We start from the raw sequence: 288358 nt of genomic DNA on the forward strand, positions 1-288358 counted from the left end.
TGTGCACAAACAGTGGATGAAATCCCACTGATGGGCAGTTCTAAGAGGAGGGTGCAGGGCATGTGGATGCAAATGATCCCTAATGAGGAGTGCTGTCATGGGTAGAGGGGCACAACTAGGGGACATGGCATGGCGCAGTGAAATTGGGGCTATTGCCAGTTTATAGTTTTTAACCAGGAGCACATTTTCTTAAGAAAGTAATAGTGTAATCTCTGTTCATTATAACCTGATAGATCACGATGCAGTGCAGGAAGGCAGTTATTCCTTTTGAAATGGATGATTAATTGGATACATTTAGTTTTTTAAAGGAACAATTAAATAGTGACTTATAGATCATTGAAAGCAAGTCTAAGAAGCGATAGAACAGATCTATGTGCCCTATTTCTATGCTGCCCTTGCTTAAGTTTAGTTTGTGCTTCTTTTACTTTCGGTTTTGTACACCAGCTTCAAACGGCTGAAAATACAACATTTTTAGTAATTGAAAATATATTTCACAGCGGTTCAGATGGTACAATGATTCTCTACACTTGTTTTGTCAAATAAACTGAAATTAGGTGAACTATTCGCATTTTAGCAACCAGGAAATGGCAAAGGGATTTCTGCATATTGCAACTTTTTAATAGGGGTACAAATGCACACCCGCACCACCTTCCTTTCTGTGGTTAGGCAGACTGTAGCATGTCAATGGTCATCCATTCCATTTCCTTTTGTAATCGCAAGGAATGTGTTTGCAGTAGTTACCTTCAGCATTCATTGTGCTTTTACGCTATTAACTGTGGCCACCGCCACTTCTTGTGAAAGACTTTCTAGGCTTGAGTGTCTGTAAAGACATGTTAGGTTAAAAATGTTATGGTGTTTTATCATTTAGATATCCATGTTGGCAATGGAATAAGCTCTCAAATGGTATCCACCTGACCCAGATTGCGATGTATACTGGAACGTTTTTGGATGATGTAAACAACGACAGTACTCGTGTGATGGCGGGGACACAAGGCTGTGTTCCAAACAAAACAACAAGTGTGCTTTCTTCAGTTCCTCAGTGGCAAAGCTTGCAGAAAAAAGAAAAAAAAGAAGCCCCTTACAGTTGAACTATTTTCTTGAGTCATAAAAGTGCATTGAAATGACCCAGTTCGGACATGTGTGTGGCCACTTGGAGACACCAGTTAGACATCTCACTCAAACCCTTGTACTCATTTATTTTTTATCTTGCCCCTACTCCAAAATTACAGCGAGTATTCTTATTATGTTGAATATATCCAGAGTATTTTCAGATGTTGTTATTGATTGACAAATGCTGTGAAAAGTACAGTAAGTGTCAAATGCACAAACAAATCTACGTTGTAATGTTCGGATTCAGTCTTGTGTCAGGTGAATAGTTGTGTCCTCACTTTTGCTCTGACCATTTCCAGTCTTTTCTTTCAATCGCTACCCTGCTCATGCATATGCTTTTAATAGTTCCTTTTTTTTAGAAACATTTAAATGTGTCCCTATATAATGCATAAAAACAAGTCTTCAGTGTTCATGAAGTAGGCTATTATTGCGGCAGTATGCACTTTTTTAAATGGACGCCTTGGATCTAATTGCATGCAGTTAGGTTCAACGAGTTGTCTGTAGTCCTAAAATACAGATCCAAAGAGCGCAATTGCATCAGGTGATTATTTAGGATGACTTGATTGGTGATGGGGAGGCCGACTTGCACCTAATGGTTGTATAGTTTGACAGAGAGCGCAATGCTAACTATTTGCAGACAGCTGTCTGTGAAGTGACAGTAGAGTCAAGCTGCCCTGAACAACATATTTATGGCCCACTGCAGCCCTGAAAGATGATATAGAGAGAAATAGTAATGGTGTCTTTTTGTAGGCACTAACTCCACCATGGTTCCTTGGACAAAGCCTATAGGGAAATGAATGGTGTTTTGGGATATACGCCAAAAATAAGATTTGTGGTGTATGTTTTGTTCTATGAGATCATCTTCATCAGCTAACGTCACTTGTGAATTTTGAAGCATTTATGTAATGGTAAAAATGATCATCCATAAAGGTCATGTTAACTGACTGATATTATCTCTTAGGACAAAACGTATTTCCTAAGCCTGTGTTCACCTCAGACCTTATTTCCCAAAACCCTATTTTTTTCCCATTCATTTTCCCAATGGCTGAACGATGGCTGAACGATGGCCGAACGATGGCTGAACGAACCAGAGGTAAGTCATTTCCGGGTTTTAGGACTACAAGCTGGTGAGCTCTATTTGACTTACTCTGAACTGGAACACTGGCAATGGAACAAAAATATAAATAATTCAGTGTATGGATCTGGATCTGACTGCAACCCACTGTGGTTGGAAATAGTAGCCTATGAGTTTCCTCATGGCTTTTTGTCATCGTTGCCGCAGGCGTTACTCACATACAGGCACTACTCAGTCAGTTTCTGTCCCAAGTTTTTTGTGTACCTGATAAAAATGTGAACAGAATAGAATTTAGACTAATGAAATGTTCTGCCTCGATCTCTCCTCCTCTAAGGGCACGGTTTCCAGTTTCTCTCTCTTACACACACGTGAATGCACTAGAGACTCTCTCTCTGACACATCGATAGGTGAGCGAGACAGATGCACTGAAGAGAGAGAGAGAGAGAGAAGTGATCTCGGGGGAAGGTCATCTGATATCATGTTGCTGGGTGCTGTGAAAGGGTAGCTATAATGCACATGCTCTTTATATAGTCGAGTCAGGCAATACGAGTTCACTGGCTATATCAGGGCAGGAACCCTCCGCATGAGCCATTTGGACATTGGGAATAAGTGGTTCTTACAGCCTGTTGCATCACTTGAATGGGTTACATTGGGAGGAGTTGGTGGGACTCTTTTATTTCCTCTCCACCTGGTGCTGACTGTGTAATCTACTAACAAAACACTGACGTGAATGGAGTTGAATTAAATCAATTGTTTTATTAGTTATATGAGTGGGATCTGGCTATATCTCTTTGGCTTGTAAACAAGATTGATTAGTGAACTCATTTCAGTCCATAGTGCTATTTGTGTTTTCAACCGAGACTTGTCTAACTATCAAGTTACAGGAGTCTAGTTTTAGCCGGTCACACCAAAGCGTATGTCCATGTTACCGTAGCTGTGGCTATAGCCTATCTCTCTTTTATCTCCCACACTATCTATATATGTCATACTACATTCAAGAAGAAAGTATTTCTGCTTTCTTAGGTGTGGGGTCTGGACACATGCAGTTCTCAGTCAGATCCTCTGTGTGTAGGGCAAAAGTCAAGCAGTCAGTGATACTGGATCTGAAATGTGTAAACCGGGGAAGCTTGAGGGTGACAAGCTTCCCGTAAGTAAATGTCTAGTGTGTCTCTGCAGTGTAGGATGGCATGCCTAAAGGGTGTCTCCCTTTACTGTCGCTAGCTAATCTTTCCTGTTCCAACCTACTACATCAGTGAGTGACTGTGCGAGCACACGTATGTGGGTGGGCGTCTTCTTTTAGTAACAGCCCTGCATATGCCCAAGTACTACAGAGGTGTGTTAGTAGCTTCCATTCATTTGCCTTTTCTTTCACTCGCTTATCCTAATCTAATCTCGATTGCACGCATTTATTTACCCCATCATCAGTCATTTTCGGCCTTCTGTCATTGCTTAAGTTTGTTTACTCAGAAGGTTTTTTTTTTCCATGCCAACTTTTCCTCAACTGCAGAGAGAAGGTAGGAGGAGCCGTGGAGTAGTGTGCCTCTCTCTCTCGTTCTCTCCCTCTCACACACACACACTCTCTCTCTCTCTCTCTCTCTCTCTCTCTCTCTCTCTCTCTCTCTCTCTCTCTCTCCTTCTGTCACTGCCGTTGCATGCATCAGACCGGAGTCTGTTCACTTCCAAGCAAGTCTGACTCAAGGGGGGAACAGTACTCTTTTGACTTAGTTTCTGGATTCTTCACGACATCTTCTCAGAAAAACGTTCTCTGTTTCCTCACACGCTCAAAGGCAACAAGAAGAGAGTGAAGAAGAAGCAATAAGAGAAAATAAGAGGATTTATTCATACTTTTTGTGATTGGATTGAAAAGCACGTGCAGACGGTTTTAGACCACTGGACCCTTTCAGAGACTGAGAAGTGAGGTCATCCTGTAATACATTCTCCCTTGGCGGAGTGTCTCCAGCTTTGCTGTTAGTCATACTTTGAAGAGACAAACACACACGCGCGCGCGCACACACAGAGCAACAATGGTGGCCGGAATGGTGATGCCCTTGGTGGACTTGAGGGCCATCTACGAGCTCCTGTTTCGTGATGGTGTCATGGTGGCCAAGAAAGACAAGCGGCCCCAGACCAAGCACCCAGAGATCCCCAGCGTGGGAAACCTGCAGGTGATCCGCGCCATGGCCTCCCTCAAGTCCAGGGGCTACTTGAGAGAGACTTTCGCCTGGAGGCACTTCTATTGGTACCTGACCAACGAGGGCATTGTTTACCTGCGCGACTACCTCCGTCTGCCTGCTGAGATCATTCCCTCTTCCCTGCAAAGGGTTCGCCATCCAACAGCAACCCTGGCCATTGCCCAAAGGGCAGCGCGTGGGGTCCAGTCAGTGGACGGCCCCACATCTTATGTCCCCAAACCTGGCAGGGAAGAGAGTCAGGAGGCGATGGCTGAGCGCCAGGTCTACCGACACAGGAAGCTGGACGCAGCCGAGGAGGAAGGCCCCTCTGACAGGACGCCAAGGTTCAGAGGTCGCCTGATGGCCACCGAGCCGGTCAGACCAAGAGCATCACGGGAATCTGAGTCCCAGGCCCAGCCTCCCCTGTGGAAGGGGCGGGGCTTCCGCACTGAGGCTTCAATGATGGAGGAAAGCCAGGGGAAGAGGGCCTCCACGGTTACCTTCTCTCAGACCACTGAGGCTAGTAAAGCAGGGGTGTCCTCCCAGGAGAAGATCATCACTAAGGTTCGTGCAGAAAGGTCCCAGGTGGTTCCGGTTCAGAAAAATTCTACTTCAACACATGAATCACAGGTCAGCATCATGTCAGTCTCCTCCAAAACAGCCTTCCCATTAGCTGTTACTGCAGTAGCTAGTGCTGCAGGAGCTGGGGCTGCATTAGTGAAGGTCTCAGCTGAATCCTCTTTCAATAAAGCAGGTATAGAGAAGCCCAAGAAAGCTGCAGGGGTTGAAGAGGCCCCCAACGTCTCTGAGGAACCTGTACCCAGTAAGCCAGCCATCCCAGCACCCCTGCCCCCTACTAAAGAGATTGAGGAGAAAAAAACAGAAGTGACTCCAGAACCCAAGAAAGCATCAGAAATGACTGTCCCCCAAGAGACCCCCAAACTCTCAGCCGAACCCACCAAATCGTTTAAAGTTGATATCACTGATCCCTTATTAGTGGTCAGTGGCAAAGACAGTGTTGTCACTGAAAAGGTTATTGAAACTAAAAAAGGGATGATTGAAGATTGCTCCAAATCAAAGAAGAAGAAAAAATCTCCCAGAGAAATAACGAAGGCTGCGATGGCTGAATCACCTGTCACAAAGGTGTCCCCAGAAAAAGGACTGAAGACCCCCGAGGAAGAGACACAGGAGCCCCCCAAACCCCCACCAGCTTTTGCATCATCAATAAAGCCCAAGGGACCAGAATCCACTAAAGAAACGAAGGCTGAGGTTCGAAGAGAAACTAAGGCTGAGGTTCAAAAATCAAATGAGGCTGATCATCAGATCCCCAAACCAGCAGTGGAACAGAGCAACACTAAGTCTATAGTATCACAAGCTGCATCCCATCCCGTTGCAGCCCCTCGAGTGCAGGAGAAGGCTGAGACGACCAATAAAGTGGCCTCAGGCTCATCTGGACAATTCACCCACGGGTCAGAGATGAGTGTCACTAAAGTGGAAATGGTAAAAGTGCAGAAGACCATAAAGATAGAGATGAAACAGGAAGCCCTTAATCCTGTGGAGATGACCTTCACACTGCCACCGCAACCACCACAACCTGCCATAGTGCCGGAGGCTAAGGCCCCTATAGAAACAGCTGTGGTTGATTCGTCAAAGGCAAAAAAAGCTAAAAAGAAAAAGCAGGTTTCTTCCCCAGACCGTGAGACCACAAAATCATTATCTCCACCTGCAGCTAAAACATCATCACCAACAGAGAAGGTGTTGATGACCAGGGCCGCCGTTAAGGTTGACTTCCCAAACACCCCTGGGGCAAAAGTAATGGACTGCTCTCCAAAGATGCCTCAGGAAGGAATGTGGTCTGAGGAAACCAGCATGGCAGCAGCTGTGCAGGCTGGGGCCCCTGCTTTAGACAAAGGAGAGGCGGAGCCTGCCCAGCACTCTGCTGAAAAAAAACGGGAGGACTCGAAACCAAAAACCTCCTCTGCAAGGGAAGCACCCGGAGAGACAGCGTCAGCCAGAGCCGAGGCACGGGCCAGCCTACACACTGAGCAGGGGGAGCTTCCCAGAGTTGTTGCAAAACACGCTCTAACAGCAGCACAGAGCACAGAGGAGGAGAAGAAAAGTCTATCTGTTCCTCCCAAGGCCTCGGAGCAGGAGAAGGACAAGGAACCACCACAGACCCCTGCTACCACTGCAGCCACCACCCCTCTGCCAGCACAGCCTCACCTGGAGGACACCTGTGACCAGCCTGTAGACGAGGCCAACATGAGGAAGAAGATAGTAGTGGTGGAGGAGGTGATTGAGGTGCAGCACATCACTAGCCCGCAGGCAGTGGCTGGAGGAGAGGCTCCTCCTGCTGTTGTACCTGAGAGAACAGGGCAAGAACTGGACTTTGATGTCCTGCACGCACTGGCCGTTGAACGGGCTCTCCTGGCCGGAGGAGCGGTGGTCGAGTCCGCCCAGAGCACCATCTCCGACGATGACTGGGACCACTCTCTGGACGTACCCGAGGAGAAGACCTTCCCCAACTTCATAGAAGGTTTGAGAGAATTTCTCGTTTCCCCCTAGTTACTTCCTGTCCTGTGTGTTTGATGTGTGATGTCACTGCAGTTGCCAAGGTTTCCTCCCTTGCATGTACTGTGGGAAGTCTTAGGTGGGCGTTGTGGTGATGGCACTACCATGTCTTTTACCATGTGCTATTATGTTCTATTTGCATATGGTATAAACAGTGTTTTAGGCTATTATACTTCTCTTCACAGTGTATCATTTGAAGATGAACTTATAGTATTACGTTGGTCAGCAAAAATCTGTATTATAGTCCCAAACGTTAATTTCAGTGCTTGATCTATTCTATTATAGAGTCGGTTGCTCATTAGGGATAGTTTCAGTGAGATGATGAATGAGTACAAACCAATTACAATGAATCTGTGATTTAGGCATCTGTGAGAGAGCATGCTACTATAGTTTCACTGGCAAGGGAGATAACTCACACTACAAAGTGACAAATGTAATAGATTTCCCATGCACAACAGCATATTGTAGCATACGAAGCATGTTGAAGCCCGTATTTTATTGTACAGACCTCAGTGCCACATGACTTTGATTTTAGACTTGAGCAATGCACACTCGCTCTCTCCCTGCCAGAAATGATTCAGACCTGCAGTAATTCCTGTGGTGTGGCTATGTGCTACGCCTAGCTAACTCCCCTCCTGTCTTTTCTCCGTGGAGATGACCTGCGTGATAAAGGGAAGAAGAGAATGAATGAGAGAAGGGGGTGTGGTGCTTTTGGACACGTTCTCTCTCTCTCTCTCTGTGTTTTTTTAGTCAGGAAGGCTGTGTTCTTGGCACTGTGATTATTACTTTTTTAACACTGGTCTCCCCTCTCGGGTCAGATAATAGTATGAGTTTGTATGTGTTATCTAACAACAGGCTTTGTTAGGGGGGCTTTCTGAACAATATGTTATCACGCCTGCTGACAGCTCCCCCCCCACCACCCCACCCCCCCCCAGATTGGCTCATGGAAAGTGCTGGAATGTGCATAAAAATGCTGGCGATGCAATCCCATGTTGTTGGCGTATACGTCTTTGTTTCTCTGCTGTTGTTTGCTGTTATTAAAGCACTGGTTTTTGAGATGTGTTATGTGGGTGTTAATGAGTGTATACCGTAGCATTTAACCCTTGCACAGAGTGGCAGGAGACTGCAGCACACATGGGCGTTGTCTGTACTGTTGTGTGAGAGAGAGAACAGACAGGAAATTGGAATAGTTTGCTCATACCACAGCTGTACTATTCTGGGTGTGTTTTCTCGGTTCCACACGTGACACTGCTTCTGCAGGTCTGGAGTGAATTAGCAGCGTTGCTCATATATGACAGGCAGTGGTCAAGCTGTGTTAGTCATCAGGAGAATTGACTCCACTTTCGGAAATGTGAGGTTAGTGTGTGTTTACAGATCACCCCGGTCAACAGCATTTAGAGCGTTTGAGATCCGGATCAAATAACATGCCTGGAAGCAAAATCTTCTTCAAAATATCCAGGGGCATATTGTTATACTGTATGTTAGGGGATTTACATTCCTTTTGTTTCGGCATCAGTGCAAAATGTAAAGAAAGAAAGGTTCCTTGCTCTTTAGGTGGATAAAAGCGTCAGCTAAATGGCATATATTAATATCAAGGGATAAAAAAGGCTGTGTAACTGATCAGGCATGAAAGCCCATCATGCTTCAGAGTGCCATCCTAGCCACTGATAATACCAATGTTTGCTAACTCACTGCTGCCACCTACAGTGGATGATACATAATAGCCATGTGTATACGCGAATTACCCCAGAAATACCAATGTGAAAGTGTAGTGCCTTTCTCTGGGCTATTTTTATTCATTTTGGAATGCATGTCATGTGACCAATCATGGAGTTTGTCAACCATAACGTAAAATACATTAGGAACAGTATCTATTTGAAGGAATATATCAAATGGAGATGTTTAGCAGACACCACAGTGGTATGCGGGTGTCTCTTCATGTCTGATGATCCTAGAGCGTATTAGTATCGAAAGTGTTGATGGTAATGAAATCGCATTATAAAGCTGTAAGATTCAGTAATACCCTCAGATTGTTCTGCACCACGCCCACTTTTATACTGCTACCGTAGCACTGTCTGAGACTCTCAGAACTCAATCAGCCCTTTCTCAGACTTCTGTCAACATGGCTTCGGTAGAAATCAAAACAGGGAACTTTAGATTGGGCATCGACAGGTTCGTAGCGTGTCGCTTTAAAGCTCTTTACACATCAGGCCAAGCCAACAGTGACTCTTGATCTGGGAAATCCCAGGAAAACACTTACGCTGTGTCCGTGACATGTGCAAGCATGTGTGATGAATGAATACGACTGCATGTTCAAACCAAAGCTACATTGTTTCTGATTAGTGGGGCACAGGCCATTAACCTAACTCATATTTCAGACATCGTGTTGTTTTCCTAGGCTTCTCCCTCCTCGGTGCACGACATTCCCACATATTTGTGAAATGTATGAAACTACCAGCAACTGAGGATTCTCCTCTGTCCCTTTTCGTACTAATGGCTCATGATTGGGGTGTGGTGTATGTGAGTGTGGGCCTGACCATTCGCTAGTGAGAAAAAAACATGGGGGCCGAGCACTGTTAGCCGTCACACTATCAGTAGCCCGTGTTGTGACATCGCAGCGATGAGCATGTTGAGTACAGTTTAAGGCTGTAAATCTGGGCTTTGCTGTTGTGCTCAAAACAAAGTTGGCTGGCTCAGCTGCTCCTCTGTCGTTCCGCTGACACCACCTGGCATGTCTCCTGGGTTGGGATGGCACCTGTGTGTTTACAGGCCGCCCGGTGAGGAAAACACGCGTTGCTCCATATTTCCAAAATAACGAGATGAAATGAGAGATCGTACTTCGTCCGCTTGCGCAGAATCACATGCTTGATGACACACGGGTCTGATCCAATTCTAGGAATGTTTATCAAACATTTAAACAATGTAGATTATTATATTATTATATTAGATACTAGTATAATGTTTCGCTGAAGTGTATAAATGTTGTGTAACATATACAGTGGGGAGAACAAGTATTTGATTCACTGCCGATTTAGCATGGTTTCCTACTTATAAAGCATGTAGAGGTCTGTAATTTTTTATCATTGGTACACTTAAACTGTGAGAGACGGAATCTAAAACAAAATCCAGAAAATCACATTGTATGATTTTAAAATAATTCATTTGCATTTTATTGCATGAAATAAGTATTTGATACATCAGAAAACCAGAACTTAATATTTGGTACAGAAACCTTTGTTTGCAATTACAGAGATCATACGTTTCCTGTAGTTCTTGACCAGGCTGGCACACACTGCAGCAGGGATTTTGGCCCACTCCTCCATACAGACCTTCTCCAGATCCTTCATGTTTCGTGACTAGGCCACTCCAGGACCTTGAGATGCTTCTTACGGGGCCACTCCTTAGTTGCCCTGGCTATGTGTTTCGGGTCGTTGTCATGCTGGAAGAACCAGCCACGACCCATCTTCAATGCTCTTACTGAGGGAAGTTGGCCAAGATCTCGCGATACATGGCCCCATCCATCCTTCCCTCAATACGGTGCTACGGTGCAGTCGTCCTGTCCCCTTTGCAGAAAAGCATCCCCAAAGAATGATGTTTCCACCTCCATGCTTCATGGTTGGGATGGTGTTCTTGGGGTTGTACTCATCCTTTCTCTTCCTCCAAACACGGCGAGTGGATTTTAGACCAAAAAGCTCTATTTTTGTCTCATCAGACCACATGACCTTCTCCCATTCCTCCTATGGATCATGCAGATGGTCATTGGCAAACTTCAGACGGGCCTGGACATGTGCTGGCTTGAGCAGGGGGACCTTGCGTGCGCTACAGGATTTTAATCCATGACGGCGTTGTGTGTTACTAATGGTTTTCTTTGAGACTGTGGTCCCAGCTCTCTTCAGGTCATTGACCAGGTCCTGCCGTGTAGTTCTGGGTTGATCCCTCACCTTCCTCATGATCATTGATGCCCCACGAGGTGAGATCTTGCATGGAGCTCCAGACCGAGGGTGATTGACCGTCATCTTGAACTTCATCCATTTTCTAATAATTGCGCCAACAGTTGTTGCCTTCTCACCAAGCTGCTTGCCTATTGTCCTGTAGCCCATCCCAGCCTTGTGCAGGTCTACAATTTTATCCCTGATGTCCTTACACAGCTCTCTGGTCTTGGCCATTGTGGAGAGGTTCGAGTCTGTTTGATTGAGTGTGTGGACAGGTGTCTTTTATACAGGTAACGAGTTCAAACAGGTGCAGTTAATACAGGTAATGAGTGGAGAACAGGAGGGCTTCTTAAAGAAAAACTAACAGGTCTGTGAGAGCTGGAATTCTTACTGGTTAGTTGGTGATCACTTGTGTCATGCAATAAAATGCAAATGAATTACTTAAAAATCATACAATGTGATTTTCTGGATTTTTGTTTTAGATTCCGTCTCTCACAGTTGAAGTGTACCTATGATAAAAAAATACAGACCTCTACATACTTTGTAAGTAGGAAAACCTGCAAAATCGGCAGCGTATCAATACTTGTTCTCCCCACTGTACAGAGTCCTCTCACAGGAGCCTGCAGGGTATTGTCTACTAGCGTAGGCAGGCAGAGTGGGTGCCAGTTGGAGCAGAGCTGGCTCACATGGAGGAAAAAGGCGGCTGGAAAAAAACAGCGATAATTATAGTTTGTAATACAATGTACTGAGTGCAGCCTGGCTGGCTCATGTCAGAGTGACTGGGAGATCTACTGCCTCAATATAACAGTTAACTCACTGTAGTCTAAACTATGGAACAAACACACAAATCAATAGCATATGTTCCTATAATGAGTACTAGTCCAAGATTAGCTGATGTTAGGTATTTCCCATGGTACATATTGGATTTTGGTCCTTGGTCATCAACACAGCTACAGTGCCTTCAGAAAGTATTCACACCCCTTGACTTTTCTCACATTTTGTTGTGTTACAGCCTGCATTTAAAATAAGATTGTACCCCACACATATACTTATCTCTAAGGTCAAAACACAGATTAATCCACAAAGACCAGAGAGGTTTTCTAATGTTTCGCAAAGAAGGGCACCTATTGGTAGATGGGTAAAAAAAATGCAGACATTGAATATCCCTTTGAGCAGGGTGAAGTTATAACACTTTGGATGGTGTATCAATACACCCAGTGTCACGTTCACCGTTATGATGAGACCAAGGCGCAGCGTGATAAGAATACATTCTTCTTTAATTAACGAAGAACACTTACACACAAACTAACAAAACGAACATGCCGCTATACTAAACCGAGTGCTGACATGCAACTACACATAGGCAATAACCCACAAAACCAAAATGGAAAATGGCAACCTAAATAGGATCCCCAATCAGAGACAACGATAAACAGCTGCCTCTGATTGGGAACCAATTCAGGCCACCATAGACCAACATTTACCTAGACAAACCAAAACCCCATAGATGTACAAAAAAATCCTAGACAAGACATAAACACACATACCACCCTCGTCACACCCTGACCTAACCAAAATAATAAAGAAAACAAAGATAACTAAGGTCAGGGCGTGACACCCAGTCACTACAAAGATACAGGTGTCCTTCTTATCTCAGTTGTCGGAGAGGAAGGAAACCGCTCAGGGATTTTACCATGATGACAATGATGACTCTTAAACATTTAGGAGAGTTTAATGGCTGTGATAGGAGAACTGAGAATGGATCAACAACATTGCAGTTAATCCACAATATTCACCTAAATTACAGAAGGAAGCTTTTACAAAATTAAAATATATTCCAAAACATGCATACTGTTTGCAATAAGGCACTAAAGTAAAACTGCAAAAATAAAATAGCAAAGAAATTAACTATTTGTCTCGAATACAAAGCGTTATGTTTGGGGCAAATCCAACACAACACATGACTGAATACCACTCTTCATATTTTCACGCATGGGTGGTGACTGCATCATGTTATGGTTATGTTTGTCATCAGCAAGCGATACAGAGTTTAGAGGATAAAAATAAAAGGAATAGAGCTAAGCACAGGTAAAATCCTAGAAGAAAACTTGGTTCAGTCTGCTTTCCAACAGACACTGGGAGGCAAATTCACCTTCCAGCAGGATAATAACATAAAACACAAGGTAAAATATATGCTGGAGCTGCTTACCAAGATGACATTGAATGTTCCTCAGTGGCGTAGTTACAGTTTTGACTTAAATCGTCTTGAAAATCTATGGCAAGAGTTGAAAATGGCTGTCCAGCAATGATCAACAACCAACTTGACAGAGCTTGAAGAATTGCTTTAATAATAATGGGCAAATATTAAACAATCCAGGTGTGCAAAGCTCTTAGAGACTTACCCAGAAAGACTGGGTGAGTCTAACATGTATTGACTCAGGGGTGTGAATACTTATGTAAATTAGATATTTCTGTATTTCATTTTCAATATATTTTCAAACATATATAAAAACATCTTTTCACTTTGTCATTATGGGTAATTGTGTGTAGATGGTTGAGAAATCCATTTTGAATTCAGGCTGTAACACAGTAACAACATGTTGAATACTGTAAGGGGTATGCATACTTTCTGAAGGCTCTGTGTGTGGCTCAGGTATGACTATCCTCCCCTGGGTGTTGAAAGGAGGGAAAGGAATGGATTCTAAAAAGTAAATGTTGATTTTGTGATGTGTACACACACATGTGCACGTGCATGCTCACACAGACACACACACAGACACACACACACAGACACACACACACACGCACACACAAACAAACTCCCACAACACCCACCCACATACAAAATACTATAGGGTTTTTCTACTCCTTTCAAAGGTCTCAGAAACATTTCACCTTTGACACAAACCTACCAAACTGTAACAGTTTGACGTTTTCTAAGTCAAGATGGGACTTTAACTAGAGCAGAGAGAGGGATTCTATGGTTTAGACAGAATATCTGCACTTTCTTCATTAGACATGTCTATACATGGGGCCCTTTTATGGTTTGCTCGAAACATTTTGTGCCTTTCTTGGACACTGTTCCTGTATTTGTTACATCCAGTCTTTCTGTTGAAAAAACATCCTTTATAAACAATGTCATTACAAAAGGTTTAAGGGAGATTGCAAAGGTAGCTGCATTTCTCAGGTCTTCAATGTTCAAAGCCTTTTTAGGCACTAACTCCTAGTTGTACTGAATGCATTCAACTGAAATGTGTCTTCCACGTTTAACCCAACCCCTCTGAATCAGTCTACTCTATGAGCCCCCAAGGGGTGTCGTAATATAGCTCTATTTCAGAAATGACTGCACCTCTTTATGAGTTAATTTGGTGGAAATATTCCATGTCAATATCACTAGGAACTGTGTTTGGGCCATAGATAATCCTATAAGAACATCAGTTCCTAGCAGACAAAATATTGAAATCTTCAATATCTGTAACTGTAAGCTGAGTTAACATTGAACACACAATGGTGATTTTAGAAAGGCCTATTTCATCCTCAAACTTAGGGGACCAACAAAAATGTGTCTAAGACAGTAAACTTGTGAATGGAACATACATTGTCAATACTGCAATTCACAACGCCACATGCACACTTCGATACATAGCCACCAACTTAAAAAAAGAAGAAGCTATATTTAGCCAATGTTATACATTGCAAGGGTCCCCAAAGCATCAGGGGGTCATTAGTTAGAGAGGCTTGCCAATCTATCTCTCACTAAACAGGAGTGTGTTCACTGGCATTTTGACAGTTAAGTTTGACATTCCTAACCCAGTGCCAAAGAAGACCACCAAGCCAGACTGAGCCGGAATAGTTCCAGTTCTGGATATGAGAAATGTTCTTTTTGTTGGGGCGTTTTGTCATTTTGTTTTTCTGTTTTTCTGTTTTCACGTTTCCGTCAGGTTTATGTTAGAGTACATTGTAATTGACACAGTGCTTCATTGAGAACCATTTGTCCTGCTTCACCTGTTGATGTGTCACTTGTGTCACCGTGTCACATAGATGATAGGCTTTTGGCAGAAAGCTCAACTGATCGTAGTGGTATTAGATGCTGTTTGCTACTTCAGGTATGTAGACACAGTATGTGCTCAGGCAAACTGGATACAATCATCAGATTCCTCTTAAATGGGTCAGGTCTCTTTCCCCGGTGGCTGAAACCTGTGACGTAATCTCACTGAATAAAGATCTCCTCCTCTGAGAAGAAAAGTAGCCTGGCTTAGTGGGCTACTGCAGCAACAACAAAAAATGGCCGCCAGAGTGGTAACATCAGTTTCTAAACTGTGATGGTGTGATCATCTGTCTCTGTCTGGTATTTATAGCCCCACCGTAAGCTTCAATACCGCCCCTTGCCTCCCCCTCTCCTCCTCCCCCCAGCCCTGTCGTGTTCCCTTGCCCCCCTTCTAATTGTGAGGCCACTAGAGAGCAGGCTGACAAGTCCTAGCAGCAGGCACGGGTCTGTCAGAATTAAGAAGGTGGAGAAACGGGGCAGCGGAGAGCAAACAAACAGGAGTCCTCCTCTTTCCCCTCATTTCCCCTGATTCGGCTCTCTCTGTTCCTCCTACTTCCTCTTCCTCTCTCTTTTCCTGACAGCATAGATGAAGATCATACCTGGTAGGTCAACCGACTAGGGTGACTGTTGTTGTGGTCAGTGTCTCTCTGTTGGCTGTCCGTCTGTGTGATTTTGGCAAACTCGGTGTGTGAAATGTTGTTGTGTTGCTGAAGGGGGGCGCACATCCGTACTACACACAGACGCACATTCCCCACTCACACACACGCACACACATAAACACCACGGCCGCTTAACCGCAACCTTCAGCTACCGAAGTAGGGATTCTATTCCATATTTAAACCTGTTGGCACTATGGCAGACTTGATATACAAGAGAGTTGTGACTGGCTAAAAGGATGGTGTTGCTCCCTTTGAAACTCCTCTGTGTGTGTTTGATGGCTGTCTGTGTCTGTCCGGGCTATTTGTGAATACTCAATAGATTAAAAAAGAAAATTAAAAGACAAATAAAGCCTACACCTGTTTTCCTGTCTTGCTCAAGCCACAAGTGTCGCCAGGCCATTTGGGATTGTTGTTGTGTGTAAGCAAGTTAACCGGTATTCGATCTGTTTCTTTCGTAGAGATTTAGAAGGCAGGAGTATTTGGTGCCACTTTAAATTGTCTGTGCTTAGTTCACTCTTATTCTCGAAGGAAATTAGATAGAGGTGGCACTGTACATAGGGCATGTGTGAAAGTGTAATCGATGGGCTAGTATGGTAAACATGCCGCTCCCCTCTCTATCTCTGAGACAGAGAGTAAATAATGCATGTGAATGCCACAACGTTTGCGTAAAGACCTTTACCCTCGGATGATGAGCCTTACTATGATTATCATTCTTACTTCGGGCTGGGCTTTTTTCTTTTGAAATCACTCAGTGACAGGACCATTGAGATAACACTTCCAGACCAACCAGTCCTGCTTTAATTGACCTAACAAAGACATTTGCATCACCTACTTCCTTGTGAAATACTGTAGAACTAGATCCTTGTTCAGTTGAACCACGATCCACTGTATGTGTAGAGGTTGAGAAAGAGGGGGGTCGTTCATTGGGGAACATGATAGTGATTAGGCAGGCTGCAATGAGAGAGAGAATGGGGGAAGAAAAAGAACATTGATACTCTCGGATGGAATGAGTCAGACAGGGGGTTCAATTCAATGTGGTAAGACCACAGTACTTCCAATGTAAACTTCCACCTACTGTCAATGTTGACTTAAATTATAACCATATTATCAGATTGTTTTAGTGCTACTATTTCAAGAGGAAGAGGATTTTGACATGATTTTACAGTGGTACAGTAGTTTTTTTTTTTTAATTGTTCCTTCATTTGAAGTCTTAACTTTTCTTTGTGACTCTGTGTGTGTCTCTGTATGTCTAATGAACAGAGCCTAGTAAAGTGCCCAGTGTGACTAGATACACTTTAGTTTAGACAGCCCTTTGCAGTGAAACCAGATACGGTAAATACGGAGTGGGCCGGTCATTAAAGACACATACATTATAGAAATATACATTTAGAATGTAGAGAGAGGAAGAAAAGAGAAAGACTGAGTTGTAAAACACAGAGGACTAGATGAGGGACAGAAGAGGTGTTGAAAGAAGAGAGGGCGTGGCAACATGTGAGAAAGCTAGGGGTTCACTGTTTTGGCCGGGAAAGGTTGAAACTGCCCGTCTTTATTTTTTTTAAGCCACCCTCCCACCTTCTCTTCTCCTCTGGCACACCCACACGCCCCCACTCCTCTCACTCCATGCCCTCCCACCTGTCTGTCAGTGCTGCCAAAGTTTTATCTCTGTCCTAATGCCAGCTGTGGCCTGGTGGGTTTTGGGCACATAGTGACCCTGATCGCAGTCTGGCGCTTGACGAGACTGAGGAGGCAAAGTAAGAGAACTTCAGGAGTGGGGAAAGGGCTTTTCACTGTTATTCTCCCACCAAGAAGACGCACTAACCTTAAATTAAAGAGAGTCAAGGTCATAGAGTAGCCAGCTGTACCATTCAGTTCCCTCTAGTTCTCTCTCACCAGCCCTCTCTCTTCATAAAGTCTCTGTCTCACTCTCATTCTTGCTTTACTCTTTTCAACCCTCTTGTGTTGGAGGTTAACCCTCTAAATGCTGGCTACAATTCTAGTCATGTTAGCAGCCATGGTATGTGGTATGAGAAGCATGAGGGAGTGTGGCTGATCTTTTCACATCACGCTAGTTGTTAGTCTTTGGATCTGAATCAGTGTCCAAGGTTTGAAAGGAAGTCATTACTTATATCACAAATATATGAATTGCAAATCTGTCAAGCCTCTCTGAATAAATAGTAGCTACAGTATTTACAACACTTATTGTTTATTTATTGTTTAGATCCCCACCAACCATTTTGCACATTCTTTGTGAGAAATATTGTTTCAATGTCCTATATTTTGATGTTAAAGTCATTCCACTCTCAATACTGCAAAGGCAAGAGAGAGAAAGTTTATGACCAGCATTAACTCAAGTCTATCCAAGACGGCGTAGCAGCAAGACGTGTTTGTTATTGTCCCGTTATTGTCCCGTGTAAATATTCAGCTTTTTATTTTTTTTTTGTATACATTTCAATCTTTTTTTCCATTTTCTGATTAAATGTACCTTCCTGCAACCCGCCTCACCCAATGTGGTACGGATCTGCTATTTTGTTTAGACCTTATAACCGGAACCTCCATCAGGGGCTAGCCTTCAGAAGCCAGCCAGCTAATTAGCTACTAGCTATTTAGTCATTGTTAGCCACTGCTAGCAGTCTTTACCTTTAGCACAGACACCAGCCGCTTTAGCCCGGATAATATCCGCCAGTCTGCACAGCGCGATAACATCCCGGAGCATATCTAGTTTTTATAGTTTTTTATAGTTTTTTTTTCTCACACTACCGGATTCCTGTCGCAAGCTCTGGACCATTACACCGGATCATCGCAGCTAGCTAGCTGCTAGCGAGTGGCTATCGTGGCTAATGCCCTTGTCCAGAAGCAAACACCAGTTAGCGTCTTGCTTGGCCCATTCCCCCGGCTAGCAAATGAAGAACACCAACTACAACACCTCTCTTGCCAATTGGCCTGGACCCTTTGTCGACACGGAGCTCCGCCGATCCATCATGACTGATCTGTTGACGTATTTCGGTTGATGTGCTCTCAACCGGCCCCTGCGTGTAGCTAACAGCGGCTCCCTGTTTTGTCCATTGCTGCTTATTAGACCCTATGATCACTCGGCTACACAGCTGATGCCTACTGGACTGTTCATTAACACGGTACTTAATTTTGTTTATCTGTCGGCTCCTACCTTGAACTCAGGCCCTGTGTGTAGCTAACTGACCCTCTCTGCCCATTCATCGCAATTTACCCGTTGTTGTCAGCCCTCCCAATCAACACCTGTGATATGCCAAACCTCTAATGTCAATATGCCTTGTATACTGTTGTTTAGGGTAGCTCTCATGGTTTTGTTTTACTGCGGAGCCCCTAGTCCCGCTCTACATGCCTCGGTTAGCTTCCCTGCCCCACCTCCCACATATGCGGAGACCGCACCTAGCTTAACTGGCACTTCCAGAGATGCAGCCTCTCTCATCGTCACCCAATGCCTAGGTAGGCTGGACACATGACATTTTTAACAATGCTTTTTTCGAATAAAAAGTCATTAATTGCATCAGTGGTGGAGCCCAGTTTCATAATATTACCATATATCCCAGCTGCCTGCCATAGTTTTGAAGTGATCATGAAAAAACAGGCCTTATTTTAGGGCATTTTTCACCCTGCCAGCTCCTATTAGTTCTAATTGAGCACTGTGGCACCAACTCGCCTTCCGAAAATTCTAATCCCATTTTGTGGTACTATGTCACAATGGCAGCTTCGCAATGGAGACCTGCTCACATTGTTTATAGTTCAAATGTAAACATAAAAAAATTCCTCATGTTACTCTGAGGTCATCCCATTGTTTCCTATAGGGAAATATAGGTATGTTTGTCTATTTTGCCAAATATCTCGCAATGTGTATATTTTTATGTTTTCAATTCAGACACCATGCTAATCATGAGAATCTCCTCTTTCGAATTATGTAATGCTGGGCAGTGTATCTTGTTGTCATCAAATGCTAGACCAGAAATAGTCAGAAGTTGCCATTTTTTCCTACTTCCTCATTATGCAGACATTACATTTACATTAAAGTCATTTAGCAGACGCTCTTATCCAGAGCGACTTACAAATTGGTGCATTCACCTTATGACATCCAGTAGAACAGTCACTTTACAATAGTGCATCTAAATCTTAAAGGGGGGGAGGGGGGGGGGGTGAGAAACACAAGTTGTTATTTTTCAGTTTCGTCCTAAGAACAGATTGTAGTGGTAAAATAAAAAGGGATAGATTTTTTGGGTGCCATTTAAGCTCAATGGAATTCTAAGCTTCACTCCAGTCAAAACAGGCTCTGCGAACGTTCGATTCCATACATTTGCTATGGGCTCGCGCTAGTGTTCCAGCTTAGCCAACGTTCTAAATCCTTTTTCAGTCTTGGGTGAATTTTCACTCATTCTATTGTCCAGCCTAGCCTAGGTTTACCTCCACTGTACTCGCACCCTACCATGCCCTTGTCTGTGCATTGTGCCCTGAATCTATCCACCTGGCCCGGATATCCTGGAAGGATATTGACCTCATCCCGTCAGTAGAGGATGCCTGATTGTTCTTCAAAAGTGCCTTCCTCACCATCTTAAATAAGCACGCCTCTTTCAAAAAATGCAGAACTAAGAACAGATGTAGCCCTTGGTTCATTCCAGACTTGACTGCCCTTGACCAGCACAAAAACATCCTACTTTTACAGTAACTCAAGAGTTGCAACATTTTGATTAGAATTGATCTATGCTTACATTTGAACACACACAAATCTTTATCTGTTGTCCAAGAGATGACACAAACATTCATAATGCTGTAGTAGGCTGATGCTATAGAAGGACTGGGGTGAGTGGCTTGGCACTGAGTCTCCGGTGTGGAGGAAAGCTCCACAGTGTTTCCTGCAAACAATCACAACTCCCACACCTTCTACTCTGGAGGCTGTGACCGACATTCTGGGAGGGAGGGAGGGAGTGATTCAATTTGATTCACTTGTGTGCTTTTTATCATTCCAGGAACCATGAGTGTGTACAAAATACCACATATCCCCCAAACACCAACACTCTGTCTGTAAAGCTGTGTTGGTGTGGGACAGTATTCACAACAGAAAGTTCCAGAATTTCAAGGTAAACAGTGGACATATGCAACATGTGCACATGGGGAGCAGAGAGTTATAAATGAGACATGTAGTTTGGTTCAGATTGTTGACTTTGGATGCTGTTCAGTGTCCTCTGGGAGAAGGGGAGAGGGCAGAGCAATTGGCCCTGCCAAAACACAGAGGAACAATGTACAGACCTCATGAGTGCCAGTCATTGAGGCTGTATTTTTGAGTTGCTCGGGGACCATGGAAACACATCCGGTCCTAGGCTATAAGAGTTTATTTTTACCTCTCGGCCCTCACCGGGGGATTTCTCAACAGCACACCCTCGTTAGTATACATACGCATCATACTGTATATCCCGAGAAGTTCTTTCTAAGTAATATTTAATCAAGGAGAAGTATCTCCCATTATCTGTGAAGCCCTAAAACCCTGAACAAAGCTATGTGACTGCCCACTAAAGAGTACTGGTTATCCCCAGTGGACAATCTCCCGATGAAAGCTGAATGACCTTGACACAGAAGACAACTGTTCACCCGCAACAAGGTGCAAGAGATCCAATATAAGATTATGCAAGTCGGTTCATTGGACTTCCATTATATGTCATAAATGAATGAAGAATTCTCTGACACCTGCTGTATGTATAAGAAGGAAAAGGCACTCATGGCCATCTGTTTTGGACTTTAATTACAACTTTCTGGGAAAATGTCAAAATGTAGTTGGAGGGCATGTTCATATGTCTTATAATAATGGATGGACCCATGGCTATTTCCACTAGTTGTCGTCGTGAACAGGCCCTCACTTACCTTAGCACAGCTCAATCTTAAGAAATGACACTTTGTGGCAGGCAAATGCATTTTCCTTAGCCGGATGAAAGACCAGCCACGAACAATAAATCAGTGGTACTGTGAGATCCTGTGTTACTAATAGAGAAAAGTAGTGCTATATTTAGGAACAAGGAAGGAGATTTCTATGCGATATGGGATCCCTTTTTACTATCCCTTCCTCCTAATCTTGCAGATACCCTAAAATTATATACATTTATTGGTCAACTGGACCTGGTCTCTTTCTTGTATACAGTACAATAAATATATTGTTGTATCGGCCTCTATACTCTTTTAGGGGTATTTTACACACTCCAGCCACACATTTTACGACAGTCAAAGGATTCAAGGTGTGTAAGGAAAATACAAAATAATAATGTTATTGGAATTTATGAGAAAAAAGTAATGCAAAATGAAGAGCAGATAACTGAAAGGGAATGTAGAATTGTTGTTACTTTTGTATGGTTTTGTTTTGGTGTTTGTTGGTTATGTTATTTTGGAATTAAAATATATGTACAATTTGTGTATGATGACCTGAAACAAGGAAAATGATATAATGATAAAAATATATGTATACTTGAAGAGTACGGGTTACATTGAATGTTCATGGCCATTGACGAGTACAGGTTTGTTGTACTCAAACAACATAAAAGCCTGTACTGGAAAAAGCTATGCAACATTAAAGGATACAGAAATGGAAGCTTGTCTGAGTGACAAGCTTCCATTTACAACATACAGTGCCTTCAGTAAGTATTCATACCCCACATTTTGTTGTGCTACAGCCTAAATTCAAAGAGGATTCATATATATTTTTTCTCTCACCCATCTACACACAATACCTCATAATGACAATACATTTACAAATGTATTGAAAATGAACTACTGACATATCTCATTTACATAAGTATTCACACCCCTGAGTCAATATATGTTAGAATTGTCTTTGGCAGCGATTACAGCTGTGAGTGATTCTGGGTAAGTCTCTTAAGAGATTTGCACACCTGGATTGTTTAATATTTGCTAATTATTCTTTTCAAAAAGCGATCACACCACACTCAAAAAAATTCTTCAAGCACTGTCAAATTGGATGTTGATCATTGCTAGACAATAATTTTTTACGTCTTGCCATAGATTTTCAAACAGATGTAAGTTAAAACTGTAACTCGGCCACTCAGGAACATTCACTGTCTTTGTGTTAAGCAGCTCCAGTGTAGACTTGGCCTTGTGTTTTAGGTTATTGTCCTGCCGAAAGGTGAATTCATCTTCCAGTTGCTGGTGGAAAGCAGACTGATCCAGGTTGTCCTCAAGGTCTTTGCCTGTGCTTAGCGCCATCCTGTTTATTTTTTATCCTGAAAAACTCCCTTAATGATGACAAGCATATCCATAACATGATGCAGCCACCGCTATATTTGAAAATACAGAGAGTGGACTCAGTAATGTGTTGTATTGGATTTGCCCCAATCATAAAACGTTGTATTCAGGACAAAAGTAAATTGCTTTGCCACATTTTTTGCATTATTAGTTTAGCGCCTTGTTGCAAAGATGATTCATGTTTCTGTACAGATTTCCTTCTTTTCACTCTGTCAATGTCGTTGATCCATCCTCAGTTTTATCCTATCACAGCCATTATACTCTGTAACTGTTTTGGTGAAATCCCTGAGTAGTTTACTTCCTTTACCGGGAACTGAGTTAATAAGGACGTCTGCACCTTTGTAGTGACTGGGTGTATTGATCCACCATCCAAAGTGTTATTAATAACTTCACCATGTTCAAAGGGATATTCAATGTCTGCATAATATATATATATTTTTATCCATCTACCAGTAGGTGCCCTTCTTTGCGAGGCATTGGAAAACCATACTTTTAACTCTCCTCTGGGCACATTCCTACATTTTCCCAAATGTCTCCGTTTCACTCAATACTCATCAGCAGTAAAAGGTAGTGATTTTTCTGTGTATACACGTTACAATGGGGAAAAACAAGTGACTTAAGTGACTTTGAGTGCGGTGTGATCGTCAGTGCCAGGCGCGCCAGATACAGTGTCTCAGAAACAACCGTCCTCATGGGCTTTTCACGCAAGAATGACGCGACAAACAAAAAAAACATCCAGTCAGTGGTAGTCCTGTGACCGAATGCAGCTCGTTGATTAGAGCGATTCGAAGGAGAATGGCAAGAATTGTGCAAGCTAACAGGCAGGCCGCAAACAGACAAATAACAGTACAGTACAACAGTGGTGCGCAGAATGGCATCTCGGAATGCACAACTCGTCGAGCCTTGTAATGGATGGGCCATTGCAGCAGACGACAACACCAGTTCCACTTCTATCAGCTAAAACAAGAAGAAGTGGTCCAGTGGGCACGCGATCACCAACACTGTACAATTGAGGAGTGGAGAAACATCACTTGGAACATGACAGCGAGTTCAGTTTACTTGATTGACCAGCGCAAGTCCCCTGACCTCAACCCAATAGAGCATCTTTGGGAGGAGATGGAACGGGCTGTTGGCAGCATGAATTTACCGCCGTCCAATCTGCAGCAACTGTGTGGTGCCATTGCGTCAGCAGGGAACGTTTCCGATACCTCATAGAATGCCCTGACGAATACAAGCTGTTCTGGAAGCAACCAGTACCAGATGGGTGTACCTAATGAACTGGCCAGTGAGTGTAGTTCACCACTGTGTGCCTACGCTCATTGATAGGCATGCGAGGGTTGGAGAGCCCCCTGTGGGTAGCATCTGGCAGTAATCGTCTGAGCTCTGACACTTATTCTAGAAAGTTTCTCACAGGGTTTTCTCTCCATTCGGGGCTTGCAAACTATTACAGACTACAAAGGGAAGCACAGCCGAGAGCTGCCCAGTGACATTAGCGACCAGATGAGCTAAACTACTACTACGCCATTTTCAACCTCTCCCTGTCCAAGTCTGTAATACCAACATGTTTTATGCAGACCACCTTAGTCCAGGTGCCCAAGTACACTAAGGTAACCTGTCTAAATGACTACCGACCCGTAGGACTCACGTCTGTAGCCATGAAGTGCTTTGAAAGGCTGGTCATGGCTCACATGCTGACTCCTTGCTGTCCCCAGTCCACCTGGTCGTGCTGCTGCTCCAGTTTCAACTGTTTTGCCTGTGGCTATGGGACCCTGACCTGTTCACCGGACGTGCTACCTTGTCCCAGACCTGCTGTTTTCAACTCTCTAGAGACAGCAGGAGCGGTAGAGATACTCTGAATGATCGGCTTCGAAAAGCCAACTGACATTTACTCTAGAGGTGCTGACCTGTTGCACCCTCTAACAACCACTCTGATTATTATTATTTGACCCTGCTGGTCATCTATGAACATTTAAACATCTAGGCCATGTTCTGATATAATTTCCACCCAGCACAGCCAGAAGAGGACTGGCCACCCCACATAGCCTGGTTCCTCTCTAGGTTTCTTCCTAGGTTCCGGCCTTTCAAGGGAGTTTTTCTTAGCCACAGTGCTTCTACACCGGCATTGCTTGCTGTTTGGGGTTTTAGGCTGGGTTTCTGTACAGCAGGTGTAAGATGTAAGAAGGGCTTTATAAATACATTTGATTGATTGATGTGCTGAATACAACAACAGTGAAATGCTTACTTATAAAGCCCTTAACCAACAATGCAGTTTTAGAAAAATAAGTGTTAAGAAAGTATTTACTCAAATAAACTGAAGTAAAAAATATGTAAATAATGTAAATATAAAAGAAGACAATAGAAAAATAACAAATCAGAGAGCAACAATCAAATAACGGTAGCGAGGCTATATACAAAGGGTACCGGTAACTAGCAGTACTCTTTAACTTGCAATGAAAACGACTTCCTGACAAATTTAGAAACGTATAATATCTGAAAATGTAGCTAGACTCTTACCCCTGTGCATAGATGAAGGCTTCACAGCAGACTGGAAACCCTTTTCACTCTGTTTTGTTTGTACAGCTTGTTTGACCCACATTGTGTCAAGTCACTCCGGTTCACAATGACCATGATCAAAAAGTAATCACAACTGTTTCCCACTGATCTTTGTCAATAGTGCCTGCTAACTTTTGGCAGCAATGGTGTTGAGCAGTAGCAACACTTTTGCAGTTCTCCATGGCTAAAAAAGCCCCGGTAGCAAGGTTTATCTACACTTACTGAGCAGCTTATGTTCTAGACAAAAGCATGCTTCATGGTAGATCAATCCGAACTCATCTCTCGGCATGTCCAGCCCATCCATCATCTCAGCCAATCATGGCTTGCGGGAAGGTTCCGGCCTTTTTGCATGGCTAAACCAACTCGGCTCGTAATTTTAACAATAGTATTCCTATTTACAGATGGCATACAAGTTTGTTGTTAAGGCATATGAAAGTTCACATGTTCCAGACGGCATTTCTGCCCAAAAACAAATTTAGATTTTTTTTTAAATGTGCAAATTCCTCTCCTGTGAAGTAGCAGCATATGCCTAACTTCTTGAAATGGGTCACATAATATTGCTTAAAGGTTAGAAGTGGGAATCGTCGGTCCATTTTCCTGGACCCAGATTAAGCCTATCCATGGGCTAAAAATCACTTTCAATTAAGATTCTCCATTGACCATATGCTTTTTAGTCCAAAGGATGCTTTTTATAATGGGTGCGGGAAACCAGTCCTTAGTGCCTGAAGACAAGTGCAGTTGTATGTTTGTGGAGCATAGGTCAGTCATCTGTAAGAGGAGTCTCATATTCAGGCCATCTGTCCACTCTTTAATCTGACCTAGGATCAGGTCAGTTGTGACCTGTCGTATATTAGCCTCTCTTGACTGACGACGATGGTGTTTGTGTCGGTCGACCCAAGTAGACAGTCATACATTGTTTAATTACAGTCCTATTAGAAAGAGAGAAAGTAGTCCGCTTTTTCCCCTTCCTTTTACTTTCATGATAGGCTTAATGATAACTCTGCCTTAACAGTGGTAGAAGGGTTGAAGACTTGAAGTACTGTGAGTTCCAAGGTGGAATGCAGTACTAAGGGACCCTCAAAGGTAAATTGATGACCGTTTTTATAATTATAAATTCCTATTATAAGATCTGTATCACCCCGGGCCACTGTTAAAACTGCCAAAGAGCCCAGACAACACACTCCATAAATCATAACAGGTTCTGAAAGGCATGTATACACACACAAAGTGAAACAATTAAACGATGTATTTTACACTTTATATTTCCCACCGAATGTAAAATGAACTGATCAAATATTTGCTTTCATTGTCACACATAAATATTGCAATTGTAATTTAACCTTATCCCAAGAATATTAAAATAAATTCGAACAAAGTTTAACATTTCATATATTTTTAATTATTATTATTTTTTTTTACATTTCACTGTATTGAATGGATAGGCCTATATACTGTATATATCTATTGATATGGAATAGAGTACAAGTCCATATACCTTTGGGAAATAAAAGGACCCAAATGAGGTGGGCAGGGCTGTCATGAAAGTGAAACATTCACCCATCCATTAGAAAGCATTTTGTCCCTATTGACTGTTGCACCATGGCCAGTTCGCTCTGAAAACGAGTGTGTTTGCATTCTTGCGCTCCGGATTGTCGGTGAGCGCATCTTGAGATATCGTGTCGCTTTTCACCTGTTGAAGTTATGGCGACGCAGGGGAGCCCCGAAGTTCCAACTGGAGCGTTGTCGTTTTTTCATCTGGGAATAGATTATGAACGGGAATATCACCTGCACGAGATGAGCTATGCGAAAAGAAGCAAATATTTGTACTGCAAAATGTGTTGTGTAGGTGAGTGGCAGAAATATAAATACTGACATGAGGAAGGGTTAAGCAAAGTAGGCGTTCCCCACACTGGTTTTAGTCCTACCGTAGTAAATATGATCACATGTAATAGAATTGTAGTTACAAGCAAGTAATAATTAAAATTTATAATTGAATAATTTAAGTTTCATATATGGTCTACGGCCCTGTGTTTTGCGCAATAATTTGACACAGCAAGATCTGTTCCTATATTTTAAACCTAGTCCACAAATGAGAATTACACCAAAAATGTAAACAATGGTGCTGGACCACCCTCCACAGGCATATAACATGATTGAGCAAAACACAGGGCCCTACAACATGATAATTAATATTGTATTATTTTCCATTTCAGAGTGAAAATGAAAATGTTCTTTCAATTAATGACCATGTAAATCTTAGGCAACTGAATGTTTTCAGAATGTATGGTATGATTCTCAAATAAATACATCGTACATATTAGTAGCGTGTGAGATTTGTGAATGGGGGAGAAGGCGTAAGAGACTTGATTATCTGTCTCTTTTTAGTGTTACAGTTAAACTCGTCTTGGATTCCATTGATATAATGTCGGATGTTTTGCTGATTGCCTCCAGCTGTCTCATGTCCAACTCACTTCCATATGTGTTCAAAGTAGGACACTGAAGGAGCCCTTACTCCCCAGCTCTCACGCAAATCACAAATGACTACCATCATGGGCTTTGGCAAGCCTTTCCAATGGGGTGTGTCTTCTTCACTCACAATCCCACATGAATATACACGTGAATTAGGCTACCAGCTATTTGTGCTCTATGCGTGGGAACTGCCTACAGGTCAAACAGTTAACAGTTTAGTATTAGTCTATAGTAAATAATAACTACTCCCGTATATGGCAAGTGTTAAATAATAATGCACTTGTTATTCTTCTGTAGCACAGTTCACAGGTTGTTATTGTACTCTGGGTGTGACATGACAGCTGGGTAACGTGCACGAGTGACTGTGGGAGGGGAGGGGTTTATTTGGGTAGGGATAGTGCTCTGTGGATGACTCACCCTGACTGGATTAAGCAATGTCCTGACAGTTAGGATCAAGGGTGTCATTCAGCTATTATAAATATGACTATTTTAGAGACACTGATGACGAGTAATGTCTTTAAGTAACACTTCCAGTTGCGTGTAACTATCTAGAACCCAGTTTTAGAGTATTCCGTGGGTATGGTTGTGTATCCCCTTCCATAAATGCACTCTGAGAGGGTCTGAATGGCACCATCATTATATTTGCTTTTTCATACATTACTTTTTGTGTGATTTGAAATGTCTAATGTATGCAGGATTGGCAGGTTTTCATTTCTCGTTTTTTTTAATTACTTGTTCATTTTTCATGATAACTAGATCCAGGAGTTTTTCTTCCTACCATGTAACTTGACTATAACTGACTTGTATGGAGCCCAGAGTTTATCCTGGTTAGGTCATGGCCACAGCAAAGAAAGTATAGCAACATAATAACAAGACCAGCAAGAGTCACCCTGTCCTCATTGTGCTTTGTTACCATCTAGTGTTCACTCTGTGAACTTTCTATTATTTTCTCCCTCCAGAACCACTGTTTTCCTTTCTCTATGAAGTTAGTCAATCATGGAAGACACAGCCCCCAGTCTAAAAATACAGCCATGAGTAATAGAACTAAAATAACCCAGCCACAGGCGCAAAAAGCTACCGTTTGTTTGGAAATATTGGCACAGCAACCCCTCTCAGGTTCCTCTTTTTCCACATTCAAATGTACTGTCGGTCAGATAATTCTCAATTCAGCCCTCCGCTAATGTTTATCAAATATGGAAACTAGTAATAATGATCTTTGAAGGGATAGGGAATGAAGTGAGAGTGACGATTTGACAGGTTTTCTCAATAGAAATATGTAATTTCCATTTTTACATATTTTAAATAAAGCGTCTGTTGCCCTCCGTTGAAAACTATTGTACGTAATGAGTACATAGGCTGGTGCAGGATGTTACCATCTCCAAAAGAGGGAGACTGGGTGTTGTATTGCAAAGGTACTGTACCTACACCTTGATTAAACAGACACACTATAATCTCTGTGTAAGTTTACTAAAGGAAAGTCCACGAGAGTGAGCGTTAATTTACAGATGTGGGGCTTTCCACCATGGCCCCAGGAGCGGGAAACTAATTAGCCATTTTCAACCTCAGCTGTCAGGGGTAATCCATTCCTTGTTGAGTCGGAGTTAAATTGGGCTTACAGCTTCATCCTTTGATCTAATTCTGACGTCTCATCCTGCTACCGGGATTTAGATCTGTGAAGATAACGTCGGACATTCAGTGAGTCTTTCCAAAGCTATGGCAGAAATCCCCTCATGTCCTGTTATACAGACAGAAAAAGTGCGTTGAAGACTGGACAATATGGCTCTTGAACTTCATGAATAGCTCAGCTGATGACCACAGCTGACCCAAACAGACTGTACACACACACACACACACACACACACACACACACACACACACACACACAGGAACAAGGTGTTGTAACAATCGTTTGTTGAAGATGGTGTGGACCAAAGCGCGGTAAGTGTTCAAACTTCTTTTTTTTCTTCAACTGAACACTAAATAACAAAAATAACAAAGAGAATGAACGAAAACCCAAACAGTCCTGTCAGGTGCAGAAACACAAAACAGAAAATAACTACCCACAAAAACCCTGTGGGGAAAAGCTACCTAAGTATGGTTCCCAATCAGAGACAACGATAGACAGCTGTCCCTGATTGAGAACCATACCCGGCCAAAACAAAGAAAAAATAACATAGAATGCCCACCCAAATCACACCCTGACCAAACCAAAATAGAGACATAAAAAGCTCTAAGGTCAGGGTGTGACAGGTGTATCCCAGTTGTTCCTCTTGGTTTTATTTTATTAACATTCCGAGCACACGCTCCCACTTGCATTGTGCTGGAGTGACAGGAGAATGGGAGGGGGAGTCAGTGAGGTGGATGTCCCTCTAAGGGAGTGCTGAGGCTGCTCCCTTCTCTGGTATGAAGGGCGTTAACCCTGCCATCCTCTCCTCCCCTCTTCTCACCTTTTCTCACTCCATGATCTCAAGACTATCTAAACCATGACGGCGGATTTCTGTTCTGCTTTAATCTCTGTTTTCCAAAAGGAATCATGTTCCCTGTGACTACACGACCGATTGTCTGAGTCAAAGATGCTTGACCAGATGATTTTCTACAGATGAACTTGACATGAGTTGATGATGAACTTGACATATACAAATGCTCATATGGAGAGCATAATGGTTTTGACGTTCCAACTTTGAAGGGTCAGGCAATAGCATTGCATTTATGTGACCGTTTACAGCTGTGAAAGAGTTTAAACAGACAGGGCGTGAATAGTGTTGTGATTATCTCATGCTATCTTCTGTTTACTTCGGATGGTTCTCCAATTCCTCTCCCCTTGAACTCTGGGTTAGAATGTCTGCAGGGGACACTTTTTTATCTCTGCGGGAGTAGACATACCTCTCCGGAGGTTTTGCAATGGAAAACGGGAACAAACCTTTCTTATTGGACAAGTTTAGGAGGTCAATCCATGTTTCAGTCCGTTTTGTGGCTCATGAACACCACCTTGGTTTATTGTGGCTGTGATGCTAATCTCTGCTGAGTTGAGATAGTGGAGTGGGTTGAGTGAGTGGGGTTGAGTACAACGAGAAGCAATTTGAAATGGAACCTAGTTGTTTTCTATTTGAAATGGAAAACAACTACCATTGTTGATTTTGGAGAAAAATCACAATTTCCGTCAACCCAATTTGACAGATCTTTCTGAAACAAGGACGTAGTATTTTGGGAACTGTTCAGAGGATTCACAATGATATATAGACGTGTTTGGGGTTTTCATCTGGGACTTTCTACAGATATAAAGGCTTGCGGCATATTATTTTCTATTTAGTGTGGAGATGAACGCACAACTGATAGTGTGGGATGCTGACTCATTCTGACATCTGACAAACATCTGACAAAGTTCGGCTATGTAGAAACTCTAAGTTCTTCGAATATGCATGAGCCTTGAAATGAAACATTGGGCATACAAATTAGAGGGGTGGATCCCGGGGGTTCCCCCCTCTTCCCTCCACCAGAATAATCCATCCACATCATCCACAAAGAAACTCATGAGCGGAGTTCCCACTTCTGGTTTGGTTGAATAGCTGTATCCCTGAAAACCGGATACATCTGGTTGTGGGCAAATCCGCTAAGGGTGTCCACATATGACGCACAGTCAGTGAGGGAACACATGAGGAGAACCCCAAGACACCCTCATACTTTAATCTGTCCCGTTCTGTGTAGCAATGAGAGAACCTCAAGCATGTCATTTAGAGAGGGAGAAAAAAAATCTCTTCATGTTTTCAACAGTCTTTATGTTTTTAAAAGGCCCAGCGTTGCATCTGGTTTAGATGAGGGCAAATGAGGGAGCAGGGTTATAAGCATGTGTAGACCTTAATGATACATCCTTTGCAGCGTCTTTGGCGGAAAAACAGTTTCATGAGTAAGATTTTCCACGGTATCTCTGACGTTGGCTGCTCTTTTGAGTTTGGGCCTTCCTGTGACATTCCACATTTCCCGTTGTTATGCCCCCCTGGGCTTGGTATTGTTATGTGTGAAGTACCTAACACCCTGGTGTTGGTACAGTGCCTTGGGAAAATATTCAGACCCCTTGACTTTTTCCACTTTAAGCTACGTTAGCCTTATTCTAAAATGGATTAAATAAAAAATGTGTCAGCAATCTACACACAATGATAAAGCGAAAACAGGTTTTTAGAAATCTTTTCAATTTATTAAAGATTAAAAAAGGAAATACCTTATAAACTATAAGACTCGAAATTGAGCTCAGGTGTATCCTGTTTCCATTGATCATCCTTGAGATGTTTCTACAATTTGATTGGAGTCCACCTATGGTAAATTCAATTGATTGGGCATGATTTGGAAAGACAAACACCTGTCTATATAAGGTACCACAGTTGACAGTGCATGTCAGAGCAAAAACCAAGCCATGAGGTCGAAGGAATTGTCCGTAGAGCTCAATAGGATTGTGTCGGAGCACAGATCTACGGAAGGGTACCAAAACATTTCTTCAGCATTGAAGGTCCCCAAGAACACAGTGGTCTCCATCATTCTTAAATGGAAGAAGTTTGGAACCACCAAGACTGAGCAATCAGGCCTTGGTCAAGGAGGTGACCATGAACCCAATGGTCACTCTGATAGAGCTCTAGAGTTGCTCTAGAGTTCCTCTGTGGAGATAGGAGAACCTTCCGGAAGGACAACAATCTCTGCAGCACTCCACCAATCAGGTCTTTATGGTAGAGTGGCCAGATGAAAGCCACTCCTTGGTAAAAGGCACATGACAGCCTGCTTCGAGTTTGCCAAAAGGCACCTAAATACTCTCAGACCATGAAAAACAAGATTCTCTGGTCTGATGAAACCAAGCTTGAACTCTTTGGCCTGAATGCCAAGTGTCATGTCTGCCAAGTGTCATGTCTGGAGGTAAACTGGCACCATCCCTACAGTGAAGCATGGTGGTGGTAGTATCCTGCTGTGGGGATGTTTTTCAGCGGCAGGGACTGGGAGACTAGTCAGGATCGAAGGGAAAGATGAATGGAGCAAAGTACAGAGAGATCCTTGATGAAAACCTGCTCCAGAGCTCTCAGGACCTCAGACTGGGACGAAGGTTCACCTTAAAACAGGAGAACGACCCTAAGCATACAGCCAAGACAACGCAGGAGTGGCTTCAGGACAAGTGTCTGAATGTCCTTGAGTGGCCGAGACAGAAACCGGACTTGAACCCGATCTAACATCTCTGGACAGACCTGAAAATAGCTGTGCAGCAACACTCCCAATCCAACCTGACTGAACTTGAGAGGATCTGCAGAGATGAATTGGAGAAACTCCCCAAATACAGGTATTCCAAACTTGTAGCATCATACCAAGAAGACTTGAGGCTGTAATCGCTGCCAAGGTGCTTCAACAGAGTAAAGGGTCTGAATACCTTTGTAAATGTGATATTTTTTTTTTCTTTTATACATTGGCAAACATTTCAACAAAAAAATGGTTTAATCAATTTTAGAATAAGGCTGTAACGTTACAAGATGTGGAAATAGTCAAGGGGTCTGAATACTTTCCGAATGCACTGTATGGAGAAGGGTGAAGTTGCTCCTACACACTGGTCTTGGGTCATTTTTGCATTTCCCCCATGAATGGTTAGGGTTCAGAATGGGGCAGGGGGAGCTGATCCTAGATCTGTACCGAGGGTAAAATCACACCGGAGCTGTTCGTATCATTATGTCACACTTCTGAAGAGAAGTGCCTAACATTGGTGTTCACACAGTGTTGACCTTCAGGTATAAAATACTGTACGGTCCAGTATGTCAAGCTATTTACGATACAGTGACAAGCTATCAAGTTCTATACAATAAGCTACACCCAAGATGTACCTTTATATTTCATGCTTATACAACTAATTGTTTATGTGATATGGCAGATGACGGGATTGTGATCTGTATGGACAGCTTTGTCACATACTGTATCAGCCTCTTGCAGGCCTACCAATCCTTGCGGTGTGGGGGTGTAAGTGTGTGTGTTTGTTTGGGGTGGTGGGTTAGGATATTTAGGTTAGGACTTTGGCCCAGTGCCCCGGCCAGCAGAGAGGAGATCGCAGGCACATTCCAACGGCTCGTCACGTCGCCCTGCTCTGTCAGCATCCTCCTAGCTGCATAAGCAGTAGTCCACGGTCAAAGCCCTTTCACTTCACCTATTTTTTTTTAGCTTTCGTTCAACCCCATGCACATTGAAATTTGATTCCTTGAACTCACTCTGTTTCATAAAACTCCCAACCTGTTTTGAGGTATCAGTAGCAGTTAACGTGTTGTGGTTTGCTAAGCACATTGAAATCAATGACATCATATGTTAATCCTTTCTTTCCCAGGCTACACTATCCAAACTCTCCTGTGAGAGGTGACCATATGAATCCTCAGTGTTTTTATGTTTAGCCTCCAGCCCTGTCGAGGTGGGATTATGTGTGTGTTGTTATTACTGTTCTCTTCCCTTGTATGTCTTGGACTGTACAGTATTATGGTATTTGCTTGGCCTCCTTAATTCCTGTTCTTGCCTTGACGTGTGGGAGGACACAAAGCTATTATTTAAGGTGTGCCTCTCCACCATTTTCAAATTTTGTGAACTTAGTGTCAAATAAAACAAACATCTTGACACATCAACTGCTTCATGTTCAAACAAGATGCAATTAATCACCTCACATTGGAAAGAAAAGTGTTTTTTTGTTGTTTTTATATCTTTCCTAATGTTATGTCAGACAGGGTGTGGAAATGAGATGCATACCGTCTTAATGTTTAGAGGGCCTGTTGGTCACACCCTGTGTCATTGTTTTGAGTGTCAGCAGTTCTTAGTGAAGCCCGAAAATACACAGGCCTAGGAACCCTGAGGGGTATTCTACAAAGCAGATTCAAGGAGTTAGCCAACGAAACTAGCCTAAATATTGTCATAGAGGTAAAATGCATGTTTTTGAAAGATCTTGAAATGGGTATGTTCTAATTGACTCAATAATCCAAAACACATATTGAAGTTAAACTTTTTTAATGAACTAGAAAATAAAGTATTTTGGTTTTGTTTACCAAAGTAAGCTGGCTAGCTCCTTGAGCCTACTTTGTAGTATACCCCTGGTTCTTACCTGGGTCTCCCTTAAGTGTATTTTTGGGTCTTCCCATGTTATTATGAGGGAATGAGACACCAAAACAAGTCCTCACTGATATCGTGTCTTATCAGTTATCTGAATGGGCATCTCTGGGTTAGAGGCTGATAAAGGACTGATAATCATAATCACTGGTTCAACAATGCTTGCTGGTTGTAGTGGAGTTGTGCTAGAATGTCTCTGTAATGTCTTTACGTGTGAGTTGAGTTTGAGGAAATCAGGTCTGTGAGCGTGCGTGAGTGTACTTTAGTTCATGCTGGTGTAGTTAAAGGGAAAACAAAAAACACACACGCTGTCAGGCCTTCAGCAGAGCAGAGGGAATATGTACTCCTTCACTAATTGTCTAGTTCGAGAATCTACATGTCCTTAGATATAGCTAGTACCGTATAGTCTTGTTGAGGGTTGGGTCATGGCTGATCTCTCAGTGTGTGTGGATGCCAAAGTAGCCCTTCCCTCAGCCTCCCCCTTTTCCTCATCACACTGAGAAACACCCACAGCTCTCTCAGGAATGCAGTGAGTAGGCAATGATTAATCACGTGTGTGTGTGTGTGTGTGTGTGTGTGTGTGTGTGTGTGTGTGTGTGTGTGTGTGTGTGTGTGTGTGTGTGTGTGTGTGTGTGTGTGTGTGTGTGTGTGTGTGTGTGCGTGCGTGCGTGCGTGCGTGCGTGCGTGCGTGCGATTAAAAAGTCATTAGACGTTGAACTGTGTTCTAAAACAATATGAAATTATATCAAACCGTAAAACAATATTGTGTTATTTATTCCGGTGCCATTCTTCGTTATTGCTTATACAGCCATCGTAACGAAGTATAAGTATTCAGGGTGTGTATTGTGTACCCTTCAGTAAACGAAGGTAAGATGACAAGTAAAAGTGTATGCAGATGGTGTCTTTTATGGCACAACGGCCTGCTGGCCACCACACCTTGTCTGATCACTCACTTTCCTCTGTTCCCCGCCCCCTTCCTGCTCTCACCAGCCACACCAATATGACAGGGCAGAGGAAGGGGTGTGGTCGAGCCTCTTACCCACCACAATGTCCTCCAAAAGCTCAGGCAGTTATCATACTGTACAGATCGGCACAAGGACAGGCCCAGACACTGTACTCCACAGGGATAGAGAGGAGGAGGAGGGAGAAAAAAATCTACGGGAAGAAAAGAAGAGAAGAGCTCATACGGAGGTAGAGCGAGAGAGGAATACAATCAAAGGCGAGATCGAAAGTGCTGACTGGAACGTAGCCATACGACTGCATGCTCCCTCCGAGTGAAAGGAGCACTGAGGAATTTTTAAGCGGAGTGAGAGCAGGAAAGAGAGAAACGTTATAGCTACCGACAGAAACCTTGTGGTGACAAAGCGGTCGCATAGAGCGCGCTAGAGGGGACTTTTGATTCATTCATTCGGAGTTGAGTGACACCATGAGCGGTCAGCAACAGAGATACAGGAACTTCTCGACAGATAGCAGTGGTGGCAGGGATGGAAGGGACAGGGTGCCCTCAGACGAAGGCTACTACCAGGGGATGCTCAAGTCTACGGATGGCAGGAAAGGTACTGGTATGACAGCATTAACCTAGGAAGTGTTTACAGTACATATGTTTACAGTACATATGGTTACAGTACATGAGAAGTTTGACTTTGATGACTTTGGGTCTATGTATGACAGTGTTCACCTAGCCAGTGTGTCAAATAGGTTCATATGGAAAGTTTGCCTCTGATACCATGGTGTGTGATTACTTAAGGGAGAGAGTTCAAATTCTGGGTGTTTTTCTTTTCCTGTGAAAGGGAAAGTTCTACTGCTGTAGTTACAGGTTTGGACCATTTTCATATCCCTGCACAGACAAGTCTGTGAAATAATGAGCTCCTTCATGATGCTGAGAATCATACCAGCTGTCAGTGTCAATTTAAATTGAAAGAGGGCTTGTGGCTTCCACTGTGAGCCTTTAGTGCACTCTCAATTACAGTTTGAGCTTTCTCTAACCATCATCTATGGGAATACATTTAGATTTAAAATGACGTTGTTGTTGTTGTTGTTTTTTTGCCGTCATGTTTTCTGTGTCTCTCCAGTCGTCCACGTTTGTGACCAAGAGTGGACACTCCCACTAATCGAACACATCAGCCATTCCCTCCCACCCTAGTGGCCAGCGAACCCATTCACAAAATGTGGGGATGAAATCTCAGTAGGCCTATACATTGTTGATAAAGCACCTATAGAAATGACCAAAAAACATTCCTTATCCCCGGGACACTTGAACGGTTGACTATCCAGGATTGCAAAGACAAATGAGCGCTCTGTTTCTGCATAGATCTGAAATATTTCTATACGGTACACAAACAGGCTCCCGTTTCGGTGTAAAACGCCTTCAAGACTCTAATGAAGGTGTTTCACGCCGAAACAGGGAGGCTGTTTGCCTTTACATGTCTTTTTTTGTTGTTGTTTTCTTTCCTTTCCTGCAAACACCCGTTGAAATGTCCTGGGGTAAGGATTGGTTTTTTGGAATTTCAAGTCCCTCAGTCCAGCACCTGACTCCCTTTTTCATTTAAGCTGGGCTGAAGTGTGTTTGGGTATACCCTTTTTCTTATTGAATGACATTTATAGATATTTTCTTACTTGCTCATTCACTTCTGGTTATTTTATAGAAGAGTGGAGTAGTAGTCATGTGTCTATTGGTTAATGGCCAATTATAAATCAAGTGCTGCGAGTGACTCACTCAGGAGGACCTATTAGATTACCACTTTTAAGATGGGCTGAAACGCTCCTTTGTCCTGCAGTGAATCAAGGAGATGGCTTTGGGTAAAGGAGGTAGGACTTTCGCCCCTTTTTACCATTGTGAATTTGTGATCACTGTGTTTATCTTTGGCATCACACAATGCAGTTTAAATAGTTTGTCTTAGCCCGAGTCATGACTGGGTGCACTGTGTATGCTGATTGCAAGCTGGACACCACTGCTGGACTAACACAAGTATTTGTGTTAGTTCCCCCGACCGTGATACCTGAGCATTTTTACCTCGTATAAACTGTGAACGGGAGTGTCCCGTATAATATAAATCAGGATTGCCCTCGTATTGTAGCTTTGTTGATGAACGACAGAGAATGGCAGAAGTCAATAGTCTCCAGGCACACACACATACCCTATGGTTGCCACGGCAACGTGATCCCATAACACAATAGCAACATGGCGGACGCGCCCACCTGAGAATATAAAAGTGTAGCCTGCGGGTTCAGTTTGCAGTCACAGTGAATCAGCACCCACCGTTGTACTTTGGTTCTGCAGTGCCTAGCCTGTGAGTGGTACTTAATATGCTTTTCACCACCTTGTAAGACTGATAACGTTTAACTTATATAGCATGTTTAACAGTTCATTCAGTAACATGACCTGAGCTGTCATAGTAGCTGAAGACCCGAGGCTTCCTTAAAGTTGCACTATGCAGAAATTGCTCTGCCATTTCCTGGTTGCTAAAACTCGAATAGTTTGCCAAATTTCACTTTATGTGACAAAATAAGCTAGTTTAGTTTAGAGATTCATTTTAACATCTAAACCGCGGTGAAATACATTTTCCATACCCATGAATATTGTTGTTTCAGCTGTCTGAAGCTGATGTACCAAACCCAAAGTAAAAGATGCAACAGCAAAACTTAAGAATGGGAAGCATTGAAATACCGCTTCTTAGAAGCGTTAATACTTCTTGCTTTAAATTGCCACCTTAAGGGAAAATTCAAAAAGAAATGCAACTTCGTATTCATCATCTCCAGCACCACCCCAACATCAACACATGTGAAAATGGCTCATTTTTATTTATGTTTTTGTAGAAAAGATAGAGGAAGATAAGTGTTTCCTATGACACCATTGGTGTGCACCGTGTGATTTTAACCTATTATTATTATTGTTATTATTATTATTAGGCATTGTCTACAAATTGATGATGTCATTGGAAACATTTGAACTTCCTCTATCTTTTTTTTACTACAAAACATAGAAACGCGCCATTTTCACCATGTTGATTTTGGGGAGCAATTTTCCCTTTAATGGTACGGTAGGCTTTGATGAAGAACCTTAAATGCCGTTTGTTAATGACATATTATTAATATGGACACCCATGTCTTTTGTCTGGATAATGAGTTATCAGTGTAATAAATACAGTATTTTCTCCAATGCGACGTATGACTTTCGAAAAACAAACCTATTGGAATTGCTATTGGATTGGCCATCAGTACTATCTCACTTGATATAACTGATGGGCTCACTTGAAGAAGAGATGTATATCTCAATGTGACTTCTTTGGTTAAATATACAACAATATACAACAACAAAAAAATCAACAACAAAACATATTTCTGGGAAGTGGTCTGGCATGATGACGAACTGTTGGTGATGTGCCTCTTAGTTGGGGAGGGTCAGTGTCTACAGTTGGTACGTCAGTGTCTGTGCTCTGCAGTATGTTTTCCAGTACCCCAGAGTAGTGGGGTGTGTCCAGGTATTTGACTGCGGGTGTGTCAATTCCATTCAGTATGGTGAGGCTGAAACCGTATCGATCTGCCCGATGTGGTTATCTGCCCGTTAAGGCACCGTTGTCTTACTCTCTGAGAGCTACCATATCTTGTCATGTTCCACAAGCGCAACAGTGTCCGTTACAGTACGTAGCAACAGCTGTGTACATACAGTACCAGGCCTGTAGAGATACTGAGCACCTGTACAGTGTAAATGCTTCCACTAAGCCTCAGGCCCTGCCTGTAGTCATTTGTCAGTGAATAGCATTTGCAGAGACAACTCGACAACGAGGGTGTATATCTAGACACGGACTGTGCTATGATGATTTCTCGTGAGTCAGACATGTTTAGTCCCGACGCTCTGCTGTCATGTCTCACCGGGCTAGACTAATCCCATCCAATGACTTCTCTTTGTCTCGGGGTATGTGCAAAACGATGGCGGCATCTGGGATACTTGTTAGATTTCAGCGCTCGCTGTTCATGTTCAATGTATTTTAAATCCTTTGGTCTTCTCCTTATCCCCAAATACCCTGCGATCTGTTTTTCATTTAGACTGAGTTTTCTCAACCCTCAGTAAAGAATACCTCCAACATGATTTATTAATGTACTCCGAGGGTTTATCTAATCTTTGTTTCTCTATAATCATGTCTGACGTTTGCTCTTTGTGTCTTGCAGACGAACGGGATCGAGTACAGAAAAAGACCTTCACAAAATGGGTGAACAAACACTTGATAAAGGTATGGTCACACACTCACTACCAGAGTACATTTATATGCTCAATAACTCAATACCTAACTTACTCTCCCTGCCTTGCTTACTTTAATGCACTCAAAGACACAAAGACCATCAAGTGCACACACACACCGACTCATTTTTAACCAACATCAGTTTGATTTCAATAGATATGTGTCAATTTTGTTTCTGTGCTTTCCTGGACTTCTCACAATGACTCATACAGCGTTTTCAAAAGCAGTATTCCTGTGTTATTATCCATAAATGTCAGTCAAATACCATAAAACTAATGAAAATGGTGGTTACTGAAGTGGCAGAATAACCGCAGAAGTTGTCAAAGTAGGATTTTATGTTGAGTTGGATCACTACTGGTCCAGAAGTGATGTGTAGGAATGGCAAATGGCAGATATTTCCTTCGTGAATCATGCCTCATAATTGGCCAACCAACCACATGGGGGCTGAGCTGTGTGTTTTCTGACGGTTGCAATTTAGTCTCTCGGCAAAAAAAAATGTTTTTTAGCTTCAGAAGTCATTTTGCCACTAATGACAGGAGTAGGCTAGAATCTTTGGCAGGAATCGTAACGACACCGGACAGATACTTTATTGATGTGTTTTGGATGTGTAGTTTCGTTTTTCAAATGTAAAACGGGGACGACTCTTTAACAAACACCAGGGCTTGTATTCATAAAGCATCTCAGAGTAGGAGCGCTGGTCTAGGATCAGTTTTATTTGACATGATTTTTACATTATAACGACAGCCCCTCCCACTAGTGCATGTATAAATACCCCCGGGTCATAATTCATTTGACAAAATCCCACCAGTAACCAAACGTTTACAGCTCAAGCCATTAAGGGACTCCTCATAATTCTCCATTCTCCCTCAAAAGAAACAAACCCATTAATTTACCCTAAAAGAAAGAACAAAAATACTATTTTCCTTTCCATACACAGTGTATGTACGCCGTGCGGTGCGAACGCACTCTGTTCCTGATATAACACACAAGCACACAGTCTTTTCGTTGAGTGTTTTATGTGAGTCACACACATCTGGATTCGTTTTGCTCTTTGCCTCTGAAGCACCACATTCTGTTCTGGGCCCAAGGCCCGGTGGCTCCTGGCTGGGCCAACAGTAGCACATGTGCTACACAGACTGACTGTTGAGTCTGGGTGGCTGGCTGACTGCCCGCCCGCCCTTAGCTCTTTGCTAGTCAAGGTCCTTAAGTGCTCCTTACAGACATTATCAGAGGAATCAATCTGTGTCTCTTGTCTTCCCGCTATCAGTATGACAAGGCGGTAGGCCTATGTGACAAGATTTGCATCTCATTTAATGTTCGACAAACTGCGAAATCGGTACATTTTACCTTTAGAAAGTTTAGATTAAGTCGGCTATGTATTGACATGAAGTAGACGAATGCTTAATTAAGAGCTTTCTTAAGAGAGAACGGTCTTCTGAGAAACGGTTTAATACCGTACACAATATGTGGTATGCAATGCATTGTTACAGAACTAGCCTCGTCATTAAAATGAATTTTGCGGTAAAACGAAAGTGTTATAACAGTCTGTCCGTGTGAAAGACTGCACTTCTGATGTTGAACTAATGTTGAACTAATATTGTTAATGCGTTTCCAGTCGGGCACGTCCCGGGGTGGACCACGAGGGGTTGTAAAAGGATATGGAATAACTTTCACTCGAGCATAAATCTTGTTGTGTGTCAACAAGGGTGGGAAGACCGAATGGAGGGTTTCTCAGCCGTTATTTTACGGTGTTACGTAAAAAGAAATCCACTGTAGCTTACATCATTCTGCAGATGTAATGCCCCGTTCACTTTTAATGAAGTGTACAGACCGGAGAGACAGAAAGTATCCCTATTTTCTTATACAATGACGTGTGTGTTTTGTCTTTCTTTACAGGCGTTCAACATTATAATACTACGTGTAACCCTAGGTTAACTGAAGGACGCATCACCTACGTGTAACCCTAGGTTAACTGAAGGACGCATCACCTACGTGTAACCCTAGGTTAACTGAAGGACGCATCACCTACGTGTAACCCTAGGTTAACTGAAGGACGCATCACCTACGTGTAACCCTAGGTTAACTGAAGGACGCATCACCTACGTGTAACCCTAGGTTAACTGAAGGACGCATCACCTACGTGTAACCCTAGGTTAACTGAAGGACGCATCACCTACGTGTAACCCTAGGTTAACTGAAGGACGCATCACCTACGTGTAACCCTAGGTTAACTGAAGGACGCATCACCTACGTGTAACCCTAGGTTAACTGAAGGACGCATCACCTACGTGTAACCCTAGGTTAACTGAAGGACGCATCACCTACGTGTAACCCTAGGTTAACTGAAGGACGTCACCTACGTAACCCTAGGTTAACTGAAGGACGCATCACCTACGTGTAACCCTAGGTTAACTGAAGGACGCATCACCTACGTGTAACCCTAGGTTAACTGAAGGACGCATCACCTACGTGTAACCCTAGGTTAACTGAAGGACGCATCACCTACGTGTAACCCTAGGTTAACTGAAGGACGCATCACCTACGTGTAACCCTAGGTTAACTGAAGGACGCATCACCTACGTGTAACCCTAGGTTAACTGAAGGACGCATCACCTACGTGTAACCCTAGGTTAACTGAAGGACGCATCACCTAAAGTGTGTTTTGTAATGGGAAAGCCTAGTGTGTGGTTTGTGGTGGATGAGGAGTTGTCAGGTTCTGTGTTGACTGGCCCTAATGGTTTTAACCTTGAGGGCCGATCAAATGGATCACTTGACTCGAGTTGACTGGAGTGCACATGACACCACCTGAACACGCTGACTCAACTGAAGAAAAACACTTGAATGTTATGCGATCTTGTCCCATCAGTTCCAGGCGTACAACATGTAGAATATTGTTGAAGTTGGAGACTCTTAGTTGAAGTTGAACAATCTTACACGATTAATGTGTGAACAGGGATCCCTCTAGTGGCCATCATCAACCATCGCTGCATTTCAAGCCACCACCGGTGGAGTGTGTACACCACAGGTGGGCAGGAGTGAGTTACTGTGTTCACACACAGGGTTGTATAACTACTTATAACAGACAGTATTATATAAGTACTTACCATTGATGCCAGTAATAAATCAAGGTAGTGGGTGTTACAACTTGCAGGGTCGAGACTTGCATACATACTTGCGTACATACCATACCTGTACATACCTGTGCGAGGACAGAGCGAGGACAGAGCAACACACTGACACAGTAGCAAGGCATTGCATGCAATCTCCCAACATTAACCATGTCACCAATCACTAATATTAGTAACTATTTTGACCACTCTCTTTTAAATCTATTCATCGAACCTTTTTAATTTTCTCTCATCCTTTATTTTTATATATATTTTTTTTACTAAAGTGCCATTTGAATAATGAATCATTCTAATCTCAGACTCATATTCTCTTCCTCTTTCGGTCATTCTCCCTCTCTATTCCATTTGTTCTCTCCGTCTCGTCCCTCACCCACTCATTCTCCTCCGTCCAGCACTGGAAAGCAGAGGTAGGTACCAGCTGCCTGCAAGCCCCAGCAGAAGGGCACTGTATGTGGGACACATTCTGATGTAGCTCACTTTCTCCCCTTCCACCTGAACACTATCCACTCCCCACGCCTATGCCTTCGCTGTGAAAGTACGAGGAATTAAACTGACGGTGTCACACAGAAATAGGACTATGCCTTGTGGACTGTGGGCCCGCAAATCCCTCAGTTTCAGTCATTCCCTTACGTCTCTTTCTAAGCTTACACCCTCTTCTGCTCACGATCACGGTTCATCTTTCTGACTGGAATTGATTATAGCAGGCATGCAGTCCCAAGACTCACTGTAGTATCTGTTTTCATGTGCAGGTATCTGCCTGTGTTTGTACTGTTTAGTCGTTTTTGATTCATGCAACTTTTTCTTTTTTAATGAAGACTCCCTGTCATCCGTCCATCCATCATCTCTCAGTAGATCTGGCAGCTGCCAATTAGCAGGTGTCTGAGTGTCGAACGCAGGCTGATTGGTTGCCCGCAGCCATGCGTTTCTGTCCTTTGTACAGATGTACAGAGAGAGAGAGCGCTGCCGGTTTATAGCATGAGCCGCGTAGACTGATCTGAGAGGAGCTTGAACATTTTGTCTAGTTTTATACTGTAAAGGTTTACTGTGAGAGAATGATCCCCATGTCTTGGTACCCTATCAAATCAGAATCATAACCAGATCCAGAATATCAAAGCGTTATTACATCAATACAATGCACGGCTTCTAGGTATTTTGTCTAGGTGTTGCACAACAACAAAAAATGCATTGTGATGACAACCCTTGCCTTACATCTCTCCCTTCTCTTTCTGTTCCACAGTCACAGCGTCAGGTCACAGACCTGTATGAAGACCTGAGAGATGGACACAACCTGATCTCCCTCCTGGAGGTCCTCTCTGGGGAGAAGCTGGTGAGTGCTGCTGACTTCTGATTGGTGAATGGACTGATCTTGGCATCTGCGACCAACCTCGATCCAACCCCCCACCCACCCGCCCACTCTGAAAACCTGACCCTAAGAAACATAAGTCTAACCCTAATTTATACCTACCTAATCCAAACCGGTATACATTCCCTGAAGCAAAGCAAAACATTAGCTAGACTTTCAAGTCGTAGCACAACCTAACTAGACAGTAACTGGAAAGTAAACAAAGACCCATTTACTGTCTAAGACAACCCCTGCTTACCTCCCTTTCATTCCAGTCCCCGGAAATGTTAACCATTTGTAGTTTTTTATTTTATTTTTTTAAATAAGTCGGTAAGTCAATACTGGATGCTTGCACATTATGATGATGCATTTTAGGTTACTGCAGAACTCTATGGATGCCTTGCACTCTGTCTCTGCTACAGTAGCTCATCGCTCTGCTGGTCTCTGCTAGTCTCTGCTTATCTACCAGACACCTCCATGGTCCTAACACATTAACCCCACTTTGGCTTCTCTTTTTATACTGTGTGCTCCTGTCTGACCGTTCTCTGGTTCTCCTTCTCTGCTCCCCCTCTCCTCATGTCCCCCTCTTTACCCCCCTACCCCCCCCTTTCTTGTATGCTGACCTTTGCCCTTTGGCCTATGCCTCCTCTCTTTGCACTGCTCTTTGCTGGGGCTAGGCAAGGGAGAGAGACGTGGTCAGGAACTTGCGGTTGGTGAGTGGGGTTTTCTATAACTCGGCCGCCATCATCTTCTACTTCATGTGGCTTGAGTCATCCATTACCCAGTGGCTCGGCTGTGCATGATGTCACTTGCTGTGCTTATGATCCCCCCCCCCTTTTGGGCATCACTTATTTATCATTGACAAGCTTGCAAAGTCTCAGAGGTGCATTAACCATTTCGCTGCTGGCTGTAAACAAATATCCTCTGTTATTAGTAGGTGCCATGGCTGAATGAAGGAAGGACATAATTGACTAACTACTTCATTGACTAGTCATTGATGCTATAACAATATTTGAAGCACTGGAAATTATCAGTCTGAAAATAACTTGGTTTCTGTTTAGCTCAATTACTAATGTTTATTACATAGCACAAATACAGTATTCTTTGGAAGTGGAAGTCTTCAGTTCATTGTTCTCCAATCAGAACACATGTATGAAGAGGTGACACAATTCAAAACCACCCAACCAAAGATTCCTGTACCTAATAACTAATCATGTTATTGGCTCAGCCAATAACATGTTATTGGCTCAGACTGATGCTCCCTCCAAATATATCTCCTATTTACCCCTGTGTTTGTCTGTCGAAGGTGAAGAACAGGTATGATGTCATTCATGTGGTTTTATAATGAGGGAAGTTGTACTTGGAAATCTGTGAGACACATCAGTTATTCATCTTATTGTTTGTCGTTCATCCTTTCCTATGGAGGAAAATCGTGTGTACTCTTGTCATTGAGTCCACAACTTATTTCCCAATTTCCCTTTTCCTGTTTGTCGAATACTGTCGTAGCTGCATCACATTTTTCTCTTCCGACGTAATGTGTCACTCGCATTTCTCCATGCATTTCTCCATGCCTCTTCTAAGGTAGCATGTCTGTTTCTAACCCCCCCATCCACACTCTCTCTCTCGGTCTCCTCCTTCTTTGTCTCTCTCTCTCTCTCTCTCTCTCTCTCTCTCTCTCTCTCTCTCTCTCTCTCTCTCTCCCCTCTCTCTCCCCCTCTCTCTCTCTCTTCTCTCTCTCTCTTGCCCTCTCTCTCTATCTATCTCTCTCTCTCTATCTATCTCTCTCTCTCTCTCTATCTCTATCTCTCTCTATCTATCTCTATCTCTATCTCTCTCTATCTCTCCAGCCCAGAGAGAAAGGCCGCATGAGATTCCACAAGCTGCAGAATGTACAGATGGCACTGGACTTCCTCAAACACCGACAGGTAAGAGAAACAACAATTGAAATATAATAATGGAGAAAATGTAACATGAGTTACCCTCTGAGTTTACTTCTCTTGTACTGTATTAAGATGACTTACTGTAAGTGACATGACTGAGACAAACATCTAAATGCATTGGAACAGGGTAATAATGTATCTACTATGATGTGAACTACTACAATTGTTAAGTCTCGCTCTTCTCTGTCGTCCAATCACAGGTCAAGCTGGTGAACATCAGAAACGATGACATTGCGGATGGTAACCCCAAGCTGACCCTTGGGCTGATATGGACCATCATCCTTCACTTCCAGGTGTCCTTCTCTGTCAGTGTTGTGTTCCCATATCATATAGCTCCTCATCCTCCTATCCCCTTGGCTCTGATCCAAGCCAATCAGCAACAATCACAAATTGAACTAAATCCAATCATATTTGTCATATCATATCTCAATCACTCGAAATGTTACCACATCGCTTTCAGAAAATCACATTGCTGTCAAATCTGTCATCAAATTATTATGAAATATATTTCAATCATAGTATTATTACAGTTTAATAATTATAATTATTTTAACAGAGATGGAAAAAGTACCCAATTGTCATACTCAAAGAAAAGTATAGATACCTTAATATAAAGTTACTCAAGTAAAAGTAAAAGTCAGCCGGTAAAATACTACTTGAAGAAAAGTCTAAAAGTATTTGGTTTTAAATTTAAGTATCAAAAGTAAATGTAATTGCTAAAATATACTTAAGTATCAAAAGTAAAAGTAAGTCATTTAAAATCCCTTGTATTAAGCAAATCAGACAGGCAGTAGGGATGACCACGTGTTCTCTTGATATGTGCTTGAATTTGACCATTTTCCTGGCCTGCTAAGCATTCAAAATGTAACTAGTGCTTTTGGTTGTCAGGGAAAATGTAGGAAGTAAAAAGTACAATATTTTCTTTAGGAATGTAGTGAAGTAAAAGTTGTCAAAAATATTAATAATAAAGTAAAGTACAGATACCCCCAAAAAAAGACTTAAGTAGTACATTCAAGTATTTTTACTTAAGTACTTCACACCACTGTTTTTTTTTCTCACAACTTTCAACCAAAATCGAATGACATGGTGAGATACTAGAAGTTGAACTGACGTCTGTGCCCTGTGGGTATACTCTACACTAGTCTTACTGCACAATTTCAATAATCATTTCAAATCATTTAGCTAGGCTTGATTGAGTTTGCCTGGCATAGTGGAACCAATACAATAGTCAAACCCTGCCCAACTGGCACTCCTGGAAGGCTTAAGGAAACATGAAAAGTATTTGAAAGATGTCAAATAGTATTTGAACCCAGGTCTCTTTGGGACCCATGTGCCGATGAAGGCAGAGGAACTAAAATAACATTGTGTCCTGCAAACTATTCTCCAAGGTAGCATTGACTATTGGTTCCATTAAGACAGGTAATCTCAATCAAGCCGAGCCAAAGTATTATAAATGATTTCAAATAGTATTTGAAAACAGGTCTGATACCTAACTAAGACTGGTATAGAGTATACCCACTGGGCACAGATCTCAGTTCAACTTCTAGTTGTTGTTTTACACTGGTTTACTGTACTCCATGCACTGCGTTGGATAGAGAGGGGGATCTTCCATTTCTCAGAAGGAGAAAACACAGCAGGTCCGGTGCCTGGTGAGTCATCATAGGAATTCTCCTCTTCTTCAGAGGGGAGAGGTTTAGGGTGGGGCCATCGAGGGTGGAATGGATCCCGAGGAGAACACACACACACACACACACACTTACAGTATACCCACACACACCGACTACAGAAAGAGACCAGTCGGCAGAGAATTTGGTAAATGAGCGGTCTTTTGGCAAGAACAGAGAGTACCCTCTGAGCCTCTGGTGACTGTGACTCATTTAATTTCCATTCCAGCCCAAATAAAGTCCTGCCACATTAGCCAATGTTGTGTGTTCCCGCACTGGACCAGATAGTGCTTAAGTTGTGTCTTGAGACCTAAAGCAGGAGCAGTCTCCGCAGGACATCCCTCCCACCTATTCAATGACCTAGGAATTGAGATCTAGTTGGCGGTTCCCTTTGATCTCACATATGTAATATTGATGACAGAGTTGCCTCCCCTGGCTGAAAAACAATGTTTTTTCTTGTTTTCCACCACAGATCATTGAGGTAGACAAACCTGATTCATATTGAATCAGAATATCATATGATTGAATCAAACTCCATCCATTACAATGCATAATCAATTTTCTCAAATAGATGATATCTTTATTGTTTCAAACTATCTCCCTCTGCCACCATGACAAGCAGGGTTGGGGTCAATTCCATATCAATTCATTCAATCCAGGAAGTCAACTGAAATTCCATTTTCTATTCCAAATCTCGTCATTGAGGAGGTGTTTTCATCCAATTGGAGTTAACGTCCTGTATTGACCCAATTTAAATGAAATTGACCCCAACCCTGGTAGCGTGTGGCCTCCTCCCCCGTCAAACCCCGGTGTCTATCCTCCCCTGTCTAACCCCGGTGTCTATCCTCCCCTGTCTAACCCCGGTGTCTATCATCCCTTGTCTAACCCCGGTGTCTATCCTCCCCCGTCTAACCCCGGTGTCTATCCTCCCCTGTCTAACCCCGGTGTCTATCCTCCCCCGTCTAACCCCGGTGTCTATCCTCCCGTCTAACCCCGGTGTCTATCCTCCCCCGTCTAACCCCGGTGTCTATCCTCCCCCATCTAACCCCGGTGTCTATCCTCCCCGTCTAACCCCGGTGTCTATCCTCCCCCGTCTAACCCCGGTGTCTATCCTCCCCCGTCTAACCCCGGTGTCTATCCCCCCGTCTAACCCCGGTGTCTATCCTCCCCCATCTAACCCCGGTGTGTATCCTCCCCTCTCTAACCCCGGTGTCTATCCTCCCCTCTAACCCCGGTGTCTATCCTCCCCTCTCTAACCCCGGTGTCTATCCTCCCCTCTCTAACCCCGGTGTCTATCCTCCCCTCTCTAACCCCGGTGTCTATCCTCCCCTCTCTAACCCCGGTGTCTATCCTCCCCTCTCTAACCCCGGTGTCTATCCCCCTGTCTAACCCCGGTGTCTATCCTCCCCTGTCTAACCCTGGTGTCTATCCTCCCCTCTCTAACCCCGGTGTCTATCCTCCCCTCTCTAACCCCAGTGTCTGTCCTCCCCTCTCTAACCCCGGTGTCTATCCTCCCCATCTAACCCAGGTGTCTATCCTCCCCCATCTAACCCCGGTGTCTATCCTCCCCTCTCTAACCCCAGTGTCTATCCTCCCCCGTCTAACCCCGGTGTCTATCCTCCCCTGTCTAACCCCGGTGTCTATCCTCCCCCGTCTAACCCCGGTGTCTATCCCCCCCCATCTAACCCCGGTGTCTATCCTCCCCCGTCTAACCCCGGTATCTATCCTCCCCTGTTAGATCTCGGACATCCAGGTGAATGGCCAGTCAGACAACATGACGGCCAAAGAGAAGCTACTGATGTGGTCCCAGAGCATGGTGGAGGGCTACCAGGGCATCCGTTGTGACAACTTCACCACCAGCTGGAGGGACGGCAAGCTCTTCAGCGCCGTCATCCACAAACACCAGTAAGTGGTCCTCTGTGGGTCAGTTGGTAGAAACATGCTGCTTGTAATGCCAGGATACTGGGTATCGATTCCCGCGACCACCTGAATGTAAAATGTATGCACGCGTGATTGGTGGAAGGGTCTGCTAAATGGTTCTGCTAAATGGCATATGTTGTTATTATTTGGCGGCCTCCACCTCAAGCCACAATACGTAGTGTAATGTTTACAGTATTTAATAGCTGTACCCAGAACCAAATCTTGGGTAAAGTATGTCAAAAGAGACTATACTGCACCTAATGTTCAGATACTGGTGAACATCTTTGGATTGGAACATCAGAATGTTACACGTAAGCCCCGCTGTCTCCTCAAATGTAGCCTCAACTCCAGCCATTTCAGGTTTATTCTTAAAGGTGAGATTAACCCCAAAAATAGTACCCCAAATACACCCCTCTGTAGACTGTACCCACTCATGTTATTACCCACAGTAGTAACATGAGTGGGTACAGTGGCACTATTAGGTGTTAATATGTCTTGTCCTAGCGTCTCCGGTAGTGCTAAGCTATATGCAACAGGGTTGTCATGACACATCGCTTTATTCTGAAGTGGAAACGTCTAGGAGCAACAACGGCTCAGCTGTGAAGTGGTAGGCCACACAAGCTCACAGAACGGGATTGCGGGGTGCTAAAGCGTGTAGCATGTAAAAATCGCCTGTCCTCGGTTTCAACACTTACTACCAAGTTCCAAACGGCCTCTGGAAGCAACATATGCCCAAGAACTGTTCGTCAGGACCTTCATAAAATGGTTTTCCATGGCCGAGCAGCCGCACACAAGCTTAAGATCACCATGCACAATGCCAAGCATCGACTGGAGAGGTGTAAAGCTTGCCGCCATTGGACTCTGGAACAGTGGAAACGCGTTCTTTGGAGTGATGAATCACGCGTCACCATCTGGCAGTCCGACGGACGAATCCGGGTTTGGCGGATGCCAGGAGAACGCTACCTGCCCCAATGCATAGTACCAACTGTAAAGTTTGGTGGAGGAGGCATAATGGTCTGGGGCTGTTTTTCATGGTTCGGTCTAGGTCCCTTAGTTTCAGTGAAGGGAAATGTTAACACTACAGCATACAATGACATTCTAGACGATTTTGTGCTTCCAACTTTGTGGCAACATTTTGGGGAAGTCCCCTTCCTGTTTCAGCATGACAATACCACTGTGCACAAATCGAGGTACAGAATTGGTTTGTCGATCGGTGTGGAGGAATTTGGCTGGCCTGCACAGGGCCCTGACCTCAATCCCATTGAACACCTCTGGGATGAATTGGAACACATACTGTGAGCCAGGCCTAATCGCCCAACATCAGTGCCTGACCTCACTAATGGTCTTGTGGCTAAATGGAAGCAAGTCCCCACAGCAATGTTCCATAATCTAGTGGAAAGCCTTCCCAGAAGAGTGGGGGCTGTTATAGCAGCAAAGGGGGGACCAACTCCATATTAATGTCCATGATTTTGGAATGAGCTGTCTGACGAGCACGTGTCCACATAAATTTGGTAACGTAGTGTATATCTAGTACAAATTTAAACTATCAGGTCCATAAATCAGTAAGACACTAGTTTCAACAAAAGAGAGAAAGGTTTTCCATGTCTTATAAAATAGGTTTGTGCGTCCACTTAGTGTTTATTTCTCAGTTCTGACTAGTCCTGAGGTAAATTACATTTTTATTCTAACTCTGTAGTTGTTCAATCTCCTCTCCTGGCCGTACCTGATCGTACAGGTTTCAGGCAGCTCTAATAAGACATTCCTTTGAACTTGTCAGTGCCCTGGGCTTGGAATACCACAGGTGGGTGTTGTGTCAGATGGATACAGGTACCGGCTCTGATTTGAGCACTTACTGTGTATGCTGTAATTATTATGTTATTAGACTCACTAATATACGTTCAGGTGGAGAGGGTGCTGTCTGAGGCACCTGGGTGGTATAGAATTGGGAAAGATGGGTTTGTTTACTTATCCTTTCATAGGCTACACTCCTGCTACCCCAGTGCAGCAGGGTAGCCTAGTGGTTAGAGCGTTGGACTAGTAACCGAAAGGTTGCAAGTTCATATCCCCGAGCTGACAAGGTAGAAACCTATTGTTTTGCCCCTGAACAGGCAGTTTACCCACTGTTCCTAGGCCGTCATTGAAAATAAGATTTTATTCTTAACTGACTTGCCTAGTTAAATAAAGGTTAAAAAAAAAATATAGGAATCCTTTTCTTTGGGGGCCCTGGACTAGAGGAGTGACTCGATGAGTTCTCAATCCTTCTGTTAGTATTACAATGGCCTCGGAGCTGCTTTATAGTCACTGTTGAAGCATACAGTTACATGTAGACATGAATATGAGAGTGGATGAGTGGAGACATGTCTGTGGTCTCTCAAAGTTTAGGCGGAGGCCTAAAAAGTCACAGAGACAGCCACATTATCTGTAAATAATAGTGTTTTCCAGCACATAACATGTAATGAAAGCAGCACCCTGTACATCCCCAGGGAGTCTGAATGAATTATGAGAGCGACTGAAAGAGGGACATGTGATGAGGGAAATCTGGGTAAATACCCAGCAAGGTGTGGCACTAAAGGAAGGAAGAAAGAGAGGCCCACAGGGCAGGTTCAATCAAAGCTGTGCGTGTACCTGCAAAGTTGAGCTACACCCTGCTCTCTCTAACAGAGAGCGAGAGAGAGAGAGAGAGATAGAGAGAGAACACTTTTTAAGTTGTGAGTGTCACCTAAGGCAGTCTACTAGCTGATTTTCATAAGGAGAGAGGTGTGTCACTGTAACACTCCTACTCAAACGGCAAACACCGCAGAGTTACTTTTTGCACAGCCTACAGTCGGCACTTTTTTAAAACACTTATTTGGACGATTGAATGTTGCCGTCACCCTGGGAACTAAGGACCTTACATTGGACTGGTGAAAGTTACAGTTGATATCGGGGGAGCTGTTTTGGACAGACAGGGCTGAGGTTGGGAGGTCAGGTCAGGAGGGGATGACAGCAGTTAGTCTCCTAGTGGTACTGAGATGTTTCTTGTCTCACGGAGAGGGTTGAGCACTCGTTGTAACCTCAACATGAAGATTGTGTCTTTTTGAAGACGTCAGTGCTCGGGTGGGATTAAACCTGCACATTCTGCCGACTTGGACCCGGCTGTCTCCTGAGGAAACGCCAAACCATCACAAGGAAGCTGGTTAAAATGATTGGAGCAGCAAGCCTTTTGGAATTGGAAGCTCACTGTTAAGTGCAACATTTTTCACTTGCCACTGGAAGAGTACGAAACATCTAGCCAGCTAGCTCTCCGTTTTGGGGAGACTACAACTCCCAGAAGGCACCATGATGTCGAATCTGAAGAGGAAGCTGTCCTTGAAGTCCAGGAAGAGGACTGGCAGGTCGTCGTCCAGCAGGGTCACGGGCTTGGTCAGCTCATTGGAAGACCGTGTGGTCATGCAGTGTGACGATATCCTCTCAGAAGGCTCCTCCTGCGACTCAGGCCAGGGCTCCCACAGCTCAGCGGCCCACTCCAGCTGCGACTCCCACTCAGGGGACCATGAGCTGGGCCAGGGGACAGGGCTGGGACATGACTGGAGCCCTCGCAGCCTCCAGGGAGGGGAGGGGAGGCTGGTCAACCCCAGTAGGGTAGAAGGGAGGCCCCCCAGGCCACGGAAGCAGCTCTCTCTTAGGGAGGTGCGGTGCCTGGAATCAGCCCCAAACCCTGGGGACTACTACGCTGTCTGCTCCAACTATCACGTCAAATCGCTGTACGGATCTGCTCTAAGCTTCTCTCTTATTTGTCTTGGGCTTTACTTTCAGAGTATATCAGAATAATGTGAGCGTATTATAAAGAGAGAATGAGTACACTGTGCCATAAAATATAGAATGAGCTCTAAACGGTGACATTTTTACTTAATGGATGCAATACAAAATGAATTAGAGAGGGATTTTTTGTTACCGAATTTTGTTTTGTTTTTGTTAAATGTTATGTTTCAATTGGTTAAGATTTGAATTTTAGTAACAGCATGATTTGAATGTTTCCTTTATGGGTATTTTCTGTTCACTTACTATCCTCTCCGTGGTGCAGATGAGTGTAACGGGGAGCGAGTGTAGGTGTTTATCTCATTTGAAATATGTCTGCCCTGGTTGTCTGCTGCAGCCCCATGTAACATTCTGTTCATATATAGATGCCAAGCACCTCAGGGGAGGCAGGTGTTCACTGCAGATTTATGACATACAGACGTGCCATTGAAACATTTTTTTTCTTTAGGACAAGTGATATGTAGGTATGAATTATCAGTATCTGCCCGGCTAGTCCTTATACCCTCTTCAACTGCCTACACTGCCTTTACACCAATCGTGACCGATGTCCCATGGTTCTGTCTCCTCAGGCCTAGACTCATTGACATGAGTAAGGTGTACCGCCAGACCAACGTGCAGAACCTGGAGTACGCCTTCAACGTGGCAGAGACAGACCTGGGGGTGACACGCCTGTTGGATCCAGAGGGTAAGACCGCACAGAGATCCTCCAGTACATGTGACGATGGCTGACCTCCGCACCAGGGGTGGAATCACAAGTGGACACTGTATCAAAATGTTTCGCAACGGAAAACGTTTTCTTCCAACGCAAACAATAGTTTCTATATCGGCAAATTCCCTCCCCGTTTTCGTGGTTTCTCCGCCCACGTACCACCTAGCTTTGTACTTTTGATATTTAACGGAAGAAGAGTCAGGGGTGAGAGACCTCAGATGGAACACGAAGAGCTTGGAAATATAATGTATCCCCCCCCCTCCCCCCTTCTCCAAATCCACCATGAACATGATCTAAGTGTATAACTAATGTTTACAATCATCTTCACATACCAAATAATGACTAGGTACACTGAACTTTTTGTTATACAATGAACCTCAAAGTACTTAATTCCGTTTTTGGGTATTTGCAGAGTCTCCTCTTTTTCTATAAACACACAATGATTTCCCCAGATGTTGACGTGCCACACCCTGATGAGAAGTCCATCATCACCTACGTGTCGTCCCTGTATGACGCCATGCCCCGGGATGTCCAGGATGGAATCCAGGCTAACGTGAGTGTATTTCTGACCACCACTGATCTCAGATCACTTCAATTATTTTTTAACAAGATTGTCCCTAAACCTGATATACTCACAAACTGGACATATCTTATGTCCGAGACTCAGATTGGTACATTCAAAAAGGGGCACGCTAAGCCACTGTTATTGCATTCAACCCTACTTTCAATGAGGGTGAATTCCTAGGACCCCCCCCGGATTACACAGGCGTGTGACAGTCAGTCAGAACATGTCATTTGTTTTGTTTAAAAAGCTGACGTCCAGAGTCACTTCAGTTTGGAACCACAGAGGAAATCCTGTGATCGTTAATGGAGCTGCAGGAAATTAGCAACCTTCTGTGTTTACCTCAAAGAACCTTCTACCCAATAAACACCCTCTCACACCACACAGCATAATCCCAGCACACAGAAGAGCCATGTTGGAAAAGCAAAAGAGTATATTGCCAAAACAGATTTTAGTGTGCCATTTGTTCTCCAATGATAACTAAACATATAATGAAAGTGAGTAAAGGAGGGAACCTTTTGTTTATTGCACATAAACATACTTTCTCTCTCTCTCTGTTGACACCTAATTGAGTGAGGGTGGTGTGTGAGCAGGCGAGTTATCATGGCTCTCCAGTAGAAGGCTCTTGCTGTCTGTTGTTAAACCCTGTTATTGTCTGCTGTTTTCTGTTGTGCCTGTGTTACAGGAGCTGGAGCTGCGCTGGACGGAGTACTATGAGCTGGTCACTATCATTCGGCAGTGGATAAGCCACCATGTCGTTATCTTCGGCGAGAGGAGGTTCCCAGGCAGCTATGAGGAGATAGAGGTGAGTCTCCTACCTGGACAGTTACTAGTAGCGCTGGTGTGAGTGGGATTGGAATGCTACTTGCTGCTGGTCATATAAAGTACGATTACTAGATATATGTATACTGGAGCTTGGATACTGAACAAACTGTATGTGTTTCTGTGTCTATATATCGGGGTCTGTAGCTAAGGCATTTGTTTTTTTATTGCTGTGAATTATGTTTATTACATTTCTCCACACACACACCTTCATTTATTTCCGGTTACCATAAGCCTATTCAGAGATGTCTTACATGATCAAATCGTTCTGGAGATTCGTTTCTCTGAGCTCTTACTGATGTGTATGCGCACGTGCATCGACAGAAGCCGCTGCACTCCTGAGACGCGTGGCCGTTAAATAGTTAAGCCATTATGACCAAGCGGGTAGCTCTGCCGTTCGATACCACATCACACGGAGCACTTACAGCGTGTGTCCAGCCTAGAGATTGCGGGGCATCGTGTGACATCTGGGTGGATGGCGCCGGAGCTGAGGAAAGCAGACCCGAAGGCAAACATTATTCGACCTCAACCTCAGTGGAATCTTCCGTACTGCCCCTCCCCATTCCCTGGCTAGCTCTGAGTCGTAAAACGTTTGCGTGACTGCAACTTCCTCTGTGGAGACAAAAAGGGACTGTCAGATAAAGGCTCGGTCAGCTAGGTTCCCCTATTGGATAATGTATATAACATTCACGAACCTATCAGTTGCTGAAATCTGTTTCCAAATATTGTACAGTACATACACAGGAATTGTACAGTAAAACAGTGTCAAATTTCCTTTATCAACTCGAACTTTTCATCCGATGTAATGGCATGATCAGAATGCGCGGTACAAGGCTGGGTATAATTGTGCTTCAAGGTAGTCTAGTTCCAAGATCTCTTTTCCTAGAAAATGGTTCCCAAAATACAGGCATGAGCAGTATCTCGAGAAGTCTCCTATTTGTTTCTATTTGTGTTTATACGCCATCTGTGTCTTCTAATAAAAGCATCTGACTTTTCTATGTATTCTTCTCAACAGCCCTTATCTTTGCTTAGCGTGCGTCTTTGTTTGGGAAGGTGTCAAAATAATCGGGGTTAACCACTTTAGTGGCCAAATGAAACTGAAAAGGTCACGCTCTGTGTGTATGTGTGTGAATTAAGGACATTGGAACATGTTATAAAGCTACAAGGTTACAATCCGTCCTCAAGTAACTCCCACTGTGAGAATGTAAACATGATAACTATCTCATCAAGAGCTGTAGTGTTACACTTCACCGCTTTAGCAAATCAGAATCATCACCTAGACTAGTCAATGGAAGCAGTTTGTACGGCTGTCGTGGTTGGGGTCAATTCCATTTCAAATGGAATTTCGGTTTACTTTCTGAAAGGAGTGTCTTGAAATAGAATTGTCCTCAACCCTGTTTAGTGTCATGTAGTGTTTAAAAAGGAAGCAAGAGTAGGATGGATTGATTCACTAGCTAGTAAGGTAGATTGCCTTGCGGTTAGAGCGTTGGGCCAGGAACCCGAAAGGTCGCTGGTTTGAATACCTGAGCCGACAATGTGAAAAATCTGCTGACGTGTCCTTGAGCAAGGCACTTAACACTAATTAGCTCCAGGGATGACATACTACTATAGCTGACGCTGTAAAACAACGCATTTCACTGCACATTCTTTTTTTAAATATATATACAAAAATGTCCCCATTGTGACCGTTCGTTCGAGAACGCTAGGAAAATGTTCTCCTTCATTCTGTCTCTCTCTTTCAGATCCTGTGGCGTCAGTTCTTGAAGTTCAAAGAGACAGAACTGCCTGCAAAGGAGGCCGACAAGCACCGTTCCAAACTCATCTACCAGTCATTTGAGGTTAGCCATGCACAGAGCTTCTATTCTATTATTTTCTATTCTGTTTGCATTCTAGTCTATTCGATGAATTCTATTCTATTGTATTCAATTGTACTCGACTCTATTGGATCCCATTCCATTATACTCTAGTCAGTTTTTTTACAGATTGATATAGATAGATAACACTTATTATTTCACACCACCCCCTCTACAGAGTGCAGTGCATGCTGGTCAGGTCAAGGTCCCTCCAGGCTACCATCCCATTGATGTGGAGAAGGAATGGGGCCATCTGCACGTGTCCATCCTAGAGAGAGAACGACTGCTCAGGACAGAGTTTGAGAGGTGAGTGAGTAAAGCTGTGTGGTGGATATCAATGTCTGGCCATATATTATTCCACGATTCCATCAATCCTCATCTGGATCTACACTGAACAAAAAATATAAACGCAACATGTAAAGTCTTGGTGCCATGTTTCATGAGCTGAAATAAAAGATCCCAGAAAAGGTCCATATGCACACAAAGTGTATTTATCTCGAATGTGCACAAATTAGTTTATATCCCTGTTAGTTAGTGGGGATGCCAAGATAACCCATCCACCTGACCGGTGTGGTATATTACGAATCTGATTAAGCACCATTACACAGGTGGACCTTGTGCTGGGGACAATAAAATGTCACTCTAAAATGTGCCGTTTTGTCACAAATCTCAATAAGGGAGTGTGCAATTGGTATGCATGAATTAATGAATGTTGCCAGAGAATTTAATGTTCCTTTCTTTATCATAAGCCGCCTCCAACGTAATTTTAGAGAATTTGGCAGTGCGTCCTGCCGGGCCTCACATCCGCAGAACACGTGTATGGCGCCGTGTGAGCGAGCGGTTTTCTGATATCAACGTTGTGAACAGAGTGCCCCATGGGGGTGTTGGGGTTATGGTGTGGGCAGGCATAAGCTGCGGACGACGAACACAATTGCATTTTTTTGGCGATGGCAGTTTGAATTCACAAAAATATCATGACGAGATCCTAAGGTCCTTTGTAAAGTCAATATTTTTTAAAGGTATCTGTGACCAACTGACCAACATATCTGTACTCTCAGTCATGTGAAATCCATAGATTATGGCCTAATGGATTTATTATTTCAATTGACTGATTTCCTCATGAACTGTAACTCAGTAAAATCAATTAAACTGTTGCTTGTTGCGTTTATATTTTTGATTAGTATATATCTACTCTCTTCAAGTGACCTTGTTAGTTTCTGCCTGTTTTGTTAGAAAATAAATCGGTCTTCATGTTACAAAATGGGAAGAATATGTCATTGTTCGACACAAGACCGGTCATTGATTCGTTGGTCTGTGTTAGAGAATCCTGGATAACTAACTCCATTAGTCGATTAAACCCAGTTTTCCTTGGTTGCACTGCTCTGGGGCCTTGTTTAGGCTGGTTTGTCGACAGTCAGTTCCTCTGGAACAGTAATGCCATTGGCACGCCCGAGGTTTGCTATCTATGATGCCGTAGGGGCTCGGACACTGTCCTGCCTGATTTCTCTAAGCTCTTCGGGGATGACTTCATGCGTCCTTGACTTTAGATGGACGTTTCCACTAGTTTCTTTGATTTAAGTAGCGCCACAGAGCGTCGATTTAGAATATCAGACCGTTGATGAGTGCAACTTACTTACAGCGGATGATTCATGATTCATATAAAAACCACAGAAAGTGACGGATGGATTCTTCTCGAGACCAATTCTATCGGACCATTTCCTTGTCGTTACATGTGCCGTTTAAACCGCTGCAAGAACAAAATCTGAAGCTAAGTAACGCACAGTAATTATATTACCCATCTCCCCTATTTCGGAGACTCCGTATCCAGATGTTGTGATTGAATCATGTTTTCCCTCTGCAATGAAGGGATTGCAAAGAAAGACATCCTCTGTTCACAGGGGCCAAGTCTTGTACAGAGCGATTTATTTTGTATTTTTAGAAAATGCATTCTCGTAACTTAATCAGATCTGATTACCTGTCAGAAGACATCAAATACCAATATTACCAATATCATAAGGCTAGATGGCTGGAGTGGTGTTGTGTTGCAAGTGGTCTTGAAATGGGCTGGTCCACTGTCATGAGACAGCCTTGTTTGCTGGGGTCCACGTTCAGTATAATGGGCAGTTCTCGTCTGCTAGTTTCAACTAAGTTCATCAGACTGGGCTGTGCTCTATCTGGGCAGCCTTATTCATGAACTGGGGTGAGGAATGGCTGAACAAGCGCAGCAGAAATGTGTTGTCCCTGCCAAGACGGAAGAGAATTCCCATGACGCGATGGGGCTGTGTTAAGAAGAGCCACCTCTCTACCTGGGACTTTAGAAGGGAGAGCATAGGGACAAGAGTATGGCATTTGTGACGGACCCTTATAGAGTAGAGTACCTGCTGCATTCAAAGAGACTGTAAGTGTCTTGTTCTGGACTTTCAGTGATTTTGTGCTGTTGTGGGTAATTGTGTTACTATGTTATGACGGTTTTAGCTGTGGCCAAGCAAGGAATATGTTTATATTTGATAGTTGATACATAAAACGTTTTTGTTTGTTTGTTTTTCTATTGATTCGTTCACTTTTAGCATTGTACAGAGGTGAAATTCTATACCAGGTCAGTGTTTTGTCCAGATAGGTGTTCATGCTCCTCTTCTGGGGCGGCAGGTAGCCTCGTGGTTATAGCGTTGGACTTGTAACCGAAACGGTTGCGAGATCGAATTTCCGAGCTGACAAAGTAAAAATCTGTCATTCTGCCCCTGAACAAGGCAGTTAACCTACTGTTCTGAGGCCGTCATTGAAAATAAGAATTTGTTCTTAACTGACTTGCCTAGTTAAATAAAGGTAAAATGATCTTCCCTCAGGCTGGAGAGACTACAGAGGATTGTCAGTAAAGTCCAGATGGAGTCAGGTGTGTGTGAGGAGCAGCTCAACCAGCTGGAGACCCTGCTGCAGACGGTGAGTCATGGACTGTACAGTGAGGAGGCCTGAGGCTGGGACTGAGACAAACTAAGGACAGCCATTGTCCTCAATTATGTAAAGTTGCTATAGGCCAGTGATTTTCTAACTGGAGCATATGACTCCAGTTAAAAAATCATTAGCTGTCTGTTTACTACCTCATTCAAAACCAATGTGTCCAGTCATCCAAATGGCATATATTATCCAATCAGAACGGTATTCCCTCTCCTGTCATACAACAGCATGAGGTGGGCTGGATTAGTACAGTCTCACAGAACAAAAGGAATATCTTAACTATCTCCAACAACTTTGACAAGCCATGAAATCTTCCAAGTGGAGGAAGCATTACTTGTCTGTCAACCATAGAAACCCTTTTACCTTCTGTCTCTCGAAAGCTCATAGGTTAATGACATTAATATTGGTATCCCCTCCTCCCTCTAGGACATCCGTCTCCTGAGTGCAGGGAAGCCGGCTCAGCACACTGCCGAGATGGAGCGGGACCTGGACAAGGCAGACGGTATGATCCGCCTGCTCTTCAACGACGTGCAGCTGCTCAAGGATGGACGCCACCTGCAGGCTGAGCAGATGTACCGCAGGTGTGTTGGCCGTGTCAGTTTCTCACAAAATGGATAATAAAGTATCTAGTTTCTATTTGATTCTATCCTATTATATACACTGATCGATTACAACGATTTGCTTTGTGAGGGTTGAAACCATTTTCTCTAAATGATAAATGATATCGCCTCCCCCTCTAGTCATGATTGAAACCTAAACTTGTTTGCGTAACCATAGTCATGCAACCGAAGAACATGTGTTACAGGACAGAACACTTACCTGTCGAATAAATGCGTGTCGTTCCCACAGGGTATACCGCCTTCACGAGCGTCTTGTGAACCTGCGCACCGATTATAACCTGCGCCTCAAGTCGCAGATGATCCAGACCATCCAGCAGCCCTCCACCAGGGCGCGTCCTGAGATGGACGAGGTGACCCTGCGCTACGCCCAGGACCTGCTGACCTGGGTGGAGGAGAGTCAGAGGCGGATTGACGAGGCCGAGTGGGGCTCGGACCTGCCCACCGTGGAGTCTCAGCTGGGCAGCCACCGGGGCCTGCACCAGACCGTGGAGGACTTCCGCGCCAAGATCGAACGGGCCAAGGCTGACGAGGTACTAGACCTTAAGGGGGCAAAGGTGAAATATGTTTTAGTGGGGTGTTATAATAACTTTGTTTCATAGACTCTCCGTATATTTCCATATCTTTTGTATTTGATCCGAGGGAATGGAGACATTGCATACGTTCGTTACCAAACTCAAGTGCTAGATCCTCTCTATCTGACTGTGACATTACATTGATGTTGCCTGTGTGTCCCTTGTGTCCCTCAGAGCCAGCTATCCCCAGTCAGTAAGGGGACATACAGTCAATACCTGGGCAAACTGGACCTTCAGTATGCCAAGCTGCTGGTAAGATCTTTATTCAGAAGCATTCTTTTGGGTTAAATGTCATATTTTGGGGTGAAGATGCTGTTATGGTCAACTACCACCCGGATTGGTAATAATTGTATTCTCATAAATGTACACATACAGTTTGTCATTTAATCTGTATCTTCCCTCTTTCACCGCTCTCTCCCAGAACTCCTCCAAGTCTCGTCTGCGTAACCTGGACTCGCTCTATGTGTTCGTCAGCGCGGCAACCAAGGAGCTGATGTGGCTCAACGACAAAGAGGAGGAGGAGGTCAACTACGACTGGAGCGATCGCAACACCAACATGACTGCCAAGAAAGACAACTACTCGGTAGGTCTAACCGCCAACCCAGAAACCCATATACATAACTTGACAAATTTATCAGAAATGCTGTTAAGACAGCCTGGTTGCTCAAATGCACATTTTCTGAAGCATAGAAAAAGATTGAATAGATCATACAGTATTTCCAAACTCTGGAGTAGTGTTCATCTGAATGTAAGGCTGTTGATAGCTCATTGATAGCTCATCTTCATTTCGGAAGGGTCTGATGCGTGAGCTGGAGCTGAGAGAGAAAAAGGTCAACGACATCCAGGCCACAGGAGACAAGATGCTGAAGGAGGGCCACCCCGGCAAGAAGACAGTGGAGGTGAGCACAGCACTACCCCCTAGTGGTCTCCATGTGCAATAACAGGGTAAACCTGGATGCATGCATTAGTACACAGAACCGCATACCGTAGTAGATTGTTTTGCAACTGAAAACAAGCATGTCTTATTGGACAAGTTCATGTAGTCCCTCCGTGTTTCAGTCTGTTTTACCCCGCTTAGTGCCTAATGAACACGACCCTGTTTTGCCCAACTTTTGATGTCCCCCTTTAATTTCCAGGCCTTCACAGCAGCCCTGCAGACTCAGTGGAGCTGGATCCTCCAGCTGTGTTGTTGCATCGAGGCTCACCTCAAAGAGAACACAACGTACTACCAGGTTTGGATGCTCAGAATCATTTTCAAATGAAATAATGGCTCATAAACCTGCATGGCTCCATGAGTAATAGTTCCAAACACAATTGTTGATGTTCTCATTGATTGTTCAAACACACATGCCCTTATCCACTTGTGCTTTTTCGCAGTTCTTCTCGGACGTGAAAGAGGCTGAGGAGAGGATGAAGAAGATGCAGGAGATGATGAAGAAGAAGTACAGCTGTGATCGCTCCACTACGGCCACGCGACTAGAGGACCTGCTGCAGGATGCTATGGTGCGTAGCCTACGACACAGTTGGACTGTGTATGGATGCTTGTGCTCACATAAAACATGAGGTCACCTAGCTCTGGAATCCATACTCATAAATCGTAAGAGTAGGACTGCTGATCTAGAATCAGGTCTGCTTTTTATATATAATGAATGGAAAGGTGTTGCATGATCCTAGATCAGTACTCTTACTCTATGATACTTCTTGAATATGGGCCCTCGTCATAGGCACAACTTTAGTCGCTCAAATGCAGAGAAAGCAAACCAGGAAACTCTTATCTTTTTGTTCCATCTTTTTCGGGAGATTTTGAAGTTTTTCCCTTCTTTGCCAGGAGGAGAAGGAGCAGCTGAATGAGTTTAAGACTCACGTGGCCGGCCTGAACAAGAGAGCCAAGACCATAATCCAGCTGAAGCCCCGTAACCCCACCAAGTCCATCAAGGGTAAACTGCCCATCCAGGCCGTGTGTGACTTCAAACAGATGGAGGTAAGCATATCATCTTTATCATCACCTTTTGAAGGTATCTGGTGTAGGAATAACGCTCTACCTATGTAGAGGAGGTAGAGACTTTCTTTTCATTTGTTTGTTTCGTTCATCACTCGTTTTTTTCCCCCATTCATTAATTCTTCCTGGTTTATTCATTCATTCATGCTGGTCTTGCCAGCCACCATCCATCCATCCATCCATCCATGGACTGTAACGTCTCATATACTCTATCTCCCTGTGCAGATCACCGTCCATAAGGGTGAGGAGTGTGCTCTCATCAACAACTCCCCACAGCCCAACAAGTGGAAGGTCCTTAACCACTCAGGCATTGAGGCGGTGGTGCCTTCAGTCTGTTTCCTGGTTCCACCTGTCAACAAGGAGGCTATGGACAGTGTGTCCAGGTGAGACTCTTACATCAATACACAGTGCTCTCCATCAATGGATCACGTCCCATATCTGTTTGCGCTGTCTTCCCTGACAATGACCATAGGAGTTGGCAAGATGATACAAACAGATCTGGGACCAGGCTGGTTTTTCGTAACCTAGCCATGAACAAACTCTGGGCCCTAGTTATATTTGTTGTCCAGTACAGTAACACTTCCTTCTGTCTCCTTCCCCAGTCTGGACTCTGGTCACCAGTCGATGCTGCTCCTGTGGCAGAGAATGCATGTGGACATGAAGAGCATGCTGTCCTGGCAGTACCTGACGAGAGACATCACACAGATACGTAACTGGAACATCACCATGGTAACCGCTAGTCATCTGTCTTTTTGTTTATCTTAAAACCAACATTTTAGAAAGATATACAGTAATTAGAATAGTTTGACGTTAGTTAACTGTTTGACGTTTAGACGAGTACTGTTTTAAGTTTAAACGCGATCCTCACAGACAGTCAATCAAGGGAGTCGAGTGGTCACCCTGTTCGTGTTACCGTAAGTGTGCTGAATTGAATGGGGAGATTTCCCATACCATTGTTGCTTTACGGTGAGGTTGAGTCTCGAGCTCTGTTATTTATAGAGCAGACCACGTAGACATGGACGAGTGTTTGATTGAGTTAGAAAACCTCATGGGTTTTGGAAATGGAATTATCGTCGGGGAAAGTTCTGATACTGCTACGACAGTAAGGAGCCGTGTCTACCAAAGCGTTTGTGTTACGTGACAAACAAACTAAAAGCCTTGATTGTGTTGTAGATTTGATTTTATCAAATGTAACCGCCTAAAACAGCTTGTGATACAAGGCAGGGTACATGGACAGAATGACAGGGACAAATTGACCCGGCAATTCTGATAGATTCCTCTCTCAAGGAGGTTTTGAAAGATGACCATGCCTTAGATGGACTATTTACTCACCCATCTCCTTATTCTACCTCTCCCTCTTTTCCCCCTGCTCTCCTACCTCTTCTTCTCTCTCTGTCTTCCCTCTCCTTCTCTCCTTTTCACCCTATTTCTTCCTCTCTCTCTTCCCTCTCTCTCTCTCACTGTCTTCTTTCTCTTTCTCTTTCTCCCCCCCCCCCTCTCTTCCCTCTATAGTTTAAGACCATGAAGGTGGAGGAGTACAGGCTGATTATGAGGAACCTGGAGCTTCACTATCAGGACTTCATGCGTGACAGTCAGGATTCTCAGCTGTTTGGTCCACACGACCGTATGCAGATCGAGGGCGACTACTCTAAGACCACACAGTACTACGACAACCTTCTGCGCTCTGTGGAGAAAGGTCAGTTCCACCTGCATGCTCATGAACAAACACAACAAACGTCTGGAACCCTTTATTTTACAGCCTGGTACTTACCTGGCGTTTACACGGTATTAACTAAGAAACTAATGGGGTATTAGTGGGTACTTCCTGGTTTGGTGACTTCCTGGTTTGACAAATAATTAATGTGTAATTACCTAATAAACAGCAGGCTGCAAAATAAAGTTTTGATCTCAGTACGGGTGGCATCTACCCTCCTTCTCTGAGTACCACCAGCAAACAGTATTTTATACAGTGGATGTGTGTAGTCCGGGGTGAAAGGCGTGTTACTGTACACCAGTTCAGCAACATTGGGTAACTGTCAAATTCACCTTTCAGGACCAGTGGTTAAAACCAAAGGTGAGTGTGTCACGCTAGGCTATAGCTCACACAGGCAACAGTGAACCCGCCAGGCTCTTGAACTATGAATGGTTGGGGCATTCAAGAATGAACGATTTGTTGTTTTCGTCACTCCACCCCCGTCAACTTAGTGTTCACATTGACAGCAATTTCGCCAGCTCTTACAGCTTTTGAATGAGTGCATGATATCTATTGTCTTTTTTTTTGTACATTTCCTGTTTCCAATGTGGCTTTGTTTTTTTGTCTTTTTTTTGTCATGCAATATCGTGCTTCAGAAAGCACATTCAGGTAGTGGTCAAGCTGTGTTTTGCTGTGTGTAGAGATACCACTGCACAGTGTAGTCGCCTGCATAGAGGATCATTCGGAATGAAATGTGCTTTGTTTGAATGCATGTGACACACTACATGTGAAAACATGCATGTCTGATCATGAACCATATGAATGCACTGCACAAAGGTGTGTGTGTGTGTGTGTGTGTGTGTGTGTGTGTGTGTGTGTGTGTGTGTGTGTGTGTGTGTGTGTGTGTGTGTGTGTGTGGGGTGTGTGTGTGTGTATATTTAGCATTCTCTATCTCTATCTGCAATTGTAATTCCATTCAAAGCAATGAGGTATTGCAAGGTAAAGAACGTACATGGAAGACATCAAGGGAAAGGCCTCACCACACTACATTCAACCCTCTATCTTACTACACCTACAGTGACCTCACACCCATCCTGCCCTCTAAGCTCCTCACCATGATAATATAAGAATTGTATTATTATTGCCACTCGGCAGGTGCTTCTATTCGAAATGATTTATAGTACAGTGAGTGCATACATTTTGAGTGTGTGTTCCCTGCGGGTAATGAACCCACAACCTCGGCGCTACTCGTGCCACGCTCTTACCAATCCTAACCAATCTCCACAATGTCCACGCTGCACACAGGTGAGCAGGACGAGTCGACGTGTGTGACCTACATCACCCAGATCAAGGACCTGCGTCTACGGATAGAGGACTGCGAGGCTCGTACCGTGGCCCACATCCGCAAGCCCGTGGACAAAGACCCCCTCAAAGACTGTGCCCAGAAGACCACCGACCAGAAGGTACTGTACCTACACTGGAATAACTAAAGGATACGTTCCGACTTAGGTCTAACCTGTTTGTTTGACAGGTGTCCCCCGTAAAAGACGCTCAGTGGATCAACCTGTATAAATAGAGGATAATGAAGTATAATCTATATACAGGTGAAGGTAACGATGGGGGAGGGTCATGTCAGTGCTAGTGTCCATGGCACAACAGATACCGAAGTTAATCACCAAAACACAATGGTGTTTTATTTGAACACTGGGAATAACATCACAATGAGCCCTGAATGTATTTTTTAACACGGAGCTACTGTAAAACAGTTATGGGAGGGGGAAGCACCAAAAATGTGATACCGAGCAGGGTTTGGTAGGTTACTTTGTAAATGTAATCCATTAGTTACATGTCAAATTGTAAGGGATTACTTTCCCCTTAATAAGAGGAATTAGAAGAAGGCAAACCTTTATATTACCAATTTACCGACATCTATTACAGGACAAATCAATGTTAGCGTTTACATCGCTGGCCATATATTGCATTTTACTTTATGGGTTGGTTATGTTGGCTTCTTCTAACCCGTTGCTTTCTACTACATATAATAATATGATTAGACAATATCTTTACATTCAAATCCAAAGTCTGTCAGATATCCCGGCATTCCAACTAATTGAAAAACCCTTGATCTTCAAGAATAGGACTTGTAAATATGGAAATCTAGATTAGCCCAATTGTTTTACCCGAAAGTAACCCAAAAACGAAGGATTTATTAGCCTACTCTGTTGTTTATGATTTTGTTGTCATGCAGGCTTATTGCTTTGAGTTTAAAATAAATACATGCTGATCTCATGGCATTCTACGAGCACTACTGAAAAGTGCTATTTGCATATGAAAAATGTATACCAAATTCTGTGTTTGCTATAGGCTTACTGTTTCCATTTTTCTTTGGTGACACTTTTGATGCTTCTATAATTTGCAGCGGTTTAAGTCGATCAAAAGTGTGCGAGTTTTAGCATGTGTCCATTAGGCCTATGTTCATTTATCTGAATCAGCACACATTAGATCCAGCAGTAAAAGCCCCACTTGTGGTCTTCTTAAATGAAATGTTGTTTTTGACAGTATGGAGCACAATACCACGGAGGAGTTTAGAAGGAAGGAACTCCCTAAAAGTTTTCCCCCATAGACTGGGATCTGCACTATGCAGCGTTTGCAAAATCACATTTTTCACTGCCTATCTACTGGTCACAAAAACAATGATTGACAGTCAGCTTAAACTTATTTAATTCAACCATTATTATGTTAAAATATGCATATCCATTTGTGAACAGCCATCCACAACCAACACAATCCGTAAGGTGCAAATAGCTAAATGAGAGAGCACCAGTGTGATTCGAATCAATGCGCTATGTAGATATCAATAATAAGTGATATCTGCTGTCATCCTTACATCCAAGCGTTGATTCAAGTTGGATCATCTTTGGACGCCGACAGCACTCGCACCATTGGAAGACATAGCTTGGACAAAAGCCTACTCCTACTCTTTTCCTGCGATCCTAATGCATTTGCTGTGTCATCATAGTTGTCTCTGACTTGTGGTCAGATTCACTCAGGTGGAACAATCTGGAACTTTTTGCAATGCTCATTTTTTCACAAACATCCCTTTTGAATGTAAAAGTAATCCTATAAGTAATCATCTAGTTTTTCAAAGGTGTCTGTAATCTGATTACAATATTTAACTGGTAACGTAACACAGTTTGTTGTCATTTATTTGTAATCTGTTACATGTAATACGTTACTCCCCAGCCCTGATACCAAGCTACAGACTGGCACCAGAAACAGGACAAAGCACTACACAGAAAAGGAGAGAGAGAATGAGGAAGAAAGAGAATGAGGGAGAAAGAGAGGGAATGAAATATAGAGAGACGAGACAGCGAGGCTTAATTACAGTAGATTGCGGCTATGGATAGGGCTTTCTGCAGCGAGGGAGAGAAATATGAGAAAGAAGGAGGCTTGCGAAAGGAGATATACACATACTGTACGGGAGCCAAGTGCAGCAAGAAAGAGTGGAACGATGGCTCAGTAGACGGGTGGATGGGCGGTGCGGAGGTAGATCGAGAGGGAGGGAATGGAATGGCATGTTTGCCGCCTTCTACGCAGCCTCTGAGGGGGGAAGAGGGAGAAGGAGATTCGTGAGAGTAAGACAGAGAGTGCAAGAGGGAGAGAAAGAGAAAATTGAGTCGTGTCTAAGCTCAGTGTGTCCAGTAAGTCCCTGGGCTGTGTTTCTCTATGGAGACATCCTTGCCTGAAGGTGCTTGTGAGGGAGACTGGCTGGAAGGCCCACTGCCCAGCCTGCTGATCCAGCTCCTCTGGACCCTGCTGGCTCTGGGCCTAGTGGGGATCCTTTCTCTGCTTCTCCACCAAGAACCCTGGCAGCTCCTCACCCAGAGAGTCCCACACACAGGTCAGGCTCAGGAACACACTGCTTCCTTGGGCCTGATCGGGGGGACTCGTTCAGCATTATAATACTCGGTGGAGGTTTTGTAGTCAGAGGAGGTTTTCTCCCTTTGTTTTGCTGTTTGTCCTTCCTTTATCTTAACCGTCAGGTGCTCGTCTTTCTCCTCTTTCAGAAAGTCCATGTTGAGCTTGAGGGTATCAAGAGGAACCTGGACCAGGTGGCTGTGAAGACTGAGGAGGTCCTGAGTACCACTCCTAAGCAGTCCAGCACTGCGCCTGTCCTGCGCTCTGAACTGGAGTTCACCCTGAAGAAGATGGACCACGCCTACATCCTCTCCTCTGTCTATCTAGAGAAGTGAGTTGACTCTTCGGTTTTCTTTCTGTAGCCAGTTGCCATTTCTCTGGGTTCTTATTGTCCTGACAAAAGCAACAAACAAGCAAGTGAAAAATGCAACATTCTATTTAAGAAGTATTAAATCTCCCACGCCACTTCCCTCCGCATCCCTCCTCCGCTGACATTTCCTTCTCCTTGCCTGAAGGCTGAAGACGGTGGACGTGGTCATCCGCAACACGCAGGGGGCCGAGGGAGTGCTGAAGAAGTACGAGCAGCGGCTGCGCGAGGTCCAAACTGTTCCCGATGACGTCAAGGAGGTGGAGAAGTACCGCACCCAGCTCAAGGTGAACTGACTGGACAGTCAGCACTGGGCACTGCCAACGCTCATACATTTTTACGTTTTATATACCATTGTACTATGAACATGGAAACTAGGCAGGTTTAAAAAGAGGGGGAAACTGTTTACGTGATAAAAGACATACATAACTTGCTTCTGTGATGAAATGTAACTTTGTCAAAGATTTAATTTTGACGCCAGCTCCACTTATTGACAGCTTATTTAACAATCTAACTGTTGCTCTTCCCTCCCGTCTCTTTCCCTTGTAGAAAATGCGTGCTGAAGCGGAGGGTGAAAAGCCTGCTTTCGATTCCCTGGAGGGCGAGCTCGGAAAGGCGGCAGCCGTGAGCGAGAAGATGTCTCGTGTGCACAGTGAGCGTGACGCTGAGCTGGACCACTACCGCCATCTCCTGTCCGGTCTCCAGGACCGCTGGCAGGCTGTGTTCTCCCAGATGGACCTGCGTCAGCGGGAGCTGGAGCAGCTGGGCCGCCAGCTGGGTTACTACAGAGAGAGCTACGACTGGCTCATCCAGTGGATCGGTGGCGCCAAGCAGAGGCAGGAGAAGATCCAGGCCGTGCCCATCAGCGACAGCAAGACTCTGAAGGAGCAACTGGCCCAGGAGAAGGTTAGCTACTGTACTGATGGGGGCATATTAGGGGTCCATTACATCACTGCATTGCTCTAGGTGCTTAGCTGATCAACTGAACATTGTGAAACTTTGTGAAAATAAATCATTGACACCTTTTTTTATACTTCTTATTTTCTATACTACTTGTCGATGAATGTTCTAAAGGTGTGTTTTGTGTCATTCTCATCATTGAACATATGCAGGCACACCTTGAAATCACATCCAGACTAATTCTGATTATTTCCCCCAACATAGACACTTCTGGAAGAGATCGAGCAAAACAAAGAGAAAGTTGACGAGTGTCAGAAATATGCCAAGGCGTATATCGACACTATCAAGGCAAGCATGCACAGCATTAGTGTACAAACGTGGAAAGCATTATTGCATTCATGTACAGGTTCATTTAAGTGTCTTCATTTCATAGGGGTTTCAGTGTTAAAATATCCTGTTTTTATTAGGATTATGAACTCCAGTTGGTGGCCTACAAAGCACAGGTGGACCCTCTCTCACCCCTGAAGAAAACCAAAATGGATTCTGCCTCAGATAACATCATTCAAGAGGTCTGTGCCGCTTGCGTTATCTCAACGCAGATTGTCATTCTCTGACAACCATTTGCAGTGTTAGGAGAAAAGTTTAGATCAATAGTTGAAGCCAACACACACTAAATCAAAAGTGTCCTGTTTCATTTCTCCTCCATCAGTATGTGACACTAAGAACCCGCTACAGCGAGCTGATGACTCTGACCAGTCAGTACATCAAGTTTATCACCGACACACAGCGCCGGCTGGAGGACGAGGAGGTGCGTGACAACACACTGATATATCCTAACCCTAACCCATTGACAACCAATGAAAAACAAACGCATGACCGCGCTCTTGCACGCACAAATGCATACACAACACATTAATGTATGGTTGACCTGACATTCCTATATTTTGAGGTAAAGTATGGTTTGGAACATTGGCATTTGCATGCTGTACTATAGCTGCAGGATGTTAGGGGACCTAGCAGACAGGAAATCCTATCGCTTAGAATGATGGCCAAGCTGAGCTATTTGGCAAATATGAACGCTCGACCAAAAATAATCCTGGTACTAAGTGTCATGGTTTTCACATGGGAACCAGGGACTATCAATATACATTAGAATATGGCTAGAGTGTCATATGAAATGTTTATGGTGCCTTAAAATATCTAGGACCAAGTAGATACCTTTCTATTATATGAACATCAATGACAATTGCATACTGTTTTGATAAGCAGTGTCACAAAATTCAATGAATTGATGAAACGTTTATGTTCAGTCTGAAGCAAAAGAAAGAGAGCATCCTCAAAAGATGAAGAGACCATTGAGAGAAAATTTCAGTGGGTTAGACGAAATAGCTCATTTCTTTGCACATTTTATATTTTGGCCTATTCATTTTTATGTCATTTATTGAGGCGTGCCATAATATTTTTTTCAAAGGGCGTTATTTATTTAGCTATGTCTTGTTTCTCATTGGCCACTCTTTCTTAGATCTCAACCTAAGCTCTCCCACTATATGCTTCAGGCTGACTGCCATGTTCTTTCGACTTTCCTTTTTTTTCCAGATTAACACAAATTTTCCGTCTCCCGTTCTTTTCTAACCCTAATGTTTTGTTTGTTTCTTTGCTTCTCTTAACTGCTTGCCAGTGCTTTGTCATGATGAATGCTTGTCTTGTTTGGGCATTAAACGAGGTAAATGATCCACTAAGCTCCAGTTACTATTCTCTCATTATGTGCCTTACCTTCCATGCCCTCAGGCTCCAATTCATCACCTAAACTGCCAAACATTTCCATATTTACCTTACATTCTCTTACTTCCATGTCTTGCTTATTCTGTGTTAGCATGGGCTCTAGGTGCTATTTTCTTATTACATGTTCAGACTATCCTTGCACTATCCCTGCTTTCCTCTTTGCACATATTCGGCTCAGTTCCTTGATAATAGTGATCTAAAGAATCAGCGTAACAGGTTGTTTAACAGTGTGAATAGATGGAACTAGTTACTAGTTGATTGTGATGTCATTTTTGAATCATTTTTTTGTTTGAATCATTTCAAGCTGAAAAGATAGATGATTTAAAAAATAAATGATTCACTTTCATATTTCACTTATGCAAAATGGTTGATCACAAAATAATTCCCGTATGGACACCAATATGTAAAAAGATACAGTCGCATGCCACATGAGTTCCTCACTTTGTTGTGTTGTGAAGTGGTGTCTTGTCTCCATACATTAATTGTTACATAACCATTTTCCATCGCACTTGTTTCTACCTTGAATTGTCTTTGTCGAAGATAACTTGCTTTAACAGCATCCTCCTAAATAAATTTACATCTAAACATATATATCTTTAAGCTAACTATTAACATTTAACCTGTCATGCTTAATTTTTTATATTTTCTTTACCATTTGCTTCCACTAATACAGAAAGCTGCTGAGAAAATGAAAGCGGAAGACAGGAAAAAAATGGCAGAGATGCAGGCTGAGTTAAACAAACAGAAGCAGCTAGCTGAATCTCATGCAAAGGCCATTGCCAAGGCCGAGCAGGAAGCTCAAGAGCTGAAGCTCATGATGCAGGAGGAAGTCAGCAGGAGACAAGTTGTTTCAGTAGATGCAGAAAAGCAAAAGCACAATATCCAGCTGGAACTACATGAGCTCAAAAATCTCTCAGAGCAGCAGATCAAGTCCAAGAGTCAACAGGTAGAAGAAGCCAATCAGAGCAGAGTCAAGATTGAGGAGGAAATCCGCATCATCAGGATCCAGCTGGAGACCACTGTCAATCAGAAGTCTACAGCTGAGGATGAGCTCAAGCAACTCCGGGAAAAAGCTTCTGAAGCCGAGAGGCTGAGGAAGCTTGCACAGGAGGAGGCTGAGAAGCTCCGCAAACAGGTCAACGAGGAGACCCAGAAAAAACGCAAGGCAGAGGAAGAGCTCAAGTTAAAGTCTGAGGCTGAGAAGGAGGCTGCCAAGCAGAAGCAGAAGGCTCTAGAAGACCTTGAAAAGCTGAAGATGCAGGCGGAGGAGGCGGAGAGACGCATGAAGCAAGCTGAAGTGGAGAAGGAGAGGCAGATCAAAGTTGCCCAGGAGGTGGCACAGAAGAGTGCTGCAACCGAACTCCAGAGTAAACGCATGTCCTATGTTGAAAAGACATCAAAGCTGGAGGAATCACTCAAACTAGAGCATGTCACAGTCATCCAGCTGCAGGAGGAGGCAGCTCGTCTCAAGAAGCAACAGGAAGAGGCTGATATGGCCAGGGAGGAGGCGGAGAAGGAGTTAGAGAAATGGAGGCAGAAGGCCAATGAGGCACTCCGCTTGAGGCTCCAGGCTGAGGAAGAAGCTCACAAAAAGAGCCGTGCCCAGGAGGATGCCGAGAAACAGAAGGAGGATGCTGAGCGTGAGGCCAGGAAGAGGGCTAAAGCTGAGGAGTCCGCACTGAAACAGAAAGATATGGCAGAGCAAGAGCTGGAGAGGCAGAGGAGGCTAGCTGAGGGAACTGCTCAACAGAAACTCTCAGCAGAACAGGAGTTAATCCGGCTAAGGGCAGACTTCGAACATGCTGAGCAACAGAGATCCCTGCTTGATGACGAGCTGTACCGCCTGAAGAATGAAGTCAGTGCAGCTGAGCAGCAAAGGAAACAGCTCGAAGATGAACTGGCCAAAGTGAGGAGTGAAATGAATGTACTCCTGCAGCTAAAGTCCAAAGCAGAAAAGGATAGCATGTCCAACACTGAGAAGAGCAAACAGCTCCTCGAATCTGAAGCTGCAAAAATGAGGGACCTTGCTGAGGAGGCAGGCAAACTTAGATCCATTGCTGAGGAAGCCAAGCGACAAAGGCAAGTTGCTGAGCAAGAGGCAGCTCGTCAAAGAGCAGAAGCTGAAAGGATCCTCAAGGAGAAGCTTACTGCCATTAATGAGGCAACTCGTATGAAGACTGAAGCAGAAATTGCCCTCAAAGAAAAAGAGGCTGAGAATGAGCGACTCAGACGACAAGCTGAGGATGAAGCTTACCAGAGGAAAGCTCTGGAGGACCAGGCCAGCCAGCACAAGCAAGATATTGAAGAAAAGATCAATCAACTCAAGAAGTCATCTGAGAATGAGTTGGGAAGACAAAAGACACTTGTCGATGAAACTCTCAAGCAGAGACGAGTGGTTGAGGAGGAAATTCGCATTCTCAAGCTAAACTTTGAGAAAGCCTCATCTGGCAAGCTTGATTTGGAGCTGGAGTTGAATAAACTGAAAAACATTGCAGAGGAAACACAGCAGAGTAAACTCCAAGCTGAAAAAGAGGCTGAGAAACACAGGAAACTTGCCCTGGAGGAGGAGAAACGCAGGCGCGAAGCAGAGGAAAAAGTAAAAAAGATCACTGCTGCAGAGGAAGAAGCAGGCAGACAGTGCAAAAATGCACAGGAGGAAGTGGAGCGCCTCAAAAAGAAAGCAGATGAAGCCAAAAAGCAGAAAGAGGATGCTGACAAGGAAGCAGAGAGACAGATTCTCGTATCCAAACAAGCAGCACAAAAATGCAATGCAGCAGAACAGCAAGTTCAGACTGTCCTTGTCCAACAGAAGGAGGACAACCTTATGCAGAAACAGCTCAAGGGAGAGTATGAGAAAGCAAAGATGCTTGCAAAACAGGCAGAGCTTGCCAAGGAAAAGGCAGAGAAGGAGGCTGCTCTTCTCCGGCAACAAGCAGAGGATGCAGAACGCCAAAAACAGGCCGCTGAACTCGAAGCTGCCAACCAAGCCAAAGCTCAAGAGGAAGCCGTAAAATTGAGAAAGGAGGCAGAGTTCGAAGCTGCCAAGCGAGCACAGGCTGAGGCTGATGCAATCAAACAGAAACAACAAGCAGATGCTGAGATGGCAAAGCACAAAAAGCTTGCAGAGCAAACAGTGAGTCAAAAGTCTCAGGTAGAGAAAGAGCTCGCAAAGGTCAGGCTTCAGCTGGATGAAACTGACAAGCAAAAATCTGTTTTAGACGAGGAGCTGCAGCGCTTAAAGGACGAAGTCGGTGATGCGGTCAAGCAGAAGGCCCAGGTGGAAGAGGAGTTATTCAAAGTCAAGATTCAGATGGAGGAGCTGGTCAAACTGAAACTCAGAATTGAGCAGGAGAACCAGCGTCTTATCAAAAAGGACAAGGATAACACTCAGAAATTCCTGGCTGAGGAAGCTGAGAACATGAAGGAGCTTGCAGAGGAAGCTGCCAGACTCAGTGTGGAAGCCCAAGAGGCTGCACACATGAGACAAATCGCTGAATCTGACCTCTCCCAACAGAGGGCACTTGCAGAGAAGATGCTAAAGGAGAAGATGCTTGCCATTCAGGAAGCATGTCAACTGAAAGCAGAGGCTGAGATGCTCCAAAGACAGAAGGACCTGGCTCAAGAGCAGGCCCAGAAGCTGCTTGAGGATAAACAACTGATGCAGCAGCGTCTTGAGGAAGAGACTGAGGGCTTCCAGAAATCCTTGGAAGCTGAGCGCAGGAGACAGCTGGAGATCACCGCCGAAGCTGAGAACCTCAAAGTGAAAGTGTCCCAACTTAGTGATGCTCAGTCCAAAGCAGAGAATGAGGCCAAGAAATTCAAGAAGCAAGCAGATGAGATCAGTGCCCGTCTTCATCAGACAGAGCTAGCGACTAAAGAAAAATTTACCTTTGTGGAGACACAGAGACTGAGCAGCAACAACGAGGCTGATGAGCTACGCAAAGCCATCGCTGATCTAGAGAAGGAGAAGGCCAAACTGAAAAAGGAGGCTGAAGACCTACAGAATAACTCTAAAGAGGTATTGTGTTTAGAGATGGCATAGTAGTGCAGCTTATGCCATTGTTAACCCTCTCTCTGAAAACAAATCATCTTCAATTATTTCATTACATTTCCTTATCTATTCCTTCTTAAAATTAACCACTTACACAGTTCTATTATGTTGAGTTATATTTGTTTTACAGTACACTAAGCTTAAAAAGATCATATCCCTTCCAGCTATTTTCATTTTGTCCAGTTGGACAAAAGTATAGATTCATTATTGGTGGTGTTCCCCATAATGTTCTTCCCTTACTGAGAAGAGTATATATACTATTATGTAACATAGGAATAATTGAATCTATTATATATATATTTTTTTAAACTATTTGGGACTGATTCTTATAAGTGGAGGGCATTGTACTAAAATGTTGTAATTTATTTACTAAAGTGCCCAATATGTCGATTGATGGAGTTTTTCGTAACATTCTAAATACAAACAAAACTCAAATTGTTCTAATTATGTTCTTGTTTTCCATTTTTCTCAATTTAGATGGTCAATGCTCAGCAGAAACAAATCCAACGCGAGAAGACAGTACTCCAGCAGACATTCGTCACAGAGAAGGCGGAACTGTTGAAGAAGGAGAAACAAATTGAAGAGGAGAAGAAGAAGCTGGAGAACCAGTTTGAGGAGGAGGTCAAGAAGGCCAAGGCCCTCAAGGAAGAACAGGACCGCCAGAGGAAACAAATGGAGCAGGAGAAGGATAAACTCCAGGCTACCATGGATGCTGCCCTCAACAAACAAAAAGAGGCTGAGAAAGAAATGCTCAACAAGCAAAAAGAGATGCAGGAGCTTGAAAGGAAAAGACTTGAACAGGAAAAGCTGCTTGGCGAGGAGAACAAGAAACTTCGTGAGAAACTGCAGCAGCTCGAGGTCGCCCATAAAGAGCCCGTCTCCCACACCAGAGAAATCGATATCCAGACTGACGATGTGCCTGAGGATGAACTGATCCATATGACCATGGTGGAGACAACAAAGCAGGTTATCAATGGCCAAAGTGTTGGGAATGAGGTTGACAGTAAGAAGGATGCATTGTCTTTTGATGGCATCCGCGAGAAAGTACCTGCACGCAGACTTTATGAAGTTGGCCTTTTGACAAAAAAGGAGTTCGATAAGCTGAAGAAAGGCAAAGCCACTGTGCAAAACCTTAGCCAAACTGACAAGTTAAGAACAATTCTGCAGGGCAATAACTGTATAGGGGGTGTCTTGACACAGTCTAATCAGAAAATGGCAATATATCAAGCTATGAAAGAAAAGAAAATTACTCCTAGCTGGGCTTTGATCCTCCTGGAGGCACAGGCAGCATCTGGCTATGTAATAGACCCAGTTAAAAACAAGAAACTCTCTGTCAGTGAGGCTGTGAAGGAAGGCCTGATCGGACCTGAACTGCACAACACAATGCTGTCTGCTGAGAGAGCTGTCACTGGTTACAAAGACCCTTACACCGGTAACACGATCTCACTCTTTGAAGCTATGAAGAAGGGCTTGATTGACAGAGACCATGCCATTAGGCAGCTTGAGGCTCAGATAGCTACTGGTGGACTCATTGACCCCATAAACAGCCACCGTGTGCCCATCGAGACTGCATACAAACAGGGGCAGTTTGACACAGAGATGAACAAGATACTGGAGGACCCTTCGGATGACACCAAGGGATTCTTCGATCCTAACACCCAGGAGAACTTAACATACTTTCAGCTAATGCAGAGATGCAACACAGATCCGGAGACAGGACTACTGCTCCTGCCCATCACTGACAAGGCTGCTCTGAGCACGTCAACCTACACAGAGCAGGAGACCAAGGATGTGTTCAGCAAGACGACTGTCTCTGTGCCATTTGGAAAATTCAAAGGGAAGACTGTAACTATCTGGGAAATCATCAATTCTGAGTACTTTACCGAGGACCAGAGAAAGGACCTTATTCGTCAGTACAAGACAGGAAAGATCACAGTGGAAAAAATCATCAAGATTGTTATCACTATGGCAGAGGAAAAGGACAAAAAGAATGAAATCGCCTTTGAGGGTCTGAGGGGAACAGTCCTTGCTACTGAACTACTGGAGTCCAAGATAATCGACAAAGATCTTTACAACAAGCTGCACACAGGCAATAAAACAATCAAAGAGGTGTCTGAAATGGAGCCTGTTCAGAAATCCTTGAAGGGTACAAACTGCATTGCAGGTGTAGTTATTGACTCAACTAAGGAGACTATGTCTTTCTATCAAGCCATGAAGAAGGATATGATGAGGGTAGGGCCTGCTTTAACTCTGCTGGAAGCACAAGCAGGAACAGGATTTGTTGTTGATCCTATAAAGAATCAGAAGTACACTGTCGATGAAGCTGTGAAAGCAACTGTCATTGGTCCTGAGCTGCATGAAAAATTACTGTCAGCTGAAAGAGGTGTTACAGGCTACAAAGATCCTTACACGGGAAAGACTGTGTCTTTGTTCGAAGCAATGAAGAAAGAACTCATTCCAAAGGATCAGGGCATCAGACTCCTAGACGCGCAGCTTGCAACAGGAGGCATCATTGATCCAGTGAAAAGCCACCGCATCCCACATGATGTTGCCTGTAAACGAGGCTTCTTTGATGATGAAATGAACCAGATTCTGAAAAATCCAACTGATGATGTTAAAGGCTACTTTGACCCCAACACACAGGAAAATGTCACATACTCACAGCTATACAAGAGATGTGTCACTGACAAGAAATCTGGCCTTCAGCTTCTACCTCTGTCTGAGCAAGCAATCAATGCGAAGGAAGAACATGCATACACAGAGGTCCAAACCAAAGAGGCCATGGGCCAAGCAACAATGGAGCTGCAGTCTGGTCCACTCAAAGGGAAGAAACTCACTATCTGGGAAATGATCCACTCTGAATATATTACAGAGGAACAGAGAATTGACCTGATGAGGCAGTATAGGTCTGGAACGATTACAATAGAAAAGATCATCACGATTGTGATCACCATTGTAAACGAGAAAGAGGCTAAGAAACAAGAGCAAGACAGCTTCAAAGGGCTTAGAGCACCTGTCTCTGCCAAGTCACTGTTTGATTCCAAAATCATTGACAAAGCTACGTTTGACATGCTCCAACAAGGCAAAAAGACACCTACACAGGTCAGTGAAAATGTCAATGTAAGCAAGTACCTGCAGGGCTCTGACAGTATTGCTGGTGTCTACCTTGAACCGACAAAGGAGAAGATCAGCATCTATCAAGCAATGAAGAAAAATCTTCTGAGACACAACACTGGCCTGTCACTTCTAGAGGCCCAAGCTGCCACAGGGTTCATTATAGATCCAGTGAAGAACCAGTACCTGTCAGTGGATGATGCCGTTAAAGCAGGCATTGTCGGCCCTGAGCTACATGAGAAACTGCTTGCTGCTGAAAAAGCGGTCACTGGTTACAAAGATCCCTTCACAGGCAAAACAATCTCTCTCTTCCAAGCAATGGAAAAAGATCTAATCATTAAGGAGCATGTCATGCCACTCATGGAGGCCCAACTGAGTTCAGGAGGAATCATTGATCCTGTGAACAGCCACCGCGTTCCTATTGACGTTGCCTATCAGAAGAGCCTTTTCAGCAAAGAAATGACACACACCTTCTCAGAACCATCTGACAATAACAAAGCTTTCTCAGACCCAAATTCAGATGAAAAAGTAACATACAAACAGCTGAAAGAGAAGTGCACTAGAGATCCTGATTCAGGCATGAACCTTTTAACACTTTCCAAGCCACAGGCCCCTACTGTGGTGGAGAAGACATACCTCTACACGGAGGAACAGACGCAGAATGACCTGACCACAACCAAAATTGACCTCCCCAGTTCACTTGAGTCCCTTGCTGGAGGCTCAAAAAGTCTCTGGGACATCATGAACTCAAATCTACTTCCTGAGCAAGAGAGAAAGAAGCTGATGGAGGAGTATCGCTCAGGCAGTATCACTAAAGAGCGCATGATCATCATCATTATTGAGATTATGGAGCAGAGAGAGATCATCAGAGGTGAAACTGTTAAGTCCTGCAACACAATCAGACGTAGGGTCACAATCGAGGAGCTCTACAATTCCCGTATCATTGACCTGGAGACATTCAACCTGCTGAAGCAAGACAAAAGAAACATCCGTGACATTATGGAGATGCAGAGTGTGAAGCAGTATCTGTTTGGCACGGGTTGCGTTGCTGGTGTTATGTCTGACTCCACTTCCAAGATGAGCATTTATTCGGCGATGAAGAGAGGGTTCTTGAAGCCTGAAATTGCCCTTAGTCTCCTGGAAGCACAAGCAGCAACAGGATTCATAATTGATCCTGTCAGAAACGAGACACTCACTGTTGATGAGGCTGTCCGCAAGAGTGTGGTCGGCCCTGAGATCCACGACAGACTTCTGTCAGCTGAGAGAGCGGTCACAGGCTACAAGGACCCTTACAGTGGCAAAATCATATCTCTCTTCCAAGCAATGAAAAAGGACCTTGTTCTGGAGGATTATGCTCTGAAAATGTTGGAGGCTCAGACTGCCACAGGAGGCATTATGGATCCGGAATTCTACTTCCACCTCCCAGCAGACATTGCCACACAGAGAGGATACATCAACAAGGAAACAAATAAAAGGCTTGCTGATGACGTAAAGGGATTTGTTGACCCTGTCACTGAGGAGAACGTTTCTTATGCCCAATTACTCAAGAGGTGCAAGATTGACCCTACCAATGGGATGCGCTTGCTGTCACTGGGAGACAAGAGACTGATGTTCAAAGGTCTTAGAAAACAGATCACCATAGAGGAGATGTTACGCTCTCAGATCATCGACCAACAGACAGTCAATGAGCTGAATGAAGGACTGATTTCAGTGGAAGAGGTTAGCCGTAGACTCCAAAAATACCTTGAGGGCACAAGCTGTATCGCTGGTGTTTATGTAGAGGGAACAAATGACCGTCTATCAATCTACCAAGCCATGAAAAAGAACATGATCAGACCAGGAACTGCCTTTGAACTGCTTGAGGCTCAGGCTGCCTCAGGCTATGTAATTGACCCAATCAAAAATCTCAAACTTACTGTCAATGAATCTGTCAAGATGGGAATAGTGGGGCCAGAATTCAAAGACAAACTTCTCTCTGCTGAGCGTGCCGTGACAGGTTACAGAGACCCCTATTCCGGCAAGACAATCTCTCTGTTCCAGGCCATGAAGAAGGGGCTCATCTTAAAAGACCATGGAATACGTCTCCTTGAGGCTCAGATTGCCACTGGCGGAATCATTGACCCAGAGGAGAGTCATCGCTTGCCAGTGGAGGTGGCCTACAACCGTGGCCTCTTCGACGAGGAAATGAATGAGATTCTCACAGATCCATCAGATGACACCAAGGGTTTCTTCGATCCCAACACTGAGGAGAACCTGACTTACCTCGGGCTAATGGAGAGGTGCATCACTGACCCAGCTACTGGCCTTGTCCTCCTGCTCCTGAAGGAGAAGAAGCGCGAGAGAAAGACCTCCTCCAAATCCTCTGTCCGCAAACGCCGAGTAGTCATCGTGGACCCAGATTCAGGCAAAGAGATGACTGTCTATGAGGCATTTAGAAAGCAGCTCATTGACCATCAGACCTACCTAGAGCTTTCTGAGCAGGAGTGTGAGTGGGAAGAGATCACGCAGACATCCTCTGATGGCGTTGTCAAGTCAATGATCATCGACAGACGGTCAGGAAGACAGTATGACATTGATGACGCCCTCGCACGAGGCCTCATCGACCAGACTTCACTTAGTACATACCGCTCCGGAAACCTGTCAATCACTGAGTTTGCTGACATGCTGTCTGGAAACATGGGTGGCTTCCGCTCCCGGTCATCCTCTTTTGGTTCCACCTCTGGTTCCACCTCATCATCATACAATGCCATGAGCCCCATACCCTCCATTAGACCCCCTGCAATCATTTGGAATGACCCCACAGAGGAGACTGGCCCTGTAGCCGGAATCCTGGATACAGACACTTTGGAGAAGGTGTCAGTCACAGAGGCCATGCACAGGAACCTTGTGGACAATATCACAGGCCAAAGATTACTTGAGGCACAAGCCTGCACAGGGGGCATAATCGACCCGACTACTGGGGAACGATTCGCTGTTACTGAGGCAACCGAGAAAGGACTTGTGGACAAGGTGATGGTGGACCGTATCAACCTGGCTCACAAAGCTTTCAATGGATTTGAGGACCCAAGAACCAAAGTGAAGATGTCTGCCTCCCAAGCTCTAAAGAAAGGCTGGCTGTATTATGAAGCTGGGCAACGTTTTCTGGAAGTCCAATACCTTACGGGGGGGCTGATTGAACCGGATGTTGAGGGCAGAGTCTCACTGGACGAATCCATCAGAAAGGGCACAATTGATGCTCGCACTGCTCAGAAGCTGAGAGATGTGAGTGCTTACTCCAAATACCTGACGTGTCCCAAAACCAAACTAAAAATCTCCTACAAAGATGCCATGGATAGAAGCATGGTTGAGGAAGGATCTGGCCTGCGACTGCTGGAGGCCTCCTCACAGTCAAGCAAAGGGCTGTACAGCCCATACAATGCCAGCAATTCTGGGTCTGCCGCTGGCTCCAGGTCCGGGTCCAGGACTGGATCCAGAACAGGATCCAGAAGAGGCAGCTTTGATGCTACAGGTTCCGGTTTCACCATGAACTTCTCATCCTCTTCCTACACCAGCTCCAGCAGTTACGGTGGCCGCAAATATGATGCAGGACCTCATAATGGGCTCAACATGGATGAGCTAGCTCAAGCCCTTACGGCTCTAGCAATGATCAGGCCATGCAGCTCAGAAGAACAACGAGCCTTCCCCATGATGATACCAATGCATATCACGGTTGCATAATTTATAGGAAAAATCGTTTCACATTTGAAAAACAAATCATTAATTTATTCTGCTCCTCATGTGGTCACATTAGGAAATGGCTGGAAGTAATTAAATGCAGTTCCTCAGAAAGATGTCCAAAACAATGCCTTATCTCTCCAGCCTTAATTTCTTAATTATTAGATCAATTGAATGTTTTGTTCCGTTTTATTGCAATTTTTATTCATTAGGAAGTAAATTTATATTTTAAGAGCAAAGTATCAGATTTAGTTTTTACTTCATATAACGTGACTACAACTGATTTTATAGTTTACGTTAACACAACTTGTATACTTAAGCTTTCCTTAACGAACATATGTACTTTGAACAGATATATTTTTCCAGTTTTCTTTTTTCTTTTGAAATTTAAGAATATTTTTATCCACTTTCTTTTATCTGTTTGACAATATCCTACGAAATATGCCAACATAGATATTACAGTGACACTTTTAGATCTCTTCATATTTCTGAATGTCTGTATAGAGTTTGACCCAGAGTTGAATTTTTTTTTTTTAAGTGAAATATGTTATCCGGCAAAGTAAAACAAATAGTCGCAGAGCAGAATAAAAAAACACTACATAAACATTGGAGGCAGACTGCAACATTCAAAGTTTAAACTGCTTCCCTGCCTACATCCCAGACAACATTGCCCTTTCTGTTCAGTGGACAGGCCCATGCACCAAGTCATCGCCTTATTCTTTAATCACCCACTTCAAAATTCTGAACTATTATACCCATCATTATGGACTACTATACCCACCATTTACCTCTTATCAAGTGTTCCTGGTAGACTGTCCTAAGAAGATGTCAGGCTTCACCATGCTTCCTCTGACATTAGAGGCAAAGATCTGCATCCTGGATGTTGCTTTGGTTCTTGTAAGTTGAAATCGGTTTTCTGATTTGTAATTTAGTAATGTAGTTTTGTAATGTACTTTCCTTTTATCTCTTTCATCACAGCCATACACCTCCTCTACTCTCCTTTGATTCTGTTTTTTTTTCTCTCTCCCCCCCTTTATCGCTAGTATTTCAATTCTCGTTTGGAAGAAGGCGCTATCAAACGTTTTTATCAGTTGGATGATTATGATCATGCCTTTTTTTCACCTCAATATATTAAGATGATCGATTCCCTTTTTTGACAGATGTCTCATTCCATCAGAATTCGATGGGGATTTGCAGGTACTCAGATTGCCTTGGCTGATGAGTCTCTTTACGGGGACGGGATCCCAATTCAACAGCTTCAGCATGCAGAAATGCAGGTAAATTCATCATCCACCAAATAAAGCATTAAATAATCAAATACATTTGCAATTTATTTATTTGTTTGCGTTACAATTATTTTCGTTTTTTTTTATTATTTTTTTTACTGTTGTTGGTTTTGTTGTCTCAAAATTATTATTTTTGTTTTGTTTTTTAGATCTGCCATTGAGTACCTTGCTTCCATTGCACCTCCCTCATTTTTGAAGACAGTTGAGGCTTGTGACCCCTGAAGTCTCCCTGGGATACCATACTAGGAACAAACTCCATGAACTTCTGTCCAACATTCTTACTTGAATATTGATCATAATCCCCCTATTTTGGATTACACCACTCACATCACTATGTTTATGGGCTTTCACATGGTCAGCGCCATGAAGATGAAATGCAATGTAATCTTAATTTCTGTAAGCAACATCAATGTAACATCAGTCAAAACCAAAGTAAATAGTTGCTGAGATGACATTGCAATATATTTACAATACATTGAATGAATGTACATATTATCTAGGCTGAATACATTTCAAGACATTTTCCAACATTTTACATTTTTCCTTTGCAAAAATGATTTTGAAGCTTTGTCATATGTTGCTTTTAAACCAGTATTGTAGCTCTTGTTTTCCATACCAATAATGTTTTTTTTTCTGTTCTGCTTCTAGGAAGTGTTTTACTTCTGTAAATGTTCATTTTTCATCATATTTTTCTTATATTATATAATACATTTTTGCTTTGCATGTTTTACTTACTTGGTAATAAATATTCTTTGAAAAAATACATTGTAAGAAGAAGAGAATAGAACATGTATCTGCTCCGCAAAACGTGTTTTGCTAAATGCGGATTTAAGTGGTAACAAGATATTTAATCAAAACTAACTGGTTGGTTTTGCTCATTAACAGATTTTTTTTGTTGAGTGGCATGGTGAATGGAATCTGGTGTATGTTTTGATGATAACACTTTAATGTAAATAAATGTGCTATTAAAAAAGGTAATCTTGTCAACTACATTTCAATATCCAGGTAAATCACACATTCTGACAATGGAATTATCTACACAGTGACCGTACAGCATTTAGAACATATCAGTATATTAAGCACAACACATAAGATTACATTGTGTGTACCTGTAGGCACATTATATATTTACACTCCAAAGGCTATGAATCAATTTATTGGTAGCAGCATCTGATACACTATGTTTTTTCAATTGATGCAAGTTTAAGTTTAAGCCATTGTATTTTATTATTCTTATACTTTAGTTTAGTCATTTTATTGTGGTATGCATATACTTATACTTAAAACCATTGTTCTGGGCAGTGGTGGAAAAAGTACACAATTGTCATACTTGAGTAAAAGTAAAAATGCCTTCATAGAAAATGACAAAAGTGAAAGTCACCCAGTAAAATACTACTTGAGTGAAAGTCTAAAAGTATTTGGTTTTAAATATACTGTACTTAAGGAATCAAAAGTAAATGCAATTCCTAAAATATACTTAAGTATCAAAGTAAAAGTATAAATAATTTCAAATTCCTTATATTAAGCAATCCAAACAGCACCATTTTCTTTTTAATTTATGGATAGCCAGGGGCACACTCCAACACACAGACATTATTTACAAATTAGGCATTTGTGTTTAGTGAGTGCCAGATCAGTGGCAGTAGAGATAACCAGGGATGTTCTCTTAATTAGTGTGTGAATTGGACCATTTTCCTGTCCTGCTAGACATTCAAAATATAACTAGTACTTTTGGGTGTCAGAGAAAATGCATGGACTAAAAAGTACATTATTTTCTGTAGGAATGTAGTGAAGTAAATGTAGTCAAAAATATAAATAGTAAAGTACAGATACCCCCCAAAAATGCCTTAAGTAGTACTTTAAAGTATTTTTACTTAATTTACACCGCTGGTACTGTATACCATGTTAGTATCATTATAGGTGAATTAAGTAGTGTCTTTAATGCCCTTTACTTAATGTCTGCAAGCACTCCTGTCTGCATTATTTCATTTCACCATAATGAGGGCACTACTAGTTTGACTTTACAAGTCATTTCAACTCATGTCCTCTTGGAATCATATGAGCAAACAATGAACCCTCATTCACGATTTAGCTACCAACTTAATTTAATGGATACATGTTCTGTCAGCGACTTGGGGAACGTTATTAGAGACTTAGATATACAGTGTCTGTGTGTTATGAATGGGCGGGCGTGGAAGTAGTGCTCCATCGGCCTATCTCTATGTCTGTGTGTGTCTTTCTTTGCCAATGTTAGCCTTTGATATTGATGGAAGATCCAGCCAATATGAGAGATGGGCCGTCTACCTGCCAGAATACCTCTAATGACTGCCTTGACTACCCTTCACTGACCCTGTCCCTCCCACCCCTCCCAGAGAGGGGTGACGAGGAGGTAAGACATCAGAGAATGGGGTGAATGTATGGAGTAAAAAGTAGATTGTTTTCTGTAGGATTGTAGTGAAGTAAAAGTTGTCCAAAATATAAATAATAAAGTACAGATACCCCAAAAAACTACTTTAGTACTTCAAAGTATTTTTACACAACTGGCACTGTATGCCATGGTAGTATCATTATAGGTGAATTAAGTGGTGTCTTTAATGCCCTATACTTGCTGTCTGCAAGGACTACTGTCTGCATTATTTCATTTCACCAGTATGAGGGCACTACTAGTTTGACTTACAAGTCATTTCAACTCATGTCCTCTTGGAATCAGAGGTCTTGGAATACAAGCAAACAATGAACCCTCATCCCCTCATTCACGATTCAGCTACCAACTTCATAGATACTGTTGTGTCTTTGGCTATGCCGGATTAAGTGATATGACATGCTATTCTATGAAACAATTTCTCCGTAATTAATATTACCTGATTGAGCTAATCATGTAAATGTAATTAACTAGAGAGTCGGGGCACCACAAAATAATATGTATAGAGCTGTTATCTTCCGAATAAACTCTTAAAGACCTAGTAATATTTTACATCAATAGCAGTCAATATCAATCGTCACCTTAATTCAGTCTCATCTGAAAGTTGTAAATTCTTGGTTATCTGCACGAACTCTGGCTAACAAGTTGAATCAGCAATACAAAATTGGGTTTAATTATTTATTTACTAAATACCTAACTAATCACACAGAATTACACATACACATAATTCATGATAACTTGATTACAAATGACGTCATAAAGGAAAACGTCCCTAGCGGGCGGAACAGATATGACAGCTTGTTACACAAAAGAAAAGGGTCTGGGTTTGAGTGAAAGAGCGGGAAGACTGAGGAACAAAGGGCGAAGCTGTGCTATCGTAAATACAGTATCTTATGCATTCTAAATTACCGCCCATTTGGAAAAGGAAAATGCAATAAATATTGAAACAGGTTGAAACAGTGCCAAAATTACTGTGGATAGTCACCTGGTCCACGTTGTAGCAGTTGTATTTTGCATTTGACCATTTTGCGCTTCTGTAGGTTGATGGTAGATGGAAGGCCGTGTTGCCAAACCGAGTCCTATGTCCTTTGAATAATGTCTCTGGTGGTCAATTGGATACGTTGTAGTAACGTCGTTGTGTGATAGACGGGATACTCTGTCTGTTCCTTCCTAACCCTCATTTGCAGTGGCTGTTGCTAACTCAACGGCTAGGAGGTATCACTTCTGTAGTGAATAAGAGTTCAAAGTTCATACCATTCGCAACCAAAGCTCACGCTGTTATTATCTGAACCATTCTGACATCGGACCGTCGTCCTCACAGCCTCGGAACAGGAGGTTACATTGTCGTCAAGGCTTTATATAGGAAGGGAGAGGAGGGCGTGTTTTTATTTATTTATTTTTCATTTGACCTTTATTTAACTAGGTAGGCTAGTTGAGAACAAGTTCTCATTTACAACTGCGACCTGGCCAAGATAAAGCATAGCAGTGTGAACAGACAACAACACAGAGTTACACATGGAGTAAACAATAAACAAGTCAATAACACAGTAGGAAAAAAAGTCTATATACATTGTGTGCAAAAGGCACGAGGAGGTAGGCGAATAATGACAATTTAGCAGATTAACACTGGAGTGATACATGATGGTCATGGTCATGTGCAGGTAGAGATACTGGTGTGCAAAAGAGCAGAAAAGTACATAAATAAAAAGAGTATGGGGATGAGGTAGGTAAATTGGGTGGGCTATTTACCGATGGACTATGCACAGCTGCAGTGATCGGTTAGCTGCTCAAATAGCAAATGTTTAAAGTTGGTGAGGGAGATAAAAGTCTCCGACTTCAGCGATTTTTGCAATTCGTTCCAGTCACAGGAGGCAGAGAACTGGAAGGAAAGGCGGCCAAATGAGGTGTTGGCTTTAGGGATGATCAGTGAGATACACCTGCTGGAGCGCGTGCTACGGGTGGGTGTTGCCATCGTGACCAGTGAACTGAGATAAGGCGGAGCTTTAATAAGCATGGACTTGTAGATGACCTGGAGCCAGTGGGTCTGGCGACGAATATGTAGCGAGGGCCAGCCGACTAGAGCATACAGGTCGCAGTGGTGGGTGGTATAAGGTGCTTTAGTAACAAAACGGATGGCACTGTGATAAACTGCATCCAGTTTGCTGAGTAGAGTATTGGAAGCTATTTTGTAGATGACATCGCCGAAGTCGAGGATCGGTAGGATAGTCAGTTTTACTAGGGTAAGTTTGGCGGTGTGAGTGAAGGAGGCTTTGTTGCGAAATAGAAAGCCGACTCTAGATTTGATTTTAGATTGGAGATGTTTGATATGAGTCTGAAAGGAGAGTTTACAGTCTAGCCAGACACCTAGGTACTTATAGATGTCCACATATTCTATGTCGTAACCATCCAGGGTGCTGATGCTAGTCAGGCGTGCGGGTGCAGGCAGCGATCGGTTGAAAAGCATGCATTTGGTTTTACTAGCGTTTAAGAGCAGTTGGAGGCCACGGAAGGAGTGTTGTATGGCATTGAAGCTCGTTTGGAGGTTTGTTAACACAGTGTCCAAAGAAGGGCCAGAAGTATACAGAATGGTGTCGTCTGCGTAGAGGTGGATCAGGGAATCGCCTGCAGCAAGAGCAACATCATTGATATATACAGAGAAAAGAGTTGGCCCGAGAATTGAACCCTGTGGCTCCCCCATAGAGACTGCCAGAGGAACATGCCCTCCGATGTGACACACTAAATTCTGTCTGCAAAGTAGTTGGTTAACCAGGCAAGGCAGTCGTTTGAAAAGTTGTATAGCCCATGTCCCTTCACAGGGGCGGGCAACTGATTGAGCAGAGCCCTATCTTATGAAAACCCAAATATCACATTTTAGAAGCTAAAATCACATTTCATACCATCATGAATAATTTCATATTCAAAAATTTAAATTGAACAACAATTCTATGTGAATCCGATAACTCTGATGTGTAGACTTTCCACTGTAGAGTTTATGTCATCTTATCATTGATGAGAATGTCTCAGATGACAACCGAACTGACATCATATTCATTAAGTACCACCGTATATGTTCAATTGTTCGGATTACCAGAATATAGTTAATTTCCCCCCACCTTCTGATGTTCCCAGAATCTCTATGTTAACCAAGGGTTTTGCAAATGTAACATCAGTAGGGTAGAGAGAGGAAAAAGGGGGGTAAGAGGTATTTATGACTGTCATAAACCTACCCCCAGGCCAATGTCATGACAATACATGTTCTGTCTGCGACTTGGAGAACGTTATTATTAGAGACTTAGATATACAGTGTATGTGTGTCTGTGTGTTGTGAATGGGCAGGTGTGGAAGTAGTGCTCTATCGGCCTATCTGTATGTCTGTGTGTGTTTTTCTATGCCAATGTTAGTCTTTGATATTGATGGAAGATCCAGCCAATATGAGAGATGGGCCGTCTACCTGCCAGAATACCTCTCATGACTGCCTTGACTACCCTTCACTGACCCTGTCCCTCCCAACCCTCCCAGAGAGGGGTGACGAGGAGGTAAGACATCAGAGAATGGGGTTGAGGCAATGCTTTGGGAAGACAATGCTATAACAGACTTACCAGTAGGGGGCAGTACAATTATATTCCTAAATTTGAACTTTGGTAGTACTATACTAATGTGTCGATGAGGACAAACTCAGTGTCCTGATTACTACCAATTCATGGTATTATACTGTATATTGAGTGAAAGCAAACACAAATGAATCATCTCTAATGTATTCTTATTTTTGTTTTCTGTTTCAGGAAGAAAGGGGGAGTGTGTACGGATTGGCAACACTCACATCCAAGGAACAGAGCTCTGGGTATGGGTAAATGCAAACACAAAGTCGCCATGGCTCAATTCAACACATAACCATCACAACTTTAACATTTCAACAATTCACATAATTGGTCAATTTTCCTTTTTGTTTGCATTTCAAGATCATAACATGTGTAATTAAATACAAATTCAATGTGTTAGACGTTGTTGCACTGGGCTCCATGCCCATCACCCACCATCAGTCAGGTCAAACTGAACAAATGGCTGGTGATGATGACAGTTGGTCGATTGTCACAGTTTGGTGGACCAGCGTGCCTGGGTCTAAAGTCATTGACCTGGATGGTCAAACAGAACAAAGACAACAACAAAAAGGAACTGTTAAACACACAGTGTAAAAGGTCCAGTTACAAACATTGGGTAATTGGTATGGTTACTAGTTGTTTCAGTAAACAAGGATTTTAATGAAAGAAAGAAAAACTGTCAATGGTGAAATGAAAGGTGTCTCCTCGTCCCACACAGGTGCGGCGACTACAACCGCTTGACGGGAGTGCACTTGAAAATATGTAGAAACTGATTTTTATCAGAACCGCGCAATGTCGTTTACAGACATTTGTTAGTGAGCATTTCTCATTTGCCAAGATAATCCATCCACCTGACAAGTGTGGCATAACAACATGATCATTACACAGGTGCACCTTGCACTGGGGACAATAAAAGGCCACTCTAATGAAGCCCTTTAATGGGGAAAATCTCATTCTGATTGGCTGGGCCTGGCTTGCCAGTGGGTGGGTCTGGCTCTCAAGAGAGTGGGCCTATGCCCACTCATGGCTGTGCTCCTGCCCAGTCATGTGAAATCCATAAATTAGAGCCTAATGAATTTATTTAAATGGACTGATTTACTTCTATGAACTGTAGCTGTAAAATATTTGAAATTGTTGCATGTTGCATTTATTGTTGTTCAGTATACAAAAAGTGCTGATCAAGCCAAACCTTGACCCAGAAAATATAAAAAACTATCGGCCTGTATCGAATCTTCCATTCCTCTCAAAGATTTTAGAGAAGGCTGTTGCGCAGCAACTCACTGCCTTCCTGAAGACAAACAATGTATACGAAATGCTTCAGTCTGGTTTTAGACCCCATCATAGCACTGAGACGGCACTTGTGAAGGTGGTAAATGACATTTTAATGGCATCGGACCGAGGCTCTGCATCTGTCCTCGTGCTCCTAGACCTTAGTGCTGCTTTTGATACCATCGATCACCACATTCTTTTGGAGAGATTGGAAACCCAAATTGGTCTACACGGACATGTTCTGGCCTGGTTTAGGTCTTATCTGTCGGAAAGATATCAGTTTGTCTCTGTGAATGGTTTGTCCTCTGACAAATCAACTGTAAATTTCGGTGTTCCTCAAGGTTCTGTTTTAGGACCACTATTGTTTTCACTATATATTTTACCTCTTGGGGATGTTATTCGAAAACATAATGTAAACTTTCACTGCTATGCAGATGACACACAGCTGTACATTTCAATGAAACATGGTGAAGCCCCAAAATTGCCCTCGCTAGAAGCATGTGTTTCAGACATAAGGAAGTGGATGGCTGCAAACTTTCTACTATTAAACTCGGACAAAACAGAGATGCTTGTTCTAGGTCCCAAGAAACAAAGAGATCTTCTGTTGAATCTGACAATTAATCTTAATGGTTGTACAGTCGTCTCAAATAAAACTGTGAAGGACCTCGGCGTTACTCTGGACCCTGATCTCTCTTTTGAAGAACATATCAAGACCATTTCGAGGACAGCTTTTTCCATCTACGTAACATTGCAAAAATCAGAAACTTTCTGTCCAAAAATGATGCAGAAAAATTAATCCATGCTTTTCTCACTTCTAGGTTAGACTACTGCAATGCTCTATTTTCCGGCTACCCGGATAAAGCACTAAATAAACTTCAGTTAGTGCTAAATACGGCTGCTAGAATCCTGACTAGAACCAAAAAATTTGATCATATTACTCCAGTGCTAGCCTCTCTACACTGGCTTCCTGTCAAAGCAAGGGCTGATTTCAAGGTTTTACTGCTAACCTACAAAGCATTACATGGGCTTGCTCCTACCTACCTCTCTGATTTGGTCCTGCCGTACATACCTACACGTACGCTACGGTCACAAGACGCAGGCCTCCTAATTGTCCCTAGAATTTCTAAGCAAACAGCTGGAGGCAGGGCTTTCTCCTATAGAGCTCCATTTTTATGGAACGGTCTGCCTACCCATGTCAGAGACGCAAACTCGGTCTCAACCTTTAAGTCTTTACTGAAGACTCATCTCTTCAGTGGGTCATATGATTGAGTGTAGTCTGGCCCAGGAGTGGGAAGGTGAACGGAAAGGCTCTGGAGCAACGAACCGCCCTTGCTGTCTCTGCCTGGCCGGTTCCCCTCTTTCCACTGGGATTCTCTGCCTCTAACCCTGTTACGGGGCTGAGTCACTGGCTTGCTGGGGCTCTCTCGTGCTGTCCCTGGGGGGTGCATCACCTGGGTGGGTTGATTCACTGTTGTGGTCGGCCTGTCTGGGTTGGCGCCCCCTTGGGTTGTACCGTGGCGGAGATCTTTGTGGGCTATACTCGGCCTTGTCTCAGGATGGTAAGTTGGTGGTTGAAGATATCCCTCTAGTGGTGTGGGGGCTGTGCTTTGGCAAAGTGGGTGGGGTTATATCCTTCCTGTTTGGCCCTGTCCGGGGGTGTCCTCGGATGGGGCCACAGTGTCTCCTGACCCCTCCTGTCTCAGCCTCCAGTATTTATGCTGCAGTAGTTTATGTGTCGGGGGGCTAGGGTCAGTTTGTTATATCTGGAGTACTTCTCCTGTCCTATTCGGTGTCCTGTGTGAATCTAAGTGTGCGTTCTCTAATTCTCTCCTTCTCTCTTTCTTTCTCTCTCTCGGAGGACCTGAGCCCTAGGACCATGCCCCAGGACTACCTGACATGATGACTCCTTGCTGTCCCCAGTCCACCTGGCCATGCTGCTGCTCCAGTTTCAACTGTTCTGCCTTACTATTATTCAACCATGCTGGTCATTTATGAACATTTCAACATCTTGGCCACGTTCTGTTATAATCTCCACCCGGCACAGCCAGAAGACGACTGGCCACCCCACATATGCTCTCTCTAATTCTCTCTTTCTTTCTCTCTCTCGGAGGACCTGAGCCCTAGGACCGTGCCCCAGGACTACCTGACATGATGGCTCCTTGCTGTCCCCAGTCCACCTGACTGTGCTGCTGCTCCAGTTTCAACTGTTCTGCCTTATTATTATTCCACCATGCTGGTCATTTATGAACATTTGAACATCTTGGTCATGTTCTGTTATAATCTCTACCCGGCACAGCCAGAAGAGGACTGGCCACCCCACATAGCCCGGTTCCTCTCTAGGTTTCTTCCTAGGTTTTGGCCTTTCTAGGGAGTTTTTCCTAGCCACCGTGCTTTTACACCTGCATTGTTTGCTGTTTGGGGTTTTAGGCTGGGTTTCTGTACAGCACTTTGAGATATCAGCTGATGTACGAAGGGCTATATAAATAAATTTGATTTGATTTGATTTTATTTTATTTTTAAACGGCGCACAAGATATGCATGGAAATACCCTCAAATTGAAGCTGACCGTCTGCACTTTAACCTCATAGTCTTTGATTCATTTCAAATCCAAACTTTTGAAGTATAGAGCCCAAAATAGAAAAAATGCTTCACTGTCCCAATATTTATGTATAATGACACTTTAAATTACAGTATTTATCCAGGTTATTATTCATGATAAATAGTAATTTGCTGAAAATAAAAAAATTATGATAAATTCTATTATAAACTGGGTGGTTCGAGCCCTGCATGCTGATTGGCTGACAGCCGTGGTATATCACGAGTATGACAAAACATTTATTTTTACTGCTCTAATGATGTTGGTAACCAATTTATAACAGCAATAATGCACCTCGGGGGTTTGTGGTGTATGGCCAATATACCACGGCTAAGGGAGAACAGCACTTACCAGTGTTATATTGGCCATATACTACACCCCCTCGTGCCTTATTGCTTAAATACAAACTCCCCTTTCAGTGTAGCTGGAAAAGCAGTTTACAATACTCTAGGTATTTGAAGTTACTGCAGGTATCTGATTAGGCAGGTATTGATATATATATATTAATATGAGATTAATAGTGACATAGACACAAGCTGTGTGGGCTTATGTGCTTCCAGGAGGGAGTCAGAGGAGTGGAGCCAATGGCAGGGGGAGTTCAGAGGTCAAATCCGAGCCCTGCGACACTGGCTGAAGAGCATGGAGATGAGGCTACCTCCTCTGGACCATATGGTCAGTTGGGTTGTTGAGTTGTTCGGTTCCTTACCTTTCCCTCTTTCACTTATTTAACTCACAGCTTGAATGTCATTTGTTTTCTATTTATTTCTAAGAGATTTTATGTCAACATTACTAACATCAGTCTTTCCCCGCTGTAGAATGATTCTCAGAGGTTTAGTGCACATTACGCACTTAGCAGTAGAATACACAGGGTCTTGGCATATTTAGTAAAGCAACATCCTTGTGGTGGATTCTGCTGCAAGAGGCTCTCAACCTATTGCCATCATCAATGGATATCCACGGAACCATTAAAGACGGACATCGTCCTCCATCCTCTGTTGCTGTGCATCCAATTACAGAGAGTAAAAGACACTGGTGGAGAGGGGGCTGGATATTAAGTCAAGGAGAAGAATGAGTGAACAATGTTGATATATTATCCATTCACAGGATGCTCGAGGACTGGACAATACCCATTCCCCATGATGCAACTTGTTGGTCTAACAGTAATTGTGTGGGCTGGGAGAAATCCAAAGAAGATTTCAAACAAAAACAGTGATTTGAGGCTGGCCCCTATTGTGTAATCTACTGTCCCCATGGCGCTGAGCTGAGCATCACTATCGAATAATATGCCCTAAGCCCCAGAGAAAGAAATGCTTTCTCACCCAGGGTGCTGGCATGATACCACTAAACAGAGAGCGAGAGAAAAACTGTACAAACAACAGAGCAAGAGTCAGGAGGGAGATACACATTACACATACAGGCGTATGACTTCAGACAGAAGGGAAAAAGAGCAAGGGAATCAGTGAGAGAGAAGAATTTAGAGCCAGACGGACTCAAGCGGAGTTCGAGGTGGTGGTCTTAGCTCCTCCATATCCTGCAGAGAGTTTCCTTTGGGGAGAGGGGCAGGCAGGCTAGCTCTTTTGTACTCTGCTAGGACAGGGAGGCTGGAGAGCCGCTCAGCAGTGGAGGCCCACTGTACACATGAGCGAACACCCTGAAAGGACATTAGACTCAGATGGGAGGATGAGGACAGAGAAAAAAACCCACAAAAAAACAGGATCTTACAGACAGAATACTGTGGTCTGGCCATAAAGGCATTTGTTGTGTATACCCCAGACATTAGTCTTTTTTATCTGTTAGTAGCGCATAATGAGATTTAAGTGTTGCACAGTAATTAGTGCGTCTTGAAGGGTGATATTTTATATCACAAACATTAACAGGGTTCTTTTAGACTGAGGATAATGAACAAGGGCCTCAACTCCGATAATTAGCCTAATCCACAGATTTAAAGCGGACGAGCATGAAACATTGATATGACCAGACTGAAGAGCACACCAAGACTCTTTACAACACAAACACTGATTGAATCAATCGCCATACTGTGTTTTTCAGCATCATGTTGTTACTCTCTGCATTATTCAGCCCTTTTGTCATCTTTGTGTTTATTTTGTGTATTTTTGTGGTTGTGAGTACTGCGTTACCTCACAGTGAAGGAGGACCTTATTGTGATTGATAGGTTTTGGTTGATTTAGTGTTACTAAAAGCTCCATTGTCCTAATTGTTTGTTTGATTGATTGATGAATTGATTATAACGCTAAATGGCGTAACAACTTGACCTTTGTGTAGTCTTAACATTCTGTATACTCCCCTTGTCCTAAGGGTAAAAAATGACCCGCCTTCACTAAACCCCTAAAATAAAGCATCTTAATTGAATTTTAAACCCAAAATCTATTTTGCATGAAGAAACAACCTGTTATTCATCACAAACATTTTGAATATCTGGGTTTTCCCTCTTCTCAGTGTAGAAAGACTGCATTTAATCAGTGGACACCACTCATTTTTATTACAACACACCTGTCATAATTGTTTACTAAAGTAGAGGTTTATTATTATTATTATTATTGCTAAAGGTACTGCATAGGTGTAAACATCCATTTTTTAGCAAGAGATTGCACTTGTATAGCCTAAGAGTCGCAGAAATGCGCAGAAAGTAGTTTTGAATGCATTTTATTGAGATAAGGTTACCTCCTCTGGACCGTATTTTGGCAACAAAGTGATATATTCTTATATACTGTCAACTGCAAAGTACTAGTATTTTTTCACTTGTTTAACCATTGTATAAACAACAACAATAAATAAGAATAAAATAAGATAATAGATACAAAACAAAAAACGTGAAGAACATAAATCAATCAACTCTAATTAGCACATGTAGGACAGTATTCATCTATGTGTGCATGGACTTTGCAGATGTATTTCTCACATATTCAGCACATAATATTTGTTTTACAGCCCTTCTTTGGGGGGCAGAATTGGCATCTCCTCCTCTTGCCTGTCCCAGCTGCAGCCTCAGGTGGATCAGGACAAGATTCAGCCCCCTGAACAGCTTTCACAAGTGCTGCAGAGACTGCTGTACAGGGGAGGCACTCCCTTCTTTGAATGTGTGGGGTTACAAGTGCCTTTCTCAGCTGCTCTAGGAACACCCTCCTCTTGTTCCACTTATCAGGCATCCAGGTAGGGTTGATCTTGTTCTGTATCACAAAAGACATTGTATGAGGACACATCAATGATGTTATGGATGATGACCAGGGGCCAGCGGGCAGTCATCCTCCTGCAGCTGTAAATTCCAATCACCTTGTCCAGGTTGTCCACATCTCCTTTGTGGTGGCCAGGATGATGCCTGGCTTCCTATCCTCACGATCACTGATCTCAGCTGTTTTGTGCAGTGTGCTCAGGAGGATCACATTTTTGTTCCTCTTTGGGAGGTAAGAAACTAGAGTGGTGGTGGGGGTGAAGGCAAACTTTGATGAGAAGGCCTCTCTCCCCCTTGTTGCAAGGAGTGCAGGGGGGAGCTCAGGCTTGTTCTTTCATACTGTGCCAACCATGGGGATCTTTCTCTTCAGGAGCTGCTGGCTGAGTTCAATTAGTAGCACACATCATCTCAATTTGTCATTGTGTGTGTGTGTGTGTGTGTGCGTGCGTGCGTGCGTGCGTGTGTCTTTGTGGTGTGTAAATTATTTTACACACCACAAAAATAACCCTAAGACTATCTTTGTACCCTGGTGGTGCGCAGCTTTCATGGAAATATGAACAAAGACGATGTTTCACTTTTTCTAATGTTGGGGTCACTCTAGGAAAGTCAGCACATTTTAAGTTGGAAAAATATAACTTAGGGGGTTTCCTCTGCTGTTATATATTGTGGCAGGTCATTTTTGACCCTTAAGACAACACAACGGTTAATTATTTAATCTTATAATCAGGGCTCATGACCTTCGGGTGAACTTATCCATCAAGCCAAAGCCAATAGTTTTTCTCTAATATTAAATTGCACATTTTTTTTTTGCATTATGATGCCATCATCACTCTTTGTTAAGTGTGTGACTCAAAAATGTGTGTATGACACATGCATGACTCAACTCAACTTTTTATGAGCTATAAGGTTGACCTCGATGTTCAGTGGTGAACTGAGGGTCTGGGGGCTCCTGTGCCTCTCCCAGTGCGCACGGGTTAAATGCAGGTAGTCTTTAATCAGCACTGTGCCTTTATCACAGTGCACCCCTCCACAAGCCTTTGTCATGTTAATGCTGCTAGTCTGCACCACTGCTGCTTTCAGTCTGGTCTGTGGGGACTCGTTAGTTAGCTAGGCTAACTGCAATGAATGAGACACAACACAACTTCCCCCAACATGCCAACAATACACAGGAGAGAGACACACCTGCTCCTTAGCACAGGTCATGCTCTGACCCTGGGACATGTTCTTTAGAATATACTGTAGCCAAATGTTTTGCAATGGGAAACAAACGTTTGACTTTTAAACGACAATATCAGATAGTACTTCACTGTTTCACTCCGCTTCGGGACATTTCTTCTGTTCTGTGACTTACCTTGTTTCTCCATACAAACGAACAGCTCCCATAAACCAAGTTAAGGTGATTCATAAACAGCTGTGAAGCAGAAATTTGATGTTTAAAAAAAAAAGTAGGCCTCGAGGTTTACGTTGCGAAAATGACTTGAAATGTTTGCATTGTGTAAGAAGTGCTGTATTGCGTCACTCAAAAGTCAGAAAAGCAATCTCTCCATTCAGAGAAACAAAATAAGGCCAAAAGTTCCTCTCTTCTTTGTCGTGTCCCCCCACTAATGAGGAACTGCTGGATAAAGGGTGTTTGTGTCCCTCTGTCTCTAAAGGTCTCTAATTTCCCTGGGTCCACTGCAATTCTGCATCTCAAATAAGCCCTGCACACATAACCTGCAAACAGACCAGGAAGAGGGATGAGAGAGCGCAGTCTATTCTCCTCTCCTCTGTCTTGATGGCAGTGGGCAAACAGTAGTCCCTCTCTGATGAAGGCAGATAATGACTTGGAAAGATTTGTTTGTGTTGATTGCTGTGAATCACCAAGTGGTACCGATAGGGAGGGAGGAAGGGATTGTGTGTGTGCATGTGTGTGTATGTATGTGAGTGTGCGTGCGTGCGTGTGTTCATAATTTTTGGAATTGTGATTATCCACTTCTTTATGGTCCCGGGATTGTTTGTGTTTTTGTGATTCTTTAGCATTTGTTGTGATCAACATTTGCATAGGAATACTAATGTTATTGACAATGTAGCCGCTTCTTTTATGTTCTGACTCTTAAAAATCTAAACTTCCGGCAGGTAGCCTAGTGGTTAGAGTGTTGGGCCAGTAACCGAAAGGTTGCTAGATCAAATCCCCGAGCTGACAAGGTACAAATATGCTGTTCTGCCCCTGAACAAGGCAGTTAACCCACTGTTCCTAGGCCGGCATTGTAAATAAGAATTTGTTCTTTACTGACTAGCCTAGTTAAATAAAACATTACATTCCTGTGAACAGACCAATCACATATGGGGGTTGGGTTGTTGAATACCCTCCACCCTCCATCCTGTAACTAAGATTTCCAGTATCCAGGCCCCCCCGGGAAGCCCCTAACTCCTTTTTACCCAAACCCACACATTTCTGGGAAGCAATCCCTTTAGTGATAAATAACTGTGTGTGTGCGTGTGTGTGCGTGTGTGTGTGTGCGTGCTGGCATGCGAGTATGTGTGTGTATAATGGTGTTGAATGGTGCTTTAGTTTTGACCCATAAAAGGGACCCCTTTTTCATTTCCTCGTGAAGAGGGCTCCCTATGTGAGGGGTGTGCATGGCTGCAGAAGTGCTAATTGCCACATAGGCTAGTAGAGCCATAGAGGAGCCACTGAGGTCTTATTTAATTGTAAGGCAGAGAAGAGAGGGAAGAGAAGGAAGATTGTGGAGGAGAAGAGGGGACATGCCATGCAGCCAGCAGGATTCATCTACTTTAGTGCTGTCATGTCTCCTGACACATGGGGTCTGTGACCAAATTTGGCTCCATTTGCAACCCATTTGGAATTGTGTACTTTTAGACCTGAATATCCCATCTCCCCATAGCAGAACCTACACTCTCCAGTCTTACTCCCCAGTCTTAGATGGGAGGTTAATGGTAGAGAAACTGAGACATGATCAACTGCCTGGCTGCCTAGCCTGTTAATAGTGTGTTGCTTCATAGCCCCATTGACAACCAGTGTGCCAGTGGTTCTTCAACTACACCAGCCAGTCTTTTGGAACAGGGGGGGGGTACGTGTGGTTGAGGCCATGGTGTGAAATGGAAAGGGACAGCGGGTTTGGCGAAACGATTCAATTATTTCTAAGACGATTTGGAGCTAGCTGAAAACCAGGATCAGGTGTTGTGGGTTTAGAACAGTGGCACTGGTATACCGGGGTATCACCCATGCCAGACCCACTCAGGGAGAAGGAGGGCCCGGCTCACTTGCTCTTTGTTAAACAGCTAAAGACACTGCTGCTCTCTTATGGGACCAACCAAACCCTTATTTGGTGTATTGCTACTACTTTGAAAGCTTGATATTGTCTGGCTACAGTACCAATCTCTCTGTCAGTTGCAGATGTCTGTGCATTTCTGTCATTGCCTGCCGGTTCAGATCTTTGGGACAGAGAAGCTAAAGTATGGGAGGTCCTAATATGTGAGACGAGTATAATTTCGGACAGACAGGGATGGAGTAGTCACAGGGTTAAATAACTTGACCCCATGGGAGTGACGCTATTGAATTGACTTTTCCTTCGCAGCCAGGGCATTTTCAGTCTCCTTTGTGATTCATGTTATCACCTCTTTCCCAGTTACTCCTTGTCCCTCGCTGTTTTCAAAGTGTTCAAGTAACACTGTCATAAACAAACATTCACTCCTGGGAAAATAAGCCTAAGCAAGGTTAAATCGTGCATGAAGACATGCAATATCGGTATGACAATATCTTGGCATCAGTGTAAAACATGTTACGTTTACACGACAGAAAGATGGTGCGTCGGTAATCAGCTAATCTTGGCACAGTGAAACGGAAGGGACGTGATTTCGTGTCCCCTTCTGTCTTTGCACAGAAACAGTCAATATTTCGCTCCCTATTCCATCTGCCATGCATTTTCTCCACTGACTAATCATTCCAGACATTGGCTCCATTGAAAGACTGTGTAGATTATGGAAGAGGGAGACCGAGAGTGTGTGAGAGAGTGAGAATATTGGAGGAGGGAGAGAGAAAGATAAGGAGACAGACAGACAGACAGACAGACAGACAGACAGACAGACAGACAGACAGACAGACAGACAGACAGACAGAGATGTTAAATTAGGTTGTTCAGGGCTTCAGGGAATAAACACCTCTTTGAAGGGGGTGACCTAAAACGCACCTGTCCTCCAGGGCTTCCAGTGCACCTGCTGCCCTGCACCTGTCCACTTACTCACAGCTAGTAATAATCCCAGCTCTGATCCCGGGGAGAGATCACTACACACATCATCTCCAGGTGATCACATGAATGTGTGATTAGCTGGTTTCATTCAACTGGGGTGTTGGTTTCCCTAGTCTTAGTCTCCATGTAATAGGTAGGATAGGAAATAAAGCAATTAGGTTATATAGTGTTAATGTAAAAAGACAAATCACATGTAGATGCTATTGTATATTTGAGATGTAGTTAGATGCCAATGTAGTTTGATAAATGACATCCACAGGGTTCCATCATTGCTTTCCCAGGAGTCAGAGAGGTCTATTTTGCCCACATCCAATGTTCTCAGTTTCGTCTTCATTTACGCTTTTTGATTTATCATTGGAGTTGTAAGGGTCTGGAAGTGATTTGAAAAAAGTAAATCAGAGATGTTTTACAGTAATTAGTTGTCTTTGTTTCTGCTGTGGAGGCTGCTGCACTGACTCTGAATGGAGATGGGGGTTGGGTGTGGGTGGGTGAAGGTCCCTCCTTTTGTGGCCTTTGCGATGCTCGCCCCTGCCGGCGCTGTGTGAGCTAGAGACAGAGAGAAGGGACTGGAGGCAGCTGGAGGCATGTGAATGTTTCGAGGAGGGCGGCCCGGGGCTCTTTAGAAAGCTTTTTTCTCACTCTCTCTCTTTTCACCAGAAGCAGCATGGAGTTTCAGAGCCAAAATAAAACCTTCTAGGGGAGGGGCTATCAAAGGGGGGGGGATTGAGGGAGGGAAAGCGAATGGAGAAAGGTAAAGGGAAGCACTTCGCTGTCTAACTGTCTGGTACAGGAGCACAAGCGGTGTGGATTGTGCCACTGGTCTACGGTCATATGGAGCTACCAGAGTGTGACCTCAATGTGAGAACTATTCCTGGCTGGGAAATGAGGGAGTCTAGTTGAGCCGTTTGGTACTACATTGTCTTGATCCGGGTGCACCGTCGTCCTATTGGTGGTGTGAACAAGGAAGGAATTCCTCTATCAGAGCTCCAACAACAAAGGAGAAAAGGAGAGGAGCGGAGCTGGTGGTGAGGGGAGGAGGGTGGTGCTGTGAGAGGGGAGAGGAGGACATTGTTTGCCTGTGGCTGTGGGCAACGGGAAAGCATGGCTTATCAGGCCTTGTGTGTTTTTGTTTAGAAAGTGTGTTTTGATATGCGGATGTCTGAGTGAGTTGTGAGTGTATGTGTGTGAGAGAATATGCATGTGTGTGAGGAGACTTCTTGGGAGGGGAGGGAGGCCATTTAAAGGATGCTCTAACAAGGCAGGATTTTTTTTCTCTCTCCTTTTTGAATGGTGACTGAGGACTAGCTGAATTCCTTTGCTCTAGCCGTTGTGCTCGTCTCTGCTCCAGGGTAAGTGTGCGTCACCTAAATCTCAAACCGCCAAAACTGCCACCAGGCCTGGATTGGCTTATAGGAAAAGTTCAGTAGGAGTTTACTCATCTGTGATTGCAGCTCGGGAAGCGCTTGCGATGATGCAAAGGGGCTATGGCCATTGGTTCACTGGTCCACATTCGCTCAAAGGGACAGTTCCGAGTCTGAACAGTGAATGTGAACCTAGAAGTATGTTTTTATTTTTTACTCCCCACGTAGGAAATATGTATTTTTGATTGTTTGATACAGTTGTAAGTATAATGTCTTCACGATAATGGTAATGTGCAGTAATAATGTGCCAAATAGAATGTTCTAATTTACAGATTTGATTCAGGAAGAAAGTAGTGAGTTTGATATGTGAAATTTGGGAAAATTGTATGTACCATTGTTACCTTTAGTCGGGATCAGAATGATAAAAAATAGTATTGCGGTGTTAGAGGCAGCATGTGCTGTTTTAAATGCAATTCACCAAAATATCAAACAATTTCACCATTGGATGCAACCATCACATAAGTGTCTTACCATAGCCAATTTGCATTATGGCTTTCATTTATTCGAGATGTAATGTTATTTCCTAGATGCAATGTGAGGTGTTTAAATCAACCAAACAGTTTGACACAATCGTTTGTGGCACGCTTTGTTCTGTTTTAGTCATGAACGGATAACCTTTTTTCATATCTGTCTCACTGGTGAATGGCACAGCTGTCAGCTTTAATTAGAAGACCTCTATCTTGATGACCACATAGAGACCCTCTGTGAATTGTGACTGGCCTATCTTTGTGGGGCTCTAAGATTGTAATTCAGGATTGTTATTCTATGATTAATGGAATCATCATTGCCCATCATTTGATCCATTTTTTGGGGGTTTGGATACACGCTGAAACAATTGTGCCAAAACACCAGACTCTCTTTTGTGTGTGAGTGTATGTTGGTGTAGGTGTGGGATGGGACTGTGCTCCTCGCAGACACTCGCCGAAACAGAAACGCACACACATCCAAACTGTCTCGTGTCTCTATCAGTGTTACATAGATTTCAATTTGTAACGATTGAGTTCATAGTATCAGACATTTCAATGCCCTTTCAGGCCTCACTGCGTGTTTCATATATTGCAGAGTAGCCCTTTATTGTGACTAAATTGGATTCATCGGGAAATGGTCTGCAGGGATGGATCATACATCAGTCTTGAGAGCACACAAAGGGTCGAAATCGAGGGTCATTTCTAGAGGAGGTGAAGTGGTGGATTGGACCGGGTCATCTGAGATATGGGTTCGGTGAAGTGGTTGTCTGGCTTCAGCTTTAGCGCAGAACTAGCTACTGTGCACATTCGTATCATGTAGCAACATGGTCTTATTAAAATATGCCAAAACACGATAGTTGAACAATTGGTTAGCCTGTTGCAGAATGATTGCTTGGGTCGTTTGAATTCTTAGTTACATTTCTGTATGGCCTTGCAGATTATTTTAGATTTTGATGGACCTGGAGGATGGACTCTTAGAATGACCCAATTACCATACAGTGGAGTTGAAATACATAACTGTTAATTTGGTCGTTATAATAGTTAAACAAATAGCTACCTCCAACTATCTGCATTGACCCTTTTTGCACTACATTTAGACTCTTCACATACGGTGCTGCTACTGTTTATTGTCTATCCTGTTGCTTAGTCACTTTACCCCTACCTATATGTACATGTCTACCTCAATTACCTCGTACCCCTACAAATCCACTCGGTACTGGTACTTTGTGTGTATAGCAAGGTTACCGTTACTCGATATGCATTTATTCCTCGTGCTATTGTTTTCTATTTTTCTCTCTGCGTGGTTGGGAAGGGCTGTGTGGAAGTGTTTCACTGTTAGTCTACACCTGTTGTTTACTAAGCATGTGACAAAAGACTGTTAGACTTTATTTGATTAGATTGATGCGGTAATTAGCAACCTCTGTGTTTGTTTTCAGATGGCATCTCGCTGTTAATGTAGTAAGTGTGGATGACAGCAGGATGACTCACAGCATCTTCACGCTACATGCAGTATGTCTCATAGGAATAGTTTACAGGAGCACACTCATGTAGCCTGGGATCCAACCTGATATGCTCTGTTTCCAGTGTCTTCTATTTTGAAGTGAAACAGTGGGGGAAACAGGGCATATCAGTTCGAATTCCAGGCTACACATTTTTTTTATTTAACTCGGCACGTCAGTTAAGAAAACAATGGCGGCCTACCCCGGTCAAACCCTTACCCGGACGACGCTGGGCCAATTGTGCACCGCCCTATCACTCCCAATAGTAACACATTTTGCACTGAGATGCAGTGTCTTAGACTTCTGCACCATATGGGAGCACATCAGGTGCAATAGCCAGTCAGACATGGCACACCCTTTGCCTTGGTTTGTTAACCTACTGAACATGGACACAGCCGCCTGGCAGCAGATACTCTCTGGTTCTCCTCTGGGGAATATGAGGCTGTGATTAAGGCTAACAGGGTAATCATTGATCTTGAGCTGGGGCTTTGTCTGTGAGCCACTCTCCTCTCTGATTCCCCCTGGGTTCCATGCAATGGCCTACATCATCTGGGCTGCAGACATGTGCATAATACGACTGTAATTACTAAAATGCACATGGAGAGGTCTAATCAAAAATGTTCATTTCAGCGACAGCCTTATTATATAATAGAAGACAGACACATCCTGGTATTTAATGTGGACCATGGCTGTGAAACAAAATGAACTGAATAGAATTATGAATAGAATAGAATTACAGTATGACATGAAATTGCTGACAGAGACGCAATGAGGTTGTGTTCTACTACAAGCCGAACAAGCTGTTTTCTCTCCAGGAAAGAGAACAGCCGAATCTAGTCATTCAGCTAATTGTTTCGAGCTCCTAACCTGTCAATACTGAATATTCATTGTAAGCAAAAAACAAAGAGCGGATACAGCCAGCAAGACGGCACTGTAAAATCTGGCGTCTTCTGGTCCAGCGAGCCAGAAAACAGAAAACCCTCTTGGCAGGTTTTTTGGAGCGAACTTCCCCAATTTATCTGACCTGACCATCTGAGACCAGTTGCGACCAGCCATGACCTGGAATGACCTGTTGTCGATCCACAGGCACTAATCCACTCTGACCTCAGAGGAAGCAGTAACAGCAGAGTATAGCAGAGCCCCTCCCTGGTTGCCCCTGATGGGTCCACCTCAGCCCCTATAGGCCAGGATAATTACACTCTTCTATGAACCCTCTATCATTACAATGACCATACTGTGGAGAATTAACAGACAGTCTGAAACCGTCCCTAGTCATGGATAAAAACTCATGGCAGTTATGTTGGAATTAGTCAATAATAATAATAATATAATAATAATAATATAATAATAATATAATAATATATGCCATTTAGCAGACGCTTTTATCCAAAGCGACTTACAGTCATGTGTGCATACATTCTACGTATGGGTGGTCCCGGGAATCGAACCCACTACCCTGGCGTTACAAGCGCCATGCTCTACCAACTGAGCTACAGAAGGATGAACTCTTAGAAAAGGATGCATTGTAAGCCATGCAAAGAGGTTAAATACTTGAACATGTTGGCTTACAGTCCAAATTGTTGGGATGATATGATTTGTTAGTGATCAGCCACAGCAGCCATCATGCTCCTATTATCATTCACAATACTGTACAGAACAACCTGTTTACAATGCTTCTTGAGCCCAGTGTCTCTGCAGTTAATGTCAGGTCATCACAAGCAGATTGGAAAGCGGAACGGTGTCCTGTGTCATCATAGACATCTTTTATCTGTGATTCCCCGACTACGCATCACTGCCCTCAACCGTCACCCCCCACCCCTCCTCCCCCAGCAAAGCCACCCCTACTTCCTCCACCCCCTCCTCAGCACACACAAAAAAAGAGGGGGCGTTTTTATGCATGTCATATTTGATTATGGGCTAAATAGTGTCCCCAGGGCCGGGCCGGGCTCGGAGTGGGCTAGAGCTGGCAGGAGAGAACTGGTCCTGCCTGCCAGTGCTCAACAGTGGATTTCCTAACAGTGGGTATCCTTCAACATTCTGCTTTCAGTGGACAGGCCTGTCACACACATTTCAATAGCCAGAACGTTGCAGGCCATCCAAGACCAAGAGAGCCCAGATCAGTGCATGTGGTCCAAGGATGACAAAGAACCAGCCTTGTCTGCACAGTAAGACAGCCAGGAGTCCCTGGCTCTGCTGTGCTTCAGTTGATTTTACTGTACTACTCCCTCTCTCTCAACAAATGGGCTGTGGCGGCTCGTGGATAGAGATGGAGTGAATAGGTAGTTAACCTCTCATGGATATGTTTCTGCAGTTGTAGTGGTTTTCACCATGTTTTAGTTAGTGATTAAAGTCACAAGTCATGCACATTGCAAATAACATGATATTTAGCATTATCTAAAGTTGGTTCAATAACATCAGAGATCAACAAAACATTTCACATAAATCAAACGGTTTTGGGGGGGTCAAAGAGGAATGATTTTACAGTTGGATGCTCACCCCAAGCCCCCTTGTCTCACTCTAGGCATCTGAAGGATCTCCTGCATGCATGGCAGAGGGGCCCACTCTCGCCTTTTACCTCACTATCCCCTGGGCTGAAGGATTATGGGTAATCTGATCAGCCGGCCCAGCTGCCTGGGCCAGAAGTCCAAGCAGGTGAGGTCCGACGAGGACTTCCTGAAAGAGTGCTACCAGCGGCGCCGCGAATGGCAAGCGCCACCCCTGACGCACCATGGGGAGGCCAGGCGGGAGGAGGTGGTCAGAGAGAGGGAGGAGGAGGAGGAGGAGGAGGAGGAGAGGGTGACAGACAGGACAAAGGAGGATGAGGTGGAGGATGAGGTGTCTCACAGCAACACCCCTCCCTCGGACAAACCCCTCAGGACCAACCCCTCCCCCACCCCCACGGTCACCACCATCAGTACTCTGGACAATGCCTGGCAAGGCACCCCCTCCCCTATCAAGACATCCAGGAACAGCACCCTGACCAGGAAGGCTGTGGTCCAAGAGATCCCCCATGGGAGATCCCCTCTAGCCCAGCCTGGCTCAGTCCCAGGCTCAGCGGAGAGGAGGGCCAGCTTCCAGAGGAGAGACTCCAGAGAAGGAAGTCTCCAGAGGAGAGACTCTAGAGAGGGCAGCCCCTGGTCCTGGAAGACCTTGGCCTCCCACGAGGTCACGGAGGTGACGGAAGTGACAGAGACAGTTGTGACAGAAATTGTGGAGGTGACGGAGTACCCTTCTGGAGAGAAGGGCGGAGATCCCATAGTCACCAGGACTGTTAGGGTTCTGACTGGAGCAGCTGAGGAACTCGCTGAGGTCAATATAACTTCAACAACAAACAGCCTCTCTAAAGTGTCTTATTATTCAGTACAGTAGACTAGGATTTGGCTCCTTTTTTCCCCCCTTTCCATTCCATTCTTTCATTGAACATCTGAAATTCAACTTATCATCTTTACCGCTCTGCAATCTCCTTAACATCTCTTCAGCAGCATGTGCTACAGAATGTGTTATGTTTTTGCCCAGTGCTCTTTTTCAGAAAAGTAGTTTGTGCAGTGTGTTGATTTTTATATTTCTTTCCAAGCTACATAGCGACGGACATTCTAGTTCAGACCAAGATTCCAGCCTGGACCGTTGGAGGGTAAGATATCCAGTGTATTTCTCTGTTTTTTATGGAATTGACTATTTAGCATTATCTCAAATCGCCTCTGTATGAAGGCAACACTGATATTACTGCATGGTTCCATGATGTCTGTGGTTTCATATTGTATAGTTACTATAAACAGAGTTAATGCTGTGTCATGCTCTCTTTCCCCCCAGGGAATGAGATCTGCCTTGAGTCTGAGAGATGATTTTGCAGATTCTGAAACGTTCCATCAATCACTGGAAGCACTGTTGACCTGGGTCTGTGAGATAGAGGAGCTGACAGCCAATCAGAAGCCTCAATCTTCAGAGGTCAAAGTGGTGAAAGCACAGCTACAAGAGCAGAAGGTACAGTACCAGTCAAAAGTTTGGACACACCTACTTAAAAAAAAACGATTTTCTACATTGTATAATAATAGTGAAGACATCAACACTATGAAATAACACATATGGAATCATGTACAGTAGTTACCAAAAAAGGGTTAAACAAATCAAAACATATTTTGTATTTGAGATTCTTCCAAGGAGCCACCCTTGCCTTGATGACAGCTTTGCACAATCTTGGCATTCTCTCAACCAGCTTCATGAGGTAGACCTGGAATGCATTTCAATTAACATGTGTGCCTTGTTAAAAGTTAATTTGTGGAATTAATTTCCTTAATGCGTTGAGCCAATCAGTCTCTGGGTTGGTATACAGAAGACAGCCCTTTTTGGTAAAAGACCATGTCCATATTATGGCAAGAACATCTCAAATAAGCTAAGATAGATGACAGTCCATCATTACTTTAAGACATGAAGGTCCGTCAATCCAGAAAATTTCAAGAACTTTGAAAGTTTTTTCAAGTGCAGTCGCAAAAACTATCAAGCGCTAGGATGATACTGGCTCTCATGAGCACCGCCACAGGAAAGGAACACCTAGAGTTACCTTTGCTGCAGAGGATAATTTCATTAGAGTTAACTGCACCTCAGATTGCAGCCCAAATGAATACTTCACAGAATTAAAATAACAGACACATGTCAACATCAACTGTTCAGAGTAGACTGCGTGAATCAGGCATTCATGGTCAAATTGGTGAAAAGAAACCATTACTAAAGGACACCAATAATTAGAAGAGACTTGCTTGGGCCAAGAAACATTAGCAATGGACATTAGACATTTGGAAATCTGTCCTTTGGTCTGATGAGTTCAAATTAGAGATTTTTGGTTCCAACCGCTGTGTCTTTGTGAGACGCATAGTAGGTGAACAGATGATCTCCGCATGTGTGGTTCCCACCGTGAAGCATGGAGGAGGAGGTGTGATGGTGTGGGGGTGCTTTGCTGGTGACACAGTCTGTGATTTATTTAGAATTCAAGGCACACTTTACCAACATGGCTACCACAGCATTCTGCAGCGATAAGCCATCCCATCTGGTTTGCGCTTAGTGGGACTATTTCAAAAGAACAATGACTCAACACACCTCCAGGCTGTGTAAGGGCTATTTGACCAAGGAGAGTGACGCAGTGCTGCATCAGATGATCTGGCCTCCACAATCACCCGACCTCAACCCAATTGAGATGGTTTGGGATGAGCTGGACCGCAGAGTGAAGGAAAAGCAGCCAACAAGTTCTCAGCATTTGTGGGAACTCCTTCAAGACTGTTGGGAAAGCATTCCTCATGAAGCTGGTTCAGAGAATACTAAGAGTGTGCAAAGCTGTCATCAAGGCAAAGGGTGGCTACTATGAAGAATCCAAATGACATTTTGGTTTGTTTAACACTTTTTTGTTTACTACATGATTCCATATGTGTTATTTCATAGTTTTTATTCTACAATGTAGAAAATGGTAAAAATAAAGAAAAACCCTTGAATGAGTAAATGTGTATCAACTTTTGACTGGTACAGCAATTTACAACATGGTACACAAAATGTCTAAACTTCCACAAAGCACCCACGGCTAAGTAACTATAATGTTTGATCAATTGCAAGAGGATACTTTATCTATGGAAAATGGTACTAAGATTATGGAAATAGTAAAATGCTCCCTTTATTGAATGAAATCCCTTGAATTCAGTGCTGAATAGGGAAGGTTCACTCTTACAATTCCTGGGGTTCATTTTTTCCCCAGCAATTTACCTTTCAGTGTGAACCAGCTCCCATTGTGAGTACAGTGGGTGAGGTGAAACCTGCCTGGATCCTCACAATGCAAGTCTAACACTTGAGATGGGGCTTTCACTGCACTCACACAAAGGAAGGAGAGACAAGAATAAGGCACATGTACCCAAATGTAAATTCTCAGGACTAGCAAGTAGCAATGACTCTCTGAAGCTCAGACCCGAGTCATCTGAGCTGTAGTTGTCCTAACTCCTAATACATCTATTTGAGGTATTCTCTGGCTTTACACTTCACTTCTCAATAGTTGTAGCCTATTTTCAAGCATTTGTAAGATTACACTGAATGTTCCAAAGCAGCTCTTCCCCAATTTATCACAGGTTTGGACTTTTTATCATTGTGAAAATATCCACGAGTTTCACCATCAGAAAGACAATGAGTAAGACTGGCATTTTCCCTGGTCAGGTACTGTGGTCAGGTAAAACCCCTGGTCATAACAACAATAAGGCAATGGCTGAGTATCCATTATCATCTCACAGCTCCTGCAGCGCCTCCTGGAGGACCGGAGGCATAGTATGGAGACCATGATGCTGGAGGGCCCTCATATGGCCGAGGCCTTCCCAGGCAAGGAGGGGGAGCAGGCCAAGGTCCAGCTTTCCACGCTCAGACACAAATGGGAGGCCTTACTGGTAGATGCAGTGAACAGGTCAGCTCATTGAACTTTGGTGCTGTCCCTTCATGTTATGCTATGCTATGGTATGCTATGTCATGTTGTGTTTTGCTTTGCTTTGCAATGCTATGCTATGCTATGCTATCATGCTGTTGGCAGCGTGGGCTGAGCTGTAATGTAATGGGTGTTGTGTATTGGGGTTGACAGGCGGGGCAGTCTGGAGCTCATCCTGCCCAGGGCCAAGCTCTTCCAGGAGAGGGTGGACAGCCTGCAGCAATGGCTCATCTCTGTGGAGCAGGACCTGGCCGAGCTACGCAATGTTGAGAGGGAAATGCTACACCTCCCCGAGGGTACGGAGAAAGCCAAGGTAGGATATAATTTATGTATACGTTTCTTCTGTATGCAAAGCCTACCGTGCCTTGCAAAAGTATTCACCCCCCCCTTGGCATTTTTCCTGTTTTGTTGCATTATAACCTGTAATTGAAATACATTTTGGGGGGGATTTCATGTAATAGACATACATAACATAGTCCAAATTGGTGAAGTGAAATGAAAAAAATTACTTATTTAAAAAAAAAAAAAAAACAGAAAAGTGGTGCGTGCATATGTATTCACCCCCTTTGCTATGAAGCCCCTAAATAAGATCTGGTGCAACCATTTACCTTCAGAGGTCACATAATTAGTTAAATAAAGTCCACCGGTGTCCAGTCTGAGTGTCACATGATCTGTCACATGATCTCAGTATATATACCTGTACACCTGTTCTGAAAGGCCCCAGAGTCTGCAACATCACTAAGCAAGGGGAACCACCAAGCAAGTGGCACCATGAAGACCAAGGAGCTCTCCAAACAGGTCAGGACAAAGTTGTGGAGAAGGACAGATCAGGGTTGGGTTATAAACTCATGGACCAGGCAAGGAGGGCATTCATCAGAGAGGCAACAAAGAGACCAAAAATTACCCTGAAGGAGCTGCAAAGCTTCACAGCGGAATTTGGAGTATCTGTCCATAGGACCACTTTAAGCCGTACACTCCACAGAGTTGGTCTTTACGGAAGAGTGGCCATTGCTTGAAGAAAGAAATAAGCAAACACATTTGGTGTTAGCCAAAAGGCATGTGGGAAACTCCCCAAACATATGGAAGAAGGTACTCTGATCAGATAAGACAAAAATTGAGCACCTCTCATCACCCCGAGAATACCATCCCCACAGTGAAGCATGGTGGTGGTAACATCATGCTGTGGGATGTTTTTCATTGGCAGGGACTGGGAAACTGGTCAGAATTGAAAGAATGATGGATGTCGCCAAATACAGGGAAATTCTTGAGGCAAACCTGTTTCAGTCTTCCAGAGATTTGAGACTGGGATGGAGGTTCACCTTCAAGCAGGACAATGACCCTACGCATACTGCTAAAGCAACACTCGAGTGGTTTAAAGGGACACATTTAAATGTCTTGGAATGGCCTAGTCAAAGCCCAGACCTCAATCCAATTGAGAATATGTGGTATGACTTAAATATTTCTGTACACCAGCAGGAACTCATCCATCTTGAGGAGTTGGAGCAGTTTTGCCTTGAAGAATGGGCAAAAATCCCAGTGGCTAGATGTGCCAAGCTTATAGAGACATACCCCAAGAGACTTGCAGCTGTAAATGCTGCTAAAGGTGGCTCTACAAAGTATTGAGTTTGGGGGGGGGGGGTGAATAGTTATGCACACTCAAGTTATTTCTTGTTTGTTTCACAATAAAAAATATTTTGCATCTTCAAATTGGTAGGCATGTTGTGTAAATCAAATTACACAAACCCCCAAAAATCTATTAAATTACAGGTTGTAAGGCAACAAAATAGGAAAAATGCCAAGGGGGTGAATACTTTCGCAAGGCACTGTATACCCTGTGCCATATACTGCATGTTTATGTACCAGTGGAGGCTGGTGGGCGGAGAAATCATATTTTTGTAATACCCCTCAGGCTGTGGCGGAAGAGATCAAGGCGAAAAACGCTGACTTGGTGAAAATTCAACAGAGTGGTCATGATCTCAAGGAGATGATTTCAGGTAACATAAATGATGGTGCAAAATCAACGTGTTTGTATATGTTTACCCTTACCAATAGACAAAATCCATCAACAGATGACTTACATAGAGAAATAAACATGAGTTGCGACATGTCACAGGTGGCTGTTGAGGGATAGAACGACACATAATAATGGCCGGAGCGGAGCAAATGGAATGGCATCAAACACATGGAAACCATGCAGTTGATGTATTTGATACCATTCCACCTATTCCACTCCAGTCATTACCAATTATTGTGCCACAACCTCCTGTGCTACATGCTAATCGTAAAAACATGCTAAAAGCAACAACGTGCTAAGGGTACTAACATGCTAAGAGTATCAACATGCTACGAGCACCAAAATGATAAGATGATCCACATGCTAAGACTAGCAACATGCTAATCCTACACGTCTTTGTGTCTGGTGTGGTCCCCACAGAGGAGGAAGCCCAGCAGGTGCAGGAGCGTGTGGACAGCCTGAGGATACGCTGCTCGGTGTTGAGCCTGACTAGTGGTGACGTGCTGCAGAGACTGGAGCAGGCCCTGGAGGCATCCAGCCGCTGCACCTCCAGCCAGGAAGACCTCCACCTGTGGCTGGGCCGCATCGAGAGGGAACTGCTGGGGCCTGCTGGGGGGCAGACTGGGGGTGGAGACACAGTGCTCTGTGCTGCAGAGAGACAGAGGGTAAGAGGCGGGGCTTAGCAATGTTGCCCGTGTGCATAACTGATATGAGGTTGATGGACTGCTTACACCCGGGTCATGACTACTCATTGGGTCCCGTGCATTTAGGCAATATTGACAGTCTTCTGATACGGAGGAAGTAGTAGGAACTCGGCACACACTTCAACTAGACAGCAATGTGTACTTTTATTAACCTGTCTGTATGTGTATGTTATTGTCAGTTGGAGCAGGCTGTGGTGAAGGAGATGGCCTGGTTCAGAGACACTGCCCTGAGCCTGGAGCAACTCAAAGCTATTACTCTGGAGCCTGAGCATATCTCTGCCCAACTCTATGAACAGAAGGTGAAGAGACCCATTTGGAACTGCATTTCAAAAGCTACTTTGTCCCTTAGGGCCAGCCTATACAAGCCTGTTCATCCACCTCTACATATGCTTTGTTTTGTTCTACAACCACCTATGTAGATTTGTATAGAGGTCTGATGATGTGTGATGTTTGAACATATGTCTTGGTCTGCAAATGCTTGTGTGTTTGCACAGCATTTTACATGACCTTCATTGTAGATTGTAAAATATGCCATGCTTTTGTGTTGTGTACATGAAGATCCTCGCGGTGGAGATTCTGCAACACAAGTTCAACATTGAGAAGATGGTGAAGATCGCTGAAATCTTGCAGACATACGGTGATGAAGGGGAAATAGGGGACCTGCAGGTACATACTGTACCTTCTCACCCATGATAACATCTGACTATAAAACGTTCAAACAAACGAGACAAGCTAATAGCATACGGATCACGTTAAAGCTGTTGTCGTCCGATCTTCCCAGATCCCGTTGGATGCCTTACAGGAACAATGCAACACCACGTCAGCCACCAACTCCCATGTGGTCTTGCAGCTGGAGCATGCCCAGTCCCTCTTGGTCCAGTTCACTGAGGGCCTTGCTGAGGTGTCACCGTGGCTACAGGAAACCCAAGCGCTCATTGGCCAGCTCTCCCTGAGCACCATTAGCTACAAGGCTTTCCGAGAACAACAGGACCTCTTACAGGTAGCAGAGACCTGCCTTTGAGTGGAGTGCCAATTCTTTAAAACTTTTTCCCCCCCCGTTCAACAATGATGCCCTTTTAGATTTCACAGCTCCCCCTCCGTTTTCTGCTCAAATGTGCTGTTCTACTGTTCTTCCCTTGTAGATTATTCAGCTCCGTTCATTAGAGTACTTTAATCTACTTGAAAGGAAACCATTGAACATTCCCGCAGGTATATAAAAGACATCTCTATTCTCCTAGGTAGTTAATGGAAAGGGAGACAAGGTGACCCGTGTTAACTTTCCTCTTCAACAGTTCTCAGGGATAGAAAGGAGACCCCTTGTTTCTCAAACATAGCCATTTACGTGCACTCAACAATTCCTTTACCATGCCCAAAAAATCATCTGGGTCGTAAACATTAGGTACCAAATGGAAGAAAATGTGGAGGAACTACCTGAACTTTTGCAATAAGAAACTGTCCTTTTTTACTACTGTGTGCCCTAATGAATACAACCCAGATCTATGTGTCTAAGGATCTATTTCTATAACCCCTAACCGTTTCTCACCTAGGGCCTAAGGGAGTCCATAGCAGAGCATAGACCTCTGATAGCACGGCTGTGCTCGCTGGGGAAACGTCTGTCAGAGCTTAGTCCCGCCCAGGGGAAGGAGTTATGTCATACCGCCACAGAGCTTAAGGAGCAGCACAGGGCCATCAGGGACAGGGTCAGAGAGGCTGCCAATCTACTGGAAGAGTCCCTGCCCAGATACACACAGGTGACAGTATGCACACACTGCTGCATGAACGCACGCAAGCATGCATGAAGACACACATGCATCACAAACACACACACCCAAAGCGCACGCACGCACACACGCACCCACACACACATAAAGACACACACATGAAGACACACACATGGTGCATGTATACTTAGTGTAAATACAGTACTTGTAGCAGTCTCGCCAGACTCTGCATACTGTGAGAATAGACTATACACATAGAAACATGTAAACATTTGACCATCACATACACACAGTGACACAATGGTGTCTTGTCTCTGTAGTTGAATGAGAGGATGACGCTGATTAGAGAGAGTCTGGATGGTCTGCTTGGTCACATGCAGTCCCCAGCCTCTCTGCAGGGTCAGACCCCACGCATCCAGGAGCAGCTACAGGACAACAAGCACACTCTGGCTGAGCTCTCCAAGCTGGAACTGGGCCTAGGGAGTATAGGGACCCAGGCTGATGAGCTCCTGGCCAACACACAGGCAGCTGGGGACGCCTCCATCGGTACAGGTACACTCATCACGAAGTGCCTGAAATGTTGGGTCTTTGCATTCAATTGTCGGGAGTATAAAGGGTGTGTAACTTTCTTTCTTGTGAGTTGTTTAAATCAATTTGGAGCTTTTCTGTTTAGCAGCACACATCTGGAGAGGGGGAATCTTGGATTTATCTTGAAACAACTTTGACAGAGATGCTGCCTAGGTTACCTACAATGGGTTAAAAAAAATTTGGAGTGTGTAGAGAAAGTAATTTGAGAGACAATACAGATGTCACTGAGATTTCCAATGATTGTGATATGTGGTTAACATGTGTATGAGTGTCTGCTAAATTACTCAAATTCAATGTATTATAATGACTGTATTCTGTCTTCTCCCTAGCAATCCAGGAGCGGGTGTCCAGCCTGACTCAGCTGTGGGAGGAGGCTCAGAGGCAGGCTCAGGAGAGAGATGGCTGGCTGCTCAACCTGCTGGACCTGGCTCTCAAGTTCTGGAGCGATGTTAGTGATGTGACGGCCGGCCTGTACGATGCCCAACAGGCTGTCCTGGACCTGAACGCCAGCAGGACAGACTCAGAGACCATCCGCCAGAGCCTGGAGACTATGCAGGTAACTGTGGACAGTGGAGCTGTTGGTTTGATCTTAGCTGCTTTAAGATGAATGAAATAGTTCAGTACAATTTCCAGTGAATGTGTTTTTTTTCCATCCTCTGTCAGGTACTAAGATGATCCAAGACGATCTATTTAAAAAAAAATGTACTTTACCCTGTCTGCTTCAATTTATCTCCCTTATTACTGATTCCATTGTGGGGTCTCTCACCCCTGACAATATCGCCTTACAGACACTCAGGGAGGACATCGACAGTCTACAGGGGGACCTGGACACGCTTGGCATTCTGGGAATGGACCTGATGTCAGCATGTGGGGATACAGACAAACCTGATGTCACCAAGAGCTTAGATGAGGTGAGGAGTGAGAAGAGGTAACATTTATGTTAATATTCATTCTCCATAAGACAATCCTTTTCCAATGTGTTTCTAAACAACGACATCACTGACTCCATAGCTCTACTGCACATGGAACAACCTGAGTAAACTCTGGAGTGAGTGTCACAAAACACTGGAGGAATCTTTACAGATGGCTCTACATTACCAGGACACCATGCAGGTACGTGTGTACAGTATGTGTGCGTGTATGCATGTGTAGTACATGCGTGCATTCGTGAGTGTGTCTGTGTGTGGGAGCCGGTCACTAACATATCCGTATTGTCACTTAGCTTTGCTTGGCTGCCGCTTCTCCTCTTAACTCCCCCAGTGCAGTGGCAACCAGCCAACAATAAACTCCACTAGTCTTTTATGTCCACATTGCAATGGCAGAAACCAGACTCTAGCTCCCTGTAGTGTTGGTGATGAGTGACTGACAGACTGTGCACTTCCCTGCCAATGGGAAACAAATGGTGTTAACTGCGAGAGACACAGTCGATACCCGAGGTCTGGGAAGCCAGCTTCAGTGTCGCCACTTGTACAAGTCAACAGGATCGCATGTTTCATTGTTCAATATGGAAGTTATTTCACCACTTCAAAATACATACAGTTGAAGTCGGACGTTTACATTCACTTAGGTTGGAGTCATTAAAACTCGTTTTTCAACCACTCCACACATTTCTTGTTAACAAACTATAGTTTTGGCAAGTCGGTTAGGACATCTACTTTGTGCATGACACAAGTCATTTTTCCAACAATTGTTTACAGACGGATTATTTCACTTATAATTCACTGTATCACAATTACAGTGGGTCAGAAGTTTACATACACTAAGTTGACTGTGCCTTTAAACAGTTTGGAAAGTTCCAGAAAATTGTCTTGGCTTTAGAAGCTTCTGATAATTGACATCATTTGAATCAATTGGAGGTGTACCTGTGGATGTATTTCAAGGACGACCTTTCAACTCAGTGCGTATTTGCTTGACATCACGGGAAAATCAAAAGAAATCAGCCAAGACCTCAGAAAAAAATTGTAGACCTCCACAAGTCTGGTTCATCCTTGGGAACAATTTCCAAACGCCTGAAGGTACCACGTTCATCTGTACAAGCAATAGTACGCAAGTATAAACACCATGGGACCACACAGCCGTCATACCGCTCAGGAAGGAGTTGCGTTCTGTCTCCTAGAGATGAATGTACTTTGGCGTGAAAAGTGCAAATCAATCCCAGAACAACAGCAAAGGACCGTGTGAAGATGCTGGAGGAAACAAAACTATCTATATCCAACAAGTCCTATATCGACATAACCTGAAAGGCCACCCAGCAAGAAAGAAGCCACTGCTCCAAAACCGGCATAAAAAAGCCTGACTACGGTTTGCAACTGCACATGGGGACAAAGATCATACTTTTTGTCCTCTGGTCTGATGAAACAACAATAGAACTGTTTGGCCTTAATGACCATCGTTATGTTTGGAGGAAAAAGGGGGAGGCTTGCAAGCCGAAGAACACCATCCCAAACGTGAAGCACAGGGGTGGCAGTATCATGTTGTGGGGGTGCTTTGCTGCAGGAGGGACTGGTGCACTTCACAAAATAGATGGCATCATGAGGTAGGATAATTATATGGATATATTGAAGCAACATCGCAAGACATCAGTCAGGAAGTTAAAGCTTGGTCGCAAATGGGTCTTCCACATGGACAATGACCCCAAGCATATTTCCAAAGTTGTGGCAAAATGGCTTAAGGACAAGAAAGTCAAGATATTGGATTGGACATCACAAAGCCCTGACCTCCAATGCTATAGAAAATGTGTGGGCAGAACTGAAAAAGCGTGTGCGAGCAAGGACGCCTACAAACCTGACTCAGTTACACCAGCTCTGTCAGGAGGAATGGGCCAAAATTCACCCAACTTATTGTGGGAAGCTTGTGGAAGGCTACCTGAAAAGTTTGACCCAAGTTAAACAATTTAAAGGCAACACTACCAAATACTAATTGAGTGTATGTACATTTCTGACACACTGGGAGTGTGATGAAAGAAATAAAAGCTGAAATAAATCATTCTCTACTATTATTCTGACATTTCACATTTTTCAAATAAAGTGGTGATCCTAACGGCATTTTTTACTAGGATTAAATGTCAGGAATTGTGAAAAACTGAGTTTAAATGTATTTGCCTAAGGTGTATGTAAACTTCCAACTTCAACTGTAGCAACTATTCATAGTTTCTTGTAACACAAACGACGTGTGTGTATATGAAGGAATTGTGTTTTTAAGCATATAAAAACAATACATTTCTTGTTTTTCCACAGGGGCTTTTCGAGTGGCTCAAGTCAGCAGAGCTGAGATCCACAGAGGAGTTCTTGGTAGGAACTGACCTGGAGTCAGTCAAAGAGCAGCTGTGTGACCTCAAGGTGAGTCTACTCTACACAAACAGAACCCACTGAAGAGCTCCCACTCTTTCCCAAAATCAAACCAATAATCTATCATGGGAGCAATAAGCAAGACATTCCATAATTGTCACTTTAAGCCTTTGAGTCTTTTGCTGAATCTGACAGTTATTTCTATATTGCCAGCTCTGTAAAGTGTATATGAAACATGTGCTGTTTCTCCTCAGGAGTTTAAACGGGAGCTATACCAGAAGAAGATCGAGATGGAGAGCCTGAACCACCGCTTTGTGTGCAGGCTGTCTCCAGGCTCTGAGCGTCCCGGATCTGTTTCTCCCCTGTGTGACTTCAGACAGCGCTGGGACAGCCTGGAGGCAGAGACTGTCAGCAGACAGGTTAGACTCCACTCAATCACTCATCAATATGTGCAATTCAATTGGCTGGGACTGGTTTCCCCAGACACAGATTAATCCTAGTACTGGATTAAGAAATTCCATTGAGGATGTTTTTTTTTTAGTCTAGGAAAAGGCTTAGCCTGTGTTCAGGAAACCGACACCTGTTCAGTATTTTTTTTTTTAATGGCTTGGGTTATGTTATTGAAGAGGTGGGACAATGCGTGAATGTGTTTTCACTACTTGTGGTTGCAGCATCAGCTGGAGTGTTCCCTGCTGGGTCTGGGTCAGTTTCAGAACACTCTGGATGAGCTGCACACCTGGCTCTCCCACACAGCCGACCTCCTCCAGGGCAGTCGGCCAATCAGCATCGACCTGCAGGCATGCGAGATAGAGCTGGCCAAACACAAGGTTTGTGACTTAAATGAATCAATGTATTGGGATCAATGTCATTTTAAAGCTTCTGACACCTATGGGTATGTGTGTGTTTGAGGAAGGATGATACTATTGGATCATTTCTCTGAGCATAAGATGTTTGTGTGCAAATATCATGTGTATTACAGTATTGTCATCAAGTGTGCCACTATCTTCCTCTCCACTCTAGGTGCTGCGTAATGACGTCATGTCCCACGTGCGTACGGTGGAGTCTTTGAACCAGGCGGGGCGGGGCCTATTGGAGGTGGGGACTGGGGACAGCCCTCACGGTCTGCACCCACAGCTGGAGCAGCTGAATGAACGCTGGGAGTTTGTCCGCTGTGAGACAGAGCGCAGACAGCTGGAGCTGGAGAACAACCTCAGTCAGGTGAGGAGAGATTGGGAATAGACCAAGTGGCAAGTTATTTTTCATGATCACTCCATCTCTTTGTCTTATTCACTATCACATATGCAAAGAGATGCCAAACCTATTAGAAATCTTAGGACAAACTACTTATTCGGTTTCTCCCAACATTGCAACATCACTAGTACTGAATGATTATCTGCTTTGTGGTGCCCTCTAGGGGTGAATCAGACTTAGTAAAATCTAAAATATTGCAATCATAACAGATTAGTAATTGATAATTAAATATGGTTTTCAGAGGTGTATTTATGATTTGTTTTCTACCTTAGGTCCAAGATGTTACAATGGAGATCCAGGATCTTCTTCAGTGGTTGGAAAACACAGACCTGAGGCTGTCCTCCAGTAAGACAGTGTGGGGGATGCCTGACTTTGCCAGCGAGAGGCTCAACGCACATCTGGTAAGGCCAACACAACACCAACTCTACCCCAAATCAATAACTGACCAGTAGATTGTCACATGATTCATGATGATGACTGCTAGCTTGCTACTTTTGAAAGTATGACGTTGACACGATCAATCCAATCAAAGCTACTGTAGTTAAAACGTGATTTGATGTAATTGTATCTGTGGCCAATGACCTTGAGCCTTCATGGATGGGCACTTCTAATGTAACTCTATGGCAGCACCAAAGGGGCATGCATTTTCTAGCTCTACCTGTATATTTTGCGGTGACGTAGTGTCCCCATGAGTGAAAGAACATTGAGCCAATTACAGTGCAGAGAGAACATTACCAACTCCTACGTTCCATATATTCTGCTGGCTGCCCCACCACCACAGAAAGTGCTGAGCTAGGCTGAAACACCTGCATTTTGAAGCTGCCTCACTCAAGAATGCAAAAAAAAGAGACCATGTTTGTATGCAGTATTACAGACTCAATGTATGACACTTTTAATTGACATTGTTTGCAAACGGATATGACACATACTGTAATAATGACAAAATAACATGCAAACAGGCAACAAAACAAAAACAACTCAACTGCCCTGAATGATGGGTCGCCACTGGACCCATCTAGTAGCTGCCCACAGAAACGGTCCTGTGCCCTGATCAAAAACTGAAATCCAAGTTCAGAGATTCATAGTACTATAGGGTGAGACCCCTTTACCCATCCACCTGGATCTCATTGAAACCTAATATGTATTGTCATTGTATGATTAAAAATTTTTTTTTTTTTTTTTTTACAAGGTTGTCTCAGCTCAGAGGAACCTACTCTGACTGTATGCACATATTACAGTGTGGCATTGAGCAATAGGGATGTCTATATAGCTGGATATCCCCATCTAGTGGTTGATATCTCTAATGACAGTACATTCAAACTTTTTATGTGAATGTGTAAATGCAAGTGTTAATTGAATGACTAGGAAGGTGCAATTGAAACTTACATATAATTTATTTTGATTTACTGACATTACATTTTTTAAAAATATACTGTATCAACTGCTTAAAACACTTGTACATTACTTCTGAGATGGCAGTATCTTATTCTTTCCTCTGGTCTAAAAACTATCCCAATGCCCCAGGGCAGTGATCACACTACCCTGTGTAGGGTGCCGTCTTCCGGATGGGACGTTAAACGGGTGTCCTGACTCTCTGCGGTCATTTAAAGATCCCATGGCACTTATCGTAAGAGTACGGGTGTTAACCCGTAATTTAAAAAAATATTAAAGGAAAGTCTTCATTTTAATTACATGGAGTTTTAGTCAAACAATTTTCACAACCTTCCAGCTAATGTCAGTACATAATTACATATGTTTGTCCTCACTTGACCCTGGCAATTAGATAGTTTTCGCCTTTCCCGCTACAAAAAGGCGCAGTGGGCAAATCTTACTTCCACTATTAAAGTACGGGAACACCTTTTCAGTGAATTTGTCTTTGAAGGTGTAGAGAGTTCGTTTCTTGGTGATGTCGCAGAATGTCACCTCCCCTTTGTCACAGTCCAGTCGAACTCGGATCACTTGTGGGCTCTCATCTACTTTGATCTGGACATGCGATTTTATACATGCTTTGTATTTGCCACTGATGTGTTTGATGATCCACAATCCACTCTGAGGCTCCATTTTGACTTGCTTCTTGCGTGGAATGGACTCTTTGGCTACTCCTAAGATCCAGTTATCATTATCTCCTACCTCCACATCCCAGTAATGGATGCCTTCACTGTACCCTTCAGAACCCAACACTCCTACGTTAAGAAACCTTTCGGGATTGTCTGGGAGACTCTGCCTCTCGTCACAGTATGTCATAGTGGTGAGGTCATCAGAGAGTGTGAACTTAGTGGACATAGTGTTCGGATCCATGGTCACAGGAGCTATAGGGATGTGTGCAGAGATATTGCATATTAATATTGAACTATATTGGTGGGAGACATACAGTAGAGAAACCAATTTTTTTTGGGGGGGGATGCACTCACTGTAGTCAACAAACTCATGCATCTTCTCCCAGACTTTGAACTTGAGAGATCCCACATGTTTGGCCACGTCAATCAGTGCTCCTGACACTACCTGAGTATCTTCAGTATCTGGGAATGTGCAATTGGCTCTATGGAAGAATTTTTTTTTTTTTTTTTTGATGCGTCAGTGGAATGGAAAGAATTATAATAATTTAGACGCTTAAAAAAAAAAGTGATTTACCTGTTAAGTATGGCCTTGTAGTTCTATGAAAAAAAGAACGAGGACAAACGTCACTTAATATCAGGCGACTGTGAGAGAAACAGTTTCACAGCAATGGGATTTTTAACATTTTGACAGACCCCTTACCTGCAGGAATGTGATATTGTCAACTTCCATTTCCTTATCTATAACTACAATCGTCTCTGAAAGGGTTGTGAGCTCTCTGGTCAACGCCTCAGCTTTTTCTTGCATCACTTCAGATTTCTGCCGTTCTTCCTCTCTCAGGGTAGCTATCCTGGCCGTCTCTTCCTCGTCTAGGAACTGGTGGAGTTTCTGAAACTCCCTGCTGATCTGCTCCTCTGCAAATTGGGCCTGGCCCTACAATAGAACATTCAACTCAACTTTCAACATTGCCCAAACGCTCACTCAAATATTTATGTTACTTAAAATGCATTATAATAGCTACCTTTATGTGCTCCACCCAGCTTTGATGACACATCTTGGCTGTGTTCTTGTTTTCTAGTTTGTTCTTCAAAGTGGAAACCACAGCCTGGATTTCACTCTAGATTGGAAGTGATAATTGTCAAACATCTGATTTTGTTACCCACGCTGTAAAAATGTGTGTTGATTCAGCTTCAAAAACCAAGGCAACCAGATGCAATACCATTTTTTGTTTGCGCAACATTCTGGCGTATTAACTCAACCAACATTCACAAATTTGCTTGAATTTTTTAGGTTGATTGAAAATACAATTCAACATGCCCAAATGTAACTAAAAATCGTATTGCAGCTGGTTGGTTGCCTTGGGTTTTTGTATTGAATAATCTGAAGCCCTCTAATCTCTTTTTTTTTGTGCTAAATAAGAGTGGGATAAAAAATTGAAAAGATGTCATGGATTGAACCCTGCAGGGTACAGTATATGTGCATGGAGAAAACACATTTGCCAGTAGCTGAAAGGTCGCTGGTTCGAATACCCGAGCCGACGAGGTGAGAAATCTGTCGATGTGTCCTTGAGCGAGGGACTTTAATCGCCGTACTACTATGGCTGATCCCGTAAAAAAACACACATTTCACTGCACCTATCCGGTGTATAATTTAAACTCAATAAAAATATAAAAGCAACAATAAACGATTTTACTGAGTTACAGTTCATATAAAGAAATCAGTCAATTGAAATAAATGCATTAGGCCTACCCACTTGGGAGCCACGCCCAGCTAATCAGAATGAGTTTTTCCCCACAAAAAAAGTGTTTTATTAAAGACAGATATACTCCTCACAGGACAAGAGCAACGGAAATGGTGCTGTCAAAGAGAGTAGATAGTGGTTTTCATCCTCTCTGGTGCTCTGCTCTCCTCATCAATGTCAAAAAAAATTAAGTGCGTGTGTGCAGTGTCTTTTGCCATCGCCTTCCACAAGCAAACATGAACTTGTAATTTTACGCAACGAGCTTTTTCAAATTCAGCTCCGATTCTTTTTTTGAAGTCAATTTACACAATTATGCTGAGTAAGCAACTGGTTTTGTCACAGAGAGGTACACTGCCAGTTAAATGCAAGCAAAGTAAACAAAACGTTTACAAAATGGTCTCACCTTCAAATCCGGCACAGCCTCCTCAACGGGATAACAGTCATGACCTTTATGTTTTTTTGATGTGTAGCAGACAACACAAATGAGCTGTTTATCGTCGAAACAGAAGATTTTAAGTTTCTCCCCATGCAGCTGGCAGTTATCAGATCGGATGTTTTCACCCCCGTTCTGTAAGGAATCACAGAGACTCTTTAAGGCGAGGCTTAAACTCTGCTCCTCAGATGAACACTCTTTTTTGCATACGGGACACAGCGGATTCTCCATTTCCTTCCAGTATTTCTGCAGACACTCCTCACAGAAGCTGTGGCTGCATTTGAGGACCACCGGGTTCCTGAAGATGTCACCGCAAACGGGACAAGAGAGGTGCTCCTCCAAGAGAGACAAACTGGCAGCCATTCTTTTTCACACACAGGGATCGTTTGTGCTATTCTTTCCTCATTGGTTGAAATGGACCTCACCCACAAGTTACCAAGAAACAAAACAGAAACTAAACTCACTCTGCCTCGGTGCAGAAACTCAGGCTTGGACGTATGTACAGTATAGTACCTACCGACAATAATGTCAACGGTTTATTATTATAGCTATATGGTAAACAATTATCATAGGCAAAATATTGTACGAACTACTATGTTTTTTTTTCCATTTCCGTTTGCGGAATATTTAGTTAAAAGCCTGGAATAAAGAAAATGGGCTACCTATAATTACATTGTACATATTGTAGCGACCCGCACAGACAGCTGTGTGTTATGGGTTAGGCTAGGAGGTGGTTGTGTTGTACTGACCAGTACCCGGTGTTCGCGGGGTCCGACATGTCAATCAACCTGCTATCTGCCAATCACGGGAATGCCTGGAATGTTCTGATGCCGGGCATCCTGGTGGTTGGCGGAGTGGCGGGGAGGGGGGTTGGGCAGGGGGGTGGAGCATTGGAAGTTAAGACCAGGTTCAGCCTTTGTTCTCTCTCTCTTACGTCTGGGCTTCACAAGAGAAGGTCACGATTGGCTTGTGGGTTATCTGTCATCTATTTGGCGTGTGCTACGGCCCAAACAGTAGCCTGTGTAAAGTTGGTTTAATAAACCGTCAATTCGCAAACTCAAGCCTCTGTCTGGACAATTGTTCATTTATGATCTAGTCAGGTCATTACAATATATTTAGCTTCTATGTGGTAAATGGTACGTGTGCATATAGATTGTGCATAGGCTTGTCTCACACATAAAACTTCTCTTTGTGTCAGACTGGGTTCAAATGCCTTCTGTTTCTTTTTGTTCTGTATTTATTTATCTGTATATGTTATGTATGTATGTACATATGTGTGTGTGTGTGTGTATATATACAGTGTGTATGTATGTATTTATGTATATATTTTTTGAAATGTTTGGATAACCTTATTTACTATTATGTATTGATCTTTTACCTTACATTATTCACTCTTTATGCGATGCGTAATGCAGAGAACACCAGAAGAAGAAATATCATTGAATTACCACAGTGAATTATTGTAATGTTTGTTTATGTGCCAATTAATGCCATAAGGGATGAGTTGCCAAATGGCGATTTGACGCGAAAATCAAATGTTACTCATTAATTCATACTAGAGTGACACAAAACAACAAAAACGATCATTTTGTGAGGACTTTTACCTATGTGAGCACACCTCTTTGCCACTGGATGTCAGTAAGTACCCAGACATGGCAAAAAGCAATGGTTGTTAATGGTAAAGACATGGAAATTATGAAGGTATTGCTTAAAACGTGTGTAAAAAATAAAGACATGGTCACCACCATGACACTGTTGTAATCCAGTATGTAACATTTTACCTTTAAAATCTGGTGGAAAAAGTCACAGTGAATCCCATTCAGGGTCAACCTGTCCCAAGGTATGCCAAGAGCGACAGATTTGTACCTTGTCAGCTTGAGGGTTTGAACTTGCAACCTTCCGGTTACTAGTCAAAATCAAATCGAAATCAAATCAAATTTATTTGTCACATACACATGGTTAGCAGATGTTAATGCGAGTGTAGCGAAATGCTTGTGCTTCTAGTTCCGACAATGCAGTAATAACCAACAAGTAATCTAACTAGAATATGTACATAAGGATATATGAATGAATGATGGTACAGAGCAGCATAGGCAAGATACAGTAGATGGTATCTAGTACAGTATATACATATAAGATGAGTATGTAAACAAAGTGGCATAGTTAAAGTGGCTAGTGATACATGTATTACATAAGGATGCAGTCGATGATATAGAGTACAGTATATACGTATGCATATGAGATGAATAATGTAGGGTAAGTAACATTATATAAGGTAGCATTGTTTAAAGTGGCTAGTGATATATTTACATCATTCCCATCAATTCCCATTATTAAAGTGGCTGGAGTTGAGTCAGTGTCAGTGTGTTGGCAGCGGCCACTCAATGTTAGTGGTGGCTGTTTAACAGTCTGATGGCCTTGAGATAGAAGCTGTTTTTCAGTCTCTCGGTCCCAGCTTTGATGCACCTGTACTGACCTCGCCTTCTGGATGATAGCGGGGTGAACAGGCAGTGGCTCGGGTGGTTGATGTCCTTGATGATCTTTATGGCCTTCCTGTAACATCGGGTGGTGTAGGTGTCCTGGAGGGCAGGTAGTTTGCCCCGGTGATGCGTTGTGCAGACCTCACTACCCTCTGGAGAGCCTTACGGTTGAGGGCGGAGCAGTTGCCGTACCAGGCGGTGATACAGCCCGCCAGGATGCTCTCGATTGTGCATCTGTAGAAGTTTGAGTGCTTTTGGTGACAAGCCAAATTTCTTCAGCCTCCTGAGGTTGAAGAGGCGCTGCTGCGCCTTCTTCACGATGCTGTCTGTGTGAGTGGACCAATTCAGTTTGTCTGTGATGTGTATGCCGAGGAACTTAACTTGCTACCCTCTCCACTACTGTTCCATCGATGTGGATAGGGGGGTGTTCCCTCTGCTGTTTCCTGAAGTCCACAATCATCTCCTTAGTTTTGTTGACGTTGAGTGTGAGGTTATTTTCCTGACACCACACGCCGAGGGCCCTCACCTCCTCCCTGTAGGCCGTCTCGTCGTTGTTGGTAATCAAGCCTACCACTGTTGTGTCGTCCGCAAACTTGATGATTGAGTTGGAGGTGTGCGTGGCCACGCAGTCGTGGGTGAACAGGGAGTACAGGAGAGGGCTCAGAACGCACCCGTGTCCAATGCAACCTTCCGGTTACTAGTCCAATGCTCTAACCACTAGGCTACCCTGCCGCCCCTAAACTAATGAGCTTAGGCAGTTTGACATAGTGTTCTCTCTTACTGTTATCCCTGGGACTAGTCTCAGTGACAGATGCCTTCTGGAGAGCATCAAGACCACTCCACCAGTCTTACACCACTCCCAGGGTGTAACGGAGCTGACAGAACAGAGTGCTAGTGTGTTGTGCACTTCCCCAGGGGTCCTGGGAACAGGAGAGGGTGCTAGAGCCCAGTGGCTGTCCCAGAATAATCTCTTCCTCTTGAGCTGACAGCACAGTGTCAGTGTGCTGTGCCTAGTGCTGTAATCAAGTTGCTAGAGTGGAGTACTACAACACTGGCACTCCACAGAGGGTCCTGAGAGAGGACCGGGTGCTAGTGCTCAGTGCCAGTCCCAAAATGCCCTAATCATCATTGTTCAATGTCACAATGCCACTGTGCTGTAGAGCTCCTTCCTGCTGCACAGACTCTGGAGAGACAGAAGGTATTGATGCCGATGGCTCCGAGAGCATATTCAATATTGTTATCGATAAATTACAACGGTGTCCTTGCAGCCTCCTATCAACCGATTTGCAAAAAGATGACAATTAGTCAATAGGCTATTTCTCTCCTGTTCTACCCAGTTACGGTGGACAGTAACTAGTTAGCAGATGGACATTTGACTGCATACATAAAGAATAATATTTTGTCCATCAGTTTGAAAGGAAAGTGGGAGACGTGCTGTATATAAGTGGACATAGTGGATGCTGAGCTTCCCTCTCTCTACCGCCCCAGGAGCTATGTAACGAGATGGACTCCAAGCTCCATGCCTACACAGATGTGAGGAACGCCATCCGCAGGATGTTGGAGAGCGGCAACGTGACCCGGGGCTCCAGCACAGAACACAGCCTCTGTATCCTGGAGCAGAAGTGGACTACCGTCTATGGGAAAGTACAGGACCGTAAGGTGAGGGTGAGACTTAGGCTGCTCCCAGATCTATGTGCTTTAGCCAACCCCTCTGACCATTGTCAACCTTACATACAGGGTTGGGTTGATTAGGGCATGCAACAATGTTTTAGCTACAGAAAACGAAAAGGAGCATTTCTTACTGGATAAGTTCAGGTAGTCCCTCCCTTTTTCAGTCAGTTTTCTTCCAACCCAGATCTGGGACAAGGCTAAGTGACACTGATGAGGGGCCTAAGAATATGATGATTAACTACAGTATATTTGTGAATGACCTGGGTAAAAGTGTGATATCTGTTCTGTTCGTAGGCTAAGCTAACCGAAGGGTTGAGCCTGGCAAAGGAGTTCCACTGTAATGTCCAGGAGCTGCTGACCAGGATGACCAAGTATGAGGAGGCCATAGGAGACCTGCCTGCCCCCAGCTTCGTCCTGGACACAGTCTGTGGCCAGCTTCAAGAACACCGGGTGTGTGTGTGTGTGTGTGTGTGTGTGTGTGTGTGTGTGTGTGTGTGTGTCTGTCTGTCTGTCTGTCTGTCTGTCTGTCTGTCTGTCTGTCTGTCTGTCTGTCTGTCTGTCTGTCTGTCTGTCTGTCTGTCTGTCTGTCTGTCTGTCTGTCTGTCTGTCTGTCTGTCTGTCTGTCTGTCTGTCTGTCTGTCTGTCTGTCTGTCTGTCTGTCTGTCTGTCTTAGTCTGTCTGTCATCTGTCTGTCTGTCTGTCTGTCTGTCTTAGCGTGCATTTGTGTCTGTGTGTGAGAGTATGTGTTTGTGCACATGCATTTGTGTCTGTGTGTGAGAGTATGTGTTTGTGCACATGCATTTGTGTCTGTGTGTGAGAGTATGTGTTTGTGCACATGCATTTGTGTCTGTGTGTGAGAGTATGTGTTTGTGCATATGTGTGTGCATGTGTGAATGATGTCTGTGTGTGTATATGATAAATCATAGTGTATTTCCTCCCTACAGACTCTGGTGGGTGAGGTGAACTGCTACGGTGAGAAGAAGACGGTGGTGGAGACTGCAGGCTCCAGGCTGACCGAGCTGAGCAGGAAGGAGGACTGTGACGTGGTTCACAACCTGATCATGACCGTACAGGACCGCTACAGGAAACTTCACCAGTGCACCACAGAGAGGGGCCGAACACTAGAGGACGTCAAGAAGAATGCAAAACAGGTATAGATACAGAACCATCTCTGAAATATAGTTTTTTTGGTAATTATGAACTATTCTGTATTTTCCACCCCACATAATATTTTTTTTCCCCGACATCCTCTATCTATTAACTCGTAGTAACCCTCCAAAACAGTCTTAATGCCTCAGTTTCAATAGTCCAATTTAGAAGGGCTCTCATGATAACAAGCACACGTTATCCTCTAATATTTCAGTTCAGTGAATCTTGGCGCCTCCTAGTGGACTGGATGACTGAGGTGGAGCAGACGCTGGACACACATAAAGAGATCGCCGCGGACCACGAGGAAATTAAACTGCAGCTCACCGAACAGAAGGTAGGCCTAAAGAAATTATAGAAATAATTGTAGCTCTTGTGAATATTATTCTAGCTTAGAATGTATCGTTTAAATCCATTGTTTTTGTCCATTGTTTTTGTTCAGCAAAATTACATATTTACCTTTTATTCCTGTATTTTTCTGTATGTGTGCTCCTAGGACTTCCAGAAGCTTCTGCGCTCGAAGCGACCTATGTACGAGGCCACTCTAAAGAGTGGGCGGGGCCTCCATGAGAGGTCCCAGAGCGCCCAGGACAGACAGCACCTGGAGAACCTGCTCTCTGAGCTCCGGGACTCATGGGATACCATCAGTGGCAAATCCATGGAAAGGTGAGGGACACAATGCGCTGCTGAGGGAAATGGCATTTCCACACAGCTAAAATGATTTAAAATACTGGTCCGAATTCACTCCCTACCTCTTCCCCTAGGCCCTCAATATCTGTAGACCTGAAGGGATAGGATAGGTTGAATCCAAATAGTTGTGGACTATCCACAATTTTGCTTCCACCTTACAGATCTGCACACATGGAAGGGATCTGCAAACATCAAAGCCAAGGATGGGGGTAGGGAGTGGATTGTGGCCGGAATCAATTTGGGCAACACGGTTGGCCAACTTTGACAGAGTTTATTATCCAGTCAAATTTTCCTCAGGCAACACAAACTGGAGGAGGCACTGCTGTTTTCAGGCAGATTCACAGACGCCCTTCAAGCCTTGAATGACTGGTTATACAGAGCAGAGCCACAGCTGGCTGAAGACGTACCTGTCAGTGGGGAAAAAGACATGGTCAACAATCTGATCGACAAGCACAAGGTCATTATTTATACATACTGTGTATGTGATTCGATAAGATATTGAGGCTTTTCTATGGACACCATAACAATACCTTTCTTGAGGCGTCACCTGAAAGCTGTTTGACAGCAATACAGGGTATGAAATTCCTCTCACGCTGACATTCTCTTGGACTCTCTTGTTTCTCAGGTGTTCCAGAAGGAGTTGGGGAAGCGAGCCGGGTGCATTAGGACTCTGAAGCGCTCGGTGAGGGACCTGACCAGGAGCAGCACTGCTGATGCCCATTGGTTGCAAGAGCAGATGGACGAATTGGAGGGACGCTGGGAGGATGTGTGTAAACTGTCCGTATCCAAGCAGGCCAGGCTGGAGGCAGCCCTTCAACAGGTAACTCACCATACTGTCTTATTCACATTTTACGATCACATTTGACTCTTCGTCAGTGTTATGTAATGTACTTGTATAGTATGGACGGGGTATACCCAGAAATTGTTCAAGACAGTTTTCCCCCTCTTGGACAACAAAGTGTATCCTTCCTAAACACTTTACTTAAAGCCTGCAGGTATAATGATTTATGACTTGTTATAAACACGCACGAGGCTTTATAATGCCTTGTTATGGCTTTCTATTAAGGACGGTTTATCTCATTGTACTTTCATATGTGTGTCTCTGTCAGGCTGAGAAGTTTGACAGGCTGGTCCACTCCTTCCTGGAGCATCTGGCGGAGGCAGAGAGGGTGCTGAAGTACGGGGTCATCCCTGAGGAGGAGGAAGCTCTGCTGGCCTTTCGCAAACAACATGAGGTAGGTAGACATTTAGGCCTAATATCACTGTAGCCTCCATTATTAAGGTGTATAAATAGCATAATAACAATTCATATCAGGGCTTGTAGAGGTTGCGAGATACAAGTTATAAAAGCCTGATGCTTTATCTAGCATTTGATAATAATAATAATCATCATTATAAATAATAATAATAGTTCATGGTATTTATAAAGCGCTTTTCAAGTACCCAAAGTTGCTTTAAAATTGTAGAAATGAAAAGCAAGAAATTGAAATCAAAACAAAACAACGCCAAACCAAACAAAAGGACAAAAACGCGAAACAAAGAGTAGGGTCTGGGCTCAAGGAAGGGAAAAGGTGTGATGTGTCAGTGCACGACTGAGTGAGCCGGTGTTGTGTGTGTCTGTGAGTAAGTGGAAGATAGTGGGTGCTTGAGAAGAGTGTGTGAGGATAGTGGGCTCAAGGGCAGGCCATGATGAAGGGGTAGGGCTCGACTGAAAGATGGTGATGGACTCAGATGGCTGGAGGGAGGTAGTTTCAGTTTTGTGGTTGCCTTTTCAGCTTTACTGACTTTCAAGATACCACGCTTCAGATAATTTTGTATTTACTCGTAGTTTTATAGTTTGATGGCATTACCCAGTAGACAGGGGGTATACTGAGCTCTGTGTTGGTGCCCTGTGTCCAGGAGTCAATCACTTCCCTGAGCTTCCAGGAGATGGAGCTAGAGAGCATCCAGTGTCTGAGTGAGGAAATCTTGTCCTCTTGTCACCCAGACTCCATCATCACACTCAAGTCCTGGATCAGCGTCACCAAGACCCGCTACGAAGAGGTGAGACCACTCTTACCTACTTAGGATTTTACGTAGGACAAAAATGTAATGATAATGACTTAAGCATTGTGTCAGTGTAGCCTTATTTCTTTGAGGTATTTAAATTAGCCTTTGCGGAGCCACCAGAAAACACTAACATCCGGTTTTCAGGGCTACAGTATTTTACAGCCAAACTTCTGCTTCCCCTGAAGTGGGATCTCTGCTCAGGCGTCTTTTTACACCTGCTACGCTAGGTTATATTTACATTGCCCCTCCCCCACCAAAGAAACTGTGAATGTTTGATCCATTTTGAAGATAAATTAGGTTTTTGTTGCTGCCTATGATGCGCTAGCCGGTGCAAAGGGAATGAGTGAGTTGGCCAGCCTGTCAGTCAATTTGCAGTCAGTCAGTCTGCAGTTAGTCTTGCTGATTCCCTGTAGACAACACAGAATCCAGAAGTAACTTTTGCTGGTGTTCTCTCTCTCTCTCTCTCTCTCTCTCTCTCTCTCTCTCTCTCTCTCTCTCTCTCTCTCTCTCTCTCTCTCTCTCTCCGATTCAGGTGCAGACTTGGGCCCAGCAGCAGGGCCAGAGGATCCAGGCCAACCTGTCTGCTCTGGAGGATGAGCGGGAGAATCTGCAGCTCCTACTGGACTGGATCTCATCCGCCGAGGAGGCCCTCGACCTCAGAGACCAGGAGCCACCGGCTGAGAGCATAGAACACAACCAGGAACTCATCGTCCAACACATGGTATAGTACATGAACACAGAGTTTCACAGTCACGAACCATAGAGTCTCTACGAGCTACAAACCATACAGAGCACAGGACTAACAAACACAGCTAAACAGTTGCAATCCACACAGTATACAATAAGCAAATACATTTACATTTGACATTTTAGTCATTGACTTAAAGTTAGTGCATTCATGTTAAGATAGCTTTGTGGGACAACCACATATCACATAGTAAGGACATTGTCCCTCAATAAAGTAGCTATCAGCAAAATCAGCGCTATTAAGGGGGAGGGGGAAGTCAAGTGTGAGTATTAGTTCACAAAATACTATCTATTTTGTTCTTTACAGACTCAATTTCTATTTAGTTAAGACTCAAATAATAACTCACCATTCATCTCTCCAAGGTATTAATGGAGGAGCTGAACCGAAAACTACCAGATGTAGAACATGCCACAAAATCCTGCAAACAGAAGCTGATCCCCAAACAGCAGGCTTCGCCGTGCCGCAAGGCACTGACAAGTAAGTGAAGGGTTAGGGTTTGCAGCAACCTGTTGGCTTAGGGACTTTGTATTTTATTGAATACCTGTTTCACTTACAGCACTAATCTGAGCCATATTAAAATGTTGACGTGCACATTTTTTGAGGGATTATGTCAAACATGGACACATTTTACATTAAAGGGCCACACGTAATTAATTGTCCTGTGTTTTATACTGTATATATTTTCACACTATGAAGTTGGAATAATGGTGTGAAATTGTGAAAATGATGATAATGCCTTTTTTAGTGTAAGAGCTGTTTGAAAAGACCACCAGAAAGTTCTGCCTATTTTGATGGGATTGAGTTTTGGCCTGCCTATCGACATCACCAGGCGGTAAATTACTTAAAAGACTAAAGAGTTCCAAACCTCTCTGCCAATAACTGCTCGTTGTCAGTCCCCCCTCCACCCAATCAGACCACTCCCAGACAGTCCTTGCTAAATTCTTGCTTGAGAAATTGCTCTTTGCTGTTTTTGTACATTTTTAACCACAGTAAGGTTTCCCCAGAAATGATTTGATTTTCAGATAAAATATGTTTTTTTTTATGTAAAAGGATGTTTGTAGATACTAAGCTAATTGAGGTATCCATCTTCCTGTGTTTGCTCCAGAGAGGAGGAGCACTCTGAAACTCCAGCCTATAGTAATCCCTCTCCCCCTGGAGAACCTGAACCCTCAGACCCCTCAGCTGCGTCAGCTGGTCAGCCACTGGCAGAAACTCTGGCTCCTGGCTCTGGCCAGACAGGGCCGCCTAGAGCAGCACGAGCAGAGACTCCAAGAGGTGACTGCCACAACATATTGCCAGCTATATGTTAACTCTTTGCTTCACAGCGGTATGCTGCGTTCCCGTACATGCTTTATGAACATTAGTTGTAAACGTTCGCGAGCAGCTTTTGGTGCATTAAAGTGCATTAGTTAATAAGACATAGTAAAAATGCATTATTAAGAGGGTATTCATTGGAAGTGTTACCAAGTTTCCCTTTCAATAGCTTCAAATCTGGATCTAAATTACTCTATGTACAGTGTCAATGTCATTTGTCACTAATATTATTGACTTTCAACAAACAGATGGAGGAATTTGCAAACTTTGACTTCAACGTCTGGCGAAAGCGCTACATGCAGTGGATCAGCCACCTCAAGTCTCGGATCCTAGATGTGTTCCGAAACATCGACAGGGACCAGGACGGACGAATCAGCAAGAAGGAGTTAATCGACAATGTCCTGGCATCCAGTAAGCCCTGCCCTCATACCCACTCCTTGCTTCTCAGCATCGGTCACTCAAACTCTATATCCATTTAATCAATATCAACGCCCATTCATTATTGATTTGATTTGTGTATAAAACTGCCACTTGGTACTAATGTCCTGGAAAGAACGATGGCCTTATTTAATCAGCAGAAACCTTTCATCAGTCTGTCATTAAAATCTTATTTAAATGTCATCTCCCATCACTGATTCAATGTCTAAAACACTAAAACAAATCCACATATTACCTTTTTAGAATTCCCCACCAACTCCCTGGAGATGAATGCAGTGGCCAATATCTTTGACATGAATGGGGACGGCTTCATTGACTACTATGAGTTTGTGAGTGCCCTCCATCCCAGCCGGGATCCCTACAGGAGGACGCTAGATGCAGATCAGATCAACGAGGAGGTGAAATGTCTCCCAGAGTTGTTTTCATGCCCATGATCTCCAACGATGTAACAGCATACAGTTCCACGTATTACACCTGAACACGGCTGTGTTTGATGAACGTTATCTGACTCATGAACTCCCGTATCTCCCTCAGGTGAGTCGACAGGTGTCTCAGTGCAACTGTCCCAAGAGGTTCCAGGTGGAGCAGATCAGTGCCAACCGCTACAGGGTGAGGGACCGGAAAACCCTTCTGATTGCATGTCGGTCATTGTAACAATGAACATGTGTTGAACTGAACCCTGAGAAAACTTTGGTCATAGGGTTGTTAATGCCAGACTATTGAAACCAGTTATGTTTTTCGTTGGCCTCTGCTGTAGTTTGGGGATTCCCAACAGTTGCGGATGGTGCGTATCCTGCGCAGTACCCTGATGGTACGAGTGGGAGGAGGTTGGACAGCACTGGATGAATTCCTGGTCAAGAATGACCCTTGTAGAGGTTAGTGGAGACTTAAAGTAGGGCCGCATTGATTGATGAATAATTCTCAAATATAAGGTTTTAACTTTTAGTTTATTTTCGTCTTATTTTGGATGTTGACATTTCATCCGAACCATTTTGAAGTTTGTTAGCTGGTCATTTAGCAACATCCATAATCTCTTGGCTAGCATTTTGTTTTTTAGCAATGCTAGTGGGAAAGCTTGTATCAGTTTTTAGCAGTGCATTCGAAAGCATGTGGACAGCGTCCGTGGTGACCTGAGAAGCACTGGAAAGCTCTTTCCGCATGCCTTTAATACAGTCCATTTCCACTTGCATTGCATCCACTACATCCTCCCAAAACGCTTGCTTCGATTTTTATTTTATTTCACCTTTATTTAACCAGGTAGGCTAGTTGAGAACAAGTTCTCATTTGCAACTGCGACCTGGCCAAGATAAAGCATAGCAGTGTAAACAGACAACACAGAGTTACACATGGAGTAAACAATTAACAAGTCAATAACACAGTAGAAAAAAAAGGGGGGAGTCTATATACAATGTGTGCAAAAGGCATGAGGAGGTAGGCGAATCATTACAATATTGCAGATTAACACTGGAGTGATAAATGATCAGATGTTTATGTACAGGTAGAGATATTGGTGTGCAAAAGAGCAGAAAAGTAAATAAATAAAAACTGTGGGGATGAGGTAGGTGAAAATGGGTGGGCTATTTACCAATAGACTATGTACAGCTGCAGCGATCGGTTAACTGCTCAGATAGCTGATGTTTGAAGTTGGTGAGGGAGATAAAAGTCTCCAACTTCAGCGATTTTTGCAATTCGTACTGGAGTACTGGAACGAAAGGCGGCCGAATGAGGTGTTGGCTTTAGGGATGATCAGTGAGATACACCTGCTGGAGTGCGTGCTACGGATGGGTGTTGCCATCGTGACCAGTGAACTGAGATAAGGCGGAGCTTTACCTAGCATGGCCTTGTAGATGACCTGGAGCCAGTGGGTCTGGCGACGAATATGTAGCGAGGGCCAGCCGACTAGAGCATACAAGTCGCAGTGGTGGGTAGTATAAGGTGCTTTAGTGACAAAACGGATGGCACTGTGATAAACTGCATCCAGTTTGCTGAGTAGAGTGTTGGAAGCAATTTTGTAGATGACATCGCCGAAGTCGAGGATCGGTAGGATAGTCAGTTTTACTAGGGTAAGCTTGGCAGCGTGAGTGAAGGAGGCTTTGTTGCGGAATAGAAAGCCGACTCTTGATTTGATTTTCGATTGGAGATGTTTGATATGAGTCTGGAAGGAGAGTTTGCAGTCTAGCCAGACACCTAGGTACTTATAGGTGTCCACATATTCAAGGTCGGAACCATCCAGGGTGGTGATGCTAGTCGGGCATGCGGGTGCAGGCAGCGATCGGTTGAAAAGCATGCATTTGGTTTTACTAGCGTTTAAGAGCAGTTGGAGGCCACGGAAGGAGTGTTGTATGGCATTGAAGCTCGTTTGGAGGTTAGATAGCACAGTGTCCAATGACGGGCCGAAAGTATATAGAATGGTGTCGTCTGCGTAGAGGTGGATCAGGGAATCGCCCGCAGGAAGAGCAACATCATTGATATATACAGAGAAAAAAGTTGGCCCGAGAATTGAACCCTGTGGCACCCCCATAGAGACTGCCAGAGGACCGGACAGCATGCCCTCCGATTTGACACACTGAACTCTGTCTGCAAAGTAATTGGTGAACCAGGCAAGGCAGTCATCCGAAAAACCGAGGCTACTGAGTCTGGCGATAAGAATATGGTGATAGACAGAGTCGAAAGCCTTGGCAAGGTCGATGAAGACTGCTGCACAGTACTGTCTTTTATCGATGGCGGTTATGATATCGTTTAGTCCCTTGAGTGTGGCTGAGGTGCACCCGTGACCGGCTCGGAAACCAGATTGCACAGCGGAGAAGGTACGGTGGGATTCGAGATGGTCAGTGACCTGTTTGTTGACTTGGCTTTCGAAGACCTTAGATAGGCAGGGCAGAATGGATATAGGTCTGTAACAGTTTGGGTCCAGGGTGTCTCCCCCTTTGAAGAGGGGGATGACTGCGGCAGCTTTCCAATCCTTGGGGATCTCAGACGATATGAAAGAGAGGTTGAACAGGCTGATAATAGGGGTTGCGACAATGGCGGCGGATAGTTTCAGAAATAGAGGGTCCAGATTGTCAAGCCCAGCTGATTTATACGGGTCCAGGTTTTGGAGCTCTTTCAGAACATCTGCTTTCTGGATTTGGGTAAAGGAGAACCTGGAGAGGCTTGGGCGAGGAGCTGCGGGGGGGGGGGCGGAGCTGTTGGCTGAGGTTGGAGTAGCCAGGCGGAAGGCATGGCCAGCCGTTGAGAAATGCTTGTTGAAGTTTTCGATAATCATGGATTTATCGGTGGTGACCGTGTTACCTAGCCTGGGAGGAGGTGCTCTTGTTCTCCATGGACTTCACAGTGTCCCAGAACTTTTTGGAGTTGGAGCTACAGGATGCAAACTTCTGCCTGAAGAAGCTGGCCTTAGCTTTCCTGACTGACTGCGTGTATTGGTTCCTGACTTCCCTGAACAGTTGCATATCGCGGGGACTATTCGATGCTATTGCAGTCCGCCACAGGATGTTTTTGTGCTGGTCGAGGGCAGTCAGGTCTGGAGTGAACCAAGGGCTGTATCTGTTCTTATTTCTGCATTTTTTGAACGGAGCATGCTTATCTAAAATGGTGAGGAAGTTACTCCTAAAGAATGACCAGGCATCCTCAACTGACGGGATGAGGTCAATGTCCTTCCAGGATACCCGGGCCAGGTCGATTAGAAAGGCCTGCTCACAGAAGTGTTTTAGGGAGTGTTTGACAGTGATGAGGGGTGGTCGTTTGACTGCGGCACCGTAGCGGATACAGGCAATGAGGCAGTGATCGCTGAGATCCTGGTTGAAGACAGCGGAGGTGTATTTGGAGGGCATTTTGGTCAGGATGACGTCTATGAGGGTGCCCTTGCTTACAGAGTTAGGGTTGTACCTGGTGGGTTCCTTGATGATTTGTGTGAGATTGAGGGCATCTAGCTTAGATTGTAGGACTGCCGGGGTGTTAAGCATATCCCAGTTTAGGTCACCTAACAGAACAAACTCTGAAGCTAGATGGGGGGCAATCAATTCACAAATGGTGTCCAGGGCACAGCTGGGAGCTGAGGGGGGTCGGTAGCAGGCGGCAACAGTGAGAGACTTATTTCTGGAGAGAGTAATTTTCAAAATTAGTATTTCGAACTGTTTTGGTATGGACCTGGAAAGTATGACATTACTTTGCAGGCTATCTCTGCAGTAGACTGCAACTCCTCCCCCTTTGCAGTTCTATCTTGACGGAAGATGTTATAGTTGGGTATGGAAATCTCTGAATTTTTGGTGGCCTTCCTGAGCCAGGATTCAGACACGGCAAGGACATCAGGGTTAGCAGAGTGTGCTAAAGCAGTGAGTAAAACAAACTTAGGGAGGAGGCTTCTGATGTTGACATGCATGAAACCAAGGCTTTTTCGATCACAGAAGTCAACAAATGAGGGTGCCTGGGGACATGCAGGGCCTGGGTTTACCTCCACATCACCCGCGGAACAGAGAAGGATTAGTATGAGGGTGCGGCTAAAGGCTATCAAAACTGGTCGCCTAGAGCGTTGGGGACAGAGAATAAGAGGAGCAGGTTTCCGGGCATGGTAGAATATATTCAGGGCATAATGCGCAGACAGGGGTATGGTGGGGTGCGGGTACAGCGGAGGTAAGCCCAGGCACTGGGTGATGATGAGAGAGGTTGTATCTCTGGACATGCTGGTTGTAATGGGTGAGGTCACCGCATATGTGGGAGGTGGGATAAAGGAGGTATCAGGGGTATGAGGAGTGGGATTAGGGGCTCCATTGTGAACTAAAACAATGATAATTAACCTGAGCAACAGTATACATGGCATATTGACATTTGAGAGAGACATACAGTGAGGCATACAGTAATCACAGGTGTTGAATTGGGAAAGCTAGCTAAAACAGTAGGTGAGACAACAGCTAATCAGCTAGCACAACAACAGCAGGTAAAATGGCGTTGACTAGGCAACGGGGCCGACAGATAAAACAAACAAGCAGAATGGAGTACCGTGATTAATGGACAGTCCAGCATGCATCAGCTATGTAGCCAAGTGATCAGTGTCCAGGGGCAGCGGTGGATGGGGCAGGGGAGCTGGACTGGCGAGTGTTATCCAGGTTAAAAAACTAACAATGACTAAATAGCTTGTAGCTAGTTAGCTGGTTAGCTTCTGGAGGTTCTTGAGTGTGTTCTAAAAATTAAAAATAATAGCGATTCCGTATCACATTGGGTGAGGCAGGTTTCCGGAAGGTATAAACACATTTTTAAATCGGGAAGAGATAGAAAGTACATATGGGCCACTGAGTGTTTGGGACGCGGCGATGCAGACGGTTAGCAGGCCTGTGCTAACAAGCTAACAGTTAGCAGGCCGGGGTAAACAAGGTAGCAGTTAGCGGACCTGGGCTAAACAAGCTAGCAGTTAGCAGGCCGAATTAGCAAGCAAGGAGATAGCAAGGGCTAGAGAGTTAGCCTTTGGGGGACGTTGCGATGGGGTGAGTCTGTTTATTCCTCTTCATGTGGTGACATCGATAGACCTGTCGTGGGTCCAGGTATTGTAGCCCAGGAGTATGCTACGGTGGTAGCACAGGGGCTCTGGCCGGGCTAGCTTCAAGCTAAGTGGGTGGAAACGCTAGCCAAGAGTAATCAACCAGGGTTGCGGTTTAGCTCGATAGCTAGTTGTGAAGATCCAGCTGAAAAATGTTCCGTTTGCGGTGGGAGTCCGGGGATAAAAAATAAATAGGTCCGTTATGCTCTGGTTAGCGTTGCGTTGTTCGAACTGGTGAGAGCTTTCCGAGCTAAAGGTTAGCTGATGACCGGTTAGCTGAAGACCGCTAGCATAGCTGGTGGTTAGCTGGTGGTTAGCTGGCTAGCTTCAGTTGAGGGGTTCCGGTTCCGAAGTAAATATAAATACTTTAGGAAAAAGTAGCTACATTGGGTGAGGCGGGTTGCAGGAGAGTATTTGGAAGCTTAGGTTTAGCAAAATGTTTTTAAAGATATGCGAAGAAAAATATGTAAAACGAAAAAGAGACGATATATACAGGGGACACGATACGACAGGACGACTTACTGCTATGCCATCTTGGACATGACTTGAAAATGAAGCCAGATTCACAATGACCATTGATGTCTGCTATTTATTTCACAGTGAAAGGTCGGACGAACCTAAAGATAAAGGAGAAGTATTTATTCGACAACTCCCAGAAAGGAGGCTCGTCTAAAACCCTGACGGTCAGCAGGTCCAACTCCAGCCTGAGTCTCTACAGCAGCGCCTCGGCTCCAAGCAGCCCTCTAACACGCAAAGTAAGCTCACGTCTATCATAGTGTACTACCAAACCCCGAAACACTATTATTACTACCTGTGTATAAGCCTACAAACCAACAAGGTAAGCTTACCACTGTAACTTTATAGTACTAGCCCCAAACCAACACACTCTCCTTTGTAGAAGTATGGTAGTCCTCAAAGCAATAAGTTAAGATCATCTATTCATGTCATTGAGGTGGCTTGTATCAGTTGATCATCTCTATTTGATCATCTCTATTCCATGTTCCAGGCCTTACTGCGGAGGAGTCTCTCAGGCGACCGCTGCATCCGGCCCAGGAGCTCCATAGCTGCTCTGGGGTCAGATCTACAGTTCTCCACTGCGGATGAGGATTCTCTTTCGCAATCAGGTGTGTACAGTAAATCAACCCTCTATGAACGGAATTGGACTTGCAATTATAGTACAGTTCAGATGAGTTCAACATGATAGCCACTACATTGACATAATGGCTTTTGTTTTTTTTGTATTTTAAGAGGAAGCTGAAAGACTGCCCACATGATGAGGAAGGTATGTCCACAATGCGCATCATGTGAACACTACAGTGATGAGCTCCACTACAGCCTTGGGGTCCAGAGAGAGAGAGAGAGAGACCAACAAGACAAGGCCTCAGTCACAAGCCCATAGACTGCCACTAAGGGGAACTCCATAATCTTCAGAAGTGATACAAAAGGGCCTGATTCTCTATTTGACACTGTGTTTGTAGGCTCTGTGAAGAGCCTCTGATTGTTCAGCTAGGGATATGGACATGACCTCTGACCTAAACCTGGACATATCCCACTACACTCCTCTCTGAGTCATTGTATTGATATAGTCGTCATTTCGATCATCTATATCAATATGCAACTTCAACACTGGTTTTCCGAATATGACAGAGTCCGAGGATGGAGATACTGGAACAGTCTGCACGGATACACATTGCATGACGGTTATCAGTATAGATTACAATCTAGCTTCAATATTTGTTTCACCCTGTGCCCTTATAATGATATCAGGGCAGGCTGCAATCAAGCAACGATGAGGCCTGAAGCTAAATCACAAAACTCCACAAGGACAAACACGTGTATTAGCAGAAACTGGATTTTCATTTTTGAAGCTATATAAAGTCAGGATTTCATCAGCGACTGTCATAATTAGTTCCTTTATGTTATTGTGTGTAGTGCATTTCTCCTTCTAAAGAAGTGTGTCTGTAAAATGCGCTCACATGCAAATATGTGAAGGTGTGCTAGTATGCCCTGTGTTTAGTAACAAGACACAGACCGTCCAAAAGATGACTCCAAAAAAACCTACACAGCCAATGAATGGTTCCATCATCTTTCACCGTGGTAATTATTTTTCCACGACATAATAGCAAAACACTAGCTTGGTCCCAGATCTGCTTGTACTGTTTCGCCAACAACGTCCATAGTAGTTGGCAAGCGAGCACAAACAGATCTGGGGCCAGGCTAAGGAAACACTGCTGGCGGGGCCCACATTGCTATTTCGTGTTGTCACTTTAACCTGAACTGATGCTTCACTGTTAAAGATTTATTTTTGACATCCTGTTCAAGTATTGTTTTAAATGCTACATTTTAAGTTCAAAAAAATGTATGAAGATGCGTCATTATTTTGTTGAGATTATTTTCTCAGGTTTGGTTTTGCCTTTTGATGTTTAAGTGTTCAATGTTTAAGTGGAACATTACTGTGATATTGTAGATGTACTCTTTTATGTTACTGCTGTATAGTTACTGAAGGTTTTATATGGCAAGTTATGTTCTTCACACATTAACTTCTCCCCATGAAATGCACTTTTTATTTACTGAACTACAGTCAGTGCATCGGTTTGGTTCTGTATGTGTGTGTGTGGTGACACATTTTCTGATTTCATTCACTTAGCTTCAGTGTTTAGGACTAGAGAAATAGACTGATGTTTATTTTTATTTACGATGAACAACTGTATTTCTACAGGGTTTCACGGGGTGTGACCCTCCCAAAATACAAAAGTGTAGTTCTCAAGATCTTGAGATCTTGACTTTCTTTCTTCCATTCGGGTCTTAATACGGACTATTTTATGCAAACCAACATATTAATTTACAGTTGAAGTCGGAAATTTACATAAACTCGTTTTTCAACCCCTCCAAAAATGTATTGTAAACAAACTATAGTTTTGGCAAGTCGGTTAGGACATCTACTTTGTGCATGACACAAGTAGTTTTTCCAACAATTGTTTACAGACAGATTATTTCACTTATTCACTGTATCACAATTCCAGAAGTTTACATACACTAAGTTGACTGTGCCTTTAATCAGCTTGGAAAATTCCCAAAAATGATGTCATGGCTTTAGAAGAATCTAATTGGCTAATGTATTTCAAGGCCTATCTGCAAACTCAGTGCCTCTTCGCTTCGATCATGGGAAAATCAAAATAAAATCAGCTTCAGTAAAAATTTGTAGACCTCCACAAGTCTGGTTCATCCTTGGGAGCAATTTCCAAACGCCTGAAGGTACCACACTCCTCTGTACAAACAATACGCAAGTTTAAACACCATGGGACCACGCAGCCGTCACACCGCTCAAGAAGGAGACGCATTCTGTCTCGTAGAGATGAACGTACTTTGGTGCGCAAAGTGAAAATCAATCCCAAAACAACAGCAAATGACCTTGTGAAGAGCTGGAGGAAACCGGTACAAAAGTATCTATATCCACAGTAAAACAAGTCCTATATCGACATAACCTGAAAGGCCACTCAGCAAGAAAGAAGCCACTGCTCCAAAACCACCATAAAAAGCCTGACTACGGTTTGCAACTGCACATGGGGACAAATATTGTCCCCTGGTCTGGCGAAACAAAAATAGAAATGTTTGGCCATAATGACCATCGTTATGTTTGGAGGAAAAAGGGGGAGGCTTGCAAGTTGAAGAACACCATCACAAACGTGACGCACGGGGGTGGCAGCATCATGTTGTGGGGGTGTTTTGCTGCAGGAGGGACTGGTGCACTTCACAAAATAGATGCATCATGAGGAGGAAAATGATGTGGATATATTGAAGCAACATCTCAAGACATCAGTCAGGAAGTTCAAGCTTGGTCGCAAATGGGTCTTCCAAATGGACAAGTACCCCAAGCATACTTCCAAAGTTGTGGCAGAATGTCTTAATAAGGACAACAAAGTCAAGGTATTGGAGTGGCCATCACAAATCCCTGACCTCAATCCCATAGAAAATTTGTGGGCAGAACTGAAAAAGCTTGTGCGAGCAAGTGGGCCTACAAACCTGACTCAGTTACACCAGCTCTGTCAGGAGGAATGGGCCAAAATTCACCCAACTTATTGTGGGAAGCTTGTGGAAGGCTACCCAAAATGTTTGACCCAATTTAAACAATTTAAAGGCAATGCTACCAAATACTAATTGAGTGTATGTAAACTCCTGACCCACTGGGAATGTGCTGAAAGAAATCAAATCTGAAATAATTATTTCTCTCTGACATTTCATGTTCTTAAAATAAAATGGTGATCCTAACTGACCTAAAACAGGTCATTTCTACTTGGATTAAATGTCAGGAATTGTGCAAAACGTTAAACGAGTTTAAATGTATTTGGCTAAGGTGCATGTAAACTTCTGACTTCCTACTGTATGTCCCTTTCTTCCTTTTGAGCCTAGGCATATAAGCAAACGGCCCCACCTATAGCAAACGTTCCTCAAACGTCTCAAACTATTACACCTCCGCATACAACAACTATCAGACAAAGGATTGATTCACTCACCATGACTGTGTAGGTGCTACAATTCCCATCAATATTACAAACCCAAAGAAAACTGTTTGTCAGGTGACATGCTTGTGAAAGTCTACACCCTCAACTCTACCTCAGACAGATGAGGCTTGAGGCTGACGATGTCCTAAAATGGACACATTTTTTTGTTGTCTGTAGGTGGCATCTGGACCCTGCTCAGTCTTGTATAGTGCTTGCCTTCTCTATGGTTTACTGTAAGCAAGTGTGTGTATGTGTGGGTTTTTGATTTTACTGAGACTGGTCGAAGAAGGGTTAAATCTTATATGACAAAAGCAGTGGAGTGTGTACTTTACATGTGTGTACACAATAAGGTTTGGGCTTTATGCAGTTCTGATGAAGAAAAACAAGAAACGATTCATTCCACTGTTATTCCACGCTTCAATGTTAGAACATTGGGCAGTACAGATCTCAATGTACTGTAAAACACAATAGCCAGATTATTCTACTGCTATGCACCCCTATCATTCTGTACTGCACATGTCAATTTCTATATCCAGCGCTTGTTCTGGTATCTAATTTAGGAACACTGTAGAATCATGTCACTAATAATGTTTTCAGTCTATTATTGTAAAAATAAACCATTTGTAATGAAATTAAGAACATTTTTCATGTTTTATTACACACTTATTTTAGCTTTAATTTCCTATAATTTATTTCTGACCTTCAGACATCATCTCTGCTCCGTTGAAACACACGGGGTTCTCATAGTTAATTGTTACAGAGAAGTAGCACGTATGCTAATAATGAATTTTATAGTATACTCTATGTTAGGACTCTGTGAAATAAATTAGAGACAGGACATCATCCTGATAGCATCAGCTAGCACGACCAGGGTGCTGAAGGATGATGGAACATAAAATCAGAGAAGAATCTATTCCTAGTCTCAAATGACCATGTCTTTTGTTCTTGTACCTAATAAGAGTATAGAAAGAAAAAGATCTAACATCATTCCCAGGTGGTCGTCTTACTCGGTAATCTTTGTTTCTGCTTTCTCCACACTAAGACCCTTCATAAATGTCCAACTTCCTGTTAATACATGTCACCCAAAACACACAAATGTGTATTGTTTCAAATGGAGCCACAAGACCCAGCAGAAAGAGAGAAGGGGAAGAAAACAGTCAATTGTGTTTCCACACACACAGCCAGCACCAACTCAGGTCATGAGAGTGACCTGCTTGACCGGCTTGGCCTGAAGTGAAACCACCATAGTGTCCTGTGACTGGACTTCTGTCCAATTCACGAGTTCCCACCAGACCTGGGTTCAAATAGTGTTTGCTTTTTCTCAAATACTTTGATCTAGGGCTCTATTCAATCTGTAAAGCTGAAGCGTTCCAGAATCCACAATAGAAATGTAAAGGTCACCGTGAATGCAGACTCCGCCGAAGCAGGAACGTTGCCTTTTGAAATTTCAATCCCGCTGTAAAGCTGAACTTCTGCGGAGTGAATAGAGCCCCGAGTTGTGTTCGATTGAGCCTGCTTGGAGTGCTGAAAGGGTGGCGTTTGCAGTTTTAGGACTATATTTGTTGATTGCATTCCGCCAGGCAAGCTCAATCAAGCGCAGCGAAAAGTATTTGAAAGAAGACACAATGCAATCTCAACACAGGTCTGCTTCGCATGGACACATCAAAATGCCACATTAAAAATTCTGTTCCATGTGTGTTGAAGCCTGACATTGTCTAACAAAACAACACCAGGACAGTTATGATACACTATCCATGCCTCAAAATAGACCAATGTTCTGTTCTCCCTAGTCGTTAACCCTTCACCTCTGGACAGAGGGTGTCTCAGTCAGGATAACACATGATGTAGAATGCCCTGCAGAAGGATCAGAGGGAGTTGCAAAACAAAATCAGATGAGAGTTGGTCATTTACTGTACTGCTCTACTTACTGCAATGCGGGGAAACATGTTTGCCACATTAGGCTGTATACCTATATTGTTACACTACTCAGTACCTCAGCATCCTAGGCAATTGACTTCGCTGACTTTGAGTGAACGTGCCCAATGAGAGCAATTGAGAAAAAATTCCTCCAGGGCAGACCATGGGCTCCTTCAACTGCACAGTTATTTTGTCCTGTTTGGCAGACTCAACACTCTCACTGTGCTGATAATGAAGGAAAGAATAGTCAGAACAATGCCTTGCAGCTTGGATCCCTTCCCAAAGACAGGAAAGAGCTCATTTAATGAGAGACCAATGTGAACTGTGTTACTGAGGATGGTTCGCGATTCCCAGCCAAATGCTGCCTGACATCCAACTTAAGCCCATGGCTGTAGGGCGCATGGATCTGACAAACCATCCTGGATTACAAAAAGTCAATCTGAGAAAACGTTATCGTAACTCTAGAACTGTATCAGACAAAAAGTAGAAGCCCTGCATGATAGGATAGGTTAAGCAAGGGTGGCGGGTGGGCAGAGTTGGAGATGGGTGGGCACATGGGAGGGTATGTTGGGAGGGATGGGGAGGGCTCAGGGAACAATCAGGGAGTTGTTTGTTTATTAGTAAAACATTTTTTTTGTGGTATTCGGAGCAGCTTAAATTTTGAAAAAAAGCAATGCTAAAAACTTCAAAAATAATAAACAATGTGTTTTCGTAACTCCAGAACTTTGTCAGCAGCAAACAATTAAAAGTATACGCCTTGCATTAAAATCTTGTGAAACATAAATGTGACAAAGGATGCTGACAACAAATGTGCAGAGGTAAAGGATCTGTATAGATTTATTATTTATGTTTTCTACAATGTTGATTTTGGGCTCAGTAACTCCCAGCACCAAAAAATGTGATAAGCTTGGTAGTGTGGGTGTTAAAGATTGCTAGAAATGTTTTCCCTTTGGTAGCACGTTCAGATGACAGATGCTCAGTAAACTGCATCTACTGTACTGTAAGCATGCTCAAGTTTTAATGAATAAGCATCAAATCAGGGTGAAATTAATATCTGGCCCAAATAAATATCTGTCCTTAATTGAGTAGAGGAGGGGGGTTGAGATAGAAGGCGGAGGGGTGCTCGTTCTCTGCACTCAAATCAACTCTCATCTAATCAAGCTCCAGGCCAATCAGGTCCATTCATTTGACATCATGGAATTTATGCTGAACAAAAGCTACCATGCAGCCCCCCCCTCTGAAGTCAAAAATCACAAGCTGCTGTCCAAAGCTGTCGTATGGTTGGCTAGGCTGGGCTACACACCAACCCTTCCAACCAGCAGGGAGGGCACAACCCTACTACCCCACCCTACCTCACTTCCACAGCCGCCCAGCTCCTCTCCCCCTCTCCAGCCTCTGTAGCCCAGGACATTGGCTCCCTGAATGGACCCCTGTGAACCAAAGTGCAGCAAAGCCCCCCCGAGTCACGTGATAGTCTGGTACAGTAGTTATACACACAAAGCACCATCCCACTGTTATTTAACAGACAGACACATCAGCAACCTGCACAAGGTCGCTCCAGAGCGTAGCGTATCATCACGGCAGCCTCACACAAACATACTCTGTCAGAGGACCATCACATTGCGCTGTGGGACTCAAACACCGGCAGCCAATATCCATCAACTGCACCCAACTCTGTCTGACTGAGAGGAAGCTTACAGAGTCAGGTAGGCGCTTCCTGTCAGGTGTTTCGGTCAGGATTGGGAATTTGTCATTAGTAGATGAAGAACTACTATATCGTGTTTTGAGAAGTGTTGCGTAAGGGGTTGAATACCATCATGTTTACATGGCCATCTGAGGTTGAGGATCACTGGTATAGATATATAATGGGGTGATATTTTTCCTGGTTGCTTAATGAGTTATAAAATCATCACTTTTATTTTACTGTCTTTTTATAGATTTTATTTGACACATGACAATTACTTTTCAGGTGTGCATAACTATCATTTATCAAGTTTAAACGGTAATTGGGATGGACTAACAGAAGCATATTTGACTGTATTTGGAAAAGAAATGACATAACATTTTGGATTGAGAGATGCAACAAAGTTCCTCAGGTCTCTTCAAAGATAATTGAGGAACTTAGTATTTTTCTTACTTTACATCTTACCTAAGACGACATACCTCATAGGATTTAAAATGTCAATTCACGTTAAGTTGCACACCCCCTTTTCTAGCAATTAGTGGTACAGTACAGTATATCCAATATGAAGTTTGGTGTTCTTTAGTTTCTCTTCTTCTAGCAAGTAATCTGTGTGAAACTAATTTGATTGCAATTATTTCCATGTCTTATTTTACAGTCAACAACATACTGCATCTTTTACCAAGAGTTGCACAAGGAAGAACAAATAGGAATGGTCTTTTTGTCACAATGATTATTCATGTAAAGTAGAAATAATGGCTGGAGATTGGTTACAGCTGTACAATACCAAACTAGTTGAACTTGTGTGAAATACAGTATGGATGATGTTAGAGCTTTTCCTTGAAATTACATGGGGTAGTTGAAATGCAATCGCCATTGCATTGCATGTTAATTGTCAAATGCAGATGAATGCACTTTCTCTCATCAGTCCTCATATCACTCTGTCTTTCTCTTGTATAACTGTTCTGGGAGACCTTTCATAAAGACGCGAAGGGAAAAAAACGAAATCAGATGCTTTTAGCACCATCTACTGGTCTACAGGCGATGTACCGTATATTCAATAGCGTTTAAGAAGGACCCGCAGGTCTACTTAATACTCTTGTTGATTTCTACTGAAGATTTGTTGTGAACAAGTCAAACAAAAAATGGCATAGTTCAAATACTTGTTTCATCAAACAGAGTTTGCCACGGTGACGTATGATTTTATAAATGTATGTATTTTTGCCGAAGGTGCACTTCACAAACTTCACTGTGAAGAAACATATGTTCACTCTAGGCTGCATCCATCTGTTGTTTTTTTTGTTTGTTGGCAAAAACAAAGCAAGTTGTAAGAGCTTGAGGAAACACCTGCTGTTTCTCTTGGGGAAAATAGAAAAACAATGAGGTAATAATCCTTTAGTATTGTGGAGTCTTTGTTATTGTATGCTTTAACATGGGTCACTTTTTTCTCATTAGACTGGTTCATATGCTCCAGCTACATACTACATGCACTGTTGGATCCAATTACGCAGCCCAACATTCATCTGAATCAGGAGACAATCATTAGACCAGACCAAACTAAAGACAATGTTAGCTGACTGAAAATCCATATGTGAGAAAAGGGTAGAGGCATGATGTACTCCAAACAGACGATTGTCGACAGCATTCCAGGTAAACGCTGCCAACTCAATTGGAAATTACCTTTGAATGTCAAGCGAGCTGTAATCCGCTTATGGATTGAACCCAGCCAAAATTGTGTCACGTCAAATTAACAATTAGAAAAGATCAACAGCACAATATGACTGTGACAACATCTGTAGGCGCCATACTAGAGGGTAGAACATAGAGATAAACACATGTATCAATCTCTATGGGGTAAACACATGTAATGACTCTCCAAGGATTCAAGGCTGTTGGAGAGACGTGCTGAGAATATGGGACAGGAAGAAGATTGAGCAAACAAGTCAATCCTGCTTTTCATGTGTTTTGGGTGTGTTGTCTTACAGTCAAGTCATTGACATTACAGATACACAGAGTGGTCAAAGTAGCATATACTGCATTTCCTTTGAGTAGATGTAAATGAGTAGGTTACTCAGGGGCAGAGTGACAACTTGTTTCATCATCAGCCTTTCAGGTCAGTGCAAAAGGAAACCTGTACTGGAAACTAGGAGCAGTGATACTGTTAGTAGTGTCACGGTCTCAGGTTACAGTCTCCTAAAAAAACAATCTGGAGTAGTCAGAACTGCCCTCTGACATTCTGTTATAAATACACAGCTTCTTATGACTGGTGTGTAGTAGAGTACTTGGCAGCTGCCTCTCTCTCTCTCTCTCTCTCTCTCTCTCTCTCTCTCTCTCTCTCTCTCTCTCTCTCTCTCTCTCTCTCTCTCTTTCTCTCTCTCTCTCTTGCTCTCCCTGTTTCTCTCACGCTACAGCCAACGTTTTCTGTTTAGGGGGGCAGAGCCAAGGTCATATTTTCTAGGGGTGGAGGAGAGGGGAGGGGACGTAGTTGACCCCTCCCCCTTCTGCAACTGCAACCTGCTCTCGTGCTCTAGGGGCTGCAGGGAGGCAGAGCACATGGCAAAAATATTTTTCGAACGAGGCTCCTTTAAATCCGGGGGATTACGGTGTCATAGACAAGAGGAGCCTGTGTACTTCCTGTTCTGTCAATTGAATGGGATACACGGAATTCGTGAGTGTGTATGTAATAGCGATAACGAGGGGGAAGGGAATATGAACTGAAGGTACACACTTGCCGGATAATGTGATAATGCTCTGATCACAGTGGAGTGAGAATTTACCCAAGAGAGAAGGAGATATAATAGGCAGTCCCACTCCATCACAAGGTAAGATTATCATTCGTCTGAGTCTAAGGGGAATTAGACAATAATTCCACAAGCCTCTGTAAATCCATCTGCTCCACACTGAACCTGAGCCTGTTTGTTAATTAGGCAACATGGGATAGAGAAATAGTCTAACCAATACTATTATTGGTTTGACTATTTCCTCATCACTCACATCCCATGTTGCCGAATTAACAAATTGTCTCAGCTACACTGTGGAGTAGATGGAATTAGTATGTATTCCGTGTAGGATGGATTCAAACTGAAGAAAAACCAGGAAGAGGAACTGAGTTACTGTGAGCATACAGTAGTTCTGTAAACTCTTAAGGTTATGTGTGTGTGGGTATGTGTGTATCAGTATGTATGTAAACAAGAACAGTGTTTCTCTCCATTCATACACTGAGTGAGGTGACTCCTCAACTATTCAGTTTCAGACGTTGAATTACAGGCAACTATGAACCAGCAGAAGTAACACCCTCTTACCACGTTGTACTTGCACAGAAAAGGATGAAGTGTAGGTTCAGCCTGTGTATATGGGGCTGTTCCGAGACTAGTGGGTTTGTGTGTGAAAGGTCAGGTACTCTGTGCCAGACTCAACATTCGGGGTGGACGGGGGAGGGAAGGCTGCTGAGTCTTATGGTCACATACTGTGTTGCAGACAGGCTGGCTTTGGTAACCAATGACAACGTGGGTGAGAGGATATCCCCACCAATACTTACACATAGGCAAACCTTGAGGAGAACCAAGGGAACTAAGGAAATGTGACAGAAAAGGATGAACTGTTCATATAATGTTGTCATTGTGATGATGTTGCAGAGCTGAGAATGGGTATTTTGATTCAGTTCTGTGTTCTGGTACAATGAATAGTTTTTGGTAATTATGCCTTTCAGCACCCCAACAAATGTCAGTTCATGTTGTTCACTAGTTTGCTCCAAATGGGGGAGTGGTGGTTGGGTTGGAGGGTAATAAAGGAAATATATATATTTAAAGATATGTATGAATTTGCAAAAAAAATGTGGGATTGGAAATGATGCAGACAATTGCATTGATGGAAGCTACAATCTATCCCCCCCCAATAAAAATAAAATATCAGTACATGATCAGTATAATGTATGTTGTTGCATTTTAATCATGAAATTGTGCATTGTTTGTGTGTTTCAGGTCCTTTATGCAAGTTGTTTACTGGCTGCGCCCCTGCCCTTCACCATGACTCTCCTAACCCACGTGCTGGCATGTCTCTTTGGCATGGGCTCCTGGGTGGCCATCAACGGGATGTGGGTGGAGCTGCCCCTCATAGTGCCCGAAATCCCAGAGGGTTGGTACCTGCCCTCTTACCTCACTGTGCTCATCCAGATGGCCAATGTGGGGCCCCTTTTCGTCACCCTCATGCACCGCTTCCGCCCGGGCAAGCTGGACGAGCGGCCTGTCATCTACTCCATAGTGGGCCTGGGCGTGGTCGCCACCTTCCTCCTGGCCTTCTTCTGGAAGCACACAGTGTCCCTAGCGGGCGCTACGCATAGTGTCCCCCTCCTAGTGCTCTGTTTCCTACTCTCTGTGGTGGACTGCACCTCCTCGGTCACCTTCCTGCCCTTCATGATGCGCCTCGGGCCCCAGTACCTCACTACGTACTTTGTAGGGGAGGGCGTTAGTGGCTTGGTGCCTGCCATAGTGGCTCTGGTGCAGGGGGTGGGGGTGGTTCACTGTCGGAATGCTACAGTGGCTAGCTTAGCCAATGGGACCTTAGGGATTAACTCCACGGTAGGGGCCAGTGGAGAGCTCCAGGCTCAATACCAACCCGCTAACTTCTCGGCCCAGGTCTTCTTCCTCTTCCTCAGTGCCATGATGGTGGTGTGTCTTGCCGCCTTCCTCTTGCTCAACCACCACCCGGCCGTGGCCAGGGAGAGGAAGCGCGAGCACTACTTCAACAGAGGCCTGGCAGAGGAGAAGAGTGACCAAGCCCTGTCCCTGTCTCACAGACCTCAAGAGGAGAAGCCCATGATCAGTTCTCCGGATATCCACCGGAGAGCCCGGCGGAGCTCCTTTGGGACGGGCTTCTACAGTGGGCCGGAGGTGACGTTCATCTTTGTGGTTCTGGCCTGGGTCAATGCCCTGACCAACGCAGTGCTGCCCTCAGTGCAGTCTTACTCCTGTCTGCCCTACGGGAACCAGGCCTACCATCTGGCGGCCACCATGGCAGCCGTGGCCAACCCCGTGGCCTGCTTCATCGCCATGTTCCTGCCCTTAAGGTAAACCCAACTCTGGACTATAGCATAACTGACTGATCAATAATTTACTGAACATAGACTCTCTCAGATCTATGCAGTCACCAGTGAAGGCTGTTGAAGGTAGACATGGGGAGGAGTCATTGTGATGGCTGGAATAGAATGACTGTCAGTCACTGAATCAAGTTGACGTCTATAACAAAATGCAGAATAAACAGCATTAAGTAACATTGTACTGTCTCATCCTGAAGAATACAGTACTTCAACAGATCGTTTAACTAATCCAAAACACCTTGAATTTTCCAACCCACTTCCTCAACTCACCTTCTAGCTTGTCCTTGTTCTTTCTTTCCAGGTCGTTGGTGCTGATTGGGCTTCTGACAATAGTTGGGACAGGGTTTGGTACTTACATCATGGCCATGGCTGCACTGAGCCCCTGTCCTCTACTGGTCCACAGCGTCTCAGGCACCGCACTCATAGTAAGGCTCTTTCTGTTATTAGGTCATGAAATAGAGAAAATACATGTGTTACGTTGCAAGATTGCTGATAACACCTGAACACTGCATGACTGTCAATTTGATTTCATTGGGCCATTGAAAATGACATGTTTCTGAGTGGAAATTAGATGTTTGAGGTAATAATAATATATGCCATTTAGCAGACGCTTTTATCCAAAGCGACTTACAGTCAGTCATGTGTGCATACATTCTACGTATGGGTGGTCCCGGGAATCGAACCCACTACCCTGGCGTTATAAGCGCCATGCTCTACCAACTGAGCTACAGAAGGACCATCAAGCAAAGGCTTCCTAAACAACAGTAAACAATCGAAACGCATGTCCTATTGGCTATGTAGTTAATGATCCTCTAATGTACTGTGAATATTGACACACTGCTAGTATTTTGTTTGTAATGTCTATCTACTCTCTGTTGTAGGTGATCGCCTGGATGTTGTTTGTCCTGACCCTCTCCTATGTGAAGGTGATCATTGGGGTGATCCTTCGGGATGAGGGCCACAGTGCCCTCGTGTGGTGTGGAGCAGTAGTACAGCTTGGCTCCATGCTGGGTGCCCTGTCCATGTTTCCCTTGGTCAGTGTCTATGGACTCTTCAAATCAGGGGACCCTTGTAACACCATGTGCACAAAGTAGGGATCAAGATGTGGCTTACTGTTGAAACTCACTGTAGAAAACAATAATTGTTGACACTGGAAATGTGTATATTTCATCATGTGAGTTTGTCTCTTTAAACTGATTTTGACGTATCAACTCTGTTGCCAAATCAATTAAATATCTCCCTATGGTTGCGGAAGGATCTCTTTGAAGCACATCCTCAGATTAGAAACTAAATGGCACCAAACCATTTGTGTTTGTTTTCTGTTGAATAAAGTTGAAAAACATAGGGTCTTAATTTAATCACCTTGATGCAAGATAGCTTTTTCTGCAATGCAGGATCTATAAAACGTGTAGTGTATTTGAGGTTTAAGGCTTCTGAAGTTTGCAATTTCCACTTTGACATTTTCCGACTTAATTTTCCCTTGTGAAAATGTTTTCATTCCCTATAAAATGTTGCATGAATTATAATCCACATAATAATTCACGTTTCCTGTTGCTGCAGGATTATTTTCCTGCTGTTGCAAGCTGGCTCAAATTAAGATCTGAAATCTGTAAAGTGTGGGAGGCCAACTTTTATTGTTACAAAGACCACAAATATGATAATATTTAATTGCTAAGCTTTTTTGCAATTCTTCTTTAAAAGAAGCTGAATGCCTTGGAATATGTTACAGAGACAAAACAGTGCCTTCATTTGGGAGTTTCTAGTACTGCAAATGTCAACCAAAAGGTCATTTATGTTTATTCTTTATCAGTCTATGTTTAATGTATTTTTTTTCCCAAAACCAAAATTTGTCTTACATGCTTTGTATACGACCTTACTGCAGTCATAATGTATGGCTCGAGTCAATTAAAATGTATACATAAAAAAAAAAATATATGTTTTGTATTTCTCTACTAATTGCTTACTTCATTATCATATTTCTGTAGTTTATTTATCACTAGCATGGGTATAAAGCATCACTGTAATCGTAATCATACTTCGATCCTTCGCTTCCAGAATTTGACCAGTAGGTGTCAGGCTAGGATAATGGTAACACGAGCTGGAGCGTGAGATCTGAACAGAGCAGGGGTCCACATCCTGGCATACAGCTCAGACCTATGGATACCACATATGCCTTCAATCTGACTGCAAGATCTAATGGAAAAGTATTTAGTTATGAATACAACTTTTTAAAATGTATTTTTTGCCCCCTTAACACTGCTTTCTTAACAAGCGTGTATAGTTAATTTTGTGTAGAGATGTTCCTGCTATTTATTTAAATGTAAGTCCTGTACAGTAGCTGGATCATCGGGGTAGACTTACAGTATGGTTTAGGATTTTTTTTAAATGTATTGATTTACAACACATTTACTCACATTAATGTTCCCATGAATATAATTTTATAAATATCACTGTATCACATTGATAATGATGAAGGGTAATTGTTTCTATATTTTTAGGAGGCCTTACTACTTTATTTTTTACATGAGTTATTTTCTACTTGCCCTTCCTTCTGCATTTTGAACACTTCCTGAAATTGCTCAAAGCACCGTAGGAGTTGTGCATGTCTCTTGAGTATTGCCCCATGCCACTAGAGTCATGTCTCGATCATTTCCTGAGTCTCACCCCCTCACAGTAACTTAGAGTGAGAGCAGTTGATGGGTGCAGGTGTGTGCTCCTTTTCTCTACAGACCCCCTACAGATTGAGAGCACTGAGGGAACAAAGTCATAGCCTGATTCAGGCCCCAGTGGATTTGTCATCTCCTGTCGTCTCATATCATACATATGCTCTTATGTCTATTTGTGGCTTTAATGGTTGAAGTGTGCAGGGGCCCATCAATAACAAAGGTTAGAGAACTTTTAGGTGCTGAGTAATATATGCAGGGATTTCTTTGACTTATCCTCTATTTTGTCGAGAGAGCCCTGGCCAATTAGGATGCTTCTTCTGTGAACGCTATTGCTTCGGTGAATGTGCAAACTGAAATGCAGGTGGACTGCCCTGACCTACGTGAAGGTGGGTGCTTTGGAGTAGCAATGGCCAACTCTCTCTCGAACCAATTCTCTCGCTAAGTCTCTCCCTCTTGACTCATATCTCACACTGTCCGTTTCCCTCTATTGGCTCCCTTTGATTATGCGTACAGCATACGTTGTGATCCTAATTTGAATTGAAAACATATGAGGGGAAATCCTAGCTCCCGCTGCTCTTTAACGGGCCGATGTGGGATTGGAGAATGCTGAGAATGATTGAATTTTGTGTTGAGGCCAGGAACGATCAGGTCTCGCCTGGAGTTATGCAATCGACCATTCTCCCCTCACAACGCGACGTCTGGTAAAAGCCAGAGAGGGAGGGATGGAAAGCCCGACGTCTGGACCAGACCTAAAAGGGATTTCTCTAAATGATTCAAGGCAATACTAAAGGAATGCTGAGCGATCAGAGGAGCCAAATGAGATTTGATTCACCACTTCAAATGCAGAGACTCTGGAGGCGACTGCTTTTAATATTGCTAAAAAAAATATTTTTTACACTGTGATGCTTGACACACTATATTTCCTGACGGACGGAAACATATGGTTCCTATAGGAATCCTGCTAGGCACTATTATTTATATGATTATGTCATGTCTGTTTTCGTTCTACTCTTTCCACCTGCTTGGCTGCATTTGAAAGTCTTATTGAGCAAAGGCCGGCTTACTCCAGGCTTTAAAATTACCACTTTGTCCAAACTCATCAAAACACTTTTATTGCAACTTCATACTATCATTTTGGGCCCTTTGGGGAAGGCTATAGACTTTTGTTTTCCGTTTAGCCCATTACAGAGTTGTCTTGACCTTGGCTCCTCCTTTTGTGCGACCATGCACAAAGTAATCAAAAGTTAAAAGCAACACAAGGTAGGCACCGAGCAAAAATATCATCCTTCTCCCGACCCCTTGTCAACCAATTGTAGCTGACTGACCTACATCCGGAGTGTACTACCAGAGTGTACTATATCTATTTTTTGCAATACTTCATCAAATAAATGACATTTGTGAGATGAATGCAATGAACGAGTTAGGTACTCTATGAGAGGCAAGCTTTACTGCTCTACACTTGGTGAACCATGAGGCCACACACACACACACACACACACACACACACACACACACACACACACACACACACACACACACACACACACACACACACACACACACACACACACACACACACACACACACACACAGTCCCATCACAGAGAGTGCAGGGGCTTCTGTTAACATAATACTCGGCTGTTATGAGTTTTCTGTGCTACAATGCACACAGTAGGGACTATGAAACAGAATGTCCGAGCTGCGGTCAGAGAAGGAAATACCTCTGTGTTTACTGGCTCTCTAAAACGTGGAGGCACTTCCTTGTGAGTCCTCTGCGAGTCATCTGCTGAAGGCCTCGAAGCAGGGCATTCAAAACCGATTTGAGATGGATCACAAAAGTTCTCATGTGAGGGGAATTTCTGGATCCCAAATGGTATCAGGTGAGGAAAACCCTGTTGGACCACAGAATGTGAGGAAAAGTAAACAGTTATTAATGACAAAGGTTAGTTGTGATGGAAGACACTATTTTCTTAAGTTACTTCATTGTTTTGCTCTAAGTGATATATTTTCATGAAGGTAAGACTGGGGGGGCTCTATTCAATCCGTACCGCCGAATTTCAGCATTTCACCGGGATTCACATTTAAAGGCAATGTAAACACTGCATACGTTGGCTCAATCAGAAATTACCTTCACATTTCTATTGCTTCAGCGATACAGAGCTCTAGATGTTCACTAAGCATTTTATTTCCACGTCTAACACACATCTTTAGCTAGTCTGGCTATGCTGATTCTCTACACTCTGAATAAGGCTGCGGCCCGAAACGTGTCCGTGCAGAGCAATTTGGATTCATTGAAGATTCTTTTCTGGTGTCCTGTCCATCTCATTTACTGCATTCGGACAGTGAACCAGACTTAAACATCCTGTTGAGAAGTCCTATAGTCTCCTCTCTGTCAGGAAGCCAATCCACCAGGGGTGTGCCAGAGGTCACCCTGAGGTCACGCCGGGCATCCATTAGAGTGCTCCTTTAGTGGATTGCTCCTTTAAGAGGAGGGATCGGCCTGTTAAGGCAAAGAGTCATTACCCCCTCGTCCCGCCCCCACCCTGCTAACAATCAATACAGAGGGATCATTAAAATGAATAGCTGGACACTCCCCTTTTCTCCGGATCCTCATTGTGAAATCAGTGTCAGGGGATATGAAGATTGAGCCGAGAGAAGGCGTCTAAAAGCCTCCAGTGATTGTCATGAAGTCATCTTAAGCCGAGAGCCCATGGCTGAGAGAGAGAGAGAGAGAGTACTAAGCACCAACCTGAACTCTGACTAGCCCTGCTTTTAGCCCATTAAGAGCAGCCCACGTGTCTGCTGCTACTGTAACATCAACACAACTACATAGCGTATACAGAACTGTATGGTAGACAAGCTTGAGTGCAAATAGCAGGGTCGATGACTGTACAGTATGTGTGTGTTTCAGGGGTTTTCGCATGAATTTAGAGTACTAAAAAGGAATCAGAAGGGGATGTCGGAATTAAATGCATTGGATTGATTGACACACTGAAACCTTATGATGATATCAATAAATTGACTATTTTTTTTATGATTTTCAATTCAAGTCTCCTCAAGCACAACAGTATGTCCTCGTCAGAATTGTTTGAATCCTTGCATGACATTTCACGCATCGCAAAAGAGAGATATAGTGAATCAAGTTGAATGATTGCAGATGAAGAAAAGATACGCACACAGTTTTTCCAGTCCATCTGGCTCTGTCTTTTTGAGTGTCTCTTAAAGTCACTTTTAAAAGGGGATTCGTCTTTGTGACCGCAGTGATGTGACCATGTCAGTGGGTCATCTGTTGGGCTTGTCACATGTCCAGAGGGCCCATGTGGTGAGAGAGTGCACCTGTGGAACCCCCAGACACACTGATGCACGCACGCACGCACGCACGCACGCACGCACGCACGCACACACACACACACACACACACACACACACACACACACACACACACACACACACACACACACACACACACACACACACACACACACACACACACTATCAACCCTCGTTCCCCGCTCCCTATGAGGGGCAATATAATCATTAATTCTCTTCACGGGCAGTAGATGCTGATCTGAGACCAGCATTAATATCGCCACTATCCTGCTAAATTTGCAATACGACATACCCTTATGTCTCTGTGATCATGAACAAAAATATCCATGCAGTTTTCTCCTTTACCCAAAATAGAAAAACATCTAAAACATCTCTATTGCTTAGAATGACAGAATATCAAAGTCCAACTGTATGCATGGTCAAGCAATCATCTCTTAAAGCATCTCTTAAAGTCGCCCCCATGGCTCTCTCAACATGTCCTTCATAACAGAGGTAAGTTATATCCCGGATTTACGATCTGCAGATGGCTGAACTGGAGGAGAGGAGAAGAGAGGGCAAGAGCCGAACCACTGTGCCTAGCTATGCATTCACTTTATAAAAGCAGAAATCAAGGGCTCAGTGGGAATACAACGAGAGAGGAAGCGGAGCCATAAAGAACCTGTAAATCTACCCTCTGAAACGTCTTAGCGGTGCCCCGTGCCAGGTGAAGGGTGCACGAGCGCCCCCCAGGGACCAAATGGCACGAGCTGGAATCATTACCATTCACTGGGATCACTGGGATCTTTTGTCACTTACAAAGGAAGCACATAGAATCAAGCCACGTAGGTACACCTGTTAAATCTGTCGATGTATCTCACACTGTCTTAGGCCACTTCATCAAATACATGCCCCTATAACATGAACATGAATAGGACCCTTGCTATTTGTTTGTCAGTTCGATTGTTCTTCTAAATCAACTATATGGGTCCTCTAATAAAATTATAGCAGTTTCAATGATTTGTCAACTGTGTCAAAGGGTAGCTGTCTCCGGCAGAGGAAGACCTAGGTGAGAGCGGGCGCCAGGAAAAAGAGGCGTGACTGCGTCTGCAAATAGAGGGGCTATTTTGGGACTGCCGTGGGTGTACAGAGGAGCACCGCCCAGGCCTGCCCGCCTGACTTCTGTCACTATGACGATGGGCCATTCTGAACTTTGCTGCGAGATGGAAAAAGTCTGGAGGACTGGCAGGTGGTACACAGGAGCGTGGTACAGCTCCCTTGGCGAGAAACACCATGCCACTCCCATAACCACCCACTCCACACATGCAACACCTTACTGTAGGCTACACACGTCCTTGCAAAGACTTACACCTGAAGGAAGTGCATGTTTAATCGAGTATAGCAGCTGGTCATGCTCGTCAGGTCAATCTGAATTAAGGTAAAGGCTTGAATCAATGGCTTGAATTGCATAAGAAGAAGAATTATGACCAAACAATGCCTGCTATTTGCAGTTCATTTATGTAAATACCTTGTTGCATCTCCCCAAAAAATAACTGCCTATCTAAAAATTCAAAAATATATTCCATATATTTGAATTGTATTTCAACATTTTGTTCATAGATTTGTCCATATCTGTAGACGAATGTATTGTTTCTTGCAAGAGACCTTAGAGGAAATGAATGCATCATCAGAGTTTGCATAAAGCAACGGTAAGATAATTGAATTTGGCCCATACACATCAAGGTCCTGCTGTGTCCATTTCAAGCTTTATTAGGCATACGGGGACAGGTAGGAACCATCCAAGGTTTACCATGGTCAAATGCTATAACACAAGAAAAACCAAAAGCTGTTGAGTTATAGAGAAAGTCTTCAACTAAAGCATAGCCATATGGAGCATGGATGGAGAAGTCAAGAGCACGACTTCCTTGTGCTTCGAGAGATGCATTTCGGAAGTGATTGATTCTGTGTCGCTGTACGCAAAATATTCTTTCAGTGTTGAGGGTAAATTAGATATGTAAAAATGTTATGTCATTCCAGACAGTCGGAGGGATAAAACACCATATAGGATTCCTGGGAATGATTTGTGCCAAAAGGAAAGGGTTTTTATAGCACACGCATAGATTCATGGACAAAGCCATCTGGTGGTAAAGACTGCAATATGAAACAGCTAGAGTATCACTGCATGTGTGTGTGTGTGCGCGCGTGTGCGTGCGTGCGTGTGTAAAATGCTCAACGTAAAACTCCAATTAAAATCCTAATAACAGCAATGCACATGTCAGTATTGTCATCGTTATGTCATTTATTAATTCATTTTTTTTTATAGAACACATTGAGTGTACATAAAACACCATTTCAATTTCCATAAATATTTCATATTAAAGAGGAAATATGTTTCACCTTTGTGCCTGGATAGAAAATGAGTAAGAGTTACAATCATGTTGTAGCAGAGAGACAATAGAGAATAAGGCACAATAAGTCAATCTGTTACATAGAGCCATGCTATCATATAGTCCACATGTATTCATGAAGCTACTTAATGGTATTGTAAAGCTAAATCATATATGTCATTAGTGTTCTCTGCATGCTGAAGAAAGACATTGCACTCGACGACGTAGAAAACGTTGGCGGATCTGTCATCCTATATAAGAAAGAGACCCCGCGGCTCAGTAAGGGCTGTCTGTCCTATCATACTAAGCATGTGAATCTAGATCCTATAACATTTGGTCGTGACGGAAGAGAAAGCCCTGCTGCTACTATGGTAAAGTACATTACATACTGACTGAAGCCTACTGAGCCACTGTCTCTAACAGTAAAGAACGAAGAAGCTCGAACAATAATTAGGTAAGAAATCCTTTGAATATGAGGAAACCAATTATTGCCAAGCTGAAGGCGGAAGGCCCAACCATTCTCCAGCTGTATTATACAGGCAAGGGGAATAAAGATGAAGTCTTAGATTGTCCTTATCATCCTATGGTATGTACATGCCAACCCAGTTGTTCTCCTTCGATATGTGTAGGAGGCTCTCTCCTGATGGTCTAAGCAGTTCTGAATATATATCTTTTTTGAAAGAAGGGAAGAGGGAGAGGTAGGCCAGAGCGGAAGGATATAGAAGAGGCACTAGGTGTCAAGACAGACGCCAGCAACGAGGTGGTACACATTGGATCATCAGAAAAAGGAAGACGCTGAAAAAAACAACAACAACAACGAGGAGCTAAACCGCGAAACTGCATAATAGATTTAAGGCATACATAAAGTACATTTCAAATACATGTTTATACAAAGAATATCATACACAACATTCGGTATAAATGGACAAGGACATAATACAAATAAAAAACTGATACACAAAACTAACCTATACACTTCCCTACTTATTTTCCAGCTATTTTTAGTTTCCCTGTAAATGAATGATTGACGTGATCGTAGTGACATTGCATTCTAGTCAGTGAGTGATGTTGTAAGGCACCGCCTGGGTTGCTGTGGTTTGCCAGGACGCTCTGACCAACATATGACACACCCATTGGCTTGTCCGTATATTAGAGTCCGACACACATATAAAGAAGACGTTATCAGTGAAGAAACACGTAATTCAGTCTTACTGAGCTGTTTGGTCCATGGAAGAGCAAGAGTTGTCATTTAAGGCAAGTGTAGTAATTGTCACAGTCCCTCCCATTATATCAAAGGCCGTCTCACATTATATCATAACATTCGTTCATATGGAGCTTTGCAGTTTCCTGTCAATTGACCACCAGTCGACCAATCGTTCTGCAGCGTCACGAGGGGCAAGCGAATCAGGCATCTGGGAAATGTAGCAATGAGGAAGTGGTAATGTGAAAGCTCTCTGTTAAGGGGTTCCTCATGTGGATATGGGAGCTTTGGTTTGTGGTTCCTTTGCCTCTGTCCCTTTTTGTATCTGCAGAGAGTTTATGTACTGAGATGCACTGAGATGCTGGACAGGTCGTTTCGGATGATCTCATTGACTGTGGAGACAAAAGGAGAGATATTGTTACTCGAAAACCCATCCAAAATATACCTCTCATTATAACATCATCATTGTCACAATATTCATCTTCATCATCTTCACCATCATCACCACCATTTTCTGCCGCATGACATTTTGCTGGTTAAACGTTTGTCACTGTGACTTCTGCGGATTCATGTAAGAGTAATATCTCCACTTTCTCAATAGCAAAGTGAAAAATATATACCTCATTCTTAATCTCTTTTGACACAGCAATAAAATTGCTTTTCTTTAAGAATTTTCAGTGAATCACCACTGTGGGATTTAGAGACAATTACACACTCACACACACCCTTATTCTCTTTCTTGTCTTTCCTGTTCTAGATCCTGTGCCCTCGTGTTTCCCACAGTCAGGCAGACAGAGAGCAGTCCCCTCTCTTTATCTGCTGTGTGCTTTGGCACATTGGAGGGGGAAGTGACTGACTCGGGCCCTAGGACTGGGAGCAAACTAGAGGCTCCTCAAGGCACTCTAATGTAAAGCAGAGGAACAGTGAGAGAGAGAAAGAGAGATAGAAAGACAGAGAGAGAGATAGAGAAAGAGAGAAGGGCCACTCAGTCTGGAACTCAGTGAGATCACTATCCACATCACTGGAGGCGGGAAAGGAAGTCAGCACCCTCCTCATATCCACTCTGCACCCACAGACCAGGGCAGCCTGGGAAGACTAGGCCTACTTTATCAGCTCCTGGCCCACTGGACAAACAGGCATACAGTGGAGACAACCTACCCACACAGATATCCCCCCCCCCCCCAAACACACAGACACAGACATCACCACCCTACACACAGGAAGAGAGGAGGGGGGGGGGCCCAAAAGAGGGCACCCTTTCATCTATTGTGGCAGTAGAAGTGTTTACATGATTAAATACTGTATTTTGCTGGTGTTTCTATGAATATGAATGTCTATGGATATGAGTCATGATAAATAAGTTCAGTGTTTGAATTATGATTGACTGAAACAGCTTGGTAGAGGTAAAAAGGATGAAATCATTCTGAATATGAATGCACACACACACACACACACACACACACACACACACACACACACACACACACACACACACACACACACACACACACACACACACACACACACACAGAGTTGGGGCTCACCTCCCTTTCAACTCCCACTGGAAAAAGTCAACCTGAGCCAACACCGCTAGCTGTTTTTACCAGTGATTCCGCTCCGGGCTAAACAGGCTTTTACACGTTGGGGTTATTTTTAGTTACGCCTCCTCGGGACAACAAAAAAAAGGCACACAAGTGTGTTATAATTAAATTATCAAACTTTAATGCCAGTCTTCAATTCCATGGTTGTGAGAGAAACAAGAAAATAGCTTGGGGCAGAGAAGAATTGTGAGGGAGGGAAAATCCAACACCTCAGCAGCATATGCCACAAATGTACCTTTTCTCTGAGAGAAAAGCAGTAGCTCCCTCTCGTCTTGTCAGTCAGGATAAAAACACTGACATCTCAACACCCACGTATTAACCACAGTGTTGTTTGTCTATGCTTTATCAACTAATATTTTCCACTTTCGAGGTGCAGGGGAAAAAAATAAAAATGGTACAGGTAGTTCAACTGAACTGAGCCCTGTTGACGTTCAGAAAGCCACCGCAACAGGATGTGGCCAACTGTTACACCACACAACTATCACAAAGAGTTATTTTTGAACTAGCTAATGCCATCAGCTATCTTTATCTCTAGGGGAAAATAATCATTCTTAGGTAGGCCTCAAAATAATTGACTGACCAGGGACAAATTAGTTTGTATTCGTGTTTGGTGTTTTACTGTGCTTAGAGCTCCCCATAAGATGTCATGTGAAACTTTATTGCAGTATTCAAGGTCCACCCTATTATGAAGTCTGTCTCTAATTATATACTCGTGTTGCGAGGTACGGGCTGTCCTAAGTTGTAGGCTAGTAATCAAGGTTAAGTTGTCAAGCCCTGGATCTTGTTCATGGAAATAGCTTTGGAAATGGCGATGGAAATGGTTTCAAATCAAATAGAAATCTACGTCTCTCATTGGACAAGTAAAGGTAGTCCTTCCCTATTTCAGGCAGTTTTCTTCCATGTGGTACCTTACCGAATGGACATGACCCAGTTGTATTACTGTACCATAGGCCACCCTGTCTAGTCCTTGAGGCGAAACACATTCTTCTGAGGCGAGGAAAGAAGGGAAACGGGGTCAGAGGTCAGCCTAGGTCCTCTCATTGCGTTCTTCTTCCATGACTCAACACTAACCCGGATGACAGTGCTTTACTCACTTCACTTTACCCCCCCACCCCCCCATCCACCTCACTCTCTCTCATATGAAGGAGGCAAGCATGAGGACACAGTAAAATGGTGAGAAGTCCTATTTGAGTGGCGAACATTGTGTTCGAAATGGAATTTTGCTATAAATCAAGGCAGTTCAAGGTGTCACACGGCCTTGTGAGTTGGTGCAAGACTGCAATGTCTCCTCGCAGACTGAGTAAGGCCCTATCAAATATGCCCGACTGAAAATAGAAAAAGAAAAAGGATGATACTTCATGCAGATGATAATGTGAATCTTTGGAAGATCGGCAGTCAGTATCAAATGTAGTTACATTATATATAAGTCAAATTAATTTAGCTTCTGAAAATATTATTGCAACCACTACAGATGTTAATGTGCGACTCTCCTTGGATCAAACTTTGATTGACAAAGTAACACTACTATTGTCATTCCAACCTGCTTGAACAAGCTTCTCAACAGCATCGGAAACTTTTTTTTACGGTTCCGGTTCCGGTTTCTCATGTATGGAAAGCTATAAGTGTGAGAAGTCCTTTGTTGAATAAACAAAAACAGTGGAAAATTCAACTGAACATATTCCACTCATGCAAAACAGCACAATCCTCGGCAAAAAAAAACGGAATAAAAGAGGCATCCTTTATTACCTTAAGTACCTCTAATCGCGTCCAAACCACAGCCAGAGCTGTCAGCCTGTTTAACAGCACATTTTGGAAGGCGTGAGAGTGACAGAGGGCTGAATCTCAATTGTGATCCTTTGATTTCTCACCTCCTCTCTCCTCGCCTCTTTCAGAGGTTACTGTGGCTAGTTAGATGAATATAATCGTTTGTTTAAAACATTGACACATTTTGCAAGAATAACGATTTCCCTAATAATCCTGTTTACATGGACACATCTGAATTTAGGCTCCCCGATTGGGACACAGTGTAGACAATTGGCAAATCAAAATAAACCTTTATACCACAGAGAAGCCTTTTACATTTTTTTTATTAAGTTTCCCGACATATAAAGTTTTGTGAAAACTTAAACTTCTATGTTTCATACTTTCAGTTTATCCAAACTCACTCCACTCGCGCAAAAGAGGGAGCCTGGCGCTACTGCTGCTGGTACGTGCAGATCAAATACACAGTCTCAAATACACAGTCTCAAATACACCGTCTCAAATACACCGTCTCAAATACACTGTCTGGAACCCCGATTAAGCTGCGTCCGTGTCCTAATAATTCAAAAGATTACTCAGAAAACCAGGTGTTTTAATCGGCGTGGGCTTACTTCGATTTGGAGGAAGGTCAAGCATGAAGGTAAGCAAAGTGTTTGCAGGACTATTGCCATGATCAGCCTACTGCCATAATCCGTTTTTATATTCAAATGATTTACTGTGCATGTAGACGTACTCAATGTTTGGAGAAAGGAGAGAAGGTAGTATCGAAATACAGTGTGTCAATGAAGCAGCCATCGCTCCTACCCACCTCTATAATTATCCTGCTGCAGTACTTTCTATGTGTTTGTGCGGTGGGAAGTACACGTCGAACCATGTTTCTACGGGCGGACAGGCAATAGATGGATGTATCTATGGGATTGGCTTGGGTTGGGCTCTCTAATCTCTCTGCTACAGTACATCAGGGAAAGAAGCAGCTTTCCCTCCGGGGTGTGGCCCTACTGAACAAGTGTATAGAGAGAGCTCTCCAAGGTACTCTCTCTGTCGGCATAAACAGTCATTAAAAAGACTTCCCTCATCTCAGGGAGGAGCTACCAGGCACCTCTGAAAGGGCCCAAAGTGCACAGCAGAGGGACTGCAATGCCATGTAATTAAATTTCAAGCTTTGACTAAACCATGTTTGTCAGTTGTGCATGAAATTAGAACACAGCACCAAGTGAACCTGTTGTTAGGTTAAGCTACCGTAATGTGCCTGAAATGGACGCCAAGGCAGTAAGCACCCAAAAGGTTAAAGAGCTTGTCATTGTTCAATTCTGATAAAGACTGATCCGAGACCAACAGTGAAGTCCATCAGAGCAGCAAGTGGAGCAATTTGGCCCTATTTTGATTGAGTTATCCAGGCAGAAGCATTATGACTTCATTTGGGCCAGGAGAACGCGCCACCCGAGCTCCTCCAGCCAAACCTGACCCGCGCGGCGGATTGAGTTAGCCGAGGTTAGCAGATAGCGTTGGCGTCGGGGTTCGATAACATCCAGGCTATCCTCTGAGAACAGAGGATAGCCATGCGGTTAGAGGAGACAGAGAGGAGAGCCTCCCAGGCCGCAAAAACACTCGGTGGTCCCTGCAAGCGTAACCCGATTCGCCCTTTACCCAATCAACGACTGGCAATGACCTGGCAGCAGCGCTGACTTCGCTTCACCTTCTTCCTGCTCAACTTTCTAAACATACCCTTTGAACTCTGAGTTGTAAGCGTTGTAAGAGAGGCATCCTCTGCTTGGGAGTTTCTATTCTCTCCGGCCTCCGGCTGCCCATGAAGGAAGGCATAGCTAACATCCTGAAACACTTCCACAGGGTGGATAAACTACATTAACTCCAGTGGTGTTAGGGTTAGAGACCTCGGTGCTGTACATAGGCGTACTCTTCCTCTGCTTACACTTCCCCGGGCCCTCGAGTGCCCCATCATGCCTTGTCAGAAAGACAAGCACAGCTTCCACTTATTGTGTTCTGGCTCCACATGAAGAAGCTGATCTGAATCATAATGGTCATTCATGTCAACATGGACACACACCGGCACGCAGGCCCACAAGCGCACCAACGCATACGGACAGCATCCATGAATGCAGGCACGCACACAGACACAAACAGGAAACACACAAAGGAGCACGCAGGCAGACACACATGCAAACCATGGCATGAAAATCCAGATGATTTAGGAACAATAGCGTAATGCAAACAAAACTATGCATTACCCTTCTCTATTTCAAAATACTGTAATAGGCAGAAGAGGGGAGTACAGCCATTTGGACATCCACAAAACAAATGTTCAACCTCGTTTGAACTCAACGTGTATGTGAAATTGATTTGGTGAGGAAGCTGAACTGGAGTATGAAGCTGCTAAAGAGAGACAATTGAATTTCCTGCTACATATTACTTTTGTTTCCCTACAATATCAAATCTGCTCTCGGTTTCAGCAGAAACGCTTTAATGGACAATTTGCAGCCTCCCACGCAGGTCTGCAACAGCTAGAGGGAGAGGCTGGATGCATGTCCCTCACTCCTCTTCTCCTACGAATCTGTCAGAACCAGTGTTGTGAAAGGGTCAGAGCATGCAAACAGGTACACACATACCCATGCACGCACGCACGAACACACGCACAGACAGACAGACAGACACGTGCACTCGCAGCACACACACACACACGCATATACAAACTCATCCCTATAGATAAACGCAGTTGGACACAGGAATTACACTAAGCTAATTCTTCATCGTGATCGAACACTTCATAAATTCGTCTCAGACTAGCAGGTAGACAACAGAGACTGATACCCTGGGAAGCCCTGTGGGTGTAATGATGTGATTATATGTGCAGATGGGGATATATCATCCCCACAACTCTGCTAATGTGTGAAGCCTGCCTTTCCCCATGTGGAAGCACTCAGCCTCACGACTGACCGGAGGAGACGAAAGAAAAAGTTAAATTGTGTGGGAGAGAGAGAGAGCGGAGAGAGAGGGTGGGGGCGGGGGCGGGGGGGTGTAGCTGGAGTCGACTGTGAGGGTCTCTGCTCGAGTTTTACAACCCTTCCGGCAGCAGCTGGGCTGCTGCGCAGACGTTGCTGTGTGCCCTGGGCCTCGGCCAATCCGCTTCCTCCACTGCCAAGGTGCACACCAATGGTAAGGGGGGTTGAGGAGTAATGGTTAACAGAGGCTGAGCCACGCTGGCGGAGAGAGGGAGAGAGGGAGTCCTTGGAATACTTTCCTCTGATGGCTGCTACTGCTTGCAGGACCTCCGAGTATTGCTCCACGGTGGAGAGCAAGGCAGCGAGATAAAGTGAAGTGCTGCTCTCATCTCATCTCCACCTGTGTCTTCCTACGTGAGTCTCTGATGTGCTCCTCGTCTCAGACAGCTTGCTTTATTGGTCTCCGACGTCAGATGAAGCCTGCTCGTTGCCAGGCTAAACGGGTGGACCCCTAGAGAGCGAGCGAGCGTCTGCTCTGTGCTCAGCCCAGACGGAAAACACCAGGTCATAGCCAGAGGGCTGCAACCGCCGCCTCGCAGACCGAAACAGGCTGAAAAACAATAGCCAGCCACCCCAAAATTACACAGCCAATCTAAAAACAACAGCTTTTTCACTGAAAACCACCCGACACTGATTTGCTTGTTTTGGCAAGGCACTTTCTCTTTGATCTTCCATGGTGTGTTGCTACTGCTGCCTCTCCGCCCTATCTTAATCCTCTGTGAGATGCCGCCGCCGCCCGTTCCTCTCCTCCTCTCACTTCCTCTAAGGCCCTGGGGGCGGTGGGTGTGTTCGCTGGGGCCCTTCTCCGGGGACGAGGCCGGGGAGGTGTTTACATGGTTAGGGCCGCTCTCCTCTGAGCTCATCATTGATGGACTGAAATTAGTCACTTGATCGTCTTCACTGTATCCTCCCCCAGTTCACTCGACTACTAATAGTACAAAGTAACGCAGCGGCACCAAGATTTCATGATATATTTGATATCATATTTCTTTACGTATAAAGCTGCGATAAAGCGCAAGCCCAACCAACCACAACGTCTACAAATATCTGAGTGAGAGAGTGAGTGAGTGAGTGAGTGAGTGAGTGAGTGAGTGAGTGAAACACACGCCTGCATGGTGGAGGTATGAAGGGAGTCGGATTTGAAAAGTTCAGCATGCCTCATTGACTTAAAGTTTCGTGCTAAAATAACGATGGCCATCAGACATGCCCGGTCGGATTGATACCGAATTGGAAAGGCATGAGGCAACAGTGGCTAATGCACATGGATTGAGATCTCCCCTTTTGAATATGGCGGAAAAAGCATTGACATATTGAAGCCATCATACTTTGCGAGATTACAGCCACCTGAGTGAGAATTTGGCCGGTACACCTGCATATAATGGGATTTATGACATCAGCATTTGTATTCTGCCTCTTTAAATCACCTGTTCCCTGTCAGTTGTAAAGTGAGATTTTGGAATCCACGTTTTATATAGAAAACCACATTCCCTGCATCCAAAAAGGCATACCTTGGTGCAAGTTTTATTAGATCCTATCTATCATAGACATGAGGCTTAGAGCGGTACCTTATCGTTTGAGTGTGTGTGTGTGTGTGTGTGTGTGTGTGTGTGTGTGTGTGTGTGTGTGTGTGTGTGTGTGTGTGTGTGTGTGTGTGTGTGTGTGTGTGTGTGTGTGTGTGTGTGTGTGTGTGTGTGTGTGTGTGTAGAGCTCCTGGCGCTTGGCCTTCGACTGGACCGTTGCTCTTTCCATCCCGGTGAAGAGGTAGGAGCTCTTGTTCTTTTGCATTCTCTTTCATGCATTTACAAAAGGGAGCCTTTGAACTTGACAATATACTCCTGGAGCGACCCATCCCAATGCCAGCAGGGATACTGTCTCAATCTGCCTCGCAATGTTGGATATACAGCGAAGATCTTGCCATGAGGAACTTCCAGGAGTCACAGCGCAGCACTAAAACACTAAATCCACAAAAGGCTCAAGCAGTGCTGAGAAACTCCTCCTTTCTCCTGTCTCCAACACTCCTGCTGGGATCTCGCAGCTGACCTACAAGGTCAGACTTATATTTACTGTAAGTCTCAGATCTGATTCACTCTCAGTCCACTGACCTGGAATCTGCTCTGAGTCTACACTGTTTTAAATCTTCGTCCACCTGCTATGATTGGTAGACTGAGAGGCAAAAGGGTCAACCTAGGGTGACTGATGGACTTACTTACCTGGGCTAGGGTTAAAGGGAAGGGGGTGGGCTGGCTTGGCAAGTCCTCTCCTCACGTCAACCTCTTTTTTGATTTACCTAGTGTGCAGACAGACAACCTTTCTACATCTGGAGGTTCTGATCCAGCCATCCTGGATCCTATAACATCTATAGGGATCCCAGGATATCTGTTCCAACTTCTTCCTACACACACACAGACAGACACACACACGAACGCACGCACGCACGCACACACACACACAAACAAAAAACCTATCTGAGCCGTCACTGGTAAATCATAGGTGGCGGTTTCACCTGATTATGGCCTATACGACTTCCTCACCTGTAGATTTAATGCTTGCCATCGCTCGGGGGAGTTCTCCACATGAACGTCTTAGCAGAGAGGGAGTCCCGCTCTTTTCCCTAAATACAGTAAATCTTACTGATTCAATTAAAACATGTGACATCGCCGCTCACCTGGAGCGTTAACAACTGACCTTACCTGACACGAGGAGCGTGCGAGCGGATTTGACATGAGTGATTCACAATACCGAACAGAGAGAGAATCTCAATTTACCCCATCTAAAGAGAAATAAACAAACATTTTCAAGAGTGCAGCTTTGCAATCTCACATCACCTCCGAGTTTCAACCTGGACTCCCCTGACTAGCTCTCAGAGGTCTTACCTCTTAGTGAGGTATGGCAGTAGACAGGACCGGCTTAGCTTCCACCTTCTATACATGTTAATATCGAGACGAGAACTTAAAATTGTAGTGTGAGAGAAAGAGGTCAGTCTGGGGAGTCTAGGGACTAATTGAGATTTATATCCTCCACGGTTCATAAGCCAGCAATGGGACACTGAACGCTCGCCGCTTCTGAACGATCCTTAAAAGCAAACCCATTCAACCTCAGCGTGGTAATTCTCTGCTCTACAGGTGCTCAGTGGGAAAATGAGAAAAGAGAGAGAGAAATACACTCCTCCACTCTGAGCCGTGTTTTTCTTTCATAGACTTCTATCGATTCAGTTAAAAACAGCTTCAGCCCAGTCAGAGGCAAGTATGTTCTGTCTGTGTGTGAAGTACAGAGGCATTGGGAGAAACGGCCAGGGAATCTAACCAGAGATTGCATGCTGCTTGCTTCACTCTCACTCTCAGTATGTCTGTCAGCCTTCTTGTGAGTCTGCCCTGTGTGTGTCTGACTGAATATCCCTGGATCTAAGCAGGTGTTGAGGGTGCCTGCAACCCCCCCCCCTAGCCATTCTCATAGCAGCTTCTGCCCCATTGCTTCCTGTCTCTCTCTCGGAATAGATAGATATATATAAATATATGAGTATGCCATTTAGTAGACACTTTAGGAGACTCATGAAATCAATGTGATGACGTTAAATCAACGTGGAAAACTGATTGGATTTGAAAAAGTAATCAACGTAAGGCTATTTTAAGTGCTCTCTTTTGGAGAGATTGGAAACCCAAATTGGTCTACACGGACAAGTTCTGGCCTGGTTTAGATCTTATCTGTCGGAAAGATATCAGTTTGTCCTCTGACAAATCAACTGTAAATTTCGGTGTTCCTCAAGGTTCCGTTTTAGGACCACTATTGTTTTCACTATACATTTTACCTCTTGGGGATGTCTTTCGAAAACATAATGTTAACTTTCACTGCTATGCGGATGACACACAGCTGTACATTTCAATGAAACATGGTGAAGCCCCAAAATTGCCCTCGCTAGAAGCCTGTGTTTCAGACATAAGGAAGTGGATGGCTGCAAACTTTCTACTTTTAAACTCGGACAAAACAGAGATGCTTGTTCTTGGTCCCAAGAAACAAAGAGATCTTCTGTTGAATCTAACAATTAATCTTGATGGTTGTACAGTCGTCTCAAATAAAACTGTGAAGGACCTCAGCGTTACTCTGGACCCTGATCTCTCTTTTGCCGAACATATCAAGACTGTTTCAAGGACAGCTTTTTTCCATCTACGTAACATTGCAAAAATCAGAAACGTACTGTCCAAAAATGATGCAAAAAAATTAATCCATGCTTTTGTTACTTTTAGGTTAGACTACTGCAATGCTCTACTTTCCAGCTACCTGGATAAAGCACTAAATAAAGTTCAGTTAGTGCTAAATACAGCTGCTAGAATCCTGACTAGAACCCCAAAAATGTATCATATTACTCCAGTGCTAGCCTCCCTACTGGCTTCCTGTTAAGGCAAGGGCTGATTTCAAGGTTTTACTGCTAACCTACAAAGCATTACATGGGCTTGCTCTTACCTATTGTTATATCTGGAGTACTTCTTCTGTCTTATCCGGTGTCCTGTGTGAATTTAAGTATGCTCTCTCTAATTCTCTCTTTCTCTCGGAGGACCTGAGCCCTAGGACCATGCCTCAGGACTACCTGGCATGATGACGCCGTGCTGTCCCCAGTCCACCTGGCCGTGCTGCTGCTCCTGTTTCAACTGTTCTGCCTGCGGCTATGGAATCCTGACCTGTTCACCGGACGTGCCACCTGTCACAGACCTGCTGTTTTCAACTCTCTAGAGACAGCAGGAGTGGTAGAGATACTCTTAATGATCGGCTATGAAAAGCCAACTGACATTTACTCCTGAGGTGCTGACCTGTTGCACCCTCGACAACTACTGTGATTATTATTATTTGACCATGCTGGTCATTTATGAACATTTGAACATCTTGGCCATGTTCTGTTATAATCTCCTCCCGGCACAGCCAGGTGGCCACCCCTCATAGCCTGGTTCCTCTCTTGGTTTCTTCCTAGGTTTTGGCCTTTCTTTGGAGTTTTTCCTAGCCACCGTGCTTCCACACCTGCATTGCTTGCTGTTTGGGGTTTTAGGCTGGGTTTCTGTACAGCACTTTGAGATATCAGCTGATGTACGAAGGCCATTTTCAATAAATTTGATTTGATTTTAATTTGATATATTGTCTTTTTTTCCATTTTTCCAATGGCCTGCACCATTGAGACACGGGCTGATGTGCAGTTAGTTTATAGGCCAGTGACTCGTTCTTCCCCACTCTCTCTCTCTCTTTGTCCCTATCTTCCTCTCTCTCTCTCTCTCTCCCTCTCTCTCTCTCTCTCTCTCTCTCTCTCTCTCTCTCTCTCTCTCTCTCTCTCTCTCTCTCTCTCTCTCTCTCTCTCTCTCTCTCTCTCTCTCTCTCTCTCTCTCTCTCTCTCTCTCTCTCTCTCTCTCTCTCTCTCTCTCTCTCTCTCTCCCCATCTCTCTCTCCCCATCTCTCTCTTTAACAGAACACAATAGAGACAGGGTGCTTTTCCAAGAGCAGCAAACCCCACGTCATTCCCCATCCTGCCTGGCCTCTTCTGTTGACATCCGTCACTACAGGATCCTATACCACTGAGTGAATACATTTCAGATGGGGCCTATTATTAACGAGTCAGAAATGAGAGATCTGCTTCTGTTTACCGATGCCACAGGTATTTACATTCCCCAACAAAGTAACAGCAACAAAAAACCACCGGTATGAAGAGTGTGAGGACTTACAGTGTGGCAGTGGCAGACCCGCTTTGTAAAGGGGGACTTAACACAGGAATGTGTGTTTGTCTGCCTGTGTGTGTGTGTGTGTGTGTGTGTGTGTGTGTGTGTGTGTGTGTGTGTGTGTATCTACGCGTGGGCTTAGATTGTGTGTTGTGTGTTGTGTGTGTGTGCCAGCAGACAATCACAGCAGTGAGAAAAGATTTACCGTGAAACCATTCCGAAGCCAATATGTCAGTGGTCTGGAGAAGAGGAAGCTACAATCATATCTAGTATAATGTCTTTGCCAGGCTACAGATAACCTCAACGGCTCACAGGCCAAAAGGGAGTCAAATGGGAGTCAATCAAAGCCTGTGGAGAACAATATAGATCACCCTGTCAGTGTTGTAAACCACATGCACATCAATCATCTTTAGATGCTGTGGAGAGAATGCATGGGGCTATGGGGCGCAGAGGTACCACCACCACCACCACCACCTCACCCAGATGCATGGCCCATCCCAGGCCAAGCCACAGGCCTCTCTTTGGGGCTTGACCCGCTGCGAATCGCGTGGCTCCGTGGCTTCTGGATGTGTACTCTCGGAGCCTCGGAATGCAGGCCACAGAAACCAGCCATCTAAACGGCTGTGTCAGGAGAATCTGCATAAACACACATCACACGCCCATCCAGGCAAGTACAAATGACAGAGTAATGAAAAGTCCTACCGACACACATACACACACACACGCGCATCCGCACACGACACACACACACCTTACTTTCATTAGACCAATGATGAGAGAGCACAGCTAGCCTCCGTGTCAATTGGCCACTCTTCAAAGAAGTGGAGTTTGTGACGCCATAGATTGGCTTCTACCTAAATCAGTTCATCCACTGTACCTAACCATGTGCGCCCAGCATGGAATAATTAGACAAAAATCAGACACTCTCACAGTAGCAAATCGTCTAGAAGCATTCCTGACATCTGAGCATTCTTTCATAAACACAAAACCCATTAAAAAGGAAATCTGGTCCCGCATCTAATTACATCAGGCCTCTGACATGGAGAGACCCAATTTGTTTCGATGTAGAGCTGCAGTTACGTGGTAGACGGATTCTTTCACAGCGACTGTGGATATTATGACGGAGCGGCCCGAAAGCACAGCAGACTACTGCGGTTACGCTGCTGGGCCTGTAGGAACACATTTGAAAATACCCAGAGTCCAATGGAACTTAATAGGGTGACATTTAAAGAGAATATACAGAACTTTTGTCTTTTGGGGGTGAGACAAAAGAGGTCCCCTAAATATATTGCCCAGAAATGACATAATTGGACAGAAAGGGACACATATTTCCATACCCGTGAGCAAAAGCATACATTGTTAGCTTACAACTAAGGATTGTGTGGTTTTATGAAAAAAAAATGGATGAATGCTATATTAATGAATACAACAAAAATATATCTAACTTCGATGTAGTATGTTTAAAGTTAGAGTCTTCATACAGCTCATCCCGCCAATCACCTTCCTCATGAGTTTACGACAAGGATACTGCAATTCAAAGCCTGATGGTGACAGCATATCATACTTTCACCATTATATGTATCCACTTAAATAGGACTATTTCCCCTTTCCTCATTATCTTGGACCAGAGAGCCTGTAGCACCATGACATGTCATAATAGGGGGAACCGTGTAGAAAGCAGCTGGTCCCAAACAGCAACCAGAGAGCTTCTCAAGCCTGGCCAAGAGGACAGAGATAAAAGCACACTGAGAGGAAACAGAACCCGGTGCTAAAGGTAATCCAAAGTGCTTCACACACACACACACACACACACACACACACACACACACACACACACACACACACACACACACACACACACACACACACACACACACACACACACACACACACACACACACACACACACACACACACACACACACACACACACACACACACACACACACACACGCACACACACGCACACACACACACACACACACACACACGCACACACGCACAGTGCAAAGGTAACCTATTCCTCAAAGCTCGATAGGATCTCGCTATGACCATGAGATCATGGTATATTCTGATTTCAGGGTTTCATTGAGTCCAGCATGCATTTATTATATTACAGAACATCAAAAAGTTCAATTAAAAGTATAAAGAGTGAAGAGATCGCCCTGAAGGCTTTCCTTGCTTTGGACTATTTCTAAGACATCGCATATCATATCCTACTATATGCATAAATAATGTGAAAATCAAAGAAAGGATATTAATCGTGACTAATAGTAGATTGGGCCAGTCTATGATAACAATAGTAAAACGAGAAAAATAATTGTTTAAATCGCAGGGTAAAAGACAAGGTTTTGATTCCACTAGGAGAACTCTGCAGTTGACACAATGTGCTAGTGATCTTCATCGTCTCTCTAACCATCTCCTAAGCCATCAACGGCTCTCATAGGCCTATCCTACATCCTTGTATTATTTTTTCCTACCATTATAAAACTTCCCAAAAGCCTACACCCTCCTTTATCCACCATCATTTCAAGGTCCTGCCAGGAAAACAAGATTCCTAACACGAAAACGCAGCAATAACAACAATATTAAAAAGTCCACATCCTCTCTGAAGTCATAAATAATAAAGAAGCCATCCCCCTTCTATTATACCTGTCAATAACATGAAGCATAAGCCGTGGGGATAGGAGGTCTTGACACTGCACTTAACCAACAGAGAGTATTGCTCTCCCGCCTCTATTAGCCCAGGCTCCGCCCCCTCCCAGCAGAGCTGGGGTTCAAAGGGTGAGTGTTGTGAAAGCACAGGCTCTAACCACTAACGGCTGACCGTCAGATGGTCTACCTTTCCTCCTCACACACACACGCGGGCTCGCAGACACAGACACACACACGCAGGCAGGATGCACACACACACACACACACACACACACACACACACACACACACACACACACACACACACACACACACACACACACACACACACACACACACACACACACACACACACACACACACACACACACACACACACACACACACACACACACACACACACACACACACACGGGAGCAACTCAATAACAGCAGCTCATAGAGTCCGTCCCATTAGACACCCCTCACCCCAACCGCAGCTTCTTTAATGAACCCCCTCACCCCAACTCCGCGCCAGTCTCGCGACACACACTCCGATGTTAGAGACTCAGCATGTTTTCAGAGTGGTGCGGACACGCTCTCAATCATCATTAGGGGTTTTGCAGAGTCCTGGGGTCTGGGCACCTATCCAGGATGTGTAAAAGTTTCCATGAGAAAAGCTTGAGTTGCCGTTGGAGGGGAACGGTCGCGGACGAGGGTCCTTAGAAATGTTAGAATTCTGTATTGTTGTTGGGGAATGGATTGAGGGAGTGAGAGAGTGAGAGACAAAGAGAGGGAGGAAAGACGAGGTCTGTCTAGAAACCTGTTGCCACTGACGTCTGCCACGTCATGCAACACCGGGTCTGTTTTCAGTTTAGAAAAAAAAAAACGTTTAAATTGTACAAAAAATTGAGTTGAGGAGGAAACAACTACTGGAAAGCTGACCTTGAAATATAAGGCAATCAGAATTACACATGTCAAGTGTCAGAAATCAGCAGTGTACATTTGGTTGTGTTTTTCTCATGTGGGTGAATAAGGCCCCTCTGTATTCGGCTGTAACCAGATGGTAAGAGTCTGGCTGGCTGATTAGCGTTAGCCCTGTGCTAGTTCAGCTGCGCTTCATTATATCAACCATCACACCAGAAGCTAATGAGAGAAGACACAGAGCGGCAGCCTCGCTGGATCAGACAGATGTCCAAGTCGGGAATACTATGACTGCATTACACACATGCGTGCACGTGCACGTACACACACGTACACACACACACAGGCACAACGAGGCCTTCAATGGTGCGCAATGTGGCTCAAAGCCTTCAAATCTGATGTGTAAACAGCAGCCAAGTCTAGGATCAAAGCGACCATGTGTGTGCGTGTGACGGGAGGGGGTAATGATGTCACCGCAACTGCAGCTCAGGCTAGGACGTGTGACAAAAACGTGGCGTCATCACGGGCCCCTGTTTTATGGGCTAATTAGCCAGGCTAACAAGGCGAGCGTAAATATACCGCCCTCCTCATTCTTCATCACTTCTATTGTTTTTATTGATGTCGTTTGCATGACATTGTGCTCAATGCCATATGTACTGTAAATCGCCCCGGATTAGAGGGAGCGAGGGGTATGACTCAACGTGAAAGGTATTTTTTTTTTTACTTGAGAAACTTCTGTTTAATGTAAACCTCACATTAGATATGTATATATTGCGTTTGGCGTATGACAATGGGCCAGAAACAATACAAAGACCTCTAGGGCTAGCTTTTGAAAATTCACTTTAACATACATCTTGCTTCCATTCCCCCTCAGCATCAATCCATGGACCTTGGTCCAGGTTTATTCGCTCACTCAACTCTTCTGGCTATCGTGAGACAGACAGACCCCTGCTGCAGCGAACCAATGGCAGCCGCAGGCCAGCAGTCCTAAATACATCCCCAGCACAAGCCAACAGATCATTCATCAATTTAAATACAATCGCAGCTCCTGGACATTACCCAAAAAGCCTTGGGGCACCCTTTTACAGACAGACAGTGCGTAATGTCCTGCAGTTAGCTAGCCTCGAGGCTCCAATGCTCCATCACAGAAGTAGTGGATGAAGTGGTGCTAGCTGGGAGGGGGTAGTGGGTTAGGGGGTTGAAGGGCAGTTAGAGGGGCTTATGTTCAACTTGTCATCCCCTCCCCCTCTAGATCTCCTACATATCTACCCCACACTGACAACAGAGCTCCTTGCGGTACAGTAGCTCAGCCTGTTGATAGGTTGAGTGATTTCTCGGGGGCTGGGTTAGCAGTGCGAGCCGAAGGCCAGTGAGAGATATTTCCTCTGGCTGATGAGAGCCCGAGGCCTGAGCGTGGGAGGCGCTCCACTCTGGGGAAGCTCAAGTGTCGTCTCGCTGCAGAGCTCAAATCACTGGCTCCAAACCGGCCAGACTGGGACTCTATGCTACGCGGCTAACGCTAAATCACCACCGCCCGCCCAACCGCCTGGTGAGGTCACCCCCTACCGTCGCCCTTTTAATGGAGCAACTCGCTAACATATGATAATAATGGAAGGTAATGACTGTGGAAAGGGAGCTCGCCGACTTCTCCCAGCTCAAATTATAATTTTTTAAAATCTCAGGCTCATTCGAGGGGTCTGGAATGGGCCGGAATGGGGCCGGTAGACCTGACCGGTGCAGCGTGCAGAGGCCTTTGGAGTATGCTGTTACCACCACACACTTACCGGTACTCCAGGAGCACAGTTAGCCCACCACAGATGCTCAGTCAAGACATTAGATGAGGCGAGATTGCAGCGGGCCAAGGTTTTACCAGGGACGCCTTGGTAGACCTCTGCCAATCAATACGCATTCCTGTGAGTCTCTAATGCATCTGTAATCACAGGCCCAATACCATTTGGTCACTTGGTCCAGAGATATGGGCTCCGTTAAAGTGACAGTTGATGGGGTGGTGTTGGCGGTGGTGGATTATGAAGACATGGTTACTACTTAAGGGTTATAACTTTAGCAGAGGGCAAATGACCCCCTAACAACCTTTTACCTAGCGCAAAATAAAGCTTGAGTTTCACTCTTATTTGATTAATTCTCATACTCTGGCTCCTTTGCCTGCCCACAACGACTGGGAAGTTTGAAAAGGAATTAGACATGTACATGACAATGCTAATTGTATTTCCTTTGGATTTAGCAGCAGTGTTCTCTTGTTTCAATGTACAGTAGGGGGAAACATGCCAGGAGCTGGCGCGGAGTCAGAAGATAAATGCTAGCTCTGGATGTGTGAAGTGACAAAGACTTGTAGAATGTCCTATTTGAGCGTTGTGTTGTGCTCATTTTATGGAGTCGATAACAGACAGACGTCCTCACTTCTCGCTATTGTATGTTTACGAGGCGAGGACAAACGGGACTCATCAGGCTGGACAGATTTGCTGACAACCACGTTTCAACTCAATTACAGCACTGCCCCCAATGCCCATCACCCCTGTGCTCCCTTGGCTCTGGAGCACGCACGCATGCAAACACACACACACACACACACACACACACACACACACACACACACACACACACACACACACACACACACACACACACACACACACACACACACACACACACACACACACACACACACACACACACACACACAAATGTACACACATAGTGCTGTAGGTCTACTGCTGTTTACAGTAGGAGTGAAACAAAAGGTGCACAGGAAGAGGGATGTTCCTGAGTTGAGTGGGGAATCGCATTGTTCACCCTGTTTGGATGCAAGGGGACTTTATCTCTTCTGGCATACCGCCACGTATGCTGCATACCGCACAACCAGAGCATAACAATAATGTGATGAGCAACCCCGACAGGGCCATAACAGGCTGGGAGTGACCAGAGGGAGGGACGATTGTGAGGAGGGGGGCACATGGAGAGTTAATAGGGGGTCTACACACAAATGCTGCATTCCCCCATTCCCCTGGCTGTGCCTGGGCTCACATCCAGTGGGGCTCTAGTGACCCCCCCCCAGCCTCCCCAGCCTCCCTCGATGACGTCAGCTCCAACACTACACCCTCCGCAGGGAAAACACGGGAAAACAAAAGCGCCTCCTGCCTCCTGACATACCTCGCACCGGGGGGAGCGTTGCAGCTCAGGAAACCCCTACCTATTGTTTTGCTTCCTTCATTAGTCCTTGTGTCAACAGTCGGGGGGCAGCACGCGTGTGCCACTGTTTTTGTTCTCTTGCTCCCTGCCTGACCTCGTTGCTTCTGATGTTTTGACAGATTGTTTCGCAAATCCCATCAAGGCCCAATTGACTGTTAAAATAAAGCTGTTACTAACTCAGACAACATACACGGTGGTTGCGAAAACAAACATAGTCTGTAATGTCTAAAATGAACCAATCTGACGTAAACCCATGGTTGATAGCGGGGGAAAGGGTGTGGGTGGGTGTGGGTGTGTAGATAAGAAAAGGTGTAAAGTTAACGTCATGTGCACTGTAAATGGAACGTTCTAGAGAGAAACGAGAATTGTGTTTTTTATGACCCTGTGTTTTCATAAGGAAAAACAACACCAATTAGCACACCAATGTGATAATGGCAATGATGATGTGATGTCACTAGCTAATAAAGAGCTTTGATTGACAGGTCTAGGTAGATAAACCTTGTTCTTGTGACTCACCATCGTCCAGGTACATCTGGTCCAGATCCTGGGGTTCCCGCTTGACGGTGACGGCTAGGTCGCGGGGGCTGGCGTCCACCGGCAGCAGGCTGGGAGGGCTGCTCCTGGCCTGAGTCTGGCTCTGTCCCTGGGTGGGGCTGTAATCTGGTGCCTGGGCGAACGGGCTCTCTGCTGCCCCCTCTGGAGTGGAGGGGTCGGACCCTGGGGAGGTGGAGGGGCTGCTGCTGTGGTAGAGCGGGTGGAAGCCATGGGGACTGGGGTTACCAAGGTGATGCGGGCTGTTGCCCTGGGAGTGAAGCATGCCCAGTGGAGCTTGGTCGGGTGAGGAAGGGCAGACCAGCGGCGCTGGGCGCAGCCCTGGTGTCTCTTGGATGGCGGACGCCAAGGGGCCATTGTGGGCGTGCGTAGGGCTGGTGGAGAGGCACTTGGGGTAAGACACGGGGGACAGGTCGTGCAGTGTTGGGCTGGACCTGGGGGAGGGGGGCATGCTGCCAATGCTGCCATGGCAAGGCGGGCAGGGAGAATAAACCCCGACCAGGCATGTGTCAGCGTCCCCCACAGGTATGATAGGAGTGAGCCTGGGTTGGCCATAGTAGAGCTTGGAATGAACAGACAGCCCCTGAGCCCCCAGAGGCTCATACTCATCATTTGGTTCTGTCTTTATTATCGGGACTGGAAAAGAGAGAGAGAGAGAGAGAGAGAGAGAGAGAGAGAGAGAGAGAGAGAGAGAGAGAGAGAGAGAGAGAGAGAGAGAGAGAGAGAGAGAGAGAGAGAGAGAGAGAGAGAGAGAGAGAGAGAGAGAGAGGGAGAGAAAAGTCAGATTAGAAATGTTGCGTAGGTCCACGTGGCTGAATGAGCAACTGAGTGTATGAGTAAAGGAGTTGTAGTGAGATGGATTGTGGGAAGGATACCCTCCAAAACCAAACAAACAACCAGCGATTAAAAGAGACACTGTGTCATTTGCTTGGCCTCTCAAACGCCAGCTCAGAACCCCCCCCCCCCTCCATCCCCCAAAAATAGATGAGTCATCAGAGCAGAAAGCCACAGCTGGCTCTAATCATGAAACGGCACTATTTTCTTTGGACTCTCCTTCAGCTCTGATATCCTATGAAAGAGTTCTTTAAAGAGTATGGACTGCTGCAGGAGCCCGGGACCCCTAGGCCTCTTCTGTGCTCCAAAAGCAATTGTTGCTCTCAGGACAAAAAGAGAGAGAGAGCGAGAGAGAGAGAGAGAGAGAGAGAGAGAGAGAGAGAGAGAGAGAGAGAGAGAGAGAGAGAGAGAGAGAGAGAGGATGATTTGATTGGGGTGGTCCGTGCTCCTTAAGAGAGTATGGTATGCCTGCGGTTTCAGGAGCTCTGACTTCAGCTAATGCAGGAGGAGAGTGCTATGACCCCACTTGCTCATGCCGCCGTCTCCCAACTCACTCAGAGTCCATTTGGGAGATGTTTCCGCCATTTCCTGATTAGTTTGGACTGACAATCATCGTACAGTAGGTTTCCTGGATGTGTGATCAAGATCCGTGTTCATCTTTCAGAGACTGACCATGACGTGTGCACTATTTATTGGATATGTAAACATATCCTCCAGTTGCGCACACATGCACGCACACACACACACACACACACACACACACACACACACACACACACACACACACACACACACACACACACACACACACACACACACACACACACACACACACACACACACACACACACACACACACACACACACCTAAGGAAAAGATGAAAAGACCCAGTTTCTCTGAGAAAATCCTTTATAAACCCCCACGTGCTCCGATTCTGCCACGAGTACTGTGACACAACTACTGTAGGCTTGAATTAAGACACCCAGATGAATAACAAAAAGCTTCTGAGTCACAATACATGCACTGTCTGTTGCTCTTTCTGCACACAGTGAAACGTGTTAATGGGGCGGTTAGTGTTTGATGCCAATCATAAGTGTTTTGGCAAAGTCTTCTGACACTCTATTCAGCCTACAAACAGGCCATCATAAGTGTTTTTCTTGTAATAGTTACTTTTCACTAACAAAGTAAGAATAAGTCGATCCTGATGAAGGTCGTAATAATACTAATAAGCACTTCTACTTCCATTGTCTGAATAAATGAGTGTTGGGATTAGATGAAAAACAGCCCTATCGTGATGTTATGATGTTATTATTGCTGGGACAGGACGTAACTGAGAGATTCACTTTCACACCCCAGTCTCCTTTGGGGAGAGATGAGCTGGTGTGATTACCCAGTGGGAAGCTCATTTACGTCAGTCTTGTCATAGCCACGGGGCCGGTCCATCTGTCTTAGAGGCTCCCTAGGTGAGGTCTGTATCCTTAAGAAGGTCCCAGGATGACACCTCCATACACTTACTAGAGAACATCATACAAGGCCTTGTAACAGGCTCTCCATAGTACAGACCTGGGTTTACGGTCTAGTATTTTAGCTGCATTTGATTGAGCATGCCTATTGCAATGGAACCAATGGAATAGTCCCAAAAGTGTAAACCCTACATACATAGCAATACATAATAACATGGAATACATAGCAATGTGATTTATTCTGTAAAGCTTCATAGTCTCCCAAACGCTCTGTCACACATTCCCCCTCTCCTACAGTATCTGCAGAATGAGATCCTTTGAGGGATCCTTGGAGCTTGCCTCTCCTCCACCCAGGTCTATTTGTCTTCCCCACTCTAACCGATCATTCCTCAATATGTCTCCCCCCGTCTCTCTGACCACTCCTTCCAGCTATCTGCGTGTGTGTCCCCCTCCAAACACACAACCTTCCCCTTCCCAGTTCTATGAAAGCAGATTCACCCTGTGAGTCCCATCCCCAGCTGGCTTCTATTTCCTCCCAACCTGCGGGTTATGGCCCACATGTTTTTCTCCACATCTCTGCCTGTCTGTGTCTGTCTGCTCGCATTAAAGTGATCAGGCCTGATCCGAGTATTTATTAGGAACTGGTTTCCTCCCAGGGATGGGGGTGAGGGTTCGAGGACGGGTTTGCGGGGTGTTGAGCACAGAGGGCCTAGGCCCGGTAAGTTGTCGTGTGAAGGGAAGAGACAGCCGGGCAAGAGGGTTTTCTGGGATGCACTCTGATTCTCATTACGATTGGCTGCTCTGCTCTCAGAGTGGAACTATGGAGTGGATGACCTACTGTCTCCATAAAAGAGCTGTTTTGATTGCACTGTGGAAAGAGTGTGCACAATGCATTATACCTAGGGCCCTGAGTTTTTCCTGACCTGACTAGGCCCTAGTTTTAGCGACCAGGCGGTGCTTCATGGTGGTAGTCATCAACTCGCAGGTGTCTAATTCACCACGTCCCACTGTGGTCGCTATCTGGCTGACGGCTGGTGTCCTAGTCTACGTGGGCCATGTAAAGGTGCGTGTGAGTGTGTCTGCGCGTGTTTACGCGCGTGCCCTAACTTGGAAACAAGGAAACGTCTCAGTCTCCAGTTTGGTTAGCATGACACATCTTTGGGGAGACGTTCACGGCGTGCGGTTCGTTAAGTTTTCATGTATGTGTCTCTCTTGTTTCTTCTGAACATACCCCTCTCTCTCCTCCCTCCCACGTCTCAGACCACAAACCTACGGCCAGGAATCAGCAGCAGACTCCCCCCGTTGGTGTTAATAATAGAACCCGATCTACACGAGGAACCTCCAAAACGGCTTGTGAAATGAAAGCCATTCCGAGAACTGACTTTGGTTGGGCTTTCGTCAGCGCCAGCAATTTTGGCGTTTGTTGTTTTATGTGGTTCTGTGAAACTTTCTCTTCTTTAAAGAGAAGAAAAGGGCGGCGTGTCACGTCTTTACTCAACGCAAGAATGATTGGAAATGAGCTCGGAAAAGAAAAGTAACGCTCACTCACACACACACACACACACACACACACACACACACACACACACACACACACACACACTAGGAGGTAGACAAGGACACTTGTGCTGCATGTTCGTCGCAACATCGGATATGTGGTGATTTATACAAACCAGAACGGCTGCCAGCAGCCCATTCTAGAGTCTAGAAAAAAAGAGTAACTTCAGAGTGACATATTGCTTAGATTCTTGGATCTTTCTCCTCTGAAATTGTAACTCATGACAATGCACTTTCCGGGACAAGCTTACTGAGCTTTCGTCATCAAATTCATTGGACTAACGTGACATTGTAAAGGAAAGCGAGGACAATGAAGAGCATTTTGAGAGACACAAAGACAACTCAAAATAAACGTTTCATAAAAGCCAATCTACATTCTATTGTTTGGCATCAACATGATTACCATGCGAATTGCCAATTTGAAAAACTCCCTGTACGAAATCCGGGAAGAATATTTACCGATAACATCTGGAAAAAGTTAACGGTTCAAATCCGCTACTCCTTTCTTGCATGTGTAGGACGAAACAGGCCTGCGACAGCCTTGTCATTCAGGCTTATCTTCACCTGTCAAACCTGGCAAAGACTCAATCGTTTCCAATCCTCCAGACGGCATCTGATAATAATATCCGTACTAGCTCTGAGGCGTGACTAAACTAAAAGGGGAGATAAGAAACAGATGATGTTTACACGACAGAAACAATGCCTCTCCCGTGAGATATGACTGAGCTATTTAGAGGATGAAGCGGAAACGATTCAAATACATATTATCTCTTGTTTCCTTACTCGGGCATTTAGCTGCTCCGTTTGACAGGTTTGAGGTTCTACAGTGAAAGCTTTGGGCTGTCAACATGTTCAATAAACCTTTTCACACACTTGTCTGATAATGTTGTGACATGAATGAGCAGCGAAAACATCCCGTGACCACAGTGGAATTTACACGTTGTTTTCAATAGCGATCGCCACTCCAACTTTTTTAAACAAGCGGAGCTACTTTTAAGGGGTGGTTTCTAGATGAGCACAGAGACGAGCACACACCCGAGCGTGAACAAAACGTTGTTTTTTTAGGAAGCATCATCGACGACCACAACAGTGATTAAAGTGGAGCAGAGCGCCGGAAGCCCCACTCAGATGGGTGAAGGAGGAAGTGATGAGAACGAACTCTATGTAGCCCCCCTTACCTGGCCACAGTGTTCAAACACTCACACAGTGAAAGCCTCAAAAGCAAACAACCAGGTGTTCCTCTCCTCTGCTATTTATATATCCACTGTTATAATTACCCTCATTGTGACTTAAGAGATCTGTTTGCTTTGATGCCATCCTGCATCTTATCTTGGACAGATATAATCTCTTCGACCTCGGCACAGTTGAAAACGGCTCTGTTTGCTGAAGTCATATACAGTAGAGGCCACTTCACCCAGACACGTGCCCATGGGCAGACAGACATGGATTCAAACTAGATGAGTGGCAAACTCAGGGACTTTCAGGGACTTCGGATGGAAATGAGCTCTGTAGCAAAATGCGCCACTATCGCTACTCAGTATTGTCTGAGTTGTTTATTATTGCTTGTTGACTATTGTGTTGAATAAATTATATTTAAGTGTTAAGGCCCGAGGAGGTGTGGTATACAGCCAATATACCACGGCTAAGTTTATAACACCTTATTGCTATTAGAAAAGTGTTACCAAATGTAATTAAAACAGTAAAAAAATAAAATAATGGGTAATACCCGTGGTATACCACAGCTTTCAGCCAATCAGCATTCAGGGCTCAACCCATCCAGTTTATAATAGATGAATAAATATCAAAATAAGAAATAAGAAGATCTGGTGAACCACAGCAAGTGCCTTTGACTGTGACTTTAGTGGTACATTGTATTCCGTCATAAAGACACTGCCCCTGCTTGTGTGGTCCCCACCGAGGTTTACTTGGCATCGTAACAGAGAGCACACCCCATTCATCTGTTAATTGGACCATGTTGACTCTCTGTGAAAATGACTTGAAGATGCAATTGGTCAAAGCGTGATAAGTCTTCTCCTTGTACAGCTTATCTCCTTGTCTGTCTCCCTGCTTCGTATGGGCCTGCCAAATATGGACAGAGTTTGTCTGTCCTCCCACCAACGTTCGCTCGCTCTGCTAAGGTCAGTTACCCCAAAATGTCCTGTCTCTCCCTCTCCCTCTCTCTCTACTCCCCCCTCCTCACCTCTCCCTTTCTCAATCTCTTTCTCACTCACTCTCTCGTTCACTCTCTTGCTCCCATCAACCGTCACCAAATAGGGCCCTCTTGTTCGTTGTCAAGGTGGTGATGCGGTCTCTCTCTCATAGTCCCGTCCAAAAGCCTGAATCATTGCTTCTTATCTCTTCCAGGCTACAATAGCGGCCGGTGATCATTGAATTGTTTAGGGAGTCTAAGAATCACATTTTGTCAGTTTAAAGGTGAAGGCTGCCTTAAAGCACTATTGGACCTGATTCTTAATTTAATATGGGATATAAAGAGAGAGAGACATTTGAAATGTCTATTCTTTTGGAACATCTGTGAGTGTAATGTTTACTGTCAATTTCTATTGTTAATTTCACTTTTGGTTATTAACTACTTCACTTGCTTTGGCAATGTTAACATATGTTTCCCATGCCAATAACGCCCTTACATTGAATTGACAGAGAGAGAAAGAGAGAGAGAGAGAGAGAGAGAGAGAGAGAGAGAGAGAGAGAGAGAGAGAGAGAGAGAGAGAGAGAGAGAGAGAGAGAGAGAGAGAGAGAGAGCGAGAGCGAGAGAAAGAGAGATAGAGAGATAGAGAGATAGAGATAGAGAGAGGGAGAGAGAGAGAGAGAGAGAGAGAGAGAACGAGAGAGAGAGAGAGGGAGAAAGCGAGAGAGAGAGAGAGAGAGAGAGAGAGAGAGAGAGAGAGAGAGAGAGAGAGAGAGAGAGAGAGAGAGAGAGAGAGAGAGAGAGAGCAAGAGAGAGATAGAGATAGAGATGGAGAGAGAGAGAGAGAGAGAGAGAGAGAGAGAGAGAGAGAGAGAGAGAGAGAGAGAGATGCAGCAAGCTGTGAATAATTAACAATGTTGTTTCTAGCAGCATCAATGGATTTCAATCAATATCAATGTGTCTATGCATGAAACTTGAATTTGGCCAATTTACTCTGAGCCCAGAATGAGAGGCATTTAGTTGGTGATGTAAGACGGCGAAAGGACCACTAATCCCAATATCTTCTTCACATTCCAATGTGTCAAGCAAACTATAAATGGGGAGACCAGGGGGCACGTGAGTGTGCAGTGCAGAACGTGAGTTGTGTGTGACGGATGTTCCCATGAGTTTTGTGTGAGGTCGATGGTCCAGGGATTGACTTCTGAAACTTAACGTCAACATTGCCCAGAGGCTCTGTCAGTCATAAACCCCCAAACCACGTGTAAGTGAGGCGGTGAACCTGAAGGTTGTTGGGGTTACCATTTGGTGAGAGATAGGTGAAGCGCTGGTACTGGCTCCTCTTTCTCTTGCCATTGCAGACGTAGAAGTTGACCTGCACTGGGCTGGATATCCTCTGGTTCCTGTAGGGGGGGATCTCCACCACCAGCGCGGTCTACAACACACAGAAACGGCACAGAATGGATACACGTACAGTACGAACCCTCCAGACGCACAGTAGATCAGTGCACAGTGTATTTGTGTGAGCGGAGCAGATTTTCAAAAAGCTGTCAAAAAAACATGCATCACCTAAACATTATGGAATCAGACTAAGACGGCATGGTGAAGATTTTAGTTTGAACTTCCATCCCTAGTTTAGGCCTACAACCCCTTTCAATGCTCTTCTTAAGACACAAACAGAACTCCAACTGTACTGAGTGTCAACTCATTAATTAGCAGGTATGTATGCTTGTTTTGCTTTCAGGGAACCCTGGAGAAGTGTTCTGAACAAGCTTTCTGAGCTGGGTCTTAGGCCCAATCTGGATGGGCTCAGCAGGAACCCCAGAGTGTGTACCACGCCCCTGCTTGTGTCTGTTTGAAGCCCTGAGGGCCTGGGGTTCGAACCCTAGCCCTGGACTACTACAGGGGAGAGATGTGAGGCCTTTGGCCTTGTTTTCACAGCCCCTGACCAGCATGTCGCTCCAGGCCCAGGGTGAAACCTCTGTAATGAACGTGAACTTTGGAGGCTGCAGAGCAGGGATTGAGGTGCATGACAAAGGCGCCATTGGGACATGACTGAGTGTCTGCCTGTCTAGAGCCTGTCTGTCTTTGTCTGTCTTTCTCTCTCTAGCTCTCTCTCTGGGGGCCAGCTCAGGCCATATGGGGTGGTGGAGCAGAGCAGGAAGTCATTCCCTGTTGCTCAGCATATTTTGTGGGGTCTGTCTACATGTCTGTGTGTCTGTTTATAGGCCAGGTCTGCCCCGGACTGACTGGGTCAAAGACAGCACATACACAGGTGTCGATGACCTAACACCCCCTCCATCCCCCTCCCCTCCCATCCTCCCACCCAGTGAGCAGAGCAATCCAAACAGGAATAATGAAAACATATGGCAGGCAGAGCATGGGTGACCTAACGGTGGCCAGGGGCAGCAGGGGAGAAAAGGTCAGCAACACTGTGGCTTGTTTGTCGGTACGCCAAATAAGCACACGGTACTATTTGTCTTTCACCGACCTAACCCAACCCCTCACTGTCATTTTCCAACATGTGGGACTAGCCTTAACACCAGCCAGCCCTTAAGGCCAATTAAACATTGAAGCATCAGAGAGGAGGAGGCCGCAGTCAACACTCCTGACGCGACAAAGCCAGCCACCTGAACGTGAAAACACATGACAACAAAAAACATCATCGTCAATTGAAACGCCGCCGTATTTCGACCCATGTTCCATGGGGCGATGATTCACTCGAGACCCCCTGCAATTGTCAATGACAGCAGTTCGTTTACAGGGAGACAGAGGGACGGTGAGACCCGGCTGGTGAAAGAGAAGAGAAAGGGAGGGGGCATGGATGATTTGAAACGCATTGTCGTCACACAACCTGACGTGTGCCCGAAGACACAGACGCACCCACAGACCTTTACGAGTCTCTCCTTAATTAACTCCAGAAGCACATGTAGCTTTTCTGGGACACGTACAACATTTACCGTCCCCTCTGACGAATCCCCTTTGCCTAGTATTTTCTGAACAGAATGTAGGCCTAAATGTGTGACTGGGCATCAGTAGAAAGGTGCACAGGTTTATTTTCTCATTACTTCTCTCGTGAAAACAGCAGGTAAAAAGGGAGGGGGATAATCCACCCGAGGCCAGGCCTCGCGCGGAAGGCCGAGCTCAGACAAAGTGGTTCAAGCGCTCCTCCTCCCTGAACCAGAAGTTGAACAGTGAACTAAATGTCTGGCTACGCTGGCTGAGGTGTTTGGTAGGGCAACTGGGCTTGCATCAGTATTCATTAGGCAACAAACTGAAGACAATGCACTGAAACTGGGAGGGACTACCTAAACTTGTCCAATGAGAAACATCCTTTTTTGTTTCCCATTACAAAATGGTTTGCTATGGTGTGCCCTAATGAATATGACCGACAGTAGTAGAGAGAAGGTGGTGGTGTGTCTGTGTTTGCGTGCACGTGTGAACGTGTGTGTTTATTGAGGGGTGCTTGTTGAAGCAAGATACTCTAGGTGCAATCACTCTGTTTACTGTGAGAGAGAAACATTTGTGAAAATTCCATTCAGGATTGCATGGACTAATCAACATGACTAATCTCTCTCCTTGGTAATGTCTTAGCAAAGGTTACATCAGCAAAGTGAGTAAGGGGAAGTGAGGGAGGTGAGGGAAGGAAATACAGGGGGAGAGAGGGGGGGGAGAAAAAGAGAGAGAGAGCAAGCGACAGAGAGAGAGAGAGCGAGCGAGGGCGAGAGAGAGAGAGCGAGAGAGAGAGGTGGGTAATATAATGGAAGAGAAAGATGCATGGAATGTATGACTGAGTCAATTTACACTTTCAATCTTAACAACAGGACTACAACTAATACAGTACTGTGTTTTACTGAAAACACTGAGGAATACTTACAGACTTGAAGGAGTCCTTGTCAACTTTGGCTTCTGTCTCCCATAGGTGGTGTCCATCTATAAAAAAAGGACAACAGAAAATATGAAACACTACATAATCACACACAATATAATTGCAAAAACTAAATTTACGAACAGGAAGCATAGAAATAGCGCACATAGAACAGATCTGCTGCTTCTTAGACTTGCTTTCGATGAGAATGACAGACCTATAAATCCAATTTCTATGTGAATTTGGTCGGATCGGCCAAAAAAAGTTACATATTGCAGCTTTAACTCTGCTTCATAAACGGCTTTTGTTCGTTTCATCTTGAGAGTGTGTTGTGGTGTCGAGGCCTCCCTGTCATGCAATAAAAACCCAGGGATCTGCAGCAGCTGCCGGGAATCTGTAGCTGTAGCAGTTCTCTCACATTCTTTGGGTCTCTCCGGGATTTCATGCCACACCTTCGCGAACAGACGCTCTTGTGCTCTGTTTATACAATCAGGCCCAAACCACAGCACATTTTCTTACAGCCTATGACTCGTTAGTGGCTGTCAGAAATAGAAATGACAATATCCAGCCTTTGTGTGTCTGTGTTGCTGTGTCTGGCAGTGCCTGTGTGTGTGTGTGTGTGTGTGTGTGTGTGTGTGTGTGTGTGTGTGTGTGTGTGTGTGTGTGTGTGTGTGTGTGTGTGTGTGTGTGTGTGTGTGTGTGTGTGTGTGTGTGTGTGTGTGTGTGTGTGTGTGTGTGTGTGTGTGTATGGCACTGCCATGCTGGCTGGCAATATAGTTTTGTCTGTGGCACTACCATGCAGTGTTGGATGGCAATACAGTTGTGCCAATGTGTGTCTGTGGCACTGGCTGACTATATCATTATGTTTTGTGGTCCTAATCTTACAAGGACTGTGAGATATGTGTGAAGTAACAAACATCAAAGATGTTATGGCCATTGGGCAGCTGTACTAGTATAACTAAAGATGCAAGTAATAAGATGTGGTCTCTACACCAAATTGTTCTCCCAGTGTTCTTTTTCACAACGCAAAAAGAGAAGGAAAAGATCCCAGTCATGCTTGGCCTGCTATCACTCGTGAAGAAGGGTGGAGCTGGGGTTGGGAGAGAGATTAGGAGGACGGAAGTCACCATGTATCTGTTTCCAAAAAGCAATATTAAAAGTGAGGAAAAGAGAAGGCCAGACATTGAGAAAGATCACAGACAGATTTCTTTATTTTGAGTTCAGGCAGAAGTGAGAGAAATTAAGACAGAAGAGAAAGATGAAGTGAGTAAATAGACAACTGTGATATTTCGGTAGGGTGACGAGTACGCCTATATGACCGTGTGATGCTTTGTGCAGGTGATCATGATGTGCCATGGAGCTGATATGCTCGTCAGGTTGTGAGATGGGAAGAGAGAGTGAGAGAGAGAGAGACCGAGAGAGAGAGAGAGAGAGAGAGAGAGAGAGAGAGAGAGAGAGAGAGAGAGAGAGAGAGAGAGAGAGAGAGAGAGAGAGAGAGAGAGAGAGAGAGAGAGAGAGAGAGAGAGATGATAGGGAATGCTCATTCCTCATATTACATCTGGGGAACCAAGAGGGAATCTCGCCCACCCCCGCACTGGGACTCCCTCCAAGAGGGGAAACCTTAGACGTCAACCCTCCACAAGTAAACATGTTTTTCAGGCTTCTCTCTCTCTCTCTCTCTTTCTCTTTTTCTCTATTTCTCTCGCGCTCTCATTTTCTTTCCCCATCTGTCTTCATCTCCCTCTCTTTCCTGATCTTACTCCTCTCAATCCTGTTGACATTCTCTTTCGATTCACCTCACTTTCACCCTCTGTCTGTTTGTCATCTACAGAAGCAGCCATTAAACAGACCCTCCTACTCTTTTCAAATAGATGAAACAAGAGGAAACAAAAAGAGTAAAAGCAGTCATTTCCCCCTCTTCTCTTTCCTTCACCTTCGCTGAATCGGGAGACAGCCACATATGTGGCATGCAAACCTTTTCAAGACAGAGAGTGCCGTAGGACTGAACCGCAAAATGTTATGCTCTCTCTCTCTCTCTCTCTCTCTCTCTCTGTGCAACATCTGTAAAACGCTTCTGTTCCGTCAACCGAACCGCCCCTCCCTACTTCGCAGAGCCCCCACCCACACACAACCCCTCCCTCCATCTATACCTCGGCCTCCTCCTAAACTCTCCCTCTATCAGACTGGTCATAACACAGGGCAGTGGTAGTAGGAGGCATAGCAACTCTCTATACGGGTCAATAACAATTGCACTCAACACATTTACATCAAAAGATTTACACAGACACACACACACACCATTGTCTCAAGTAAAGTCCTTTGGGGAAAGATCAGCCAGCTGCCTTTTAACGTGTCTAAACTGGTGGAGAGAGTCCAAAAGACTCACATTGCACAGTAACACACCAAAGGACATACTGACGAAGGAAGCATCATCAGGACACAGTTGACGGAGAGGTTTAACGTTTCTAGGGTAGGGGGCAGCATTCGGAATTTTGGATGAAAAGCATGCCCAAATTAAAAGGCCTGCTACTCGGGCCCAGAATATATGATATGCATATAACTGGTAGATTTGGATAGAAAACACTAACGTTTCCAAAACTGTTAAAATAGTGTCTGAGTATAACAGTATAACAGAACTGATTTAGCAGGCGAAAACCTGAGAAAAATCCAAGTCGTTTTTTGGGGGGTTTTGTAGTTTTCTATTCAATGCCATTACAGTATCCATTGATTTTAGGACTCCATTTGCAGTTCCTATGCGTTCCACTAGATGTCAACCGTCTTTAGAAATCGTTTCAGGCTTGTATTCTTATAAATGAGGGAGTAAGACCAGTCTGAACGAGTGGAACCTAACGTGACGCAGAGTTTTTTCAGGCGCATGTGCATTTCTTGTGTACCTTTTATATTGATGACACCATTGTCCGTTTGAAATATTATAGATCATTTAGGCTAAAAAAACAACCTGAGGATTGAATATAAACATCGGTTGACATGTTTCTATGAACTTTACGGATACAATTTGGATTTTTTTGTCTGATTGTTTTGACTGAGTTTGTGCCTGTGGATTACTGAAGAAAACGCGCGAACAGGGGCGGCAGGGTAGCCTAGTGTTTAGAGTGTTGGACTAGTAACCGGAAGGTTGCAAGTTCAAACCCCCGACTGACAAGGAACAAAACTGTCGTTCTGCCCCTGAACAGGCAATTAACCCACTGTTCCTAGGCCGTCATTGTAAATAAGAATTTGTTCTTAACTGATTTGCCTAGTAAAATAAAGGTTAACAAAATATATATATATATATAAAGAGACTTTAATGAACAAAAGGAACACTTATTGAGTAAATGAATGTCTTCTGAGTGCAAACATATGAAGATCATCAAAGGTAAGGGATTAATTTTATCTCTATTTCTGAGTTTTGAAACGCTTCTGCTTGGCTGGTTACTGTTTGTAATCATTTATCAACTGTTCTCAAATGTTCTCAAATAATCGTAAGGTATGCTTTCGCCGTAAAGCGTTTTTAAATCTGACACCGTGGTTGGATTCACAAGAAGTTCATCTTTAAACCTATGTAAAATATGTTTTGTTTTCTGAATTTTTATAATGAGTATTTCTGTATTTGAATTTGGCGCTCTGAAATCTCACTGGATGTTGGCCAGATGGGACGCTCGCGTCCCACATACCCTAGAGAGGTTTAAACCATCTAACCACAACTCAACTCCCAGGACTAAGTATTTCTAAGCAACAACACGGTCCCTATGTTTATTCTATGACTCATATAATACAGTACATGCTCCCACATGACTACAATAACAATAACCTCCCACTTGTTTTCTTTCTCTACAGTAATTGCTTGGAGATTTGGTTAATGACAGGAGACACAATGTGGAACGCAAGACAGGATGGTGGGACCACTCTGGTATTTATTGAAGAACCTCTCTTATCAGGCCTCTCTTACACTTGTGCCTGCACTGACCTGTGGTTGGTTTACACCCAAACACAGAGAGAGAGAGAGAGAGAGAGAGAGAGAGAGAGAGAGAGAGAGAGAGAGAGAGAGAGAGAGAGAGAGAGAGAGAGAGAGAGAGAGAGAGAGAGAGAGAGAGAGAGAGAGAGAGAGAGAGAGAGAGAGAGTGAGAGAGAGAGAGAGAGACATCTCTCTCATCTCTCTCATCAACTTCCACTGGCCAAAGAATGTTCACTTTGGTGGTTTGGGAATGGAAAATCTGATTCACCCCATCTTAATTGCAGAGGCACTTGTGAAACAAGCCAGAGATAATTTTGGGGGTGTCTTTTATCTCTCTCTATCCCTCTTTCCTGTTTCTATAATACAGTCAGTTATCAAATTTGTCAAAAATTCTGCTGCCACCTGTCTGGCAAAAACTGTCAGTAAATTTGGAGCCAAAATAGCAGGCAAAATCGCAGGCCAAACAGGGTCCATCACACACCAGACCAGGGGTTGGCTTCTGCGTCTCTAAGACACCTGGTACAGTGCCTGCCAGTCCTTATACCGGTGAAACCTGACAAATCTGTCAACAGAGGTGGTAGGATGGGAAAGTTAGAAGTGGGATCCAGGGTAGAGGTGCTGGGCTAGGGGCAGACCTGACTTCTCTTTCCCTGCTGTGGAGCTATATCTGTGCTGTATGCTCCAGACCTCCAGGCACAGCTCCAATCACACCAGATGTAAAAGCTATCCTGCTCACAAGGGAATTCCCTCCCTCCCCTCTGAGTCAGAGTGTAGGCTTTCCCCAGCACTCCCCCCTCTCCTCTCCTCCTTCCCCAACTCCCTCCATGCATGGAAATCAGGGCAAGCCAGAACACACAGTCGATAAGGTGCACCAGGTATGCCTTCCTGCTCCTGTGCCAAAACGAGAGGGTTGAGCGAAGTCAAAACACACAAACACGCCCCCTCCCCTTACACACACACACCACTGTAATAAAAATAACAGAGACATCATAGCTAATCCAACTGATCAGCCACACAAAACGAAATGGAAAGTCTCTGAGATATGGAAAAGAAATATAATCACTCCGAAAGCGTATAAAGCAGTACTTACTGGTACAGAGCATGAGACTCTCAAACACAGCAAAACAAATCTCCGTTAACACATCCACTATGATCACTCTCAACCCACATGGGGCATGCAGAGGGTAACATCATACTTATGAAGCAACTGGTAAGATTCAAAAGTTCTCTCAACAAAACGTGGGTGAAATATCACAGATCGGTCTCAGAGCTTGGAGTTGAAAGATAATAGCCACCACCATAACCTTGTTGGAACTCACTCACAAAGCAGAGAGTCAGCAGTGAGAGTCGACAATGTGAAACACACCCAAGGAACGGATGCAGGACATCCACTAGTGGACAATATCCGTCTCTCCTGCCCCTGGCTTTCCCGAACAGCACTTTGTCTCACCCTGCCTGTGCCCCCTCCCCTCTTCTCCTCCTCCCTACCTCCCTCCTCCTCCTCTGTTCTCGTCTGTTCCGCTTCGCCTTTCTTCAGGGAATCCTTTGCAGATGAGTCACTGAAAACACTTCCTACTGAACACACAAACAGGCCCGTAGGCTAGCTACCCTACCCCTCAGCGGCAGCACACACACAGACATATTACACACACACACATGCATATGCTGTTTGCATCAGTCCTCCTGCGGGTCCTTGATACAGAGCAATAGGGACGGCCTTAGCATTTGAAAAGTAGAAATAATTATATTTCTGGGCACATTAAACCCTCCCGCAGTGCCACCATCCTTGAGCTTTGCTCTTTTATTTTACCGAGAGGGAGTCTCAGGGGGATCGAGAAACAAGCAAAACAACACATGAGAGAAGAAGAGAGAGGGAGCGAGAGGGAGAGAGGGAGAGGAACAGACAGTCCTTTATGAGCCTCTGAAATGGATACCGATCTACTGCACATCTTAACCACTGTTATTGTGACAACAAATCAATCCCTTTTTGTTGGAAAACGGACAATTCGTTATCTAGTTGAAAACAAGCTTCTATATGTTTATTGCCAAATCAAACTCTGTCTCTGTACAGGTAATGACGTTTTAGTTTGAACACTAGATACGGTGTAGAAAGGTCAATGGCACGCAGGATTCTGTGATATATCCGATTTGGATATTTTTGGCTGTTTTTCGCTGCATAACATTTCACAGTGGTCCCGTTTCAGGTTGAGAAGAAGGGGCTGCTAACTCAAGTTCATATGAGCTGGTGGCATAGCTAGCGTACAGAAATCGGTGGTAGTGGTCGTGGTTTAACTGTAACGCACTCGATTGGGGACGATGACATGAACATATATTGGGTTTGACATCCATCCAAGTATTTTACTCCGATTCTAACCTTAACCTATTGTGAAATACAACAATAAACCTAGATTTGATTTGATTTACAATACACATATAACTCATTTTGCTGGGGGGGCAATATGGAGATTCGGGACCTTTCTCCCACGGCATCTTTCCCAACCCTGCGCGTTACCACGGCAATTCCATTGTTTTGGTCGAGTTCCAGTGACCTCTTTACCCCATCTATTGGACATCCTCCTAGTTAGACCGCCACAACCAAAGAAAATGGCAAAATATCAAATATGGGCATTGATATACAGCATGAAGGAGGTGTCCTCTCTGTGCAGCAATAGAAAACAGTACCATTACATAGTTTGGCATAGAAAGCCCAAGTTAGGTCAAGTTAAGTCCTGTCTATTGCTCTTTTGTAGCGCTTGAAGAATAGCTCTTTGGAATTTTCCGGGAGGTGCTTATTGGAGCACATTCTAGAAAATGAGCAGCTCTCCTCACCTTTAATCACTGCAGCAGTAATGGATGACACCACTGGAATACAAGCAGTGATGGCTATAGTGTGTGTGTGTGTGTGTGTGTGTGTGTGTGTGTGTGTGTGTGTGTGTGTGTGTGTGTGTGTGTGTGTGTGTGTGTGTGTGTGTGTGTGTGTGTGTGTGTGTGTGTGTGTGTGTGTGTGTGTCTGTGCGCGCGTGTGTAATTAGTGTAAGGCTATGAATTTGACTCATGAACTTTTTCCAGTGTAATATAAAACCCCATTTACGGCATACAACTTTAATATGAATATATTTCATTGGATAGATTTTCCATTTTTTTCCTCTTTTAGTCTTCCCGACCTAAATCAACAATAAGAGATTTTCCAAACTCAAAAACGCTTCTCAAACTGCAATATTATGTGATCAAAATGCCAAGATTTCATTCTACATAAAACATTTAAATAGAGCATAAGAACATTTCTACAGATGTATCAACCCCTGTGAAGTGACTATTATACAAAGGTTTCTGTTTGTGTGTTTGTGTACGTGTGTGTGTGTGTGTGTGTGTGTGTGTGTGTGTGTGTGTGTGTGTCAGTGTCAGTGTGCGTGTCGTACTGTGATAATGAGCTTTGAGCTGGGAGACCCTTGGAAGTACTGGGTCCTTTATTGTTTACATAAGAGCAGACAAAGCAGACAAGACACTGAGACAGGGTCAAGGAGAAAGGAGGGGGGCATGAAAAGAAATCCCTCACTTTGTGCACCTTCTCAGAAGTCTCACTCCCTTGACACCACTGAGAAGGAAAACAAGCCACTAAAATTGTCGATAGCAGGCAGCCGTGTGGGGATCCCTGGAGCACAGAACTCCAAACCACATTGGCTAATTGCTTTAACGGGCCGACGAGTAGAAAGAAAGATAGTGAGGACAGGGCTGGGAGAGAGCAAGAGAGAACGAGAGAGCAGAAGGAGTAGGAGGGGGGGAAAGGCATGGGGGATGAAAGGTGAAGGGGGTAAAATGGGTTCTGGACTAGACAGGGCTTCCCTCTCTTCCCCTCTCTTCCCTCTCTTCCACTCTTCCCTCTCTTCCCTCTCTTCCCCTCTCTTCCCTCTCTTTCCCTCTCTTCAGGGATCCACCTTCATGAGGAGTTAGTCCCGACATATTAACAAGTCAATTCCCCCCCCCCCCATCACCCCGGTGGGCTCTAAGGGGCTGAGGGGTGAGCCAGCCATCAGGGCGAGAGAGACACAATGACACAGCTGTGGAAGGGTAAGGGGGTGATAAAGGGGTTTCGGGAGTGGGAGGATATGGGGATGGTGGAGAAGTTACTCTTGGCAGCAGGGGTGTTCATGACAGGGAGACTCCAAGGCCAATAACACCAGGCGTGGGGAAATCCTCTCCAAAAGAACAGAAGCAAATACCTCGCTCAGAGCTGATAAAGCAGCTGCAGAATCCTAGAGCCTGCCATCTTCACCCAATAGAAAACAGACACCCTCTCAGGACATAATGACGTGTCAGGGCTGATGCTTCAAGTCTTGTACCAGTCTACTGAGTTATCCTGGAGTTGGAATGTACCTATAGTCGTCTTTCTGAATAGCCCCTCCTCTATAGCTTGTCTAGCAACTCAAAATCATTCCTACGAGGGTAAATGAAGATATTATGAAAACCTCTCAAATATAACTCTCTCTTCTTACAGAACAAACGTCTTCAAACATGAGCAGTAAATATCAGTTGACAAATGCCAAGAAACACCACAGACAGTATATCTATATAAACCTATAATGGAGAAAAGGTAGGATTTTCCTCTTTCCTTGGAAAATGTCTACCACTATCCACTATCTCCTCATGATCATCATCATCATCGTCATCACATGTGTTTACACAGGCCATACTTGGCCAGTACAGTTGCCTTTGATTCACCGGACCCAATCAAGGAAATGACTGTTTGTAAACTTGATCACCAGTGTCTTCACATAGTCATCTCTCCTCTCCCTCCCACACAAAGAGGAAATGAATGGGAAAAATTTGAAATGCAAGTAATAAGTAATAACAAATCACACCGCAGGAGGGGGGAGACAGTGTGTGTGTGTGCATGTGTATGTGGCAGCATGAGAGAGAGATAATGAGTGTGAGATGGAGAGACCGAGAGAGAGAGAGAGAGAGAGAGAGAGAGAGAGAGAGAGAGAGAGAGAGAGAGAGAGAGAGAGAGAGAGAGAGAGAGGGAGAGAGAGAGAGAGAGAGAGAGAGAGAGAGAGAGAGAGAGAGAGAGAGAGAGAGAAAGAGAGAGATTAGAGATAGAGAGAGAGAGAGAGAGAGAGAGAGAGAGAGAGAGAGAGAGAGAGAGAGAGAGAGAGAGAGAGAGAGAGAGAGAGAGAGAGAGAGAGAGAGAGAGAGGGAGAGAGAGAGAGAGAGAGAGAGAGAGAGAGAGAGAGAGAGAGAGAGAGAGAGAGAGAGAGAGAGAATACAGGATAAATGGTGGGACAGAGGTACAGATGCCATGTCTTAATTTGACCATGCTGTTGTTGCAGGAGTTTGTCATTTCCTATTTGCCCTTACAAAAAATGTATCAACCCCTACTAAAATGTCAATGAATTATAATCCTGTTGCTGCAGGATTATTTTCCTGTTGTAGCAAACTGTCTCAAATTAAGATCCTACATCTGTACGAAGGTAACTTGAAATACGTGAAAGAGAGAGAGAGAAGCAAAGAAAGAAAGAGAGGTTGCACATGCCCCGCTTGTGATTCCTTCCTTAACTTGTGGCGAGTGCCACTATACAGGCAATGGAAACTTCTACAAATGTAAATACGGTTCGGTTAAAAAATATAGCTCCTTAATGCACACCACATGTGGCTCTCTGGCAGACCCTGCTCTATTTTGACGGGAGGAGACCGAGGGAACGCAATGAAGGGAGAGAAAGAGAGAGAGAGAGAGAGAGAGAGAGAGAGAGAGAGAGAGAGAGAGAGAGAGAGAGAGAGAGAGAGAGAGAGAGAGAGAGAGAGAGAGGCAGACAGAGGGATAAATTAAAAGTGTGAGATCAAGGAAAAGTGTGAGAGAAAGACAGATATATAGAGAGCGATAGAGAGAGATAGTGATAGAGTGTGTAGCTGCTCTGGTTGCGTTCTAACTCACCTTGGGCCTTCTCCACGAACACCACCTTGGAGTCTGGCAGAAAGTTGTGTCCACTCAGGAGGATCTTCTTTCCCCCCGTGGCGGGGTAGCTGTCCAGGCTCTGCTTCTCAATCAGGGGAAGCTCCTGGGCCGAGCGCTGGGCTGGAGGAGGGACAGACAGAGAAACAGACAGGCAGGCAGGCAGACAGACACGAGGAGAGAGTGTTAATTCACATCCAACTTGGCACAATAGCTGGACAAAAAAAGAAAAACAGCGAGCGGACATACACTTTATACTACATCTACAACAGCACTCTATACTTCTGAGACTTTCCTTACCCACTCCCCATCCGCCCCCGGTCCTCCAGATCCCCTCCCTCCCCAACTCTGCCATGTCACAGCAGGAGTTGGTTAGCAACCGCCTTATCAGTTTACAAATGGCTTTTATACACCACTGGCCATTTTCTGATTTTCAGACAACAGATGTTTTATTGTTTTTACTGTCAAATATATAAAAATGGGATGAAAACAATCAGCTTTTCTACTTTCTAGATTCATTATTTTTCATATTCACTCAGGGAGGAACAAGCCAAATAACGAGTCATACTTTGGTCATGCATTAACCACCACCTGTCTCTGCTTTTATCAATGTACCTCGGGGTTCTTGGTTATCAAGAGCATGTTCACAGCCAGACACACAATGCTCCGTCATTACATCACTGTGAAATGTACTTGATTCATTCATCTGTAATAATGATCCATCAGAACATTGTAAAAAAAAAAAAAAAAATGTAGTCACCAATCAAAAATGTGCCATCATCAACCTTGGACTATAAACTACAAGACTGGCACATTCCTACCATCTACCACACACAGTCTATCTCCTCAGGATGGACATAACCACACACACACACACACACACACACACACACACACACACACACACACACACACACACACACACACACACACACACACACACACACACACACACACACACACACACACACACACACACACACACACACACACACACACACACGACTGATTGACATAGTTAGCGGTTTCCATACACTCTTCCAACCCCGCCAGATCTAGGGCTGGGAAATGACCCTTCATAAACCTGTGATAATAGGGTAGCCTCACCACAATAAGTTAGGCATAAAGTCATAAAATGCACTGAGGGATAAATAACATATGTGCCTGACCTCACAGTTGTCAATGAAAGTACAATGCATTCAATGACTTGGCAAATAGCTTTCATCATATAAAGATTTGAATTGGGTCCAAAAGGCCACCTCATACTGATTTCCGTGCTAAGAGAGTGTTATTGGGTTTGTGTGTGTGCACCTGTGGATATGTGTGTTCATAAGGAACAGTCATTTTGTGTGTGTGTGTGTGTGTGTGTGTGTCTGTGTGTGTCTGTGTGTGTTTGTGGCTGTGTGTGTGTGTGTCTGTTTGTGGCTGTGTTTGTGTGTGGGGGTGTATGTGTGTGTGTGTGTGTGTCTGTGTGTGTGTGTCTGTGTGTGTTTGTGGCTGTGTTTGTGTGTGGGGGTGTGTGTGTGTGTGTGTGTGTGTGTGTGTGTGTGTGTGTGTGTGTGTGTGCGCGTGTGTGTGTGTGTGCAATGGTGAGTCCATGTGTGTGTATATGTGTGTGTGTGTGCACATGTGCGTGTGTACTCACAGCACTCGATGGGGTTGGAGGAGGCCTGTAGGGAGATGGTCCTGCCATTGGGCTGATTGATGTGCACACGGAACACCATCCTCACGCGCGTGTTTTTGCGCCCGATGTCCGTCTCGCCCTTGCGCAGCTCGATGTCGGAGTTCCGCAGCTTCAGAATCCCTGCACAGTCAATGCTGTCGCACAGGGGAGAGGATCCATTTTAGCATCAGCATACTGGTACTAAGAAATATACTGTCTGTAGGAGCACTATGCCCCAGCTTGTCTCAAGAATCCTGAGTTTATTACAGGCCACGATCATGAGACTATATCGAGACATACATTACAGATGGAATATACTGCATCATACTGTATCATCATATAACATAAACATAACAAGTACAGTCTGTTATTATTAGGACATCATCATTAGACCACAGAGACTATCTATAATGCAGATGTACAATATGTTCACTGTCACGAACAAGTCCTGGAGCTCTATTTGATCAAAGAGACTAGCGCCAGATCCGCAAAGCCTCTCCCAAGGTAAGAGTGCATATAATATGATTAATTATGATCTAAACGGCAAAACTGACCCTAGATCAACACTCCCTACTCTGAGACGTCTCGTCTAAAGTTCCGGGTCACAGATATCGGAAGTCCCGTAAGAACACTACTGAGTCGCTACCCCATCTGTAGCTAGGTTCTTCTTAGAACAACATTCCATTTTTTGATGTGACTTATAATGTTCCTGGTGCCCCACAATACAGCTCTCTGGAGCAATCTTCAGGGCAGTGTTCATTAGGGCAAGTAACAGAACACACTTTAAAACGATTTGCAACTGTTTCACTCAGTTTATCGTCTATTTGGTGCCTAATGAACACGGCCCAGGCCATTGCTCTCTCCACTGTCTCCTCCAGAGGAAAAGCCCATTGGCTGCGGCTTGCATTCTCACAGCCACTTTATAACCCTCTGCCTTTTCTCCAAAAAAACATGCTCCCTCTACACTGTTCATCCTTTTATCATTTCAAACATGTACAGTTTCAACCTTACTAACCGATGTCACATTGAGCTTTTCCTATGCTGTCTTTATTTATTTTATTTTATTGAATATATATTTATTTGCGGGAGGATTTACCTTAGGGGGGAAAAAAGGCATCACTTTTCAGACTGACCTTTCAAGAAATTAAACTAAAACCAAAACGTTGCTGGTAAAAAAAAGTCAGGAAATTACATATGGGATATGGCTTGGCATTTCAATTATTTTTACACTGAAGCTTTTTGGGTGGAATTCTTGGAACATGTTAAATGTCAAGTTTTACACAAATCCATTTTCCCCCTTCATTTTGGTCTATCTGAATGTGATTCTTTTTTTTTTTGTGAAAGAAACTTTTCAACAAGTTTCTTTAGTGGCTCATGCCTGATGAAAGTGTTCAGTCATGCAGTTATGGTTTTAAAACAAACACATTAGAGGTAGTGTGCCACGCTCTATTTGACTGTCAAACGACCGTTGGAATGAACATTAGTGTCTCTCCTCATGAACTATGGTGTGGAGCAGCCAATCACGGCTTGCAGAAGTGATATGGTGAAGTCAGCTCAAAGTCAAGATCTGTAGGGACAGCAATGGCGACTCTTGGTCATAAAAAAACACTCCAAGATGTATCCTACACTTGTGGTGGAACAGTGTCAGCAAAGAATTAAGTCACTGACTGCGATGGTGGAAAGGGAAAGGGGGATACCTAGTCAGTTGCACAGGAAAGGTGGCAGGAAAGGGTTGCCGAACAAACAAAAAAATATTTGCATGTTGACGGTTTATTTTACATTTGAACGGACACATTTGGACTAGTTGAGTGGAATTTTCTTTTGTTTCCAACACCAACTCTACGTGTTCAGTGAATGTCACATGATTCGAAAGCATAGTATAGAAGTAGCCCAGAATTGTCTAGATTCTCAGAGACAACATGCTGTGTAATAAAGCAGAAGCTACTGGCTACTATCCATTTCAATGGGTGGATACCAAACCACAGATAAAACTTTATCGGCAACAATACGGGAAGAAAGAGATAGATTGATATGTGTCTGGAGTCTGACATCGGTTGTCTACAGTGCCGTCTATGTAACGTCCCACACAGTGAGTGAGCGAGAGAGAGCTGGCTTGAGAGCAAAGGGCTAGCCGGAGTGTTATCAGGCTGACTGTTAACAGCTCAATGGAAAGACTCCGTCAGCGACCAACCCTCCTCAGACAGACCCTGGCCTTCCAGCCAGAAGAGAGAGAAAACACGGGCTGTGTTCATTAGACACCAAAGAGATGAAAACAGACTGAAACATGGAAGGACTACCTGGACCAAGAAATGCTCATTTACTTGTTCTGCTGCGATACACTTTAAAACGTTTTCAGTGATGTGACCTAATGGACACTAACCTGGCCTACATTGTTCTACCCCCAACCCTGAGGCTCAGTTTTTACTATATACGTGCACTGCTCTCTCCCTCTAGCTTATACGGTGACGACAAAAGGGAAAACCTGACGTCATCTGAATAGTTTTCTCGAATATCAGATTTATCCGTGGTGCCCTGTAAAGTGTAATGGCTGAAGCTCCACAAAGTATCCCCTGTCTGGATTTGATACATTCAAAAAAGGTCAGCATAGCATTGTTGGAAATCAAAAGGCATGTTAGGTTCAACCATGTTAAACCAACAAAGTTCATTTTCTAGTCAAAGAGATCTGATATCTCATGGTGCTTGCCAAATATCTTTGTAACCTCCCACAATACCCAAACAAATGTTAAAATCCGCTTGAACTTAATATAAACCCAGTCAATCTACATCAGGTCTTCTAAAAAGTACATTATACCAATGAAACACAGAGGAGAATAAAGCTACAGTTTAGTAGGTGGTGATGGAGCTTTATATAACCGGGGTTGAGTTGAGATTTAGCTGCCTTCTCCATCAGAGAAAGTCCTGGGCCTCGGGACAGCAGACCAATTGTGGCGTGAACAGAGCCCCAGGGCAGGAGCTGCTGCCTGGGTACCCTGCGGAGAACAACCTTCTGACCTGCTGGAGATCCGGAGTTGGAGAGTTGTTTAAAACTGCACAGTGATTTCAGGAATTGTATATTTCTATGCATACGGCAGATTGGGTGCAATGGGGAGAAAACCAACAGAAATAGGGCCTATTGGATTTCATGGGCTTATTCCTTTTAGACTCTACATTATGTACAACATTGTATTAGGCATGCTTTGGTTGTCTTTCTTCCTGAATTCCAACACACACAGTTGGTGATCATTGCAAATACTGCAAGGGTACCATTTTTAACACTAGAAGCGCAGAGGCAGTCCCTTTGACTGAGCGTGCAGCAGCAGATAGCTTACTGCAGGGTTACCCAACGGGATTTTATTTGCTCTCGCCCAAGTTTTGCGAGCAAAAAAAAAAAGGTTAAAAAAAAGGTTAAAAGGTAAAACAAAGGTAAAATAAAATACCAGATAATCAGCTCCAAGTGATTTTAATTTTGGAAGTCTGTTCCCGAGTGTTCCCACACACAATAGAAAGACACGATCATATAGAAATGTAAGCCAGGTTTGAAATTATTCTGTTTATGTCAAATATTATATCTGTTTGGGCTTCTTGCGGTCAAATTGCAGTCTACATATTATTTGTAATTATGTACCTGTCCCCTGATCATCCGCTCAAGGAAGAATCTGCCTGTGGCTAAATCTAGATGAGTATCCCTGGCCTACAGTAACACAAACAAATGAAAATGCTATTGTGTTGTAATGTTATCCAAGACCTTCATAAACACAACCAAATTATAATTAAATATGAAATGCATTTATTACACTGTTAGAATATTGCAGTCAAAATGCTTGCTCGTTGCTTCAAAGTGGGGTCCCTTCGAGGCCTAGCTTTCCTAGTGTTAAGAGCGAGTGACAGGGGAGTGAAAGGACAAGCACTCACATGGCTCTCATGTTGTTCTCGGGCAGCAGAGGGATCTCCAGCACCTTGGTGTTGGACTGCAGGGCCTCGTGGCTGGCGGTAGAGACAGTCTTGCCCGTGATGCGGTGGACCTGGTAGAAGGCGTGCGGTCGCAGGAGGCGGTCGTCTGCGGTCCCGATGAACAGCTGCAGGGTAAGGGGCTCGCTCTCCATGTAACCGTAGAGCTGGCAGGAGAACAAAGAGATCCAGGTGAGACCCAACGTCAGGTTTTAAACCACCTCATAAAACAACCCGTCATTTGGGGAAACAGAGATTGAACATCACATCAGCTACTGATAGTTAAGAAGCCCTTTAATGAAAGGTTTTTAGGGGGGAGGTTTCAGAAAATAGGCTCTTTGGTCGGATTTGTTTTTCGGTTGGGTTGGAGACCCGTGTCCAGATTCTTGGTGTCTTCTGTTTTTTGAATTTAGGAGCGGTTTGTTAATGTACATCCCTTTAGGGGGGTTAAAGAGGGTTTTGATATTTTGGAGGTAGTCTGTCTGGGGTAGCGATCTTCTGGGCAGCCAGACTCAAGTGCTGATGGAGAGGTTGGCTTCCCATCACTTCACTGTTCATTAAAACCTCACAGGCACCATAAAAAAAGTGCCCAAGGAGAGGATAGCAGTCGACAGTGACTCAATGGAAAGTGACCATTTTGGAGACCAAATAGAAAACCAAGATGATCATTTAAAAGTCTGCCTCTGAGCAGAATGCACAATGTTTATGAGGATTTGATCCCCTCAGCAATGGACTAACGTTAGTAAACATTAATTTCCATGTCAGAAATGGAGTTGAATTCATAAGGGGTAATCATAAACAGTATTTTGGCAATCTACGTTGAATATTTCTGCTGGTGCACCATACGTATTAAGTATTTTAAATGCAATCCTTTATAGAATTGCATTTTAATGTGATCAGCAATATCTCAAGAACAATAAATCCTAGATGATTAGTAGCTCCACACATGTGCTCAATAAATGTCTAGTACACACAATATCAAAATACTAATGTTTATGAGAAAATATCACTTCTGGACAAAAGTCACGCACACTCGGTTGAAACAAATTCTATCTAAACTCTCAGACTCTATATCGATTTGTTCCTATTTCTTAGGTCGTCTGTTTGTTCTACATTGTTAACTACATTCTTCCGCATTTGGTCCCAAGAAATCATAAACTTAGTGGCCTTGTGGTTATAGTGCCGCCTTGAGATTGGAATGTGGGAGTTCGATCCCTGGCCGAGTCACACCAAAGACTAAAAATGGGTCCCGATGCGTCTCTGCTTGGCCCTCGGGAGATCGATTGAGGATAAGGCCCTGCGATAGACTAGTGTCCTGTCATATTAAGCTGCCTCGCACTACAGAAGCAGAAGATGGGCTCCAGCTACTTACTTTTTGGTTGCAAAATACAGAAGAAAAACCGCTAGCCACATTTACACGGATAGCTTGACTTTCACACAAAGAAAACACCAGATCACAGTGAAGCAAGGCCAGCTTATTCTCTACAAGTAGCTTACTCCCGTTAAAAACATTCACATACTTGTGCCTAGCATGCTGCCAGCATACAACCCCTTGGCCTCCGGGCATTTATGAACCTGCATTATGATTTCCATTAAGGCCTATGAAGCTCAGGAACGGAACCAGAGAGGGTGTCACACAGAGATGAAAGGAGGCCCCTGTATCGGAACCGCCACTTCAAACAGTTTTACACTTCCCCTCTTCCTCTCACGGACCACCTTAAGCTGCTACTGATTCCCCAATAAAAGCAAGTGCACCAAAAAAAAACAAACAGGGATGGTTACTACATCTTCTAGATAGTGCAGTAGACTTTGTAGACAGCGTTGCTCAGTGTGATCTCCAATGGCCCCAATAGCCAAACAAGAGATATGTGAGAAGGCGATGCCTGTCAGTTCATTGAACATTTAGCCAACCTTGGAACCACTAGAACCATCTAAAACCACCATAGACCAACCAGGACAACCATCTAGAACAGCAACAAAAACACCTAGAACAACCATAAATCAACCAGGACAACCATCTAGAAGAGAGCTCTTACAACCCTGTTCCTGGAGAGCTACCATCCTGCAGGTTTTCACTACAACCCTATTCTAGCGCATCTAGTTCTAATAATTAGCTGGTTGATAAGCTGAACCAGGTTAGTTACAACTGGGGTTGGAGCGAAAACCTAGCGGAGGGTATTTCTCCAGGAACAGGGTTGGAGAGCCCTGATCTAGAACAACTGCAACCATCTACAACAACACTGTCTGCAGAAAGCAATATGGGGGATGGTTGAAACCCATTTGGAGAGGGGGAAAATACTTAAACCTCAGGAGAAATTGGCAGAGGTGCACATTCCTCAATGTGGTGAATGTTACCAGATATTTTTGGGTAAGAATCCTGACCCAGGCCCATTTGCTAACCCAATGGACCACTTCTGGTGCAACCAAATTATTAGACCTCCCAGCTCCCAGGCAACGTTTGTTCAAGTGTGTGTGTGTGTGTGTGTGTGTGTGTGTGTGTGTGTGTGTGTGTGTGTGTGTGTGTGTGTGTGTGTGTGTGTGTGTGTGTGTGTGTGTGTGTGTGTGTGTGTGTGTGTGTGTGTGTGTGTGTGTGTGTGTGTGTGTGTGTGTGTGTGTGTGTGTGTGTGTGTGTGTGTGTGTGTGTGTGTGTGTGTGTGTGTGTGTGTGCATTTAATGTGGACTTGGAAGAATCTCCAAACCTAGAAACCCTCCAAAAATTGGGGACCCGTTCCGGACAGTCAACAGGCAAATCTCACACTGGGTAACGATGGACAGACCTCCAATGCTTCAGATAGCGAGGGCCCTGACCACATCAGAGACCGTCACAAAAAAAAATCACTTCCACTAGACAGGTCTAACCAAACAACGTCCATCTGAAAATAAATCCCACAAATTGCTCAATTATCTCCCCAATAAAAGTGTATATCATTTCAAAAACCCCTTCTTCAAGTTCAGTCTTCTGGAAGTTCAGCGCGGCTGTGTCCGACTGAAAACAGCGAGTCAAACGGAATAAAGCGACTCCGTGTTTATTTAACGAATTGAGTCATAGAACAAAACACAGACCACATGTAACCTATGACATCATCTGATTAATGGATTTATAATTACCTTTGCGAGGGGTCAGGGATTGGGGAGTATGTGAAGGTAGAGAAATACGTAATTGGAATCTTGTGTCCACAGTAATTCGTCTGCCTTGTTGGACATGTTGACACTTGGTAACAACCAATAATTAGGACCCCACTCTGCCAAATACAAAAGGGAACGACCAACCGAAGACACAATCAGCACGCATCTATGAAGACAGTGAAGAACGACTGAGCTCATTTTGCTCTGGTGAGACAAACTGACGATAAACTTGCCAGGTGACTGTGAAAACAAGTGAGGTGAGGTGAGGTGATCTACAAACTGAAGGCATCAATTGGCTGGTGCGACATATTGAGTTATGCTCATGCCTGCTCATGCAGTAGCTCTCTGTTGGTGATTCTCAACACAGTACAGTACAGCACAGTACTAGACGTATGCTATCCAAGGGTCTCAATAATGGACAAACCAGCAGCAATCATTACGAAACGATCTGGTTTTCTAGTTCTCTACTTGATATCATCACTTGTTTGATTCAGATATCAAGGGAACTAGTTAAGCAGGCTATACTCTCCTTTTCTCATTCACTTTCCCCTTTTTTCGTCTTCACAGCTCCACACAGTGTCTCCAGCAGCTGTCCTGAGCTGTGTGCTAGTCACACATGCTAGTCATCAGTGAGTTACGCTGGGGTCAGGCGCTTCTTGAAGTCTCTGTGTCTCCAGAGAGCACTTCATCTATGCAGTGATCTCACCAGCAGACCCCTCTCTCTCTGCTCGCCTTGTTATATTTTACTTTCGGTGTCACCAGTGGTAATTACGCTTAGCCGCCACATGCTACCAGTTACTTACACATAGACAAGTCGACCGAGAAGGAAGGAAAAAGTTGTACCATCATGCTACAACGGAACCGATGGAACCGGGCACGAGGTACCAATTTGAAAACGCAAAACGGTCTGTTAAAAATGGCATAATTTCTTTATGATTTAATAAAAGGCAGACTGCCACTCTGCTAAGCCTGTGGCCGCTGTCACTTTTGAGCTTTGCTCCTCGGTAGACTTTGCTATTGAATTTCTTTGTGACCTCCAACCATTACCTTAGCCTCAGCCTTCACGTGTCTGCATATGGATAAACCACAAGAGGTGAAGTGCGTGTGTTGGGTGTGGTCATTATCCCTTCACTCGGCAATGCTGCGGTAGCGCACGATGACGGTGGCGTCCTCCGGTGGGGTCGTGAAGTGATTAATGAGTTCAAGCAACCCTCCAAGTGATGCTGGTCTTCCCAACAGCAAATGAACGTGGTTGTGATCCCCCCTGGGCGACCTCCCTCAATAAATTTACCATATGTGCTCCCTCAGCCCTCAGCTCTCCTCTCCCATATCTCCTCCACCTCTTTCCCCCTCTGCTCCTGTGATGTTCCCTAGTCCACACACACCAACCACAAACTGAGCGCAAAATGTACTTCTTCATTTTAAATCCTCACAAGGGCAATAAGAAAAGACAAAGTTGAGGAACCGTCGTAAAGCTTAAGCGTGGTTCAACGAGAGAGGCTTCGCACACCTGTGAATCCTAATTCACATTTGCGTCTCTAGCCATCTATGAGTCTTGATACACAGCCTAATCTTGACCAGATGAGTTTAGCTAAGCTATGAATGTTGTCAAGCTGGGCTACGTATATTCATCTTCAACCAAATTTGAATCTAAGCGTAATTTGCTGCAGTCACACTACACCAGCTTCTTCCACTGCATGTGCCAAATTAACTTACACCTCTAACCCCCATCTACTGGCAAGTTAGACAGCTTCTCCTCTTCCAACACCTGCCATGCAGGATAGACCGAAATCTCAAATTTAACAGGTTGTATATGTCAGCTGAAGCGTTAATTGTTGTACACAGCTGGGTTGCCTAGGTCAGACTGGGTTTTGATGATGTGTAACTCTGAGGGTGTTGAGCTCAGAACCAGAGCTCACCCGGTCCTTTTCCACCATTCATTTGACATGAACCATTACAGATCCATCATCACGGCTGCTAAAATTCAGCCCAGAGATGATGGTGCTCTGAAGAGTTTTTTCCTATGGGCTTTCAAACCATGTTTGCTATGTCCTCTTAATGAGAATCATGTGTCCTTGTCAGTGATAGCTTAATGAAGTTGTTTTTTTTTCATTCTTTTTTTTTTTAGCTGTTGCTTTATTACCTTGGTTTACTTACTGTTTACATAAAAACTCGACTTCACACTTGTAAGTGTTATGCTCAAGATCTTAGAGACAGACCGGGTTGAAAAATGGCAGAGAAAAGATTTGCACATGTTTGTTTAAGAATGTGACTTGCTGGTGAGTAGCAGCACAGTCTGGCCTGTGGGGAGAGTGTGAATATGGGCCTGCACAGGAACACTCTCTTTCCCTCCCTTTCCAGCTCCCAGAGATTTCATCACCGCCTGGAGAAATGTCATGACTCGTATTCCACGTGGCGCATGCAGCGGAGGGGAGAGAAGACTGGAAGCGGGGGGAGAACGGAGAGGAGGGAGGGCAGCTCAGGTTTCCCCCATTTTCGCGCTCCCCCTCTCAAGTGCTGACAGTCACACGGCGAGACTTCGCTGTACCCAATTCAAACACTCATCCCAAGTTCTCTCTCTCTCCCCCCATACTGTCTTCATTATCCCCTTCCTCCTCCTCTTTCTCCGGTGCCTCATAGTCATAGACTATGCATATATCTACATGTGAATTGTTAATGTATTGGGTTTCCCTGGTTCCAAATGGCACTTCTTTATACAAGCGACAAAGGGGCTATATTCCTCAAAGTGTGTATTTAAGTGTATTCCCCAATGTCATGTAATCAAGGGCAACGTTTCAAGTCCTGGCTCATGTCTAGACCAGCAAAGTCCAAATTCCAAATAAAAGGACGACTTGTTACCAAAATGTCTAGGCATTACGTTTTAGCCCAGGTACAGGGTATTACATTTGGGCAGAGTGATGTGTAGATGATTTCAGTCTACCCCTGATATAAAGGCTGGCAACCAGTGTTTTGCCTCGTAAATCTGGCGGCTTCTGGTCCTCACCTCAAACTAGTGAAAATGCAGTCATTTAGTCCAATTCTTTCCAGTTGCTGTTCAATGGTAATTAGTGGTTGCCCAATATACCAAGGCTGTGAGTAAGGGAAGCCCCTCAGAGGCCTAACTGCTCCTCGGGGCACAGACGAACAGCCATGACTGCCTCTTGTAGAGCAGTACATGGTCGTGTTCAGTAGGGGCTAAAACGAAAAAAGAAAAACGCTCTCGAAATGAAATGAAACAGGGAGGCACTATCAGAACTTGTCCAATAAGAAATGCTCATTTTCATATGTGTTTTGCGAAACGTTTGACTACGGTGTTCGTCAATCAACAGAATCCGGGAGTCTGCGCGGAAGAACAAAAGGCATCATTCATGTTTTAAACAAGAGGCGGCACCAGATTTAAAACACAATAAATGACAGTGTTCGCAGCGAACGTACATTTACTGTAGCTGTTGCCGAAGACGTTACACAGCCAGCATAGATGTCAGGGGGGAAATGGCACATGTTCAACCAGCAGCACATATGCTAAGGTTCTTCATGTCATTCCAGATATACTCTATCCACATGTAGTACTTACTATAACACTGTGTGATGGGTCTAATATTCTACAGGTGTCGTCTAACACTGTGTGCCCTGTGTGCGTCTACGTGTTTCCTGTGGTTTCCTGTCTCAATGTATACCTGAATGAAATTCCCCGAGAGGGTCACGTCCCAGGTCGCTACCCCTCAATGCAAATATAATTCCATGTAATTCCACTTTGGCAATCATTCAATTCCATCATAATATCGGTTTCTTTGAAGAAGAAAAAACATCCATCAGGACGTGGTGGTCTTTGGTGTAAAGGAAGGTAGATCAGGTTTGGATTTTTCCTGAGCATGCCTTTAGAAACCATGTTGTAGACGTTGGACATAACTGTGGTGAGAGGAGGGGAGCCTGGTGAATCATCAGGGGGAGAAATTGGAGGCTAGTTGGGGTAGAGCAGAGGACCCTCCATCCCGTTAATGGGCGCTGTGGTCTGCAGCCAGTAAGTAAAGTGGAAAAGTGGCCGCGGGGGTCAGGACGTGGTACATCATCATGAGAAGGGGCTGAGAGGCCTGTGGGAGGAGGTCTGCACTGTAGCGATCTCCAAAAACAAATGATGGAATATCTGATCGAGGAGCCAGAAAGCAAACCGGTGGGGTGTGAGGGGATACGGACAGCAGAGTGCAGTCAGTGTACCCCGTAATCTGGAGGTTACCGCGAGTGTGCGGCTGCGGCAGTGGGGCCTCCCCAGATTTACGTCTTCATCCTGCAAGAGGGGCTGGTGGAGAGCGGTATGGTGGAGGAGACGGAGCAAGGAGCTGAGCATGATGTCACTGTTACAAAGGGACGTTTCCTGAACAAAGGGGAGCCTGTGTGCTTGGATTAGAAAAACACCTCCGTTCATTAAGTAGGAGCAACAGGAGGACTTCCGTGATAGCAAATTGAGCGGTCATGAAGACAGAAACAGTGACGCTGTAAAGGTAGCAAACATTGTTTTGAGTAACTGTTTTTAATTGACTGATAGGTTAGATACATGGTGTCTCATCATGTTTTTCATTGACTGATAGGTTAGATACACGGTGTCTCATCATGTTTTTCATTGACTGATAGGTTAGATACATGGTGTCTCATCATGTTTTTCATTGACTGATAGGTTAGATACATGGTGTCTCATCATGTTTTTCATTGACTGATAGGTTAGATACATGGTGTCTCATCATGTTTTTCATTGACTGATAGGTTAGATACATGGTGTCTCATCATGTTTTTCATTGACTGATAGGTTAGATACATGGTGTCTCATCATGTTTTTCATTGACTGATAGGTTAGATACATGGTGTCTCATCATGTTTTTCATTGACTGATAGGTTAGATACATGGTGTCTCATCATGTTTTTCATTGACTGATAGGTTAGATACATGGTGTCTCATCATGTTTTCATTGACTGATAGGTTAGATACACGGTGTCTCATCATGTTTTTCATTGACTGATAGGTTAGATACATGGTGTCTCATCATGTTTTTCATTGACTGATAGGTTAGATACATGGTGTCTCATCATGTTTTTCATTGACTGATAGGTTAGATACATGGTGTCTCATCATGTTTTCATTGACTGATAGGTTAGATACATGGTGTCTCATCATGTTTTTCATTGACTGATAGGTTAGATACATGGTGTCTCATCATGTTTTTCATTGACTGATAGGTTAGATACACGGTGTCTCATCATGTTTTTCATTGACTGATAGGTTAGATACATGGTGTCTCATCATGTTTTTCATTGACTGATAGGTTAGATACATGGTGTCTCATCATGTTTTTCATTGACTGATAGGTTAGATACACGGTGTCTCATCATGTTTTTCATTGACTGATAGGTTAGATACACGGTGTCTCATCATGTTTTTCATTGACTGATAGGTTAGATACATGGTGTCTCATCATGTTTTTCATTGACTGATAGGTTAGATACACGGTGTCTCATCATGTTTTTCAACATGTTATTTTTAAACTGTTGCACACAGCAATGGGATATGTCACAATCACTCATAGGTGTTGTGCCTGTCCAACCCTGAGCCAAAACCCCAGCGCTGGTGTTTGTGCAGGTTTAGCCAGCATTGGAAATGTCGGTGTGGGAGAGAGGTTTGAGGAATGAGTGGCTCACGAGGAGCAACATCGGCAGTGATGCGGAGGCCCACTGGGCCAGGATGGTGGTGGGGGAGGAGGCATCGGTAGGGCTCTGGGACTAGTCTCACCTCACCCTACCCCTCTTCCTCTCCCTCCACCCAGCCCCAGGGCCACCCGGGCCCTAATCAGCAGGAAGCAGAGTCTCTCTGGGGGTAACACAGCCGAGACCCAGCTGCATGCCTGCCTGGTGACTCCCTGTGCCCTCCCTCTCTCCCTCTTTCCTCTGCGCCGCTCCCTACGCCTCCCACTGCCCTCCCTACACCATTCCACCACCTCACTCTCTCCGTCTGCCCTCATCACATCTGTCTCTGCATGTGCTTTCTCTCCCTCCATCTCCCTCTCTTCCTGTCTTCCTGTCTCTCCCCCCCCCAACCCTAACCCTAACCCCCCCATTCTCCATTATTGCACCACCCACCGATCGCCTGCCACTCATTGCTCATAACAGCAGGGCACCCCAGGGACTACAACATGCCCTATCACCCCTATCCAGCCTCCCTGGGGACTGCACAGGATGAGTGAAGAAAGAGAGAGAGAAAGAGAAAGAGAAAGAAAGAAAGAAAGAAAGAAAGAAAGAAAGAAAGAAAGAAAGAAAGAAAGAAGAGGAGAGAAAGAGATATGTGCCCCCACATCCTACACACGGGGAAAGACATGATAAAATTCTGTCTTAATTTTGCTAATGTTGTGCGTGTGTATCAAGTATTTACCTGACCTTCTGCATTAATCGTTCTCTGCCAACAAACTTCCAGTCAGAGGCTTGATTCTTGTGAAATTCCCCAGAGATTCTAATTCTCTCCAAATGTAATATTAGAGGTGTTGAATCACCTCCAATATCATTGTTCCGTAAAAGTAAAAGTAAAAAACAATGTGAGTGTGTGAGAATATGTGTGTCACTAGAGCAGCTGTCATTATGTTTATCTGAACCATTGCAATATTGCCACCATAGGCTGACACACAGCTGTTGATACCTCTTTAATAAAACACATTTTCAAACGAGTACTCTACACTGAAAATAAAATTGACCCCAGCACCCCAGTGATATTGGCTCTTTCAATGAATCTTTCCTCGATTCCTCACATACTCTATTTTCCTCCTCCACAAAAGGCATTGGAGTAGAACACCTGAGGGGAGGGACCTTGGACCTTCTCCAATACAGCTGAGAAGGAGGCGAGGAGATAAGGTTCTGAGGAATCAAAAACGGGCTTCGGGGAAAAAAGGGCCTCGATGCTTGATGCTCGCAGTAGACATTCGTCAGGGTTTATGCAGGCGTGTAGTGTGTTGGAGTTCCTTTTCAATTCACTTCACTGAAGTATCCGTGTCATAAAACAGCAACTCATCATTACCATCAGCCACCTGTGAAAAGTTTCCCCCACGTACACACACAGGATGCTAATTCCCTACTCCTGACTCACTCCTTAGACCCCCTTAAAGACTGACATACAGCCTGAGTCACAAAGTGGTGTAAACTAAACTAAATCAAGTTCAGTTTCACCTGCCAAAACACTGAACGTTGGTCAACAGTGCACTTGTATGTTGTTACACAAAGGGTTTTAATGAAGGGGTGTAATGACTTTAAATTTAGATAGAGAAACTGAAACTTGACAGGCTATGTCTACGACACCTTGTTGGGCGCAACAGCTGTTTTCAGACTTGAAACTCAGCACGTTAAGTTGTGTTGAAAAGATCTATTTGGAAAACGGGGTGCAGTGCTAACAACACATGTTGAGTGTTTTGGAGAGAAGTAGGAACCATCAAGCTGGACCAAGAGAAGAGGGTTTGCTCAGCCCTTCTAATAGGCAATGTGCTATACTGTATTTGCTATGTATTTATATATAAGATATGTGTTGTTATATTTATTCACAGTACATATGTAATGAGACACACAACCCCCCCCATTCACACACTACTGTCTTAGTAGCTTACCAGGGTCCCCACCTTGAGTAAATCAGCGTGACGGCCTTAGAGAGAAAGGAGCTCTGTGTTGGGCGGCTGTGGTGAGAGTGACGTGAGCTCTAGAAGCATTGCCAAGCACAATACCGAGAGGTGATGGTCCTGCTCCATGCTAATTGTGTCAATATGTGCAACTGCTAGCCACAGTGACCTCTTACTGCAGTAGGTTGACTCCCGGCTTCAAGGGACAAATTTCCACTGATTGATGTTCCTGCAGTGGGACTATATTCTGCGTCATCCTTAAGAAGTTTTAATAATAGAGAACACACGCACGGATGTATGCACGCACAGGTGCGCACACACACACACACACACACACACACCTACACACACACACGCAGAAAGGTACCTGTACGACTGGATGACCTCCGGACGGAGCTTTGACTGCCCCGCGGCTGCCCTCTGTCTCGTAGTGGGCACGGTGGTGGGACTTGGGCTGCACCTCGATCTGCAGACTGTACGGGCCAGAGCAAGATGGCAGCTGCCAATCCAGGGCAGGCAGGGAGCTATGAGGAAGAGAGACCATGCTTGGTATTGTGTGGAACATATAAATAGTATTTGTAATATAATAATATAAATAAGATTCTACAGAATAGCTTGGTCCCAGCTGTATGAGCCGTAGCCAACTCTTCTATAGACATCGTGCAATACATGGAAACATATGCATGGCATGACAATGAACGAAACCAGAAAGGAGTTGGATAAAACACAAACAGACAGGACCACCAGGCTACCTACAAGCACGCACGCATGCACAAAGACGGATCCATTTCACTTCAATCCAGATCTCTGTTTCCCTTGTTAAATAATGTCCTGATCCTTTCCATTTCATCATTGGCTCTAATCTAATCAATTGAAGTCCTTGCCTGACGTATGTAATTCCTAAAGCCTGGGCAATAACGGCTCTTTTGATGAAAACTAAATTAAACTAAATGAAAGAAGCATGTGGTCTGGTTAGTCTGCTGTGTTTTTTGTTTTTTTATATTGCTGTGACAGGTGTCGATAAGCGGACTCTTTAGGGAAAAAAAGGGTTCCAAAAGGGTTCTTCAGCTGTCCCCATAGGAGAACCCATTTTGGTTCCAGGTAAAACCGTGTTTGGTTCCAGGTAGAACTATTTTGGGTTCCATGTTCCAACAAAGGGTTCTCCTATGGGGACAGCCAAAGACCCCTTTCAGGTTTTAGATAGCATATTTTTTCCTAAGTGTGTGGAGGGGGCATTTCAGCAGCACAATGATACAACATGCCTAAAGGCTTAACATAGATAACCTAAGTGCATTGTTGGTATCAATAATAGAAGTAGAGCTATCATCAAAAATCATTGAATCCCACACAGTCCTTTATTTTTAAATAAACAAACTCACCAAGTAACCAGACAACTGTCTGACAACCCGAAAGACCATGGTATCTCAGAAAGTGTCACAGCTGGCTACTCAAAATATCATTGTTCAGATGTCGCCAGGGAATTAGCCTATCTTCCCATGTGAAGACCGCAGAGATATTGAACCAAAACAAACATTTGCGAGACAATATTTCACTGCGCCGGATGCCTGTGAAGCATAAAACCCCTGACCTAAAAGCTGGCCATGAAAAGCAATCTCTGGCATCCTCTTGGAACTTTCAGGGTGTTTGTTGACCCAAAAGTAACTGATTTCCCCCCTCTCAGACTTTATCTGTTCTGGCCGAACATTACATCATGTTTAGTGGCCAAAGAAGAGAGGGGGCACATGACAGCACAGGGAAGCCGGTTGTGTGATTACCCCACCAACTGTTTCCTTGAGCAAGATTGTCACCATCACTTCCTGTCTCTGCATTATCTTAATCAAACATTTGATTTCCAACAGGAAAGTGTGCCAGGGCAGGAAAGAGAAAACAGAGGAAGGGTCGCCGTGAACTGAAAAGGTTGCCTTGTTAAGAAGGGAGTCTGTCTGTGTGTGTGTATGTCTATCCGTGTGTATTGTTTGTGCGGGGGTTTCTATGGTAACAGGGCACATGTGCTACACTACTCCTCCCTGCGAAATATGATTTACGAAATGTTTTGTATCTTCAAAGAGAAGCCCTCTTGGACGCGGCACAGCGACTACGTTTCGACTGCTGCCTTTCTCTGCGGTCTATGAAGACAAAAACAATTTGGCACTTGCAATAAATAAACATGTCTATATTTGGAAAAAGACAAGACAAACCCTGGGATGGCAAAATAGCGGTGCAAGTGGAGGAACTGTTTTTCGTGTGGTGTGGATGTTAGTCCATAAATCTTTTGAAATAAGTCAACAGCTCCATGAGCGTCATATGTCTTTTTCAAGGCCTAATAACGCTTAACAATGCTGCCTGTGAATTCCCTGCCGACGTCAAAATTACTTTGTTTTAAACTGTTGATAATAAATTATTATACAGTACAATTAATGGACCCAAGCCTTCCCAGTCCAGCAATATTTTATTTCCACCTACCTGAGGTAGGGCTTTGGTTTGGACCAGGAGTAGGGGTGCTGGGGCACGTCTAGGAAGCCTCCACAGTAGCTCTCCTTCTTGAAAGGCAGGCGGGAGATGTAGTCCTCCTGGAGGAGCTCGCTCCCAAGGCCCATCTCCTCTCCTCCCGGCTCCGTCTTCAGGCTCATGGTGGGGCTGTGGTCTAGGTTGGTCTTGCGGGCCTTGACGGGGACACCCTCGCCCATGTCGACCAGTCCGTCGGTGGTGAGGGCGTTGATGGCTGCCACGATGGCAGAGTTGGTGTACTGGTTGGTGTTGGCCAGCCAGCTGTCGTCTGTGACACTGACCCTGGGCGAGCCGCGCGGGGAAGGTGTGGACGACTGGTTGGGCGAGTAGGTTGGCTGTCTGTAGGTGGTGCCGTTGAAGCTGTATTTCCTCTTCCCCACGCCAACACTGCCACCTCCACCGCTGCAAGCCGGGGAGTTGGGCCTGGAGCTTCCACAGGGCCCCTGTCCCACCCAGCCCTCTTCGGCTTGGGCCCCGATCAGGGGGGAGGTGGATGGCGAGTGGCGGGGGGAGGTTGAGGGGGGGCCGAGAGGAGCGTGTGGGCAGGAGAGGAGAGAGGACGAGCCTTTCGGAGAGACACAAGGAGACTGCCATGGCGAGTTCTGGGATGAGTTGTCATAGTTGTAAAAGCCAGACTCGTAGGACGACGCATCCGAGTTGCAGCTACGTGATGACACGCTGCTGGCCGGGCTGAGGCAACTGGGGTCGCGGTAGCCATCGCCGTTTGGCAGCGTCAGGGTCACAATGGAGTTGACCCCCCGCTTGTGGTGGACGATGTGGTCCATGCTGCTGCTCTCCTCCGCCTCCTCCTCAGGGTACTGGTGGTAGGCTGTGATCTCGATGCGAGGACTCTCCAGGGCCGGGGCCCCGTTAGGCCTCAGGCCGTGGGACATGTAGTAGCCCTGGGCTGGGTTGTGGTTGTTGTGATCGTGGAGACCGTAGCCTGTCTGGTGGAAGGAGGACACAGAGATAATGGGGCTGGACTGCAGCGTGTGGTACTGGGTGGCCAGACAGGGGTTTCCCATGCCCAGTGGCAGGCTGACGTTTGGAGTGTAGCTATATGCATCTGGAAAATACAAACACACAAGGGCACTGTAAGTATAGGCCACCATCCAAGACATCACAGTATTTTTCATGAAGGTTTTGATTTATTTTTTACCCTAGGTCACCTATGTATTCGTAACGCCTCTATAAAAGCTATATTACAGGTATAAAACATAGCAGGCTAGCAGATACCCATAGACGTCCAGTCATTGTGCTAATGCTAGTTAGCATTAGCTCTCAAAAGTAACTCTAACTTCCTTCATACTGGACACAGAGACATAAATATGGTATCCACGAGTTCACCTGACTCTGGGGGAGTAGATAATGGGCTGCATTGCCGAAAATCCCAAAATGATCCCTTAAACCCTACGTCTATTGAACTGATCAAGGTCCAATGAAATGGGTGAGATAAAGCAGATTGTTAACAGTCTGTCTGGAGCTGTGCAGAGATCCACGGTGTGCTCTCTAGACTACAGGACCTCCTACAGCAAAGCAGTGATGGAGACCTTATTTGATTGATGGCTTCACTCACTGAGTGAATTATGGCTCGCCCATGTTGAACGCTAACAGCACTCTGCTTTGCTTTGAGCTCGTGATTAAGTCAGAGAGTTTACAGCTGCTGAGGCATCACACACATACAGAATACATGCTCAGACACACACACACACACACACACATATACACATACACATACACATACACATACACACACACACAACAGATACATACACACATTATCTGCCACACAACACACACACACACACACAAACACAGAAACATTTACTTTAACAATTCACACAATTGTTACAATACAATGATTTCTGTCTGATTAGGGTAATTTTATTTTACAATCTCAAATGAATACCAACCAAATGTTGTTCAGTGTACTAGAGTAAGGCAATCCCCTTCCAGCTTGTGTGCTATATTTGTTAACCACAACGCTACGCAAACAGCACGTCACATGAAATGATGACCCTAACCTATCATGCACCACAGAATACGTGGGTAGACTGTCTAAAATTAGTTCACCACAGACTATTTCCAGAAACAGTGGCAGGTCAAATTCTAATTGTATTTAGTAGTTCATAAAGTTTTTTTTTTTTGCTCAATGAAGCAATTAACAGTAGTATGAAACCTTATAGGCACACAAACTTACATTAAAGCACATTATGGTGGAGAAAGCAAAAAAAGGGAATGCAATTCTGAAATGCTCTTAGCACAAAGGGCCAAAGGGCACGAACAAAGCTTGCAATAATAAGGGAAGCAAACATAACTACATTATTAGATATTATTTAAGTTAGCTCTGACAAGCAGATGAAGAATAATCACACTAGGCTCAACTGCATAAGGTAAAACATACACACAGAGCAAAATAAATCACCAAAACTGTTTGAGCAACCACAAGTTCAGGGACAGACACCAGCCCCTATCCAGAGATCCGTCACCACCAACCTCTGTCAGGCCTGTGGCCACACTCTCCCCCTTGGCTGTACTCAAACAAAAAGTTGAAGTCAAACTCCGGTTCTTCACGAAGGGAGCTCATCTTCGCCTCAGCTTAAGGGTGATGAGAACAGCCTCCAACACCTCAGCCGTAACTATTGTCTGTCTGTCTCTGTCTGTCTGTCTGTTTTGTCTTCTCCTTTTGTCTTTAGAGATGCTGTTCTTTTCTGGTGCTCGTTCCTGACAGACCCTCCACTAGTGCTGAGGATGCAGATCTCTTTCTCACTCCACCTGACTACAGGACTGACTGCAAGTTGTTTTTCCCTCTTCTGTCTGTGTGTGTGTGTGTGTGTGTGTGTGTGTGTGTGTGTGTGTGTGTGTGTGTGTGTGTGTGTGTGTGTGTGTGTGTGTGTGTGTGTGTGTGTGTGTGTGTGTGTGTGTGTGTGTGTGTGTGTGTGTGTGTGTGTGGCGCACACTATGCCTCAGCACACTCTCTGTTTCTAACACATGAGCTACATCCACCCACACACATCGGGACTTTCACTCATTTGTGTTATCGCTGCCAATCTTGAGCTTTGCATTTCCAGGTTGCGTCTGCTGAACGCTGAACTAACAAAGTGACAGAAAGCAAATTGAGGGTGAGAGCTCTATGGAATAATGGTATCTAAAAACCCAAGGAAAACAATCACTGATGCTCTGTTTTGGTGACTTTCTTTCAGGGATTTCTTATGACAGTAAGTAATCACATCTGCAGAATCATGGCACTATTAAGACTGTATACGCGTTTGCAGTTTAAAGTGACTCGCATGGCTTGCTTTTCTCTCTCGTCACCATATTCCAAAATGTTTTCACTCTGGTTTTGTTATTACAATCCATAAATCCTTTCCCCCAGAACATGGGACCAAGTCAATCTGCATGTCTCTAAATACAATCTGGTTTCATTCACACAGATGGTGGGGCTCTGCTCGGCCCAGACAGAGTGAACCTCAGGAAGAGCTAGGTGGTCACAGAAGGTCATCTGTAGGCTCAGAAAATCAGCGGCTTCGTGGCTTGCAGTCAGTTATCACGAGCACCTTTTTGTTGTTGTGGCTAAGTCACCATAGAGAGAGGGCCTGCGTGTGTGTGGGGGGGGGGCATGGTGGTACAGGCTACCATACAGGGTCACAGGGAAAGGAGTCTGACTGTATGTCTGCAATACTGCAGTTGTCAGCAGACTGGTGAAGCAGAGTGGTTATGCATATACCCCAGCCAAGCAAGCTACACATTGAAACACACACACACACACACACACACATACACACACACAAACGCACATGTGTCTGCTATTAATTATGAGTCTTAGGAGGGACTGAAATGAATAAATAACACAGCCCCCACCCGTCCACATCTAGAAACCTCAAAGACAAATTAAATCCCCAAACCACAAAAAGTCCATGACATCAGCACTGGAATAGCCTCGGCTACTTCCTGAATTAAGTGTCATGGCAGATAGAGCACCGTCAGTGAATGGATGGTGGATGGTCCAAGTATGTGTGCATGCATGATGTAGATTTGTCAAGGTGGAAAAGCACAACCATGAAAACATACAGGAATATTTTCAATCATCATGGTCAAATAAATAGAGCAAAATGTGGGCTGTGAATGATTGATTATTGACAATAAGGGCATTGTGAAGCCTGGGGGGGAAAAGCATACAAATGAGTGTATCCTTCCAAAAACAGCGTTCCCTGCACTCAAATGTCGCCTACACATTGCTATAAAAGTGTTACTCGCGCACTTCGGGCTCTGGTTATCATATGGATGCCCCTCACCGCGTCAGGTATAGCGCGTATCGCATCAATTGCGCACTTAGGAGACTCCTGTATTGAAAACACCGACACCGATTGGTAGCTGAAGAAACCTTCCCAGACGGTTGCAACTATTGTAGTGTATACCTTCATAATAATACGCATGATTTCATTGATAGCAACTCACGATTTGAGAATCATTCAATTAAACATGACACACGCACTCCATTCAGATAATAACATTTGAACAATGCCACGTCAAATTATCGGAAAATATAGGCTAGACAGTGAAGCCGGTTACCTTCTTCTGCAGACTTCATCTCGGTAGCGAGAGAGTTGAGAAACTGCAATCCTCGTTCCTTTCCCAAAGCCGCTGGGAGGACTGGTCCAAAGTTGAATTTGGAGCTGAGTCTCAAACAGCTGATATCCTGCATTCAACTTGCGATTGGTCTACTTTTGTGGTGGTGACGGTTGACAATAATATCACAGGCAGTATCATATGAGAACTGCGAGAAAAAAACGATTTCAGGCTGTAGAAATGTGCATTAATCAAAACAAAAATAAACGTATTATTTGTCAATAAAAAAGTAAACTCGAATGGTGATTTGAGATTAATTCAAACACTTTCATCTACGTGACTGCACTCCAAGAGAAACAGATGGAAAAGAGAGTAGAGTATGCGAAAGGGTTATCTTCACAGCACTTCTCACACACTCGGGGTTGGTCTGATGGTTAGATGAGTTTTGCTGTCGTTTTGTTATGCTTTAGCCTAATTAAGATTTCCTGAGACTCCTGGTAGCTGTGACACAGGGCATGTCAGAAGGGGCTGGCTCCATCCCTTTTAAAGCTGGAAAACACCTCCTGTTCAGCGCGCCGCCCCTCTAGGAATGACGTTATCGCTGCCTACAAGCTCCTTTCTGGAAGACTGACCGTGCTTGATCAAGTCCGCCAAGAGATTCCATTGTTGTATACGTGGGAGGGAGTCGGGAGGTGTTTTGAAAATCCTCGACTATTTATTTGTGTCTTACATTGCTCACCTTTCAGGTCAGTTTGGGCAGTGTTGAATGCAGATAGCCTCGTTCAGGAATATTCAACCGGGGGTCCGAGGCCCCCTAGAGGTCCGCTGATGCACTGCAAGGGGTCCGCAAAAATATAAAAACAAAAGAAAATGGAACAAATCTTTTTTATTTCAATGTTGTTATGAATATTGCTAGCAACAACATAAATAATACATGTGTTATTACATACCTACAGTAGAAAATAAGATAATTTCTTCTTTCTAACTTTCTATTTCTCAACTACTAATATTGATCAAATAGGCTTTGTCGCTGGCTGCTGTTAAGCTTTCTTGATTTGGACATACATTTTTGCCAACACACTCACCTTTGTTTAACCAGCTAAACAGCTGCTCTTAGCGAATGTGTTCGACGTGACCGTGTTCGACGTGACCTTTCTAGCTAATTGGCTATGTCAGTTTACACTTCCTCTTCCAATTATAATTATAATGGGGCGGCAGGTTGCTTAGCGTTTAGAGCGATGGGCCAGTAACCGAAAGGTTGCTGGGTTAAATCCCTGAGCTGACAAGATAAAACATGTTCCACCCCTGAACAAGGCAGTTAACCCACTGTTCCCTGGTAGGCTGTCATTGTAAATTAGATTTTTTTCTTTACTGACTTGCCTAGTTAAATAAAGGTAAAAAAAAAAACAATGTGGGGAGGTCAACATAATGTGGGAAGGTCAAAATAATGTGGGAAGGTCAAAATAATGAAAAACTCAAACTATTTATTTGAAAATGTTGATTACTTCTACATTCCATGATCATTTTCGTGATGATAAGACAAGACGTGAATTAAAACAAAACATTCTGGGCCTCCTGAGTGGCGCAGCGGTCTAAGGCATCACTACAGATACCGGTTCGATCCCGGGCTGTGTCGCAGCCGGCCGCGACCGGGAGATACATGAGGCAGCGCACAATTGGCCCAGCGTCGTCCGGGTTAGGGGAGGGTTTGGCCGACTGGGATGTCCTTGTCCCATCGCTCTATATCAACTCCTTGTGGTGGCAGCTGCATGCACGCTGACATTGGTGTGGCTGGCTTCCCGGGTTTGTCAAGAGGCAGTGTGGCTTGGCAGGGTCGTATTTCGGGGGACGCATGGCTCTCGGGGGACACATGAGTCCGTACGGGAGTTGCAGCGATGGGACAAGACTGTAAACTACCAATTGGATATCATGAAAAGGGGTAAAAAGTACAATAAACATACTAATAATAATACAAATCAATTCTAATGTATGATGGGGATCCCTGGCCAAGAAAAGTTTGCCGACCCCTGGCCTAGTTCATAAATAACTTGAACATCCATAGCCACAGTTACAAGTGTATGACCTCGTTAGAATTGTATTACAACATAATAGCCAGGTCAATGCAAATAATATTGACCTGGGTAAAAAAGTGATAATATGCTCACCTCAAAAATACCGAAATTAGGCTAGCCTAACATACCATATACATTACAGAGCTCTTGAAATTGCACTCAACAGAAATATAAATGCAACGTGTACTGTATTTCTCTCAAATTGTATGCACCCATTTGCTTACATCCCTGTTAGTGAGCATTTCTCCTTTGCCAAGGTAATCCATCCATCTGACAGGTGTGACATTTGCGGACGACACAACAGTGGTAGGCTTGATTACCAACAACGACGAGACGGCCTACAGGGAGGAGGTGAGGGCCCTCGGAGTGTGGTGTCAGGAAAATAACCTCACAATCAACGTCAACAAAACTAAGGAGATGATTGTGGACTTCAGGAAACAGCAGAGGGAACACCCCCCTATCCACATTGATGGAACAGTAGTGGAGAGGGTAGTAAGTTTTAAGTTCCTCGGCGTACACATCACAGACAAACTGAATTGGTCCACCCACACAGACAGCATCGTGAAGAAGGCGCAGCAGCGCCTCTTCAACCTCAGGAGCCTGAAGAAATTCAGCTTGTCACCAAAAGCACTCGGGCTGTATCATCGCCTGGTACGGCAACTGCTCCGCCCACAACCATGAGGCTCTCCAGAGGGTAGTGAGGTCTGCACAACGCATCACCGGGGGCAAACTACCTGCCCTCCAGGACACCTACACCACCCGATGTCACAGGAAGGCCATAAAGATCATCAAGGACAACAACCACCCGAGCCACTGCCTGTTCACCCCGCTATCATCCAGAAGGCGAGGTCAGTACAGGTGCATCAAAGCTGGGACCGAGTGACTGAAAAACAGCCTCTATCTCAAGGCCATCAGACTGTTAAACAGCCACCACTAACATTGAGTGGCTGCTGCCAACACACTGACTCAACTCCAGCCACTTTAATAATGGGAATTGATGGGAAATGATGTAAAATATATCACTAGCCACTTTAAACAATGCTACCTAATATAATGTTTACATACCCTACATTATTCATCTCATATGTATATGTATATACTGTACTCTATATCATCTACTGTATCTTTATGTAATACATGTATCACTAGCCACTTTAACTATGCCACTTTGTTTACATACTCATCTCATATGTATATACTGCACTCAATACCATCTACTGTATCTTGCCTATGCCGCTCTGTACCATCACTCACTCATATATCTTTATGTACATATTCTTTATCCCCTTACACTTGTGTCTATAAGGTAGTAGTTTTGGAATTCCTAGCTAGATTACTTGTTGGTTATTACTGCATTGTCGGAACTAGAAGCACAAGCATTTCGCTACACTCGCATTAACATCTGCTAACCATGTGTATGCGACAAATACCATTTGATTTTATTTGATTTGATTTACCACGAAGCTGATTAAACTGCACGATCATTACACAGGTGCCCCTTGTGCTGGGGACAATAAAAGGTCACTCTGAAATGTGCACTTTTGTAACACAACACAAGGCCACAGATGTCTCAAGTTTTGAGGGAGCGTGCAATTGGCCTGCTGACTGCAGGAATGTCCACCAGAGCTGTTGCCAGAGAATTGAATGTTAATTTCGCTATCATACGCCACCTCCAATGTCGTTTTAGAGAATTTGGCAGTACACCCAACCAACCTCACAACCGCAGACCACGTGTAACCACACCAGCTCAGGACCTCCACATCCGGCTTCTTCACCTGAGGGAATGTTGGAGACCAGCCACCCGGACAGCTGATGAAACTGTGGGTTTACACAACTGAAGAATTTCTGCACAAACTGTCAGAAACCGTCTCAGGCAAGCTCATCTGCGTGCTCGTTGTCCTCACCAGGGTCTTGACCTGACTGCAGTTAGGCGTTGTAACCGACCTCAGTGGGCAAATGCTCAAGTTCGATGGTTACTGGCACACTGGAGAAGTGTGCTCTTCATGGATGAATCTGGTTTTCAACTGTACCGGACAGATGACAAATGACAGTATGTCATCATGTGGGCGAGCGGTTTGCTGATGTCAATGTTGTGAACAGAGTGCCCCATGGTTGCGGTGAGGTTCTGGTATGGGTAGGCATAAGCTACGAATTTCAATGCACAGAGATAACATGAAGCTGAAAATGTTCCACAGCCTGCATACTCACCAGACATGTCACCTATTGAACATGTTTGCGATGCTCTGGATCGACATGTATGACAGCCACCCAAGTTCCTCAAAAATGGTCAAAGACTCCAGTAACCCAAGTCATAGACTGTTCGCTCTGCTACCGCATTACAAGAGGTACCGGAGCTCCAAGTCTAGGTCCAAAAGGCTCCTTAACAGCCTCTACCCCCAAACTTTAAGACTGCTAAACAATTAATCACATGGCCACCCGGATTATTTACATTGACCCCCCTTGTTTTTAAACTGCTGCTACTCGCTGTTTATTATCACTTTACCCCTACCTACCTCGTCTACCCTGTACCCCACATATTGACTCGTTATTGTTATGTCATTTTATTGTGTTACTTTTTATGAAATGTTTTACTTTAGTTCATTTAGTGAATATTTGTACTTTTTAAATGTATTTATTTATTTATTGAACATCCGAAACATACAATATACTTGCAGTGAAGCTGCTCAACAACTAGACCCCACCAGTCATCTAACAGATTCCCATTCAGAGCGACACACAGAAGCATCCAGGGTCAATACCCTGCTCAAGGGCACGTTGACAGATCTCCCACCAGGCTAAAAATCGTGAACCCGAATCTTCCAAGAATCATAACAGCAATGCCAATCAATGTTGTAGCCAATCATTTAGCCCAAATGTTAAGTATTTACCACGATTTGCCTCATTATTGAAGAGAGTTTTCTGTCCGGTTTCTGGTCAGAGGTTGACAGTCAAACAGTGGTGCATTCTGGAGCGCAAGGTTGATCCTGTTTTGCGAGTACGAGTGCAAAGGTTACCAATTCCCAGGGGGAGGACATGTCTGTATCCCTGAGCTATGTGTGTTTAAATCATGATTCGATCACTTCTGTTGACATTCAACATGTGTTACTTGGATGTGTTTAAATCTAGCGGTAGCCTATGTTCCTTTACATAGGCTACCGCTTGCCTATTAGCAACACTTTATACAGGCAAAATAAGAAAAAAAAGGCTTTACACACATTCAGGTAACACATGATAAATATCAACAAGTCATCGTGATGTCTTCAAGTTCGTCAGCCCTCATCCCTCACCCCGTCCGTCCGTCGGTTGGTTGCGCCTGTTGGTCTGCCCTGTACGGCGTTACCTAGTTTAAATATCAACAGTACTGGCACAGCAGCACGACATTTGATTAACACCTGATACCATTTGATTTGCATCACCATCAATATTCGGTCTGGCTGCCCGATATGCACAGAAGAGAGAGGCAGTAAGCGAAGACATAGAGAGGAGCAGCTGCATCAGCAACCCCCCCCCCACCCCCAACTCAACTCCATCCCTTTTTCAGTCAGGAGTTGCTCATGTAGCAACACAGGTGGTCTAGACAATAGCTAACCACCATATATATAAATATATATAGAAAACTATCAACACAAGCCACTAGCCAGGCATATATCAAGAGTTAGAAGATTATTACTAATATACTATATATACTAATATACTATATACTATAACTATTATTTAAGAATGTAAGAGCATTTAAGATAAATCACAATCAGAACATTTTTGGAGCTAGCTAACTAGCAGTCGTACATCAATCAACATCAGTGATCAGCTGACAGCTCACCCTCTTTTGCGGTGTCATAGGTTCAGGAGGCACTCCAACTAGCGTGCTTAATATATAGGCCTATGCTAAAACATTGAGAGAGAAAAAATGGCTACAGAGGCCATTTGTATGTTATGAATTTCGAGATACGAATTATGTGAAAGGTCTGTTCCCCCTGAAAGGTCTGTGCATGGCCCTGTGTAACTCCATTTATTGAGACCAGGGGCCAGGGCTGGGTCATCTTACCTTGCAAGGGCCATTGGGAGACTTACATTCATGCCAAGCAACAAAAAAAAGTCATGAAGTTTTTAACCAAGGTCTTTGATTAGTAGAACATAGTATGCTGCTGCATGGCTAAAACAAAAGCCTGCACCCACACCAGGCACTGTAGCATGATATTGTCCACATGGTACTCCTACTGTAATCAAATCAATCAATCAATCAAATGTATTTATAAAGCCCTTCTTACATCAGCTGATGTCACAAAGTACTGTACAGAAACCCAGCCTAAAACCCCGAACAGCAAGCAATTCTCACCCCCCCCCCCTTTAAGATTTAGATGCACTATTGTAAAGTGACTGTTCTACTGGATGTCATAAGGTGAATGCACCAATTTGTAAGTCGCTCTGGATAAGAGCGTCTGCTAAATGACTTAAATGTCAAATGTAAATGTAGAAGCACGGTGGCTTGGAAAAACTCCCTAGAAAGGCAAGAACCTAAGGAAGAAACCTAGAGAGGAACCAGGCTATGAGGGGTGGCCAGTCCTCTCTGGCTGTGCCAGGTGGAGATTATAACAGAACATGGCCAAGATGTTCAAATGTTCATAGATGACCAGCAGCGTCAAATAATAATAATCACAGTGGTTGTAGAGGGTGCAACAGGTCAGTTGGCTTTTCAAAGCCGATCATTCAGAGTATCTCTACCGCTCCTGCTGTCTGAAAACAGCAGGTCTGGGACATGTAGCATGTTTTGTGAACAGGTCAGGGTTCCATTGCCGCAGGCAGAACAGTTGAAACTGGAGCAGCAGCACGGCCAGGTGGACTGGGGACAGCAAGGAGTCATCAGGCCAGGTAGTCCTGAGGCATGGTCCTAGGTCTCAGGTTCTCCGAGAGAGAGAAGAAAAGAAAGAGAGAAAGAAAGAGAGAGAGAAAGGGAGAGAGAATTAGAGAGAGCATACTTAAATTCACACAGGACACCGGATAAGACAGGAGAAATATAAGAACAGGGCAGTTAACCCACTGTTCCTAGGACGTCATTGAAAATAAGATTTTGTTCTCCCCCATTTCAATCATAAAACCTGTCCATAATAAAAGGATTGGCAGGACACCCTGTGCTCTTCTCTCCCTGGCTCCCCATGTTAGCACTCCTACTGAAGGAGATCAGAAATACTGCTATCGGTGCTACTACTCCCAGGACTCCATAATTAGTGACAGTTTGAATAATCTACAGAGTAATTCATCTTGAATCGGAGCCAGTCTTGAAAAACCCTGGATTCCCCCTTAACCTGAAAAACTAGCTGGCAAGTTAAGCAAAGAGGATCATCACACATAATCACCAGCAGACATCCCGAGCCTTGTGGGACGGCGGTGTAGGGTTGGGGCAACGTAAGCACTCTGCTAGAGGGGAAAGTATATGCAGTGTTTTCTTTGCCTACAGTGGATTTCTGGTTTCGACTGTGGCTTGGCTGTTTCTCTTTCTCGGAGCTTCTGGGTGAAAAGCCACATCACATACTTTAGAAGATAAATGATGGTATTAACCATTGGTAGGAAAAAAAAGGAGCTTTAGACAATTGTGGAAAAGCTCAATGACGGGGGTCCGTTACCGGTTGTTTACAACTGCAGTCACACCAGGAATCATTGCTCCCTGGCAAGTGAAATTGATTGTAATTGTAACATCGGTGTCTGACACCAGCTGAATCAGAGGAGAGAAAGGCCATGACACCTATTGATGCCCCAACAGTTTCAGTTTCCCAGCCTGTATTTATTCCTGTATATCATTCTCATCTCAAAGTGTCATTAAAATAATTAATAATTGTGTTTTTACATAGTTTTAATGATACACTTCCTGGGAAGACGTCATAATTTATAACGCTTCTACATCTGGCCCAATGGCATCCCACACACACACACACACACACACACACACACACACACACACACACACACACACACACACACACACACACACACACACACACACACACACACACACACACACACACACACACACACACACACACACACATAGCACAACGCAGCAAAGAGCAACCACATGGAATGTCTTGCGCTGAGATTTACGAGCAGTCTGCTCCTCGCTTGTGTTTTCATGCAAAATGATTATTGCTCTGTCTTGTAAACAGACATTCACTCCCTCAACATTTACGCATTGAAGACTGCTGCTGCGGTTGGTTTTACTGGTACTCTTCCTATGGTCATTTCTGGATGCAAGCTTAACGGTTCAAGTGCACACTCGTGAATAGCGGCCAGTTGATCTTGGCTAAAGACTTCTGAAGTGTGTCTGAGTGAGTCTGTCTGTTGGAGGGTTTTAGATGTTCAGATGTCTCGTGCTACATGTGTGTACGTACGCAGCACTAAACATCTGAACCTCTAAAACTCTCCAAGAGGCAGACTCACTCAAACACACTCCAACAGACAATATCAACTGGCCGCAAATTGAAACATTGGTGTCTGACACCAGCTGAATCAGAGGAGAGAAAGGCCATGACATCTATTGATGCCAGTTTGTGCTCTTCAGCCCCTCTTGTCTCTAATCAAATCTAAAAGACATGCTAAGCATTCATACTTTACTGGGGTCCATCCAGTTGATGAAAGATGGAAATGCAATGGCATTCGCTTGAGAATAACAGAATAATCATGTTTTGTATTGCTGTGTTACCATTTTATTATGCACTTTCTAAGTAAATACTTGGCCATTTATGTGCCATAAGATAAATTGGTACAAACCATTTTACTAGATGCTGGCTGGTACCTCCTACAATAATGGTCACACTCACTTGTGCAGTGGAGACTGGATTGTGACTGAGAGAGCACACTCCAAAACAGAGTAAACAAATGTGATAAACAACTGTCCTGAGAGGTGTATTAAACACTCAAATTAAAGATAGTCTGGGGAGATTGAGCTATGGATTTGTGTGTAACATCATTTTTGAATGACAACCACATCTATATACCCCACACATACAATTATCTGTAAAAAGCAGTCAAGCAGTGAATTTCAAATACAGAGTTAACCATAAAGGCCAGGAAGGTTTTCCAATTCCTCGCAATATTTGTAGATGGGTAAAACAATAAAATAATTGACCATGCTTATCCCTTTGAGCATGGTGAAGTTATTAACTACACTTTGGGTGATCCAGTCACGAACTCAGTTGCTGGAGAGGAAGGAAACCGCTCAAGGATTTCACCATGAGGCCAATGGTGACTTTAAAACATTTACAGTGTTTAATGACTGTGATAGGAGAAAACTTAGGATGGATCAACAACATTGTTGCTATTCCACAATACTAACATAAATGACAGAGTGAAAAGAAGGAAGCCTGTACAGAGTAACACTATTCCAAAGCATGCATCCTGTTTGCAATAAGGCACTAAAGTAAAACTGCAGAAAATGTGACAAAGAAATTAACTTCATGTCCTGAATACATAGCATTATATTTTGGGCAAATCCAACACAACACATCACTGAGTACCACTCTTCAGATTTTCAAGCATGGTGATGGCTGCATCATGTTATGGGTATTTTGCCATCGGCAAGGACCTGGGAGTTTTTTAAAGGATAAACAGAAACTGAGTAGAGCTAAGCACAGGCAAAATCCTAGAGGAAAACCTGGTTCAGTCTGCTTTCCAACAGACACTGGGAGGCAAATTCACCTTCCAGCAGGATAATAACATAAAACACAAGGTAAAATATATGCTGGAGCTGCTTACCAAGATGACATTGAATATTCCTGAGTGGCCTAGTTACAATTTGGACATAAATTGGCTTGAAAATCTATGGGAGGACTTGAAAATGGCTGTCTAGCAATGATCAACAACCAACTTAATAGAGCTAGAATAATTTTTAAATAATAATGTGCAAATATTGTACAATCCAGGTGTGCAAAGCTCTTAGACACTTAACCAGAAAAACTCACAGCTGTAATCACTGCCAACAGTGTGTGAATACTTATATAAATGAGATATTTCTGTATTTCATTTTCAATACATAAAAAAAATTAAATAAAATGTTTTCACTTTGTCATTATTGGTTATTGTGTGTAGATGAGTGAAAAATATATATTTAAACCATTTTTAATTAAGGTTTTAACAACAAAATGTGGAATAGGTCAAGTGGTATGAATATGAAGGCACTGTACATGGCAGTTGTAGGAACTCAACATAACTCTAAATACATTTTATCACCTCAAATAAGCAAAGACGTATTTCAGTCCGTAACATCAACAGTAGCTGTACATGTCAATATATATTTGAGTAGTGTGTAGACCTATTTTGCAAAAATGTGTATTGCTGATAGTTTGTGGAAAGGACAGGACGATAAATTCCACAAGCATCACATGGTTCTGTCTTGTGACACTTGTTATTTAGGCTACCGTTGTAACAACGGGAAGACCCCTTTTTGTCTCACTTCCTTATGTCCTCTCCGAGGGTATCGAGCAGAGTGGCCCGGAAGACAGTAGAATTCTGTTGTTGATCAGAGTGGCCCGGAAGACAGTAGAATTCTGTTGTTGATACAGAAAACAAGGTGTGAATGATTGTGGTTAGTTCCGTCGCTGTTAATGGTGCCTGCAGCGCCTACTCATTGACAACCCAGGGCCTGTAGCTACAAACCTCACACTCTTTTTCCTCTGTTACTATTTATGGAGCTGCAAAATTCACTGTCTTACAGCTCACAATGAAGAACTGCTGTAAGCTATCTTAGGCATGTCTGGACATCACAGTATGTTTAGCAACAGAGTTTTCCCCCTTTTTTTAAAGATTCCTCATTTGGGTATGAAGTGAAGTGCTGTGTTTGGCTGGTTTGTACACTCAGAGAATAGGATGGTCATTGTCACACAGCCATTGACTAAAATGTAATCTATAGACCTGTCAGAAATAGGACCAGGTTACTGTGCTGGTGTGTTGGCAAGGCGATGGAACGACTTGATTCATAAGAATTTGCCTACTATTCTCAAATCCTGTTTAAGAGATCAGTCCTTATACAAACTGCCATTTGTTGAAGGTATTTATGTTTTATGCTGCAATTAGATTATTGTTAGCTAGATTAACTATAACGTCGCTAATAATATGCTAAAAGTAAGCTAGCTTTCTGCTCACTTTAACAACATTCTAAAACTAGCTACATTATCCATACTGGCAAAGTTTGACATTGTAAAAATGGATTTGCTTTATCATCTATTTAGTTGAAATGATGAAAGGTAAGTGATTAAACGGGTCAACTCCTAAAATTGGGTCAACAAAATCTGTCCAATTCATAATTCAGACTTCAAGGGTCGTTCAAGTGACGATTTCCTCGTATGACCTCCTTTGTGGCTCAGTTGGTAGATAATGGTGCTTGCAATGCTCGGGTTGTGTGTTTGATTCCCACTGGGGACTACTATGCAAAAGTAAAAATGTTTATGCACTCCCTACTGTAAGTCACTCTGGATAAGATTTTCTTCTAAATTAAAATAGTTTATTTACATTTCTGACAGCACCTGAAGGCAGCATTAGTGTACAGAATTTGCATTGTCAACAATACAACATACTGTATTTTTGAACTTTAGTCTGTAACACGTCTGTATCACCAGATGTGAAGTAAGTTAGATTCTGTTGTATTGTACCATCTTGATCTTTCGTGACTGGGACAGTCTGTTGTGTTGTAAAATATACTGTGGATAACCAAAGCAACATGTATGCATGTGTGTTTTATCCAAACCTGTAGCCAATAACATGCTATGTCAAGTCATATAGACCCAATTTTCCAACAGGAGATTTAACATGGAGAATCATTTGGCGAGCCGGACGAGAAAGACCATAATGTCAGTTTCAGACAAGATGATATTATATAAATACACGTTTTCCCTCAAAAAATGTGTATTAGTTTAGTTTTGTTGCAAATCCAGTAATGATATGGGATTATGAGCGTGGATGGTTTCATTTTCCTTGGGCTATGACTGTCACATCAGGCTCTATTACGATGATTTAAACCCAGGGACATATGCCAAGGCCATTTTTATGACAGGATTCTCCAGGCTTTCTGAAGTGCATTTAAATGCCTTTATAGAGTCTAGTGCAGTGAGAGCCCTGGCTATGCCGATGTAAAGGGTCACTCACAAATTCAGGTTCAATCTCCGAATCCTGAAGCGGCGCGTGTAGGTCACTCATTGAATCAAGCTGCACTCTCTCCTTTGACATTGGGGTTGACTAGTTGTCACATGCAGCCAGGTTTTCATGGCTATATTCGAACCATAGTTTCCATTAAGTGTACAACAGGTGAGGAGATGTGAAAAACACTGCACTGTACGTAGCCTACATCACAGCATTGTCAGAAAGATCGAGCAGTTCTGGCTCAATGCTGAATGCAGAGACATTGCATATGTCTGTTTTTCTATTGCTCCAGATTTTGTTTAGTTGAACATACCACTGCGATGAAGGAAACGTCATGAAGAGTGCCTAGGTGTTCTTTTGTTTTTCGGGTGACCAATAACCCCACAAAGAGCACCTTCAATTAGATTGTTGATGATCTACTACTGTATCCGTCTGGCGCTTTCCGTCCTTCTTCTTTTTTTCCCCACTTGATATATTGTATTTTTTCTCTGTAGGTTGTTCTTGCTGGTCAAAATATAGGGCACCCTCTGCTGAGTTTGTTGCATTTGCCTCCACTTCCAAAATATGTGACTGTCTGAATAGTTTATGATCCGTTCAGGTCATAAACTCATGCTCTACACGGTATGTTATGTTTATGTTTTCATCTCTGCTTCCCTTGTTGAATGAATGAGTAGTGAGTACCATCCTGCTCAGGCAGAGTAGGGCACTTGTACAGAGGCAAGCCTAAACAGGACCTTATCCTGCTCTCTATTGTACAGTGAACTTCACTTCATCTATGTAGTTAGATTAGATGGAGCGATATGTTTCCGAATCTGAATTTGACACATAGTTTGGAGTACAGAACAATGACTATGAACCAGAATATGGTGTACACTGAGCTATTTCTGTTGTGTGTGTTGTACTTTGTTTACAAGGAGACCGGGACCAATGTGTGCACATGTGACTGTGATTCCATGACCTGTCCTTTGCTGACCCTTGTGACTTGCAGTAGGAATAGTAAAAATACCCTTGCCATGGCTGGTGTTGTAGTAGTAAGTCATATTCTTGTTAAGCCTCTAAGAGCTTGTCACACTATCGTGCCTACCCGAACCAATTTGTGCTGGCTTGGATATTTTCTTTCCACAACTTAATTCCACATTCTCTATTTCAGTATGGATCAGTACAGCTTGGCTCCTCTTGGCTCAGTGAAAAGGGTATATCTGGTCAGGTTGTATAGATGCAGAACTTGGCACTATGAAGTGGTCTCTAAAACATAGGGTAGATATTTGTGCGTGGAGGATGAGAATACAAGGCTGCCCTCTGTTTTCCTGTTTCTAGTCAAGGCTTTCTCTTTCTCGCAGGCCCTGGGACGGAATCCCTCGTCTGCTTCCTGCTGTTTGAGAGGGTTGCTGGGAAACCATGGCAGCTGTCCAGATTGGAGTGTGTTTTCTGAAGTCACGTGGGGGCTGTGGGGTTAGCGGGTCAGGTGTGTGTGTGTGAGGGGAGTATGATTATGGGAATTTTTGATACACCCAATATACATTCTTGATTGTCAGAAGAGGATAGGATAAATAATTGTCTAATAGTAATGGGTGTCTCTCGTGTTAACCAAAGTCATTTAGCTACTGCTCTTTTACTAAGAGGACAAAATGACCAAAATATGCTCCAGACCCTGTTAGAAATATAGCGTTGTGATTCACACTATATTTATAGACAGCCCTTTGTTTGATTCACTTCTATCTGGTTTTGATATGACATGAGCCAGTATCACATGAGGAATTTACTGTATTATCCTCAAAGGTTCAACAGCCTTAGAGAGACTATCGAAGCCCTGTAGGCAGCAGGTAACCCAAAGGTTAAGCGCATTGGGCCAGTAACTGAAAGGTTGCTGGTTCAAATCCCCGAGACAACTAGGTGAAAAATCTTTGAGCAAGGCACTTAACCCCCAATTGCTGCTTGCATAAGAGTTTCTGCTAAATTATGTAAATACATGCCTTTGGCGAGGACCATTGGACCACAGTGTAAGGTTTATTTATGCACAGTACAACAGATGTGTGCACACACATGATTGGCCCATTAGGCTTACACACAGTACTTGTATTGTTGGAGTGTCCTTTCTTGCCATTAAATAACAAGAGGATTTCAATTTCACTTTAGTTTGTAATTACAAATGACTTAATTTATCAGAGCACATATCCCCCCAGAACTGAACTTATTTTACCTTAGCTCCACTTGTAGATAGTAAGTGAGGTACAGTACAATGGAAGAGACACACACACATACCCATGAGCGCACAGTGTGAGTGTGAGAACATCTCTGCATCAGGATAAACTTATCATCAAGACATTGTGACTCAGAGGGCATGCGTTCTATTTAGTCAATCTCACAAACACATATATGCACGCAGGCACGGACACACAGATACAGACACTGACACTGACACTGACACACACACACACACACACACACACACACACACACACACACACACACACACACACACACACACACACACACACACACACACACACACACACACACACACACACACACACACACACACACACACACACACACACACACAGCTGTGGTGGTGGTGTAGTATAAAACAAATTGGGCTCTTATTTCCATTCAGTCATTTCTACATGATATGCTTACAGTACAGATGTGGGATCTTAATTTGAGGCAGTTTGCTACAGCAGAAAAATAAACCTGTAGCAACAGGAGATGTTAATTATTATGTGTTATTACATTTTTCGTAAGGGAAAAACAATTCTTAAATTTCCAAGTGGAAATGGAAGCCTTTATAAACCTCAAATATACTACAAGGTCTTCTGCAACAGGGTGTTCAAATTAATATCCTACATCCGTAGATCAGCTTACCAAATCAAAGGACAACAATTATTGTCTGCTGAAAGATATCCCTCCATTGGGAATATAGGTCAAATCTTTGTGAATACATTTGAAGTTATACCCACCTTGCAGCCAAAAGCTATGGTGTGTTTTTCCCTTTTTGAGAGCAGTGCTCCTAAGCCCAGACAGTGATCCCAATCAAGTGGAATACCACTGATGCTGCAGTTTGCTCCCTCTACACTGAAACCAAATAGTATAATGGTATAATGAGTGGCCTTCCTCCATGGAAAACATTGGAAAATCCTACCACTACTACTGCAGATAACTTAGTATGTCTCTCTTGGTCTATCCCAGTGAGCTTGGTATACAACGGGGGTGCCACAACATTCAACATTTGTATTGGATAATGAATATTTCACATTAAATATGAAACTAAGTTGTCGTTTTAAGAACTAGCATTCCATTAAAAACAGTACACACACTGTTATATTGTCATGTTAAATCTTTGTTTTGGCAGATCTATTGACCGATGCTACTGTTGGATTTGCATGAGTTTTAGTCTAACCTTGTATATAGCCTTGAATACTCAATCAGAGTAAACAATGTCGTTTGACAACAAAAAACACTCAGACAAACAGATGACTGAATTGGGATGCCCTGGGAAGACTTGTGGTGAGTGTAGGACAAGTTTCAGTACAGAGAGAAAACAGGACACGTTGTATATCGCCTCCTCTCGTCCCCTCTCATCCCCTTTCCTCTCCTTGTCCTCTCCTCTTTCCAGGATTAGCCCAGACGGACTGACCTTCAGTAGCTAAGCAGAGAGGAACTGTGCATCCGGCTCACGGCGGGTTTATTGACAGACATGCAGGAGATGTGTGTTTAAACAATGGCAACTCAGTCCTCTACAAACAAAAGGCATCCTAATGTTTCTTCATGAGACATGGCTGGATTTGAATTGATTACGGATATGGAAAACATAACTTTCCTTTCAGGAACTTTACAGTAACACTTCAAGTGAATGACAGTGTCTTGTTTGATTTGCTGTGTAGACTCTACAGCGTAAAATTGTTGATACGGCCTCCTTTCTAGGGTAAAGCATTGTTAAACACTTGCTCTCTGAATGAGGTTGTAGACATTTGACGCAGAACGCTTTTTCCCTTGGTTAAATTCAGAAGCGCAACTTTCACTGGGGACAGGGGAGACACCCCCCACATTCTGAAATTGCATTTTTGTCTCCCACAGTATTATCATTGCATTGTGATACAAAAAAATGCAAATATGTGCTTTAGGACTATGTGGACTGAAGTTCTGTTTGAAGTGAATGAACTTGCTAGCTAGTAGCTGCAGTACCAGTTCAACTGTAGGCTCTAGCTATTTGTCAGGTAGCAGTATCTAACAGCTATTGTGTGCATGCAAATGTTTTGTAGTCGTTGTTTTGTCGCGTTTCAACAGAAGTAAATTAACTTGGCTCCATTTTGCCAGTTGATGTACCATTAGAGCTAGCCAAAAGTTGGCTAACGTTAAATATCATTTTTGCCCCAATCACAGTCAGTATAGCAATGTAACGTTATTGATCTGTCAGTTTCCCTAACTAATTCCCTGCTTTTTACACTGAAACGGTATAAACAGCTCTACAGGTTCACTGTCATGGTGCACAGTCAGTACACAACAATATACTCATCCTGTCTTTGCAGGATCAGATGGTGACAGGTGTCCCAGCAGGCATCAGACAGACAGTGAAGACCAGTCTATGGAGCACAGGTGAATTTTGCAGCATATTATAACAATCAGTGAATCGATACAAAGTTCCATCTTGAGTTGATATGCATTCTACAATCTGGGATCTGGGAATAATGGTAATTTCAATTATTGAACCATTAATTCTATTATTGGATAATATAATGTATACATGTACAATAAGATAGTTATTTGTCATTATTTGTCATTTGTCATCTAAGCAGGATCATAGGTCTCAGCGGGGTCAGGCAACCAGGAAAGACCAGTCTGACTGCGCTGCGGTGAACTTCTGCAGATGCAGAAGCTTCAAAGTTTGAAGCCAGAAGCTTCAAAGATTGAAATGATTTTAACTTCTTATGGCTGGGGGCAGTATTGAGTAGCTTGGATGAATAAGGTGCCCAGAGGTGCCCAGAGTAAACTGCCTGCTCCTCAGTCCCAGTTGCTAATACATGCATATTATTAGTATATTTGGATAGAAAACACTCTGAAGTTTCTAAAACGGTTTGAATGATGTCTGTGAGTATAACAGAACTCATATGGCAGGCAAAAACCTGAGACAAAATTCAAACAGGAAGTGGGAAATCTGAGGGTTATAGTTTTTCAAATCAGCCCCTATTGAAGATACAGAGTGATATTGGTCATCTTGCACTTCCTAAAGCTTCCACTTGATGTAAACAGTCTCTGGAACCTTGTTTGATGCTTCTACTGTGAAGTGGGGCCGAATGAGAGGGGAATGAGCTGATCATGCGCGGTCATGTGAAAGTTAGCTTGCTTTCCATTGCATTTCTACAGACAAAGGAATTATTGAAGAACATTATTGAAGATTTATGTTACAAACATCCTAAAGATTGATTCTATACATCGATTGACATGTTTCTACGGACTGTAACGGAACTTTTCGACTTCTCGTCTGCTCGCGCGTCATGAATTTGGATTACTGGGCTGAACGCGCTAACAAGGAGGAATTTGGACATAAATGATGGACATATGGATATATTTATTATGGAACTGGGATTCCTGGGAGTGCATTCTGATGAAGATCATCAAAGGTAAGTGAATATTTATAATGCTATTTCTGACTAATGTTGACTACCCAACATGGCGGATATTTCTTTGGCTGTTTGGTCTCTGAGCGCCGTACTCAGATTATTGCATGGTATGCTTTTTACATAAAGTTTTTTTTAAATCTGACACAGCGGTTGCATTAAGGAGAAGTTCATCTAAAGTTCCATGTACAATAGTTGTGTCTTTCATCAATGTTTATTATGAGTATTTCTGTGAATTGATGTGGCTCTCTGCAAAATCACCGCATGTTTTGGAACTACTGAACATAACACGCCAATGTAAACTGAGATTTTTGAATACATCCTACATACATACATACACACAACAGAGGACAAAACAGAAAATGTCTGATAAAACTGCAGTTCCTCACAATAAAATGACAGCTCTTAAGATTGTTGAAAAAATATGCACTTTATCGAACAAAATATACATGTATTGTGTAACATGAAGTCCTATAAGTGTCATCTGATGAAGATCATCAAAGGTTAGTGATTCATTTTATCTCTGTTCGTGCTTCTTGTGACTCCTATCTTCGGCTGGAAAAATGGCTGAATTCTCATGTGACTTGGCGACGACTTAACATAATCGTTTCTGGCGCATTCGCTGTAAAGCCCATTGAAATCAGACACTGTGGTGGGATTAACAGCAAGATTACCTTTAAAATGGTATAAGATACTTGTATGTTTGAGGAATTTTAATTATGAGATTTCTGTTGTTTGAATTTGGCGCTCTGCACTTCCACTGGCTGTTGTCATATCGATCCCGTTAGTGGGATCTCAGCCCTAAGAAGATTTATTAAGGCAGTCTGTCGAACCTCTAAAGTTGATTTCCAAATGGTATCTAGAGTTGATAGAGGCTTTTCCCGATTACACCAAACATGTCAAACAAAAATGTGAGGAAGAACTTGGACACACTACTGATGATGATACAGATATGTTTGAATGCCCAGCCATGTTCATGTAGTCTCAGACTTAAATTACTACAACTTAAGACCATTCATAGAACATATTATATACAGGTGAAACTGAATATCGTGCACTCAGAAATCTAATTCCTCGGCTGGAGGTGTAAAACACACAAGGGGACATATTTCATTATGTTATGCTCTTGTGAAGGCTGGCTGAATTTTGGCAAAGAGTATGTTCTTTTATCTACATGCCTACAGATTCTACCTTCTCCCTGTTTTTGTTTGCTTGGAAATATTGTTACTGGAGACTGTTATCAGAAGGAACCGTGTAAGCTAGCATTTGTAGCGGCTAAGAAATGCATTGCCATTTATTGGAAGATTGGTTATCCTCCCACAATGTCACAGTGGATGGCAGGAATGTCAAGTTATGTATCATTGTATTTGATTTATTACAAGATTAAGGGAATACTGTGCAACTTTCATAAGGTCTGGATGCCTAATACATGGAATATTGTACAACAAAAGGAGTCTGTATTGAAACATTTTTTTAATTTTTTTATTTTATTTCACCTTTATTTAACCAGGTAGGCTAGTTGAGAACAAGTTCTCATTTGCAACTGCGACCTGGCCAAGATAAAGCATAGCAGTGTGAACAGACAACACAGAGTTACACATGGAGTAAACAATTAGCAAGTCAATAACACAGTAGGAAAAAAAAAAAATGGGCAGTCTATATACAATGTGTGCAAAAGGCATGAGGAGGTAGGCGAATAATACAATTTTGCAGATTAACACTGGAGTGATAAATGATCAGATGGGCATGTACAGGTAGAGATATTGGTGTGCAAAAGAGCAGAAAAGTAAATAAATAAAAACAGTATAAAAACAGTATGGGAATGAGGTAGGTGAAAAAGGGTGAGCTATTTACCTATAGACTATGTACAGCTGCAGCGATCGGTTAGCTGCTCGGATAGCTGATGTTTGAAGTTGGAGAGGGAGATAAAAGTCTCCAACTTCAGCGATTTTTGCAATTCGTTCCAGTCCAATTCGTTCCAGTCACCCACCTCAGGGGAGATAAGTATTAGATAAGTATTCGTTCGAATTTGAATGCTTAGCAGTACAGGAAAAAGGTCCAATCCACACACTTATCAAGAGAACATCCCTGTTCATCGCTACTACCTCTGATCTGGTGGACTCACTAAACATAAATGCTTCCTTTGTAAATTATGTCTGAGTGTTGGAGTTGCCCCTAGCTGTCAACATAAAAGTAATAAAAAAGGAAATTGTGCCATCCGGCTTGCTAAATTTAAGGAATTTAATGTATAGAATTTACTTTTACTTTGGACTTTAACTCAAGTATGACAATTGAGTACTTTTCCACTGTACTTACACTAAGTATATTTAAAATCTGATACTTTTAGACTTTTACTCAAGTAGTATTTTACTGGGCTACGTGAATCATTTTATATTAAGGTATCTTTACTTTTACTCAAGTATGACAATTGAGTACTTTTTCCACCTCTGTGTGCAAGTAAAAAGAGCTCTACAGTACTTTTAGGCCTATGATATGAATTACAGTGCCTTCCGTACTTATTGGGACAGTGAAGCATTTTTTCTTCTGTTGGCTCTATATATAAAAGTTTGGAATAAAAAATAAAAAAATACTATGAAGTTAAAGTGTTGATGGTCAGCTTTCAATTGAGGATATTTTCATCAATATCAGGTGAACGTTTTAGAAATTACAGCACTTTGTGTACATAATCCCCCCATTTTAGGTGAGCAAAAGTATTGGGACAAATTCCCTTATGTGTGTATTAAATTAGTAAAAAGTTAAGTATTCGGGCCCATATTCATAGTACGCAATGACTATATCAAGCTGGATATTTGATGCATTTGCTGTTTATTTTGGTTGAGTTTCAGATAATTTTATTTCCCAATAGAAATTAATGTTAAATAATGTATGTAGAAATATCATACCCCCAAGACATTCTAACCTCCCACCAACACAATAACATGGGAGGTTAGTATTTTTTGGGGGGGTATGTTATTTTTGCATCCATAGCTTTCTCACTCATCCTTATTCACAATTCATTCAGGATTATCCATAATCATGGTAGCCTCCACATTCATTTACAAGTGTTTAGAAACATGTTCCATTCTTATTTACTGTAAAAGTTTCCCCAAAATGACCCAAAAGGGTCATATTAGACTGTGTAGAAATGCAGAAAATTAGCTTGCCCAAAACATTCTGAGGGAGGACCTTCAGACCCCCCACCCACCAGGTAATGCCACCCCCCCACTTCTAAAACCAAAGTTGCGCCCCTGGTTAAATTCCTCATCCACGTATGCTATCCATTATTTAACACATTAAGAGAACGATTAGTGCGCTAGCTGAAGGATGGAGTATTTTCACAGGAGCGCTGGCATTATAATGCCTTACTGTATACTACATCCATTTGAGACGACACATCTCTCCCCAGTGCGTTCCAGGTTGGGTAAAAGGTTGTGGAAGTCTGCATGCCTTCACGGTTTGTTAGCTTGGGCTATCTGGCAGCAGGAGGCACTGTTACTCAGCAGCTCCCATGTGTCAAGACACCACTGGCTGTATGTCTGAATGTTTGAATGTGTGTGTGTGTGTCACGGCTCACGGCTGTTACCTACGTAACCCTGGGGCTTCTGGGAAAACGTCTGGGCCCTTAATCATTCTCTTGTAGAGAGATTGAGGAGAGCAATGCTGCCAGACAAATATGCAGACAGACTAACATACAAAAATACTAACACACACACACACACACACACACACACACAAGCACATACAAACACACACACACAGACACATGCAAATGCAAACATGCACACACATTCAGACATACACTCAACGCTGTAATGAGTTATCAAGTCAGACTTTTGCATTTGGGAAGATTGAAGAGTGTCATAGTTGTTGGTTTGTTTATGCTGCTCTTATTTAACAGCTTGTGCGGAATGGGGGTTAGATGACGTCTTTGCTGTTCTTATGACATAGTAATACACACGCAGACAGTAAATTGTGTAGCTGGCCGAGCGCACTCAAGATTTGTCACACTCACTCGGTCACTCATTTTCTCTCTTGCTCTCCGCTCTCTCTCTCAATCTCTCAATCTCTCTCTCTCTCTCTCTCTCTCTCACACACACACACACACACACACACACACACACACACACACACACACACACACACACACACACACACACACACACACACACACACACACACACACACACACACACACACACACACACACACACACACACCACACACCTTTCATGCAAACTTCCCGTTCACCCCTCCCTCTACAGAAGTCCTGATTAGCAAGGCTTTAGGTCTTGTCAGAGGGAATCCCTGCTAGCCAGACTGAGAATAGACATGCTCCCAACTGGCCTCCACCGACTCACTACTCCCCCTCTAAAAGTCTCTAACGGCTCTGACTCAAAGTCGAGTGACTCAGTATGGCTCGCTTTCCACACTTCCCAGAAAGAAATACCAGGGTCTGGTTAGAGAGGTCTCCAGACGGCTGAGACTTCCAATTTCTGCCCTGGGTCCTCTGTTGGGACACATTAGTGTTTTGAGTTTGCGTGTGCGTGTTTACTTCTAAAAGCCCCTCAGACCCTGAATTGAGCTGGAGGTGGAAAATGGCCTCTGAAATCCATTACATCTCATCATGGATGTGAACTGGCTGGCTGGCTGGAGTGGAGAGGTGGTCTCATATTAAGGCTGCTAGGCTGGCATGGCGGCGCTGGCCCAATGTCTAGACGGTTATGAAACTCGCTCACCAAACACATTATTATAACCCAGTTATGCCTCCGTGATGTGGTTTTGGAGGGAAACTGGCACCAAGCTCTATTTTAGAGGGAGATCCTCGTTGTCTCCCACCACTTGATCATTGCCCAGAATGGTGAAGTGTGTCTGGGCATTTCTCCGGGACTGATGCTAAGCCATGGAGGTCCCCTGGACCCAAGATTGACAGTCAAATATGGGTGTAATGTGTTGTTGTATCCCCTGGCATATCCTGATACTTCATGTACAGTACACTTGTGTTCTGTACTTGTTGTGTGTTAAACAAAAAAATATAGAGTATGATTGGCTTCCTTGGATTACAGTATGTTATTCCGATCTATTTTAATCACACTGTCCCTTTGAGCTGTGACACATATGTACACATATTGTATGTTTGAACATGAGCACATGAGCATATGTCGAGATGTGTGTTTTTGAGGGAGAACCGCAGCAGGTTAAAATAGGCAGAACAGTGTTAGTAGTGTGCCACATTCACGACGCCACCCACCCTCACTGCATTCTAGGTATGCAGATTTGACTGGCAAAATAGTTGGACTCTCCACTAGGAAAACACTGCAGTATTGTTCCGTGTGCCCAAGCTGAGGTCCTCTCTTTTTCCTACATTCATTGTGTTGGTGGACTGTGGACACACAGTCCAATTTATGTGCACAAAATTACACACACACTGTGTATAGCATCAATGATCATTTGTATGCTACCTTAAAATAACACCTGATGCAAGGTCGATTGGTTGGCTAAACATTGTTTTATTGTTAATTCAACTCCATTCATCAATTTAGTCAAGTTTGCAGTTACTCTTAATTTTGTCTCATTAATAACCCAGATTACAACCATAAATCGACGTTGGGGCTTCCAACAGTTTATTTCACGTTGAATAAAATATCAAAATTGGAAGTTGCTCTGATGTCTTTGCTCAGTGAGCCACAGTTATATTGGTCATAGGTTTATTCATCATAACTTTCCATTTGTAATATCGCAGATAACGAGAAACAATGTCTTCCTTTGAATAGATTCCCATACGAAGGCGCTTACAAATTCACAGAGGCTATCTAGAGTATATATTTGACCAGAGACCAAAGGAGCTAGTAAACTATAGGAACAGACATTAGCAGATAAAGATGTGCTTTAATATCTCCGTCTCAAGGATATCGCGTTACACATCTCATGACAGAGCGAGACCACAAACTTTTAATCACAGGAACAATCGTGACAATACTGCATCATGGCATCGTGGAGATGTGTGAAGCAATCAGACAAGGGCTTGAAGGAAAAAACATTGGATATGAGCAGATGGAAAGTTGTGGGTGTCTGGATAGCTGACTGGAATCAGACAAGAGTAATTAAAATACCATCAGTCAGGTTGGAGAAGTGTTTGATATAACTCACCCTGGTCTGAGCGGCTGGGGGGTGGAGGGGGGTGATATGGAAGGGGAGGGGTGGAAGGGGTAGCAGGATGTCCCTTCAGCTGCCTGCCACATGGGGTAGAGGGTCCTTAACCTTGGCACGTCCAGACACCCACAGGCCACCGACAGATGGCACCAAGCAGATGTACTGTGCTGCCAACTGTCACTGAGAATGCATCTGGATTTAAGAGTTTTAGAATACTGGACATGACAGCACTCAGTGCTGGATAACCACACTTTTATAGCCTGAATGGCTCTTGTTGATTGACAGTTCCTAAGATGATCTAGGGATGTAAAGTCACTTTGGTACCAGTTATTTTCTAGACAGCTCATACTGTATATGGTCACACAGCACAAGAAGTCAAATACAGGTCAATTTTGAAATGGAGTGTGGTGAACCAAAAAAAGCTGCATCCTTGATTCATGTGCCATTGGCGCAATCTACTGGTCATTATAAGTACTGCATTAAAAAGGTGTCATTCCAAGGTCTTTCATTACACCTCCTGGTGGACATTCAATCAATGGACACGGTCCTTTTGTTGTTTCGTCCACTGCAGTGATGAGTGAAATTCAGGGATATTGCACTGTACAGTTGTTCTTTGGTAAGCATGCAATTATTGTGTAGCAGTAAGGGATATGGGAAGAGAAGCTATGCCATAGCCAATAAACTACTATTCATCCAGTGTTGAATCAGTGGATGGACCTAGACACACCGAGTGTACAAAACATTAGGAACACCTTCCTAATATTGAATTGAACCCACTTTTGTCCTCAGAACTGCCTCAATTCGTTGGGGCGCGGACTGTAAAAGGTGTCGAAAGCGTTCCACAGAGATGCTGGCCCATGTTGACTCCAATGATTCCCACAGTGGTGTCAAGTTTGCTGGATGTGCTTTAGGTGGTGGACCATTCTTGATATACACGGTAAACTGCTGAGCGTGAAAGAACCTGCAGCATTGCAGTTCCTGACACACTCAAACCGGTGTGCCTGGCACCTACTACCCTGTTTAAAGGCACTTACTGTTACGGTTTTCTTCCGTCGAAGGAGAGTCGGACCAAAATGCAGCGTGGTTAGTTCGATACATCTTTAATGAAGAAAAACACGAACAATACAAAAACAACAAACGGAATGTGAAAACCTATACAGCCTATCTGGTGACAACTAACACAGAAACAGGAACAATCACCCACAAAATACTCAAATAATATGGCTGCCTAAATATGGTTCCCAATCAGAGACAACGATAATCACCTGACTCTGAATGAGAACCGCCTCAGGCAGCCATAGACTATGCTAGACACCCCACATAAACCCCATGACAAAAACTCACCACAATAACCCATGTCACACCCTGGCCTGACCAAATAAATGAAGACAAACATACATTACTTCGACCAGGGCGTGACTGAACCCCCCCTAAGGTGCGGACTCCCGGACGCACATCAAAACAATAGGGAGGGTCCGGGTGGGCGTCTGTCCATGGTGGCGGCTCCGGCTCGGGACGTGGACCCCACTCCATCAATGTCTTAGTTCCTCCCCCTCGCGTCCTAGGATAGTCCACCCTCGCCGCCGACCATGGCCTAGTAGTCCTCACCCAGAACCCCACTGGACTGAGGGGCAGCTCGGGACTGAGGGGCAGCTCGGGACTGAGGCAGCTCGGGACTGAGGGGTAGCTCGGGACTGAGGGGAAACTTAGCACTGAGGGGAAGCTCGGCACTGAGGGGAAGCTCGGCACTGAGGGGAAGCTCAGCACTGAGGGGAAACTTAGCACTGAGGAGAAGCTCAGCACTGAGAGGAAGCCCAGCACTGAGAGGAAGCCCAGCACTGAGAGGAAGCTCAGGCAGGTAGTTGGCTCCGGCAGATCCTGGCTGGCTCTGGAAGAGTCTGGATCTCTGGAAGTGTCTGGTTGACTGGCAGATCTGGAAGAGTCTGGCTGACTGGCAGATCTGGAAGAGTCTGGCTGACTGGCAGATCTGGAAGAGTCTGGCTGACTGGCGGATCCTGGCTGACTGGCGGATCTGGAAGATCATGGCTGACTGGCGAATCTGGAAGATCATGGCTGACTGGCGGATCCTGGCTGACTGGCGGATCCTGGCTGACTGGTGGATCTAGCTGCTCTGGCTGCTGCATGCAGACTGGCAGCTCTGGCTGCTCCATGCAGACTGGCAGCTCTGGCTGCTCCATGCAGACTGGCAGCTCTGGCTGCTCCATGCAGACTGGCAGCTCTGACTGCTCCATGCAGACTGGCAGCTCTGGCTGCTCCATGCAAACTGGCAGCTCTGGCTGCTCCATGCAGACTGGAAGCTCTGGCTGCTCCATGCAGACTGGCAGCTCTGGCTGCTCCATGCAGACTGGCAGCTCTAGCTGCTCCATGCAGACTGGCAGCTGTGGCTGCTCCATGCAGACTGGCAGCTCTGGCTGCTCCATGCAGACTGACAGCTCAGGCTGCTCCATGCAGACTGACAGCTCAGGCTGCTCCATGCAGGCTGGCATCTCTGGCTGCGCTAAACAGGCAGGAGACTCCAGCAGCGCTGTAGAGGAGGAAGGCTCTGGCAGCGCTGAACAGGCGGGAGACTCCGGCAGCACAGGAGAGGAGGAAGGCTCTGGCTGCGCTAAACAGGCGGGAGACTCCAGCAGCGCTGTAGAGGAGGAAGGCTCCGGCTGCGCAGGAGAGGAGAAAGGCTCTGGCAGCGCTAAACAGGCGGGACGCACTGAAGGCCTGGTGCGTGGTGCTGGCACTGGTGGTACTGGACCGAGGACATGCACAGGAAGCCTGGTGCGGGGAGCTGCCACCGGAGGACTGGTGTGTGAAGGTGGCACAGGATGGACTGGTGTGTGAAGGTGGCACAGGATGGACTCTCCGTGGCGGAGATCTTTGTGGGCTATACTCGGCCTTGTCTCAGGATGGTAAGTTGGTGGTTGAAGATATCCCTCTAGTGGTGTGGGGGCTGTGCTTTGGCAAAGTGGGTGGGGTTATATCCTTCCTGTTTGGCCCTGTCCGGGGGTGTCCTCGGATGGGGCCACAGTGTCTCCTGACCCCTCCTGTCTCAGCCTCCAGTATTTATGCTGCAGTAGTTTATGTGTCGGGGGGCTAGGGTCAGTTTGTTATATCTGGAGTACTTCTCCTGTCCTATTCGGTGTCCTGTGTGAATCTAAGTGTGCGTTCTCTAATTCTCTCCTTCTCTCTTTCTTTCTCTCTCTCGGAGGACCTGAGCCCTAGGACCATGCCCCAGGACTACCTGACATGATGACTCCTTGCTGTCCCCAGTCCACCTGGCCATGCTGCTGCTCCAGTTTCAACTGGCCTGGGCCCTAGGACCATGTCCCAGGACTACCTGACATGATGACTCCTTGCTGTCCCCAGTCCACCTGGCCATGCTGCTGCTCCAGTTTCAACTGTTCTGCCTTACTATTATTTAACCATGCTGGTCATTTATGAACATTTGAACATCTTAGCCACGTTCTGTTATAATTTCCACCCGGTACAGCCAGAAGAGGACTGGCCACCCCACATATGCTCTCTCTAATTCTCTCTTTCTTTCTCTCTCTCGGAGGACCTGAGCCCTAGGACCGTGCCCCAGGACTACCTGACATGATGGCTCCTTGCTGTCCCCAGTCCACCTGACTGTGCTGCTGCTCCAGTTTCAACTGTTCTGCCTTATTATTATTCGACCATGCTGGTCATTTATGAACATTTGAACATCTTGGTCATGTTCTGTTATAATCTCTACCCGGCACAGCCAGAAGAGGACTGGCCACCCCACATAGCCCGGTTCCTCTCTAGGTTTCTTCCTAGGTTTTGGCCTTTCTAGGGAGTTTTTCCTAGCCACCGTGCTTTTACACCTGCATTGTTTGCTGTTTGGGGTTTTAGGCTGGGTTTCTGTACAGCACTTTGAGATATCAGCTGATGTACGAAGGGCTATATAAATACATTTGATTTGATTTGATTTGATTTGACCAGACCGTGAAGGCGTACTGGAGAGCCTGAGAGCAGAACTGGCACAGGACGTGCAAGGCTAGGGAGGTGAACAGGAGGCCTGGTGCGTGAGACTGGCACAATCTTCACCAGCCGACTAACACGCACCTCAGGACGAGAATGGAGCGCTGACCCAGGTGCCATCAAATCCCCGACACGCTCCGTCGGGCGAATATCTTGCATACTACGCCAAATCAACTGCTCTCTCTCTTCACTCTCCTCCAATTCTATTAACATCTCCTCGAGTGTCTCCTCATCTCCCATCTGTTCGCTCTCCTCCATTCTGTCCAATAATTCCTCGACCCTCTCAGACTCAGCCCTCAGCTTCGCCGATAGCTCCGATGGCTCAGGTCTGAACCCTGACTCTGCCACACTCTCCCTGAGCCCCACCCCAAGAAATTTTTGGGGCTGACTCTCGGTCTTCCGTCCGCGCCGCCATGCTTGCTTCGCCAACTCCATTCTCCGATAACCTGCTTCGCACTGCTCCAGCGAATCCCAGGCGGGCTCCGGCACTCTCTCTGGGTCGACTGCCCACCTGTCTATTTCCTCCCAAGTCGTATACTCTAAACTTTGCTCCTGCTGCCGCTGCCTGTCACCACGCTGCTTGGTCCTGGTGTCCAGATCTATTTTCACTCCATTCATATCTATGTGTTACTCAATTCTGATCTGTACAGTCTTGGGAAAAAAAGGTGCTATCCAGAACCAAAAAGTGTTTTTTTCGACTGTCCCAATAGGAGAACCCCTTGAAGAACCCCTCCCTTTTGGTTATTTTGGAACCCAAAGTAGTTCTACCTGGAACCAAAAGGGGTTATCCTATGGGGACAGCCTCAGAACCCTTTTATATAACCCTTTTTTTTAGTGTACAGTATGTGTAAAACATTTCCATGACATTTATCCTCTGTCTCTTCAGTTTTCTTCTTTCATTGAGAGGACCGATTTTTACCCCGTGGATGACATCTCTTCATTCTTTTGTTGCATGTGTGTTTGTATGTGTGTGTGCGAGCGTGCGTGCTCACCCGCATACTTGTGTGTATGAATAAGTCTTAGGCTACACGACGGAGAAACTTGAGAAGTACAGTTGAAGTCAATGAGTTGAAAATGCCCGCCTTAATGTGTGCTGGGCCTCCTTGTGAAATCCACCTGGGTAAGAAAGACTCTACTGCATTTCCATGGTCTCTCATTCACAGCAGTCTCCATTCACAGCACTTTCCTCTCCCCACTGCCCTGGCTCTAACGCTCTCTGACTGATCACATCATTGTATATTCACATGTATGACACATTCCATGGACGCAGACTGTGAAATAAGGGAAATGCGATAGTGACTGAAATTCAAATATCCGCTCACATTTCTCATCCTGACATTTTGTTTTTTAATTCAAGGCAGACGTGGTGATGTCATGCGTAGATGGGGACCAGGGATACTTTTGAGAGTTGTGTCAGTTTGCATAAAAGAGTGAAATATCAATTTACCCCGCCAACAAAGAGAAGTGTGCTACTTATGCAGACGTTGGGTAACCTAACCTACTGAGAAACGCATGGGGAGCAGTGGTTGAGGGAAGGAGGACTGATGGAGACATTTGAAAGAGCTCAAAATCCTGAGCGGAGTTTGGTAGTAACCTGCCGTGGAATCTTTCCCCTTCTGAGTTGACGAGGAACACAATGCTTTCGACGACAGTTGGATTTAGCCTTCCCAGTGAGCAAAATTGGTTAAACATATTTTTACCCCAAATATGTATTTTCAACGTCTTTGGCTCATAGAGTCAAAACTAATTTTAATGGCCACATTCACCAAATACAACGTGTAGACTTCATAGTGAAATAGTCATGGGTGAACAGGGAGTACAGGAGGAGACTGAGCACGCACCCCTGAGTGGCCCCTGTGTTGAGGATCTGTGTGGTGGACGTGTTGTTGCCTACCCTCACCACCTGGGGGCGGCCAGGCAGGAAGTCCAGGATCCAGTTGAAGAGGGAGGCGTTGGAGGGCACTATAGTGTTGAACGCTGTGCTGTTGTCAATTAACAGCATTCTCACCTCTGTGTTCTTGTGGAGTGCAATAGAGATTGCGTCCTCTGGGGATCTGTTGGGGCGGTATGCAAACCCTGTTACGAATTACAATTCGTATAACATGTTATGAATCTGCAAAATGTAAAATATGTTATGAATTCGCAAAACGTATGATGTGGTATGAATTTGTTGTGACTAATGTAATCTACTGTATGTGACTAGGTGGCTAAAACTAATTTTAGCTAGCTGGCTAACGTTAGCTTGGCTAGGGGTTACGGTTAGGGGTTAAAGTTAGGAGTTAGGTTAAAGGGTTAAGGTTAAGGGAAGGGTTAGCTAAAAGGTTATGGTGAGGAGAAGGGTTAGCTAACATGCTAAGTCTTTGCAAGGTATCTAAAATGCTAAAGTTGTCCGTGATGACATTCGAACATGCAACCTTTGGGTTTCTGGGATGATGGTGTTGATGTGAGCCATGACAAGCCTTTCAAACATTTCATGGCTACAGATGTGAGTGCTAAGGGACGGTAGTCATTTATATAGGTTACCTTGGCATTCTTAGACACAGGGACTATGGTGGTTTGTTTGAAACCTGTAAGTATTACAGACTGGGTCAGAGAGAGGTTGAAAATGTCAGTGAAGACACTTGCCTTCTGGTCAGTGCATGCTCTGAATATTAACCTTAAAGGTCTTATTCACATTGGCTACAAAGAGCGTGATCATGAAGTCGTCCGGAACAGCTTGTGCTCTTATGTATGGTTCAGTGTTGCTTGCCTTGAAGCGAGCATCGAAGGCATTTAGCTAGTCTGGTAGGTTTGTGTCACTGGGCATTCCTCGGCTGGGTTTCCCTTTGTAATCCGTAATAGTTTGCAAGCTCTGCCACAGCCGTCGAATGTCAAAGCCAGTTTAGTAGGAGCCAGTTTCAATCTTAGTCCTGTATTGACCCTTTGTCTTTTTGATGGTTCGCCAAACATACAGATAAAGTGCAGGATTCAGCACTGCTGCTCAGCACAGTTCTTGAGCACCTGGGGATTGACTCCATCCGGACCCGCAGCCTTCCTGGCATCGGTCAGTTTGAACTGTTTTGATTTGGTTTGATTTATTCGGCTCCCCATGATCTTTTGCCGAAGCAGCAGCTAATCTTCCTCGGGTCACAGAAAAACATAAAACACGAGGAGTAATACAACACTGATACACTGATAGACAAGAACAGTCACACAAATGTAAAATACAACAATATTCAAACAATATAACCAAATAGTAATGTGTGTTTAGATTGTGTGTGTTAGAATGTGATAGTGTGTCATTTTACAATCCCTATTGTTGTTCTATACCTTTTTTATAGATCATTTTGCTGTTTGCTTGAGTAGTTGGAGATGGAAGGGAGTTCCATACGATCATGGCTGTACAATACTGCCCGTTGCATCATTTCGTTGAACCATTTACTTTTTCGACAGTAATCACAGTCTCTTAACAGGTGCACGCTTGTCAACAACTGGCGTGAATAACTCTACAAATGCTTCCATTGCATTTGGATTCACTTCCTCATACACATCAGACCAACATACATTTTTTATATCTTCAGCAAAAGACTCCTGAAAGAACGTTTTGTGTAATCTTTTATGAATGACTTTAGGTCCAACCTTTGGCACTTTGGCTTTCCTTGTTATTGCCACAATGTTGTGATCACCGCAGCCAATGGGATTAGCCAATCATTAGTGAAAATATGATCAATAAAAGTGGATGTCACAGATCCAACGCTATTGGCATGCACTCTACTGTAGTTGGTTGAGTGATAAACTGGGTCATAATACAGACATTAGTCACAGTTGTAAATAATAACTGTTAGTACTTGGTGGCCCATAGCAGCATGCTAAAATAAGAAGCTTTACACGAGGCAGGTGAATTGCAACCACATCTCTTGAACTACAGTACATTTGACGTGAGATCTTACAGGAATATGGCTCTGAACATACACAGCAACCCCTCCCCCATAGGCATTCCTGTCTTTTTTGTAGATGTCATATTATTATAATACTACTGCTGTATCATCAAAGGAAGGACTTTCAGAAATGGGCAGAATATGAATGTTATCCCACGTTGTCAAGTTATTGATTGCATCGGCCTTATTTCTAAGGCTACATACACTCATATGGGCTGTTCTTAGCCCTTTCCTGGGTACTGTAGCTTATCGGAGATACACATAATATGGAGCATTTTTGAGCTCAAAGGAGCCGAGTACCGGCACTACACATTTTCTACAGCTTGAACTCCTGTTACTATGATAGAATATTAGCTCAAAAGTCATGTGGAACTGTAAATGTAAACAGTACCAGCAGCCAAAATGAATACCGGAACCTATTCCACTCCAAGTCGAGCACTGCTTGTGAGTTTCAGTTGGTATACAGTATGCTGTGATCGTGGACTTCAGGAAACAGCAGAGGGAGCACCCCCCCCCCCTATCCACATCAACAGGACAGTAGTGGAGAGGGTCGTAAGTTTTAAGTTCCTCGGCGTACACATCAGGGACAAACTGAATTGGTCCACCCACACGGACAGCGTTGTGAAGAAGGCGCAGCAGCGCCGCTTCAACCTCAGGAGGCTGAAGAAATTCGGCTTGTCACCAAAAGCACTCACAAACTTTTACAGATGCACAATCGAGAGCATCCTGTCGGTCTGTATCACCGCCTGATACCGCAAATGTTCCGCCCACAACCGTAAGGGTCTCCAGAGGGTAGTGAGGTCTGCACACTGGGGGCAAACTACCTGCCCCCCAGGACACCTACACCACCCAATGTCACAGGAAGGCCATAAAGATCCTCAAGGACAACAACCACCCGAGCCACTGCCTGTTCACCCCTGTCAGTCAGGTGCCAAAGCAGGGACTTTCTGTTGATTGGTTGCACCTGTTTTAATGGAAATGTGTAGGCCACTTGATTATGTTTACATACCCTACATTACTCATCTCATATGTATATACTGGCTATTCTGTACCATCACCATTTATATATCTTTATGCAGTGCCCGCCTGCGCTCTTTGTCACCGGCCTACTAGCTGGATTGTTTTGTGATTGGTTGCACCTGTTTTGTGTGTAGGTTGATTAGCCGGGCTATAATTACCAGCAGGCCCGCCTGCTCTTTGTACGGGATTGTTTTGTATGACAGGTGTGCACAAATGAGGTTTACGTGTTTCCCAATTCGTGGGGTTTTGCTGGACTGTTTAAGTCCCTGTGTTTGGGCATTTGTTTTGTGTGCACCCTGTGTTTCGTGGGGTGGCTTATGTTCGCCGTTAGTGCATTAAAGAGCACTCCCCTGAACTCACTGCTTCCTGCGCCTGACTTCGCACCCACTATACCCAGATCATTACAGAATCCCGCACCTTTTAATGGAGTCAGCAGGAGCAGCTGCCAATCCCCTTCCATCGATGGAGGAACGCGTCCTCCATCATACCACCGTCCTCTATTGGATAGGATCGGCGATGGATCAGATGATGGAGAGAATGCACCGATGGGAGAGGAGTGGACTCCTCCGACGAGTCTACCTTCTCATCCCTCCGCATCCGGCTCCGGCGCACTTCGTCTTGCGCTCCCGAGGGAGTATTATGGAGCAGCGGCTGGGTGCCAGGGTTTTTTGCTCCAACTCGAGCTGTACCTGGCTACTGTGAGACCAACTCCCTCGGGGGAGGAGAGTGTGAGTGTCCTCGTCTCCTGCCTGACGGGTCGTGCTCTGGAGTGGGCCAACGCGGTCTGGAATGGTCCAGACTCGGCGAAGGAGCACTACCCAGAATTCACCTGCCACTTTCGTGCCGTATTTGACCACCCTCCAGATGGCTGAGCGGCGGGTGAGCGACTATTCCATCTTAGGCAGGAGAGGAGGAGCACGCAGGATTTTGCGCTGGAGTTCCGGACCTTGGCTGCTGGGGCTGGGTGGAACGACAGGGCCCTGATAGACCACTACCGGTGTAGTCTCCGGGAGGACGTCTGCAGGGAGCTAGCGTGTTGGGTCGTCGCTCTCTCTCTCGACAAACTAATTGACATGTCTATCCGGCAGGACAATCTGCTGGCTGCCCGTTGGCGTTCGGAGAGGGTCCTGTCTGTTCCACCACCTAGCACTCCCGCTCCCCTTCCTATGGAGTTAGGGGGGGCCGTGCCGAGGGGTACCGGAGGAGGAGGCTCCTCCTACACCAGCTGTGGTCGGAGAGGACACACGGCTGACCGGTGCTGGGGGAGCCCGTCTGGGATTCGAGAGGACAGGCGGAACACTTCTCGGTCACCTCAGGTGAGTCTGCACCAAACTCACCCAGAACCCCCTCTTGGTCACATGTTTGTATTTATTTTGTTTCTTGATTTTTTTCCCTCTTCCCAGCATAAGGCGCTAGTCGATTCAGGCGCAGCTGGGAACTTTATGGATCGCGGACTCGCCATCAAGCTGGGTATTCCGCTAGTGCCGATAGATCCCCCCTTCCCCGTGCACTCCCTAGATAGCCGGCCATTAGGGTCAGGGTTGGTCAGGGTGGCCACGGTTCCACTGGACATGGTAATGCAGGGGAATCATAAGGAGCGGATTAGTCTCTTCATTATCGATTCACCTGCGTTTCCGGTGGTGCTGGGGGTTCCCTGACTGGCTAGACACAATGCTAGGATTTCGTGGAGACAGGGGGTTCTCCAGGGGTGGTCAGAGGAGTGTTCAGGGAGGTGTATGGGAGTTTCCATCGGTGGAGAGTCCAGACCAGGGTTCCACTGTGCGCATTCCCCCTGAATATGCCGATTTGGCTTTCACTTTCTGTAAGAAGAGGGCGACTAAATTACCACCTCATCGACAGGGGGATTGTGCGATAAATCTCCAGGTAAACGGTGCACTTCCCAGGAGTCACGTGTACCCATTGTCACAGGAGGAGACATTGGCTATGGAAACATACATCACGGAATCTCTGGGACAGGGGTACATTCGGCCCTCCATTTCACTCATCTCCTCGAGTTTCTTTTTTGTGAAGAAAGGGAGGTCTGCGTCCGTGCAATGATTATAGAGGTCAAAATGCCATCACGGTGGGGTTTAGTTTCCCACTACCTCTCATCGCTACGGCGGTGGAATCATTTCACGGAGCACGGTTTTCACAAAACTGGACCTCAGGAGCGTGTATAATCTGGTGCATATCCGGGATGGAGACGAGTGGAAAAACGTGTTTAGTACCACATCGGGCCATTATGAGTACCTCGTAATGCTGTATAGGTTAAAGAATGCTCCAGCCGTCTTTCAACCCTTTGTAGACCAGATTCTCAGGGACATGCACGGGCAGGGCGTTGTTGTCTATATCGATGATATTATGATCTATTCGGCCACCCGCGCATGTGTCTCTGGTGCGCAAGGTGCTTGGTAGACTGCTGGAGCATGACCTATACGTCAAGGCTGAGAAGTGTGTGTTCTCCAAACTAGCCGTCTCCCTCCTGCGTTATCGCATTTCCACCTCGGGGGTGGTGATGGAGTGTGACCGCGTTAAGGCAGTGCGTAATTGGCTGACTCCAACCACGGTGAAGGAAGTGCAGCAGTTCTTAGGGTTTCCCAATTACTACCGGGGTTTTGGGCAGGTAGCGGCACCCATTACTTCACTGCTGAAGGGGGGACCGGTGCGTTTGAGGTGGTCGGCAGAGGCTGACAGAGCCTTCAATAGGTTGAAGGCGCTGTACACAGATGCCCCCGTGTTGGCGCACCTGGACCCCTCTTTAGCTTCCATAGTGGAGGTGAACGCGTCCGAGGCTGGGGTGGGTGCCATGCTATCACAGCGCTCGGGTACGCCACCAAAACTCCGCCCCTGCGCTTTCTTTTCGAGGAAGCTCAGTCCACCGATCCTACTCCCATCCTTCCAGCCTCTAGGCTGGTGGCACCAGTGGTATGGGAGGTGGACTCTGACATTGAGCGGGCGTTACAGGTGGAACTTGCGCCTCCTCAGTGTCCGACTGGTCGCAAGTACGTGCCGCTTGGTGTTCGTGATCAACTGATTCGGTGGGCTCACACCCTACCCTCTTCGGGTCATCCTGGTTTGGCAAGGACAGTGCTGGGTCTCAGGGGGAAGTATCGGTGGCCCACCTTGGCTAGGGACGTTAGGTTCTATGTCTCTTCCTGTTCGGTGTGCGCCCAGAGTAAGGCTCCTAGGCACCTTCTTAGAGGGAAGTTACAGCCCCTCCCCGTTCCACAATGGCCATGTTCTCACTCGTCAGTGGATTTCCTGACCGATCTTCCCCCGTCTCAGGGGAACACTACGTTCCTGGTTGTTGTGGATCGGTCTCCCTTCAGCCTTACATTCTGCGAAGGCGCTATTTACTCACATCTTCCGGCACTACGGGGTGGCGGAGGACATCGTCTCTGATCGAGGTCCCCAGTTCACGTCCCGGGTATGGAGGGCGTTTATGGAGCGTCTGGGGGTCTCGGTCAGCCTGACCTCCGGTTATCACCCCAAGAAAATGGGCAGGTGGAGAGAGTGAACCAGGAGGTGGGTAGGTTTCTGCGGTCGTGTTAGGTCAGATCATGACGTCAGTGATCTTCAGGACAGAATGTCGGAGCTCTAGAAAGATGCTAGAGTTTAATGCCAGAGTTTTCGACTTAAAATTCTGAGTTGGATGACCGTTCAAAACGATTTTCCCCGTCCGAACTTGTTTTTTCCGAGTTGTCTTGAATGCATTGATATCGGACGTCGGAGATTTCCAAGTTCCGAGTTGTTTTGACCATGGTATTAGTCTTTGCAGAGGGAGGGAGAAAGAGGCAAAGGGCCCGCCTCTCAGGGTCCTTCCTTTCTTCCGGTGAGACTGACCAGAGAGAGAAACCGTCTTCCACCTCAACGCCAAACTCGAGTTTCACGGCATCAGCAAAAATTCACGTTGTTCCTATGACCAGAGTGTCACGAATATTACCGAAGGTGACTCCCCTTCTTGTTCGGGTGGCGCTCGGCGGTCGTCGTCGCCGGTCTACTAGCTATCACCGATCCGTTGTTCTGTGTTCCTTTGGTTTTGTCTGATTGGTATCACCTGTTTCTTGTTTGGATGTTACGTATATAAGTTTGTTTGCCCGCTTCTGTTTCGTGCGGGCTTGTTCGTCTGTTTTGTGTTAGAGTGTATGTTTTGCATTTTCGGGTTTCGCGCTGTCCGTTATTATTTTCTGTTCATTTTGTTTTACTACTTTTGTTCATGTATTTTTTCCCTGGACATTAAAGCGTGTTTTTCCCACATCCTTTTTTTCTCTGCGCCTGACTCCACACCTCTTCACACATTTATCGTAACACAGAGAAAGTGAAATATTCCTTGATATTAAAATAGACCCAACGAGCTGCTAACAATAATAAGAACACAGGGCTATCGATATACTTGGCTACTCAATCCTTGCAGCCCAAATGGAAGTAGGGAGAAGCAAGTTTTATGTTTTGTAATAGTGTTGAATTAAAACAATGTTGACAGTGCTGAATAACCTCTTATGAGTGAACTGACTCATAAAAACAGCAGGTGTTTGCTTTATTCTTTGACAGTCTCCCACTGGGATTGCATATAGGCCAGTATCAAACTTTTCTGTGGCGAGTTCGATAAAGCTGTAGGAACGATGATTTTACATGTTCAATTGGCTAGTGCAGTAGGCTAACTTGATTTAGTTAAAGATCTCCCGGTCTGCCTGGCAGGTGGAGTTTGTCTTTCATACATATTAAATGGTTAAATATGGGAAAACTTTGCCTTCTCGGCGTGCAGGGCTTCTGAATCAAATCAACATCGTAACACAAATAATAATACATTTCAAAAAATATCACAAGCGTTTATTGTTGGCTTTTCTACAGAAATGTCTGCTGACCGACTTGGAATGCCTTGAAGATCGACCAATTGACCGGTGTCTAACCACTGCCATAGAATCCAGATAGAATCCTTTTGGGTTCCACGTAGGACTCTTTCCACAGAGGGTTCTACATGGAACCCAAAAGTGTTCTAGGTGGAACTAAAAAGGGTTCTCCCTGGAACCAAAAAGCGTTCTTCTATGGGGACAATTGAAGAACCATTTTGGAACCCTTTTTTTCTAAGTGTACTCTTTTTACAGCTGCCCTGTGACCATTTTCATACCATGATGGTTTTGGGCTTCTGGCGCTGGGCAATTGATCTGCACTTCAGTAGGAGTTGAATCGTATTGTGGTCAGATTGCCCCAAAGTGGGGAGAGCACTGGATAAGTATGCATATTTTACATTAGCATACAGCAAGTCAATAGTCTTATAATTGCGAGTGGGGCATTTAACAAATTACCTGAAGTTGGGGAGAACAAAGGATAGAGAGCAGTGGTTAAAATCCCCAGAGTTGAACATAAATCCATCTGGACATGCCCTCTGCAGGTCCTCTATGATTGTTTGTTTACTATTCATGGCACACTTTGCGTTCTCTGAAGGAGGGATCTAAGTGACAAGGGCAATCACATTTGTGAACTCATAATGAAGGTATTATGGTCTACAGCTAACAGCTAAAACGTCAGCATACGGAGTAAATACGGAGTACATATGGAGTACATCTGTTTGATTGTGATATGTCCAGCAGTACACCAACTGTTGTTGACATATAAACGTACTCCGCCCCACGCTTTTTTACCCATACTGTTGTTGTCTCTATCCAACCGCACAAGAGAAAACCCTATCAAAAGTCATTGATTCAACAAGTGTATCCTCCCATAGCCAAGTTTCGGGGGAAACAAAACAAAGCTCATATCGCAAAAGTCCCGTTGGAATTTAATGTTCGCTGACAGCGCATCTACCTTGTTGGGCAGTAAGCGCAAATCATAGCATGCATTATCCAGTCATGGGATTCTGTCTATCATTTATTAGTTGTTTCTGCATATTAAATATCAATTTATTTCATATCAGTTAGAACAAATTTAATGTATTTCATTTCAATCACACATTACTCAGAACCTCACAATCTATACACTTCCGATTCTCTTCCCGATCCAGACAGCTGTATCTAATAAGACATCACAGCAAACTCAGCGTATTACTTACACCTGCTATTGCTATTGATATGCATATGTCAAATTTAGGGTTGGGGTCTTTTCCCACTATTTCCAGTCCAAAATATTTAACTTACCACGTCGTCGTTGTACGTTTTATAAATGATCTATGAATGGCTTATACATGAAAGTTATTATAACATCTTTTCTTGATTTCTCTTGCTCTGACTTGAGTGAGTCCCTACCCCATTGTGCTTTATCTGTGATGCGTGCTGACTGTTGATGACTCTCATTGGTCTCTTGTGAAGCAACACTAACGGGTAATGAGCATGTGTGTCTATCAGCCAAACGTCTGATACATGACTAATAAACATGCAGTCTACATGGGGATATTTTAGGGCCATAAATGAAGGCATTTGGACGAGAGGGTATTTTTCCCGTCCCTGCACCTCTCAGCCCAGTGTCAGTCGGTGTCAGCCGCAGAACAGGACAGCATGACTCGGCCCTCTGACACTGATTAGCACTGGGTCAAATCAACAGATCAACAGTGTCAAACACACACACACACACACACACACACACACACACACACACACACACACACACACACACACACACACACACACACACACACACACACACACACACACACACACACACACACATACACGTGCACATGCACACACACACACACACACACACACACACACACACACACACACACACACACACACACACACACACACACACACACACACACACACACACACACACACACACACACACACACACACACAAACATACACGTGCACATGCACACAGACATACATGTGCACATGCACACAGACAGTCACAACACTGCCACCACGTGGACATCTGTGGACATAGCCACTTCCTTTAGATGTGCTGTGTTCTAGGAGCATGTGGTCAATACACATTCAGTGCCTTGAGAAATTATTCATACCCCTTGAATTATTTCAAATTGCGTTGTGTTATAGCCTGAATGAATAAAATTGATATTTTCTGGCACCCATCTACACACAATAACAAATAATGACATATTTGTAGAAATTTTTGCAAGTGTATTGAAAATGAAATGAAATCACATACGTAAGTATTCACACCCCTGAGTCAATACATGTTAGAATCACCTTGTCACGCCCTGACCTGAGTATTCTTCATTTTCTTTATATATTTTGGTTAGGTCAGGGTGTGACATGGGTGATGTATGTGTTTTGTACTGTCTAGCGGTTTTGTAGGTTTGTGGGGTTGTTTAACATCTAGGTGTTTATGTATGTCTATGGCTGCCTAGATTGATTCTCAATTAGAGGCAGCTGTTTATCGTTGTCTCTGATTGGGAACCAGATTTAGGCAGCCATCTTCTTTGGGTATTTTGTAGGTTATTGTCTATGTGTAGTTGCCTGTGTCTGCACTCATTGTCATAGCGTCACGTTTGTTTAAGTGTCATTCATTCATTCATTCATTCATTCATTCATTCATTCATTCATTAAAAGAAGAATGTATTCTAATCACGCTGCGCTTTGGTCTCCTCTTTACGACGATCATGACACACCTTTGCAGCGATTACAGCTCTGAGTCTTTCTGGTTAAGTCTCTAAGTGCTTTGCACACCTGGATTGTACAATATTTGCACCTTATTATTTTTTTAATTCTTCAAGCTCTGTCAATATGTTTGCTGAATATTGCCAGATAGTAATTTTCAATTATTGTCATATATTTTCAAGCCAATTTATACTACATGACCAAAAACATGTGTACTCCTGAACGGCTATGAAAGGTTGGTCATGGCTCGCATCAACATCATCATCCTGGAAACACTAGACCCAGTCCAATTCACATACCACCCCAACAGATCCACATATGACACAATCTCAAACACACTCCACACTGCCCTTTCCCACCTGGATAAAAGGAACACCTATTTGAGAATGCTGTTCATTGACTATTGCACAGCATTCAACACCATAGTACACACAAAGGTCATCACTAAGCTAAGGACCCTGGGACGAAACACTTCCCGCTGGAACTGGATATTGGACTTCCTGATGTGCCGCCCCCAGGTGGTAAGGGTAGGCAACAATACATCGGCCACGCTGATCCTCAACACTAGGGCCCCTCAGGGGTGCATGCTTAGTCCCCTCATGTACTCCCTGTTCACCCATTATTGTGTGGCCAAGCACGACTCCAACACCATCATTAAGTTTGCTGACGACACAACAGTGGTTGGCCTGATCACCAACAGCAAAGAGACAGCCTATACGAAGGAGGTCAGAGACCTGGCAGTGTGGTACCAGGACAACAACCTCTTCCTCAATGTGAGCAAGACAAAGTAGCTGATCGTTGACTACAGGACAATCAGGGGTGAAGAGGTCCCTATTAACATTGACGGGGCTGCAGTGGAGTGGGTCGAGAGTTTAAAGTTCCTTGGTGTCCACATCACCAACAAACTATCATGGTCCAAACACACCAAGACCGTCGTGAAGAGGCCACGACAACACCTTTCCCCCTCAGGAGACTAAAAAGATTTGACATGGGTCCCCAGAGCCTCAAAAAGTTTTACAGCTGAACCGTCGAGAGCATCCTGACTGGTTGAATCACCGCCTGGAATGGCAACTGCTCGGTATCCGACCGTAAGTGGCTACAGAAGGTAGTGCGTACAGCCCAGTACATCACTGGGGTCAAGCTTCCTGCTATCCAGGACCTATATACTAGGCGGTGTCAGAGGAAGGCCCTACAAATGGTCAAAGACTCCAGCCACCCTAGTCCTAGACTGTTCTCTCTGCTACCGCACGCCAAGTCTAGGTCCAAGAGGCTTCTAAACAGCTTCTAACCCCACCTGTAGTTTTCGGCGCATGTGACAAATAACATTTGATTTGATTCTATGATTTTTCCTATGCTTAGCTCTATTCTGTTTATTTTTATCCTAGTCCTTGCCAATGGCATGCATACCCATAACATGATGAAGTCACCACCGTGCTTAAACATTTGAAGCGTGGCAGCAGCTACTTTTCAGTTATACAATTTTAAAAACATTACAATAAGTGTGTGCCCTCAGGCCCATACTTCACTACCACATATCTACAACACAAAATCCATGTGTATGTGTGTGTATGTATAGTGAGTATGTTGTCACGTGTGTGTATGCATGTGTCTGTGTCTGTTTGTTGCTTCACAGTCCCCGCTGTTCCATAAGGTGTATTTTTACCTGCTTTTTAAATCTGATGCTACTGCTTGCATCAGTTATCCGATGTGGAATAGAGTTCCATGAAGTCAGGGCTCTCTGTAGTACTGTGCACCTCCCATAGTCTGTTCTGGACACTTCACAGCTCGGACTGTGAAGAGACCTTTGGGAGCATGTCTGGTGGGGTATGCATGGGTGTCCGAGCTGTGTGCTAGTATTTTAAACAGACAGCTTGGTACCCTCAGCTTGTCAACACCTCCTACGAAAGCATTTCATGATGATGTCGATCTCTCTTCCACTTTGAACCATGAGAGATTGACATGCATGTATTTAATGTTAGCTCTCCGTGTACATTTAGGGGCCAGTCGTGCTGCCCTGTTCTGAGCCAACTGCACAGTAGTGACTGTGTGTATTGCTACACCATCCAAAGTGTAATTCACCATGCTCAAATGGATATTTAATATCTGCTTGAATTTGTTTTATTTTTAAAGATCCATCTATCAATAGGTCCCCTTCTTTGGTATTTGTGGTTGAACCTGGTTTTATAATTCACAGCTAGACTGAGGGACCTTACAGACAATTGTATGTGTGGGGTACAGAGATGAGGTAGTCAGTCAATATTATTGCACAAAAAGTGAGTCCATGCAACTAATTATGTGACTTGTTATTAAGGATATTTTTTACTTCTGAAGTTATTTAGGCTTTCCATAACACAGGGGTTGAATACTTATTGACTCAAGTCTTTTCAGCTTTTCATTTCCCCAAATTTCAAAAAACATAATTCCACTTTGACATGATGGGGTATTCTGTGTAGGCCAGTGACAGAACATTTAAATTGAATCCCTTTTAAATTCAATCTGTAGCACAACAAAATGTGGAAAGAGGTCAAGGAGTGTGAATACTTTATTGAGGCACTGTATACACTCATACTTGCATGTTCAAAGGCTGGCATGCAATATAGAAACAAACATCAACATGCATGATATTTTAAATTAAAGTACGTGTAACATGAATTAGGGTGATAGGTGCAGTAGTAATACAGTACACAGTTTGCTATATGATATTTGATATGTTATATATTGTACAGTATATGCTCCTGTACGGGTTTTTAAGGGAATTTGTTAGAGGACGTTAGTTGACAGAACAAAGATCACAAAACACAGAAGCCTATTCCCCCTCAGGAAACTAAAAAGATTTGGCACGGGTCCTCAGATCCTCAAAAGGTTCTACAGCTGCAACATCGAGAGCATCCTGACTGGTTGCATCACTGCCTGTTACGGCAACTGCTCGGCCTCCGACCGCAAGGCACTACAGAGGGTAGTGCGTACGGCCCAGTACATCACTGGGGCAAAGCTGCCTGCCATCCAGGACCCCTACACCAGGCGGTGTCAGAGGAAGGCCCTAAAAATGGTCAAAGACCCCAGCCACCTCAGTCATAGACTGTTCTCTCTACTACCGCACGGCAAGCAGTACCGGAGCACCAAGTCTAGGACCAAAAGGCTTCTCAACAGTTTTTACCCCCAAGCCATAAGACTCCTGAACAGGTAGTCAAATGGCTACCCAGACTATTTGCATTGTGTGCCCCCCCCGACCCCTTCTTTACGCTGCTGCTACTCTCTGTTTATCATATACACTGTATGCATCGTCACTTTAACTATACATAACTACACATTCATGTACATACTACCTCAATTAGCCCGACTAACGCCCCTGCGCTTCGACAAATGAACTTTGATTTGATTTGAAAAGGACTGTGAATAACCACAGATAAACAGAATCGGAGCCCAAGCAGGCTTGTTCTTTTACCTTCCCTGAGGTCAGAAGGTCAAGAAGAAATTGTACTTGAATATAATCAGCTGCTTTAACATTTTAATTGTAAATTGCAGTCTTGAGGGTGTCGTCATTGACGACAACGTTGTATTTATATTATTTATGTATTTTCCACACAAAACACATTTATGTGTAAATTGGGGCGGCAGGGTAGCTTAGTGGTTAGAGCACTGGGCTAGAAACCGAAAGTTTGCAAGTTCGAATCCCCGAGCTGACGTTCTGTCGTTCTGCCCCTGAACAAGGCAGTTATAACCCACTGTTCCTATGCCGTCTTTGAAAATAACAAATTGTTCTTAACTGACTTGCCTAGTTAAATAAAGGTAAAATAAATAAATAAAAGTAAATATCAAAATCATTTATGTGGGAAAATGAATTAGCTTCCTTGTAGTACATGCTGGGTTTCGGGCTTATTCCCCCAATATAAAAGTCACCAAAAACATCACTGTCATTTTCACACAAATTTGCCAACTTTGCAAAAAATCTGATGTGATTGCTTTATTTCATTAAGTCGTACGGTGACAGAGGGCAAGTCATCCCATTTTTCTACTCTGAAGATATAAATATCGGAGCATCAGGCCACCTGTCAACAGCCCTATATAAAACAAAGGCAACAACATCTTCACAGCTAATATATGATTGATAAATAAATTAGTTGAAAAAAATGGTGAAAAAAAGTATTTTGTCTGATGGCATGGGACGTTTTAGCTCCTTTTCATTTGAAACTAAAACAATGAATTATAGAGGAGCTCAGTTTGGAAAAAATAAATGTATACAGGGGCGTTTGTTCAATTTAATAATCTCTCTTAAATAATACACATTCAAAATGAGCTTACCCCCAAAAGTCAATAACTAGAAAAGTAAGGAGAAACAGATAATAATCAGAACTCAATAATATAGCAGGCTGTGGATAATGATTAGTATGACTTGACAGACACACACACACACACACACACACACACACACACACACACACACACACACACACACACACACACACACACACACACACACACACACACACACACACACACACACACACACACACGGAGTGGATATTACAGTGATCTGTACATCATTAACACCATTGTTATGATTATGACATACGGCCTCATCCATCTACTCCTGGGAAAAGCTCCTAATCACAGGCCACTAATTAAATTAAGTTGCCCTCAGCTTGTATTGACTCACAAATATAGCCAATGCAATTATGACCATACGCCTGCCACTCTACTCAGTGAGCTCGCCAGCCCCTGAAATAACTGTAATATATCCAATCGTGTTAGCCCCACATTGATTGCCTCTGCTGACATAATGTAGAGAGCCCATAATATATTGGAACGGCAGGATAATTATGAAGCACTACAACAAGGTTGCTAGGCTAAAGAGGAGAGGATAAATAACACCGTACCTCACGCTGTAAAACACATGTTAGACGCGTCACACTCGCCCCCCTGTTTGCATACCGTAATTGGCGAAATAGACAAAGGACTGTAGTCATTAAAGCATGTACACTGCATCATTTCATTTAGAGATTTCTATGTACAGTTCAATGATGCTGAAAGCTTTTAATCCGCTAATCGGTTTAATACAGTAACCAGACACATACAATTATGTTATAAAACCTGATTTGCACTGGCATGTGTTGCTTGCCAAAACTCTATGATGGCAGCACGGAAGCATTAACCCTTCAGAGTTTGAATCGAGAGATATACTTACACAATTCAGAGTCACATTTACAAGTACTTACACAAACGAGCAATACACTGCAAGTAGACATGGAGGACAAGGAGATTGTGTCCCTGTCAACTAGAACAATGCCTTCTCACAATAACCAAGATGGCGTAGCAGTAAGTCGTCCCGTCGTATCGTCTCTTTTTTCGTTTTTTCTCTCTGTAAATATCTGTAAATATCATCTCTTTTTTTGTTTTTAGATATTTTTCTTTGCATATCTTTAAAAACATTTTGCTAAACCTGCTAAACCTAAGCTTCCAAATACTCTCCTGCAATCCGCCTCACCCAATGTAGCTACTTTTCCTAAAGTATTTATATTTACTTCGAAACCGGAACCCCTCAACTGAAGCTAGCCAGCTAACCACCAGCTATGCTAGCGGTCCACCAGCTAACCGGTCATCAGCTAACCTTTAGCTCGGAAAGCTCTCGCCAGTTCGAACTACGCGACGCTAACCAGAGCATAACGGACCTATTTATTTTTTATCCCCGGATTCCCTCCGCAAACGGAACATTTTTTTCAGCTGGATCTCCACAACTAGCTATCGAGCTAAACCGCAACCCTGGTTGATTACTCCTGGCTAGCGTTTCCACCCACGTAGCTTGAAGCTAGCCCGGCCAGAGCTCCTGTGTTCCTAGCATACTCCTGGGCTTCTATGCCCGGACCCACGACCGGTCTATCGATGTCACTGCATGAAGAGGAATAAACAGACTCACCCCATCGCGACGTCCTCCAAAGGCTAACTCTCTAGCCCTCGCTATCTCCTTGCTTGCTGATTCGGCATGCTAACTGCTAGCTTGTTTAGCCCAGGTCCGCTAACTACTACCTTGTTTACCCCGGCCTGCTAATCTGTTAGCTTGTTAGCACAGGCCTGCTAACCGTCTGCATCGCAGTGGCCCATATGTACTTTCTATCTCTTCCCGATTTTTAAAATGTGTTTATACCTTCCGGAAACCTGCCTCACCCAATGTGATACGGAATCGCTATTATTTTAAATTTTTAGAACACACTCAAGAACCTCCAGAAGCTAACTAGCGACAAGCTATTTAGTCATTGTTAGTTTTTTTTAACCTGGATAACACTCGCCAGTCCAGCCCCCCTGCCCCATCCACCGCTGCCCCTGGACTCTGATCACTTGGCTACATAGCTGATGCACGCTGGACTGTCCATTAATCACGTCACTCCATTCTGCTTGTTTGTTTTATCTGTCGGCCCCGTTGCCTAGTCAATGCCATTTTACCTGCTGTTGTTATGCTAGCTGATTAGCTGTTGTCTCACCCACTGTTTTAGCTAGCTTTCCCAATTCAACACCTGTGATTACTGTATGCCACGCTGTATGTCTCTCTCAAATGTCAATATGCCTTGTATACTGTTGCTCAGGTTAGTTATCAACTGTTTTAGTTTACAATTGAGCCTCTAATCCCACTCCTCATACCCCTGATACCTCCTTTGTCCCACCTCCCACATATGCGGTGACCTCACCCATTACAACCAGCATGTCCAGAGATAAAACCTCTCTCATCATCACCCAGTGCCTGGGCTTACCTCCGCCGTCCCGCACCCCACCATACCCCTGTCTGCGCATTATGCCCTGAATATATTCTACCATGCCCAGAAACCTGCTCCTCTTATTCTCTGTCCCCAACGCTCTAGGCGACCAGTTTTGATAGCCTATAGCCGCACCCTCATACTACTCCTTCTCTGTTCCGCGGGTGATGTGGAGGTAAACCCAGGCCCTGCATGTCCCCAGGCACCTTCATTTGTTGACTTCTGTGATCGAAAAAGCCTTGGTTTCATGCATGTCAACATCAGAAGCCTCCTTGTTTTATTCACTGCTTTAGCCCACTCTGCTAACCCTGATGTCCTTGCCGTGTCTGAATCCTGGCTCAGGAAGGCCACCAAAAATTCAGAGATTTCCATACCCAACTATAACATCTTCCGTCAAGATAGAACTGCCAAAGGGGGAGGAGTTGCAGTTTACTGCAGAGATAGCCTGCAAAATAATGTCTTACTTTCCAGGTCCATACCCAAACAGTTCGAACTACTAATTCTGAAAATGACTCTCTCCAGAAATAAGTCTCTCACTGTTGCCGCCTGCTACCGACCCCCCTCAGCTCCCAGCTGTGCCCTGGACACCATTTGTGAATTGATTGCCCCCCATCTCGCTTCAGAGTTTGTTCTGTTAGGTGACCTAAACTGGGATATGCTTAACACCCCGGCAGTCCTACAATCTAAGCTAGATGCCCTCAATCTCACACAAATCATCAAGGAACCCACCAGTGCCCACTGCACTGAGGCTAGGTAACACGGTCACCACCGACAAATCCATGATTATCGAAAACTTCAACAAGCATTTCTCAACGGCTGGCCATGCCTTCCACCTGGCTACTCCTACCTCGGCCAACAGCTCCGGCCCCTCCGCAGCTCCTCGCCCAAGCCTCTCCAGGTTCTCCTTTACCCAAATCCAGATAACAGATGTTCTGAAAGAGCTGCAAAACCTGGACCCGTATAAATCAGCTGGGCTTGACAATCTGGACCCTCTATTTCTGAAACTATCCGCCGCCATTGTCGCAACCCCTATTACCAGCCTGTTCAGCCTCTCTTTCATATCGTCTGAGATCCCCAAGGATTGGAAAGCTGCTGCAGTCATCCCCCTCTTCAAAAGGGGAGACACCCTGGACCCAAACTGTTACAGACCTATATCCATTCTGCCCTGCCTATCTAAGGTCTTCGAAAGCCAAGTCAACAAACAGGTCACTGACCATCTCGAATCCCACCGTACCTTCTCCGCTGTGCAATCTGGTTTCCGAGCCAGTCACGGGTGCACCTCAGCCACACTCAAGGTACTAAACGACATCATAACCGCCATTGATAAAAGACAGTACTGTGCAGCCGTCTTCATCGACCTTGCCAAGGCTTTCGACTCTGTCAATCACCAGATTCTTATCGGCAGACTCAGTAGCCTCGGTTTTTCGGATGACTGCCTTGCCTGGTTCACCAATTACTTTGCAGACAGAGTTCAGTTGTCAAATCGGAGGGCATGCTGTCCGGTCCTCTGGCAGTCTCTTATGGGGGTGCCACAGGGTTCAATTCTCGGGCCGACTCTTTTCTCTGTATATATCAATGATGTTGGTCTTGCTGCGGGCGATTCCCTGATCCACCTCTACGCAGACGACACCATGGCCTCCAACTGCTCTTAAACGCTAGTAAAACCAAATGCATGCTTTTCAACCGATCGCTGCCTGCACCCGCATGCCCGACTAGCATCACCACACTGGATGGTTCCGACCTTGAATATGTGGACACCTATAAGTACCTAGGTGTCTGGCTAGACTGCAAACTCTCCTTCCAGAACCATATCAAACATCTCCAATCGAAAATCAAATCAAGAGTCGGCTTTCTATTCCAACAAAGCCTCCTTCACTCACGCTGCCAATCTTACCCTAGTAAAACTGACTATCCTACCGATCCTCAACTTCGGCGATGTCATCTACAAAATCGCTTCCAACACTCTACTCAGCAAACTGGATGCAGTTTATCACAGTGCCATCCGTTTTGTCACTAAAGCACCTTATACTACCCACCACTGCGATTTGTATGCTCTAGTCGGCTGGCCCTCGCTACATATTCGTCGCCAGACCCACTGGCTCCAGGGCATCTACAAGGCCATGCTAGGGAAAGCTCCGCCTTATCTCGGTTCACTGGTCACGATGGCAACACCCATCCGTAACACACGCTCCAGCAGGTGTATCTCACTGATCATCCCTAAAGCCAACACCTCATTCGGCCGCCTTTCGTTCCAGTACTCTGCTGCCTGTGACTGGAACGAATTGCAAAAATCGCTGAAGTTCAAAAATCACCAACTTCAAACATCAGCTATCTGAGCAGTTAACCGATCGCTGCAGCTGTACATAATCTATTGGTAAATAGCCCACCCATTTTCACCTACCTCATCCCCACAGTTTTTATTTATTTACTTTTCTGCTCTTTTGCACACCAATATCTCTACCTGTACATGATCATCTGATCATTTATCACTCCAGTGTTAATCTGCAATATTGTAATTATTCGCCTACCTCCTCAAGCCTTTTGCACACATTGTATATAGACTCCCCTTTTTTTCTACTGTGTTATTGACTTGTTAATTGTTTACTCCATGTGTAACTCTGTGTTGTCTGTTCACACTGCTATGCTTTATCTTGGCCAGGTCGCAGTTGCAAATGAGAACTTGTTCTCAACTAGCCTGCCTGGTTAAATAAAGGTGAAATACATTTTTTTTTAAAACTGTGTTGTGGTGAGGACTGTCAATAACTATAGGTCCTCTATATGTCTGAGTGCAATAATTGTACCCCGCAGAGAGAGAGAGAGAGAGAGAGAGAGAGAGAGAGAGAGAGAGAGAGAGAGAGAGAGAGAGAGAGAAGCCTCCCCCACTTCCTCTCCTCAGCGTGCCATTACTCACCATGTGGGCTAATATGCAATGCTTATTCATGTATTTAATACTAATCCACAAATGATTCTTAATCTGAAACATGATTAACCGTGGAGCAATTTAGAAATACTCTGTTAGCATTTACATATAACAATACAGGGGCCTATTCTCGGGAGAGGTGGGAGAGGGCTTGAGTTTTGCTGATCGGCAATGGAATCTGTCGTTTAAAAAAAAATGTATTTGTCAAGGAAGCGTTAAGACCCCGGTGTGACAGAAACCCTGAGAGGGCATGACCCAGGTCAGAGGTCAAACAGAAATTTATGTCAAGGCTTCACATTGATATGGCCTGATGCATGATTAGTCAAATATGTACATTTAGATAATGTGTTTGCCCCATTATATATTAGGGACCTCTCTGCATGCTCTTCGCCCCAGGACCCTAATGCACTTAAATGTATTTATGGTCAATAAATAATTCAAATGGAAAAGCATGCATTAAAACCGTTCACTACTTAACAGATCTTAACTAATGAGATTAGTATAATGAATAGGCCACTTTATGAGGACTGGCCCCAGTACTGTGGTCATTTTGCTGACAGCTGCTAAATATGACAAGGTTAGCATTAAGTCTTTTGCACTGAGGGTTTTAGGCCTGGAATAATTCTCTCAGAACAGTAGAAAAGAGGCCAGCGATTTGTATAAATGCATTCATCAGGAAAATCAGGGGGAAAATAACTCCGGACCTGGGCTCCTTGTCAAGAAATCAAAATTCGATGAAAAATGACTGGCATTTTGTTTGTGTCTGGAACGAAACAAATACATGAAGCTGTTCTATTTGTTTATGTTTGTTATGTGGAGCTGGTTGGAATTATGGTCAGTGGAAAAACAACGGACTAACCCTGATCCTAGCTAACATATGGTTGAATAAAATATATGTGAGATTGAGAGAACCAAGGAACTCCAGAGTGGTGTCTTCACTCCCTCAATGCTCAATTTGCTCAATCTCCGTCTTGAGTTCCTTGACTAAAATTCCTCTTGAAGAGTGCACACAATTGACATAAAGCCCGTAGAGTCATAATATGATCCGGTTTCATCACCGCTCCTTCCTCCTCTCCTTCCTTCCAGCAGAAACAGCGTCTGCCTGCCCTGCACAAGCAGACAGCATCAGCTGTGGATAATCCAATACCCCAAAGGTTCATTTTCAATTTGCACAGTGAAAGGTTAACATTACATTTTGACCTGCAAATTGTATCTCCCCCGCTAATACCCTATCATTTCATTTTGGGTTCCTTTGTAGTGTTGGACTGGAGCTGGCTATATTTGGTGATGGCCATCTGTTTATTATTTGGGCCATGCTTGGCTGTCGGAATGAGAGAGAGAGAGAGCGAGAGAGAGAGAGAGAGAGAGAGAGAGAGAGAGAGAGAGAGAGAGAGAGAGAGATGGCCAGCAGCACTACCTGGCTCTAGCAGGCTTTTTATCAGTCTTCATGGACTCATCATGTTTACTTTGATACTAGTTGGCCCAGAAGTTGGCCTCTGTGGAGGGTGAGATGGAGGAGGGCTCCTTGGCTACTTTAAAGTGCAGCTGTTTAATAAGGGGGCATGTGTCTGTGTGTGTGTGTGTGTGATCATAATAGTGCAATGAAGCAAATAAAAAAACAACAACATTGTGTTGAAAATTATTTTGTGGTTGCTTTACTGTTTGTTCTCACAGACAAAATTGCATTGGATCGAATGAATCATTTTCAATGATTTACCACCTGTGAGCGCGGAGTGAGCGCGGTTATTTGTGCATTTCTGAATGGCCAAAATTAAACTCAATTTCAATGATATTCTGCATCACTCAAGCCACTGCATTTCATTGTGATGTCAATACCAAATCATAAAAATACAATTCCATGTTAACATGATGACATCACACAATCAATTTGATAACAGCCAGCGGTTGAAAACAGCCAGTGTTTATTGAAATCCAGTGCCACTCTGAATCATAAAAATACACTTACATAGTCCCAGTCGATATTAGATAGAATGTTGTGGCCCCGCCCACCTGTGGGGAAAACCTGTGCTTACCTAGGTTACCCCATTTGCTCACAGCAAAAATGTTGCTTTTTTAGAATGCAAATTTCTTGTTGTCTTCTTGATTAGGCAATTACAATAACATGTCTAAAGATTACTTTTCAACATTGCCTGCTTAATATGCCATTTAGCAGACGCTTTTATCCAAAGCGACTTACAGTCATGTGTGCATACATTCTACGTATGGGTGGTCCCGGGAATCGAACCCACTACCCTGGCGTTACAAGCGCCATGCTCTACCAACTGAGCTACAGAAGGACCAAAAGCCAGAAGGACCAGAAGCTTCCGAGCTTTGACAGTACTTAGGAAACTTAATTTTGTAGGGCTTCCCTCAAGTCCCTTTTGATGACTATGCTAGCAGCCACATGAGTGCTAGCTAGCTACCGACCGGAACATTAAGCTAGCCAAAGCCAACAACACAAACAAACAAACTATACATCTACAAGTAGTGAGTTGAGTTACAAAAGGACCATAATAAACAATGAAAGGGTTTTTACTTGTGATTAAATGTTTTCCACACACACAGCTAAGTGTAGCCTACTTGGACACCGGGTCCCCACATTTCCCACTCTCCCACGGTGAATAGCCGGAAGCCACAGGGCTCTTCTCGCAGGCTCTATTTTCCTTCTTAGGAGCATTGCGAACTCGAAGGTCTGTATTTTTGACCTGGTACATTGTACATTGAACAACACAGCAGCTTTTCAGAATGCTTTGTTATTTCTGTATAACTAAAAATAGACAACAAAGTTGGCTCTTTAACAGTGGGAAATAACATTTGTTTTCCCCAATTTGTGGGCGTGGTCGAGGGGAATTCCTTATGACATGAACATCGACTCTTGAGTGTAGATGCGGTAATGTGGTCAACGGTACTCGACCAAAACAATGGAAATGCCATGACAACTAATGAGGGAATGATGCCGTGGGGGGGCAAGATCCCGAATCTCCTCATTTCCCCCCCATAAAAATATGCCTACATTTAGGCTATTGTTTATATGTGTATTTCACACTATGTTGAGGTAAACATCGTATAACACTTGTATGGATGTCAACCCCAACACAACTTTGACTACCACCACCCATTTCTCTATGTAGGTATGCTTACAGCTTATATTAAGAACGGGAGTTAGCATTTAGCAATCACTTCTTCTAAACCTGAAAAGGGGCTACTTCTAAATGTTATGCAGTGAAAACAGACAACTGTATCCACAGCAGACATACACTACCGTTCAAAAGTTTGGTGTCATTTAGAGATGTCCTTGTTTTTGAAAAAAGAAGAAAACAAATTGTCCATTCAAATAACATCAAATTGATCAGAAATACAGTGTAGACATTGTTAATGTTGTAAATGACTATTGTAGCTGGAAACATCTGATCTTTTATGGAATTTCTACATAGGCCCATTATCAGCAACTATCACTCCTGTGTTCCAATGGCACATTGTGTTAGCTAATCCAAGTGTATCATTTTAAAAGGCTAATTGATCATTAGAAAACTATTTTGCAATTATGTTAGCACAGCTGAAAACTTGTTGTCCTGATTATAGAAGCAATACAACTGGCCTTCTTTAGACTAGTTGAGAATCTGGAGCATCAGCATTTGTGGGTTCGATTACAGGCTCAGAATGGCTAGAAACAAAGTACTTTCTTCTGAAACTCATCAGTCTATTCTTGTTCTGAGAAATGAAGGCTATTCAATGCGAGAAATTGCCAAGAAACTGATGATCTCGTACAACGATGTGTACTGCTCCCTTCACAGAACAGAGCAAACGGACTCTAACCAGAATAGAAAGAGGAGTGCGAGGCACAACTGAGCAAGAGGACAAGTACATTAGAGTGTCTAGTTTGAGGAACAGATGCCTCACAAGTCCTCAACTGGCAGCTTCATTAAATAGTACCTGCAAAACACAGAGAAACTCTGCCTAGAATGCCAGCATCCCTGAGTCTCCTCTTCACTGTTGACGTTGACACGTGTTTTGTGGGTACTATTTCATGAAGCTACCAGTTGAGAACTTGTGAGGCCGTTTCCATCTACAATAGTCATTTGCAACACTAACAACGTCCACACTGTATTTCTGATCAATTTGGTGTTCTTTTAATGGACAAAAAATGAGCTTTTCTTTCAAAAACAGATCATTTCTAAGGTCATTTCTAAGTTACCCCAAACATTTGAATGGTAGTGTAAGTAACCACATTGTGGGCCTGTTACAATACATCAGTCAAGACAGATTTGACGAATTTCGACTTTGTTAGAACAGATTCATTGAATGTGCTCCAGTCTGGCGTGCTTCTTCTATCCCCCACGGTCTGCGTTCCGTTGACCTCGTTACCGCGTCCTAGAAACATGTTTGTATGTTCCTAGTCCGCATCTATTGAATACAATGACATCACACTTGAATACAGCAATGTTTAAACGTAGAATCCTTTGCTGGTACTCAGTTTTGTTGTCAACGACACTTACTGTAGCTATGCAACCTGTTTCTGACATCCATGACTATCCATTTCTCAAGAATGGCTGCCTGCATTCAGTGAATCCACCAGTATGCACCATGGACCACCGGACAGGCACAGAAGCCAACCTCGAACCCCCCGAAGCATACTTCATGTTGTCCAGCCTGCTGCCTCTACCTGGTGTGATGCTTCAGTGCAGAAGGCCGCCCAGCCTCTCTCTGAGTTCTCCAGATGTGAAAAGCACTGGGAGGGCCGGTGCAGGCAGACTACTTGGATCCAGTACAGCTACAACCAGCTTCTGTCTGAGCAGCAGAAATGGAGGGCATCTCTAGGTTCTACAAGAGACTGAGATAGGCTTGGGTTGAGGACAATGAGGAGGAGGAGGATGAGGAGGAGTAAGAGGTAGTGGAGACTCCACAGGGCAGGCGGCGTGTGAGCTCTGGGGATCAGGAAGGGGTGGAGTTGGCTGTGGCCTTTGGCTTCCTATCTCTCCAAGTCACTGATCTGAAACTTCTGATTGACAGCTCAAGTGATTTACTTTGTAGCAGTAGTAAGATAAGGTTAGATATTAGATCAAATAAATGTTATAGGCTAGAATAAGATAACATGAGTATGGAATATTTGGTAAGTGTAGGTTGGTATTTAAGGGAATATATTTTCGATAAATTAATGGACGTTTACAATACAAATTGTGATGCGTGTTTTTTGAGTGAGATATGTGTGTGGTACCTTAATTGGGGAGGACAGGCTCTTAGTAATTCATGGAATTAATGGAACGGTATCAAACACATGGAAACCATGTTTTCTCAATTCCGGACATTATTATGAGCCGTCCTCCCCTCAGCAGCATCCTCTGGTTTGCGCATGCGTTCATGTGTGTGTGGTTGGCTGTTCAAGGTCCTAAACGACATCATAACCGCCATCGATAAGAGACATTACTGTGCAGCCGTATTCATCGACCTGGCCAAGGCTTTCAACTCTGTCAATCATACCATTCTCATTGGCAGACTCGACAGCCTTGGTTTCTCAAATGATTACCTCACCTGGTTCAAGTCTCTGCTAGGTAAAGCCCCGCCTTATCTCAGCTCACTGGTCACCATAGCAGCACCCACCCATAGCACGCGTTCCAGCAGGTATATCTCACTGATCACCCCCAAAGCCAATTCCTCCTTTGGTCGTCTTTCCTTCCAGTTCTCTGCTGCCAATGACTGGAACGAACTGCAAAAATCTCTGAAGCTGGAGACTCATATCTCCCTCACTATCTTTAAGCACCAGCCGTCAGAGCAGCTCACAGATCACTGCACCTGTACATAGCCCATCTGTAAACAGCCCATCTATTTACCTACCTCATCCCCATACAGTATTTATTGATTTATCTTTCTCCTTTGCACCCCAGTATCTCTACTTGCACATTCATATTCTGCACATCTACCATTCCAGTGTTTAATTGCTATATTGTAATTACTTCGCCACCATGGCCTAGTTATTGCCTTTAACTCCCTTATCTCTCTCCACTGGCTTCCAGTTGAAGCTCGCATCCGCTACAAGACCATGGTGCTTGCCTACGGAGCTGTGAGGGGAACGGCACCTCAGTACCTCCAGGCTCTGATCAGGCCCTACACCCAAACAAGGGCACTGCGTTCATCCACCTCTGGCCTGCTCACCTCCCTACCACTGAGGAAGTACAGTTCCCGCTCAGCCCAGTCAAAACTGTTCGCTGCTCTGGCCCCCCAATGGTGGAACAAACTCCCTCACGACGCCAGGACAGCGGAGTCAATCACCACCTTCCGGAGACACCTGAAACCCCACCTCTTTAAGGAATACCTAGGATAGGATAAAGTAATCCTTCTCACCCCCCTTAAAAGATTTAGATGCACTATTGTAAAGTGGCTGTTCCACTGGATGTCATAAGGTGAATGCACCAATTTGTAAGTCGCTCTGGATAAGAGCGTCTGCTAAATGACTTAAATGTAATGTAATTGTAAATCTTACCTCATTTGCACTCACTGTATATAGACTTTTTGTTTTCTTTTGTTCTACTGTATTATTGACTATGTTTTGTTTATTCCATGTGTAACTCTGTGTTGTTGTATGTGTTGAATTGCTATGCTTTATCTTGGCCAGGTCGCAGTTGCAAATGAGAACTTGTTCTCAACCTTCCTACGTGGTTAAATAAAGGTGCAATTATTATTATTATTTTAAAAATAAAATGGTTATTGGTTTCACAATGGCACCGAAGCCACATGTTCATGTGTTATAAGGGCGGGAGCCTCTGACTCAGAGACAGCGAGAGGCTGTGGTTGGTACTACTCTGTCCCCACGAAACCTTATCCCAACACCACAAAGTCTTCTCTGATTCACTACTACAGATAGGAAGGAAAGAGTGATCCTTTGTTGAAGGGAATTCACCCAAGGATGTTGATAATCAGGAAATGAACAAGGGGAGAAAAAAAAAGTAAAACAAATGTGTATTGCTTTGCGTTTCCTCTTTACAGCTCTGTGTAAATATGCCCCGGACAGAAAATATCTCACCATCCGCTCACAGGAAATACGAAATGGTATAGAAACGTAGTGCAGCTTTGCCTTCACCAGCATTTCATTCCTCCCTGGTTATATTGGAGTAACCTGGTAAGAAAGGAAGTCGAATATCCCATCCATGTGAAAATATCATCACGCAGTCTTCATTCTCGCCACAACAGGTGCTTCTATGACTCAACCATTAACATGACCACCTGGCATGATGCATCAGAGACCTCGTGTAGCAGCACAACACCATTAGTCAACTATGTGGATCCCCGATAGCGAGACAGAGAGCTAAAACAGGCCCCTGCTTCACAGAGAGAGCTATAAAATAACGGGTTTATTTTTAGTCGTCGAGATAACGTTTTTATCAGCATCATTTTCTTTAAGTTTCAAGGAATTTTTTTTTCAAAGCCTGCAAGACGTTCAGGGAGAGGAAGATCATCATGAGTCATTTCGAGTGGCTGTGTATGAAATTTAAATTCCTCTCTCCAATTGAAAACAGAGGTTGAAATGACCCAGAAACCAGCACCAACCATGTGGAATGAAATTCCTGGGTCCCTCCTGTGTGCGATTATCAGGGGGAGCTAATAAGAGAGTGCCCTCTATCACACAGAAAGAGTATCTATGGTCCCCAGTCAAAACTATCAGCTCTGTTTCATGTGCATCTACAGTACCACTGATAACGCACAGATAGAATATAGAGTTGAATAGAGGCTTCACCTTTTTTTTTATTGTAAACTATCTACATTGAAATGAGAGCTATTTTTACATTCCAAAAATATTTTAGAGAAAAGGACGAAAAGAGGTCTTTATGAACATGCTTTGTGTTCATTTTATTCTTAATGTGTGTGAATGCATTAAGGGGAAGACTTCAACCCACAGACCGATATTCACATCCAAATACACTCTTCTGCTAACTTTTCATTCAGACTCTCCATGAGTGCCCCCTCCCCCCACAAAAAGAAAAATGTTCATGTTTATGTATAAATGCCTGTCAATTTGAAATGATATCTATGGGTTATTTATCCCATGAGAGCCGGGAGGTCAGGACAGTAATGGCTCATGTCATTGACAACGATTCACTGGTCTCAAATACATTGACAAAGGGACATGATTAGTTGGACCTGACTAAGCAGTCGTTTCAGCACTTTATTGGCAGTGACCAGGGCGCACCTTGCTCATTTTCGTCCTTAGCAATGCAGTATTTTGTTCCATTATTTATTTTGACCAATGGGGCAGACATCTACTGACAGTGCATGATGGGAGTAGTTTGACCACTTACAGCTGGGGCACATTCAGCAGGGCACAATGTTGTGGAACAATCAAATATACATACACTGCTCAAAAAAATAAAGGGAACACTTAAACAACACAATGTAACTCCAAGTCAATCACACTTCTGTGAAATCAAACTGTACACTGTCCACTGTCCAACACTGATTGACAATACATTTCACATGCTGTTGTGCAAATGGAATAGACAACAGGTGGAAATAATAGGCAATTAGCAAGACACCCCCAATAAAGGAGTGGTTCTGTAGGTGGTGACCACAGACCACTTCTCAGTTCCTATGCTTCCTGGCTGATGTTTTGGTCACTTTTGAATGCTGGCGGTGCTTTCACTCTAGTGGTAGCATGAGACGGAGTCTACAACCCACACAAGTGGCTCAGGTAGTGCAGCTCATCCAGGATGGCACATCAATGCGAGCTGTGGCAAGAAGGTTTGCTGTGTCTGTCAGCGTAGCGTCCAGAGCATGGAGGCGCTACCAGGAGACAGGCCAGTACACCAGGAGACGTGGAGGAGGCCGTAGGAGGGCAACAACCCAGCAGCAGGACCGCTACCTCCACCTTTGTGCAAGGAGGAGCAGGAGGAGCACTGCCAGAGCCCTGCAAAATGACCTCCAGCAGGCCACAAATGTGCATGTGTCTGCTCAAACGGTCAGAAACAGACTCCATGAGGGTGGTATGAGGGCCCGACGTCCACAGGTGGGGGTTGTGCTTACAGCCCAACACTGTGCAGGACGTTTGGCATTTGCCAGAGAACACCAAGATTGGCAAATCCGCCACTGGCGCCCTGTGCTCTTCACAGATGAAAGCAAGTTCACACTGAGCACATGTGACAGACGTGACAGAGTCTGGAGATGCCGTGGAGAACGTTCTGCTGCCTGCAACATCCTCCAGCATGACTGGTTTGACGGTGGGTCAGTCATGGTGTGAGGTGGCATTTCTTTGGGGGGCCGCACAGCCCTCCATGTGCTCACCAGAGGTAGCCTGACTGCCATTAGGTACCGAGATGAGATCCTCAGACCCCTTGTGAGACCATATGCTGGTGCGGTTGGCCCTGGGTTCCTCCTAATGCAAGACAATGCTAGACCTCATGTGGCTGGAGTGTGTCAGCAGTTCCTGCAAGAGGAAGGCATTGATGCTATGGACTGGCCCGCCCGTTCCCCAGACCTGAATCCAATTGAGCACATCTGGGACATCATGTCTCGCTCCATCCACCAATGCCACGTTGCACCACAGACTGTCCAGGAGTTGGCAGATGCTTTAGTCCAGGTCTAGGAGGAGATCCCTCAGGAGACCATCCGCCACCTCATCAGGAGCATGCCCAGGCGTTGTAGGGAGGTCATACAGGCACGTGGAGGTCACACACACTACTGAGCTTCATTTTGACTTGTTTTAAGGACATTACATCAAAGTTGGATCAGCCTGTAGTGTGGTTTTCTACTTTAATTTTGAGTGTGACTCCAAATCCAGACCTCCATGGGTTGATAAATTTGATTTCCATTGATAATTTGTGTGTGATTTTGTTGTCAGCACATTCAACTATGTAAAGGAAAAAGTATTTAATAAGAATATTTAATTCATTCAGATCTCAGATGTGTTATTTTAGTGTTCCCTTTATTTATTTGAGCAGTGTATTTTATGAAGAACAAACATGCCAATCAGACGTTTAGAAATTATGTCAGCTCAATTTTTATTACATTATGTCCTCAATGTTCCGCAACGTTTTCGGCAGCGTAGCCTAGTGGTTAGAGTGTTGGACTAGTAACCAGAAGGTTGCGAGTTCAAACCCCCGAGCTGACAAGGTACAAATCTGTTGTTCTGCCCCTGAACAGGCAGTTAACCCACTGTTCCTAGGGTGTCATTGAAAATAAGAATGTGTTCTTAACTGACTTGCCTGGTTAAATAAAGGTAAAAAATAAAATAAAAAAATAAAAAAATACTGAACATGGCACATTCACTATGAACCAAACGGAAGCCAACAGAAGTAAACAGAACAAAACAGGGATGGATCTACCTGTTGCAAAACGTTTTTCGTTTGGAGTAAAGGGTTTCTATTGCAAAGTGTTTGGAACTGTTTGCTATGGTATTGGTCTGAATGATTACACCCCGGGTGTTTTAGTATACCCTCTGGCTCTACGTACAGTAGAGACACACACACACCGCCCTGAGGCTGTTCTCCTGTAAGAACCCCCAGTTTCTGGGGCGAAAAATTACCCGTTCATGAGAGCCTTCGGTCATTAAAGTCCACATCCAAGCACTCACCTATGACCACTCGAGGTGAAAGGTCACCAAAGGGCCCTGTTCACAGCATGGCCTGCCAGCAGTGGGGCGCAGCGACTCTCTTTACAATCCCTCATTACATTATGGGTCAGCCACAGCCTCCATCCCTCTATCCCTCCGTCCCTCTATCCCTCCACGTTTTAGCCCTGGCTGACAGTGAGCGAACAGACCCTCATCTCCAATTCACTCTATCGGTTAAACTCTGAGCTCTTGCCAGCCTTTTTAATAATTAACCAGGCTTACATTTCTATAGGCCTCTCCTGACGCAGGATATGTATCTCTTGTCTCATCAGTGCCTCCTCTCCACCCCCACAGGGCCAAGTCCTAAACATCAGACTTATAATGATGCAGCT

General features: G+C 44.2%; 4 protein-coding genes across 5 annotated transcripts; 2 read left to right on the plus strand and 2 right to left on the minus strand.

Annotated features, from left to right (window-relative positions):
• Positions 1-3862: 3862 nt before the first annotated feature.
• Positions 3863-144692, plus strand: LOC118364221 (plectin-like). Its single transcript, XM_052489079.1, has 74 exons — positions 3863-6892; positions 40128-40189; positions 44564-44653; positions 46516-46593; positions 46809-46901; positions 50011-50177; positions 54560-54675; positions 55152-55252; positions 55947-56066; positions 57826-57921; positions 58115-58242; positions 60780-60873; positions 61315-61469; positions 61738-62038; positions 62255-62332; positions 62502-62663; positions 62875-62979; positions 63217-63312; positions 63458-63583; positions 63909-64061; positions 64305-64462; positions 64682-64808; positions 65592-65775; positions 67078-67235; positions 69840-70021; positions 70206-70344; positions 70607-70963; positions 71222-71305; positions 71425-71526; positions 71667-71765; positions 73413-76757; positions 77268-83615; positions 91109-91167; positions 95351-95462; positions 98091-98212; positions 108215-108926; positions 109192-109248; positions 109428-109598; positions 111878-112044; positions 112216-112375; positions 113972-114056; positions 114497-114741; positions 114960-115079; positions 115339-115446; positions 115562-115780; positions 116328-116531; positions 116822-117053; positions 117419-117645; positions 117878-118000; positions 118101-118202; positions 120326-120427; positions 120631-120795; positions 121048-121203; positions 121397-121594; positions 121900-122028; positions 129825-129995; positions 130302-130649; positions 130952-131158; positions 131371-131490; positions 131650-131819; positions 132141-132300; positions 132469-132663; positions 132953-133078; positions 133743-133886; positions 134425-134613; positions 135003-135117; positions 135746-135915; positions 136203-136365; positions 136636-136790; positions 136927-137001; positions 137150-137267; positions 142526-142680; positions 142932-143049; positions 143174-144692. The coding sequence occupies exons 1-74, from the start codon at positions 4210-4212 to the stop codon at positions 143197-143199; spliced, it is 23187 nt and encodes a 7728-aa protein (XP_052345039.1). The 5' UTR covers positions 3863-4209; the 3' UTR covers positions 143200-144692.
• LOC118364222 (E3 ubiquitin-protein ligase TRIM35-like) lies at positions 122483-126469 on the minus strand. The gene is made up of 6 exons (XM_035745574.2): positions 125827-126469; positions 124704-124799; positions 124385-124615; positions 124259-124281; positions 124039-124166; positions 122483-123936 (listed from the first exon to the last, which is right to left on the minus strand). The coding sequence occupies exons 1-6, from the start codon at positions 126217-126219 to the stop codon at positions 123407-123409; spliced, it is 1401 nt and encodes a 466-aa protein (XP_035601467.1). The 5' UTR covers positions 126220-126469; the 3' UTR covers positions 122483-123406.
• Positions 144693-152530: 7838 nt separating the features above from the next.
• On the plus strand, positions 152531-157051 carry LOC118364224 (riboflavin transporter 2-like). The gene is made up of 4 exons (XM_035745576.2): positions 152531-152847; positions 154006-155090; positions 155422-155545; positions 156002-157051. Exons 2-4 carry the CDS (start codon positions 154051-154053, stop codon positions 156212-156214), a joined length of 1377 nt encoding a protein of 458 aa, XP_035601469.1. The 5' UTR covers positions 152531-152847; positions 154006-154050; the 3' UTR covers positions 156215-157051.
• Positions 157052-163367: 6316 nt separating this feature from the next.
• On the minus strand, positions 163368-227792 carry LOC118364026 (nuclear factor of activated T-cells, cytoplasmic 1-like). Of its 2 annotated transcripts, none has more exons than XM_052489334.1 (10): positions 227295-227792; positions 222678-223788; positions 220582-220738; positions 209413-209615; positions 205483-205655; positions 203820-203960; positions 193945-194000; positions 191370-191502; positions 184034-184705; positions 163368-165072 (listed from the first exon to the last, which is right to left on the minus strand). In XM_052489334.1, exons 1-10 carry the CDS (start codon positions 227425-227427, stop codon positions 165017-165019), a joined length of 2835 nt encoding a protein of 944 aa, XP_052345294.1. In that variant the 5' UTR covers positions 227428-227792; the 3' UTR covers positions 163368-165016. The 2 variants fall into 2 exon arrangements, with proteins under 2 accessions (XP_052345294.1, XP_052345295.1); XM_052489335.1 differs by lacking the exon at positions 227295-227792 and adding an exon at positions 225219-225489.
• Between the last annotated feature and the right edge of the window lie 60566 nt (positions 227793-288358).

Source organism: Oncorhynchus keta, chromosome 31 (genome assembly GCF_023373465.1).
Source record: "Oncorhynchus keta strain PuntledgeMale-10-30-2019 chromosome 31, Oket_V2, whole genome shotgun sequence".
Classification (NCBI taxonomy): Eukaryota; Metazoa; Chordata; class Actinopteri; order Salmoniformes; family Salmonidae; genus Oncorhynchus; species Oncorhynchus keta.

Coding starts and splice junctions, on each gene's coding strand:
- LOC118364221 (XM_052489079.1), top strand. CDS start 4,210: ATGGTGGCCGGAATGGTGATGCCCTTGGTGGACTTGAGGGCCATCTAC. Junction 55,253..55,946: donor AGGATGGAATCCAGGCTAAC/GTGAGTGTATTT, acceptor CCTGTGTTACAG/GAGCTGGAGCTGCGCTGGAC. Junction 76,758..77,267: donor TACAGAATAACTCTAAAGAG/GTATTGTGTTTA, acceptor TTCTCAATTTAG/ATGGTCAATGCTCAGCAGAA.
- LOC118364222 (XM_035745574.2), bottom strand. CDS start 126,219: ATGGCTGCCAGTTTGTCTCTCTTGGAGGAGCACCTCTCTTGTCCCGTT. Junction 124,167..124,258: donor TACAAGGCCATACTTAACAG/GTAAATCACTTT, acceptor ATTCTTCCATAG/AGCCAATTGCACATTCCCAG. Junction 123,937..124,038: donor GCATGAGTTTGTTGACTACA/GTGAGTGCATCC, acceptor ACATCCCTATAG/CTCCTGTGACCATGGATCCG.
- LOC118364224 (XM_035745576.2), top strand. CDS start 154,051: ATGACTCTCCTAACCCACGTGCTGGCATGTCTCTTTGGCATGGGCTCC. Junction 155,091..155,421: donor GCCATGTTCCTGCCCTTAAG/GTAAACCCAACT, acceptor CTTTCTTTCCAG/GTCGTTGGTGCTGATTGGGC. Junction 155,546..156,001: donor TCTCAGGCACCGCACTCATA/GTAAGGCTCTTT, acceptor TCTCTGTTGTAG/GTGATCGCCTGGATGTTGTT.
- LOC118364026 (XM_052489334.1), bottom strand. CDS start 227,427: ATGCAGGATATCAGCTGTTTGAGACTCAGCTCCAAATTCAACTTTGGA. Junction 223,789..227,294: donor GATGAAGTCTGCAGAAGAAG/GTAACCGGCTTC, acceptor TGTATTTTCCAG/ATGCATATAGCTACACTCCA. Junction 205,656..209,412: donor GAGAACAACATGAGAGCCAT/GTGAGTGCTTGT, acceptor CCTGTGCGACAG/CATTGACTGTGCAGGGATTC.